This window comes from Phocoena sinus, chromosome 15 (genome assembly GCF_008692025.1).
Source record: "Phocoena sinus isolate mPhoSin1 chromosome 15, mPhoSin1.pri, whole genome shotgun sequence".
NCBI classification, from domain to species: domain Eukaryota; kingdom Metazoa; phylum Chordata; class Mammalia; order Artiodactyla; family Phocoenidae; genus Phocoena; species Phocoena sinus.
Genome location: NC_045777.1, coordinates 30400225 through 30688582, shown reverse-complemented (window position 1 = coordinate 30688582; position 288358 = coordinate 30400225). Strand labels below are relative to the sequence as shown.

At 41.3% G+C, this 288358-nt stretch overlaps 5 protein-coding genes and 1 non-coding gene across 13 annotated transcripts; 1 reads left to right on the top strand and 5 right to left on the bottom strand.

The window, feature by feature from the left end:
• Window positions 1–77804: 77804 nt before the first annotated feature.
• RNF24 (ring finger protein 24) lies at window positions 77805–220282 on the top strand. 2 transcript variants are annotated; one of them, XM_032603804.1, is made up of 6 exons: window positions 77805–77929; window positions 171400–171549; window positions 198169–198211; window positions 200320–200361; window positions 212861–212940; window positions 213921–220282. In XM_032603804.1, exons 2-6 carry the CDS (start codon window positions 171407–171409, stop codon window positions 214057–214059), a joined length of 447 nt encoding a protein of 148 aa, XP_032459695.1. In that variant the 5' UTR covers window positions 77805–77929; window positions 171400–171406; the 3' UTR covers window positions 214060–220282. The 2 variants fall into 2 exon arrangements, with proteins under 2 accessions (XP_032459695.1, XP_032459694.1); XM_032603803.1 differs by lacking the exon at window positions 77805–77929 and adding an exon at window positions 107071–108014 and having other exon boundaries at window positions 213921–215568.
• On the bottom strand, window positions 155067–156605 carry LOC116740433 (histone RNA hairpin-binding protein-like). The gene is given in 2 exon segments (XM_032606084.1): window positions 155067–155919; window positions 156577–156605. Coding segments are annotated over 2 exon segments (882 nt in total).
• On the bottom strand, window positions 206628–207124 carry LOC116739505 (60S ribosomal protein L10-like). The gene has a single exon (XM_032603806.1). It carries the CDS (start codon window positions 206996–206998, stop codon window positions 206759–206761), a length of 240 nt encoding a protein of 79 aa, XP_032459697.1. The 5' UTR covers window positions 206999–207124; the 3' UTR covers window positions 206628–206758.
• LOC116741095 lies at window positions 207118–207252 on the bottom strand. The gene has a single exon (XR_004346063.1). It is a non-coding gene; the product is annotated as a small nucleolar RNA SNORA70 (small nucleolar RNA).
• On the bottom strand, window positions 219596–252435 carry PANK2 (pantothenate kinase 2). The gene is given in 8 exon segments (XM_032603802.1): window positions 219596–223253; window positions 226917–227042; window positions 229607–229730; window positions 232978–233154; window positions 234218–234471; window positions 237617–237969; window positions 250785–251096; window positions 251099–252435. Coding segments are annotated over 8 exon segments (1800 nt in total). The 5' UTR covers window positions 251502–252435; the 3' UTR covers window positions 219596–223202.
• An 8299-nt stretch (window positions 252436–260734) lies between these two features.
• Window positions 260735–274385, bottom strand: MAVS (mitochondrial antiviral signaling protein). 7 transcript variants are annotated; one of them, XM_032605614.1, is made up of 7 exons: window positions 274288–274385; window positions 270473–270643; window positions 269345–269534; window positions 267867–268039; window positions 266986–267142; window positions 264614–265086; window positions 260736–263731 (listed from the first exon to the last, which is right to left on the bottom strand). In XM_032605614.1, exons 2-7 carry the CDS (start codon window positions 270587–270589, stop codon window positions 263282–263284), a joined length of 1560 nt encoding a protein of 519 aa, XP_032461505.1. In that variant the 5' UTR covers window positions 270590–270643; window positions 274288–274385; the 3' UTR covers window positions 260736–263281. The 7 variants fall into 7 exon arrangements, with proteins under 7 accessions (XP_032461509.1, XP_032461508.1, XP_032461505.1 ...); XM_032605615.1 differs by having other exon boundaries at window positions 269345–269519; window positions 274288–274384; XM_032605616.1 differs by lacking the exon at window positions 274288–274385 and adding an exon at window positions 271112–271351.
• Between the last annotated feature and the right edge of the window lie 13973 nt (window positions 274386–288358).

Below are 288358 nucleotides of genomic sequence, written 5' to 3'. Positions count from 1 at the left end.
ACCAGAAAACTACTAGAGCTAATCAATGAATTTGGTAAAGTAGCAGGATACAAAGTTAATGCACAGAAATCTCTGTCATTCCTATATACTAATGATGAAAAATCTGAAAGTGAAATCAAGAAAACACTCCCATTTACCATGGCAACAAAAAGAATAAAATATCTAGGAATACCCTACCTAAGGAGATAAAAGACCTGTATGGAAAAAATTATAAGACCCTGATGAAAGAAATTAAAGATGATACAAATAGACAGAGAGATACACGATGTTCTTGGATTGGAAGAATCAACATTGTGAAAATGACTCTACTACCCAAAGCAATCTACAGATTCAATGCAATTCCTATCAAACTACCACTGGCATTTTTCACAGAACTAGAACAAAAAATTTCACAATTTGTATGGAAACACAAAAGACCCCAAACAGCCAAAGCAATCTTGAGAACAAAAAACGGAGATGGAGGTATCAGGCTCCCTGACTTCAGACTATACTACAAAGCTACAGTAATCAAGACAGTATGGTACTGGCACAAAAACAGAAAGATAGATCAATGGAACAGGATAGAAAGCCCAGAGATAAACCCACGCACATATGGTCACCTTATCTTTGATAAAGGAGGCAGGAATGTACAGTGGAGAAAGGACAGCCTCTTCAATAAGTGGTGCTGGGAAAACTGGACAGGTACATGTACAAGTATGAGATTAGATCACTCCCTAACACCATACACAAAAATAAGCTCAAAATGGATTAAAGACCTAAATGTAAGGCCAGAAACTATCAAACTCTTAGAGGAAAACATAGGCAGAACACTCTGTGACATAAATCACAGCAAGATCCTTTTTGACCCACCACCTAGAGAAATGGAAATAAAAACAAAAATAAACAAATGGGACCTAATGAAACTTCAAAGCTTTTGTACAGCAAAGGAAACCATAAACAAGACCAAAAGACAACCCTCAGAATGGGAGAAAATATTTGCAAATGAAGCAACTGACAAAGGATTAATCTCCAAAATTTATAAGCAGCTCATGCAGCTCAGTAACAAACAACCCAATCCAAAACTGGGCAGAAGACCTAAATAGACATTTCTCCAAAGAAGATATACAGACTGCCAACAAACACATGAAAGAATGCTCAACATTGTTAATCATTAGAGAAATGCAAATCAAAACTACAATGAGATATCATCTCACACCAGTCAGAATGGCCATCATCAAAAAATCTAGAAACAAAAAATGCTGGAGAGGGTGTGGAGAAAAGGGAACACTCTTTCACTGCTGGTGGGAATGTGAATTGGTACAGTCACTATGGAGAACAGTATGGAGGTTCCTTTAAAAACTACAAATAGGGGCTTCCTTGGTGGCGCAGTGGTTGAGAGTCTGCCTGCCGATGCAGGGGACAAGGGTTCGTGCCCCGGCCCGGGAAGATCCCACATGCCGCGGAGCGGCTGGACCCGTGAGCCATGGCTGCTGAGCCTGCATGTCCGGAGCCTGTGCTCCACAACGGGAGAGGCCACAACAGCGAGAGGCCCGCATACCGCAAAAAAAAAAAAAAAAAAAAAAAAACTACAAATAGAACTACCATATGACCCAGCAATCCCACTACTGGAAATATACCCTGAGATAACCATAATTCAAAAAGAGTCATGTACCAAAATGCTCATTGCAGCTCTATTTACAACAGCCAAGAGATGGAAACAACCTAAGTGTCCATCATCAGATGATTGGATAAAGAAGTTGTGGCACATATATACAATGGAATATTACTCAGCCATAAAAAGAAACATAATTGAGCTTGTAATAAGCTGTATCGACCTAGAGTCTGTCATACAGAGTGAAGTAAGTCAGAAAGTGGAAGACAAATACCGTATGCTAACACATATATATATGGAATTTAAGAAAAAGAAATGTCATGAAGAACCTAGTGGTAAGACAGGAATAAAGACACAGACCTACTAGAGAATGGACTTGAGGATATGGGGAGGGGGAAGGGTAAGCTGGGACAAAGTGAGAGAGAGGCATGGACATATATACACTACTAAACGTAAGGTAGATAGCTAGTGGGAAGCAGCCGCATAGCACAGGGAGATCAGCTCGGTGCTTTGTGACCGCCTGGAGAGGTGGGATAGGGAGGGTAGGAGGGAGGGAGGGAGACGCAAGAGGGAGGAGATATGGGAACATATGTATATGTATAACTGATTAACTTTGTTATAAAGCAGAAACTAACATACCATTGTAAAGCAATTATACTCCAATAAAGATGTAAAAAAAAACTCAATGTGATACACCACATTAACAAATTAAGGAATAAAAACCATATGATCATCTCAATAGATGCAGAAAAAAGTTTTGACAAAATTCAAAACCCATTTATGATAAAAAACTCTCCAGAAAATGGGCATAGAGGGACTTACCTCAACATAATAAAGGCCATATATGACAAAACCACAGCAAGGAACATACTCAATGTTGAAAAACTGAAAGAATTTCCACTAAGATGAGGAGCAAGACAAGGATGTCCACCCTTGCCTCTCTTATTCAACATAGTTTTGGAAGTCCTAGCCATAGCAATCAGAGAAGAAAAATAAATAAAATAATACAAATTGGAAAAGAAGAAGTAAAAGTGTCATTGTTTGCTGATGACAAGATACTATACATAGAAAATCCTAGAGATGCCACCAGAAAACTATCAGAACTAATTAATGAATTTGGTAAGGCTGCAGGATACAAAATTAATGCACAGAAATCTCTGGCATTCCTATACATCAACAATGAAAAATCAGAAAGAGAAATTAAGGAAACACTCCCATTTTCCATTGCAACAAAAAGAATAAAATACCTAAGAATAAACCTGACTAAGGAGGTATAAGACTTGTACTCAGAAAACTATAAAACACTGATAAAAGATATCAAAGATGACATAAACAGGTGGAGAAATATACCATGTTCTTGGATTGGAAGAATCAATATTTTGAAAACGACTATATTACCCAAAGCAATCTACAGATTCAATGCAATTCCTTTCAAATTGCCAATCGCAATCTTCACAGAATTAGAACAAAAAATTTTACAGTTTGTATGGAAACACAAAAGACTCCCAATAGCTAAAGCAATTTTGAGAAAGAAAAACGGAGTTGGAGGAATCAGGCTCCCTGACTTCAAACTATACCACAAAGCTCCACTAATCAAGACAGTATGGTACTGGCACAAAAATATAGATCAGTGGTACAGGATAGAATGCCCAGAGATAAACCCACGTACATATGGCCATCTAATTTATGACAAAAGAGGCAAGAACATACAATGGAGAAAAGACAACCTCTTCAATAAGAGATGCTGGGATAATTGGACAGCTACATGTAAAAGAATGAAATTAAAACACTACCTAGCACCATACACAAAAATAAACTCCAAATGGATTAAAGACTTAAATGTAAGGCCAGACACTGTAAATCTCTTAGAGGAAAACATAGGGAAAACACCCTTTGACATAAACCACAGCAAGATCTTTTTTGACCCACCTTCTAGAGTAACGGAAATAAAAACAAAAATAAACAAATGGGACTTAATTAAACTTAAAATCTTTTGTACAGCAAAGGAAACGATAAACAAGATGAAAAGACAACCCTCAGAATGGGTGAAAATATTTGCAAACGAAGCAACTGACAAAGGATTAATCTCCAAAATATACAAGCAGCTCATGCAGCTCAATATCAAGAAAACAAACAATCCAGTTAAAAAATGGGCAGAAGACCTAAATAGACATTTCACCAAAGAGGACATACAGATGGCCAAGAGGCACATGAAGAGATGCTCAACATCAGTAATTATTAGAGAAATGCAAATCAAAACTAAAATGAGGTATCACCTCACACTGGTCAGAATGGCCATCATCAAAATATCTACAAACAATAAATGCTGGAAAGGGTGTGGTGAAAAGAGAACCCTCCTGCACTGTTGGTGGGAATGTAAATTGATACAACCACTATGTAAAACAGTATGGTGGTTCCTTAGAAAACTAAAAATAGAACTACCATATGACCCAGCAATCCCACTACTGGGCATATACCCTGAGAAGACCATAATTTAACAGGAGTCATGTATCATAATGTTCATTGCAGCACTATTTACAATAGCCAGGACATGGTAGCAACCTAAGTGTCCATCGACAGATGAATGGATAAAGAAGATGTGGCACATATATACAATGGAAAATTACTCAGCCATAAAAAGAAATGAAATTGAGTTATTTGTAGTGAGTTGGATGGACCTAGAGACTGTCATACAGAGTGCAGTAAGTCAGAAAGAGAAAAACAAAACAGTATGCTAACTCATATATATGGAATCTAAAAAAAAAAAAAAAAAGTTCTGAAGAACCTAGGGGCAGGACAGGAATAAAGATGCAGATATAGAGAATGGACTTGAGGACAAGGGGAGGGGTAAGGGTAAGCTGGGATGAAGTGAGAGAGTGGCATTTACATATATATACTACCAAATGTAAAATAGCTGGTGGGAAGAAGCCTCATGGCACAGGGAGATCGGCTCAGTGCTTTGCGATGACCTAGACGGATGGGATAGGGAGGATGGGAGGGAGGCTCAAGAGGGAGGGGATATGGGGACATATGTATGCATGTGGCTGATTCACTTTGTTGTGCAACAGAAACTAACACAGTATTGTGAAGCAATTATACCCCAATAAAGTTCTATTAAAAAAAAAAGAAAATAGCAAAAGACATGAAAGGCATTTTACCAAAGAGGATATACATTATGGCAAATAAGCACATGTAAAGATGCTCAACATCATTAGCCTTTAGAGAATTGCAAATTAAGACCATGATGGATATCATTACACACCTATCAGAACAGCTAAAATAAAAAATAGTGACAACACCAAATACTTGGGAGGATGCAGAGAATCTGGATCTCTTGTACATTGCTAGTGGGAATATGAAATGGTAGATCCACTCTAAAAAGCAGTTTGGCAGTTTCATAAAAAATGAAATATACACTTAGCACACAACCAAGCAATTGCATTCCTGGGCATTTATCCCAGAGAAATAGTTATGTCCACCCAAAAATCTCTCAGCAGTCATTCATTGCAGCTTTATTTATAATAGCAAAAACTGGAAACAATCAAAATGCCCTAAAGCAAGTGAATGGTTGAACAGACTGTGGTAATCCAAACATGGATTACTACTCAAAAAATGAAACTATTGATACATGGAACAACCTGGATGGACCTCAAGGGCATGATTCTGTGTGGTAAGAAAAAATGCAAAAGGTGACATACCATATGCTTCCATTTATATAACGTTCTCAAAATGACAAAAATATGGAGGTGAAGCACACATTAGTGGTTGCAAAGGGTTAAGGATGGTGGGGAGAGGAATGAGTGTGATTATAAAGGAGTAGCAGATGGGGGATCTTTGCAGTGATGGAATAGTTCTGTATCTTAACAGTGGTGGTGATTACACAAATCTACACAAGTGATAAGATAACACAGAACTGTACACAGAGTGTATCAATGTCAATTTCCCAGTTTTGATACTGCACTATAGTTAGGTAAGATGTAACCATTGGGGGAAACTGGATAAGGGGTACTATATTTGCAACTCTCTGTTAATCTATAATAATTTCAAAATTAAAAGTTTTTTTTTAAATTAATATATGAAAGTTCACAGTGGCGAGAACCTGGGTTAGACTGGGTTGGGTTTGAATTTCTGGAATGGGAAAGGAGCAAGCACATATTTTTGGTGTGTGAGGAGGGCAATTGGAACAGACATATGAATTTCAGAAGAAGTGGCTTACAATATTTCTTCCCTCTTGGTGGCAGGAAGTGCCTGGGAGGCTGCAAAATCCTGGAAAGCCTTAGGCTCCAAGTATTGCTTACACTGTAATTCCTGGACCCTAGGTTTTCCCCCACCACACCATAGGGTTACTCTCTAACCAGAATGCAGCCAGCCCCTCAGTGCTGTGATACCCTAGAAATTAATCTGTGCTGGTCCTTGGCAAGTCTCTAGACCAACTTCTCCTTTGACAAATGGGGAGCTGAGGCTCAGAGAGGGGCAGCAACTTTCCCAGTGTTACACAGGTAAAGTAGTGCCTCAGGGTAGGGGATGCAAATAACCCTGACATCTGTGTGCAGATTGGTATTGACAATGGAATGGTAGGAGGATAGTAAGACAGGGTGCAGGGAGACCAGTTAAGGGCTATGGAAATAGTCAAGGTGTCGAACAAGAGGACTCAGGATTTAGAGATAGATTGCTTCAGGGGGCATGAGAGTAAGGGAGGTGTCCAGACTGATCTCAGCCTTCTGGCTTATGCACTAGTTGGATGGAGCCACCATTTTACTGTGACATGGGGTGGGGACAGGGACTACTCAAAATAACTGAATTTTGGAAACTATGGATTTCATCTCAGATATGCTCAGTTTGAGGTCGCTGGGAGACATTCAGGGGTTGTCAAGGAGACCCTGGCCTACTTGACTCTGGAGCTCCAAGAAGAGGTTTGTGTTGGTCACTGGAATAACCTTAGAACCAGGCAAATACATGAAAAGATGTCAAATTCCGTAATGCATAATGAGAACAACTAAACCTAGTTGGTAAAGAAACACAAAAGGAGGAATTGTTTACAAAATTCCAAAATAGATGATCAGGTTAGAAAGAGGTAGCCAAAGAATTGGGCAGGGGAGTTATTAAAGTAACATTGATTCCTGCTGACATGTTAATAGAATAGAGGTAGAAAACTGAGAGTCAAAGCCACCCTCTAGTAAACATACAATCAATAAAAATTGTGTAGTTCTCGGGTCAGTTCAGTGACTCTCTACAGTCTCCCATTTTCCCAGCCAGATTGTGCCCTGACCCCAGTGTCTCCTTTATAGAAATTCTGGAGCTGTACCACCTCTTCTCACATCCAGCAGGGAACCAAGATTCAGGGCTGGGCAAACTGGCACAGGAGCCCTTTGGTCCATCCAAGTCCACTGTCCCAGGTCCCAAGTCTGCTTTTATAGATCCATTTGCACGCTAATTTACATTGCTCTGCAAACCCTGGCTTCTCCTTTAAAAGGCTAGTGCCTCTTTTTCTCTACCATTCTCTTCTCTTCACTCATACCCTTAAGCAATGCAGGCTCTAATGATGAAAAAAGGGATCCTCTTGTCTTTGGGGTCCCTAAGCTTTTGTATTTATTCAAAATTTATTTGTTGAGGTCTGAAATTCATTACGGAAGCAAGGCTACCCTTAAGGACTGGAGGTTATATCTTATTTTCCTGCCTCTATCCCCTTACACAGCCCATAAAGATGGGGAGGGGGGCACAAGCCACCTTCACAAGGGTTCCAGGCTAGAAGCTGAGCTGGTGGGGTAGGGGGAGAAAGATTGGGGTCCAAGAACTTATATATTCAGCCTAGGACCCAGCTTCCTAAGGAGGAGCCCAGCAATCAGAACTCTCTGCAACTCTGTTGGAGTTACCTGTTTATTAGAACACACGGCTGGATAATAGAGGTCCTTAACTGGTAGAGAATGTGTCCTTCTCCCCAACCTGGAAGTCAGGAGAGGCCTCATGGAACAACGATTTGGGGACTGACACACCCCTGGCTTTGTGGCACAGATGAGAAACCATTCATACATCTCCTGCCCTGCTGGGGAGACCTCAGGATAAGGAAAAGGCAAGCCCTCAGGTTTGGAGATGCCTCTTCATCAAAGTGCTTCTATATCCACTCTTTGCTTAAACCTGACACACCAGCTGAGAGGCTACCTTGAGAGTCCTGAACCCTTATTTCAATGCATATTTTAAAATGGAGACCAGGTGATCCCTCTGTTCCCTCCCATTAGGTCTAATCAACCTGCACTAAACCACACTGCACACTGGGGCTGCCTCCTGAGACAAGGTCATGTTCACTCAGGGACTCACACATTCCACTCCAGCTCCTCTGCACAGCCTCTTGCTGAGCACTGCTGTCTTTTTCTTCTGCTGCTGCTGCTCTTGTTGCTGATATGGCTCTATTGGAATCGAAGCTCCCATACATACCCACCCCAGGGATACTCAAGACTCATACTAGAATCTCAGGGTGCCAAAGGTGTATGTGTTGTTCTGTACGGAACAGAGGAGGCATGACTGCATTAATACCTGTTGTCACCAGCCTCCAAGATGGCCCCCAGTGATGGTCCCCTCCTGGTATTCAAGACCTTGTGTCATCTCTCCAACATTGGATAGAGCTGGCCAAGTAGTCAGTAGGCTATTTCAGAAGTGTCAGTATGTCTTCCAAGGCTAGGTCATAAAAGACATTGCAGATTCTGCCTTGCTCTTTTGGATCACTTGTTCTCAGGGAAGCTAGCTGCCATGTGATAAGAACACTCAAGCAGCCCTACAGGAGGTCCATGTGGAAAAGAACTGAAGCCTCTCACTGACATTCAGCACTAACTTGTCAAGTGTGTGAGTGAGCCATCTTGGGAACAAATCTTCCAGTTCCATCAAACCTTCCTATTGGCCAGCCACAATATTGACTGCAACTTGCTGAAAGACCTCCATCCAGAGCCAGCCAACAAAGCTGTTCCTGGATTTCTGATCCAAAGAAACTGTGAAGATGATAAATATTTATTGTTCTTTTAAGCTGCTAAGTTTTGGCATAATTTAGTACATAGGAGTAGATAATTAATACAGTATGTTTTCACTTCTCTTTGGTAAATACCTAGCAGTAGAATTGCTAGGTCATATGAAAAGTGTATGTTAACTTCATAACAAGCTACCAAACTGTTTTCCAAAGTGGTTGTCCCATTTTACCTCCTACCTACACAATATGCCAGTTCTAGTTCCTTTTTCCTAAGACCCACCTCACCAAAGATAAATAACCTTGCCTTTGATTATAGGACACAGGAAGGTGTATGACCCCAGTTGCACCAAGCTGTTATACCTTCCTGCCTATCTCCCCTTCTTTATGAACCAACCAGTGGGCCATTGCCAGGGTTGGGGTGAATCTCTGGTCTTTCCACAGGGCAGGGAACTACCTCCCAACTGATCATGTTCATGGCCTTGGGAATCATCCAGTACTTTAGAGTTGACAAAGCTCTTTTCCATACGTGACCAGAGTTCCTCCAGGCCTCACCAGCCCTTGCACACAAATGAGACTGTATTAATAGGAAAAACACACATTTCATGGACTTTAACCCTCACCTGCAGACCACGGGTGCTCCAGGGCCCCTCAACTTGCCCCAGTTACTTCTGAAATTCTGCAGACTATCCCACATGAGCCTAGCACTAAAAAGCCAAGTCCTTAGAAGTCACATGGGGGCAGCACCTGTCCACTGCCCCTGTCATAGTGCCCTAACGATCATAACTTTGGTTTCTCCTAAGTTCCATCTCTTCATCCTCTTCACTCCCCAGGTTGCCAACCCCATACCATGGTAGGTCTGAGTATCCTGCAGAATTTTGGAGAGGACCCTTGAGATAGATTCTATTGGTGCCCTTCCCAGATCCCCTTTCTCAGGCCAGTGTAAGTGTCCAGCAACTGCTGCAAAGGCTGTTCCCTTCTCCTGAGAATTGCCCTTGACTGATGTGTGACCCTGGGGGGTTATACTCCCTACCCTCCTCTCAACAACTGATTGGCACAGGGGGTAAAAGCCTGCCCTTCTTCCCTCAGAGTGGGACAACTCTCTGTCCATTCACACCCCCAGAGTTCCCTGTGGGATCAGGGTGAGGCTAGACTCCAGCTAAGACTCTTTCCTTGTTGAGCATCTTCCCCTGCCCTGTCCTGCTTCCCTCCCTTCCTTTTATTCTTGTCTGAGAGCATGCCCTCAGTAAATCAGCCTCTTACTCTAGGAAAAAACACATGCTTCTCCCAACTTTGGGTTCAGAACCCTGTCCCAACAGTACTTAGGCCCCAGAACCTCACAAAGACCCTCATGAAATCAGCTGCTGCATCTGCCTCTCTGTGCACCTGAGGGGCAGCCCATGGGCCTGGCAAGAGTATAGATACCACACCATCCTTCTCCCTCTACTCTTCCTCATGCTGCTCCATCTCTCCCCCAGAAGCCCACCAACCAGCCACTATGATTCCGCCTTTGAATCATTTCTTGCAACACTGGCTTCCTGCTAGATTCCACCCACTAGGATGCCCACTGTGTATGGTGTACTCATTTGACCTTCAAAACAGTCCTTTTCAATCGCTATTATTAACTTTCCTATTCCACCAGTGAGGAAGCCAGAAGCAATTCACCACAAAGCTAATGAAGCTTAAGCTCACTTGCCAGAGCCCCTTCCAAAGTCCTGCAATTTTGTAATCACAGTTTTATATTCTTCTGCTTAAAGAGGGTTCCCAACTTGTAACTGCTCCAGGATCCACAAAACCTAACTCAGCTCTTGGAGAAACTGAGGCTCTGAATGGTGAGGCACTTGCTCCAGGACACAGACTTGATGAACAACTGAAGCAGAACTTGACCAAAGTTTGCTGCCTCCCAAGTTCTTTTCCTGTGCCCCATCCTACAATGAATCCCTGAAGCTCCCCCAGGTCCACAGAGGTTGTCTCCAGGACCCAACCCTTGGCCTCATCCCTCGACCCTCAGCATCCCCTTCTGCTCTGACACATTATTGTGGGAGCCTGACAGGCTAGAATGTGCTTGGGCAGAGATACATTTAAATATCAGGGTGGAAGAGTATCTACACACATGCCTTCAATGATACAGACACCCACAGGGCCTTACAAAGCCTGAAATAGGCCCTCTGTCTGCCTGTGTCTTCCCCATCAGCCCAGGTGACAGGCTGATAGAATACCTGGGATGGAAGGGTACGGGACCACTGCAGAAGTTGGACTGTGTATCAGTTATATTTTCCTGTGTAGCAAACCACTCCGAAACTTTGTGGCCTAAAACATAACTATTTAGCTCACAGTTCTGTGGGTCAGCACTTTGGGCTGGGCTTTGCTGGGCAATTTGCTCTTGGCTCGGCTCCCACGTACATATGCAGTCAGCTGCTAGGTTGGGTGGGACCTGGCATCAGCTGGCACGAATCATCTCTCTTCTACTTGGTCTCTCTTATCCTCCAGCGGCAAGCCCGAGATTGTTCCCTGGGAGCTGGGCAGAATTCCAAGACAGTGAGTGGAATTGATGAAAACCTCTTGAGGCCTAGGCTCAGGACTTAACACACCATCACTTTTACCACATTCTATGGCCCAAAGCAAGTGAAAGACCAGCTATGATGGTTAATTTTTGTGTCAAATTGGCTGGGTCACTGTGCCCAGATAGTTGGTCAAACATTATTCTGGATGTTTCTGTGAAGGTATTTTTTTGGATGAGATTAACATTTAAGTCGGTGGGCCTTGAGTGAAGCAGATTGCTCTCTACAATGAGGGTGGGCCTTATACAATCAGTTGAAAGCTAACCCCTGCCCTACCCCCCTACTCTCCCTTCCCCATGCCCTACCCCACAAGCAAGAAGGAATTCTGCCAGCAGACTGCTTTGGGCCTCAAATGCAACTCTTCCCTGAGTTTCCAGCTTGCAGCCAACCTGGCAGATTTTTGGACTCACCAAGTCTCCACAAGAGTGTGAGCCAATTACTTTAAATCTCTCCTCAATCTCTTTCTATATAGATGGATAGATAGATGATGATGATAGATAGATAGATAGATAGATAGATAGATAGATAGATAGATAGATAGATAGATAGATAGATGATAGATAATAGATAGATGATTGATAGATAGATAGATAATAGATAGATAGATAGATAGATATGGAGAGAGAGAATGAGAGGGAGAGAGAGAGATCAACCTCCTATTGGTTCTTTTTCTCTAGAGAATTCTGACTAATGCACCAGCCCAGATTCAAGGGATAAGGAATAGATTCCTTATGGGAGAAGCTGCAAAGCCACATTGCAAAGGGAGGGAAATGTTACAGCCATCTGTGCTGATTATCTATCTCAGTCTGGGTTTAGGAATGGGATAGATTGCACAGGGGTTCTGCTGGGCCAGTCAGGTGGAGCTTCCAGTCACCCCCCACCCCTAATTGGGTATCAAAGACTTCAGGAGCAAAACTATTTTCTAAGCCTCCCTGAGCAGGGAGCAACTCCACACTTGGATTTTGGAGTATGTCCCCCTGCTCAGACTAGGGGCTCCCTGAGGGCTGTGCTGTCTTTTACTATTTAACTCAGGACTCAAGGTAGAATGGAGAGTTCAGGTGGAAGAAAACTGTCCTACTCCCCCTGAAGGATGCAACAGGTTCTGAAAGCGGCCAATAGCCTGATTCCTTCAAAAGTCCCCCAAGGTGGTTGGCACCATAGCTAGGATATACAGGGCCCTGTAAGTGATCCTCAAGGGAATGAACAACTGAATGACTGGATTATTCTCTATTCTGAACCATGCAGCCTTCAGTGCTGAAGCCTGAGACATCTGCTCCCAGTTATGCAAAGTGTCCCAGGTCCCAAGTGACCAGGACAAGGAACACAGGGCTCAAACCTGCCCAGCCCACTTTGCAGTCCCTTTGAGTGCCCTCCACATTGACTCTGTCCTGTCTGCCTCTCCTCAGCACACCCTGCCCCCACAGCTTGACCAGTGGACTACCTCCCAACTCCTGACCCCAGTCTGTCTCCTGCTTACCCCTTTCCAGGCTCTGCAAGCCACATATAGGCCCTTGGTAAGGAAGCCAATTACTGCCGTATGTGCATGTCCTGCAGGCTCCCCCTTCCTCCAGACATGGCTCTGGGCTCTAGGTAGACTTGGGAAGTGGGGAGTATTCAGAGGAGTGAATGCAACAGGTGGGCAGGTGGAACAAGTCAACCTATGAGACACCGAGGCAGGGCTTCTCTTGCCCAGAAGTCCCATGACAACAGGGACTGGCTAAAAACTAGTGGAAGACACTGGACCCACAAGCTCTGAGTTTCAGGCTCCCATTTGTCACAAACATGTTGTATGATTTGGGGGTATCACTTTGCTTCTGAGTTTCCCCATGTGTTGAGTGGAGAGGATAGCCATCTATAGCAGGTTTTATAGGTACCCTGCTCACTTCTTTGGGATCTTACCACTTCAAGAAGCTCCAGATGCCTCCCAACTGCAAGTCTGAACTGGAGAGCTTTCATGCCCAAGCTGCAGAAAGCCAGGTAGCAGGCTGCAAGTGCCAGGGAATTAACATCCCTTGGAGAAACCCCCCATCTGTGACTTGCAGGAATTGGTGGATAAATACCCTAGCTCCCTCACCCTTCAGACAGGATAATCTGTGGCATGTGTTCTACCCTGAAAGCCAGAGCTCCCCAGCAGGTTTAAGTTCCAGTTGCCCACAGCTGTAACTGGCTCCATAACACATTCTGTATGGACTGCTTTCCTCCCCTGTCTCACTTCCTTACTCCCTCCCAGTGCAATGAACTGCTTGCACTCAAATTCTTATCTCTTCTTTTGGGGGAGCCCTAACTAAGACAACATCCCAGCCCTGTCGGTGCTACAGTCAGCCTGTGATCAAGATGATGGCAGAGGCTACCAGAATGTGTCTGACCTAGGACTGGGTAAGGGACTTCCCAGCTCTCATCTCTACTCTGGATCCAAATGCCACAGGGAGGTATCACAGAATGTTAGTGGGATGTCATCTGTCATTCAGGAATGGCAACCAAGGCCTGAAACTGAAAACAGGAGATGCTTAGTACCCATATTCTGAAATGAGCCACCAGTGAGTCACCAACAGCTGGGCAGCCAACTTCTGACTTACTAAGAGGCAGCACAACCTGCTCTTCCACTGTTCTACCTAAAGAGAGTGGGTGGGGTGGGGTGGGGTGGGGGTACACAGGGAAGTACACTGCCAGCATGACAGGATTTCTTCTCACTCCCTAAAGCAAGAGAGGGAGGGTTTCCAAGACAATCAGGAGAATAGTCAATGTGTCAGTTTGAAAATTTCTCCAGACCTGGCCCAGCCCCCTCTGTTCAGACCAGCTATTCTACATTCTGTCCATTTTACATCTCTAACTCATTCTTTCTCTCCACCACCATGATCACCATTTGGGCTCCTGCCATCTCCTGCCCAGCATCTTCAGCAGCCTTCTTTCTGGCCTCTCTGTCTCCTCTCTCAGCTTCATGCCCACCCCAATACATCCTTCTAAAGTGGATCTTTCTGAAACAGGCCATCAAACTACTATGGGCCAAAGGCTGCCTGTGGCCTGTTTTTGCACAGCCTGTGAGCTAAAAATGGTTTCTACATTTTTACATGTTTTTTAAACAAAAAGAAAAAAACTATGTGACAAAGATATTTCCAACCTCTGTTCTAAAGCATAAATCTCATCCCACTTAAAGGAGTGGTCTCATTCCACACACTCATCCCTACACGCCTTATGCCTGCTTTCTGTGCCTGAAACATCCACACTTCCTCTCCTGTTTGTCTGAACAACTAGGTAGTTCAAGTCTCATTCTAAGTGCCCCTTTCACTGGACCTTGACCTATTGGCCTCGGACCATGCTTGACTTCTCCTGCTCTATTCCATATGATAGGGGTTGGCTCCTACAGCCTCCTGTATATATTGGATCACAGCTGGGTTTGGCCAATGAAGAGAAGATAGGAAGGCAAGAAGAAGGAAGATTCCAACAGTATTTCTTCCCAGGGTCTCCAACCATGGCTGGGTCTTCTCCACGGCTCCAGCTCCCACTGGCTGACCTGAACCTCAATAATACCATCTCCCACTTTCTCCTCTTCTCCAAGGTGGTAGCAGCTTCTTGCTGTTGCTAATCTCTGAGTTGCCCCTGGTAGACTTCTCAGCTCTTCCATTAACTGTGTAGCCAATTCCTTGCATTTAATTACCTCGGTTTAAAGCCTCATATTAGTTTTCCTGGTAGGACTCTAACCAATACACCATTCCTCCAGGCACCACTGATCCCAGGGGCTCAGGCACCTGATACTACTCAAATAACACCCTTCACTCATTGCTTCAACAAGCAACTATTGGATGCCTGCAGTGTTCTAGAATGGGGGTCAGCAAACCACGGCCTGCTGGCCAAATCCAGCCCACTGCCTATTTTGGAAATAAATTTTTATCAGAACACAGCCATGTCCATTCATTTACATATTGTCTACGGCTGCTTTCAAAGGCAGAGTTGAATAGCTGCAAGACAGACTATGTGTCCCACAAAGCAGAAAATATTTACTGTCTCGTTCTTTCACAGAAAATGCTTTGCAGGTCCTTGCTACTCAAAATATGGTCCTGGGACCAGCAGTCTCAGCTTCACCTGGGAGATGGTTAGAACTGCACCATCTCAGACCCTGCCCCAGACCTGCTGAGTCAGAATCTGTATATCAACAAGATCCTCGGGTTGATGCATGAGCACATTAAAGTTTGAGTAGCATTGTTTTAAGAAGTCACCCCCTTATCATAACACGCCTCATGCTTATCAGGAATTATTGACTAATTAACTGTCTTTCCTACTAGAGGGAAGCATAGGGATTATTCATGCATTGTTTTCCTTTGGATTCCCAGCACCTGATAAGGTACCTGGCCCATAGAAGATGAATGCAATGATTCTATGACAAATATAGTTGAAGAGAACCATGGAAACTAAAGGAGGAGAGAGCTTCAAAAAGAGCAGTTATTGGGACTTCCCTTGTGGTCCAGTGGTTAGAACTCGGTGCTTTCACTGCCGTTAGTTCCTGCAAGCCTCTGGAGCTGCCAAAAACAAACAAACAAACAAACAAAAAGAGCAGTTATTTTTTATACACCAAATTGAAAAATATCAGAAAGTTTGTTAACATGTGGCATTGAGAGAATAAGAGAAATAGGCCCTCTCTCACATTGTTAGCACAGCTCCTCTGGGGAGGTCAGTTTGACAATATTCATCAAAATTACAAATTCATGTATCCTTTGACCCTACATTTCCACTTGCAGACCTTTATCTTCCAGATAGACTCACACCCGGGAGAAGTAATAGGATACTAAGGTATTCATTCCACCACTAGCAGCAAGAGCAAAAGATTGGACATAATTAAGTGTCAGTCAAAAGGGATTTGCCCAGTCAGCTATTGTATATAATGAAATTGTGTGACCTTAATAAAAGAAAGGAGAAACTAGAGTGATGTCCAAGGTATGTTGTTAAGTAAAAAAAGCAAAATGCAAAACAGTATATATCAGACAAGATTGGGCATGTTCAGGGTGCTATGGCCATAGACCAAAACAGTATATATCAGGTAATATCCAAAATAGGGCAAGTAGAGAGAAGAAAATATATATACTTGCTTGAATATTCATAAAATATCTCTGGAAGGACATATGCAGAAACCAACAACACTGGTTGGCCATGGGAAGGGATACAGATGTGACCTCCAGGTGTGGCCTGGAGCAGATCCAGGCAGATCAAGGATGCAGAGGCAGTAGCCAACCTCCTGGCTTTTCTTCCTTCCTCCTTCTCTAATGTAGCCTACCCAGTGTTCTCCATCCCCTGCCTTCCTTCCACCTGGTCAGGGTACCAGGTACCTACAGGCACCAGTGGATGGATAAATAAATACCAGCTATGAATAAACCTGGTTGCTGGGGACAGAAGTAGGAGATTTTTCACTGTCTACTCTTTAGTACTTTGTGAACTAAAAAAAACAAAACCAAAAAAAAAAAAAAGAAAGAAAAATCAGGAAAACCTACAGAAAAAAAGAAGTGTCAAAAAGTTTAGACATGTTTTAGATGTCCAGTCTAGAACCTTGCTACTCAAAATATGGTCTACATGCCAGCAGCTTCAGAATCACCTGAGAGCTAGTCAGAAATGCAGAATCCCAGGTCTCACCCCACATGGACTGAATCAGAATCTGCATTTGAATAAGAGCTTTAGGGAATTCAAGCACATAGTACACTCTGATACCCACTTGTCCAGGCAACCATAGAACTCACTTCTAGCCGCACCACCTGGGTTGGTAGCATGGTCTGCTACTAATGAAAGAGCTGCATTTTCCCCCTAACTGGGGCTCCATCCTGGTGAGACAGCAGGGCCCAGGCTGTCCCCATTAAGAGGGAAGATTTCAGCAGCTCCTTCCAGGCCCTGGCTGGCCCTGAGCCTAGTGCCCTGGCGGCTCCCCAGCCAAGGAAACAACTCACTTCCTCCTCCAAGAGCCACAGGGAGTGCTCAGAAGGGAAACATTTGACAGTTTTCCACTCCCCCAGTTATAAGCTCTTTCCAACACGAATAAAGATGCATCTGTCTGGCTCAGGTTTATTCATAAGTGTTATTTATTTATCCATCCACTGGTGTCTCTAGGTACCTGGTACCCTGACCAGGTGGAAGGAAGGCAGGGGATGGAGAGCACTGTGTAGGCTCCATTAGAGAAGGAGGGAGGAAGAAAAGCCAGGAGGTTGGCTACTGCCTCTGCATCCTTAATCTGCCTGGAACTGCTCCAGGCCACATTTGGAGGTCACATCTGGAAGCAGTGATGCCACTGGACTTTTCAGAGCAGCAGGCATAAGGAGGGAGAGAAGAGGAGGGAGCCGTACTGACCTCAGTCCAGACCACCCAGGAGTTTGCCTTTGGAAGATTAAGCATGGAGACTAACTTCTCCCACCACACTGCCCCCACTCTGACTCCCATCTCTCTGAGCCCAACATCTGAGCAAGCACAGAACAGCCATGAGTGAATGCCCCACAATGTGGCTCTCCTGAAGCTTCCCCAACCCCAAGTTGTAGGGACTCTGGACAGGTCATGCTCTCTCCCTCTGGGTCCTTTTTTTTCTCCCACCCCCTAATAGCAGCTCTTTCCCTCAAACCCTGAGTCTTCCTCTTTGCCCTTCATGCTCCCTCCTAGTGAGACAGGAGGGAAGGGGGCAGGGAATGGCTCTGTCATTCCTTTAAAGGAATGACAGAGCCATTGAGAATATGATAAAAACTTGTTAGAACCAAGTAGGACCAAAATGGTGGAAGATTCCACCTCCAGGAGACCTTGAGGCTCATAATGCGCTCATTGTAATATATTATCATGCTAAATGACACACCTACCAGCACCATGACAGTTCCAAGGCCATAAAAGGGTAAAAAGTGTGCAGTGGCGCAGTTCCTGGAAATTCCTGTCCCTTCCGCAAAGTAGTTGGAATAATCCTCCCACTCTTTGCCTATGATATTACCCAGCCGATAAAAACTATCCATCCTATATTTCCAGGCCACTCTCACCTTCTGAGAGGGCTCATACTCTGTGGAGTGTGTATCTTCCAGGGCCACTCTCACCTTTTCAGACAGACCATGCTCTACCTATGGAATGTGTTTCTTTGCTTTCACTTTACTATGGCTCACTCTTGAATTCTTTCCTGTGAGAAGCCAAGGACCCTCACTTGGCAGCCCATCCCAGGAACTTGCTCAAGATCTGGGATATGACCATCCTCTCACTCTCCATTTTCCTGCAACCTCTTTACAAAGGGTATTAATAAATCTATCTACTTCTTACCTTTGCCTCTCACTGAATTCCTTCTTTGCTGAGACATAAAGAACCTGAGCTTCATTAAGCCCTGAGACAAGTTATGCAGTTTCAGTTGGAAGATTGAGGGTTCGAGTCCCATCTGAGGTGCGACTGGGTTCGAGTGAGTCCCATCTCTGAGGTGCATTTCCACTAGGTCCCTCCTAGCCACCATCCCTAGATGGCTAACATCTCTTAAATTAAAAATAAAACCAAGCCATAAAACCACTAATAAGTGTTCATCCAAAAGAGTTTACAAAATGCTTCCACATACTGTGCCTCTCAATTTATCATCTAACAGCCCTACAAGGTTAGAATTCCTCTTCCTACTCTATAGAGGGGAACATCAAGGCCAGGAAATGTTAAAGGGCTTAACAAGATCTCCCAGCCTATAGACAGCAGGACGCAATGCACACATAAGCTGGCATCACCCCAAACCTTCAAGGCCCTTCCAGAGTAGGGCTCCAAATCAGACAGGTCTTTCACCAGCAGTCACCTGCTGACATCCTAGCTCTGTGAATGGTTTTCTCCCTTGCCTGGCCCAATCAGGCCCCAAATTCAGAGATTTCTTCATTTCCTCTATTGTCCCCCATCCAGGTCTACCCCATCTTAGAGTCTGGGCAAACATCCTATCCTTCTCTTCCCAGTCACTACTGTGATTGCTTTCCAGCCAGCCTCCCTGCCCTTGGGGCTTTTCTCTTACTGTTTCTACCAACCACCCTCAAACTCTCTGTGATAAATTAATTGCAAACATGGCCACAATTATTATCTTCCTGTATCAACACCATTTGCAATGTGACTTTGTACCTCCTCCCATCAAGAGGCAGAATCTATTTCCCCACTCCCTGAATTGAGGCTGGCCTTGTGAATTGCTTTGGTCAATAGAATATGGTAGAAGTGACAAAGTGCCAGTTCTGAGTAGGCTTCAAGAGGCCATGTGCATTTCCACTTCTCCTGGAAATCTGTCCAACCACCACGTGAACAAAGCCAGGCTAGCCTTCTGATGGATGAGAAACCAAGAGGCCCAGGACCCCCATTGGCCCAGCCAATAGCTAGCCAAGTGCCAACCATATGATGAGGCCATCCTGAATCAAGCAGTCCCCAGCCAACTCATTAGGTGACCTAATATGCATGAGGGAACCACCATAATCAGCTAAGCAGCCCAGACCAGAAGAACCATCTAGCTGATGGATAGATTAGTGAGAAATAATCATTGTGGTATTAAGCCACTAAATTCTGGCTTACACAGCAAAAGCAAACTGATATACCATTTGTCACCTGCTCACTGACTCTCAGGAACTTCCCAGACCAAACTCCTCATCCAAGTATTCAAAGCCTTCCTAATGAAGTTGATACCTCAATTTCATTTACGACAATTTCTCCAAAGCCTGGTCTCCACAGTGTCCCCTGATATTTCCTGCTCTTTCCATCCTTGAACCTCTCACCCTTACCCCTCCACATACAACCTGAATACCATTTCGTCATCCTTTCTCCATCTCTCAAAATTATGTCCTTCCTTCAATACCTCACTATGGACTCTTCCATGTTAGTGTTTCTTGTTGTTCTAATGCCTTTTGCACTTTTAGTCTCAAACTTTGCTCTAATTTGCTGTGCTTGCAAAGAAGCACTTAATCATATCCTTATCTTGCCTTGCTTTATTCCTCATTGGCTCATATAGTTCATTACAGACCAGGAAGAACAGATAAACTTGGCCTCATATGTCTGCACGGATCAGTCAGTAGAAGATGACTGCAGAGGCATCTGCTGGAAAGATTGCTGTGATTGATTAGTTATGTCTGCCATTGGTGCAGCCAAGAGGGCTCCCAGCATACAGGTGAATATTGGCCTTTCATGGTCTAGTACAGGGACTCTTGAACTTTTTGTCTGATGAAATGTATAAAATAAAATACATCAGATTACAAAGGAAGCCAAATATATTGAAATACTTTTATCAAAATATTTTAAAATATATAATACGTGCTTCATCTTTGATATACTATACAACAAGATCTAGTGGGGGGGGGACAGTGTCTAATAACTACTGTAATTTTGAAGTATAAATGATCTTTCAAAATATTTATAACTGTACTGTGACGTGAAAATATTTGTAGCTTCTCTTGGGAACAAAGACTCAACTGTGTAATTTGTTGTCTACACCCATAAATAAAGGAAACTTTTGATTTAATTTATAGCAAAATATAGATGTAATTTTTTTCTAGCTATGTTTCATGGATCCCCTAAATTTTATCCAAGGACCCTAAATTAAGAACCCCTGCTCTAGCCTGTAATATACATAAAAGGCAGGGGCTGCTTTCAAATTGACTTATATCCCTGAGAGGGATCAAAGCTAGATATATGGTGGATTATCACCATGTATAATGTTGTAAAAGAAGACAACCCACTGTTATCATGTAGGACATATAGGGGCCTGACACCAGGCTAAGGACTGCGGTCTGGATTTCCAGTGTACCTTTTCTGCTCCATATTGTGGCTTCATCAGTTTCCTTCCCCTCATAGGAGCAAGGCCTCAGGCACCTATTAGGACACACTTCCCTTCACTCCTGGTCCAGGGAATCCCACCAGGGGATTCCTCTTTGTCTCCTAGAACCCACTGCCTTCCCCACTGTCTTGCTTGGGGCTCTCTGCCTAGCCCTGATGAACCAACATGGCAGAGCCCCTCTTTGCTCAGCAACATTTCAGGCTTGCCCTGGGCCTTGGCCCTCCCTTAGTCCCACACTCTGGAGTAAGAGAGAGCAGGTCTGCCATAGCCCTTGCACTTCTCAGGTCCCCAACCCAGGTCATTTATTATCTAGGTGTGGAATTCAACCCAATCCTTGCAGCATTCCCTTATCATTGTAAAGATGAGTGTGTCGAGCACTCTTTGTGTACCACCTCAAAAACCTTTTGGCCAAACCTCTCCCTCCAGTCAGTGCTGAGCTGACCTGTTTCAGGAAGACTTCAACCTAACCTGAGTATTCCCCAGTACAGCCGAATGAGACCTCAAGGGAGCCTGCCTGGTTCTCATGCATGATCAGTAGAGAAATATGGGGAAGTATGAGTCAGTGGGGCTTCCCTTGACCAATGGGAGGTAAGAGCCAATGGATGTATGACTCTCCCTTTTGTTCCTCAGCAGAGAGTTCTGAGACACTTTCAGAAGGCTCCTCGAAATGTCATGGTGGCATCAAGACACTCATAGCATTGACCAACCTGGTGACACATCTTGTATTGGCTCTTCTACCTTCCCTGTTGCACTCCTCCTCTCTCTCCTTCCTGCTACCTAGGATCACATCCCCAAGGAAACTATCTGCTCCCAAGACTTTGTCTCAGGTTCTACTTAGGGGGACCTGGGTTAAGACAACAGAGAACAAAGGGTCAGAGATGTTGTCACTTGTTCAAGATCATACAGCTTTTAAGTGGCCAAACCTGATCTGTCTGATGAAGTAGTAAATACACATTCAATTTGGCTTGATTGATTGATTGATGTCTCTCTTAACACAGCTCTGAAGATCCCAACAGGGAGGGTGTGAGGATGTGTAAAAAAATTGTATTTAATTTTTAATTATCCAGGTTATACTAGAACACATTCTCCATGTGAAGAATTGAAAACGTTACAGATAAGTCCCTTTGGCTGTCTCCTACTCTAATTCCTAATTCCAGTACTGGCTGCTAGTAACATGAGTGGTTTCCATTTGTAAAATTTCAGGAAGCTGCACACTTATGATATGTGCACTTTTTGCATGTATGTTACCCTAGGTAGACAGCCTGTCATCATTGTTTATTCAGTCTCTTCAAGAAGCTCCGAGTCTAGAGGGGAGTTGGGGAGGTAAATAAATTGGATACTAAGTGGTGACAAGACTAAACCAAAAGCCTGAACAACATCAGTAGGAACTAAAAGGAAAGTGGTCTGTCCTCCTTTAGGGGAAAGAAAAGGCTTCCCAGAATGGGTGACTGGTAGATGAGCCCCAAAAGATAGCTGGTGTTCACCGGGTGAACAGGAGGAGAAAAGAGAACAGGGAAGTGGAACAGGCAGTGCAGTCAGAGAAAACTGAGTAAGGCATGGGGTGTAAAACAGTCTGACATATTAGGGGTCTTAACTATCAACATCACTGGAATCCTGGGTGTGAGGTGAGATGGCAGGAAGGAATGATGGTAGGGATAGAATAAGATACGTGAATAGTTAGTTGAGGAATCCAACTAGGGGGAATAAAGACAGAAAGGGAATTTTAAGGGAGTTTGGAAGACTGTTGTAACCTAATGACCACTCAAGAAAAGAATCCAGTAACCTAGCAACAACCTACAGTACCTTGAAGGAAGACCAGGTACATTCAAGCACCAGGCACACTCAAGCCACAAGTCTTGATAGTTAAAACACAAGACAATAAATATGGGGTCTGAATCTTGTTGCATGAAGTCAGGGAGTTAATAGTTCTGAAGAGTAGCATTTCTGCATGCAGCCAAGACAGAAACATAGGAGAAAGAGGAAAGAAACTAGGTGAAAGGGGACATTATATGGAAACTTGAAATGAATTACCATATTTTAGTCTATGTCACCACACTTCTGCTAATATACATATGATTTAAATAGTGCCATGACAGTCCTGGTTAGACCATATAGGGTCAAAGGAGGAACTAATGATGTAAGCTTTGATGTCCACCCAAGAATGAGGAAGAATGTGGTCTCCTCCTCTCCCCACTTTTTCTTTGATTACAAAAATGTAACCCTCTTTGTTCTCAGGGATGCACTCCCCTGCTAGCCCACTTGTATCTCTCACTAGCATCCTAAGCTAATAAATTCACTCTTTGCCTGTCACTTTGCCTCACGTTGAATTCTTTCTGCAGTGAGACAAAAGAACATGAGCTTCAGTAAGTCCTGACACCAGGTGAGTGGTTTCAATTAAAAGATAATGGGTTTAAGTCCTCTCCTAAATCAGGGATGATGGGTTCAAGTCCTAATCTGAACTCTGGCTGGGTTCAAGTCCCAGCCTGTGGGTTCAAGTCCCAATCTGAGTTTTGGCTGGGTTCGACTCCCATCTGAGAAGGAGTGTGGTTTCAACGATGCTGGAGAGGTTGGCATAGCTGGCATGATGAAAGTAGACCAAAACACAGGGCTTAGAGATTATCCTAAGAGTAACGGGAAGCCATTGAAGAGTTAAGTCAGAGGAGGGCATGATTGGATTGGGGATCAAGAAAGATAGTTCTGACTACAGAATAACGTGGGTTATGTTGGAGATAGAATGACCAAGACTAGGGATGGGGAGTAGGAGTGGGAAGCTATTGCATTAATTCAGGCAAGAGCAAGAGATGATGAATATCAGAACAAAGGCAGTGGCAACAAGGTTGGAGGAAAAGAGACAAAGCTAGCAATACTCAGGAGGTAAAATTAACATGGCTTGATGATGGACTGGGTGACTGAAGTGAGGGATAGGGAAGTTAAAGCCTAAGTTCTGGCCTGGGTGCCCCACCCATACCCCAGACATGGGGGGTTAGGGGACTAAATTACATCTATTAAAATTCAAAATGTGCATCCCCTCTGACCCAGCACTTATGCATCTAGCTATGTACTCAGGAATCATAAACAAGGGTATTCACAGCAAGATTGGCTAAAACACTAAAAAATTGAAAAAAAACCCTGAAATCCCATTGAGAGGACAATGACTAAATAAACCAAAACATGAATATGTGTAGTATTAAATACTAAGCATCAGTGAAAAGAATAAGGTGGAGAAAAGAAGACAAGAGAAAAGGGGTGACATGGAAGAACATCCAAAACACATCATTAAGGAGAAAAAATCAAGTTTCAACAGAGTGTGTACAGCATGACCATACTTGCATTTAATAAAGGACAGCACACAAAACTGTTTCCATATGTCCTGTACGTAAAAGCCTTTAAAAATCTGATTTTGGAGGTGGGGACTTCCCTGTCAGTCCAGTGGTTGACTCTGCTCTTCCAATGCAGGGGTTCCGTTGACTCCCGGAACATCCTGGCAGAGGTCAGACCTTGCTTTGCTTAGGCAAGTCAGCTTCACTCTTGTCTCCCCAGAGATTGACTTAGGTAGGGATGCTTCATTCTTGTCTGTCCAGAGATATTGTAGGTTTGCTTTATTGAAGAATAAGTTCCCTTCCACGGATATACTTCAGCGTTAAAGAAAAAACAACCTAAAAATAACCAAAGTCTAGTCTGGGATTGATGATGGATATTGGTATAACAACCATGGGTGGAAAGCGTTCGGACCTCTCCCCCCAAACCCTGCTGGGTCAGCACAAGGAGTGGCGTTGGTGATGGCCTTCCTGGGAGGCAGACTTTCAGAGACTCTGTCCAAGGTGCTAACCCCTCATATCTCACCTAAGCAGCACTACCCCACACCAGCCCATGATGTCTTGCTGTCCTTTGCCTACCCAACTCCACCTACCCTCACAGGCCTGGTTCCATCTCACCATTTCCAAAAGCCTCTTCCAATCTCTGAGCCTGCACTGGACTCATCACATAGGCTGTGAGACTGTGGGGGCTTGGACCACAAAGTGAGCTAAATCTCTGAGTGGGCAGAGAAAGCCCAAAGGATGTTCTTATCACTTTCTTAAAGTATCCAACACCCAAATTGTGAGCTCAAGGTGGAAGACACCTAACTTGATTCTCTCTTTTCATGTGTGCTCTAGGCCACTCTGTGTCTCTTAACTGTTGCCTAGGACATGGCTGATGACGCTTATGCACCAGGGACACAAGTACAAACTGACAAAGTCCCTGCCCTTATGGAACTGACATGCTGATGGGGAAGACAAACAACAAACACGTAAACCAGTAAATAGACTGTAACAGATGTGGTAAGAGCTGTAGAGAAAAATAGAGCTGGTAAAGTTAATAGGTCTGAAGGAAAGTAAAGGAGGGAACCACGTGGAAATCTAGGGGAAGAGCTCTCTGTTCAGGGAGAACAGTCAATGAAAAGTCCACAGGCAGGAACATCCTTGACATATTAAAGGAATAAGCACAGTGTGACTGTAAAGGAGAAAAGGAAGAGGATGATGGGAGAGAAGTAGCATGGGGAGATCATGAGGGCTTTGTTATTGCAATGTCTACATTGTAATAACTGTGGCTTTTGCTTAGAGTTGGGTGAGAGCCATGGGAGGGTTTCGGGTGAAGGCAGAACATGTTCTCACTTAGCCTCTGAAGGCTTGCTCTGGCTTCTGTGGTAAGAATCACCCAGGGGTGGGAGGTGAGGGTGGGAGAGAGAAACTAGAGTGAAGGCAGAGGAGAGGACACTGCAGTGTTCCAGGTAAAAGGTGATGGTGGTCCAGAACAGCTGGTGGCCATGGAGGAAATAAGTGGTCAGGTGTTTTGATGGCACACATGATGGGGTTACTGATGGCTGGGTTGAAAGATGTGAGCAAAGAGAGCAGTCAGGTTTCTGGCTGGAGCAACACAATGAGGTGGCGAAGACTCCAGGAGAAGCAGATTTAGGGGCATAGATGAAAAGTTCTATCTTGGGTATGAATAGTGACTGCATGGGAGAAAAAACTCATCTGTCTTTCTAGCTGAGGGAAACTTCCCCACTAATTTGGTGGGGAAGTTTCTCAGTGAAGCAGGACAGTAAATCAAAACTCTGGGGGGAAATTATGTTTGACCACAGAAAGACTTGTACATGAATGTGCACAGTTTAATTCGTAAGAACCAAAAACTAGAGACAATCCAAATGTCTATCAACAACAGAATGGATAAGCAAATTATGGCCCACTCATACAATGGAATACTACTCAGCAAGAAAAAGGAGCCAACTACTAATACATGCAGCAACCTGGATAGATCTATAGTGTATTATGCTGAGCAAAAGAAACCTTACACAAAAGAGTACAAACTTGGACTTCCCTGGCAGTCCAGTGGTTAAGACTCCACACTCCCAATTCAGGGGGTGCGGGTTTGATCCTTGGTAGGGGAACTAAGCTTACCCCACGTGCCGCAGGGCAAGGCCTAAAACAAAAACAAAACAAAGGGTACAAACTGTACGGTTCTTTTTATATGAAGTTCAAGAATAGGCAAAATAAACTAAAATCAGAATGGTTACTTCCTCTGTAGAGGAAGATAAGATTGACCAGGGAGGCACAAAGGACCCTTCTGGAGTGATGGAAATGTTCTCTGTTTTGATCTGAGTGGTGGTTACACAAGTATATAAACGGGTTTTTTAAATTCATTGAGCTGAATCCTTAAGATATATGCATTTTCCTATGTATAAATTAAACTTCATTTTTTTAATGGCACAATGAAAAGAAAGTGTTGGAGTTGGGCTCTATTTGGAGCACCAAGTTCCTTATAACAGACCCTAAGAGGATGGAGTGGTATGGGTGCTTATCACCCTTCTTTTGGCTGCCCAACATCTGAACCCCCCTTCTTACATTTGGAGAAACTCAATATTGTGGACTTGCCTTTTCTGGTGACAAGGGAGCAGCCCAGATCCAATCCCAGTCTCTCAGTAATATTTCCCAGAACTCTGAGTCTGGGATAAGGCCACAGAAAGCTGAGACAGTTGAGAACACAGCCATGGTCAGAGACAGTGGTGCCAGCAGCAGAAAACGCCCAGCCACATTCCTCCCATGGTCAGTCCTTCTGATCAATCCCATAAGTTACCTGTAATCTTCTAATAAATTCCTCTTCTGCTTAGGCCATTAAAAGCTATATCTGTGGTTTGAGACCAGATGCCCCCTGACAGGTAAATGCTGTGTGGAAAGAGCCCACGACTGGGTGTTAGATCTCGTGGTGTCCTAAGTCACGCTGGTTCATCAGGTCCCACCAGAGGGTGATCAGCTAGCCAGAGGGAGCTTGTTCCAGGACCAGCCCAGTTCACAAGGGAAAGCTGTAGGACAGAGAAAGCCCCTGGAAGGGTAGGGAAAGCTGCTGAGGGCAGCTGCCAAGCAAGCCAGCCCAGCCAGGAATTCTAGTTTTAGCTCTGTAGGTGGGAGGCTGCAGTGCACCAGACTTGCTGGACTTGCTGCCCTGGCGGGTAGGGCAGAGAAGTTTATGAGGTTGACCTGAACCCACAGAGCTGCATCCTCACAACCTAGGCTGAGCATTAAGCAGGAGCAACTTTCCAGGAATGAGGGGCCAGGTCCCTGTCTAAGGAAAGTCTCTTGGGGACAAAGCACAGCCTGGGCCTCAGGGAGTCCTCAGCAAAAGGAGGAGACTGAACCTAAGATGTGAAATGTACCTTAGAGCTCACAGGCGCACACACACACAAACCACACACGTGCGCAAGTGCACACACACAGATTAGCGTCAAAGAAGAATACAGTAAAAAGATGGGAGAGTGCCAAGGCAGTCCCACTGATATGGACGAAGCCAAATCAAGATCTGGCCATAAGGGAACCTCTGTGGAAGACTTGGTGAGGCTAGAGGCTGCTATTCTGTGTTAGGTCAGACTGAGTGTTAATTTGGGGCAAAGGAAGGAGGATTGACCCCTGAGATTTGGGTTTATCAGTTAGCTACTGCAGTGTAACAAATCCCTCCAAAGCTCAGTGGTTTACAATAATAAGTATTTATTATTGTTCATGAGTCCGGGGTCAGCTGGGCAGCTCTTGCATTGTCTGGGATCACTGTTGGGGCTACAGTCAGCTATGGGTTGAATAGGTGCCTTTGCTGATCTTGGCTGGACTCTGAGACATGTTTGGGTGAAGCTAGTGGCTAGTGTAAGATGGCCTCAGCTAGGAAGCTTGTCTCTGCTCCATGTGGTCTCTTGTCCTCCAGTAGACTAGTCTGAGCTTGTTCACATGGTCATCATGGTCATGGTGTATTCAAGACAGCAAACAAAAACAGACAATGCCCTTTCAGGCCTAGGCTCAGAAAGGGCTCAACATCACTTCCACCACCTTTTTCTGGCCAGAGCAAGTCACAAGTCCAGACCAGAATCAAAGGGTGTGGGAACCGACTCCACCTCTCAGTAGGAGGAGGCTCTGAGATCACATCATAAAGTGTGTAGATTTAGGGAGGGGTGGAGAATTGGGGCCATTTTTACAATCACACTGCTACATAGGGCAATGGTGATCCTAGCACAGAATCTGCTAAACCCCAGGTCTTCAAGAAAATCCCTCAAGCATTCACGGGCTCCTTAGCCTCTAGCCCTTTTCTCCATAAAAGCTCCTCCCTCACTTGATCTAGACCAGAAAGAAACATGAAGACAATTTGCTGGGAGCCCTGGAGGTCTGTCCTCACCTCTGATTCTGAGTGGGGACCAGAAGGGAAGGTGGGGCAGGAAGGCCAAATGGGGGAAAAGAGTGCAAGACTAGACATGCCCTTTCTGGTGACAGGGACCCTCCAGCAGAGGATGAGGAACAGGGGACAATTTTAGCACCTCTTACCTCCTTTCCTCCCTTGCCAGATTCTCCTGAGCACAAATCTCCCACCAACCCTCCATAGACAGAATGGCTTAAACAACAATTACTTATTTCTCACAGTTCTGGAGGCTAGGAACTCCAAGATCAAGATGCTGGTAGATTTGATGTCTTATAAGGGCCCACTTGCTGGTATGCAGAAGGCCATCTTCTTTTTGTATTATCACATAATGGAGAACAGACAGAGGAAGAAATTTCTCTTGTATCTCTTCTTATAAGGGAACCAATCATATTCATGTGGGCTTCACCATCATGACCTAATTACCTTCCAAAGACCCTACCTTCTAATACCTTTGCATAGGGGATTAGGATTTCAACGTATAAATTTTGGAGGGACAGAAGCATTCAGTCCATAACACTGTTTGTGTGAATTTGGGCAAGCTACTTAACCTCTCTGAACTTCAGAGATAATAATAGTACTTGTTTCACAGGGTTATTATGACAATTAAATTAGATCATGATTATAAAGCAATTACCAGAACACCTAGTCTATAGTAAGTATGAAATAAATGTTTACTATTTTAATCATCAGGGTTCTGGTCATTCAGTCCAGAACAGGGACTATGTATGCTATGCCCCTAGGGGTGGGGCAGGTTGGGGCAGGGTGAGGCAGCTGGAATTTTCAAGAGAACACCATACTAGGAAAGATTAGGCAGCCCTGATTTTCAATGAATAGACTCACTTGAGCTCCTTGGGATTTTCAGTCCACATGAATAGTAGATACTGCTTTTGGCATTTACCACTTCCAGCTGCCAGTACCTGTAATTTTTTTGCCTGAGAGTTTTCTCTGGCCACTTGATGCCATCTTGTCCACCTGTAAACAGGGAGTTAACATCCTACCCCAGTAGCCCTCAACTAATGACTGATGGCAGTTGGTGTATACATAACCCTGCTCCCTCACTCCTCAGATGCCATAACTCAGATTTGTGCTCTGCACTAACTCCCAGGCTTCCTCAGTAGGATTAAGCTCCAGTCACCCACAGTAATAACCTACTTTAAAATGCACCTTGCATTGGCTTCCTTCTCTTCCCTGTCTCATTTCCTGAATCTCCTACCAGAGGCCTTGGAATCACTTCTCAGTTAAGCTACTTGAACTTGAATCCTTGTTTCAGGGTCTGCTCCTGTGGGGAGGCAGTCTAAGAGTACATCTTTGGTGAGGCCAGCCTTGCCAAGCTAATGGTTATCTGGAAGGTCTACACCAAGCCTGACCTCTGCTCAGTAGCTCAAGCTGCTTGAAAATGGTAGAACCTGTAGGCTGCTCAATTACAAACCAACTCCATCCCCAGGCATTCAAGTTAGAAGAAGGCAATTTTTCTTTCCTTTAAATTCCTCTTCATATATTCAAGGACTCCTCCACGATGGCTGTCAAGGCCATCTTGTCCTGAGACCAGGGATGACACATAGGTTCCATCTCAAGTGCCACCTCCAATCAATTAACAGAAGCTACCTGGAGGCTCTATCGAGGATTAAGGTGTGCAGCTATAATTAATGATGTCTGCCTCGAGCATTTGAATGGGTAAGCAGTGGCCTTATGCCCACTGCCCTGGCTCTAGAAGCAAATTGGTGAAGCTGGCTGAATTTTTCTTTAGCATTCCTAGTCCACCAAGTCTATCTCTGTCTCTTACTGAGCTATTCCCTTCATCTGACTTGCCCCATGTCAGAGAATAACCCTGTGAACTAAGCATGGCCACCCATTTTCTGGATGAGAAAACTGAGGCTCTGAAATATTGAGTGACTTTCCCAGCATCACAAAATCTATAATGATAGAACAGAGGTTCTTAATCAGGTCTACCCGACACCATAGTTTCCACACTATATCCTTTCACATAGAAGGCAGTAGTAAAGGTCTTTAACCAAAGAGAACAGCCTAACACTCCTCTTTTTGTTAAGAGAAGTCTTCTGCCAACAGGTGCCCCATCCTTTCTTGTCTTCTCCAGCCAGATGGAGTAGAAGGCTCTTTGGGGGCCAGCATGGAGCCCATCCTCCACTGCACAGCCATCCCCAGCAATTCCTCTGCCAGGCTTTGGCTCCACCCTCTCAGGTCCAGACTCTTTCATCTCACCTATTTGTTATCCTTAAGCAGCTGTCTCTTGGAGAGTCTGGAGGCCACCTGGTAAAGCCAGAAGCAAACTTCTAACTGGAGCAGTGGTGACTGGAACAGTTCCAAACCTCCAAGTTATGGAAAAACTGATGGCAGAGGCCTTCCCAGGGTGGTGACTCAGCATTCCCACAGGCAGGGGGGCTATAAATGGAGGCCTCAGACCACAGCCTAGGCCTGGAGCCTGCTGACCAGGAGGCCGGCCTGCCTGGGTTGGCTCATACTCTCTCCCAAGGAGCAGCTCAGGATTTTGAGTCCATTGCTTTTGCTGCCTGAAAGCTGAGACTCAGCTCTTAGAAGATTTGAGGATAGGACTCCAGACCCACAGTCTCTGTCAAGTGTAGCCTTCAACTTGCCCCTGTGAAGGTACATAACTGCACAACTTGTTGCTGGTGCTGTGTCTTATGGAAATGAGACACCAGCTAGGGGCGAGCAAGCAAGGGAGGGAGTGACAAAGCCACCAAGACCTTCCTAAAAGCTAGGTCTCTTCTCTTCTCCTCAGCTAATACCCCAGCCCCCCAAGGATGCATACACGCCTGCCAGCTTACCATCCCCAGCTATGGACAATGCAGGGGTTCAGTGGGCCAGTGCTGAAGCTAGCTAGAATTGGCTTTGAATTCCTCACTAACAGGAATTTAAACCCCATTCCCTACAATCAGAGGCTGAGATAGAGATTCCTGAGCACATGTTTTAACTGAGGAAATGATCTCAAGAGAAAGGGAGGAAGGGAAGTAGGACAGGACAGGGGAAAATGCTCAGCAAAGGATGGGGTCTCAGCTGGAGTCTAACCTCAGCCTGATCCCATGTGGAGCTCTGGGGGGCATGGTGAATGGGCCAGAGCTATCCCCCCTTGAGGTAGGTAAGCAGGACCGTCTCTTATACTCCTGTGTCAATCAGTCATTGTCCACCCCTGGAGGATAGCGGGTGCGGATGGGAGAGGGGGACAAAAGTTCTCAGGAGATTCTGGACAAGGACATCAGCCACAGGCAATCACCCAGAGAAGGTCTCAGATGCAAGCTTTTAGCCACTGTACTGGCAACAGGTGGGGGAAGGGTCACTGGATGGCAAAAGAGATCCAACTGGGGTTCCAACATTGGCTATCACACTAAGATTCAGTTGACTCCTCTGTGAAACAAGCATAACACTTACCACATGGGTGAGTAATGAAGTAAGCACAAGGTTGCCAACACAAAGTAAGTCCTCAGTGGCAAGGAGCTACAATTCCTATTGCTTGGTGAAGTCATTTTAGTAAGGAGGTCAATTTTATGTGTCAGTTTGGCTGGCCTGTGGGGTGCCCAGATATTTGGACAAGCATTATTCTGAACATTTCTGTGAGGGTACTTTTGAATGAGATTAACATTCAAATCAGTGAGCTCTGAGTAAAGCAGTGGATTTGAGTAAAGTGGATTGCCTTCCATAATGTGAATGGGCCTCATTCAATTAGTTGAATAGAGAAGAAACCTTACCTTCCCTGAACAAGAGGAAATTATGCCAGCACATGGCCTTTGGACCTGAACTGCAACATCATCTCTTCTTTGGGTCTCCAGCCTGGTGGCCCATTCTGCAGATTTTGGACTTACCAGCCTCCATAACCATGGGAGCCAATATATATAATATACATATATATTTATACTTGTATTTTATATATTAAGATATACACACACACACACACATACACACACGAGAGAGAGAGAGAGAGAGAGAGTGGTCCTTCGGTATCCGCAGGGGATTGGTTCCAGGATCCTCCGTGAATACAAAAACCCATGGATGCTTAAGTCCCTTATATAAAATTGTATGATGCAATGAATACAGTCAGCCCTCCATATCTGTAGGTTGCATATCTGCAGATTCAACCAACCCAGGATCAATTGGTTGAATCCTTGGATTCAAAACCTGTGGATATGGAGGGCTAACTAGATATAGCTATAAATATATAAATATATATGGATATAGATATAGATCATATTGTCTCTATTTCTAGAAACCGGACAAATGCAGATGGAAAGGAGAGCAGGAGATGGGCAGCCCAGAGCTCAATGACATTGTTCCAAGGGCATGGCCCTATGTACCACCCAACCACGCTTGTAGGAAGCTCAGACACTCCAAATTCCCACATATTCTGAGGCTGAATTTTTTGAAGTCAAGACAGAACCCTGCACTCCCAGCCTGCCTGGCATCCACTGAGTCAGCTCCCCAAGCAGCCCCTTCAGGCAGATACCTTGCTCCTCAGGTCTTTCCTACCAGTCCCCACCAGTCCTGCCTCCAGCTTCTCCATACCCCATACCTCTAGCCTAATGTGAGAGGGACATGGGTGGAGGGGTGAGTCCCTGGAACAGGGAGAGGCAGATCAAGAAGAGGCAGCACTTGCCAGAGTTCACTGCTTCCACCCACACCTGGTGATCTCACCAGGAGGCTGAGGCCCCAGGGCCATCTCAAGGGGACAAGAGGAGATGTGAGGATCCCCAAATATCCTCCCCAATTAGCTTAGGCTCCATAATGCTCCCTCCTTTCTTCCTGCAATGAGGGCTCCCAACCCTTCCATATGTTATCAGGACTGACAAATGAATTATTGTGCCCTGCCCTTGGTCTCCACAGAAAAGTTCACAACTTAGGCAAGGGGGCAATGGTGACCCCCACAGGAGGACTCACCCTAGAGCCTTGGAGAGAGTGTGGCCCTGTTGGCACCTTGATTTTGGACTTGTAGCTTCCAGAACTATGAGAGAATAAATTTCTGTTAAAGTCCCCTAATTTGTGGTACTTTGTTATGGCAGTCCTAGGAAACGAATACAGTGAATTTAGTAGATACTGCCCAACAGTTTGCCCAAATGCCAATCTCTAAATTTCTGAGAAAATTTGAAGATTAGAGTCCAGAAACTGGTGGCCACACCCAGGTACTTCCCTCCTCAAGGATCTGTCAGAGCAACCAGCTGCATTTCTCCAGGCCAATCCTCCACCTTGAAACAACCACCATTGCCCTCACCTGGAAACAAAGGCTCAGGGAGGATTACTTACTTGTCTAAGGTTACACAGCTGGCAAGTGTTGGGACCAAGATTTCAACTCAGACTGATTCTAAAGTCCAGGTTTTTGTGACAAGTAGGCTCCAAAGTGCATTCCCACCTGACGTCACATAGGCAGGCCACCAGGCAAGTTCCTCCTCAGAGCTCCACCCTTCTAGCTCACCTCACAGATGTCTCATGTTGTGAGTCAGTGCAGCTGGAGCGTTTATGAGCCCTCTAATGTACTAACTAACTGCTAAGCTGATTTTGCAAAAAAGCCACATGTGAAACACCCACCCTCATAACTACATGATTTATAAGGAAATTAGTCTACCTTTTCCTGGGGCCTTTGCCTGCCAGCCCTTCATGAGGGCTCAAAACTATCAAAAAAGTTTTAAAACACAACAGGATTACAGGTCACTCTGAAAGAATACTTATTCATTTAACAAAAGTCACGAAAAGATTTCAGAAAAACAAATATAGATCACTTAAGGGCAAAGGAACTCACACAATCTGTTATCAAAAAGGAGCACTCCAACAAACATCATTCTCCTAACAGAGAGAGAAATCAAATTCCAGTCTTGTACTAGATTACTTAACAACAAAATCCATTCACTTAATCAACTTCAATCTAAATTTAGTTAATCCTGACCATGCATGAAACTTCTTTTCCTCAGAGTTCCTTTCCACAACTTTTCATCACTTTCTATATCCGTATCAGTTTGTCCCTTATTTTTCCATTGGAAACAACCAGCTCTAAGACATTTTTTCTTTTCCCTCAATAAAATTTAATTCCATTCCCTATACCTTCTTTACTGAAAACACACATTCTAAATTTCCTACTGTATACTGAAATGCTTCATTATTATTTCTATTAGCTTTAATTACTTGTTTAAATTAGAATCCTCAACTCTTAAAAACCTTAATTTCTAATGAAAACTAAGAAATAAGCAATTATGAACTGTCTTTTACATTAGCATTCTGAATATTAGTGAACATAAATTACTAGTGACAATTTCTAAAAACATTTCAGGGTGACACCAAACATTTATTAATAGTCCTAAATACTTTAGTTTCTCTGTTCGGTAATTGCTGTCTCAGTATCTTATTTTATTTGGGAGTGACCGAGATATTCAATAAGTTTCCATCACTTAAATTAGCACAACTCTAGAACTTTGTTACCAAATATCTGGAGAGATCATTTTAAGTAAACATTTCTAAAATATAATTATTCTTAAAGAGTTTACCCAAAAGCTCTTATCTCATTTACATTTACCTTAAAGTTTCAGCATATCAAGTTATTTTCTTTGCAACAGATATAATAAGGTCTTATTTGACTTCTATTAAACCTAGATACAATAAAGTATTATACTTAATGTTGATGACTCTAAAGACATGTATATATTAATTAGATCAACAAAACTTTAATACCAGGTATCAACATAATATTGAATATTTCCTAATTCACATGAACCTGAAAGTCATTTTGGCTGGTTTCTTTTATATTTAATTTGTAACCACTTACTTTCAAATTAAATTGAGCTCTTTATAAATTCAATTTTGGTAATACTTTCCAGAGGTAGAGATATTTCATATGTATAATGTGTACACAGACATATAAACAGGCAAAACTAGAGACCTCATGGTTTCCCTTTAGAAAAAAAACTTAGTTATGAATCAGGTATTACAATATAAACTTACTTTTTTACAAAAATCAGTTGGAATACATTAAAGTTGCTTGCTCTGAAGACTAAGTGTTTACTATTTGTAAAGCTTGGCTGAGGGAGCATTCTCAGCAGTTTGAATTTTAAAACTGCCACTTTGTCATTTTATTTTCCCTTGGTTTCAGGTTCTTCCTGATTAAGCTAATTAGGTTCAGCCTCAGGTCCCTGTGGCCTGTATTTACATTTCTGGTTTGTAGAGATTTGCAAGAGAAAGACAGTTGCTTTAAGTTCCCCAAAGGTCTGTCACCTAGATGATGTTAAAAGATTGATTTGCCCAACTATATATCAGTGAGAAGGTTTCTAACTAAACTGAAATTTACAAGTTCTACGTTCTAGAACTTTAGAGTTTAATTTATCACGCCTTCAAAATCTTGTATAGGACATTCAGCAAAGAACTTCTTTTTGAGTTTACAAGCTGAACCCAGAGCAAAATCACTAATTTTATTTTTATTAACCCCTGAATGTTAGTTCCCAGTTTTTACTTATTTGTGTGGCTCAGATAACCCAACTGGTTTCCTTTAGTATGTTTAGTTAATACTTTCTGAGGGGCAGATCTATGTGCCTTGTCATAATACCATGCAGGGGAAGCATTCCACAGTGAAATGTGTCTATCCCACAACATAATTAAACAAAAGAGAGATAACCATCTTATATATATATATATATATATATATATATATATATATATATATATATATATATATACATCTTTATATACTTTAACCCAATCCTATCAACTTTTATACCTTTAGCTTTCATTAGGATCCAATCAACAAGTTCTGATCTTACAGGAGGAGTTCTAGAAGTTTTTCTTTCTTTTATTCCCTGTCCATTTTATCTATTTTTCTATAAAATGCTCTGGGAGCCCCAGAGGGAGCTTGAGCCAAGGAACTCAGACCCGTGGCCTAACTGTTGCCCCAAGTAATTGCTCGTCAGCTATCTCAGTGTAAAAAATTTTTTTCCAGCCCCTTAAATATATCTTTTTAAAACTGGGGTAAACAGTGGACTTGTTTGGCTTTAATGATGGAGACTAGTAGGGGGTCCTTTTTGGCCCATTTAATCTTAGGTAGTGTAATATCAAAACCTTGTGTTTTAATCACATATGTGTCCATTTTATTTATCCCATTTTAAATATCCATCTGAAGATTTCTTTATTCATTTGAGATAACTCCTTTTTAAAATTTCTACCTTGTTCCAACAAGTATCTAGACATTCCTTACAGGTTTTTTTTCCTGTTAACATTATTCTAATGTTTTTATTAGCATCTGTAAAACCCACTGAGGGGAAGCAAAGACCACAAATAAATCTTCCCAAACCAGTTTTTCTTACTTGTTTTAAAGAAAAGAAGTTCTTAGGTTAACCATTATATATATTTCTTTTTTCTGCCTTTGATTTTTTAATATAGGTACCAATAAAACAGCTGTTTATAATGAGAGCTCTCTAAAAATTTACTATTTAGAAGTTTCTCCAATTTAAAGGAGCCATTATTTGGCTTTTAATGATACATATATATTGGACGCGCAGGCCCAGCGGCCATGGCTCACGGGCCCAGCCGCTCCGCGGCATGTGGGATCTTCCCAGACCGAAGCACGAAGCCGCGTCCCCTGCATCGGCAGGCGGACCCTCAACCACTGCGCCACCAGGGAAGCCCAATGAGATATATATTAAACCATTAAGACACAAGCGGATTTCCCATAAGAGAATAGGGGAGGATGTCACCTAAATAAAAGATCCAGAAGGTTTACTCCCAAAAATAGTATGGCAGAGATCAAGTTTTCAAAACACATACACACACACACACACACACACACACACACACAAAAATGCCCTAAGAAGATCAGGTAGAACATTTACTTCTCAAAGACACAGGAAGAGAAATGCAAGTTCTCCCTAGAAGGCCTTTGTTTAAAGTCAGAATTCTGAAAAGATATTCTTATCAAGCTGGCTTTTTAAACTTAACTGTGTATACAGTAAAAGAGCCCCCTCATTTTTAGGACGAGATTTCCTTTAATTCCAAATTAAGTACTTGTAAATTTTTTACATTCATAAACCTTACTGGGGTATTAGTTGGGGGCTGGCAATATGTCGTTCCTTTTTCTTCTGTTTTGAAAGCTTTTATTCCCCCATTCAAAGGTCAGTTTGTCAAAATAATATCGCTAGTGTAGACAATTCAAGGAAAAACGACAGGCCAGCTTCCCCTTAATTACCCAGTCCAATACTACTCAGTCTTTTAAGTGAGCAAAGTCTTCCCAGTCCTTCAGCTGAAGATAAACAACTCAGTGTCTAAACTGAGCCCCAGTGTTTTTCAACTGGGCTCCCCAAATATCTTTCAATTAGGGGGGATCACTCCCCAATATCTTTCAACTGGGGAGCCAGGTACCTGTTAGACACTGCCATATAAAACTTAGGATCATCAACCAAAACTTGGGAGATCTGAGAACCAGGAGAGACTCACCAATTCATCTGGACTCTCTGAGGAGGCAGGTGGGCATAAGAGACCTCTGCTGGTACCAAGGCTCTGGATCCTCGTTGAGTTCAGGCAAAGAAGAGAAGTCTGCTCTCAGCCCTTCGTGGTCTCCATAACTATCGACTAAAAACAAATGCACAACATAAAAGTTGAGAGTTATGTTTTATTCAGGGTACATTCTTAGGACTTCAAGGCTGGGAGACATCCTCTCAGAAAAGTTCTGAGAAAACTGTTCCAAAGAGGAAGGGCTGGGGCAGTTGGGGGGGTGGGTGGGCGGGAAACCAAGGTATATAGGAGTTTTTGCAACAACACCATGTAGTCAGAACAAAAGGTTACTCTTTCATTTTTGGTTTGTTTGTTTTTTGAGAATAATTTACTTTCTGTAATCAAACCCATGTGGATAAGACCTTACATACTTAATATTGTACGTTACCCTTGTACAAAAGGAAAAAATTATGTTTAACATTTCTAGACCAATATGGCTATTAATTTCTGTACAATGCCAACCCAACATGGTACAACTGGGATATTTTTCCAAAGTTGACAGCACAGCTAAAGTTTCCAAAAATTCAAATTATATCTAGATATATAGATTTATTTATTCACATAAAAAGACCAATAACAGTATGTTACGCAGCAGTAGCAGCAACAGCCTTTCCAGGTTCTGCAGTCATCTAAACAAAATTATAGAGACATCCAGCACACTCCATTAAAAAAAAAAAAAAAAAAGTAAAAAACAGAACTCCAGAAAACAGCAAAGTTCTGTTACTGTTGTGTTCTAAAATAATGTCATTAAAAACAGCTATGGTAAAGCACAGTCAATACTATGTATCATAAAGCAGGTATAAGATATTTTATTAATACGTTCACAGAGGTATAATATAGTACTGTTTTCCATCTATAATACTAGAGGATACAATTTAAAAGGCGTTATTTGAGACTTGATTCCACTTTTCCATCAGAGGGCCCAAAGGATTGTTAATGACCCAGCTCTGGCTACTATTAATAAAAGAAAACTACATATCTCAAGTTAAGGAATTTAGCACTTTTCTATGTGTGGGAAGATGCCAGAGTCTGGGCTCACTGAAGTCATTCCTTTGATATGACTTCAGCTATCTGGGGCCAGTATCCTGTGTTTTCTCATCCTGAGTTTCCTCAGGCTGCACCTTCGGTGGTGGCTACAGTCTGATGGCTGCTAGATGGTTGGCATTCCTTGTTTACATCCTGAACTCCCTCAGGGCTCACCGTTGAGGGTGGCTGCAATCACTGATGACTGCGACATTCTTTGTTTTCTGATATGGTGGTAATATTTTATTTCTCACTGTCCACCCCCCCCCCCTTTAACAATCTCTTCCTCTGGCTTTCAGGGTGACGGCTCCTCATTTTTTTATTCTCTCTGACCTCTGTCTCCTTCACTGCTTCTTCCTTCCCTTCCTGTGCATCCCAGGAGTGTTCCTCATGTTCCAGGCATGTCACTAGGGACATTGCAATGAGCAAGACCACATAGTCCCTGCTTCCTCCAGTCTATAATTGAGTCTTCCATCTTCTTCCTAGTGCCTAAATGCTGGTGCTCCTTGAGGCCCAGTCTGCAGCACTCTACTTTTCCTCTTTCTGCAAGACTCTCCCACATGCAAATGTTTCTCTAGGGTATATGACTGGATGTGGGAGTACTGGGTCATAGGGCACATGTGTCTTCCACTCTGTAAGACATTATCAAATTGCTCTCCAAAGTCTTATACCAATGTGCATTCCCTCAAGCCGAGAGTAAGATTATCTGCTATATTACATCCTTTTTTTGTGGATGCTGTTGGTGCCTCACACAGATCCCCTTTACTGATGGATACACCCTAGCCCAGCTTCTGTGTGTGTTGGCTGCTAATGGATCCCAGATGTCCCTTTGCTGGAGAATTGCCCTTGGCAATGGGAGTCTCACATCTTGTAAGCCCTGCACAATTCCAGGCCCAGTAGGCCTCTATTCATCTTTGTTTTTTGAATTGGGTCAAAGACAGAAAGAAAAGATGGAAGCAAGAGAAGGAAGTCACTGTCACTGTCTCCTCCAGCCTTGGTCCTCTCAAACTCCAGGATAAAGGAAGACATGGGAAGAGGAAAAGGAGGAAGAAAATAGGAAAGGACTCCAAGGGGGAGGAGAGTGAGGAACGTCTGCTTAAAGCTGCTCCCCAGGCCAGATGGGCTGGAGGGTGGAAGCTGGGCAATGCTCCACTTGCAGGTACCAAGGTTACTGAAAACTCCATATCATCTCCTTCCAAGAAAAGCCTTTTCTGCCTCTGTCATCCACTCCTCCACTCCCTCATACATACACTTGTCTTTCTCTTTCTTTTGTAGCTAATTCCCTGAGTCCATTCACTCACAGTTTCACTCACAGTCCATTTGCTCACAGTTTCTGTCTCCAGTGCAGAGAACATTGCTTAGTGCCTAGCAGCCGCTCAATATTTGTTACATGAATTCGTGAATGAATCTCATGTGATATGCACAGAAGATTTTTAATAGGGAACAAATTTTTTATAGCAGTTGCAAATGTATAAGTCTTCCTCAACCTGTTACTAAATCCTACACTTACTCATCACACACAGACACTTCCAAATATGAAACCACAGCCCTATTTCCCATAACAAACCTAGTTTCTCTTTCTTTTTCCCCTCCCTGGTCTCAAAGCCCTGCCTCTTCCTCTCTATCTGCAACTATGGACACATGGGGTAGGCTCCACCCACCATCTGATCTGCCTGGAGCCACAGACCACACGCCCTTCCTCTATTTTTACCTCTTGTGCACCTTCTTGATGGCCTTTAAAACTTCTTTCTGTACAAGGGCTGCTCATGTCCCAGGCCTGAGCCCCGCCTCTGCCAAAACCTCCCCTGGCTATGCAGGTCCTGGTGGACCTAAGCATGCCCCCCACCAAAGCCTCCACAGGCCGCCCCTGACAGGGCCTCCTCTGACTACGTGGGTCCAGGTGGGAGGGGAACCACCCCCCCTCCAATGCCTCCTCCAGCTTCACTAGCCCCTGCGGGGCATACCCATGGAGACCTGTGCTCTGGGCCAGCTTCAGGAGCAGACACTGGTGAAAGTAACACACACAGAGTGGGGGCTGGTGCAGCAGGTCCAGAGACCTACCTAGTGTCCCTAGAGGGGCTCCTGGGGAGGCAGGGATGCATGTAGCTCACCATGGGGGCAAGGACACAGATAGCAGAGGCACCAGGGAATTTTTTTTTTAATATTTAATTTTTATTAAAAACTTTTTTTGTACTGTTGTGTTTTGTTTTGTTGTTTCATTTTTATTTTTCTAATATACTTTTTATTTTTCTAATTTTTATTTTCTATTCTTTGTTATTACTGCTCTTTTTTGTTTGTTGTCTGTTTTTTGGTTTTGTTTTTGTTTTGTTTTCTGTTGGTTCATTCTTTTGCTATTTTCATATTGTTTTGTTTTCTTGTGTTCTTTATTTTGTTTCATTTTGGTTTTATCTTCTTTTTTATTTCTTTTGTATTTGTTTTTGTCATTTTTGTGTGTTTCCCTTTTGTTCTTTTAGTTTTTCTTTTACTTTGTTTTTTGATTTTGTTTTATTTTTGTTTTCTGTTTAGGTTAGTTTTGTTTTTATTTTTGGTTTTGGTTTCTGGGCTATCTTGTTTATTTGGGTGTCTCCTGGTTTTTTTGCTTTCCTTGTGGTTTTTGTTGTTGTCATTGTTGTCATTTGCTTGTTGGTTTGTTTTTTGTTTGCCTGGATTTGTTTTTATTATTTGTCTTGGGCTTTGTCTTTTATTTTTTTGTTTTTGCCATGCTGCACAGCTTGTGGGGCCTTGGTCTCCAGGCCAGGGGTCAGGCCTGAGCCCCTGTGGTTAGAGAGCCGAGTCCAAGCTTCTGGACTAATAGAGAACTTCAGGCCCCAGGGAATAATAATCAGTGTGAACTCTCCTGGAGGTCCTCATCTAGGCACAAAGACCTGGCTCCACCCAACTGCCGGCAAACTCCAGTGCTAGATGCCTCATACCAAACAACCAGCAAGACAGGACCAAAGCCCCACACATTAACAAAAAATGGGAGGACAAAAAATTATGTTACAGAAGAAGGAGCAAGGTAAAAACCTACCAAACCAAATAAATGAAGAGGAAATAGGCAATATATCAGAAAAGAATTCAGAATAATTATAGTAAAGATGATCCAAAATCTCAGAAATAGAATGGAGGCATGGATGGAGAAAATACAAGAAATGGTTAAAAAGGACTCTAGAACTAAAGAATAAACAAACAGTGATGAACAACACAGTAACTGAAAGGAAAAATACACTGGAAGGAATCAATAGTAGAATAACTGAGGCAGAAGAACGAATAAGTGAGCTGGAAGACAGAATTGTGGAAATAACTGTCAAGGAGCAGAATAAAGAAAAAAGAATGAAAAGAAATGAGGACAGTCTCAGAGACGTCTAGGACAATATTAAATACACCAACATTTGAATTATAGGGGTCCCAGAAGAAGAAGAGAAAGAGAAAGGGTCTGAGAAAGTATTTGAAGAGATTTTAGTCAAAAGCTTCCCTAACATGGAAAAGGAAATAACCACCCAAGTCCAGGAAGAACAGAGAGTGCCATACAGGATAAACCCAAGGAGAAACATGACAAGACACATATTAATCAAACTAACAAAACTTAAATTCAAAGAAAAAATATTAAAAGCAACAAGGGAAAAGCAACAAATAACATACAAGGGAATCCCCATAAGGTTATCAGCTGATTTTTCAGCAGAAACTCGGCAGGTCAGAAGGGAGTGGCAGGATATATCTAAAGTGATGAAAGGGGAAAACCTACAACCAAGATTACTCTACCCAGCAAGGATCTCATTCAGATTCAACAAGGTAATAAAAAGCTTTACAGACAAGCAAAAGCTAAGAGAATTCAGCACCACCATTCCAGCTTTACAACAAATGCTAAAGGAACTTCTCTAGGTGGGAAACACAGAAGAAGCAAAAGACCCACAAAAACAATTAAGAAAATGGTAATAGGAACATACATATCGATAATTACCTTAAATGTTGATGGACTGGATGTTCCAACCAAGAGACACAGACTGGCTCAATGGATACAAAAGCAAGACCCATATACATGCTGTCTACAAGAGACCCACTTCAGACCTAGGGACACATACAGTCTGAAAGTGAGGGGATGAAAAAAGTTATTCTATACAAATGGAAATCCAAAGAAAGCTGGGGTAGCAATACTCATATCAGACAAAATAGACTTTAAAATAAAGACTGTTACAAAAGACAAGGAAGGACACTACATAATGATCAAGGGATCAACCCAAGAAGAAGATATAGCAAGAATAAATATTTATACACCCAAAATAGGAGCACCTCAAAACATAAGGCAAATGCTAACAGCCATAAAAGGGGATATCGACAGTAACACAATAATAGTGGGGGCCTTTAACACTCCACTTACACCAATGGACAGATCATCCACACAGAAAATTAATAAGGAAATCACAAGCTTTAAATGATACAATAGACCAGATAATCTTAATAGATACTTATAAGACATTCCATCCGAAAGCAGCAGAATACACTTTCTTCTCAAGTGCACGTGGAACATTCTCCAGGATAGATCAAATTGTGGGTCACAAATAAATCCTTGGTAAATTTAACAAAACTGAAATCGTATCAAGCATCTTTTCTGACCACAATGCTATTATATTAGAAATCAATTACAGGAAAAAACTGTAACCCCCCCCCCCAAAAAAAAATCACACAAACACATGGAGGCTAAACAATATGCTACTAAATAATGAAGAGATCACTGAGGAAATCAAAAAATACATAGAAACAAATGACAACAAAAACACAACAACCTAAAACCTATGGGATGCAGCAAAAGCAGTTCTAAGAGGGAAGTTTACAGTAATATAATCCTACCTCAAGAAACAACAAAAATCACAAATAAACAACCTAACTTTATACCTAAAGTAACTAGAGAAAGAAGAACAAACAAAACCCAAAGTTAGTAGAAGGAAAGAAATTATAAAAATCAGAGCAGAAATAAATGAAATAGAGATGAAGAAAACAATAGCAAAGATCAATGAAACTAGAAGCTGCTTCTTTGAGAAGATAAACAAAATTGATAAACCTTTAACCAGACTCATCAAGAGAAAAAGGGAGAGGACTCAAATCAATAAAATTAGAAATGAAAAAGGAGAAATAACTGACACCACAGAAATACAAAAGATCATAAGAGACTACTGCAAGCAACTATATGCCAATGAAATGGACAAATTCTTAGAAAAGTACAACCTTCCAAGACTGAACTAGGAAGAAATAGAAAATATAAACATACCAATCACAAATAATGAAATTGAAACTGTGATTAAAAATCTTCCAACAAGCAAACGTCCAGGACCAGATGGCTTCACAGGAGAATTCTATCAAACATGTAGAGAAGAGCTAACACCCATCTTTCTCAAACTCTTCCAAAAAATTACAGAGGAAGGAACACTCCCAATCTCATTCTATGAGGCCACCATCACCCTGATACCAAAACCAGACAAAGATATCACACAAAAAAGAAAATTACAGGGCTTCCCTGGTGGCGCAGTGGTTGCGAGTCCGCCTGCCGATGCAGGGGACACGGGTTCGTGCCCCGGTCGGGGAGGATCCCGCATGCCGCGGAGCGGCTGGGCCCGTGAGCCATGGCCGCTGAGCCTGCGCGTCCGGAGCCTGTGCTCCGCAACGGGAGAGGCCGCAACAGTGAGAGGCCCGCGTACAGCATAAAAAAAAAAAAAAAAAAAAAAAAAAAAAAAAAAAAAGAAAATTACAGACCAATATAACTGATGAAAATAGATGCAAAAATTCTCAACAAAATACTAGCAAACAGACCCCAACAACACATTAAAAGGATCATACACCATGATCAAGTGGGATTTATCCCAGGGATGCAAGGATTTTTTAATATATGCAAATCAATCAATGTGATAAACCGTATTAACAAATTGAAGAATAAAAACTATATGGTCATCTCAATAGATGCAGAAAAAGCTTTTAACAAAATTCAGCACCCATTTATAATACAAAATCTCCAGAAAGTGGACATAGAGGGAACCTACCTCAACATAATAAAGGCTATATATGACAAACCCACAGCAAACATCATTCTCAATGGTGAAAAACTGAAAGCATTTTCTCTAAGATCAGGAACAAGATAAGGATGTCCATCCTCACCACTATTATTCAACATAGTTTTGGATGTCCTAGCCACAGCAATAAGAGAAGAAAAATAAATAAAAGGGAATCCAAATTGGAAAAGAAGAAGTAAAACTGTCACTGTTTGCAGATGACATGATACTATACATAGAAAATCCTAAAGATGCCATCAGAAGACTACTCGTGTTAATCAATGAATTTGGTAAATTTGCAGCAAACAAAATTAATGCAAAGAAACAACGAAAGATCAGAAAGAGAAATTAAGGAAACAATCCCATTTACCATTGCAACAAAAGAATAAACTATCTAGGAATAAACCTACCAAAGGAGGCAAAAGACCTGTACTCAGAAAACAATAGTAAACGGATGAAAGAAATTGAAGATGCACAAACAGATAGAAATATATAATGTCTTCTTGGATTGGAAGAATCAGTATTGTTAAAATGACCATACTACCCAAAGCAATCTACAGACTCAATGCAATCCCTATCAAATTACCAGTGGCATTTTTTACAGAACTGGAACAAAAAGTTTGTTTGGAAACACAAAAGACCTCGAATAGCCAAAGCAATCCTGAGGAAGAAAAATGGAGCGTGAGAAATCAGGCTCCCTGACTTCAGACTATAGTACAAAGCTTCAGTAATCAAGACAGTATGGTACTGGCACAAAAACAGAAATATAGATCAATGGAACAGGATAGAAAGCCCAGAGATAGAAAATTCACACGCCTATGGTCTCCTAATCTACAACAAAGGAGGCAAGAATATACAATGAAGAAGAGACAGTCTCTTCAATAAGTGGTGCTGGGAAAACTGGACAGCCACATGTGAAAGAATGAAAATAGAACATTCCCTAACACCATACACAAAAATATACTCAAAATGGATTAAAGACCTAAATGTAAGATGGGACACTATAAAACTCTTAGAGCAAAATATAGGCAGAAGACTCTTTGACATAAATCACAGCAAATCTTTTATTTCTTTTTTTTTTTAATTTAGTTTTGGCTGTGTTGGGTCTTCATTGCTGCGCACAGGCTTTCTCAAGTTGAGGCGAGAAGGGGCTACTCTTCATTGTGGTGCACGGGCTTCTCACTGTGGTGGCTTCTCTTGTTGCGGAGCACAGGTTCTAGGCATGCAGGCTTTAGTAGTTGTGGCATGTGGGCTCAGTAGTCGTGGCTTGGGGGCTCTAGAGTGCAGGCTCAGTAGTTGTGGTGCACAGGCTCAGTAGTAGTGGTGCACGGGCTTAGCTGCTCCACAGCATGTGGGATCTTCCCGGACCAGGGCTTGAATCTGTATCCCCTGCAATGGCAGGCGGATTCTTAACAACTGTGCCACCAGGGAAGCCCAGCAAGTTCTTTTTTTTTTTTAAGATCTTTTTTGGTTCACCTCCTAGAGTAATGAAAATAAAAACAAAAATAAACAAATGGGACCTAATTAAACTTAAAAGCTTTTACACAGCAAAGGAAACCATAACAAGACAAAAAGACAACCCTCAGAATGGGAGAAAATATTTGCAAATGAGCAAGTGACAAGGGATTAATCTCCAAAATATACAAACAGCTCATGCAGCTCAATATGAAAAAAAACAAACAACCCAATTTAAAATGGGCAGAAGACCTAAATAGACATTTCTCCAAAGAAGACATACAGATGGCCAAAAAGCACATGAAAAGATGCTCAACATCATTAGTTATTAGAGAAATGCAAATCAAAACTACAATGAGGTATTACCTCACACTGGTCAGAATGGCCATAATCAAAAACTCTACAAACAATAAATGCTAGAGAGGATGTAGAGAAAAGGGAACCCTCTTACAATGTTGGTGGGAATTTAAATTGATACAGCCACTATGGAGAACAGTATGGAGGTTCCTTTAAAAACTAAAAATAGAACTACCATATGACCCAGCAATCCCATTCCTGGGCATATATCTGGAGAAAATCATAATTCCATAAGATACATGCACCCCATTGTTCATTTCAGCACTATTTACAATAGCCAGGACATGGAAGCAACCCAAATGTCCATCAACAGAGGAATGGATGAAGAAGATGTGGTACATATATACAATGGAATATTACTCAGCCATAAAAGGAAATAAATTGTGCCATTTGCAGAGACGTGGATGGACCTAGAAACTATCTTACAGAGTGAAGTAAGTCAGAAAGAGAAAAACAAATATCATACATTAATGCTTAGATGTGGAATCCAGAAAAATTGTACAGATGAACCTATATGCAAAGCAGAAATAGAGACACAGATGTATGTAGAGAACAAACGTATGGAGACCAAGGCAGGAAAGGTGGGGTGGGATGAATTGGGAGATTGGGATTGACATATATACACTACTATGTATAAAACAGATAGCAAATGAGAATAGACTGTATAGTACAGGGAACACTTCAGTGCTCTTTGGTGAACTAAATGGGAAGGAAATCCGAAAAAGAAGGGATATATGTATAACATATAGCTGATTCACTTCACTGTACAGCAAAAACTAACACAACATAATAAGGCAACTATACCCGAATTAAAAAACAACAACGACAACAAAAAACTTCTCTCTGTAAAATCCACTGATTTCACCTCTCTGCAGCCTTACCTCAGACAGGGCCAGTTCCTCAGAAGTAGACCCACCCTACCTATTTCCTTCTTACAGTTCCTCTTGTTCCTTCCAGACCCTATCACTATTTCACTCGGCTCACTTCCTCCACCTCACTCCCCTAAGGCACACACACACACACACACACACACACACACACACACACACACACACACTCTCTCTCTCTCTCTCTCTCTCTCTCTCCTCTCTCTCTCTGTATATATATAATATATATACATATTATTTATTTATTTATATACTGATAATTTGTTGATAATATACATTACATATAAATTGTATAAATATATATTATATGTTTATACATATAAAACAACAGAAATATGTCTTCCTCTATGTATCTCTCCATTTTATATCATAACCCTTTTTGCCGACTTCCCCTCCCTCACAGTGCTTTCTCTGCACTGTGCTTTCTCTGCACTGTGCATTCTCTCACACACTCTTTATTCTGGACCCTTAACCATATATGCTGTGATAGGCAGAATAATGGCTCCCCAAGAAATCTACGTCCTAATCTGAACCTGGGAATATGTTACCTTATATGGCATAAAGGTCTTTGTGATGTAATTAAATTAAGGAACTTGAGATAAGGAGATTATTCTGGATTATCCAGGTGAATCCAATGTAATCACAAGCGTCCTTACAAAGGAAGAAGGGAGGCAGGAGAGTCAGAGAAGGTGATGTAATGGTGGAAACAGAGGAGAGAAAGAGAAAGAAATATTAAGGTATTACACTGCTAACTTTGAAGATGGAGAAAGGGGCCACAAATCAAGGAATACAGGAAGCCTCAAGAGGTTGAAAAAGGCAAGGAAATAGATCCTCTCCTAGTCAGTGGCTCTGAAATGATCACAGAGCTGCCAATACCTTTCTTTTAGTGCAGTGAAACACATTTTGAACTTCTGACCTCCAGAACTGCAAGATAACAAATTTGTATTGTTTTAAGCTACTTTGTTACAGCAGCAATGTGAAACTAATATAAGCATCAATTTGTACAACTCCAGTAATTGTATAGTACACCACCTGAGTAGCTGTTCCTGGCAGCCCATGCATAATGTCTTTGCTAGTTGCAATCTCTCTGTGACTGAAGGATATTGGTGCCCTTCAGCCATTTGCCTTAGATGAGGTTCTTCCAGAAGCAGACTCTCAAACAAGGAATTAGGTTCAAGTAGTTTAATTGAGAGGTGATGCCAGGAAACATTAACAGGGGAGTGGGAAAATGCGATAGGGTAGGGAAGGCAGCCAATAAAGGTGCATTATCAATAAGCTACCAGTGGGCAATTAGGGCTCAATCCCACAAAGGAACTCTGGGAGCCAATGTAGAACATGCCGCAGTGTTACTCCTCCCCTCCAACCCCTGCCAGATGAGAAAGGGAACTGGGATGTCTATGCACCTACTCCTCTCAGTCATTGATTGAGGGCCACATAGGAATGGTGGGAGGGTGTTCTGGTCTCTGGCCAGCACAAACAGAACTACCTTCATGCTTTGGAGAAAGCCCTCAGGCAAAGAGATGTGGATTCTAGCCACAGAGCAGACTGAAGTAGTGAGTCCCGAGCAGTGAGGTGAGTGTATGTCCAGTCAGCAGTGGAGTGAGTACATGCCACTCAGAAAGGAGACACCCCCATATCCTTGGCTTCCATACCTCTCCTGAACTAGAGTGTAAAGAGCATGGGCTCTGGGTTCTAATCCAGGCATCTCTGTGGGACTCTGTATACTGTCTCTCAAAGTGGGGTTACCTGGTGTTTTATCATAATTAGATTGAGGTGAGAAGCAATAGTGTACCCTTCACGTCAGGGGGTATGTAATGTCAATATTGTTATTACTAGTGACCTTAATAACCTTGATCCCTTGGTTAAAGTGGTGTCAGCCAGAATTCTCCATTTATATATTTTTCCTTTATAATTAATAAATATGCTGAGAAGATACTTTCAGATTTTGTTTCTCATCAAATTTTCTTCCACTAACTTTAGCAACCACCAATGGATCTTGCCTGCAACTGTTATCACTGTAGGGTTGGCCTAGTGGTGATTTTCTATTTCCTTCATTTTTAGACCTAGTTTTAAATTCTTTCACACTTCAGTTTCCTCATCTGTAAATGGGGTTAATAATTTTCCTGCTAGAGACAAAGAGCAACATTACATAAGAATAAAAGGATCAAAAAAAAAAAAGAAAAGAGAAGAAAAAAAGACTCATCCACAAGGAAAGCACAAGGATCCTAAATGTGTACATGCGAAAGAGTCTCAAAACATATGAGGCAAAAGCTGATAGAGTTGAAAGGAGAAAAAGGCAAACCCACAATTATAAGTGGAGACTTCCACCCCATTCTCAGCAGATGATTAAACCATTAGAGAATGAATAAGGATGCAGAAAAACTCAACAACACCATCAACAAAAAGGATATAATTGGCATATAAAAAATACTGCAACCAGTAATAACAGCACATACATTCTTTTCAAGAATTCATAGAATATTCACCAAGATAAACCATATCCTGGGCCATAAAACAAACCTCAACTAATTTAAAATGATTGAAATCATACATACAAAATATGACAATAGGATAGACACATAGATCAATGGAACAGAATAGAAAACCCAGAAATACATCACACACAAATATGCCTAACTGATTTCTTACAAAGGTGCAAAAGCAATTCAACAGAAGGTGGATAGCCTTCTCTACAAATGGTTCTGGAACAATTGGACATCTAAAGGCAAAAAACAAAACAAAACAAAACCTTCAATCTAAATATCACATCTTATACACAAATTAACTCAAAATGAGTCATGAGTCATGGACTTAAATGTAAAATAAAATTTTTAGGAAAAAACTTAGGAGAAAATCTCAGGATCTAAGGCTAGGTAAAGAGTTCTTAAATTTGACATCAAAAGCACAATCCATAAAAGAAAAATTTTGATAAACTGGACTTCATCAAAATTAAAAACATTTTGAAAGACACTTTAAGAGGATGAAAAGAAAAGCCACAGACTGGGAGAAAATACTTTCAAATCACATATCCAATAAAAGACTACTATCTAGAATATATAAAGAACTCTCAAAACTCAACAGTAAAAACAAAACAAAAACAAAGAAAACCCCACAAAATCCAATTAGAAAATGAACAAAAAATCTGACCAAACATTTCACCAAAGAAGATATACAGATGGCAAATAAGTAAATGAAAAAAATATTCAATATCATTAGCCATTAGGAAAATGCAAAGTAAAACTACAATGAGATATCACTACACACCTACCAGAATGGCTAAAATTAAAAGTTGTGACAACACCAAATGCTGACAAGAATACAGAGAATCTGAATCACTCATACATTACTGGTGGGAATGTAAAATGGTACAGCTACTCTGGAAAACAATTTGGCAACTTCCATATGACTCAGCAATTGCACGCTTGGACATTTATCCCAGAGAAATTATATTCACACAAAAAAACCTGTAAACAAATGTTCATCACTATTGTATTGTTTTGACTACTCATAATAGTCAAAACTGGAAACAATTTGAATGTCCTTTAATGAGCAAATGGTTAAATAAACTGTGGAACATCCATGCCATGGAATAGTACTCAGTAATAAAAGGGAACAAATTATTGATACACACAACTTGGATGAATCTCCAGGGAATATGCTGTGTAAATAAACCTCAAAGTTTACATATTGTATGATTTCATTACATAACATACTGGAAATGACAAAAGTACACATATGGAGAATCTGTTAGTAGTTGCTGAGAGTTAGGGATAGCTTGGGGGGAGTGAGGTGGAAGGAATGTAGGTGTGGCTATAAAAGGACAGCATAAGGGAGCTTTGTGATCACATAGTTTTGTAATCTCAAGTATGGCAGTGATTATAAGAATCTACATCTGTGATAAATTGCATAAAACTAAATACATACATACACACAAACGCTTATAAACAGAAAACTGAGTAATATTGGTATATCATATTAATGTCAATAGTTATGCAATATGTAACCATTGGGAGAAAACGGGTGAAGGATACAAGGATTTTTCTGTATTATTACTTACAGATTCATGTGAACCTACAATTATCTCAAAATTAAAAGTCCACTAGAAAGAAACCTAGAGGAATACATGTGTAGACAATATAACATGTTAGAGAGAATGCATTTGACTTGAGAGCAAGCACTCACTCATACATACCTACACCAGAATAAATCCCCAAACTGGTAGTGAGAATTACATGATGGTGAGTGTCTGAAAAAAGGGACTCTATATCTTGTTTTCTTTCCTCAGTGAAACCCAGATCAGTGTGGGAAATCCAAGTGCAGAGAGAACCCTGGGTAGAGCTCAGGGTGGCAGTAAGACCTCCCAATAGAGTTGGCTGTGTGCACATGGCAGGTTGAGCCAGCCCTGTGAGGGCTCCCAAGAGCCATCAAAGTATGGAAGTAATAGAATGAGTTGTGTACATTTTTTAATAGCCCAGAAAGTCTGGAGAACCCACCAAGTCCCCTTGGCCCATCACAGAACATTAGAATATCCCGTGGATCAATAGGGGCACAGGAGTTGGCTGAGAGACACCTAGGCCCCAGGGAACCATTCAGTCAACGATGAGGGTTAGGCCAGCAAGGGCTCGTGTGAACTGACCAGCAAAGACAAGGTTGAAAGAGCATATCTTTTATGATGCTGACGTGCACAGTGATGATACAGACCAAAAGCCACCTGCCAACACTTTGGATTTCTGAAAGCATCCTGGAAACTTGGGCAACAACTGACTGAGATTAAGGTGACACCAACACAAAATGAAGATTGCAGTAGAAATTGAGTTCGATTTAGGTTGTGGAAATTGAAAGATATTCTTGCACATCTGCATTTTTCTGCCGAGATGCATATCCATTACACCAATAATTTGCTAGAAGAAAACAGCTAAGCGTTCTAAGTAAATAATAAAAGCCAATTTTACCAACTGTCCAGAGAAAAGTCCCTAATGTTCACATCAGGGCATTGACTCTAATGGAGGAGAGGGTAGGTGGCTTGGGTGAGATTTAGCAGTGGGAACATAGCCCTATTTTGGGGGGGTGTCCATCAGTATAGTCTTACCTCTCAGAGGCCCTCTTCTACTCTCAAGGCAAAAGGTTCCCATCCTTAGAATTCTTCCAATGGGACCCTAGGTTCATTGTCCTGTCTTCTCAGGTTCCCACTTCAGAATCCCCCAAGGCTCCTTCTCTGAAATTGTTTTGTGGTACGTGAGAGCTTCACTCTTTCATTGGAGGTGGCAGGGTGTAGTTGATGCTGTCGGCACCCCACACATCCCCTTGGCACTCACCTCTACACACCAAATGCTGCTTACTATGAGCACCTATAACTGCCTATATTCTGCCTTAGGGCTTTTTTTTTTTTCTCTCCACAGGAACATGTTTGGTCCATGTACCAGGCAAGCCACAAGTGCTGGAGAATTAAGGCTTCTAGCAACCCTCAATCAATGATGAACAGGGAGTTGGTGGATAAATATCCCAACTTCTTCACCCCTTGGGCCAGACATCTCTGCAGTGTGTGTTCTGCACTGGATTCCAAAGTCCCAAGAGGTTAGAATTTGTTGCCCACAGTGATATCTCACTTGAAAAAACACACCCTGTATTGGCTTCCTCCCCTTCCCTATATCACTTCTTCATTCACCTAACTGGTACTTTCTGGGATCACTTCCCACACTTCTTGCATTTGAATTCTTGTCTCAGAGTCTGCTTTGGGGAAGAACTAAAAACAATATCAGTGGTAAGTGCTGGTCAGTATGTCAAACCAAATGTGTTGTGTTAAATAAAGGAAGCCAGACTCAAAAGGCTTCATACTGTATGATTCCATTTATATGACATTCCAGAAAAGGTAGAACTGTAAGGATAGATAATAGATCCGTGGTTTCAAGGGATTGAAAGGAGGGGGTTGACTACAGAAGGGTAGCATGAGAACATTTTTTAGTGTGATGGAACTATTCTGCAGCATAATTGTGGAGGTGGTTCCATGACTATGCATTTTTCAAAACCCATAGAACTGTATACTATGAAGAATAAATTTCACAGAGGCACAGATAGCCTTAAAGACACATGGAATTCACATAGTCTATCCTTGACGCTTACAGAGGATCCTAAGGTCCAGGGAGGGAAGGAGACCCTCCCACAGTGACTTCAAGACAAAGCCAGGACTGAATGCCAAGCCTCAACAGTATTAGTATAGTTCTCTTTCCAACAATAAGTGGGGTCTCTGTCATTTAGCCAATTTACCTCAAAGGTCTGTGCCTCTAAGGAAAACTCATTATAAAGATTGCACAATGGCAGTGTCATCTTGGTGATGACAGTCCTTAACATATCTGTGTCTTGAGTCTCTCTCCTCCAATCCTCTTCGTTCACCCAATATCAACCTCATGGGGATTCCCAAACCTCCCCACTGTGTTGGATCCCTTGCTTCCTGTATCCTCTTTGGTTCACTACCTTGGTTTGGTAGAACACATCCTTCAGTTATTTACTAGAAAAGGAAGCATGAGACTGAGCATATCTGAAATTGTGTTATTCTACTTGCTTCTTGATTGATATAGTTTGCCTGGGTATAAAATTCTACATTGGAAACCATTTTCTTTTAGAATCTTGAAGCTATTACTCTAGTATTCTACCTTCCAGTGGTGTTGGAACAGTTCCAGTGAAGAGTGGTCTGAAGCCATTCTATTCTTGAGACTTTGTATATGATGCTTTTTTTCTCTATTCAGGATTGTGGAATCTGCTCTTTGTCCCCAGGATTCTGAAATTTCACAAGTATCTGCCTTGGTAGGACTATTTTTTCCTACTGAACTAGGTACATGGTAGGCCCTTTCAAACTGGAAATTTGTGTTCTTTTCAGTTTGAGAAATTTTTCTTGAATTACTTCATTAATAATTTCCTCCCCTCTCCTTCTGGAATGCCTGTTATTCAGATGTTAAACCTTCTAGACTCTTCCTCCTACATTCCTCTTTTCTTTCCTATTTTTCATTGTTTTGCATTTTGGTTTTATTTTTCTGGGAGACAACCCAGACTTTACTTCCCAAACCATCTATTGAGTTTTTCATTTCTGCTATCATTTTTCTGTTTGTTTTAAAAGCATATTTTTGTTTCCTGTCTTTTAAAATATTACCTTATTCTTGTTTCATGGCTGTAATATCCTTTGTTACTCTTGAAAGTAAGTCTTGGTTTCTTCCAAGTTGCTTTTTCCTGTTTATTTTGATAGTTTGTTTGTTTTGATTTGTTTTATTATTTGTTCCCTATTTTCCATGTTAGCTATTTCCTCAGATATATGGTATTCTGCAGTGGATGTTATTAGTGTCCTGCCCATACCTACAGCGGCTGTGAATGTTGGTTGTTAATGGATCAGAGCAGTCCCCTTCTCTAGAGAATTGTCCTCAGCCAGAAGCTGCCTTTCCTGGGAGGTTATGGTCTCTTTTCTGGCAGCCTGCAGCCAGTGACCGATTCATATGTGGGTACGAAACAGCGCTCTTGCTTCAAGGTGAGATCAACTCTGTGGTGCAATTCACATTTCAGGGCTCTCTGTGGGATCTGACTGAGGCTAGACTCCAGCTGAGATCACATCCTTGCTCAGCTCCTTCCCCTGCTGCTTCTGAGGGAGAAGAGGTGGGAAATGAGAGGAGGAGGAGGCTTCTCCAGAGAGCCCATCCTCAATAAATCATGTGCACCTGAATTCTCATCTCAGCCTCTGTTTCTAAGGAACCTAAGATATGAAATTTGGTCATCTGCTCTTAAGAGTAAAGGCCTGAAAAGCTTTTTGGGAGCCCTCAGTGCAGGAGTCAGGCTTGTCAACTCAGAATTCACTGCTGGGAGACATAGGTGGTCATTTATTGGAAACACGAAGGCCAGTATCCTTAGTTCTTTCTTTTTTGACTAGTCAGAGTTCCAAAGAAGAGGGGTGGAGAATAGCTGCTAGCGATTTGGAAGTAAGCAGAAAAGAAAGCTGAGGATCTCAGCCTGCAGTTAGTAAATGTTCACTTTATGCCACTGTCCTACACATGAAACCTTTGTCCTCAGCTGTGCTTGATGCCTCCAGTCCAGAGACCCTCTGTTTTACCCTCTCCAGAGACTAAATCTCCAGCCCTCCTCCTGGTGGGAGAGGAGCCCTGAGCATGGAGGGTGAGAGAAGAACCAGGATTTTAAATGCTTCTTAGTCACCTTTCACCTAGTTCTCCTGATTTTTGGCTTATGCAGTTCCAGAGGTATCTAAAACTGCCAATTCTTTTTTTTTTTTTTTAAGGATTTTACCATGAAAGCAGGGCTGTTCTTAGCTTTCGCTGGGTGTCAGTTTTCTTGGGACTGCTAAGTCAATTAGCACTCATTCATCTGTTGTCCATCTTCCAAAATTCTTTTATGCTCCCGTATCTTCTGTTCTCTCTGTCCTCGTGAGTTTCTGTCTTTTTAAAAAGCAATCCTTTTACATTAGTTGTAGTGGGTTTCAGGAGGGAGCAAAATTAGATGTGTGGGTTCAATTCAGCATCTTAACCTGGAAAAAAGAAAAAACAATCCTGGTGACATTAGGAAGTTATTACCTCCTAACATTCCTCTCCTTGTGAGCTCCTGTGGGTGACAGACAGGTGAGTGAGAGCTCCAGGTAAGGGAGCCAGGGGCCTGCAAAAGAAGCTGTATCTCCGCATGGAGGATACTCCCCTCTACAGAGTTCAAGCTTCTTCTCCCAGTCATAGCCTTAGTCTGCCTCTGAGGGCATGAAGGGCTGAGCCCCAATTATGATCATGTAGGTCGGAAGGGAAGAAAGTCCAGATAAACCAGGGAAGCTTGCCTAGAGGAGGTGTTGCAGTAGTGGGAGAAGCAAAATATACTGTCATCTTTCTAATGCCAGAGCTCATCCCTTCTAGCTCTGCTTCTATGACTCTGTGACGACAGAAGTCATTCTAGAAAGCCTGCTTGCTTTTTTGCCTTCTCCCTCTTTCCAGTCCCTTGCTTTGGGATGATGTGAGGGTGGTTGAGAGTTATTTGGGTGGACTGGATACATTGAAAATGGAGGAAGCACACCACTATAGTTCCTTTTTCCTAGAATGGGCTGTAGGCAGCTATCTTCCCGCTTCACTTCCTCTTTCAAGCTCAGACCTAAGAACACAGCAAAGAGAAAAGGTAGTGACACAGTTGAGTGGGAGAACTCAGGAGGGGCAGAAATTGTGGTGATGGTGCTGTTCTAATGGTGGTGGTCATGATAGAGGCAGGAGATGAGCTAAGCAGCTCACCTTGTTGTGCAGACATAACTTGATTTCCTTATGGTGATCTATAAGCGGGGGCGGGGGGGGAATGAAAGTCAGTGGGTAATTTACTCCAGCTTCCTCATCATTTAGGAGGACAGTGTTGAGGCTGTTCCACAAAGTTTCTCAGTGGGTTCCCAGCAGGATGGAGCCCCAGTTGTTCATGGCAGTAATTGTTATTGACTTCTCCCCCTTCCGTAGCTTGCTTTCCCCATTTCTTCACTTCTATTTCCTAGGATCACCTCCCAAGTTAATTACCTGCATCCCAGCCCTATCGTAGGGTCTGCTCTTGGGAGAATCCATACTGACAGGCATCCTTCAACACAACAGCAAGTCTGAGCAGGGCACATCACCCCGGGGAAATAGTGCCTCCATTTTCTCTGTCTGTGGCTGACCTCAGCTAGGAAGCTCCCAAAGGAGATCCTGAGCACATTTATATTTTTATTTTGTTTCATCGAGATATAATGGACATACCACACTATATAAGTTTAAGGTGTACAGCATGATTGACTTATATACATCATGAAATGATTACCACAGTAAGTTTAGTGAACATCCATCTAATACAGATACAAAATTAAAGAAATTTAAAAATTTTCTTCATTGTGATGTAACTCTTAGGATGTACTTAACAACTTTCACTAATAACACACAACAGAGTTAATTATATTTATCATGTTATACATTACATTCTTAGTACTTCTCTATCTTATAACTGGAAGTTTGTGCTTTTTGGCTCCCTTCATCCAATTCACCCTCCCTCCAACCCCATCTATAGTAACCACAAATCTGATCTCTTTTTCTATAAGTTTGTTTGTTTGCTTGCTTGCTTGTTTTTGAAGTATAATTGATCTATAATGTTAGTTCCTATTATAGAAAATAGTCATTCGATATTTATATACATTTCAAAATGATCACCACAATAAGTCTAGTCACGATAAGTCACTATACAAAAATATTACATAGTTATTGACTATATTCCCCACACTGTACATTTCATACTGTGACTCATTTATTTTGCAACTGGAAGTTTGTACCTCTTAGTCTCCCTTACCTTCTTTCCTTCCCTCACCCACCTCCCCTCTGGAAAACCGCTGCTTGTTCTCTCTATCTATAACTCTGTTTCTGTTGTTTTATGTTTGTTCATTTGTTTTGTTTTTTAACAAATGATACAGTAATTCTTTCTCTGTCTAACTTATTTCACATAGCATAATACTCTCTAGGTCCAACCACATTGTCACAATGGCTAGATTTCATTCTTTTTTATGGCTGAGTAATATTCATATTACATATACAACCACATCTTTTTATATATTCATCTATCTATGGACACTTAGGTTGCTTCCATATCTTGACTATTGTAAATAATGCTTCAATGATCATAGGGGTGCATATATTTTTTCTAATTAGTGTTTTTATTTTCTTCAGATAAATACCCAGGAGTGAAATTGCTAGATCATATGGCAGATCTATTTTTAATATTTTGAGGAAACTCCGTACTGTTTTCCATAGCAGCTACACCAATTTACATTCCTACCAACAGTGTACAAGTGTTCCCTTTTCTCCACGTCCTTGCCAACACTTATTATTTGTTGTCTTTTTGGTAATAGCCATTCTGACAGGTATGAGGTGATATCTCATTGTGGTTTTGATTTGCATTTACCCAGTGGTTACTGATGTTTATCATCTTTTCATGTGCTTGTTGGCTATTTGTATGTATTCTTTGGGAAAATATTTCAGGTCTTCTCCCTATTTTTTAACTGGCTGTTCATTTTTTTGATGGTGAGTTGTATGAGTTCTTCACATATTTTGGACATTAACCCCTTATCAGATATATGATTTGCAAATACCTACTCCAATTCAGTAGGCAGCCTTTTCATTTTGTTGATAGTTTCCTTTGCTGTGCAGTAGCTTTTTAGTTTGATGTACTCTCATTTGCTGATTTTTGCTTTTGTTTCCCTTGCCTGAGGAGACATATCCTTAAAAATATTACTAAACCAATGTCAAATAGCTTACTGCCTATGTTTTCGTCTAGAAGTTTTATGGTTTCAGGTCTGACATTTAACTCTTTAATCAATTTTGAATTTATTCTTGTGCATTGTGTGACAGAGTATTCCAGTTTGATTTTCATGTTGCTGTCCGATTTTCACAATTTTTACATCATTGCTTGAAGAGGCTTTCTTTTCCCCAATGTGTATTCTTGCCTCCTTTGTTGTAGAATAATCGCCCATATAACTGTGGGTTCACTTCTGGGCTCTCTATTCTGTTCCATTGACCTGCATGTCTGTTTTTTGTGCCAAAGTAACCATACTGCTACTTTGTTTTTGTTGAAGTACAGTTGATTTACAATGTTTCAGGTGTATAGCAAAATGATTCAGTTATATTATTTTCAGATTCTTTTCCATAACAGGTTATTACAAGATACTGGATATAGTTATCTGTGCTATACAGTAGGTCCTTGTTGTTTATTTTATATATAGTAATCTGTATCTGTTGATTCCAAATTCCAAATTTATCCCTCCCCAGCCTTTCCCCTTTGGTAACCATAAGTTTGATTTCTATGTCTGAGTCTATTTCTGTTTGTAAAAAAGTTCATTTGTGTCATTTTTTTTAGATTCCATTTCACTTAATATGATAATCTCTGGCTCCATTGATGTTGCTTCAAATGACATTATTTCATTCTTTTTATGGTAATATTCCATTATATATATATATATATATATATATATATACCACATCTTCTTTATCTATTCATTTGTCAATGGACTTTTAGGTTGCTTCCATGTCTTAGAGATTGTAAATAGTGCTGCTATGAACGTTGGTGTGCATGTATCTTTTTTTTTTTTTTTTTTTTGCGGTACGTGGGCCTCTCACTGCTGTGGCCTCTCCCGTTGCAGAGCACAGGCTCTGGACGCGCAGGCTCAGCGGCCATGGCTCACGGGCCCAGCCGCTCCGCGGCATGCAGGATCTTCCCAGACTGGGGCATGATCCCGTGTCCCCTGCATCGGCAGGCAGACTCTCTGCATGTATCTTTTTGAATTAGGTTTTCGTCTTTTCTGGATATATGCCCAGGAGTGGGATTGATGGATCATATGGGTACTACTTTATTTTTCGTTTTTTAAGAAACTTCCATACTGTTCCCCCTAGTGGATGCACCAATGTACATTCCCACCAGCAGTGTAGGAGAGTTCCCTTTTCTCCACACTCTCTCCACCATTTATTATTTGTCGCTTTTAATGATGGCCATTCTGACTGGTGTGAGGTAATACCTCATTGTAGTTTTGATTTGCATTTCTCTAACAATTAGCGATGTTGAGCATCTTTTCATGTGCCTCTTGACCATCTGTATGGTTTCTTTGGAGAAATGTCTATTGGGTTTGCTGCCCATTTTTTGATTGGGTTGTTGTTGTTGTTGTTGTTTTATATTGAGCTGTATGAGCTGTTTGTATATTTTGGAAATTAATCCCTTGTCAGTAACATCATTTGCAAATATTTTCTCCCATTCAGTAGGTTGTCTTTTCATTTTGTTTATGGTTTCCTTTGCCTTGAAAAACCTTTTAAGTTTAATTAGGTCCCATTTGTTTATTTTCATTTTTGTTTCCATTACTCTGGGACAGATCTAAAAAAATATGCTGTGATTTATGTCAAAGAGTGTTCTGCCTATGTTTTTCTCTAGGAGTTTTAGAGTATTTGGTCTTATATTTAGGTCTTTAATCCACTTTAAATTTATTTTTGTATATGATGTTAGAGAATGTTCTAAATTTCATTCTTTTACATATAGCTGTCCAGTTTTCCCAGCACCACTTATTGAAGAGACTGTCTTTTCTCCACTGTATATTCTTGCCTTCTTTGTCATAGCATAATTGACCATAAGGGTGTGGGGTTATTTGTGGGCTTTCTATCCTGTTCCATTGATCTATGTGTCTGTTTTTGTGCCAGTACCATACTGTTTTGATTACTGTAGCTTTATACTACAGTCTGAAGTCAGGGAGCCTGATTCCTCAAGCTGTGTTCCTCTTTCTCAAGATTGCTTTGGCTATTTGGGGTCTTATGTGTTTCCCAACAAATTAAAAAATTTTTTGTTCCAGGTCTGTAAAAAAATGCCACTGGTAATTTGATAGGGATTGCATTGAATCTGTAGATTGCTTTGGGTAGTATGGTCATTTTAACAATATTGATTCTTCCAATCCAAGAAAACATTCTATATTTCCATCTGTTTGTGTCATCTTCAATTTCTTTCATCAATGTCTTATAGTTTTCTGAGTACAAGTCTTTTGCCTCCTTAGGTAGGTTTATTCCTAGATATTTTATTCTTTTTTATGCAGTGGTAAATGGGAGTTTCCTTAATTGCTCTTTCTGATATTTCATTGTTGTGTATAGAAATGCAACAGATTTCTTTATATTAATTTTTTTTCCTGCAAATTTACCAAATTCATTGATGAGCTCTAGTAGTTTTCTGGTGGTGTCCTTAGGATTTTCTATGTATAGTATCATGTCATCTGCAAATAGTGACAGTTTTACTTCTTCTTTTCCAATTTGGATTCCTTTTCTTTCTTTTTCTCTGATCGCTGTCACTAGGACTTCCAAAACAATGCAGAATAAAAGTTGCTACAGTGGGCATCCTTGTCTTGTTCCTGATCTTAGAGGAAATGCTTTCAGCTTTTCACTATGGAGTATAATGTTAGCTGTGAGCTTGTTATATATGGCCTTTATTATGTTGAGGTAAGTTCCCTCTATACCCACTTTGTTGAGAGTTTTTATCATAAATGGATGTTGAATTTTATCGAAAGCTTTTTCTGCATCTACTGAGATGATCATATGATTTTTTTTCTTCAATTTTTAATGTGGTTTATCACACTGATTGATTTGTGGATATTGAAAAATTCTTGCAACACTGGGATAAATCCCACTTGATTATGGTGTGTGATTCTTTTGATACATTGTTGGATTCGGTATGCTAATACTTTGGTGAGGATTTTTGCATCTATGTACAGCGGTGATATTGGCCTGTAATTTTCTTTTTTGTGTGATATCTTTGTCTTATTTTGTTATGAGTGTGATGCTGGCCTCATAGAATGAATTTGGAAGTGTTCCTTCCTCTGCAATTTTTTGGAATAGGTTTCAGAATGATACGTGTTAACTCTAAATTGTTGGTAGAATTCACCTGTGAAGTCATCTGGTCCTGGACTATTGCTTGTTGGGAGTTTTTAAATTACTGATTCAATTTCAGTACTTGCAATTGGTCTGTTCATATTTTCTATTTCTTCCTGGTTCAGTCTTGGGAGATTGTACCTGTCTGAGAATTTGTCCATATCTTAGGATGTTCATTTTATTGGCTCATAGTAATCTCTTATGATCCTTTGTATTTCTGTGGTAAGTACCATACTGTTTTAATTCCTCTAGTTTTTTCATATAGTTTGAAATCATGAGTGTGATACCTCCAGCTTTGTTCTTTCTCCAGATTGTTTTGCTATTTGGGGATCTTTTGTGTTTCCATACAAATTTTAGAATTATTTGTTCTAATTCTGTGAAAAATATCATTGGTATTTTGATTGGGATTGTATTGAATATGTACATTGCCTTGGGTACTATCATCATTTCGACAATATTAATTCTTCAAATCCATGAGCATGGTGTATCTTTCCATTTGTTTGTGCTGTCTTCAATTTCTGTTATCAGTGTCCTATAGTTTCCCAAGTACAGGTCTTTACCTCCTTAGTTGGAGTTATTCCTATGTATTTTATTCTCTTCAATGCAATTGCAGATGGGATTGTTTTCTTAATTTCTCTTTCTGAGAGTTTGCTGTGACTGTATGGAAGTGCAACAGATTTCTATGTATTAATTTTGTATCCTGCAACTTTGCCAAATACACTGATGACTTCAAATAGTCTTTTTGGTGGTGTCTTTAGGATTTTATATGTATACTATCATGTCATCTGTCAACAGTGACAGTTTAACTTCTTCCTTTCCAATTTGAATTACTTTATTTCTTTTTCTTTCTGATTGCTGTGACCATGGCTTCCAATACTATGTTGAACAAAATGGTGAGAGTGGGCATCCATGTCTTGCTTCTGATCTTAGAGGAAATGCTTTCAGATTTTTACCATTGAGTATGATGTTACCTGTGGGCTTGTCATATACAGCTTTTATTATATTAAGGTATGTTCCCTCTATACCCAATTTGTTGAAAATTTTTATCATAAATGCATGTTGAATTTTGTCAAAAGCTTTTTGTGCATTTTTGTGTCTGAGATGATCATATGATTTTTATTCTTCATTTTTTTAATGTGTTGTATTACATTGATTGATTTGCAGATATTGAACCATCCTTGCATCCCTGGGATAAATCCCACTTGTTCATGGTGTATGATCTTTTTCATGTATTGTTGGGTTTGGTTTGCTAATATTTTGTTGAAGATTTTGGCATCTATGTACACCAGTGATGTTGGTCTGTAATTTTCTTTTTGTTTGTGTGATATCTTTGCCTGGTTTTGGTATCAGGGTGATGCTGACTTCATAGAATGAGTTCAAGAGCATTCCTTCTGCAATTTTTTGGAATAGTTTGAATAAGATAGTTGTTGACTCTTCTCTAAATTGATAGAATTCACCTATGAAGCCATCAAGTCCTGAACTATTGTTTTCTGGGAGGTTTTTTTTCTGATTCAATTTCAGTACTAGTAATTGGTCTGTTCATATTTTCTATTTCTTCCTGGTTCAGTCTTTGGAGATTGTACATGTCTGGAAACGTGTCCATTTCTTCTAGATTGTCCATTTTATTGTGGTATAGTTGTTCATGTAATCTCTTATGATCCTTCCTAATTCTGTGGTGTTGGTTGTGACTTTTTTATTTCTGATTTTATTGATTTGGGCTCTCTCTCTTTTTTTCTTAATGAGTCTGGCTAAAGGCTTATCAATTTTATCTTTTGAAAGAACCAGCTCCTATTTTCATTGATCTTCTCTATTGTTTTTTAGTTTCTATATCACTTATTTCTGCTCTGATCTTTATGATTTCTTTCCTTTTACTAACTTTAGGTTATGTTTGTTTTTCTTTTTCTAGTTCCTTTAGATGTATGGTTAGGTTGTTTATTTGAGATTTTTCTTGTTTCCTAAGGTGGAGGTTGTATTGCTGTAAATATCCCTCTTAGAACTGCTTTTGCTGCATCCATAGGTTATGGATCATTGTGTGTTCATTTTTCATTTGTCTCCAGGTATTTTTTTTGTTTCTTCTTTGATTTCCTTAGTGACTCATTTGTTGTTTAGTAGCGTATTGTTTAGCCTCCAAGTGTTTGTGGATTTTGCAGTTTTTTCCTAGTAGTTGATTCCTAGTCTCATAGTACAGTGGTCAGAAAGGATGTTTGATATGATTTCAATGTTCTTAAATTTACTGACTTGTTTTGTGGACTAGCATGTGATCTACCCTGTAGAATGTTCCTTGTGCACTTGAAAAGAATGTGTTTTCTGCTGATTTTTGATGGAATATTCTATAACATCTATTAAGTTGATCAGCTCTAATGTGTCATTTAAGGTCAGTGTTACCTCATTGATTTTCTGTCTCAATGATCTGTCCTTTAACTAGGGGTGTATACGTTCCCTACTATTATTCTTACTGACAGTTTCTCCCTTTATGTCTGTTAATATTTGCTTTACATATTTAAATGGTCACATGGTGGGTGCATATGTCAATATATTTACAGTTGTTATATCTTCTCCTGGGATTGATCCCTTTATCATTATGTAATGCCCTTCTTGGTCTCTTTTTACAGTCTTTGTTTGAATGCCTATTTTGTCTGATATAAGTATTGCTACCCTAACTTTCTTTTTGTTTCTGTTTGCATGGAACACCTTTTTTCATCCCCTGACTTTCAATCTCTATCTTTAGACCTGAAGTGAGTCTCTTGTAGGCAGCATATATATGGGTCTTGTTTTTGTATCCATTCAGCCACTCTATGTCTTTTGATTGGACATTTAGTCCATTTACATTTAAATTAATTATATTTGGTATATACTTACTGCCATTTTGTTAATTATTTTCAGGTTGTTTTTGTAGTTCTTTTTTTGTTCCTTTCTTCTTTTCTTGCTCTCTTCCCTTGTGATTTGATGACTATTTTTAGTATTATGTTTGGATTCCTTTCTCTTTTATGTGTGTGTATCTATTATAGATTTTTGGTTTGTGGTTACCATGAGATTTATATATAGCAATCTATACATATACATGATTATTTTAAGTTTCTGATCACTTAAGTCAAATGCACTTTAACAACCTTGTATTTTTATGCTTCCCCCCCCACCATTTACTGTTTTTGGCATCATATTTTACATCTTTTTGTTCTGTGTGTCCCTTAACTACTTATTGTAGCTATAGATGATTTTACTCTTTTTGTCTTTTAACCTTTCTACTAGCTTTATAAATGGTTGGTCTACCACCTTTACTGTATATTTCCCTTTACCAAATGTTTACCAATTTTTCCCTCATAATTTTTATATTTCTAGTTGTAGCCTTTTCTTGTTCACTTAGAGAAGTCCCTTTAACATTTCTTGTAAAGCCAGTTTAATGATGCTGAACTCTTTTAGATTTTGCTTGCCTGTAAAAATTTTGATCTCTCCATAAAATCTGAATGAAAGCCTTGCCTGGTAGAGTATTCTTAGTTGTAGGTTTTTTCCTTTCATTACTTTAAATATATAGTGCCACTCCCTTCTGGCCTGCAGAGTTTCTGCTGAAAAGTCAGCTTATAGGCTTATGGGGGTTCCCTTATATGTAACTAGTTGCTTTTCCTTTGTTGCTTTTAATATTTTCTTCATCTTTAATTTTTTCCATTTTAATTAAAATATGTCTTAGTATGGTCCTCTTTGGGTTGATCCTGTTTGGGAGTCTCTGTACTTCCTGGTCCTGGATGTTTATTTTCTTTACTGAGTTAGGGAAGTTTACAACTATTATGTCTTCAAATATGTTCTCTGCCCCTTTTTATGTCTCTTCTCCTTCTGGGACCCCTATAATGTGAATATTAGTATGTTTAATGTTGTCCCAGAGGTTTCTTAAACTGTCCTCATTTCTTATTGTTTCTTCTTTTTTCTGCTCAGCTTGAGTGATTTCCACTACTGTGTCTCTCAGTTCACCGATCCATTCCTATGTATCATCTAATTTACTGTTGCTTCCTTCTAGAGTATTTTTAATTTCAGTTATTATATTCTTTAGCTCTATTTGGTTCTTCTTTATATTTTCAAACTATTTGTTTAAAAACTTTATCTCTCAAAGGGAACCCTCCTACACTGTCGGTGGGAATGTAAGTTGGTGCAGCCACTGTTGAAAACAGTATGGAGGTTCCTTAGAAAACTAAAAATAGAATTACCATATGATCCAGCAATTCCACTCCTGGGCATATATCCAGACAAAACTATAACTCAAAAAGATACATGAACCCCTATGTTCACTGCAGCACTATTCACAATAGCCAAGGCATAGAAACAACCTAAATGTCCATCAACAGATGAAGAGATAAAGAAGATGTGGGAGGAGCTTCAAGATGGCAGAAGAGTAAGAAGCGGAGATCAACTTCCTCCCCACAGATACATCAGAAATACATTTACATGTGGAACTGCTCCTATAGAACATCTACTGAACGCTGTCAGAAGACCTCAGACCTCCCAAAAGGAAATAAACTCCCCACGTACCTGGGTAGGGCAAAAGAAAAAACAGAGACAAAACAATAGGGACGGGACCTGCACCAGTGGGAGGGAGCTGTGAAGGAGGAAAGGATTCCACACACTCGGAAGCCCCTTCCTGGGCAGAGACTGCGGGTGGTGGAGGGGGGAAGCTTCGGAGTCGCAGAGGAGAGCACAGCAACAGGGGTGCAGAGGGAAAAGCGGAGAGATTCCTGCACAGAGGAACAGTGCCGACCAGCCCAAGAGGCTTGTCTGCTCACCTGCCGGGGTGGGCGGGGGCTGGGAGCTAAGGCTCGGGCTTCGGTCGGATCGCTGGGAGAGGACTGGCGGCGTGAACACAGCCTGAAGGGGGCTAGTGCGCCACGGCTAGCCGGGAGGGAGTCCGGGGAAAAGTCTGGACTTGCCGAAGAGGCAAGAGACTTTTTCTTCCCTCTTTGTTTCCTGGTGCATGAGGAGAGGGGATTAAAAGCGCTGCTTAAAGGAGCTCCAGAGACGGGCTCGAGCCGTGGCTAACAGCGCGGACCCCAGAGACGGGCATGAGACGCTAAGGCTGCTGCTGCGGCCACCAAGAAGCCTGTGAGCAAGCACAGGTCCCTATCCACACCGCCCCTCCCGGGAGCCTGTGCAGCCCGCCACTGCCAGGGTCCTGGGATCCAGGGACAACTTTCCCGGGAGAACGCACAGCGCGCCTTAGGCTACTGCAACGTCATGCTGGCCTCTGCCGCTGCAGGCTCGCCCTGCATCCGTACACCTCCCTTCCCCCGGCCTGAGTGAGCCAGAGCCCCCGAATCAGCGGCTTCTTTAACCCCATCCTGTCTGAGCGAAGAACAGACGCCCTCAGGCGACCTACACACAGAGGCGGGGCCAAATACAAAGCTGACCCCCGGGAGCTGTGCGAACAAAGAAGAGAAAGGGAAATTTCTCCCAGCAGCCTCAGAAGCAGCGGATTAAAGCTTCACAATCAACTTGAGGTACCCTTCATCTGTGGAATACCTGAATAGACAACGAATCATCCCAAATTGAGGAAGTGGACTTTGGGAGCAAAGATATATTATTTTTTCCACTTTTTCTCTTTTTGTGAGTGTGCATGTGTGTGCTTCTGTGTGAGATTTTGTCTGTATAGTTTTGCTTTCACCATTTGTCCTAGGGTTCTGTCTGTCCGTTTTTCTTTTTCTATTTTTTATTTACTTTTTAATTATTCTTTATTTTATTTTACTTTATTTTATTTAATCTTCTTTCTTTCTTTCTTTCTCTTTTTTCTCTCTTTTATTCTGAGCTGTGTGGATGCAAGGCTCTTGGTGCTCCAGCCAGGAATCAGTGCTGTGCTTCTGAGGTGGGAGAGCCAACTTCAGGACACTGGTCCACAAGAGACCTCCCAGCTCCACGTAATATCAAACAATGGCAAAAATCTCCCAGAGATCTCCATCTCAACACCAAGACCCAGCTTCACTCAATGACCAGCAAGCTACAATGCTGTACACCCTATGCCAAACAACTAGCAAGACAAGAACACAGCCCCATCCATTAGCAGAGAGGCTGCCTAAAATCATAATAAGGCCACAGAAACCCCAAAACACACCACCAGACGTGGACCTGCCCACAAGAAAGACAAGATCCAGCCTCATCCACCAGAACACAGGCACTAGTCCCCTCCAACAGGAAGCCTACACAACCCACTGAACCAAATTTAGCCACTGGGGACAGACACCAAAAACAACGGGAACTACGAACCTGCAGCCTGCAAAAAGGAGACCCCAAATACAGTAAGTTAAGCAAAATGAGAAGACAGAAAAACACACAGCAGATGAAGGAGCAAGGTGAAAACCCAACAGACCTAACAAATGAAGAGGAAATAGGCAGTCTACCTGAAAAAGAATTCAGAATAATGATAGTAAAGATGATCCAAAATCTTGGAAATATAATAGACAAAATGCAACAAACATTTAACAAGGACCTAGAAGAACTAAAGAGCAAACAAACAATGATGAACAACACAATAAATGAAATTAAAAATTCTCTAGAATGGATCAATAGCAGAATAACTGAGGCAGAAGAACAGATAAGTGACCTGGAAGATAAAATAGTGGAAATAACTACTGCATAGCAGAATAAAGAAAAAAGAATGAAAAGAACTGAGGACAGTCTCAGAGACCTCTGGGACAACATTAAACACACCAACATTCAAATTATACGGATCCCAGAAGAAGAAGAGAAAAAGAAAGGGACTGAGAAAATATTTGAAGAGATTATAGTTGAAAACTTCCCTAATATGGGAAAGGAAAGAGTTAATCAAGTCGAGGAAGCACAGAGAGTCCCATACAGGGTAAATCCAAGGAAAAACATGCCAAGACACATATTAATCGAACTATCAAAAATTAAATACAAAGAAAACATATTAAAAGCAGCAAGGGAAAAATAACACACAAGGGAATCCCCATAAGGTTAACAGCTGATCTTTCAGCAGAAATTCTGCAAGCCAGAAGGGAGTGACAGGACATATTTAAAGTGATGAAGGAAAAAACCTACAACCAAGATTACTCTACCCAGCAAGGATCTCATTCAGATTTGATGGAGAAATTAAACCCTTTACAGACAAGCAAAAGCTGAAAGAGTTCAGCACCACCAAACCAGCTTTAAAACAAATGCTAAAGGAACTTCGCTAGGCAGGAAACACAAGAGAAGGAAAATATCTACAATAAAAAACCCAAAACACTTAAGAAAATGGGAATAGGCACATACATATCGATAATTACCTTAAATGTAAATGGATTAAATGATCCCACCAAAAGACACAGACTGGCTGAATGGATACAGAAACAAGACACATATATATGCTGTCTACAAGAGACCCACTTCAGACCTAGGGACACATACACACTGAAAGTGAGGGGATGGTAAAAGATATTCCATGCAAATGGAAATCAAAAGAAAGGTGGAGTAGCAATTCTCATATCAGACAAAATAGACTTTAAAATAAAGACTATTACAAGAGACAATGAAGGACACTACATAATCATCAAGGGATCAATGAAAGAAGAAGATATAATAATTGTAAATATTTATGCACCCAACATAGGAGCACCTCAATACATAAGGCAAATACTAACAGCCATAAAAGGGGAAATCAACAGTAACACAATCATAGTAGGGGAATTTAACACCCCACTTTCACCAATGTACAGATCATCCAAAATGAAAATAAATAAGGAAACACAAGCTTTAAATGATACATTAAACAAGATGGAGTTAATTGATATTTATAGGACATTCCATCCCAAAACAACAGAATACACATTCTTCTCAAGTGCTCATGGAACATTCTCCAGGACAGATCGTATCTTGGGTCACTAATCAATTTAAGAAAACTGAAATCATATCAAGTATCTTTTCCGACCACAATGCTATGAGACTAGATATCAATTACAGGAAAAGATCTGTAAAAAATACAAACACATGGAGGCTAAACAATACACTACTTAATAACGAAGTGATCACTGAAGAAGTCAAAGAGGAAATCAAAAAATACCTAGAAACAAATGACAATGGAAACATGATGACCCAAAACCTATGGGATACAGCAAAAGCAGTTCTAAGAAGGGAATTTTATAGCAATACAATCCTACCTCAAGAAACAGGAAACATCTCAAATAAACAAACTAACCTTGCACCTAAAGCAATTAGAGAAAGAAGAACAAAAAGACCCCAAAGTTAGCAGAAGGAAAGAAATCATAAAGCTCAGATCAGAAATTAATGAAAAAGAAATGAAGGAAATGATAGAAAAGATCAATGAAACTAAAAGCTTGTTCTTTGAGAAGATAAACAAAATTGATAAACCATTAGCCAGACTCATCAAAGAAAAAGGAAGAAGACTCAAATCAATAGAATTAGAAATGGAGAAGTAACAACTGACTGCAGAAATACAAAGGATCATGAAAGATTACTACAAGCAACTCTATGCCAATAAAATGGACAACCTGGAAGAAATGGACAAATTCTTAGAAATGCACAACCTGCCGAGACTGAACCAGGAAGAAATACAAAATATGAACAGACCAATCACAAGCACTGAAATTGAAACTTTGATTAAAAATCTTCCAACAGGGCTTCCCTGGTGGCGCAGTGGTTGAGAGTCCGCATGCCGATTCAGGGGACATGGGTTCGTGCCCCGGTCCGGGAAGATCCCACATGCCGCAGAGCAGCTGGGCCCATGAGCCATGGCCATTGAGCCTGCACGTTCAGAGCCTGTGCTCTGCAACAGGAGAGGCCACAACAGTGAGAGGCCCGGCTACACCCCCTCCCCCAAAAAAGAGTCATGTACCAAAATGTTCACTGCAGCTCTATTTACAATAACCAGGACATGGAAGCAACCTAAGTGTCCATCAACAGATGAATGGATAAAGAAGATGTGGCACATATATACAATGGAATATTACTCAGCCATAAAAAGAAATGAAATTGAGCTATTTGTAGTGAGGCAGATGGACCTAGAGTCTGCCATACAGAGTGAAGTAAGTCAGAAAGAGAAAAACAAATACAATATGTTAACACATATATATGGAACCTAAGGAAAAAAAAAAAGGTCATGAAGAACCTGGGGCAAGACGGGAATAAAGACACAGACCTACTAGAGAATGGACTTGAGGATATGGGGAGGGGGAAGGGTAAGCTATGAAAAAGTGAGAGAGGGCATGCACCTATGTACACTACCAAATGTAAAATAGATAGCTAGTGGGAAGCAGCCACATAGCATAGGGAGATCAGCTCGGTGCTTTGTGACCACCTAGAGGGGTGGGATAGGGAGGGTGGGAGGGAGGGAGACGCAAGAGGGAAGAGATATGGTAACATATGTATATGTATAACTGATTCACTTTGTTATAAAGCAGAAACTAACACACCATTTTAAAGCAATTATACTCCAATAAAGATGTTAAAAAAAAAAGATGTAGTACATATATACAACGGAATACTACTCAGCCATAAAAAAAGAATGAAATAATGCCATTTGCAGCAACACGGATGCAACAAGATATTATCATACAAAGTGAAGGAAGTCAGAAAGACAAAGACAAATACCATATTATATCACTTATATGTGGAATCTGAAATATGACACAGGGACTTCACTGGTGGCACAGTGGTTAAGAAACCACCTGCCAGTGCAGGGATCATGGGTTTGAGCCCTTGTCCAGAAAGATCCCACATGCCATGGAGCAACTAAGCCCGTGGGCCACAACTACTGAGCCTGCGCTCTAGTGCCTGCAAGCCACAACTACTGAAGTCCGCATGCCTAGAGCCCATGCTCCGCAACAAGAGAAGCCACTGCAATGAGAAGCCCGCACACTGCAACAAAGAGTAGCCCTCACTCACTGCAACTGGAGAAAGCCCACACACAACAACAAAGACCCAACGCAGCCAAAAATAAATAAATTTATTTTTTAGATAATAATAATAAAATATGATACAAATGTACCTATCTATGAAACAGAAACAAAATCAGGGACATAGAGAATAGACTGGTGGTTGCCAAGGAGGAGGGGGTTTGGAGAGAGTAGGAGTGGTAGTTTGGTATTAGCAGATGCAAACTGGTATATATAGAATGGATAAAGAACAAGGTCCTACTGTGTAGCACAGGGAACTATATTCAATATCCTGTGATAAACCATCATGGAAAAGAATATGAAAAAGAATATATATATATATATATATATATAAACTGAGTCTCTTTGCTGTACAGCAGTAATTAACACAACACTGTAATTCAAATATACTTCAATAAAAAATAAATTTAAAAAAATTCTCTCACTCTGTTCATCCACTCTTCTCCTGAGTTCTTTGAACATCTTTACAATGATTACCTTGAGCTCTTTATCCAGTAGATTGCTTATCTCCACATCACTTAGTTCTTCTGGCGTTTTATCTTGTTCCTTCATTTGGAATTTATTTCTGTCTCATAATTTTGCCTAATTTGCTATTCTTGTCTCCATGTGTTTGGAAACATTTCCCAACCTTAGAGGAGTGGCCTTTTGCAGGAGACGTCCTATGCATCCCAGCAGCACACTCCTCTAGTCGGCAGCTATATGCTCTAGTGGTGCCTCTTTGTGGGCTGTGTGAGCCCTTCTGTTGTGGTAGGCTAACTACTATGGATAGTCTGGTAGGTGTCGCTGGTGCATGGTCTGGTTGGTTGCCAGGCCCTACTTTGTGCAGAGGCTGCTGTCTGCTGGTGGGTGGGGCTGGGTCACAAGGTGACTGTCTATGCAGCCCCAAGGGTTAACAGGGCTAGTGCTGATCCACCAGTGAATGAAACTGGGTCCCAGGGAGGGCGGCTATGGGCCTGAGGGCCCTGGATCTAATGTTGGCCTGCTGGTCGGCAGTGCCCAATCCTGACACAGCTGGTTGTGGGGTCTGGGGTGTCCTACAGTTGGTGTTGACCCACTGGTCAGTGTGGCTGAGGGTTCCAAGGTGTCTTGGAGCTGGTGTCAGCCTGTTCGTTGGTGTGCCTGGGGCCCTGGGGGGTCCTGGTGGTGATGTCAGCCTGCAGATGGGCAGAGTCAAGTGCCCAGGTCTCTGGCTACAGGGCTGTGGGTGTCCTAGAGTTGACCTACTGGTGGGCAAGGCTGGGTCCCAATGGCGAGCAGTGGAGCCCCAGAAGTCTGTGTCTAGTGCTGGTGAACTGGTGGGCAGGGCCAGATCCTGGGGCCTCTGGGGCAGCTGTGGGCTCAGACAGTCTTGAGGCAGCAGGCCTGCTGGTAGGTGGGGCTGTGACCCTGCCTGACTAGCTGCTTAGCCTGAGGTTTCCCAGTACATGTGCAAACAGGCTGGTGGGTAAGGCTGGGTCCATATGCTAATAAGCTAGACAGAGGACTCCAACATGGCACTTGCCAGCATCCTCATGGTAGAACAACCTCCCCAAAATGGCTGCCTCTAGAGTCTGTGTCCCCAGGGGGAGTTCCAGTTGTCTCCTGCCTCTCCAGGAGGCTCTCCAAGATCAGCAGGTGGGTTGACCTAGTATCCTTGCAAATTACTGCCTCTGCCCTGGGTCCCTGACCATATGAGATTTTGTGTGTGCTCTTTAAGAGTAGATAATCTGTTTCCCAATGCCCTCTGGCCTTCCAAGCCAAACATTCTGGGGCCTAGTCTTCATGGTGCAGGACCCCTGGGCTGGGACTCCTGATGTGGGGCTCAGACCCCTTGCTCCTTGGGGATAACCTCTGCAATCATAATTAATCTCCCATTTGTGGGTCACCCACCCAGGGGTATGGGTCTTGACTATGCCACATCTCCATCCCTCCTACCTGTCTTGTTGTGGTTTCTTCTTCATGACTGTAGTTGTAGAAGATCTTTTCGCTAGCCTTCCAGTTTTTCTCATCAGTGGTTGCTCTGTAAATAGTTGTAATTTTGGTGCACCTGTAGAAGGAGGTAAGCTCAGGGTCTTCTTACTGTGCCACCTTGGCCACTCCCAATTTTTGCACATTTATATTTTTAGAAGCTCTGAGTTCTGTTTGGATATTTGGGCCTGCATGTGCCAGAAAGGTAACACAGATTGTTGGTGGCTGAGGAAATAATCCCTGGCTCCCACCTCCAAGAGTGGACACACAGCCTGACCCAAACTACCATGCACATAGGAACCTACACTTCCTCCCCTATTCACATTGTGTCACAATCATGCACACATATCCTGCACTGACAAGCAATTCCATACCTCTATGGGCAGGATCACACCCCACCTGGAGGTCCACGTCGTCTGTCAGGAGATGCGGATCATTGGGAGGGGCCTAGCAGGAGGAGTCCCAGCAGGAGACTCTTTGAAATTCTTAGACAGAGGGGTTGAGGGAACACAAGAGCACACCTCAGGCTCTCACAGAAATGGTGGGACTACCATTCAGAGCTCTAGATAATTAAGCAGCCAAGTAATTTGTCAATATGAAGGATGTTTTTCTGGGATAATGCCCACCACTCAACAGATGGATAGGCCCCACCAGGTGGGAAGGACAGGCAGAGGGGTCAGGCTGTGGGCAACTTTGGATTTCTAGCTTCTGTGTGAAAGATTGATTTTGCCTTTGTCAGGAAGTCATTCAACAAACTTATATTTAACACCAGATCCAAGATGACTAAAATCAGCCCCTGATTCCACTATAGCTACCATCCATAAAGCTGTTATTCCAAAATTAGGCATAAACATTTAATTTAAAATTAGATGTCATTTCTTTTCCAGAAAGTAGAGGAGTCTTGAAGGACTTCTGACCATGTGGGTAGGGGCAGAGTTTTCTGAGAAATGGACTGGGGACAAGGAAAATGTTTCAAAGGAAATATAATGTAGGAAGAAGACGTGAGAGGACTAGGGAGGGATATCCTCTGAAGCTCCACCCCTATGCCCACTGCCCTCTCATGTGGAACAAGGGAACATGTTAGCTGAGAAAGCCACTACTTCAAGTTTTGGATGCCTGCTGTTTGGGGGTACCCACCTAAAATGCCCAGACCCCGGCTTAGTGCACCCATACCCCACCATATGCATTTTGTCTAGAGAAGTAGGGGGGTGGTTGGGAGGTGTAAGGGGGAAACATCAATAGAAACTTCTGCACCACTAGGCAGATAGGATCGCATATCAGTCAGTGAATCTCCAGCTGAAGACACCAAGAGACCAAAAACTCTGACTTCTTCCCCAAAGGAAACAAGGAACAATTCACTGCTAGAGACAGAAGGGCAGGATTCTGCCTTATGAATTGTGGAAACTGTGAGTCCAGGTTCCACGTGTCTAGTCCCAAGGGGAAACTTTCTCCCTGACCCCAAACGGCAGTTAGGCTAGCTGATGCCTCAACAGAATTTTAATATGATGGGTCTCCCTGAAAATAGCAACTGAACATGGCCCCTACTCTTTACATCCTTAAACTTTCTCTTTCTGTATCTCTCCCTCCTAATTTTCATAAGGACAAAGGACAAGAAGCTGGAGCCATTCCACCCTTTACTCTATAGCCTGTTTGGACTAGCAAATTCCTAGCTAACATGGGCAGGGGAAGGAAGGAGGGAAGGTAGGAGAAATAAAAGGGAGTTCAGCTTTTTTGTCCCATGTAGAGCCTCCCTGATTCACCAGGGAACATCACCACCTCCAATAACCATTGCATACCCACTGTGTGCCAGTCACCTGCTAGGTCTCCAGAAGACACTGTTCCTGTTGTGGAAGGGCTCACATTCTGGTTGGGGAAGAAAATATGCAAATGAGTAGGAACCCTAAGTGTGGCTGGTGCTGAGAGAGAAATAGGTTCAGGGCACAGGTGGGGATTCCAAAAGAAACTCTGTCAACAGGTGGGGGCAGGAAGGAAGACTTCATTAAAAAGTGACTTTTGAGTGTTGGTTGGTAAATGTTGCTTCCCTAATCAAGGCAACAGCAGGAACACAGGCACTGAAGGTGAAACACCCTGGTGCTGCTCTGGAAATGGCTCGAAAATAAGGGCTGAAGAGCCACTAGGGCAGGGAAAGAGAAAAAGACAGTAATGTGGGCACATCTGCATATCACGAGAATTGACTTTCATGAGAATGGATTGAGACTTCAGCAGTAGACCTGGAGAGAGATGAGGAGGCCTGATTTAGACAGAGTGAGAGGTATCAGCAAACAAGTTCAGAAGGCCCTCCTGGTACCTGCTCCAACTGAGCTAGGAAGGAAGGAAGAGAAGGGAAAAGAAACCCAAAGTTCTTGGAGGCAGCAGTGGGGGGACAGATGTTGACAGGCACTCTTTCTTTTGCCACACTCTACCCAGCACATGCCTCCACCCATCTCTTACCTTGGGGGACAGTGACCATTGGGTTACTTCTCCAGGTGTTCTCGGATGTTTGTCTTTACCTCCCCCCTTACCTTGGACATTTATGTTTTGCCAAAGCAGAAGGAACTTGCCTGCAGGCACTTTCCACAATAACCTTTGCTTCCCAAAGTTAAGCACCTGAGCTGTTTATGGTTTATGTTGAGGGGGGGCTGGAGGATAGGAGAAGGAAGGAGAGCCCCCAAAGGGGGACATAGGACTGAGGGAGAGTGGGCAATCGTTTCTGTAATTTCCCTGAGCTGCAGTGCCCACACACTCAGCTGAGGAGCCTCAGAGGAGATGACTGTGAGGTCTGCTACAGACTCCCAGTAGCACCAAGATTTCTATCGCCCAGGAGTGGCAGGGCCAAGGGTTTGGAAACAGGAGGATGTTTCTGCAAAATACACAGCCTGCCAAAGACAAGGGGTCTCCCCTGATCTTGGAGCTGCATTAGCTAGACCCTAGGCCTTGGTATTACAGGAAGGGCTAAGCCTCCCAAAACAAAGGTCGATTTCTTGCCTGCCTGTGGAATGGGAGCTGGGGGCTGAAGAGACTAGGTCAACGCAAATAAACAAAGTAATGCACTCTTTCTTGCACACACTCCTCTCCACTATCTGGGCAGATTCTGGGTCTCAGAGGTCTGAGAGACATGCTGCACATGACACAGATGGAGGAGGGGGGCGGTGTGTATCTTACCCATCAGACTAATGGCCACTCCTCTGTCCCCAGGATGCTGGCGGGCTGGATGCTAGGAAGGAGGTGGCTTTCCAAGCTTTCACTTAAAAAATTGCTTATAGGGATTTCCCTGGTGGTCCAATGGCGAAGACTCCTGTGTTCCCAATGCGGGGCAGGGAATCCTGGTTTCGATCCCTAGTCAGGGAACTAGATTCTACATGCCACGACTGAGTTCGCATGCCCCAGCTAAAGACCCCCACATGCCGCAACTGACCATGCCGCAACTAAGACCCGGTGCAGCCAAATAAATAAATATTTTTTTTAAATGTTTATAGGACATGCAAAAATACTAAACACAAGAGGGAGAAGGCCACCGGTCCGGCCTGGGACAACCGCAACTGGTGAGGCGTTGTCGGACCACGGAGAGCCGCGCCTGCGCACTACAGACTCCGAAGCCAGGGCGACCTCAGGAAGGTGGGCGGGGGCTGCCCGGGCATCCGGGTCCCTCACCCCGCCCCGCTGCATGAATGAGAGGCCTGGCGCCCGCCCCTCCCCCTCCGGGCCCGCCCCTCGCCGGGGCGCCGCGGGCAGTCTGCCGCTGCCACCTCAGCCGCGCTCTGTGCCGACTGACGCCCGCCGCTCACCGCCCGGAGCTGACGGTCCCACCACGCTCGCCGCCGCCACTGCCGGCACGACAGAGTAAGTGAGCAAGCGAGGGCCGTCGCCCCGGGTTTGGGGCTTAACGGACTGGGCAGGTCCGGGTTCGGGGTGCTGAGGACACCGTGGGGCCCGCGCCAGCCTCCCCCACTCACACTCCCGGCGCCTCTGCCGGGAGCTGGGAGGGATGGGACAGCGGCCCCAGGCCGGGAGGGGTGCGCAGGAGGGTCCACCCCAAGCCGGAGGGTGAGTCCCGCACAAAGGGAGGCGCGGGGCTGTCACCGGGAGGTCACAGAGGGAATGTTCGCGGAGCCCAGAGCGCTCCGCCAACCCGTGCCGGGTGTCGGGTCCCCGGGCGTGGGAGGCGGCTGGGATGAGCAGAGAGGCAAGGACGAGGATGGCGAGGACGTCTGCCTCCCTGTTGGCGATGGGAATGCGCCTTGGGGGGCGCGGCGTGGCAGTGTTTTCCTGGTCCCCGTCTGCTCCTCCCCTTTCTTTGTGGCGTCTGTCCTGTGCCCGTTTGTCACTGTGTGTCTGTCCTGTGCCGTTTGTCACTGTGTGTCTGTCCTGTGCCGTTTGTCACTGTGTGTAAGCTATGGTCGGGGGTGAGACCTATCGCCTCGGCTTACTCGTTAATGAAAGTCAGGAGCTGGCCTCATATCTGTGAGTGGGGGGCGTGTGTGCTTCCACAGGCCGTAGAATTAAGGAGCCTCTTTTGTTTCCGGAGACCTAATGGTGTGTGTGTCCCCTCTGAAATGAGAGAATCGGAGGTCATTTAAAGGGGTATGAGGAAAAGAGACATATTACTTCATCAGATCTTCACCCAGTTCTGCCTCTGACATTCTTTCAAACAGCATTTCTTTGTTTCTTTCTGTAAAACCAGTGGGTTTTGTTAATTGAAAATATATGTCTATATCCTCAATATATCTGTCCAGAACACTTGGTTTTTGGGGTTTGGTTAATGGTCATATACTCTTATGTATATACATGAGAATACTCTAGTACATATAGAACACTACTTTTTAGTTAATTGGTAATATGTCTGTATATTGATATACACATATACAGAAATACTCCGGTATCTCTAGGACACTGTTTTCTCAGCTCCTCAGTACAGGCAGATTTTGTTTCCTCCTGCCTCCCTGTGTAATAAGAAGGTGGTCCAGCAGGTTCCCTCCACTTCCTTGCTTTTTTTCCCCTTAATGCTTTGGCAAAGGGCTTTATAGCATATTACCCTGGCATGCGCCCTTGCTTTGATCTGAATTTTCTCTGTGTTCTGTTGTCTGGTTGTGCAGCCCAGCTCAATGGCTCCTCTTACAGGACTGCTGGAAAACAGATCACCTTTTATCGTCGTCATCCCCAGAGAGAGGAGGAAGCTCTGAAGGTTCCCACAGACTTTGGCTCTGTGGGACTGACTGCCTGACTTTGTTGTCTTGGTGAAGTTGTGAGGAGTCACAGTTGATGTGGACCAATTAAAAAGAAGCAACTGTAATAGCACCAGCTATTCCTTGCTGTTTCACTTGGACCTTTTTCTCTTTTAAACCAGATTTTATAAGTTTTAGAAGACAGTTGCATTTTCAGTTTCTTTTTTACACTTATAATTTTGCAGAGTGACAGGAAATTAGCTAAACTCTGTTACTACAAGAAACATACTTCCAGGGCTTGCCTGATGGCACAGTGGTTGAGAGTCCACCTGCCAATGCAGGGGACACGGGTTCATGCCTCGGTCCGGGAAGATCCCACATGCCGTGGAGCGGCTGGGCCCGTGAGCCATGGCCGCTGAGCCTGCTCATCCGGAGCCTGTTCTCCGCAACGGGAGAGGCCACAACAGTGAGAGGCCCGCGTACCGCAAAAAAAAAAAAAAGAAACATACTTCCAAAATATATTTTTCTTATGATCTTTTGATTCAAAATAGCAATGGTAAAAAAAAATTAAGGGGAGCTTATTAGAGAATATGAATAGTTGAATTGACTCAGTTTTAAGATTCTCTTTAAGATTATTTTTTAATCACATATATTTTAATTCCTGGTAGTTTTCAGTGCAAAATGAAAGCTAAACTAAGCAGTCTTCCATAGCATCTGTTTATGTATATTCCATCTGTTAAAAACATTTGCTTTTAATTTGAAGGGGAAATTTTCCATTTGGTTGGAACGGGATCCATTATTCTTGGTAAAAATCTTACCTTATGTTAACATGATCAAATTCTTTTTTTGTAAAAGTAAAAATTAATAAAAGTTGATTTTTCAATTTGGAGAAGTTTTGGTTTTATGATGTAAGATTTAAGTAAAATTTTAATGTAAATGAATTTAACTCAAAATAAGCTAACTTAAAAATGAGGGCTTCATTAACTACATTAAGTAGTGTCACTAATATTGAAGCAACCCCAATAACTTATGAACTGCCTGCATAAGTTTTTGGTTTTCTTTTCTTTTTTTTTTTTAGAAATCCCCTTAAAACAAATCATAAGGGGAAGTCGTAGATAAACAGAGTAGTGTAACCGGAATTATCACTGAAATAGGCTTGCATAGTGCCACAGTATTGTGGAACTTTAATTTTTCAAGAGCGACTTAGCTATTGTTTGTATCAACAAAGGAAACTAAAAACATCCTGGCCTTGTTGTTCAGCATTCTGTTAATCAAAATCTTTACCAACCCATAGTTTAGCATTTTTGTAGTATGATGATTGAAGAAAAATTCCAAAGTAATATCTATATTGTCAAAATAGGTTACATTATTTTAAATGCTGTTTTAGTAATAAATATAATGGTTATATTCATTAGAAATATTAATATTGTTACGTTAGTGATTGTAATAGTATATATGATGACACTTTGTTACTAAACTGGGATACATTATCCTCCCAGCATTTTCTATCAGTAATTGTTTTCCGGGAATTCCCTTGATGGTCCAATGGTTAGGACTCCGCACTTGCACTGCAGGGGGCACAGTTTCAATCCCTGGTTGGAGAACTAAGATCCTGCATGCAGCATAGCCAAAAATAATAATAATAATGTTTTCTGTTTCAAATGGCAGTTTATTCTAAAATCAATAATAAAGTAACGTCATTATAATGTATTAGCAGTTTAAACTATATGAAATTGCCATTTTTTAGATTGGGGAGTAGTCAAAAATCAGTGGTTTCATATGGTTCAATCACTTTGAACTCTTAGCAGTTCTTTCTGGTATTTACCTTTATATTTATTTCATTTTTAATGTTTAAACTGCTATTCCTTGATTTTCCATCTTTGGATATTATCTATGGAGTTTTATTTTGGAAGTTGAGGACTTAGTTGCCCCACACAACCATCCTTCCATCCCCCACTCATATCTATACTTTACAGTTTCCAGTCAAGTCAGTATTCAGTATTTATATGACTGTGACAATGTACCTATTATTCACAGATGAGCCATGTAGGATACGTATTACGTTTTCTTTCTTGTAAAACTTTTTTGTTTTTTTGTGGTAAGCGGGCCTTTCACTGCTGTGGCCTCTCCCGCTGCGGAGCACAGGCTCCGGACGCACAGGCTCAGCGGCCATGGCTCACGGGCCCAGCCACTCTGCGGCACGTGGGATCTTCCCGGACCGGGGCACGAACCCGTGTCCCCTGCATCGGCAGGTGGACTCTCAACCACAGCGCCACCAGGGAAGCCCTCTTGTACAACTTTTGTTTCTGCTGAGTTAAACAACTGCCACTTTTGTTTGTTTTTCATTTGCCTAGTTTTCCTTTTACCAGTCACAAAGTTATCCTCAAATTCTATGACAGAACCTATCATCTTTCAATATTTTCAGGTAATCTGTTTCATTTCTTTTTCCTAGCTGTTATATAGGACTTCCCTTTTTATCATCTTGTGAATTCTCTTTGCTTTCCTCCTATGTTGGATCCTTGATTTCCTGGATCCTGTGTCTTCCTAATTCTTTAGTAGCTTCCTGAGAAAGGGCATCTACAAACTCTGAAATTCATTCCTGAATTCAGAAGTTGCATATGTGAAAATGTCCTCATTTTACCGTCACACTTGAATGGTTGTTTCGCTGGATATTGAATTCTAGATCAAAAATTATTGTCCGTCTTTTGAAGGCTTCTAGTATTACTATTGAGAAGTGCAATGCCATTCTAATCCCCATTTCCCTTTTTCCTCCCACTCTGGAAGACTTTAGGATCTTCTTTTTATCCCTGGTGTTCTGACATTTCATGGTGTTCCTCGAAACATCTTTTTCTTTCCTTTTGCTCGTAAGGGCAGATAATATTTTCTCCAAATACCTATATATATGTACACACAGACATACACACCATCTCACCCAATATGCTATTCTTTATGGTGTTGACATGCCTCCATCAAGAGATGTGGTCTTTGTTTCCTCTCCTTGAACCTGTGCAGGCATAAATGCTCCCCAGGATGTTTTGGGTCTTGAGCCAACATCATGGTTTAGGAGTACAGTTGGATGATCAAAAGCAACCACCTTTAATTTTTGTTTTTTACTTTTAAATGGAATCATCAGTTTACTTTTAACTGGAAATATCAGTTAACACCAGAGAAAGTTTCTTCCAGCACTGAAATATAATTACCTCTGGAATCTACACGGCCATCAGTTACATTTTTTAAAAATCTACTTTAGGAAGTGACAGAACCATTTATGACCAAAAAGAAACAATCTATAAGCTTCATGGTTAAATATGTCATGACTAAAGACAAATACATTATTGGCAAGAATTTCTGTGATAAGAAGATGGAGGCAAATGGAGATACATAGACCATGGCTTGTTTGGACATTGTCAATGACTTAGTGTTTATCTCATGGATACACATTTTTTAATATTTTTTTACCCATGAATTTTTTTCTATTTACAGCTGCTTTATTCCTCATCTAGCTTTCCCATAGGTGCACATAAGTGGTTGAATATTTCTAGAGAACTTCAGATTCATGAGCAAAAATCTGTAGTAGACTCTCATCACTGCCCAAAAAAACTACCAGATTCTTAATAAGATCTTTTTGCCTATAATTATTTAATGTCTCCCCAGTCTTTACACTCATGAGCAGCCGACCCCTCCCCATCCCGGTAAGCAGGCCGCATACTTCACTGAGGGTTTAGAAGTTATCAGACAGATACCCCTCATCCTCCCTTCACCAAATCTATAAATCCACCTTCCTTAGGATCCCTGTTTTCTTGCTGTCAGAAGCCAACTTGCCTCCCCACCATATTCTACCTCATAGCTAGTCAAGAACTTGACTTCTGCATTTGTGCCCTCTATCACATCCTCAACAACTTTCCGGGGCACCACCCATGTCAGTATACATACATGCTCTGATATTTCCCATCTTTAAAAACAGAACAAAAAATTACAACGAAACCACTTTCCCCTGACCTTATATCCATCCCCTTCTGTTTACCTTCATGGTTAAATGTTTCAAGAGAATAGTCTACATTTCCTCCCTATCTCTTCTGTACTATGTATCACTGTCTGAAATTCTGTTATTGACTGAATATTTTTGTCTCTTGCCTACGCCCCGCACTGGAAAGTCGGCTCCAGGAAAGCAGGGAACTCATCTATCCTGTTTACCACTATGTTCCTAGGACAGCAATTGACACAAGTACCTACTCAATATATGGGCAAAAAAGGCATAACTGACATTTTTAACCTGGTAGAATAGCTCTTTTTAAAAATTTCTAACAAGAAAATCAATTTTCATTTATTTTTAAAATTATTCTCTACTTTTTGCTACACTTGAAAACTGAAAAATTATAAAGACTGTATTAATGATTGAATTTTACCTATGTTACATTACATTTCATTCTTTCACAAGTATAATTTAACATTGGCAGTCTTGCACCTGGATTCTGCAGTCAGACTGATTGGAGTTGAATTCTAGCTCTTTCACTTTTTGCCATGTGACCTTGGGCAGGTTTCCTAACCTCTCTGTTTCCTCATCTGCAAGGTAGAAATAAGAATAGCACCCACCTCATATGTTGGTTGTGTGTGTCAAATTAGATAACGTGTAAAATGCTAAACTCAGTACTTGGCATGGTGGTTAATGCAATGAAAAATAATTATAGTTATTGTTTGTATATGCTTCTCTGGTTTCTAATATTTGATCTTACTTGGTCACTGTAATATTTTTGTTTGAAGTACTTATATCTCCTAGAGTATATTGGCTATGAATGCGACTCTCCTGTTTTTAGTTTTGTGGGCTTTTTCTGATTCCTTGCCTCTCTATTCCCCAGATTACCCCACATGATAGATGATCTGCAGTTGACAGATGAGCACCCTATAACACTTCCCAGCAGTTTGGTCATTTGAGAAATCATTTTGGTCACTTGATAAAATATTTTTATTTCAAGCCACGTTCTGTTCTTTGTTTATTTGGCCTGCCCAGAGGTAAGGCTCCTTCCACGTGTTAATTCATGTTATTCCTCATTAAGTTTTCTTATTTCTGGAAATGGAACTTTTAAAACACCCAGGATGTCATCAACAGATTTTTTTAAAGTAGCCATAAGATACTGTTCTTTTCACTTACTAGCTAGCTGGGAAGATAAATATATGTAGCAATACAAAATCCACTCTAAGGGCCACATTGAGGGATAAAGACAGGCTCTATAGAAGTTCAAAGTAGGGAGAGTTATGTCCAGCCAGCCTTAAGGGATTCTTTTTTTTTTTTTTTTTTTTTTTTGCGGTACGCGGGCCTCTCACTGTTGCGGAGCACAAGCTCCGGACGCGCAGGCTCAGCCGCTCCGCGGCATGTGGGATCTTCCCGGACCGGGGCACGAACCCGTGTCCCCTGCATCGGCAGGCAGACTCTCAACCACTGCGCCACCAGGGAAGCCCTTAAGGGATTCTTAAAAGTTTTCTGCGTGTTAAATTATCTATACCCCTTATTATCTGTCTTGATTTTTAATTTTAGAAATTGCTTCTTAAAGTAATTGACTTAGCAGTTACTCTGCCCCTTTCTTTTCTTATCTGGGTAGGCAGTGGACACTCCTCCAATTATCTGAGCATTTCAGACATCAGAGTGTAGTGTTGGGTAAATTTAGGATTCAAAAAGAGTGCCAGATGGTTTGAAAAGAATTGTGAGCACTCCAACTAGTGCAGTCCGTTGAAAGCCAGCTGGCTGAGCCTTGTCTGCTGTGGAGGTGGGAATCAGACACTTTCTTCAACGCCAGCTGGCCTAGGAACAACTGACCAGTGGCCTTACTTTTGGTTGGCCATGCCTGGGAAAGCCAGCCTGGGCCCTGCACCCGACGTAAGGACAGTATGACACCAGACAGTTGCTCTGCACCTCCATGGTGCTTGAGTTGGAACAAGCCTGAATGGCAAGGAAAGGAAGCTACTTTTTAGATAGCATTACAAGTGAACCTCATGTTAAGTTGTGATTTTGCTCTGAAAAAGTGTAGTGCAACTTGAATTTTTATGGATTCAATGCTGTTAGGTGTATTAGTGTTGCTTACTACTATAGTAACTATAGTGAATGTTTTTATATTATAAATAACTTCCAGTTTACCTGCTTTCAGTTGTTCTTGTTTTCATTTATTGACTTTTCTTGAAGTGAGGTTTCCCTCTTCTTTTCATTTTCTTCTTCTTCTAAAGTTTTAGTCATTTGTATTAGTACAAATTTTCATCTTGTCGTAAAGCTTGGTCCTATAAACCATAGGCTTCTGTAGAACATTAATTATGTGTGTTGTCTTAAAATCTGTGTCTCATTTTGTCTGTTATTTATGTTTTCCTAACTAGACGGGTGTTTGTATCAGATACAGTTCTTCTTTAGGAAACTTAATGTCATAATGTTTAACTGAGAACAAAAGAACAAATATGGCACTGCAAGTATAATGAGCATTCAGTTCATTTGATGACAGTGTTAATAACTTCACCAACAGTCTATCAGTATGCTTTATGTTATCTTAAAATATTTTTTTATTTGGAGATGGAATGGTGCTGCAATACTTGTCTGTTAACTTCATCTAGGCAAACCAAAAAATTATAAATTACCTGTGTCTCTTTATTGTTCTCTCCCAATTCTGAGCATGAAAAATTTTGCTCAGTGGTATAAACTTGAAATATCCAAATAGGCTCTTCATCTTGGACTAAAAGAAAGAGTTTGGCAAATAATGAAACACTGAAGTATGAGCTAATATAGTTTATGGAAAATTGGTGGGAAGGTAAATCAAAGGTGTTGGCTTTCATTCTTTTCCTTTAGTGCAAAAGAAATTGCAAAACTTCTTCAGAGATATGTTGGAAATCTCATGCCTTGCTATAATTAAATAAAAATTTTTACTTAAACTTATTGATTGTCCCTGTAAACAGTCCAGAGGAAATTTTGTGGTAGTGAGAAAGATTTTTTTTGTATCATAGAACAGTGTATCAATAGCCAGGGGAAATATTGTACCCAGAAAATCATCTTTCACATTAGCTAACCTATAGTAAAAACCTTTTATGTTAGTATCTTTAAATGCACTGCTTATTTACTCCTTACAGCAACCCTCAAAGGGTTATTTATGGATGATAAAACAAATGGTCAAAGAAGTAACCTGTTCAGGTTCACAAGGTCAGGAGCTAGGTTTAGAACCCAGGCCCTCATTCTCCAACCCACCAAGTGTCTCAGTTGATATTGTCAACTTTCACAAGCTCTTTTTTTTTTTTTTTTTTTTACATCTTTATTGGAGTATAATTGCTTTACAATGGTGTGCTAGTTTCTGCTTTATAACAAAGTGAATCAGTTATACATATACATATGTTCCCATATCTCTTCCCTCTTGTGTCTCCCTCCCTCCCACCTTCCCTATCCCACCCCTCTAGGTGGTCACAAAGCACCGAGCTGATCTCCCCGTGCTATGCGGCTGCTTCCCACTAGCTGTCTATTTTACGTTTGGTAATGTGTATATGTCCATGCCTTACTATTCATATGCTATCCTGCAATGGCACTTTTGGATGACTTTTTTTTTTTAGGCCGCACCAAGCAGCTTATGGGATCTTAGTTCCCCGACCAGGATTGAACCTGGGCCACGGCAGTGAAAGCGCCGAGTCCACTGGACTGCCAGGGAGTTCCCTGGAACACTATTGATAAAGGAAATTGAGACCTTTGCAGAAAATGGCTAGAGAATAAGGAGAGATTTGGGGAGCATATATATTTTTTATTCTGGTATTCTTGAAGTAATTAACCATTGCTGAACTACTGCAGTAAATAAAAGTGAGGTAAATAAAAATGACTTGTTAGAATGGGGCAAAGGGGCTGCGTAGTTTTCTAGCATTGCTGTAACAAATTACCACATAATTGATGGCCTGAAACAGTAGAAATTTATTCTCTCACAGTTCTGGAGGCCAGAAGTCTGAAATCAGAGTGTCAGCAGAGCTGCTGCACTCCCTCCAAAAACTAGGAGACAATCCTTCCTTGCTCCTTCCAGCTTTTGGTGGCTCCACACATTCCTTGGCTTTTGGCTGTATAACTCCAATCTCTGCTTCCATGTTCACATGGTCTTCTCTTCTTTCTCTCTCTTATAAAGACACTGTCATTGGGTTTAGGGTCCATCTGGATAATCCAAAGCTCACAGCACTCAGTTCAAAATGCAGCTGTGAATTCTGTTTTCTGTGTTTTAGTTTTCTCTATTTCAGTTCACTACCACCATCTATTTAGAACTTCAGAATTATATAAAAGCATGACACAGTTCTGAGGAGAGGAAACAGACAGTTGCATTCCTAAAAGTTTTTTTTAATGTATCCTGTAAAACTGCTTGTTCTTTGCCATGGGTTTTCAGTAGTATAAGCTACCTCAGGAATAAAACTTTATATTTCATAGCTGTCTGACTGTCTTAATCTGTTCTGGCTGCTATAACAAAATACCATAGCCTGGGTATCTTACAAACAGAAATTTCTCATAGTTCTGGAGGCTGGGAAATCCAAGATCAGGGTGGCAGCAGGTTCAGTGTCTGGGGAGGGCCGACTTGCTGGTGCATAGCTGGTACTTCTCACTGTCTTTTGCTATGTCCTCCCATGGTGGAAGGGGTGAGGAAGCCATCTGGGGTTCTTTTTTTTTTTTTTTTTTTTTTTTTGCGGTACGCAGGCCTCTCACTGCTGTGGCCTCTCCCGTTGCAGAGCACAGGCTCCGGACGCACAGGCTCAGCGGCCAAGGCCCATGGGCCCAGCCGCTCCGCGGCACGTGGGATCCTTCCGGACCGGGGCACAAACCCGAGTCCCCTGCATCGGCAGGTGGACTGTCAACCACTGCGCCACCAGGGAAGCCCTGGGGTCCTTTTTATTGGGGCCACTTGTATAAGGGTACTAATCCCATTCATGAGGGTGACACCTTCATCACTTAATCACTTCTAGATACCATCACATTGGGGATTTGGTTTCAGTATGTGAATTTGGGGAGGACGTGTCATATAGCACAGTCGATAACACTAACCATATAAAAAGGGGAAATTTATCTTTTCCATATAACTCATTCGATTTCTAAATAAGCAACTGCCACATAAATATTTTTCATTGATCCATTTATTTTCTACCCAAGATTAATACTACTTAATAGATTTACCTGTACTGTTTTTCAGGGTTCTCTGCTAGTGAGATTCTTCTTTTTAATTTTTTTTATTATAAGAAATTGTAAATACACTCAAAAGTAGAAAAATAGTACAACATACGCCCATCACTCAGATTCTACTGTTATCAAGATTTTGCCACATTTGTTTCATTTATCCTTTTTTCTTTTACCTTCTTTGCTGAGGTATTTTAAAACAAATCCGAGACATTTTTGTACGTGTTTCCTGACATACTTCTATATGCATCTTTTAAAAATAAGAATGTTGTCTTACAGAACCAAAATGCTATTCTCATACCTAATAAAATTAACACTTACTCCTTGGTATCATCTAATAACTAGACCCTATTCACCCTATTCACATTTTCCCAGTTGTCTCAAGGATATCTTTTTCAGAGACGGCTTGTTCACACCAGGATTCAAAGTCCACAGATCACATTTGGTCATTTTGTCTCTCATGCCTATTTTGATCTAGAGTAGTGCCTCCTACCTCCCTCTCTCTCCACATTTTTTGTGTGTCGTGGACTAGTTACAGGAACCAGGTCAGTTGTCCTGTGGAACTTCTCGCATTTGGGATTTGTTCACTTAAATCGCAGTGTCAGTTTGTTGCTCTGTTCCCTGTATTTCCTACAAATGGAAGTTAGCTCTAGAGGCTTGATTAAAACAGATTGAAATTTTTTGGCAAGAAATGCTTAGGAGATGCTTAATGTTGCATCACATCCAGAGGCCTGCTGTGTCTGGCTACCCTACTTCTAGTGATGCTAAAAGACCCCATTGATGATCATGTCAGCGTTCTTTGTGGCAAAATGGTGATTTTCTAATCCTGTCCTCTCTTCCACATTTATTAGCAGGAGTTCTGTAAAGAAGACCTTTATCTTATCAACTAAGACTGTTTGGGGTTACTCTGAAATACATTTTGTATGAGAGACTGCCAAGTAATCTTACACTGTTATGCTCTTGATAAAAGATAATGAGTTTGAATCAGAATAAAAGGAATTGTGTTAATCTTTTGTTTTAGTGAGTGTTACAATGAAATTGAGTACTGTAGTAAAATGTGAATGATTGTTTTCCGTTTACAATTGAGAATGTACACTCTGATTGCTCTGAAAGTTAAAGGTAGAGGTAAATGAAAGTCTTTTATAAATTAGAATCAGCAGTGGAGAGGAAAGAGTACTAACTAGAATTTAAAAATTGTAAGGGAATATAGCCAAAATTTTGTAATAACTATAAATGGAATGTAACCTTTAAATATTATCGGGACTTCCCTGGTGGTGCAGTGATTAAGAATCCACCTTCCAATTCAGGAGATGTGAGTTCGATCCCTGGTCAGGGAACTAAGATCCCCCATGCCACGGGGCAACTAAGCCCACACGCCCTGGAGCCCACATGCCACAGCTAGAGAGCCTGTATGCTGCAACTACTGAGCCCACGCACTCTGGAGCCCATTCGCCACAACTAGAGAGCCCACACGCCACAGTTACTGAGCCTGCACGCTCTGGAGCCTATGAGCCAAAACTAGAGAGCCTGCACACCGCAACTACTGAGCCCACGTGCTCTGGAGCCCATGTGCCATAACTAGAGAGAAGCCCACGCACTACAATGAAAGATCCCGCATACTGCAACGAAGATCTCGCATGCTGCAACTAAGACTCAATGCAGCCAAATAAATAAATAAACATTTTTAAAAATTAAAAAATAAAAATTATGAATCACTATATTGTATACCTGTAACTTATACAATATTGTACATCAACTATACTTCAATTTTTTAATTAATTAATTTTTAAAAATTGGGAGATTTCCAGAGTCAGTATGACCCAGCCCCTGAATGTCTAATCCATTCACTCTTCTTAGACTGGGCTTTTCACATATGTATATCCCTAACATATTGTCAGTATTTTTGTGAAATTGTGTGTAGACTAAAGAAATCAAGGTTATGTATTATAGAATTAATTATTAAATATTTTTAAAGGCAGGGAGAATTCTTCACTGAATATCATTCTTTTACTTTAAATTTTACTTTATGGGAAAAAATCCTTTAATCACCATTTCTCATAATACCTCTTGTTTAACCTCATGTCTTCACATTCTTATTCAGTAAAATTACTGAATAAAGTAATGCAAATATAAAGCCCTACTTATTTTTCCTGCTCCATTTTACCTTAAGCCTGTTGTTTTTATTTATCTCCTAAATCTGTGTATTCTGGGGAAAGTAACCTTGATATCAAACGAAAGTTAAACAGGTCAGTGTTCTTAGCTTAGTGACCATCTCTAGAGAGCCTCTAATTGTATTTGAGAAGACCATTAAATGTATGTGCTATTATGGTTTCTCCATAGGCAAAATCTTGCTATGATTATGCTGTTAATTTTAAAATAATAATACTGTGGGTCTTTTCTGAAAGATAAAGAATGCCTTTATAAAGGGATGCCTCAAAAGACCATAGATAAGATCAATATACTTATTTTTAGTCAGTTGAGCTGATTATTCCTTATCAGGACTCTAAAATGGTTTTAGTGCTGAAAACTATGTTTTCCTACCTATTGAATTAAAACAGATGCTTGTGGAACACCTACTCTATGCAAATCATTATGCTAGGTGCTGAGTAGTAGGGTTCATTTCACTATTCAGATAAAGAAGATAGGAAGTACGTACTTCTTCCACACCTATTTACGATAAAAATTCTCCAGAAAGTGGGCATAGAGGGAACCTACCTCAGCATAATAAAGGCCATATATGACAAACCCACGGCTAACATCATTCTCAACAGTGAAAAGCTGAAGACATTCCCTCTAGGATCAGGAACAAGACAAGGATGCCCACTGTCACCGCTTTATTATTTATTTATTTATTTATTTATTTATTTATTTATTTATTTTTGACGGTGTCGGGTCTTAGTTGCTGCACACAGGACCTTTCGTTGCGGCATGCGGGCTTTTCTCTAGTTGTGGTGTGTGGACTCCAGAGTGCACCAGCTCAGTAGTTGTGGCATGCGGGCTTCTCTAATTGTGGTGTATGGGCTCTGTAATTGTGGCACGCAGGCTCTCTAGTTGTGGCACAGGGGCTCAGTTGCAGCACGTGGATTTAGTTGCCCCATGGCATGTGGGCAGGGAGTAGTAGTTCTCTGGCCAGGGATCAAACCCGTGTCCCCTGCATTGGAAGGCAGATTATTAACCACTGGACCACCAGGGAAGTCCCCACTGTCACCACTTTTATTCAACATAGTTTTGGAAGTCCTAGCCACAGTCATCAGAGAATAAAAAGAAATAAAAAGAATCCAAATTGGAAAGGAAGGAGTAAAACTGCCACTGTTTGCAGATGACATGATACTATACATAGAAAATCCTATAAGATGCTACCAGAAAACTACTAGAGCTCATCAATGAATTCGGTGAAGTTGCAGGATACAAAATTAATGCACATAAACCTCTTGTATTCCTATACACTAACAACAAAAGAACAGAAAGAGAAATTAAGGAAACAATCCCACTTCCCATCACGTCAAAAAGGATAAAGCACCTAGGAATAAACCTACCTAAGGAGACAAAAGACCTGTACTCTGAAAACTATAAGACGATGGTGAACAAAGCCAAAGATGACACAAACAGATGGAAAGATATACCATGTTCTTGGATTGGAAGAATCAATATTGTCAAAATGACTGTACTACCCAAGGCAATCTACAGATTCACTGCAATACCTGTCAAATTACCAATGGCATTTTTCACAGAACTAGAACAAAAAATCGTTTAATTTGTATGGAAACACAAAAGACCTTGAACAGCCAAAGCAATCCTGAGAAAGAACAATGTAGCTGGAGGAATCACACTCCCTAACTTCAGACTGTACTACAAAGCTACAGTCATCAAAACACTATGGTACTAAAAAAAAACTATAGTACTGATGCAAGGACAGAAATACAGATCAATGGAACAGGATAGAGAGCCCAGAAATAAACCCATGCACCTATGGTCACTTAATCTACAACAAAGAAGACAAGAATATACAATGGAGAAAAGACAGTTTCTTCAATAAGTGATGCTGGGAAAACTGTACGGCTACATGTAAAAGAATGAAATTAGAACATTCCCTAACACCATACACAAAAATAAACTCAAAATGGATTAAAGACCTATGTGTAAGGCTGGATACTATAAAACTCTTAGAGGAAAACATAGGCAGAACTCTCTTTGACATAAATGGCAGCATTGTCTTCTTTGACCCACCTCCTAGAGTAATGAAAGTAAAAACAAAAATAAACAAATGGGACCTAATTAAACTTAAAAGCTTTTGCACAGCAAAGGAAACCATAAACGAAAAGATCACAGAATGGGAGAATATATTTGCAAAGTGATCAACAAGGGATTAATCTCCAGAATATACAAACAGCTCATGCAGCTCTATGTCAAATAAACAACCCAATCAAATAATGGGCAGAAGCTCTAAACAGACATTTCTCCAAAGAAGACATACAAAAGCCAAAAAGCACATGTAAAGATGCTCAACACCACTAATTATCAGAGAAATGCAAATCAAAACTACAGTGAGGTATCACCTCACACCAGTCAGAATGGCCATCATCAAAAAGTCTACAAACAAATGCTGGAGAGGGTGTGGTGAAACAACAACCCTCCTCCACTGTTGGTAGCGATATAAATTGGTACAACCACTACGGATAACAGTATGGAGGTTCTTTAAAAAGCTAAAAACAGAACTACTGTATGATCCAGCAATCCCATTCCTGGGCATGTATCTGGAGAAAACCATAATTTGAAAAGATACATGCACCCCAGTATTCATTGCAGCACTAAATACAATAGCCAAGACATGGAAGCAACCTAAATGTCCATCGACAGAGGAGTGGATAAAGAAGATGTAGTACATATATACGATGGAATATTACTCAACCATTAAAAAAAGAATGAAATAATGCCATTTGCAGCAATATGGATGGACCTAGAGATTGTCATACTAAGTGGAATAAGTCAAACATAGAAAGATAAATATATTATATCACTTATATGTGGAATCTAATTTTTTTAAATAACACAAATGAACTTATTTACAAAACATAAACAGACTTACCGATATCAAAAACAAATTTATGGTTAGCAAAGAGAAAAAGGTGGGTGGGGGGTAGGAGGGATAAATCAGGAGTTTGGGATTAATATACATGCACTACTATATATGATAGATAACTAACAAGGACCTACTGTATAGCACAGGAAACTACTCAATATTCTGTGATAACCTTTATGAGAAAAAAAAACCTAAAAAAGAATGAATATACGTATAACTGAATCACTTTGCTGTACACCTGAAACTAACACAACATTGTAAATCAACTACACTCCAATAAATTTTTTTTAACTATATAAAAAAAGAAGAACATCTTTTTTTCAAAGAACCCTCTGGGAGTATGTGTTTCAACTGTGTTGACTTCTTGCCGTCATTTAATGCAGCCAGAAGCCCCTGGGCTTGTGCCGTACCATGAAGCCTTTGTCCGGTTCCCCTGTTTTTAAGTGTTGTATGGGCTAGAAAGAGCCCAAGGATTAGTGGGGTTGAAGCTCTGCTCTTTATTTTTTTATTTAATTTTTATTTTATATTGGAGTATAGTTGATTTACAATGTTGTGTTAGTTTCAGGTGTACAGAAAGTGATTCAGTTATGTATATACATATATATATGTATATTATTTTCTATATAGATTATTACAGAATGTTGAGTACAGTTCCCTGTGCTATACAATAGGTCCTTGTTGATTAGAAGCTCTGCTGTTCAGAGGCCACAAAGCTTGTATATTCTCCTTTCTTATCTTATGCCAGAAACAAGGGTGGTTTTTGTCTATTTAGGAATAATGCAGTTATTCCATCCAGTATGCTGCTTGGATTTACCATCTTACCTTTATTCATGTCAATAAATATTTACTGAGTATCTTCTAAGTGCCAGGTATTGATTAATCTGAATTTATAGAAATCACACATCTGGTAGGAAGACACTCTTGTTGAATAACTCCACTACATTTAATGAAGTTAAGGGGTACTTCACATCTGGATTTATTAAATCTGAGTTTATAATTTTAATATTCTTTTTCTGACATTTTGTGTATTATCTGACTTAAAAGTTTCTGTAAAGCTGAAGAAAATTGGCTCGTCCTGAGGAACTTCAGGACTTTCTTCAGGCTAAGGAAACTAACCACAAATGCAGTGAAATCATTGGAGCAGAGGCTGCATTTAGATTTTATTCAGACTAACTTCTAACTCTTGAAAACCTAAGCATATATTTTTGCACAGTAAGTTACAAGTTTATTTTCATACAAGCAAACAAGAAGTAAGGTGATGTAGTGGAAAGCATGTGGGATTTGAGTAAGTTCTGGCCCTACTGTTTGTTAACTGTGTGGCTTTGGTGAACCACTACCTCTCTTAGCCTGAAAAGGGGTAATTATAATGGAATGCTTCAGAGTTATTGAATTTATAATTTAATAACTTCAGAGTTATTGTGAGTGTAGTTTATCTCCTTTAATAAAGTGCTCTCCTAATGATTGTTGTTAGGCAAGGGGTGGGACAATGGAAAGAGTGAACACGAGAACAATCTTTGCTACATCTCAGTTCTCTCCTTTTTATAAATACGAGACCAGTTATGCTGCCATTTTAGCCTGGCTGCTGAGCTGTGGCTGGTTAGAGGTTCCATTCTGGTAGTGGCCAGATGATATAAAAAATTGTTACTACTGAACTGTACTACATACTTTCTTAAATTTTTAGGAGATTCTGGATATGTCGTTTCTGATGGTTATCTTAAGTCAGTTTTCTTCCCCCCCCCTTTTTTTTTCAGGAAGTAACTTTTTTAAAAACATTGAGGTATAGTTGATTTACAGTATTATATTACTTTCAGATGTACAACATAGAGATTCAAAAATTTTATAGATTATATACCATTTTAAGTTATTATAAGGACTTCCCTGGTGGCACAGTGGTTAAGAATCCACCTGCCAATGCAGGGGAAATGGGTTCGATCCCTGGACCAAGAATATCCCACATGCTGCAGAGCAACTAAGCCGGTGCACCACAACTACTGAGCCTGTGCTCTAGAGCCCACGAGCCACAACTACTGAAGCCTGCGTGCCTAGAGCCTGTGCTCTGCAACAAGATAAGCCACCGCAATGAGAAGCCCATGCATCGCAATGAAGAGTAGCCCCTGCTCACCGCAACTAGAGAAAGCCCGCACACAGCAATGAAGACCCAATGCAGCCATAAATAAATAAATAAAATTTTTTTAATGATAAAGTTATTATAAAGTATTGGCTATACTCCCTGTGCTGTACATTATACCCTTGTACCTTATTTATTTTATACATAGTAGTTTGTACTTCTTAATCCCCTGCCTCTATCTTGCTCCTCCCTGCTTCCCTCTCCCCACTGATAACCACTAGTTCTCTGTATCTGTGTGTCTGTTTCTGTTTTGTTTTGTTCACTAGTTGTATTTTTTTAGATTCCACATATAACTGATAACATACAGTATTTGTCTTTGTCTGATATATTTCACTTAGCATAGTGCCCTCAAAGTCCATCCCTGTTGTTAGAAATAGCAAGATTTTATTCTTTTTTATGGCTGAGTAATATTCCATTGCATATATATACCACATCTTCTTTATTCATTCATCTGTTGATGGACACTTTAGGTTGCTTCCATATATTAGCTATTGTAAATAATGCTGCTCTGAATGTTGGAGTGCATGTATCTTTTCGAATTGGTGTTTTGGGGGTTTTTTTGGTAAATACACCGGAGTGGAATTGCTGGATCCTATGGTAGTTCTTTTTTAGTTTTTGGAGAAACCTCCATACTGTTTCGCATAGTGGCTGCACCAATTTGCATTCCCACCATGAGTGTACAGAGGTTCCCTTTTCTCCACATCCTCGCCATTATTGTTATTTGCGATCTTTTCGATGATAGCCATTCTGACAGGTGTGAGGTGACACCTCATTGTGGTTTTGATTTACGTGTCTCTGATGATTAGCAGTGTTGAACATCTCTTCACGTGCCCATTGGCCATCTGTGTGTCTTCTTTGGAAAAATGTCTATTCAGGTCTTTTGCCCACTTTTAATTTTTTTATTTGAATTTTATTTTATTTATTTTTTTATACAGCAGGTTCTTATTAGTTATCTATTTTATACATATTAGTGTATATATGTCAATCCCAATCTCCTGATTCATACCACCACCACCACCACCACCACCACCATCACCCCCACTTTCCCCCCTTGGTATCCATACATTTGTTCTCTACATCTGTGTCTCTATTTCTGCCTTGCAAACCGGTTCATCTGTACCATTTTTCTAGATTCCACATATATACGTTAATATACGATATTTGTTTTTCTCTTTTTGACTTATTTCACTCTGTATGACAGTCTCTAGGTCCATCCACGTCTCTACAAAATGACCCAATTTCATTCCTTTTTGTGGCTGAGTAATACTTCATTGTATATATGTACCACATCTTCTTTATCCATTCGTCTGTTGGTGGGCATTTAGGTTGCTTCCATGACCTGGCTAAATAGTGCTGGTAAATAGTGCTGCAATGAACATTTGGGGTGCATGTGTCTTTTTGAATTATGGTTTTCTCTAGGTATATGCCCAGTAGTGGGATTGCTGGGTCATATGGTAATTCTATTTTTTAGTTTTTTAAGGAAACTCCATACTGTTCTCCATAGTGGCTGTATCATTTTACATTCCTACCAACAGCGCAAGAGGGTTCACTTTTCTTCTGCCCATTTTTTAATCAGATTGCTTTTTTGATGTTGAGTTGCACGAGCTATTTTTATATTTTGGATATTAACCCCTTATTGGTCATATCATTTGCAAATATTTCCCACCATTCAGTAAGTTGTCTTTTTGTTTTGTCATTGGTTTTCTTTGCTGTGCTAAAGTTTTTAAGTTTAATTAGGTCCCACTTGTTTATTTTTGCTTTTGTTTCCTTTGCCTTAGGAGACAGATCCAAAAAAATATTGCTACAATTTATGTCAAAGAGTGTTCTACCTATGTTTTCTTCTAGGATTTTTATGGTTTCCAGTGTTATATTTAGGTCTTTAATTGGTTTTGATTTTATTTTTGTATATGGTGTGAGAAAATGTTCATATTTCATTCTTTTACATGTAGCTGTTCAGTTTTTCCAGCACCACTTTTTGAATAGACTCTATTTTCTCTGTTATATGTTCTTGCCTTCTTTGTCATAGATTAATTGACTGTAAGTGCATGGGTTTATTTTTGAGCTCTCTATTCTGTTCCATTGATCACTGTGTCTGTTTTTGTGCCGATACTATACTGTTTTGATTACTGTAGCTTTGTGCTGTAGTCTGAAGTCAGGGAGCACGATACCTCCAGCTCTGCTCTTCTTTCTCAAGATTGCTTTGGCTATTCGGGGTCTTTCGTGTTTCCACACAAATTTTATAATTATTTGTTCTAATTCTGTGAAAAATGCCATTGATATTTTCATAGGGATTGCATTGAATCTGTAGATTGCCTTTGACAGTATGGTCATTTTAACCATATTAATTCTTTCAATCCATGAACATGGTATATCTTTCCATTTGTGTCATCTTCAATTTCTTTCATCAGTGTCATACAGTTTTTTAACTACAGGTCTTTTACCTCCTTAGTTACATTTATTCCTAGGTATTTTATTCTTTTTGATGCAATGGTATATGGTATCATTTTTAATTTCTGTTTCTGATAGTTCTTTGTTAGTGTATAGAAATGCAATAGATTTCTGTGTACTAATTTTGTATCCTGCAACTACCAAATTCGTTGATGAGCTCTAGTAGTCTTCTGGTGGTGTCTTTAGGGTTTTCTATGAATAGTATCATGTCATCTGCAAACAGGGACAGTTTTACTTCTTCCTTTCCAATTTGGATTCTTTTTCTTTTTCTTCTCTGATTGCTGTGGTTAGGACTGCCTACCCCCTGTTTTAAACAGCTTTATTGAGACATAATTTATATCCTATATAGTTCACTCATTTAAATTTTACAATGCAGTGGCTTTTGGTGTATTCACAAAGTTGTGCATCCATTATCATAATCAATTTTAGACCATTATCATTATCCCCAAAAGAAACCCTGCTCCCATAACCATCATTCCCTAATGCTGCCACCATCCCCTCACATACACCATTCCTACCCTTAAGAAATCACTAACATACTCTTTCTCTTTCTATAGATTTGCCTATTCTGGGCTTTCATATAAATGGAATCATACAATATGTGGTCCTTTTTGACTGGCTTCTTTTACCTAGCATCGTCTTTTCAAGATCTATCCATGTTCCCTTTTTGTTACATTAAGATTCTTAGAAGCACACCAACTTATCCTATAGGAAGAAGAGATAAAGTGACTTTTTTTTTTTTTTTGCGGTACACGGGCCTCTCACTGTTGTGGCCTCTCCTGCTGCAGAGCCCAGGCTCCAGACGTGCAGGCTCAGCAGCCATGGCTCACAGGCCCAGCCACTCTGCGGCATGTGGGATCTTCCCAGAACGGGGCACGAACTCGTGTCCCCTGCATCAGCAGGCAGACTCTCAACCACTGCGCCACCAGGGAAGCCCCGATAAAGTGACTTTTTAAAAATAAAGTTGATTGGTGTCCCGTGACTGGTTGTCAGTTACAAATGATTAGAAAAGCCCTATAAACAGTTACTGTGGCTGCAAACCAAAGAATGGTGTTTCAATATAAAATGTGGAAAAGATTCATGTGCCAGTATTATCTTTTTGCTGCATTTGTGTACGTTAATAATGTCATGATTATTGGTACATCCCTCAGTACAAGTAATAATAATGTGTAACTCTGGGAAACTAGAGTTACACATTACAATGGGACTATTGTAACTAAAACCATTGCACCACTGTTACTTTTAATTGCTGTTTTCCTCTTGTAACTAATTTTTCTGCTGAGAGTTCTGCATAACTCAGTAATTATTCTGTAATGCCTATGGTTACATGTTACATGCAATTGTCTGTTCTTACATGCTACATTTTTAATTTTTATGTGAGCTTGATGAGCTAAGTGCTAGGTGTTTTATTTGGGGATAACCAATAATTATATGTTAGTATAAGTGAGTTGTTAGAAACAAGATACATAGAAGTACAATCCACAGAGCATATTTCCCCCAAGTTTGTGGCTGCAGTTAAAAATGCCAGGCTTGGGCTTCCCTGGTGGCGCAGTGGTTGAGAGTCCGCCTGCCGATGCAGGGGACACGGGTTCATGCCCTGGTCCAGGAAGATCCCACATGCCACGGAGCGGCTGGGCCCGTGAGCCATGGCCGCTGAGCCTGCGCGTCCGGAGCCTGTGCTCCACGACGGGAGAGGCCACAACAGTGAGAGGCCCGCGTACCACAAAAAAAAAAAAAAAAAAATGCAGGCTTTTGACTTTGAAAAACCCATCCTCTTTGTGCCTCAGGTTCTTCCTCTGCAAAGTGAGTCATTTGGACTACAACACTTAATTAAGGATGATGGTCTTTATGGTTCTGTGAAGATGTATATGTAAATGTATTATTGATGGTTCCAGACTACTTCCCATCAAGAAGATTACATTGTACTGTGGAATTTCCTGTGTTCTACTTAGTTATCCAATGTGGTGCCATGACAGAAGGCTAATGACATGTCTTAACAAAAATCATATTTTTCTGAACTGGAATTAAGATCCATGATCTGATATTGCAAATGTCTATTAATACAAAATAATTTAAAATAGTACTCATCCAGAACATTTCTATATTAGACAGATGGGTTCAACTGTGAGTAACAAAAAACACAAAACAACAACTGGTTTAAAACAAGATTAAAATTTATTTCTCACTCCTGTAAGAGTTGGCACTGATCTGATAGGGAACTTCATGGCATCATGAAGGGAACTTCATGACATTTTACCAATTATCCCCTTTCCTTCTTAGTACTCTATTCTCCTCTTGAGTGTAAACCATATTCTTATTGAGCAAGATCATGGCATCCACATTACAGGGTGGAGAAAGGGATGAAGCAGAAGGTGGAAGGCACCTTCAGTGCTCTGTTAATCATGATTCCCAGATCCTTCTTTGTGAATCATCATGTGTGAATCCATGAAACATGTGGCCATGCACAGCTGCAAGGAAAGTTGGAAAGTGGAGCCATGTGCCCAGCTAAAACTCCTGATTAGAGTGGAAGACAGGGAAAAGAGATATTGGGGGGAGGGTGTCTCTGCTATCTGGATAGACAAAAAGGAAAACCAAGGAGTGTTTGTTTGCCATTATATCTCTTCCACTAAAGAAGGAAGCTTCTGTGTTTTTAGATGCCAATACTGGTTCTCCAAATGGAACTGTCCTTTTAGAAGAGAAGAGCTGACAGTGTAATAGAAACATATCAAGAATATGTCATTCTCAGGACTTCCCTGGTGGCTCAGTGGTTAAGAATCTGCCTTCCAGTGCAGGGGAGACGGGTTCAATCCCTGATCTGGGAAGATCCCACATGCCACAGAGCAACTAAGACTGTGTGCCGCAACTACTGAGCCTAGTTCTAGAGCCCACAAGCCACAACTACTGAGCCCATGTGCCACAACTACTGAAGCCTATGCACCAAGAGCCCCTGTTCCACAGGAAGAGAAGCCACCGCAATGAGAAGCCCGCGCACAGCAACGAAGAGTACCCACCGCATGCAGCAACAAAGACCCGCCCGGTGCAGCCAAAAACTAATTACTTAATTAAGTAAATTTAAAAATTTTAAAAGAACATGTCATTCTCTTTTCTGTAATTGGTTTAATGCATAAGATCTTCTAAGAGAGAACTGCTAGACACATTTCCTGGTTTGAATTCATCAGTTGATGTTATGGTTTATGAGCTGGCCTCTTCTAGGTTTAGTTAGTGTAAATTTTTCCCACTGAGCCCAGTAACCCCTGGGGAAATTGATCAGCCAGAGAACAGATGCCACCCTAGATGTACACTGACCTTACTGGGAACATAAACCTTGTAAGGCTTCATCTGACCTGAGCCACCCATCTCATTCCTGATCTTGAAGTGGGAAAATAAAATCACAAACTTGTACTGTCATTCATACATCCATCTATAAAATTAAGATAATAGTGCTTTGCATGATGAAGATTAGTAGTGGTCAGGTAAAATGTTTTTATATAGGAGCTTTCAGGGCTAATGGTATAACAAGTCCTGACATTTAAAAACCTATTTAGAGGAGAATTATTCACTGTTCTGGAATGATTTAGATTTTTTTAGAATTTTGGAAAATACAAAATCAGGAGAACCAGACTCATCTCCTAGAATATTAAAATAACATATTTTGCCTGTGCCATTGTCTCATCTGTTCCATTGTCTGCCTGAAATCATCTTAAGGATGACATCTTCCTATATCTTTCTTAAAAGAACAAAATGGGGCTTCCCTGGTGGCGCAGTTGTTGAGAGTCCGCCTGCCGATGCAGGGGACACGGGTTCGTGCCCTGGTCCGGGTAGATCCCACAGGCCATGGAGTGGCTGGGCCTGTGAGCCCTGGCCACTGAGCCTGTGCTCCTCAATGGGAGAGGTCATGGCAGTGAGAGGCCCACGTACCAAAAAAAAAAAAAAAAGAACAAAATGATCCCAGTAGGCAAAGGGGAGAGACTTTCAGGCCGTGCTTACGACTATAATATTTAGAAACTTAAAGTAATTATCACAAGTGTCCAACTACCTGGCAGCCTGCACACTTTGCTGTATTCATAACTATTTGGAGTTTGCTGAGTTAGTCATAAGCATCTTAGATGCTGTTTTAAGGCTATATATTCCTCCTACAAAATTAAGATCCAAAACTGGATAAGCTTTTGAATTATACAGATTAGCAATCTGGAAATTGTTATTGAAGAAATGTACCTAAACTAACTCTTGTTTCCCCAAATTCTCTGTCTGGGTCACTTCAGAAAGGAGTCCACTTGCAGACAAGCAAAAGCTAAGAGAATTCAGCACCACCAAACCAGCTTTACAACAAATGCTAAAGAAACTTCTCTAAGTGAGAAACACAAGAGAAGAAAAAGACCTACAAAAACAAACCCAAAACAATTAAGAAAATGATAAGAGGAACATACATATAGATAATGACCTTGAATGTAAATGGATTAAACGCCCCAACCAAAAGACACAGACTGGCTGAATGGATACAAAAACAAGACCCATATATTTGCTGTCTACAACAGACCCACTTCAGACCTAGGGACATGTACAGACTGAAAGTGAACGGATGAAAAAGATATTCCATGCAAATGGAAATCAAAAGAAAGCTGGAATAGCAATACTCAATCAGGTAAAATAGACTTTAAAATAAAGACTGTTACAAGCGATAAGGAAGGACACTACATAATGATCAAGGGATCAATCCAAGAAGAAGATATAACAATTGTAAATATTTATGCACCCAACATAGGAGCACCTCAATACATAAGGTAAATGCTAACAACCATGAAAGGAGAAATTGACAGTAACACAATAATAGTAGGGGACTTTAACACCCCACTTACACCAATGGACACATCGTCCAAATAGAAAATAAATAAGGAAACACAAGCTTTAAATGACACAATAGACCAGATCGATTTAATTGGTATTTATAGAACATTCCACCTGAAAGTGGCAGAATACACTTTCTTCTCAAGGGCACAGGGAACATCTCCAGGATAGGTCACATTGTGGGTCACAAATCAAGCCTCGGAAAATTTAAGAATATTGAAATCATATCAAACATCTTTTCTGACCACAGCGCTATGAGATTGGAAATCAATTACAGGAAAAAAACTGTAAAAACCACAAATACATGGAGCCTAAACACTGCACTACTAAATAACCAAGAGATCACTGAAGAAATCAAAGAAGAAATAAAAAAATATGTAGAAAGAAATGACAACGAAAATACAATGACCCAAAACCTATGGGACACAGCAAAAGCAGTTCTTGGCTAGAAGTTTATAGCAATTCAGTCTCTCAAGAAACAAGAAAAATCTCAAATAAACAATCTAACCCTACAACTAAAGCAACTAAAGAAAGAAGAACAAAGAAAACCCAAAGTCAGTAGAAGGAAAGAAATCATAAAGATCAGAGCAGAAATAAATGAAATAGAAACAAAGAAAACAATAGCAAAGGTCAATGAAACTAAAAGCTGGTTCTTTGAGAAGATAAACAAAATTGACAAACCCTTAGCCAGACTTATCAAGAAAAAAAGGGAGAGGATGCAAATCAATAAAATTAGAAATGAAAAAGGAGAAATCGCAACTGACACCGCAGAAATACAAAGAATTATAAGAGACTACCACAAACAACTGTATGCCAATAAAATGGACAAACATAAAGAAATGGATAAATTCTTGGAAAGGTACAGTTTTCCAAGACTGAACCAGGAAGAATTAGAAAATATAAATAGACCTATCACAAGTAATGAAATTGAAACTTTAATTTAAAATCTTCCAACAAACAAAAAACCAGGACCAGATGTCCTCACACCAATCCTTCTCAAACTTGCAAAAACTTGCAGAGGGAGGAACACTCCCAAATTCATTCTACGAAGCCACCCTGATACCAAAACCAGAAAAGGATATCACAAAAAAAGAAAATTATAGACCAATAACACTGATGAGCATAGATGCAAAAATCCTGACAAAATACTTGCAAACAGAATCCAACAACATATTAAAAGGATCATACACCATGATCAAGTGAGATTTATCCCAGGGATGTAAGGATTCTTCAGTAAACCAAATCAATCAATGTGATACACCATATTAACAAATTTAGGAATAAGAACCATATGATCATCTCAGTAGATGCAGAAAAAGCTTTTGACAAAATTCAACACCCATTTATCATAAAAACTCTCCAGAAAATGGACATAGAGGGAACCTACCTCAACATAATGATGGCCATATATGACAAACCCACAACAAGCATCATACTCAATGGTGAAAAACTGAAGGCATTTCCACTAAGATCAGGAACAAGACAAGGATGTCCACTCTCACCACTCTTATTCAACATAGTTTTGGAAGTCCTAGCCATGGCAATTAGAGAAGAAAAGAAATAAAAGTAATACAAATTGGAAAAGAAGTAAAACTGTCACTGTTTGCAGATGACATGATACTATACATAGAAAATCCTAAAGATGCCACCAGAAAACTACTAGAACTAATCAATGAATTTGGTAAGGTTGCAGGATACAAAATTAATGCACAGAAATCTCTGGCATTCCTATACGCTAACAATGAAAAATCTGAAAGAGAAATTAAGGAAACAATCCCATTTACCATCACAACAAAAAGAATAAAATACCTAGGAATAACCCTGCCTAAAGAGGCGAAAGACTTGTACTCAGAAAACTATAAAACACTGATGAGGGCTTCCCTGGTGGCGCAGTGGTTAAGAATCCACCTGCCAATGAAGGAGACACAGGTTCGAGCCCTGGTCCAGGAGGATCCCACATGCCACGGAGCAGCTAAGGCCGTGCGCCGCAACTACTGAGCCTGTGCTCTAGAGCCCATGAGCCACAACTACTGAGCCCATGTGCCACAACTATTGAAGCCTGCATGCCTAGAGCCTGTGCTCCCAACAGGAGAAGCCACCACAATGAGAAGCCTGCACACCACAATGAAGAGTAGCCCCTGCTTGCCGCAATCAGACAAAAGCCCACACACAGCAACGAAGACCCAATGCAGCCAAAAATAAAATAAAATTAATTAATTAAAAAAACAACAACAAACACTGATGAAAGAAATGAAAGATTGATGGATAAAGATACCATGTTCTTGGATTGCAAGAATCAATATTGTGAAAATGACTGTACTTCCCAAAACAATCTACAGATTCAATGCAATCCCTATCAAACTACCAATCACATTCTTCACAGAATTAGAACAAAAAATTTTACAATTTGTATGGAAACACAAAAGACCCTGAAGAGCCAAAGCAATCTTGACAAAGAAAAATGGAGTTGGAGGAATCAGGCTCCTGACTTCAAACTATACTACAAAGCTACAGTAATCAAGACAGTATGGTACTGGCACAAAAACAAATATAGATCAATGGTACAGGATAGAAAGAGAAACCCATGTACATATGGTCACTTAATTAATTTATGACAAAGGAGGCAAGAACATACAATGGAGAAAAGACAGCTTCGTCAATAAGTGGTGCTGGGAAAACTGGACAGCTACATGTAAAAGAATGAAATTAGAACACTACCTAACACCATACACAAAAACTCCAAATGGATTAAAGACCTTTATATAAGACCAAACACTATAAAACTCTTAGAGGAAAAAATAGGCAGAACACTCTCTGACATAAATCACAGCAAGATCTTTTTTGACCCACCTTCTAGAGTAATGTAAATAAAAACAAAAATAAATGGGACCTAATAAAACTTAAAAACTTTTTCACAGCAAAGGAAACCATAAACAAGATGAAAAGATAACCCTCAGAATGGGAGAAAATATTTGAAATGAAACAACAGACAAAGAATTAATCTCCAAAATATACAAACAGCTCATGCAGCTCAATATCAAAAAAACAATTTAATTAAAAAATGGGTGGAAGACTTAAACAGACATTTCACCAAAGAAGACATACAGATGGCCAAGAGGCACATGAAAAGATGCTCAACATCACTAATTATTAGAGAAATTCAAATCAAAACTACAATGAGGTATCACTTCACACCAGTCAGAATGGCCATTATCAAAAAATCTAGAAACGAGCTTCCCTGGTGGCGCAGTGGTTGAGAGTCCGCCTGCTGATGCAGGGGACACGGGTTCATGCCCCAGTCCGGGAAGATCCCACATTCCACGGAGCGGCTGGGCCCGTGAGCCATGGCTGCTGAGCCTGCACGTCCAGAGCCTGTGCTCCGCAATGGGAGAGGCCACAACAGTGAGAGGCCCGCGTACCACAAAAAAAAAAAAAAAAAATCTAGAAACAATAAATGCTGGAAAAGGTGTGTTGAAAAGGGAACCCTCCTGCACTGTTGGTGGTAGTGTAAATTGATACAACCACTATGGAGAGCAGTGTGGAGGTTCCCTAGAAAACTAAAAATAGAACTACCATATGACCCAGCAATCCCACTACTGGGCATTGACCCTGAGGAAACCGTAATTCAGAAAGAGACATGTACCACAGTGTTCATTGAAGCACTATTTACAATAGACAGGACATGGAACCAACCTAAATGTCCAACGACAGATGAATGGATAGAGAAGATATGGCACATATATACAATAGAATATTACTCAGCCATAAAAAGAAATGAAATTGAGTTATTTGTATTGAGGTGGATGGACCTAGAGTCTGTCATACAGAGTGAAGTAAGTCAGAAAAAGAAAAACAAATACTGTATGCTAACACATATATATGGAACCTAAAAAAAACAAAAAATGGTACTGATGAACCTTGTGGCAGTGCAGGAATAAAGACGTAGACGTAGAGAATGGATTTGAGGACATGGGAGGGGAGGCGCAAGTTGGGGCGAAGTGAGAGTGGCGTGGACATATATATACTACCGAATGTAAAATAGTTAGTGGGAAGCAGCACCATAGCACCGGGAGATCAACTCTATGCTTGTGATGACCTAGAAGGGTGGGATAGGGAGGGAGGCTCAAGAGGGAGGGTATATGGGGATATATGTATGCATATGGCTGATTCACTTTGTTGTACAGCAGAAACTAACACAGTATTGGGAAGCAGTTATACTCCAATAAAGATCTACTAAAAAAAAATAGAAAGAAAGAAAGTCCACTTGCTTTGATCCCTATTCGGAGAACTAAGATCCCACATGCCGCAGGACAACTAAACCTATGCACCACAACTAGGGAGAAGCCCACGCGCTGCAACAAAGAGCCCAAAACAGCCAATCAATCAATCAATCAATATACACTTGTGACCAAGTCTCAAAGATTTGGATCTGAACCAGAGTGGCCCAGGGAAATGTGTCCCAGGCCCAAATTATCCCTGACTCAGGAAAATTTAGACACTAACCCCAATGCTACCCTTGCACCAAAGAACCAATAGACCTTAGTGATGATGAGCACTCACTATATGCTACGCACATCCCCCAGAGACAGTTGTTTTAACTATCCTCATTTTACACATGAGGAAATTTAAACTTGCCTACAGTCTTAGTGGTGGGTGTGGCTAAGCTCAAGTCTGCAGTTAATGCCTCTGCTGTGGCATCTTCAGTGGAGCCCACTTACTGCTGTGGAACCCTCTGAATTACCCTTATTTCCTGGCTGATGAATTTTTAAACCACAAAGACATTATATTCTCTTGTTTTTAAGGCTGAACACTAACAGAATCTTCAATTTTTTATTTGTTAGCTTGTTCTTGTTTTACCACTCTAGAAGTGCTTGTGATTTACTAAACTTCCTTGTTTCAGTTTTAGTACATACAGTTTATATCTTCTAATCTTTCCTCTTCAGGGATTCTGAGCTCCTGTAGGAATTCCGAAAAACTATTACCTTTTCTGGTAATTGAGAATTCACCAGTAAAGTCTTGGAATTAATGTGCTCAACCCAGAACCCTCAAGAATAGGAGGTAACCTATCCAGGTTTATAGAGGACCTTCTTGCCACTTCTCCCAGAGTAAGTTTAATAGCATATAGAGACTGTGCATCTTCCAAAGGGTTAAGGGTTTGAATTAGAGTCACCACAACTCAGCAACTTTTATGCTACAGTTTAGAAAAGGGGGTCCATATGTAGGGGAAATTTAGTGCCTTCTAATAACCTTAGTATACTTGAATTTAGTTATTAAGTTACCTTATCTATAGACAGAACAAATTCATGTCCTTTAATTTAAAAACAAATTAATCTTTCATGACTGCTCCATTAAACAGAGTTGTATTGATTTTTATCTGGTAGCCTGTGCTTTTCCAGAGAGTTATAACTGATTGTTGACTTCTTTTCTGTGGACAGGTATGTTAAATATAACTGACCTAGTCAGACTATTACAGCCAACTCTTCCTTTTATTTAAAGAGTGACTCTTTTCTCCGTCTGTAGGGCCACTGTAGCTCTTTATTTCAGGATGTTTTCTTGGTTTTCACATAGACCCAGCAGTTCCCAAGGCAGGTTTTCAATATTCAGTACTGTTTCCAGAAATGCCATGACATTTTCAGAATAAATAAACCTTGATTAATTTTAATTTAAAAGTCATGGTTTTTTGTCACATATTGTAGAAGACTAAAGAGACATAACTAAATGTGATGTGGGATCTTGAATTGGATCCTAGTAAAGAAAGTGTGAAGTTTAGTTAATAGTATTGTACCAGTGTTGATTTCCCGTTATCGTACTATGGTTGTGTAAGATTTTAACACTGGGGGCACTTACCTGGCAGTCCAGTGGTTAAGACTCCCCGCTTCCACTGCAGGGGGCGCAGGTTCTGTCCCTGGTTAGGGAACTAAGATCCTGCATGCTGCAACAACCTTGGGGCTTTCATATTTGAAATTCTCTTCCTAGGTTCAAGGAAAGGAGGGGGGGAGGCCGCTTCCCTGATGGTCCAGTGGGTAAGGCTCTGTGCTCCCAGCAGGGGGCCCAGGGTTCAGTCCCTGGCCAGAGAACTAAAAGATCCAGCATGCATGCTGCAACTAAGGAGTCCGCATGCAGCAACTAAGACCTGGTGCAGCCAAAATAAATAAATAAATTTTTTTTAAAAAAGGATTTTAACGTTAGGGGAAGTTAGGCAAAGTGTATGTGGGAACTTGTGAACTTTTCTGTAAATCTAAAATTATTTCAAAATTAAAAGTTTTTAAAAATGTATATACGTATATTTTTTTCACTGTTCAAAATTCTTTGGGAATTATAGTACAGTATTGGCCTTTCTTGGGCCTCTCTCTCTAAGCAATAAAGATAACGCTAGATGTATCAGCATGCTCATTGCCCATAGGAAGCAGTCACAGAAATTGTTTCACTTGTGCATTCATTCAAACACTGTCCAGTGCAAATTTAGTAAGGTCCATGGAAGGCAGCAGCAGGCTCTCATGGGAAGAGTAAAGGATTTGGATTCAGACATGGGTTTCAGTCCCTCTTCTACCACTCACTAGTAGTTTCAGTTTAGGCAACCAACTTGACCTTTCTGTGTCTCAGTTTCTTCTGAGTATAATACCTACCCCACAGTGATTATAAGGATTAAATGATATTTATGTATGTGAATGCTAGTCATAGACTCTCTAAAACATTATGTAAAATGTTTATTTTGATTAATATCCTAAAAAATTGTTTTTTTTAATTTTTAAAATTTTTGGCCATACCACGCAGCATGAAGGATCTTAGTTCCCCGTCCAGGGGTCAAACCCACGCCTCCCTCATTGGAAGGTGGAGTCTTAACCACTGGACCACTGGGGAAGTCCCTTTAAAGAATTGTTTGAAGGAGAAAAGATTCCCCAGTTTGGGGGATTATATGTTCAACTGGGTCTCCTGAGGTGATTTTTTCCTAGATTAATTGTATTGCTGCACTGAGTGCAATCAAAATCCATAGGTGATATATTTATAATTGTGCTTATGCTATTTTGAATATTTGATTATTAACAATAAGTTTGAACTTGAATCAATATGACTAAGAAACACAAAGTAGTAAGCTGAACATTATAGTCTGTTTAATATAGAGATTTTACATGCACATTTTTTTTTACTTATTTAAGCCAGTGTCTAACCTTTTTGCTTTGGAAGTCATGACCCTAGGAAGAGCATTTCAAATATGAAAGCCCCCAGGTTGTTAGTTTCCTGAAATTTAAAGCGAAAACCATCAATGGAATCTATGGAGTTATTTTCAAGAGAGACCCTAGAAAGATACAATCTCCAATCCATCAACTATATGGGACCTCTAACCTTGTAGTTTGTTTCCAAAAGTAAACTATTGTATAATGAATTGAAAACAAGGAGCTCAGTGAAAGTATTTAAGTAGTGCTGCCAACTGTCTGTGATGAAATTTTGTTTTTTTATTTTACACCTGAGAGATGTAAAGTTGATTCTAAGTACATATTTCAGATGGTTAAATGCTCTGATTCAGTGTTTGCTGAAGAGCTGCTGTGTGGCTTCAACCAGATCCTAAGTATTCTCCCTGCTGTGCCTACTGTCTGTTGATTTACTCGCTTCTATAAAGCAGCCTCACAGAGATCAATGAAGTTCTTTTTCACAAATCCCAATCTAAAGCCAAGACCAAAAGAAGTCAAAGAAATAGAAGATCCTTTTTTAAAATTATTTATTTATTTATTTATTTATTTATTTATTTATTTTTGGCTCCGTTGGGTCCTTGTTGCTGTGCACAGGCTTTCTCTAGTTGCGGCGAGTGGGGACTACTCTTTGATGTGGTGCACAGGCTTCTCATTGCAGTGGCTTGTCTTGTTGCAGAGCATGGGCTCTAGGCACGTGGGCTTCAGTAGTTGTGGCACATGGGCTCAGTAGTTGTGGTGCGCGGGCTCTAGAGCACAGGCTCAGTAGTTGTGGTGCATGGGCTTAGTTGCTCCGCGGCATGTGGAACCTTCCCAGACCAGGGATCGAACCTGTGTCCCCTGCACTGGCAGGCGAATTCTTAACCACTGCGCCACCAGGGAAGTCCCTAGAAGATCTTCTAGTGAAGTCAGAGATGCTCATCAGTAGTCCTCAAGTGCTTTTTTTTTTTTTTTTTAATTTGGTTGCGCTGGGTCTTAGTTGCGGCAGGCGGGCTCCTTAATTGCGTCTTGTGGGCTCCTTAGTTGTGGCTCTCCAGCTCCTTAGTTGCGGCATGTGGGCTCCTTAGTTGTGGCACACGAACTCTTACTTGCAGCATGCATGTGGGATCTAGTTCCCCAACCAGGGATCGAACCCTTGCCCCTTGCATTGGGAGTGCAGAGTCTTATCCACTGCGCCACCAGGGATGTCTCCTCAAGTGCTTTTTTGAGTAGAGAGAAATATTAAAAAGACTAATTGTTACTGAGTCGATAAAATGAATGAGTGAAATCTCTGTTATCCTCAAAGAATGCATTTTCCAATTCAGTAAAACGTAGTTTATTAGAAATAGATGGAAACTTCTTAACATGGTAAGTGTGTTTGTGTATATGTATGTTGTCTCAAGCTATACACATCCTATTTACTGATAAAACAGCAGTCTCATTAGATTACAAATAAGACAGGAATGTCCATTCTTAATGTTATTTTTAACATTGTTCTAGAGACATTAGACAACTCAGAGAAGAAACAATTTATATATACATAATTGTAAAGGAGGAATTTAAATTATCATTCAATAATTACCTTGTCTAAGCAAATGTTGATTTAAGACAGAGAGCTACAGGATATTTATGAAATATCTAATAATCTTTGCAGAAAATTTTCCTCACCAAATCTATCCAGAAAAGGCCAGGGTTTTCAACCAAGTCTTTTGAATAAGAATGAAGTTTGAAAAAGCCTTACAAATCTTCACAAACAACACAGGGAACCTTTTTTCTATTCCCATTTACAGTTAGATTTTTATTTTATTCTCCTTAATAAGTAATATGTAATATGTGTATTGCTATAAAATATAAAAGGTATCATAAACAAATATTCAGTGAAAAGTCAGTCTCCTCCCAGCCCTGTCAGAGACAATCACTGGTACCAGTTTTTTATGTTCCCTTCCAGAGACTTCTTAGGCATATACAAAACTAGCTTCTCTCTTCATTCTTTTTACATTAATAGTAATATGCCACCTATACTGTTCTGTACCTTGTTTTTGTTTTATTTACTTAGCAATATTATAATGGAAACTGTGCCAAATCAGCACATCCAGAGCATTTTTTTTAACAATTGCAAAATTAGATTATGGTTATATACTATAACTTAACCAGTTGCATATTTAGGTTGCTTTCAACCTGTTGCTATTACAAGCAAGGCTGGAAAGAAGACCTTGGTACATGTGTGTCATTTAAGGTAGGCAGTAGATGGGCCCCTGGGCTGAGCAGCTGGAGTTTGTCAAGCAGAGTAAATTGGAACTTTCTTTTCCCTAGACACTCCAAGGACAAAATTAATGGCAGGAGCTAAGGTCTGCTGGAATAAAGAGATAAGAGGACCACATCTATCACTCCTGAGATCAAGGAAACGTCCCCGACTACACACGCACAAGGCGGCTCCTCAGGGGTCAAAAAGGGAGAGGGCATCATCCCATAATATGTGTGGCCATACTCCATTTAGCCTTTGTGCTGGAATTCATCTTGACAAAACGATGCACATGCATATAGGGAAGGGTCCTAGGGCAGTTCAGATGTGGAAAAGAAGTGAGATAATTGGCCAGAGGAAAACTAAGATCCAGAAGAACTGCCCCTACATAAACGATTTAACCACCTCTTTACTGCATTCCTCCTCATTAGGAAGGATGCCCAAACCCTTTCTCTGGGTGTGTATTCCTGTTTTGCTCCTGCCTTAAATAAGTGAACTGCTTCTCTGTGTGCTCTCCCACATGTTGTGCTGTGCTTCTAATAATAAACTTTGTACCTGTTTTTACAGTTTTTGCCTCCTTGAAACATTCTTGCTTCCAAACAAGGCAAGAGCCAGGGTAACTTTGCTTCTAACCTCTAGCGCCTGGTGGACTAGTGGCTAGGATTTCTGGTTTTTCATCCAGGCTACTAAGGTTCAGTTTCTGGGCAGGGTGCTAAGATCCTGCTTCAAGACTGTTCGTTGCTGTTTCTTCAAGAACACTTTGAGTACACATGTAAGCACATTTGAAAGATAAATTCCTAAATGTGGAATTGCTGGGTCAGTGGGTAAGTCCCTGTATAATTTTGCTAAGTTGTTCTCGTGGAGGCTGACAATTTTACTGATTGACAGTTTCACTGATAATGTGAGAGTGCTTACTCTCACTAATGGGTAATATCAACTTTATGACATATTAGATTTCCGCTTGAATGTGGGCTGCTCTTCAACTTTCTTGTATCCGCCAGGATAGGCTAAGTTATGCCTTAGTCACAAACAACTTCAAAATCTTAGTGGCTTGTAACAAGAAATGTCTCTCCTTTTGGTCAGCTAGGGGCTCTACGCCACATCTCCTTACTCAAAAACTTAGGCTAACATTAAGCTGCCACCATCTTGAACATTGCCAGTTGTCATGGCTAAGGAAAAGAGGGCTCTGGAGAGTCTCACACCATCAATAAATATTGTTTAGCCTGAAAGTAACAAATATTGATTCCCTTTACAACTCATTGACGAGTATTCATTACATGGCCTCACCCACTATAAGAGGGCCAGGAAGTGTAGTCATACATGTGCCTAGATGGAAAGCTGAAGATTTTGACAAACAGCAGCTATGACTAACTACTGTATCTGTATTCTGTCCTGTTAACCTGTCAATTCATGTGGTAATAACACAGGTTTTTCTTTTTTGGAATATTTCTGGCTAGTCTCTCTTTTTCATTTTTCCTATTGAACTAGAATTAGCTTCTATAACCACCCTCCTCTCTCTAGAAAGAGCCAAATTGTTGGTATTTTTTTACTGTGTCTGCATTAAATTTATAGATTTAAGGAAAATTGACAGCTTTGTAATATTGCGTTTCTACAACCAAGAAGCAGATATATCTTTTCAGTTATTCACATCTTCTTTTGTATCTTTCATATATTCTTAATATATATTGTGTATATTTATTAGTATTCTTTTTTTGTTCTTTTAATGGTCTTTATTTTACTATCATCTGTAAATAATAATTTTAATTCCTTCTTTACAATCAGGTTGGTTTTCTTGAAGGAACAGCAAGGATATAAACATTTCTCAAATAACATATCAATTACCCAATCAAAAATTTTTTCAAAATATTTCATATTAAGGATTTTTCTTTTCATGATCCATCTTTATATTAATCCCAATAAATAAATAGATTAACATTACATCAACAGTAAATACTGTTTACTCCAGCACCTAGAAGCACTTAATCAAATTTTTAAGAATTATATTTGTTTTGTGCTCTGCAAGTGTCTATTATGCCCACCTGTACAAGAACCAGGAGATGATAAGCCATTAATGGAGAATAAGATCCGATTCTACCCACTGGCCCATTCGTCAAACTTGAGAGATGTTGAAAATTAAACATTCACACGTAATTAGAGTACGGTTTGAGTAATGTAGGCATTGCTTTCCTATTGCTTTTTGTTTTGTTTTGTTTTGTTTTGGCTGCACCGTGTGACATGCGGGATCTTGGTTCCCCGACCAGGGATCAAATCCATGCCCCCTGCAGTGGAAGTACAGAGTCCTAACCACTGGACTGCCAGGGAATTCCCTCCTATTGCATTTTGATTTGTTGTTTTGTTGGGGGGAAGAATCAGCTTTTTACTAAAGTTAAGCAGGTATTACACCTAAGGTGTATTTCATATTGAGGATGAGAACTGCTCATTGCTTCTTATTTCTTTTCACTACCTTGGTGTAATTATGATGTGAAGTTCAACCTAAGAGTATTTTTCTCCCTTACAACTTGTCTTTCATTTCATCCTCCACCTATCTCAGCATTACCCTGTGCTGTTTTTTCCTACAACCCATACTTTTAAGAGTTCAATTCTTAGGGACCTCCCTGGTGGCTAAGGGGTTAAGAATCCGCCTGCCAATTCAGGGAACACAGTTCGATCCCTGGTCCAGGAAGATCCCACATGCCGCAGAGCAACTAAGCCCATGTGCCACAGCTACTGAGCCTGCACTCCAAAGCCCACGATCCAACAACTTCTGAAGCCCACACACCTAAGAGCCTGTGTGCCACAACAAGAGAAGCCACCACAATGAGAAGCTCATGCACCGCAATGAAGAGTAGCCCCCATTCGCTGGAACTTAGAGAAAGCCTGTGCACAGCAATGAAGACCCAACACAGCCAAAAATAAATTTTTAAAAAGAATTCTTAATCACAAGACTGTGAATTAAATAGAAGTCAATAGTTAAAGGCTAATAAACAGATTATTTGTGAGATTACAGTGCATGTATAGTTGTGTCTGGGATAGAAATCCACAGGGAATACAAGACATCAAATCTGAACCCTTTACCCATCATCAAAGTGAAGTCTCATAAAGATCTTATGGAATAATTCAAATTGAAAATAGAAACTTTATAATTACACAGAAATGGAGGGAAAGTCTTTATGGAGCTGACTATGGCAGAGTAAAAATAGACCCACCAAAATAACAGACATCTGAAATTAAAAATGTTTAAGAAGACAAACTTCAGTTATGATAAACAAACATAGCACCTCAGGCTTGATTTTAGAACTTTGGCAATACCAAAAAAAGAGAAAAGCTGTGTATAGACCCAGAGAAAACAATAGTAATAGAAGAAACAGAAGAAAAAAAAATTGCCAAAGGAATGGAATTATCAATAATAAGGCTGAAAAAATAAAAGACACAAAGACTATTAAAAGGAATTGGTTAGAATTTAAAAACAAAACAAAAACCTAAAGCACTGTGATCAAAAGTATAAAGAAATTTACAACATCCTTAAGAAAAAAAAATGGCATCAAAATAATAGAGCAGTCAGTAAAATTGAAGCTAACTGAGATGGAAAGATCCAGATTAAAATACAAATGGAATAGACAAATAGGTTATAACAAATCCTGTAAACTTAGTTTTTTCTCCTGCAAATCTCCTCTAAATAATTGGGAGGATGGGGGTGGATTCCAAATAGGAGGAAGGCTCAGTAAAAGAATAACTGAAGAAGTTATTGAAGAGAAAAATAGACCTTTGCCTACAGATTGAGATTTTATGGCATACTTATTTTCCAGATTTGGCACTTAAAGACAGTATACCCATATACCTACCTACCAGTTTATTTATTTATTTATTAACATCTTTATTGGAGTATAATTGCTTTACAATGGTGTATTCGTTTCTGCTTTATAACAAAGTGAGTCAGCTATACATATACGTATATCCCCATATCTCCTCCCTTTAAACTGGAAAGGAAGAAATATTCTCTGGAGAATAAAAGATAAGAATGACCTCAGACTTTGCAACTCAAATAGTAGAAGATATTTTAGAGAAATATTTACAAAACACCAGGCAATTATCTTGCCTAGCTGTCTGCCTTTTGAAGATAAAGCATTTTTGAACCGTGATACCTGAGAAGAATTTTCAACAGACAAGTACCAGAGAAAGTTATAAAAGACTGGGAATGCAGAGGAAACTTCTGAAATATAAGTGGTAGAGACTGGAGCACTTTAAAGGAAGTGAGGTAGTGATGCAGGAGTGGTAGCTTAGGTATTCAGGAACAAAACATCTCAGTACAGAAACTCCACCTGAGTTGGCGCATTCCAGGATCTGGGCCTCCACACATACAGAAATGCAACCTTACCTTTACTCAGGGATAACCGAGGCCTAGGAAGATCTTGCTAACAAAAGCTCACAAGACTGCCAATTTATAGATTTGCCATGAGAAATAGAATTTTCAGGTAAACTTGAATGTTGACCAGGGGAGTCATGTGAGGAAAACAGAATTTAAAAGTGTATAACTTTGGTGAATTTAGAGTTAGAATAAACATAAGTGGTTTTTAAAAGTGTTTCTCTGCTACACTTGATGTATTCTTCCTAGTGTAGGGGTGCTTTCCAGGGGACCTAAGTGTTTGACGTTAACTGGCACACACTGGAAACAGCAGGAAATGTATGCTTAATTCTATACATATATAATCTATGCTTCTATATAGATGGACTTGTACTAACACTTTCTCTTTTAAATCCTTTACTACCATTGTCTGTTAGCTTTCATATGCAGCTGTAGATAAATATTGGTCAAATATATCACAGATTTTATTTTTACTTTAAGTTTAAAAGGTATAAAAGGATATATATACACATGTGTGTGTGTATGTGTGTATATATATATATATATATATCTCAAAAGACTCTGTCCTCTCTAGGTTCCTTGTCCCTTACACCAAAAACAGCTCATGTTATCAATTTCAATATCCTTCCAGGGAAAATTTATGCATATTCAAGCAAATGCTTATATTCTTTGGCAGTGAAATATACCAAATCCAACTAATAATAGATGTGTTTACAGTTTTAGTGGCCACTGATATGGTGCAGACCAGTCAGCTATAGGCTGAGCTGCAGAGGCTCCATATCAACCCCTGACTGTTAATACAGACATAGAACCTGCCATCTAATTCTCTCAGGCTCAGGTTATTGCAGTAGGGCCAGGTACTGGCCAGTCCAGTGAGGCCACACTGTAACTCATTAACTGAAACTCAGTCATAGGTCTGAGAGAAAGATCTCTTCTGCAATTAGTTTCTATACTCTAACTGAATAAAACAGGGACGTGTCCTGGTTTTCTCAAACTTACAGTTTGTTCACAAGACCACCTTTGGTTATATTAGAAAATAAAACGATTACATCTTCAAAGCACAGTGTTTTGGCACTGTCCTGTTTGGGCAGGGTCTTGACAGACAAATTGCCAGTTTGCTGTTTTGTTGCCAGAAAGATGATCTCTAGATCAGCTAGTTCAAAATACAAGTTATATTTGGTGATATGTATCTTTTATAATTATTTTAGGTGATATAAAAGTAAAAAGTCACTATAGAAAGTCACTGTGTTCAGTTGACTTGGTGTATTTTTTGCAGCTAGTTTTTCATGGAGTACTTACTGCTCAGAGCTGAGTGTTCTGTGGATGCTTTATTAAGATTTATTTTTATGCAGGCAGGTAGTTGCACCTGCCCTAAAATTTTTTCCAGGTTAGGCTCCAAAAAGTAGTAGCTTTTCTCCATGCCAGGAATAACCAGCTCAGAAAATATAATGGAAAAAAAATCCCAATCATAACAGTAACAAAAATATATACAATAAAACTGGGAATAAACTAAAGAAAAGTATAAAACCTTTATGACTAAAGCTATGTGAATCTACTAAGAACCATAAGGTAAGACTAGAATAAATGAAAAACATATCATGTGCCTGTATATAAAGACCCATTCTCCCTAAAGTAAGCTATAAATTTAATATACTTTCAATCAACTTCCTAACAGGATATTTTTTAAATTGTTTATCTGAAAAAGATTGTGTAAGAATAGGCTTGTAAATATTAAAAAGAAAGAGTAATGATGGAAGTAAATTTTCCTATCATGTATGAATTGTTGGTATGCTAAAGTTATATTAAAACAAAACATTGAGTACTGATTCAGGACATTACGGATAGAAAAAAAAGAACAGACTACAAAATCCAGAAACAGACCCAGGCGTGTATAAAAAGTGACTGTGAAAAAAGTATAATTTTAAAACAGTGGAGAAAGAATTTTATAAATGCTATTGGAACAAATGACTAACCATTTGGGAAAACAGTTTTAGATCTTTTTTCCATGCCATAGATTCAAGATGGCTTAAACATTTAAATTTGAGATGCAAAACCATCTACATATTAAAAAGAAATATGAGTATTTCTGCAATCTGATGCAGGGAAATCAAACATTAGAAACCATAAAGCAGGGGCACAAACTCAGTGCCGACAAGTCAACAGCATCAGGCAGGAAATTGAATCATTTGAGTACACTGGGTAGAAAACAAAATTGTGCAGTCCTCGATTTCTTTTATTTTGGTTTTTTGATAGAGGTAGAAATATTTATATTCGCTGAGAAAATAACAGCATAAGCACAATAAGTGACCACCAACATTTGGTTCAGACTTAGGAAGTGATAAGCAATGGTGAACATAGTGACAAATGAAAGCATGCTGACCTAGGCCCAGGGCTGCACTCAACACTAGTCTGTAAGGTCTCCTCCCAATTGTGCAACACCATGGCAGCTTGGAGGCCCCCAAGGCCACTCAGCACTAAGCAATTGTTGCCATGAAAGAATAAAGCCCAGAGTTACCAGATCTTCTGATCTTTTTCCATGTAAAGCTGGAAAATTGCAAATTTTATGCTAAATCTCTTCAGTTTAAACTATCTCAACACTTAGAACTTTGTATAGGCCAAACAAAACATGTTCACAAGTCAGATTCAACCCATAGGCCTCAAGTTTTTGAAATCCACTGTGTAGTTTTGGTTTTGGTTTCAAGATTATGCTTACGTCTTTAAATGGGTTGGAATGCTTTCCATCTTTCTGTTTGTTCTTTTCTATACTCTGGATCAATTTATATAGCAGAGGAATTAATCTGTACAAATTTAGATGGAGTTCCACTTCGATTGCCATCAGGATCTGCGGGCTTTTTGTGAAGATAGCGTTCTATATTTTCCCAATTTCTTCTTGAACCCGTTTTGGTTATTTATATTCCTATAAAATCGTACATTTAATCTAGATTTAAGTGAATTCTCTTATAGATTTTTTTAAATCTCAGCATATCAATAGTTTTTAGCGCTTTCTCATTCTTAGTGTTTGTTTATAAATTTATTTATTTATTTTTGGCTGCAGTGGGTCTTCGTTGCTGTGCACAGGCTTTCTCTAGTTGCGGCGAGTGGAAGCTACTCTTCACTGCGGTGTGCGGGCTTATTGTGGTGGAGCACAGGCTCTAGGCACGCAACCTTCAGTAGTTGTAGCATGTGGGCTCAGTAGTTGTGGCTCACAGGCTCCAGAGCACAGGCTCAGCAGCTGTGGTACACGGGCCCAGGTGCTCCGCAGCATGTGAGATCTTCCTGGACCAGGGCTCGAACCCACGTCCCCTGCATTGGCAGGTGGACTCTCAACCACTATACCACCAGGGAAGCCCCTCATTCTTAATATTTTGTTGGTTTGTTGGTTGATTTCAATTCCCCTCTGGGTTTTTTGGTTTGTTTTCATTCATATATTTTTGTTTGACCTTTATTAATCCCTTCTTCTGGTTTATTTTGTTTGATTTGTCCTTTTCCTGGCTTCTACAGTGAATTCTTTTTTTCATTTATTTTAGTAATCCATTTTAGATAGATAATACATGTATTGAAGATTATGTATTTTTTTCTCAGCACAAGAATTTTTCCCCCAACTTGATCAATTTCTAAATAGTCTATAATTTGTTTTCCCTGCCTCTTGGACCCAAGTCTTTTCAGATTATCTTTTGAATTTCCTAGTAGTTAGTTTTCTTTATCTTTCTTACTGTTGAGTTAATTTTATTGCATCGCAGTCACATAATGTGGCCTATTTCTACTCTTCTGAATGTTCTTTATGACATTATAAAAAATCAGTTTATCTAAATGTAGATGTTCCAGATTCACTTTAAAAGATACAAAGTTCTAAATATATGCTTATTATCTGGTAATGGTATTGTTTGTATCCTGTCTGTCTCTCTCTTTTTTTGTTTCTTTTTGTGACCAGTTAAACTCTAAGAGAGGTATATTAGGCTCCCACAATGATTATGTTTTTACCAAATTCTGTGTTTCTAATAACCTTTGTTTCTGTATTTTGATGCTATATTAAGCTTTGTGTCTGTTACACTTTATTTAGTTTTATATATGTATATAATTTTTTAATCACTATAAAACATCATTGTCGGGACTTCCCTGGTGGTGCAGTGGTTAAGAATCTGCCTGCCAATGCAGGGGACATGGGTTCGAGCCCTGGCCCAGGAAGATCCCACATGTTGTGGAGCAACTAAGGCTGTGCGCCACAACTACTGAGCCTGTGCTCTAGAGCCCACAAGCCACAACTACTGAGCCACGTGCCACAACTACTGAAGGCTGTGTGCCTAGAGCCCGTGCTCCACAACAAGAGAAGCCACTGCAATGAGAAGCCCACCCCAACAAAGAGTAGCCCCCGCTTGCCTCATCTAGAGAAAGCCCATGCGCAGCAATGAAGATCCAACACAACCAAAAATAAATAGATAACATTAAAAAAAAATCATTGTCCCATATAACTTTTTTTGCCTTCATTTCTACTCTTTTTAAAATTGGCATTCCTACTTTTTCTGATAATATTTGCCAGCTATATTTTTCTTCGTTTTTGTGTTGCCACCTTCATTTAAAAATTTCTTAGAATCATTTTACGTGTTTTCTTATAAACAGCTTATAGCTGATAATTGTATTTATGTAATCTTAGAGTCTCTTTTAATAGGGAGACATTTTTTCTGATAATTAACTTTAGATCTTGTTACTGCCATTTTATTTTATATTTCTTTCATTTGCTCTCTTATGACTACTACCCCTTATTTCCTTTATAGATTTTGTTGAAATGATCGAGTTTTTCTTGCTTCATTTTTCTCCTTCATCCCATTTGTGGCTCACTACATTTTTATTTTAATTTTATTTATTTTTGGCTGCATTGGGTCTTAGTTGCTGTGCGTGGGCTTTCTCTAGTTATGGCAAGCAGGGGCTATTCTTCGTTGCAGTGCATGGACTTCTCATTGCAGTGGTTTCTTGTTGCGGAGCACAGGCTCTAGGTGTGCAGGCTTCAATAGTTGTGGCACACGGTCTCAGTAGTTGTGGCTCACGGGCTCTAGAGTGCTGGCTCAGTAGTTGTGTTGCACGGGCTTAGTTGCTCCACAGTATGTGGGATCTTCCCAGACCAGGGATTGAACCCGTATCCCCTGCATTGGCAGGCAGATGCTTAACCACTGCACTACCAGGGAAGTCCGTGTGGCTTGCTACATTTTAGCACATGTATTTGTTGTTGTTGTTTGATTTTTTTGTTTGTTATTTGTAGATGCTTTTTATAAAGTGAGGAAGTTCCCTTCTATTCCTATATTTCTGGGAGTTCTTATAATGAATGAGTATTGAATCTTGTCAGATGCTTGTTTTTTTCATCAGTTGATATGATCGTGTGATTTTTTTTCCCTCTTTAGCCATTTAATATGGTGGATTATATATATATATATATATATATATATATTTAACATTAAACTAGCTTTGCATCCCTAGAATACACCCTACTTGGTCATGGTGTAAAACTTCTTATATATTGCTGAATTCTACTAGTTAATATTTTGTTAAGAATTTTTGTGTCTGTATTCATGAGACACTGACCTTATCTAGTTTGGCTGTCAGGGTTAACACTAGCTTCAAAAAACGAGTTGAGGGCCTCCCTGGTGACACAGTGGTTAAGAATCCACCTGCCAATGCATGGGACACGGGTTTGAGCCCTAGTCTGGGAAGATCCCACATGCTGTGGAGCAACTAAGCCTGTGCTCCACAACTACTGAGCCCTCGTGCTACAACTGCTGAAGCCCACATGCCTAGAGCCTGTGCTCTGCAACAAGAGAAGCCAACGCGATGAGAAGCACACGCACCACAACGAAGAGTAGCCCCAGTCGCTGCAACTAGAGAAAGCCCGTGTGCAGCAACAAAGACCCAACACAGCCAAAAATAAATAATTTTTTTTTTTTTAATGAGTTGAGAAATGTTCCATTCTATTTTCAGGAAGCGATTGTCAAGAATTGGTGTTTATTCTTCTTTAAACATTTGATAGAATTCTCTGGTAAAATTATCTGGGCCTGGAGCTTTCTTTTTGCTGAACTTTTTAATGCCAAATTAAATTTATTTAATAGTTGTAGAACACACAGTGATTGCCCATAGTCATTCTTTCAGAGTAGGTCTGCTGGCAACATATTCTCTTTGTTTTCCTTCATGTAAGCATGTCTTGATTTTTATTCCTGAAGGATATTTTCATCAGATATAGGATTCTGGGTTGACATTTCTTTTCTTTCAGCACTTGAAAAATGTTGTGTCACTTCCTTCTGGCCTCTATCATTTCTAATGAGAAATCTACTCTTTCAAACTGTTTTTCCACTAAAGATAGTACATATTTGTCTCTGGTTGCTTTCAAGGTGTTTCTTTTTTTTCCTTTAGTTTTAGTAAGTTTGACTGGATGTGTCTTGGTGTAGATTTGGCAGGGGGGTTATTCTGTTTGCTCATCTTCTTGAATTTATACATTTATGTCTTTTGCAAAATTCTGGAAGTTTTTAACCATTTCTTTGAGTACTTTTTCAGCCCTGCCCTCTTTCTCCTCTCCTGGGAATTCAGTGACATGAATGTTAAATTTGTATTATCGTCCCACATGTCCCTGAGGCTCTGTTCATTTTTCCTTCAATCTATTTTCTCTCTTTTGTTCAGATTGAGTAGTTTCTATTATTCTTTAAGGTCACTGACACTTCCCTCTTTCTCTTTCATTCTCTTGCTGAGCCCATCCACTGAGTTTTCTATTTCAGTTATGGTATTTTTCAGTTCTAAAATTTTTGTTTTGTTCTTCTCTGGTCTTCTTTGCTGAGACTATTTTTATTTCAGAGTTTTCTTTTCTCGTCATTGAAGTGTAGTTGATTTACAATATTAGTTTCAGGTGTACAACATAGTGATTCAATAACTTTATAGATTATACTCCATTTAAAGATATTACAAAATACTGACTGTATTTCCCAGTGCTGTATGTTGCTTATTTATTTTATACATAGTACTTTGTGTCTCTTAATTCCATACCCCTATCTTGCTCCTCCCTCCTTTCCCCTCCCCACTGGTAACCACTAGTTTGTTCTCTATATCTGTGAGCCTGTTTCTGTTTTGTTTTATACATTCATTTGTTTTATTTTTTAGATTCCACATATAAGTGATAACATACAGTATTTGTCTTTTTCTGACTTATTTCACTAAGCATAATTCCCTCTAGGTCCATCCATGATACTGCAAATGGCAGAATGTCATTCTTCTTTAATGGCTGAGAAATATTCCAGTGTGTGTGTGTGTGTGTGTGTGTGTGTGTGTATGCCACATTTTCTTTATCCATTCGTGTGTTGATGGACACTTAGGTTGCATTCATATCTTGGCTACTGTAAATAATGCTGTGAACATTGGGGTGCATATATCTTTTCAAATTAGTGTTTTCATTTTCTTTGCTGAGATTTTTCCATGTTTTCATTTGTTTCAAACATGTTTGTAATTGCTTGTTGAAATATCTTTATGATAGCTGCCTTAAAATCTTTGTTAGAAATTCTAACATTTCTGTCATCTCAGTTATGGCAGTTGTTGATTGTTTTTTCATTCAGTCTGTGATCTTTTTAGTTCTTGGTATGATGACTGATTTTCAGTTGAAACCTGGACATTTTGTATATTATGTATAAGTTTCTGGATTTTACTTAAACTTTCTGTGTTACCTGGCTTCCTCTGACACTGCTCTGGCAGTGAAAAAGATAGAGGACCACTTCATTACTGCCAGGCGAGGCTAGAAGTCCAGGTTCTCCCTTCAGCCTTTGTTGACACAGGGGAGTGGGGGAGCTCCTTGTTATTGGCGGGCAGGGTTGGGAGTTCCAGCTCTCCACTGGGCTTTCACTGATACCTCCTTGACTGGGAGAGGTAGGAATGCTTATTGCTGCAGGGTAGTGGTAAATTCCTGATTCTGCACTATACCTCCTCTGTCACAACCTCAGAGGGGAAGGGTTCAGTCACCTTTTTACTGCTGGATAGAGGTGGAACTTCCATATGTGGTCTCCACTGATATTGCAGAGGTGGGTCTTCATTACCACCTGGCAGGATAGAATTTCCAGCTTCCTACTTGGCCTTTTCTGACACTACCCCAGGCTTAGGGCAAGGGTGGAGATCTAGGCTGTCCATTTAGCCTTTGCTGGCATGTGTAGGGGTGGGCCATAGTTCTGGGATGTTTGGAGTAGAGCAGTTACTATCTGAAAGTTTTCTGCCTTCCTAGGATACCCTTTTTGTGGTCCAGTGCCCAGATAGAACAGGTTTATTGGGGCTATATTTGTCTTCACCTGTTCTCATTTCTGGTTTGCCAACTTCTAAAGCTCCAAGTCTGGGATATATGAGACAAAAAGAAATCTCAGAACCCACTACCATGTTGTTCCTTAGGTTTTGAGGTTCTGAGCTAGTGTGCCTTTTTCTCAACATCTTTCAGAGTATTCTCATCAACTTCTCATTGTTTTATATATAATGTCCAAAGTTTTTAATTGTATCTAGATGGAGAAATAGGAAATGTATGTCTACTCTATCTTTCTGCAACCAGTGTGTCTTTTGATGGAAGTATAGGCAGTGACCTCTGATGTCTTCTATTTATTTTTATTAGAACTAACTGAGGTAGTTTATTAGCATGTTTAGAGCAATGCAACTCAGTGATAGCTATTATTACATATATGCAAGTGCAAACATACATAAGTGTATAACATTTTTAATATATAACATATCTGGAATTATGTCTTATCTTTTGTTCCTCAGCTTTCTTTTTTTTCACTTAATAGCTCTTGGAGCTCTGTCTATATCAGAATATATAGACCCACTTCTATATCAGAATATATAGACCCACCTCTTTTTAACAGATGCATTTCACAGTTAGGATGTACCATAATTTAATCTCTTGCATATTGAACATTGGTTCATTCTTAATTTCATTGTGTTGCAAATAAATATCTATATCTATACATCTTTGTCCACATTTCTTTAATACAGAGTCATAAATTAAGTTGCTGACTCAACTAAATTCTAAATGGGCATACCCATTTAGCATTTTGATTGCAATCCAAATAGTCTTCCAAATGGATTTCTTCAAATTTAAATCCTACCTACAGTTAGAAGATGTTTAAGATTTTTCATTCTAGATCTCAAAAAAATGCCATTGGTAATTTGATAGGGAATGCATTGGATCTGTAGATTGCCTTGGGTAGTATAGTCATTTTGACAATATTGATTCTTCCCATCCAAGAACATGGTATATCTTTCCATCTGTTTGTGTCATCTTCAGTTTCTTTCATCAGCATCTTACAGTTTTTGGAGTACAAGTCTTTTGCCTCCTTAGATAGGTTTATTCCTAAATATTTTATTCTTTTTGATGCAATGGTAAATGGGATTGTTTCCTTAAATTCTATCTCTGATCTTTCATTGTCAGTGTATAGAAATGCGAGAGATTTCTGTGTATTAATTTTGTATCCTGCAACTTTACCGAATGCATTGATGAGCTTTAGTAGTTTTTTGGCAGCATCTTTAGGATTTTCTATGTATTGAATCATGTCAAATACAAATGGTGACAATTTTACTTCTTCCTTTCCAATTTTGATTCCTTTTATATCTTTTTCTCCTCTGAAGGCTGTGGCTAGGACTTCTAAAACAATCTTTTTTTTTTTTTTATTTTTTTATTTTTTTTTTTTTAAACATCTTTATTGGGGTATAATTGCTTTACAATGGTGTGTTAGTTTCTGCTTTACAACAAAGTGAATCAGCTATACATATACATATGTTCCCATATGTCTTCCCTCTTGCGTCTCCCCTAAAACAATCTTGAACAAAAGTGGTGAGAGTGGACATCTTTGTCTTTTCCTTAGCATAGAGGAAATGCTTTCAGCTTTTCACCATTGAGTATGATGTTAGTTTTGGGTTTGTCATATATAGCCTTTATTATGTTGAGGTAGGTTCCCTCTATGCCCACTTTCTGGAGAGGTTTTATCATAAATCAGTGTTGAATTTTGTCAAAAGCTTTTTCTACATCTATTGAGATGATGATATGGTTTTTATTCTGCAATTTAATGTGGTGTATCACACTGATTGATTTGCAGATATTGAAAAATTCTTGCATCCCTGGGATAAATCCCACTTGATCATGATGTATTATCCTTTTAATGTGTTGTTGGATTTGGTTTGCTAGTATTTTGTTGAGGACTTTTGCATCTATGTTCATCAGTGATATTGGCCTGTAATTTTTTGTGGTGTCTTTGGTTTTGATATCAGGGTGATGGTGACCTCACAGAATGAGTTTGGGAGTGTTCCTTCCGCTGCAATTTTTTGGAGTAGTTTCAGAAGAATAGGTGTTAACTTTTCTCTAAATTTTTTATAGAATTCACGTGTGAAGCCATCTGGTTCTGGACTTTTGTTTGTTGGAACTTTTTAAATCACCGTTTCAATTTCAGTACTTGTGACTGGTCTATTCGTATTTTCTATTTCTTCCAACTTCAGTCTTGGAAGGTTAGGCCTTTCTAAGAATTTGTCCATTTCTTCTAGGTTGCCCCTTTTATTGGCATATAGTTGCTTGTAGTAGTCTCTTAAGATCTTTTGTATTTCTGTGATGTCAGTTGTAAATTCTCCTTTTTCATTTCTAATTTTATTGATTTGAGCCCTGTCCCTTTTTTGCTTGGGGAGTCTGGTTTATCAATTTTGTGTCTCTTTTCAAAGAAACAGCTTTGAGTTTCATTGATCTTTGCTACTGTTTTCTTTGTCTCCCTTTCATTTATTTCTGCTCTGATCTTTATGATTTCTTCCCTCCTACTAACTTTGAGTTTTGTTTGTTCTTCTTTCTCTAGTTGCTTTAGGTGTAAAGTTAGGGTGTTTATTTGAGATTTTTCTTGTTTCCTGAGGTAAGACTGTATTGCTGTAAACTTCCCTCTTAGAACTGTTTTTGCTGTGTCCCATAGGTTTTGGATCATCGTGTTTTCGTTTTCATTTGTCTCTAGGTGTTTTTTGATTTACTCTTTGATTTCTTCAGTGATCCATTGGCTGCTTCGTAGCATATTGTTTAGCCTCCACGTGTTTGTGTCTTTTACAGGTTTTTTCTTGTAGTTGATTTCTAATCTCATAGTGTTGTAGTCGGAAAAGATGCTTGATATTATTTCAGTTTTCTTAAATTTACTGGGGCTTGCTTTGTGGCTCAGCATGTGACCTATCCTGGAGAATGTTCCATGTGCACTTGAGAGGAATGTGTATTCTGCTTCTTTCAGACAGAATGTTCTATAAATGTCAATTAGGTTCATCTGCTATAATATATAATTTAAGGCCTGTGTTTCCATATTGCTTTTCTGTCTGGATGATCTGTCCATTGATGTAAGTGGGGTGTTAAAGTCCTCCACTACTATTGTGTTACTGTTGATTTCTCCTTTTATGGCTGTTAGCATTTGCCTTATATATTGAGGTGATTCTATGTTGGGTGCATATATATTTACAATTGTTATATCTTCTTGGATTGATCCCTTGATCATTATGTAGTGTCCTTCTTTGTCTCTTTTAACAGTCCTTATTTTAAAGTCTATTTTGTCTGATGAGTGTTGTTACATGCACTTTCTTTTAATTTCCATTTGCATGGAATATATTTTTCCATTCCCTTACTTTCAGTCTGTATGTGTCCCTAGATCTGAAGTGGGACCCTTGTAGACAGCATATATATGGGTCTTGTTTTTGTATCCATTCAGCCAGTCTGTGTCTTCTGGTTGGAGCATTTAAGCCATTTACCTTTAAGGTAATTATCAATACTTGTGTACTTATTGCCATTTTGTTGATTGTTTTGGATTTGTTTTTGTAGGTCTTTTTCTTTCCTTCCTCTTTTGTTCTCTTCTCTTGTGATTTGATGAATAGCTTTAGTGTTGTGTTTGGATTGCTTTTTCTTTTTTGTGTGTGTATCTATTGAAGACTTTTGGTTTGTGGTTACCATGAGGTTTTGATATAGCAGTCTGGATATACACAAGATTGTTTTAAGTAGCTGGTCTGTTAATCTAAAATGCATTCCCAGTATCATGCATTTGTACTCTCCTCTTCCCACAGTTGCTGGTTTTGATATTATACTTGTGTGTGGATGATTTCCTACCTTTACTGTATGTTTGCCTTTACCAATGAGCTGTCCCATTCATTGTTTTCTTACTTCTAGTTGTGGCCTTTTCTTTTCCACCTAGAGAAGTTCCTTTAGCATTTGTTGTAAAGCTGGTTTGGTTTTGAGCTTTTGCTTGTCTGTAAAGCTTTTAATTTCTCTGTCGAATCTGAATGAGAGCCTTACTGGGTAGAGTATTCTTGGTTGTAAGTTTTCCCCTTTCATCACTTTAAATATATGGTGCCATTGCCTTCTGGCCTGCAAGAGTTTCTGCTGGAAAATCAGCTGATAACTTTATGGGGATTCCTTTTTATGTTATTTGTTGCTTTTTCCTTGTTGTTTTTAATATTTTTACTTTGTCTTTTATTTTTGTCAGTTGGATTAATATGTGTCTTGGCGTGCTCCTCTTTGGGTTTATTCTGTATGGGACTCTGCACTTCCTGGACTTGAGTGAGCATCTCCTTTCCCATGTTAGCAAAGTTTTCGGCCATTATCTCTTCAAATATTTTCTCAGGCCCTTTCGCTCTCTCTTTTCCTCCTGGGACCCCTATAATGCGAATGTTGGTGTGTTTAATGGTGTCCCAGAGGTCCCTTAGGCTGTCCTCATTTCTTTTCATTCTTTTTTCATTTTACTGTTCTGTGGCAGCGATTTCCAGCAGTCTGTCTTCCAGCTTACTTATTCGTTTTTCTGCCTCATTTATTCTATTGATTCCTTCTAGTGTATTTTTCATTTCAGTTATTGTGTTGTTCCTCACTGTTTGTTTGTTCTTTAGTTCTTATAGGTTCTTGTTAACATTTCTTGTTTTTTCTCCATCCACGCTTCCATTCAATTTCTGAGATTTTGGATCATCTTTACCATCATTACTCTGAATTCTTTTTCAGGTAGATTGCCTATCTCCACTTCACTTAGTCGTTATTCTGGGGTTTTAGTTTGTTCTTTCATCTGGAACGTATTTCTCTGCCATCTCATTTTGTCTAACTTTCTGTGTTTGTGCTCTCCGTTTCTCAGGCTGCAGGTTTGTAGTTCTTCTTGCTTCTGGTGTCTGCCCCCTGGTGGGTGAGGTTTGTCCAGGGGCTTGGGTAGGCTTCCTGGTGGATGGAACTGATGCCTGCCCACTGGTGGGTGAAGCTGGGTCTTGTCCCTCTGGTGGGCAGGGCTGTGGCAAGGGGTGCGTTTAGAGGCAGCCATGGGCTCAAGATGACATTAGGCAGCCTGTTTGTTGCTGGGTGGAACTGTGTTCCCACTCTGTTGGTTGTTTTGCCTGAGGCATCCCAGCCCTAGAGCCTTCAGGCTGTTGGGTGGGGCCAGGTCTCAGTGCCAAAATGGTGACCTCCAGAAGAGCTCACACAGATGAATATTCCCCGGGGCCTCCACCACAAGTATCCTTGTCCCACAGTGAGCCACAGCTAATGCCTGCCTCCCCAGGAGACCCTCCAAGACCTGCAGGTAGGTCAGGCCGAGACTCCTGTGGAGTCACTGCTTTGCCCTGGGTCTCAGTGCACATGAAACCTTGTGTGTGCCCTCCAAGAGTGTAGTCTCTGTTTCCCCGAATCCTGTAGAGTTCCTCCACTCAAGCCTCACTGGCCTTCAAAGCCAAATGCTCTGAGGGTTCCTTCTCCTAATGATAGACCCCCAGGCTGGGGAGCCTGACATGGGGCTCTGAACTCTCATTCTTGTGGGAGAACCTCTATGATATAATTATTTTCCAGTTTGTGGGTCACCCATATGGCAGGTATGAGATTTGATTATATCGTGAAAACTCCCCTCCTACCGTCTTGTTGTGGCTTCTTCTTTGTCTTTGGGTGCAAAATATCTTTTTCGGTAGGTTCCAGTGTTTTTTGTTGATGGCTGTTCAATAGTTGGTTGTGATTTTGGTGTTTTTGTGAGAGGAGGTGAGCTCAAGTCCTTTAACTCCACCATCTTGTCCTCAGTCCTAAACTCAGTGTGGATCCAGGCGACCGCCACCAGCATGAGTGTGAGCCAGTGTGTCCGCATCATGGTCCCATCCCAGTCTCTGGAGGGCGCAGGGCAGGGCAGCTGCAGAGAACTCTAAGGGAAGGTGGGAGCTTCACAGATCGCCAGCCTCAGAGGCGTGTATATACCACAGTTAAATTTAGGTATAGTTGGTGTAAAATATATACATTTCAGGTGTACAACATAATGATTCACAAATTTTAAACATTATATTCCATTTACAGTTATTAACTATATATTCTTGTAGCTTATTTATCTTAATCCCCTACTGCTATCTTACCCCTCCCTCCTTCTCTCTCCCCACTGGTAACCTCTCATTTGTTCTCTGCATCTCAAGTCTGTTTCTGTTTTGTTGTATTCACTAATTTTATTTTTTAGATTCCACATATAAGTGGTATCATACAGTATTTATCTTTTCTGTCTGACTTATTTCACTCAGCATAATAGCCACAAAGTCCATCCGTGTTACTGCAAATGGCATAATTTCCTTCTTTTTTATGGCTGAGTAGTATTCCGTTGTATGTATGTATGTGTGTATACACACACGCACGCACACACACACACACCACACATCTTTATCTATTCATCTGTTGATGGAAACTCGTCTTTATCCATTCATCTGTTGATGGACACTTAGGTTACTTCCATATCTTGGCAATTGTATATAATGCTGATATGAACACTGGGGTGCATGAATCTTTTCAAATTCGTGTTTTTGTTGATAAAGACCCAGGAGTGAAATTTCTGGGTCACATGGTAGTTCTATTTTTAGCTTTTGGAGACACCTCCATACTGTTTTCCATAGTGGCTGCACCAGTTTACATTCCCACCAACAGTGTACAAGGGTTCCCTTTTTTCCACATCCTCGCCAACATTTGTTATTTGTGTTCTTTTTGATGATAGCCATTCTGACAGGTGTGTGATGATACCTCATTGTGGTTTTAAGTTGCATTTTTCTGATGATTAACAGTGTTGAGCATCTTTTCATGTGCCTGTTGGCCATCTATATGTCTTCTTTGAAAAAATGTCTATTCAGATCTTCTGCTTATTTTTTAATTGGATTGTTTGTTTTTTTGATGTTGAGTTGTATGAGCTGTTTATATATTTTGGATATTAATCTTTTATTGGTCATATCATTTGCAAATATTTTTCCCATTCAGTAGGTTGTCTTTTTGTTTTGTTGATGGTTTCCTTTGCTGTGATCTCTCTTTATTTTCCTTGATGTACCACAATTTTTTTAATTGAAGTATAGTTGATTTACAATGTTGTGTTCATTTCTGCTGTACAGTAAAGTGATTCAGTTATACATATATATATTCTTTTTCATAATCTTTTCCATTATGGTTTATCACAGGATATTGAATATAGTTCCCTGTGCTATACAGTAGGACCTTGTTGTTTATCCATTCCATATATACTAGCTTGCATCTGCTAACCCCAAACTCTCACTCCATCCCTCCCCCAACCCCCATCCCCCTTGGCAACCACAAGTCTGTTCTCTATGTCTATGAGTCTGTTTCTGTTTCGTAGATAAGATCATTTGTGCCATATTTTAGATTCCACATATAAGTCATATCATATAGTATTTGTCTTTTTCTGACTTACTTCACTTAGTATGGTAGTCTCTACGTCCATCCATGTTGCTGCAAATGGCATTATTTCATTCTTTTTTATGGCTGAGCAGTATTCTATTGTGTATATATATGTGTGTGTGTATATACATATATATGTGTGTGTGTGTGTGTGTATATATATATACATATACATATACCACATCTTTATCCATTCATCTATCGATGGACATTCAGGTTGTTTCCATGTCCTGGCTCCTGTAAATAGTACTGCTGTAAACATAGAGGTGCATGTGTGTTTTCAAATTAGAGTTTTGTCAGGATATATGCCCAGGAGTGATATTGCTGGATCATATGGCAACTCTATTTTTAGTTTTTTGAGGAATCTCTGTACTGTTTTTCATAGTGGCTGCACCAACTTACATTCCCACCAACAGTGTAGGAGGGTTTCCATTTCTCCACATCCCCTCTAGTATTTGTTATTTGTAGCCTTTTTAATGATGGCCATTCTGACTGGTGTGAGGTGGTATCTCATTGTAGTTTTGATTTTCATTTCTCTAATAATTAGCAGTGATGAACATCTTTTCTTGTGCCTGTTGGCCATCTGTGTGTCTTCTTTGGAGAAATGTCTGTTTAGGCCTTCTGCCCATTTTTCAATTGGGTTGTTTGGATTTTTGTTGTTGTTGAGTTGCATGAGCTCTTTGTATATTTTGGAAATTAAGCCCTTGTCAGTCTCATTATTTGCAAATATTTTCTCCCAGTCCATAGGTTGTCTTTACATTTTGTTCATGGTTTCCTTTGCTGTGCAAAAGCTTGTAAGTTTGATTAGGTCCCGTTTGTTTTTGTTTAATTTTTTTTTTTTTTTTTTTTTTTTTGGTATGCGGGCCTCTCACTGATGTGGCCTCTCCCGTTGCAGAGCACAGGCTCCGGACGCACAGGCCTAGTGGCCATGGCTCACGGGCCTATCCGCTCCACGGCATGTAGGATCTTCCCGGACCGGGGCACGAACCCATGTCCCCGGCATCGGCAGGCAGACTCTCAACCACTGCACCACCAGGGAAGCCCCTAATATTTATTTATTTATTTGGTTGTGCCAGGTCTTAGTTGTGGCAGGTGGGCTCCTTAGTTGCGGCATGCAAACTCTTAGTTGAAGCATGCATGTGGGATCTAGCTCCCTGACCAGGGATCGAACCCAGGCCGCCTGCATTGGGAGCATGGAGTCTTAACCACTGCACCACCAAGGGAAGTCCCCCCATTTGTTTATTTTTGCTTTTATTTCTATTGCCTTGGGAGACTGACCTAAGAAAACATTGATACAGTTTATGTCAGAATGTTTTGCCTATATTCTCTTCTAGGAGTTTTATGGTGTCATGTCTTATATTTAAGTCTTTAGGCCATTTTGAGTTTACTTTTGTGTATGGCATGAGGGTGTGTTGTAACTTCATTGATTTACATGCAGCTGTCCAACTTTCCCAACACCACTTGCTAAAGAGATTGTCTTTTTCCCATTGTATATTCTTGTCTCCTTTGTCAAAGATTAATTGACCATAGGTGTGTGGGTTTATTTCTGGGCTCTCTGTTCTGTTCCTTTGATCCATATGTCTGTCTTTGTGCCAATACCATGCTGTTTTGATTACTGTAGTTTTGTACTGTTGTCTGAAGTCTGGGAGGGTTATGCTTCCTGCTTTATTCTTTTTTCTCAGGCAATTCTGGGTCTTTTATGGTTCCATATAAAGTTTTGGATTATTTATTCTAATTCTGTGAAAACCCTCATGGTGTACCACAATTTCTTTATCCATTCATCCATTGATGGACATTGGGTTCTTTCCATATTTTGGTTATTGTGAATAGTGCCGTTAAGAACATTCATGGGGACTTCCCTGGAGGCACAGTGGTTGAGAAACTGCCTGCCAACGCAGGGGACGCAGGTTCAAGCCCTGGTCCAGGAAGATCCCACATTCCACAGAGCAAGTAAGCCCATGTGCCACAACTACTGAGCCTGCGCTCTAGAGCCCACAAGCCACAACTACCGAAGCCCCCATGCCACAACTACTGAGGCCTGTGCACCTAGGGCCCGTGCTCTGCAACAAGAGTAGCCCCCGCTCTCCGCAACTAGAGAAAGCCCAGGCACAGCAATGAAGACCCAACACAGCCAAAAATAAATTAAAATTTTTTTAAAAAAAGAACATTCATGTACAAAGGTTTGCTTGAGTACCTGTTTTCAGTTCTTTTGTGTATATTCCTAGGAGTGGAACTGCTGGGCCATATGATAATTCTATGTTTAACTTCTTGAGGAACCACCAAAATGTTTTCCACAGTGGCTATACAATTTTACATTCCAGCAATGCACGAGGGTTCAAATTTCTTCATATCTTCACTAATGCTTGTTATTTTCTGTGCTGTTTTCAAAATACCCATCCTTGTGGGTGTGAAGTGGTATTTCATTATGGTTTTGGTTTGCATTTCTCTAATGCAAGGATGTGGAGCATCCTTTTATGTGCTTATTTCATTTGTATATCTTGTTTGGAGACATGGCTATTTAAGACATTTGCCCATTTTTAAACTGGGCTGTCTTCTTGTTGTTAAGTTGCAAAAGTTCTTTATGTAATCTGGATACTAAACGCTTATGAGATATGTGATTTACAAACATTTTCTCCCATTTTGTAGTTTGTATTTTCACTTTCTTGTTAATGTCCTTTCGTGCACAAAAATGTTAAATTCTGATGAAGTCTAATTTATCTTCTTTTGCTTTTTTTCTTTTGTGGCTCATGCTTTTGATGTCAAATCTAAGAATCCATTGCCAAATCCAAGGTCATGGATATTTACCTCTAAGTTTTCTTTTAAGAGTTTTCTAGTTTTAGCTTTTCTGTTTAGGTCATTAGTTGATTTTGAGTTAACTTTTGTACAGGATATGAGGAAGGGGGTCCAACTTTATTCGCTTGTATGTGAATATCCAGTTGTTCCAGTACCATTTGTTAGACTATTTTTTCCCCATTGAATGGTCTTCATGTTCTTGTCAAAAATCAACTGGTCTTAAATGTTTGGAGTTTATTTCTGGATTCTCAAGTCTATTCCATTGGTCTATATGTCTGTCTTTATGCGAATACCACAGAGTTTTAACTACTGTAGCTTTGTAGTAAGTTTTGAAATTGGGAAGAGTATAAGTCTCAAACTTGTTTTGGCTATTCAGGGCTGCTTGCAATTCCCTAAGAATTTGAGGTCTGCTTTTCCATTTCTGCAAAATTATGCTTGGAATTCTGATAGTGATTGCACTGAACCTGCAGATTGCTTTGGGCAGTCAGTCACCCCATTATTTTGGTTTGTTGTATTTTTATTTTCATCCAGCTCAAAACGTTTTCTAGTTTTCCTTTTGTTTTCTCCTTCAACATATAGGCTGCTTACAAATGTAATGTTTACTTTCCAAATATTTGTGGGTATCCCAAATTTCCTCCTTTTGATGACTTCTAATTTAATTCCATCATGATCAGAGGACATACTTTGTTGAGTTTCAATCCTTTTAAATTTATTGAAACTTGTTTTATGACCTAGTGCAGGGGTTGGCAAACTATGCATGGCCTGCTTGTTTTTGTAAATAGAGTTTAGTGGGACACAGTCATACCCATTCATTAAAGTGTTGTCTGTGGCTGCTTTTGAGTTAAAATAGCAGAGTTGAGTAGCTGTGACAGAGACTGTATAGGCAACAAGCCTAAAATATTTACTATGTGGGCCTTTAAGAAACTTTTTTACCAACCTCTGGCCTACCATAAGGTCTATTACTGTTCCAGTTGTGCTTAAGAAGAATGTGTATTCTGCATTAGGTAGAATGTTCTTTAAGTGTCAGGTCACGTTGGTCGTTCGTGTTATTTAACTCTTATGTTATCTTTGGTGATTTTTGGTGTAATTGTTCTACCCATTATTATGAGTGAGATATTGAAGTTTTCAACTATTATTGTTGAATTATCTATTTTCCCCTTTAATTTTGTCAGTTTTGCCTTATGTATTTTGGGTCAGCTGTTAGGTTGACATATCTTCCTGATGAATTGACCATTTTATTGTAAAACATCTTACTTTGTCTCTAGTAAAAATTTTTTTGGCTTAAAGTATATTTTGTCTGATACTGGCATAGCCACTCTAGCTCTCTCTTTTTTTTCTTAATATAAATTTATTTATTTATTTTTGGCTGTGTTGGGTCTTTGTTGCTGAGCATGGGCTTTCTCTAGTTGCAGCGAGCGGGGGCTACTCTTCATTGGGGTGCGCAGACTTCTCACTGCGGTGGCTTCTCTTGTTGCAGAGCACAGGCTCTAGGCATGCAGGCTTCAGTAGTTGTGGCACACGGCCTCAGTAGTTGTGGCTCATGGGCTCTAGAGCGCAGGCTCAGTAGTTGTGGCACATGGGCTTAGTTGCTCCACGGCATGTGTGATCTTCCCAGACCAGGGCCCAAACCTGTGTCCCCTGCATTGGCAGGCGGATTCATAGCCACTGCGCCACCAGGGAAGTCCCACTGTAGGTGTCTTATGCATATTCTTTGCAAGATGTATCTTTTCACATCATCCTATGTCTTTGAATATAGTGTGTTTCTTGATTACAAAAAAACACCACAAAGCTTGTTTTTTGTTTTTTGGGTTTTTTAAATCCATTCAGCCAATGTCTGCCTTTAATTGGAGCAATCTATTCACATTCAATGTTATTATTACTATGCTTGATTTATGTGCTATTGCCATTTGTTTCCTGTGTGTTTCATGTCCTTTTTCTGACTTTTTTATATTAAATGGATTTTTTCCATTTTAATTCCTTTTTTGAATTTTGAAACATTTTTTCTTAACTGATATTTTATTGAGATAATTGTAGATTCATAGGCATTTGTAAGAAATAGTACAGAAATCACTTGTATACTTTGCCAACTTTTCCACGATAGTAACTAACGTTTTACCATATAAAATCAAAACTATATGTTAGCTATATTTATGTTACTATAACATATCACAGACAAGGGGTGGATGTTAATATGACCAATCTTCCTCAGAGTTCCCCAGTTTCACTCATTTGTGTATGTGTGCATGTGTGTTTATCTACCACTGCAGACAAGATACTGAACAGTTCCAACACCATGAGGACCCCTAGTATTACCCTCTTATAGCTGCACATTACCTAACCTTTGGTGATGACCAGTCTGTCCTCCATGTCTAAACTGTTGTCATTTCAAAAATGATATGTAAATGGAATCATGAAGTATATAACTTTTTGGAGTTAGCTTGTTTTACTCAGCATAATTCTCTGGAGATTCATCCAGGATGCTGCATATATCAATAGTTTGTTCCTTTTTATTGCTGAGTAGTATTCCAAGGTTATGTGTGTACCAGTTTATTTATCTGTTCATCTGCTGAAGTACATCTGGGTTGTTTCCAGTTCTGGGCTGTTACCAAAAAAGCTACTATGCATATTTGGGTACAGGTTTTTGTGTGAATGTTAAGTTTTCGTTCCTTGGGATAAATGCCCAGGAGAGCTTTGTTGATTTTTAAACTACATATCTTTTATTTTTTTTCTTGGTGATATTCTAGGGATTACAATATGTATCTTATCACAATACACTTCAGAGTAATATTAATTTAAGTCCAGTAAAATACAGAAAGAGTTTTGCTCCAACATAGTTCCATTCCTTCCCCACTCTTTTGTGATATTATTTTCATATATATTATGTGTTATATATCGTATAAGCCCAATGATAACAGCATCACAATTATTGCTTTATACAATTTTATATCTTTAAAAGATAATTAAGAAAGGAGAAAATGTATTTATAGAATCTTTTATATTCACCCACGTATTTATTGTTACCAGTACTCTATTCTTCCTGTGGATTAAAGTTACCATCTGGTATTTCCTTGATCTGATATAGCTCCATTCTCTCCCCTTATTTTTGTGATGTTATTGTCATTTAGGTTACATCATTATATGCTACAAGCAGAGTGATACGTTTTAATAATTCTTGTTTTATGCAGTTGTCTTCTACTTTTTGAAATAATTAAAAGGAACAGCAACAGGGAATGTTGACTATGGTATGATAGCTCACTTTTCTTGATCACCTCACTTTTCTTTACACCGAAAGCTCTGTTCCAGCAAGTCTTCCAGTGTCATACAAGTCAGAACTAAAAGTCTTAAGGTCCAAGCAGCTCCTCACAGCTTAATCATGTTGCTTATATTTTTTTTTCCTCTAACTTGTTCATTAAAAAAAGAAAGTTTTGGGGCTTCCCTGCTGGCACAGTGGTTGAGAGTCCACCTGCCAATACAGGGGATACGGGTTCGTGCCCCAGTCCAGGAAGATCCCACATGCTGCGGAGTGGCTAGGCCCATGAGCCATGGATGCTGAGCCTGCACGTCTGGAGCCTGTTGCTCCGCAATGGGAGAGGCCACAACAGTGAGAGAGGCCAATGTACCGCAAATAAATAAATAAAGTTTTTGGCAAATTATAAGTAAGTTACTTAGGGACTTCCCTGGTGGCGCAGTGGTTAAGAATCCACCTGCCATTGCAGGGGACATGGGTTTGATCCCTGGTCCGGGAGGATCCCACATGCCACGGGACACCTAAGCCCATGCACCACAACTACTGAGCCTGCACTCTAGAGCCCGCAAGCCACAACTACTAAGCCTGTGTGCCACAACTACTGAAGCCCACATACCTAGAGCCCATGCTCTGCAACAAGAGAAGCCACCGCAATGAGAAGCCTGCATACCGCAATGAAGAGCAGCCCCTGCTTGCCGCACCTACCCACACACAGCAATGAAGACCCACTGCAGCCAAAAATAAATTTTTTTTAAAAAGAAGTAAGTCACTTATTTGTTCCTTATTGAATATCTTTATGGCCTCTTGAAAATACTTTCTTTACCAACAGCATTTTTCACAGAATTAGAACAAAAAATTTTTTAATTTATATGTAAACACAAAAGACCCTGAATAGCCAAAGCAATCCTGAGAAAGAAAAATGGAGCTGGAGTAATCAGGCTCCCTGACTTCAGGCTATACTACAAAGCTACAGTCATCAAAACAGTATGGTACTAGCACAAAATTCAGAAATATAGATCAATGGAACAGGATAAAAGTCCAGAAATAAACCCGCGCATCTATGGTCAATTAATCTACAACAAAGAGGGCAAGAACATACAATGGAGAAAAGACAGTCTCTTCAATAAGTGGTGCTGGGAAAACTGGACAGCTATATGTAAAAGAGTGAAATTAGAACACTCCCTAACACCATGCACAAAAATAAACTCAAACTGGATTAAAGACCTAAATGTAAGGCCAGATACTATAAAACTCTTAGAGGAAAACATAGGCAGAACACTCTTTGACATAAATAGCAGCAATATATTTTTGGATCCACCTCTTAGAGTAATGAAAATAAAAACAAAAATAAACAAGTGGGACCTAATGAAACGTCAAAGCTTTTGCACAGCAAAGGAAACCATAAACAAAACAAAAAGACAACCCACAGAATGGGAGAAAATATTTGCAAAGTGACCAACAAGGGAGTAATCTCCAAAATATACAAACAGCTCATGCAGCTCAATAAAAAAACAACCCAGGGCTTTCCTGGTGGCGCAGTGGTTGAGAGTCCGCCTGCTGATGCAGGGGACATGGGTTCATGCCCTGGTCCAGGAGGATCCCACATGCCACAGAGCGGCTGGGCCCGTGAGCCACGGCCGCTGGGCCTGTGCGTCCGGAGCCTGTGCTCCGCAATGGGGGAGGCCACAACAGTGAGAGGCCTGCGTACCGCAAAAAAAAAAAAAAAACAACCCAATCAGAAAATGGACAGATCTAAATAGACATTTCTCCAAAGAAGACATACAGATAGCCAAAAAGCATATGAAAAAATGCTCAACATCACTAATTATTAGAGAAATGCAAATCAAAACTACAGTGAGGTATCACCTCACACCGGTCAGAATGGCCATCATCAAAAAATCTACAAACAGGGCTTCCCTGGTGGCGCAGTGCTTGAGAATCCGCCTGCCGATGCAGGGGACAGGGGTTCGTGCCCTGGTAAGGGAAGATCCCACATGCCGCGGAGCGGCTAGGCCCGTGAGCCATGGCCGCTGAGCCTGCGCATGTGGAGCCTGTGCTCCGCAACGGGAGAGACCACAACAGTGAGAGGCCCGCATACCGCAAAAAAAAAAAAAAAAATCTACAAACAGTAAATGCTGGAGAGGGTGTGGAGAAAAGAGAACCCTTCTATACTGTTGGTGGCAATGTAAATTGGTACAACCACTATGGAGAACAGTATGGAGTTTCCTTAAAAAACTAAAACTAGAGCTGACATATCATCCAACAATCCCACTCCTGGGCATATTCCTGGAGAAAAACATAATTCAAATAGATACATGCACCCCAATGTTCATTGCAGCACCTTTTACAATAGCCAAGACATGGAAGCAACCTACATGTCCATCAGCAGAGGAATGGATAAAGAAGATGTGGTACATATATACAATGGAATATTACTCAGCCATAAAAAAGAATGAAAATGCCATTTGCAGCAACATGGATGGATTTAGAGATTATCATACTAAGGGAAGTAAGTCAGACAGAGACAGACAAATATCCTATGATATCACTCGTATGTGGAATCTAAAAAAAAAATCATACAAATGAACTCATTTACAAAACAGAAATAGACTCACAGATTTCAAAAACAAACTTATGGTTAGCAAAGGAGAAAAATGAGGGGGAGGGATAAATTAGGAGTTTGGGATTAACATATACACACTACTCTATATAAAATAGATAACAGGATCTACTGTATAGCACAGGGAACTCTACTCAATATTCTATAATAACCTATATAGGAAAAGAATCTGAAAAAGAATAGATATGTGTGTATATATAACTGAATCACTTTGCTGTACACCTGCAGATAACATTGTAAATCAACTATATTCCAATATAAAATAGTAATTAAAATTAATTTTTTAATTGTGATATATACAGATAATGGAATATATTCAGCCATAAAAAAGTACTGATATGCACTACAACATGGATGTGATCCTCAAAAACATTATGCTAAGTGAAAAAAGCCAAATACAAAGTGTCCTATATTGTATGATTCCATATATGAGATATACAGAATAGATAAATCCATAGTAATAGAAAGTAGTTTGGCAGTTACCAGGGCTGTGGAGAGGGAAGATTTAGGGAGTAACTGCTTCATGGGTACAGGATTTTATTGAATTTAAGAGTAATGAAATGTTTTGGACTTAGGTAAAGTTGGTGGTTGCACAGCATTGTGAAGGCAGTAAATGTCACTGAATTTGCTCACTTTAAAATGGTTAATTTTATGTTATGTAAATTTCACCTCAAAGTTTTTAAGCATATGTAGGGTATATGCTCTTGAGAAGTTGTGATAAACCAAAATTTTGAAATTTATAATCAAAGGTATCACTTTTGTAATAATCATTTGCTACTAGAGTTTTTATAAATTTGTTCTTTAATAAATTACTTTCATTAAATCATTGCTCAAAAAATTAGATCATTGATGATTATAAAAAATTAATGGAACATAGTTAAAGCAGAAACTAGAGGGACATTTATAGCTGTAAATACCTATATTAGACAAGAGTAAATAATTCATATCAATAACCTAAGCTTCCACTATAAGAAACTAGAAAAAGAAGAGCAAACTAAACCCAAAGCAAGTAGAGGCTGGATATAATAAAAATTAGAGTAGAAATCAGTGAAATACAAAACAGAAAAACCATAGAGGAAAGAAAATCAAATGAAATCAGAAGGTGGTTCTTTGAAAAGAACAACAAAATTAAGAAGCCTTTAGCTAGACCAGGAGTGGGCAATTTTTTTTCTATAAAGGGCCAGATAGTAAATATTTTAGGCTTTGAGGGCCACATATAGTTTCTGTCATATAGTCTTGTTTGTTTGCTTTTTAACACACCTTTTAAAATTAAAAACCATTCCTAATTTGGGGGCCATGTGAAAATAGGCTATGGGTCATACTTTACTAACCCGTGAGCTATGAACAACTTCATGCCAACAGACCAATATCCCTTATGACTATAGCTTCAAAAATCATCTACAGGGACTATGCTGGTGGTGCAGTGGTTAAGAGTCCGCCTGTCAGTGCAGGGGACACAGGTTTGAGCCCTATTCCAGGAAGATCCTACATGCAATGCAGCAATTAAGCCTGTGCACCACAACTACTGAGCCTATGCTCTAGAGCCCACAAGCCACAACTACTGAGCACAACTACTGAAGAGTGCATGCCTAGAGCCCATGCTCTGCAATCAGAGAAGCCACCACAATGAGAAGCCCATGCACCGCAACAAAGATGCAACGCAGCCAAAAATAAATAAATAAATAGATTTATTTTCTTTAATCATCTACAAAATATTAATAAACTGATCCTAGGAACATATAAAAATGATTCTGGGCTTCCCTGGTGGCGCAGTGGTTGAGCGTCTGCCTGCCAATGCAGGGGACGCAGGTTCGTGCCCCGGTCCGGGAAGATCCCACATGCCGCGTAGCAGCTGGGCCCGTGAGCCATGGCCACTGAGCCTGTGCGTCTGGAGCCTGTGCCCCGCAATGGGAGAGGCCACAACAGTGAGAGGCCCGCGTACCGCAAAAAAAAAAAAAAATGATTCTGACCAAGTGAGGTTTATACCTATACAAGGTTAGTTTAACATGAGAAAACCAATTAACATAATAGACTCACTGTTATGATTAAAAACTCTCAACAAACTAAGAATAGAAGAATCTTCTACATGAAACTACTGTATAAAAACTTGTAGCTGGGCTTCCCTGGTGGCACAGTGGTTCAGAGTCCGCCTGCTGATGCAGGGGACACGGGTTCGTGCCCCAGTCCGGGAAGATCCCACATGCCATGGAGCGGCTAGTCTCGTGAGCCATGCACGTCCGGAGCCTGTGCTCCACAATGGGAGAGGCCACAACAGTGAGAAGCCCGCATACCGCAAAAAAAAAAAAAAAAAAGCAACTTACAGCTAACATCATAATTAACGGTGAAAGCCTAGACACTTTCTCTCTAAGATTGGGAACAAGACAAGGATATCTGCATTCACCACCTCTTTTCAACATTGCACTGGAGGTTCTAACCAATATAGTCAGGAAAGAAAAATAAAACACATTCAGATTAGAAAGGAAGACGTAAAGCTGTCTTTCTTTACAGATGAAATGATTCTGCATGTAGAGAATGCCAAGGAATTCACACACACACATACACACACACAAACTAGAACTAATAAATGAATTCAGTAAGGTCACAGGATACAGGATCATTATACCAAAATATCAATTTTACTTCTATATATTAGGAATGGACAATCCAAAATAATTTCATTCACAATAGCATTGAAGAGAGTAAAAAACTTTGGAATACATTTAACAAAAAAGTTCAAGACTTGTACACTGAAAACTACAAAACATTGCTGTAAACCTTAAAGATTAAATAAATGGAAATTCCATATTCATGGATTTGAAGACAACATTATTAACATGGCAATTCTTCCCAAATTTATCTATAGATTCAAAGCAATTTCCTTCAAAAATCCCAGTTGAATCTTTTGCAGAAATTAGCAAGCTGATCCTAAAATTTATATGAAATGACAAAAGACCCCAAAAAGCCAAAACAATATGAAAAAGAACAAAGTTGGAGGACTTAACAATTCTTGATTTTAAAACTTACTATAAAGTTATCATAATCAAGACAGTGTGATACTGGCATAAAGATAGACATATAACTCAATGAGGGACTTCCCTGGTGGTGCAGTGGTTGGGACTCTGAGCTCCCAATGCAGGGGGCCCAGCTTCGATCCCTGGTCAGGGAACTTCTACCACATGCATGCTGCAGCTAAGAATTTGCATGCCAGAGCTAAGGAGCCCTCCTGCCATAACTAAGGAGCCTGCCTGCCACAACTAAGACCCTGCGCAGCCAAATTTTAAAAAGTTAGACATATAGCTCAGCGAAATAGAATCCAGAGTCCAGAAATAAATTCTTACATTTATGGTCATTTGATTTTCTATTAAGCTATGCAAAATGATGAACTTCTCCCCTTCTCTGAACACATTTTTCTTATTCCTTTCTTTACTACAGACCTGGCACACAGCACCTCCTTGAATTAGTTTTTTGTTTTTTGTTTTTAGAAGTTGTCAACTAAATTCTCATTTATTTTTCATATTTAGAAGCATTTATATTTCTGTTTTTGAATTTATTTATTTTTTATTTTTGGCTGCATTGGGTCTTCATTGCTGCACACGGGCTTTCACTAGTTGCGGTGAGCAGGGACTACTCTTCATTGCGGTCTGCAGGCTTCTCATTGCAGTGGCTTCTCTTGTTGCGGAGCACAGCCTCTAGGTGCACGGGCTTCAGTAGTTGTGGCTCACGGGCTCTAGAGCGCAGGCTCAGTTGTTGTGGCACACGGACTTAGTTGCTCCGCAGCATGTGGGATCTTGCTGGACCAGGGCTTGAACCCGTGTCCTCTGTTCTGGCAGGAGGATTCTTAACCACTGCACCACCAGGGAAATCTTGCCTTGTTGAATTAGACTAAAGTTCACAATGGTGTGCTTAATGTAAAGTGACCGACAACCTCTTCCAGTAGAAAATACTAATCAGGGTGGAGAGATGAACCTTTGTCTTGCTCAATCTACATAAATTAACTCAAAATAGATCATAGAGCTATAGATTACATAGCTAAAACTGTAAAGCTCTTAAAAGAAAACATACAAGTAAATCTTTAAGACCTTGAGTTAGACAAACATTTCTTAGATACAGCACCAAAAGTACAAGCAATAAAGACAAAATTGGGGCTTCCCTGGTGGCGCAGTGGTTGAGAGTCCACCTGCTGATGCAGGGGACACGGGTTCATGCCCTGGTCCGGGAAGATCCCACATGCCGCGGAGCCGCTGGGCCCGTGAGCCATGGCCGCTGAGCCTGCGCATACGGAGCCTGTGCTCCGCAACGAGAGAGGCCACAGCAGTGAGAGGCCCGCGTACTGCAAAAAAATAAAAAATAAGGACAAAATTGATAAGATGAACTTCATCAAAATTTAAAACTTTTATGATTCAAAAGATACCATTAAAGTGAAAAGACAAGCCTAAAACTGGGAGAAGAGATTTGCAAATTATATATCTAATAAAGCACATGTATGCAGAATATATAAAGAACGTTTATTACTTAATAATAAGAAAACAAATAGGGAGGGCTTGCCTGGTGGCACAACAGTTAAGAATCCACCTGCCAATGCAGGGGACACGGGTTTGAGCCCTGGTCCGGGAAGATCCCACATGCCACAGAGCAACTAAGCCCATGCGCCAGAACTACTGAGCCTGCGCTCTAGAACCCTTGAGCCACAACTGCTGAGACCACATGCCACAATTACTGAACCCCGCCTGCCTAGAGCACATGCTCTGCAACAAGAGAAGCCACTGCAATGAGAAAACTGCGCACCGAAACAAAGAGTAGCCCCTGCTCGCCGCAACTAAAGAAAGACTGCACAGCTATGAAGACCCAGCACAGCCAAAAATAAATAATCCTTAAATCCTTAATCCTTAAAAAAAAAGAAAAGAAAACAAATAGGGACTTCCCTGGTGGTGCAGTGGTTAAGAATCCACCTGCCAATGTAAGGGACATGGGTTTAATCCCTGGTCTGGGAAGATCCCACATGCCACGGAGCACCTAAGCCCATGAGCCACAGCTGCTGACCCCACGTGCCACAACCACTGAAGCCCACGTGCCTAGAGCCCATCCTCTGCAACAAGAGAAACCACTGCAATGAGAAGCCCACGCACCACAATGAGAACCCTGTGCACCGCAAACAAGAGTAACCCCTACTCACCACAACTAGAGAAGGCCCGTGCACAGCAACAAAGATTCAACACAGCCAAAAATAAATAAATAAATATTTTTTTTAAAAAAGGAAAAAGAAAACAAAACAAATAACCCAGTTTAAAATTGGGCAGGGAGGGTCAAGATGGCAGAGTAGAAGGACATGTGCTCACTCTTTCAAGAGCACTGGAATCACAACTAACTGCTGAACAATCATTGACAGGAAGACACTGGAACTCACCAAAAAAGATACCCCACATCCAAAGACAAAGGAGAAGCCACAATGAGACAGTAGGGGGGGTACAATCACATAAAATCAAATCCCGTTACTGCTGGGTACGTGACTCACAAACTGGAGAACGCTTATACCACAGAGGTCCACCCACTGGAGTGAAGGTTTTGAGCCCCACGTCAGGCTTCCCAACCTGGGGGTCCAGCAATGGGAGGAGGAATCCCTAGAGAATCAGACTTTGAACGCTAGTGGGATTTGATTGCAGAACTTTGACAGGACTGGAGGAAACAGAGACTCCACTCTTGGAGGGCACACATAAAGTAGTGTGCAAATCAGGACCCAGGGGAAGGAGCAGTGACCACATAGGAGACCAAAGCACACATACCTGCTGGTGTTGGAGGATCTCCTGCAGAGGCGGGGGTGGCTGTGGCTCACTCTGGGGACAAGGACCCTGGCAGCAGAAGTTCTGGGAGGTACTCCTTGGCATGAGCCCTCCCAGAGTCTGCCATTAACCCCACCAAAGACATGGGTAGCCTCCAGTGCTAGGTCGCCTCAGGCCAAACAACCAACAGGGAGGGAACCCAGCCCCATCCATCAGCAAACAAGCGCATTAAAGTTTTACTGAGCTCTGCCCATCAGAGCAACACCCAGCTCTACCCACCACCAGTCCCTCCAACCAGGAAGCTTGCACAAGCCTCTTAGATAGCTTCATCCACCAGAGGGCAGATAGCAGAAGCAAGAACTACAATTCTACAGCCTGGGGAAGGACAACCACATTCACAGAAAAACAGACAAAATGAAAAGGCAGAGGACTTTGTACCAGATGAAGGAACAAGATAAAACCCCAGAAAAATAACTAAATGAAGTGGAGATAGGCAACCTTCCAGAAAAAGAATTCAGAATAATGATAGTGAAGATGATCCAGGACCTCGGAAAAAGAATGGAGGCAAAGATTGAGAAGATGCAAGAAACATTTAACAAAGACCTAGAAGAATTAAAGAACAAACAGAGATGAACAACACAATAACTGCAATGAAAAATACACTAGAAGGAATCAGTAACAGAATAACTGAGGCAGAAGAATGGATAAGTGACCTAGAAGACAGAATGGTAGAATTCACTGCCATGGAACAGAATAAAGAAAAAAGAATGAAAAGAAATGAAGACAGCCTAAGAGAACTCTGGGACAACATTAAACGCAACAACATTCTCATTATAGGGGTCCCAGAAGGAGAAGAGAGAGAGAAAGGACCTAAGAAGATATTTGAATAGATTATAGTCAAAAACTTCCCTAACATGGGGGGGAAATAGCCACCCAAGTCCAGGAAGTGCAGAGAGTACCAGGCAGGAGAAACCCAAGGAGAAACACACCAAGACACATAGTAATCAAATTGACAAAAATTAAAGACACAGAAATTATTGAAAGCAACAAAGGAAAAATGACAAAAACTTCCCTAACATGGGAGAGGAAATAGCCACCCAAGTCCAGGAAGCGTAGAGAGTTCCAGGCAGGATAAACCCAAGGAGAAACATGCCGAGACACATAGTAATCAAATTGACAAAAATTAAAGACAGAGAAATTATTGAAAGCAACAAGGGAAAAACGATAAATAACATACAAGGGAACTCTCACAAGGTTAACAGCTGATTTCTCAGCAGAAACTCTACAAGCCAGAAGGGAGTGGCACAATATATTTAAAGTGATAAAAGGGAAGAACCTACAACCAAGATTACTCTACACAGCAAGGATCTCATTCAGATTCGATGGAGAAATCAAAAGCTTTACAGACAAGCAAAAGCTAAGAGAATTCAGCACCACCAATCCGGCTCTACAACAAATGCTAAAGGAACTTCTCTAAGTGGGAAAAACAAGAGAAGAAAAGGACCTACAAAAACAAACCCCTAAAAATTAAGAAAATGGTAATAGAAACATACACATTGATAGCTACCTTAAATGTAAATGGATTAAATACTCCAACCAAAAGACATAGACTGGCTGAATGGATACAAAAACAAGACCGGTATATATGCTGTCTACAAGAGACCCACTTGAGGACTTCCCTGGTGGCGCAGTGGTTGAGAGTCCGCCTGCCGATGCAGGGGACACAGGTTCGTGTCCCGGTCCAGGAAGATCCCACATGCCACGGAGCAGCTAGGCCCGTGACCCATGGCCGCTGAGCCTGCGCATCTGGAGCCTGTGCTCCGCAACGGGAGAGACCACAACAGTGAGAGGCTCGCGTACTTCAAAAAAAAAAAAAGAAAGAAAGCTGGAGTAGCAATTCTCATATCAGACAAAATAGACTTTAAATAAAGATTATTATAAGAGACAAAGAAGGACACCACATAATCATCAAGGGATCAATCCAAGAAGAAGATATAACAATTGTAATTATTTATGCACCCAACATAGGAACACCTCAATACATAAGGCAAATGCTAACACCTATAAAAGAGGGAGTTGACAGTAACACAATAATAGTGGGGGGCTTTAACACCTCACTTACACCAATGGACAGATCATCCAGACAGAAAATTAATAAGGAAACACAAGCTTTAAATGACATAATACATAATACACCAGATACATTTAATTGACATTTATAGGACATTCCATCCAAAAACAACAGATTACACTTTCTTCTCAAGTGCACATGGAACATTCTCCAGGATTGATCATGTTTTGGGTCACAATTCAAGCCTCGGTAAATTTTAAGAAAATTGAAATCATATCAAGCATCTTTTCCAACCACAATGCTATGAGATTAGAAATCAACAGGGAAAAAATTATAAAAAACACAAACACATGGAGGCTAAACAGTAAGTTACTAAATAACCAAAAGATCACTGAAGAAATCAAAATACCTAGAGACAAAAAATACCTAGAGACAAATGACAACGAAAACATGACTATCCAAAACCTATAGGATGCAGCAAAAGCAGTTCTAAGAGGGAAGTTTACAGCAATACAATCCTACCTCAAGAAACAAGAAAAATCTCAAATAAACGATCTAATCTTACACCCAAAGGAACTAGAAAAAGAACAAACAAAATCCAAAGATTAGTAGAAGGAAAGAAATCATAAAGATCAGAGCAGAAATAAATGAAATAGAAACAAAGAAAACAATAGCAAAGATCAATAAAATTAAAAGCTGGTTCTTTGAGAAGTTAAAATTGATAAACCTTTAGCCAGACTCATCAAGAAAAAGAGAGAACTCATATCAATATAATTAGAAATGAAAAAGGAGAAGTTACAATGGACACCACAGAAATACAAAGCATCCTAAGAGACTACTACAAGCTACAAGCAACTCTATGCCAATAAAATGGACAACCTGGAAGAAATGGACAAATTCTTAGAAAGGTATAACCTTCCAAGACTAAACCAGGAAGAAATAGAAAATATGAACAGACCAATCACAAATAATGAAATTGAAACTGTGATTAAAAATTTCCAATGAACAAAAAGTCCAGGACCAGATGGCTTCACAGGTGAATTCTATCAAACATTTAGAGAAGCGCTAACACCATTCTTCTCAAAGTCTTCCCAAAAATTGCAGAGGAAGGGACACCCAAACTCATTCTATGAGGCCACCATCACCCTGATACCAAAACCAGACAAAGATGCTCCAAAAAAAGAAAATTACAGACCAGTATCACTGATGAATATAGATGCAAAAATCCTCAACAAAATACTAGCAAACAGAATCCAACAACACAGTAAAAGGATCATTCACTATGATCAAGTGGGATTTATCCCAGGAATGCAAGGATTCTTCTATATATGCAAATCAATTGATGTTGTAAACCATATTAACAAATTGAAGGAGAAAAACCATATGATCATCTCAATAGATGCAGAAAAAGCTTTCGACAAAATTCAACACCCATTTATGATAAAAACTCTCCAGAAAGTGGGCATACAGGGAACTTACCTCAACATAATAAAGACCATATATGACAAACCCACAGCAAACATCATTCTCAATGGTGAAAAACTGAAAGCATTTCCTGTAAGATCAGGAACAAGACAAGGCTGTCCACTCTTGCCACTATTATTTAACATAGTTTTGGAAGTCCTAGCCATGGCAATCAGAGAAGAAAAAGAAATGAAAGGAATCCAAATTGGAAAAGAAGAGGTAAAACTGTCACTGTTTGCAGATGCCATGATACTATACATAGAGAATCCTAAAAATGCCACCAGCAAACTACTAGAGCTAATCAATGAAATTGGTAAAGTTGCAGGATACAGAATTAATGCACAGAAATCTCTTGCATTCCTATACACTAACAACGAAAGATCAGAAAGAGAAATTAAGGAAACAATCCCATTCACCATTGCCCCAAAAAGGAATAGAATACCTAGGAGGTAAAAGACCTGTACTCAGAAAACTGTAAGACACTGATGAAAGAGATCAAAGATGAGCCAAACAGATGGAGAGATATACCATGTTCTTGATTGGAAGAATCAATATTGTGAAAATGACTGTACTACCCAAGGCAATCTACAGATCAATGCAATCCCTATCAAATTACCAGTGGCATTTTTTACAGAACTAGAACAAAAAAATCTTAAAATTTGTATGGAGGCACAAAAGACCCCAAATAGGCAATGCAGTCTTGAGGGAAAAAAACAGAGCTGGAGGAATCAGACTCCCTGACTTCAGACTATACTACAAAGCTACAGTAATCAAGACAATATGGTACTGGCACAGAAACAGAAATATAGATCAATGGAACAGAATAGAAAGCACCTACGGTCAACTAATCTATGACAAAGGTGGCAAGGACATAAAATAGAGAAAAAACAGTCTCTTCAATAAGTGGTGCTGGGAAAAGTGGACAGCTACATGTAAAAGAATGAAATTAGAACACTCCCTAACACGATACACAAAAATAAACTCAAAATGGAGTTTATTTTTTACATTTTTTGCATTTAAAGACCTAAATGTAAGGCCAGACACTATAAAACTCTTAGAGGAAAACATAGGCAGAACACTCTTTGACATAAATCACAGCAAGATCTTTTTTGATCCACCTCCTAGAGTAATGGAAATAAAAACAAAAAACAAATGGGACCTAATGAAACTTAAACTTTGCCAAGCAAAGGAAACTACAAACAAGACAAAAAGACAACCCTCAGAATGGGATAAAATATTTGCAAACGAATCAACGGACAAAGGATTAACCTCCAAAATATGTGAACAGCTCATGCAGCTCAATATTAAAAAACAAACAAACAACCCAATCCAAAAATGGGCAGAAGACCTAAATAGACATGTCTCCAAAGAAGACATACAGATGGCCAAGAAGCACCTGAAAAGCTGCTCAACATCACTAATTATTAGAGAAATGCAAATCAAAACTACAATGAGGTATCACCTCACACCAGTTAGAATGGGCATCATCAAAATCTACAAACAACAAATGCTGGAGAGGGTGTGGAGAAAAGGGAACCCTTTTGCACTGTTGGTGGGAATGTAAATTGATACAGCCACTATGGAGAACAGTATGGAGGTTCCTTAAAGAACTAAAAATAGAATTACCATATGATCCAGCAATGCCACTACTGGGCATATACCTGGAGAAAACCGTAATTCAAAAAGACACATGCACCCAATGTTTATTGCAGCACTGTTTACAATAGCCAGGTCATGGAAGCAACCTAAATGCCCATCAACAGACAAATGGATAAAGAAGTTGTGTTACATATATACAATGGAATATTACTCAGCCATAAAAAGGAACGAAATTGGGTCATTTGTAGAGACATGGATGGATCTAAAGACTGTCATACAGAGTGAAGTAAGTCAGAAAGAGAAAAACAAATATCATGTATTAACATGTATATGTGGAACCTAGAAAAATGGTACAGAGGAACCGGTTTGCAGGGCAGAGATAGAGACACAGATGTAGAGAACAAACATAGGGACACTAAGTGGGGAAAGTGGCTGGGGGGGTTGGTGGTGGTGGGATAAATTGGGAGATTGGGATTGACATATATACACTAATATGTATAAAATAGATAACTAATAAGAACCTGCTGTATAAAAATATAAATAAAATAAAATTCAAAAAAAATTTAAAAAATAAAATTGGGCAGGGAGTTCGCTGGTGGTCCAGTGGTAAAGAATCCACCTTCCAATGCAGGGGATACGGGTTCGATTCCCTGGTCGGGGAACTAAGATCCCACATGCCACGGGGCAACTAAGCCTGCGCACTTCAACTAGAAAGCCTGCGGTGCTGCAAACTACAGAGCCCATGCGCTCTTGAGCCTGCACACCACAACGAAGGGCCCGCATGCTGCAATAAAAGATCCTGCATGCCACAACTAAGACTCAACGCAGCCAACAATGACTAAATAAAATATTTTTTAAATGAAATAAAATTGGGCAAAGGATTCGGATATTTCAACAAAGATAATATGCAAATGGCCAGTATGCTCATGAAAAGATGCTCAGTATCACTAATCATTAATGAAATGCAAATTAAAAGCCACAGTGAGGTACCACTTCACATTGACTAGAATGGCTGAAATCAAAAAGATAAGTTTGGAGAGGATGTGGAGAAATTCAAACCCTCATACACTGCCTCTGAGATTGTAAAATTGTGCAGCCACTTTAGAAAACAGTCTGGCAGTTCCTCAAAAGGTTAAACATTAAGTTGCCATATGACCCAGCAACTTCACTCCTAGTTAAATACCCAAGAAAAGTGAAAAAATATATCCACACAAAAAGTTTCACATGAATGTTCATAGCAGCTGAGCATTATTATAACTGTATTATTTATAATAGCCAAAAAATGGAAACAATCCAAGTGTCCAGTCAACTGGTAAGTGAATAAAGAAAATACAGTTTATCCATAAAATGGAATACTATTTGTCAATAAAAGGAAACAAAGTACTAATATAGGCTATAATGTGGATGAACACTGAAGACATTATGCTAAATGAAAGAAGCCAGACACAAAATACCATATATTGTGATTCCACGTGTATAAAATGTCCAGAAAAGGCAAATCTTTAGAGACGAAGTGGATTAGTAGTTGCCTCGGGCTAGGGGTTGGAATAGGGAATGACAGCTAATGAGTACAGTTTCCTTTGGGGGATGATAAAAATGATCTGGAAGTGGATTATGGGGATGATTGCACAACTCAAAATTTACTAAAAATCATTGAATTACACTTAAAATAAGGTACACTGAAAATGAATTTTAGGTACATAAATTATATCTCACAAAAGCTAATAGGAACAAAAAAGGGAATAGGAAGATACCGGAAACTGAAACTTCTAGATTATTGCAAGAAGGCTTCTGCAGAGCCTCAAGAACATGGCATTTGGGACAATATAACGCACCGAAATGTGGTTTTGGGGGGGGTGTTGAATTTTATTTATTTTTTATACAGCAGGTTCTTATTAGTTATCTATTTTATACATATTAGTGTACATATGTCAATCCCAATCTCCCAATTCATCACACCACCACCACCACCCCCGCTGTCCCCCCTTGGTGTCCATATGTTTCTTCTCTACATCTGTGTCTCTATTTCTGCCCTGCAAACCGGTTCATCCGTACCATTTTTCTAGATTCCACATTTATGCGTTAATATATGATATTTGTTTGAAATGTGTTTTTTGAGAGAAGTTTTCATTTGATCGTGTATATACTTGGTAGGTAAGTTTATATTGTTACTTAATCTTTCATTTAGTAAATGTATTCTCAGCACATCCTAGATGCTGGGAATGCCATAATGATCAAAACATCACAGATTCTGTCATCTCGGAGTTTCTGTTATATAGTTGAGATGAAAAACACAATAAAATCGTAATTAAAATTTTAATTACAACCTTTGATAATGAGGGGTGTTTGTTTTTTGGATTGGCTAACCTGCATTAAAGGATTTTTCTTTTTTTTTTCTTTTTTAAAAATTTTTTTGGCAACGTAGTTAAAGAAGGTCCTTTTTATTTTTGCAATGTCATTCCATACAAAAGCAATAGAAACACAACAGTCTTAATAAGAAGTTTACAATTGAATATTTGAACAGAAAATCTGTACACATTATCATGCACAACAATTTTACATGGTAAATTAACTGACTGTAAAAAAAATGTTCTTTCTAAATCTTTCTGCTTTCTAAACTTGGAAACAGTATAGGTAGAAGGCCTACTTAGTGCTATTTACAAATACCAAATTAAGACTGTATAACTTACATAAACCCCATTAATTTACCAGCTCAATTTAATATCTCACTATTCAGTTCTCTGTATGAAGAAAAAAGCCAATCTTGACATATTAACAAACAACCCAAACCCTAACCCTTTCCATAAAGATATTAAAGGTATCTGATTATGAGGACACTGACACACTTGTCAGGTTGACTTCAAGGATGCGGGAGATTAAGCAATTAAGATTGTTGCAAGATTGCTTCGAGTTCAATTTTCCTCGGATTTAGTTCCATTTACAGTTTAAAATATGCAGAATACACTCCCTCTACATAAAATTAACGTTTCTTAAGAAAATAAGGCAAGAACAACAATTCACCATGAGACTGTACACTATTAACAGAAACCTCCAGTTACAAACGCAGGATGCATGCTTGGCGGGCCACTTCCCGCCTGGGGAGGCAGCGCTGCTCCCAGTGGCCTCCAGGTGGCGACAGTTAGCTCATGTCTGAGAAGTCTTTCAAGGGTTCAGTTAAACAGGCTTTAAAGTCAAACTCGTCCTCTGCCTGGCAGTCCACGTTTCTAACTTTCGTGGGTGTGCCACAGTACATGTCGAAGTTATCCTGAGAGCTCGTCTGGGACTCAGAGCTGCTCTCCGCGGATTCCATCTCCATCTCCCCGAGGTCAACAGGACGTATTTCTTGCAAATCACATCCTTCTTCCGCTGGAGGATTCCAAAAATGCAGAGCCACCTTCCAGAGTTTGATCTGCTGGTCCCACGATCCTGGACTATACTTATTGAATTTGTTGGGGGTTTTGGGATGAATGCCAGGCTGTTGAAGGTGCCTTGGGACTTTAATATAGCAATCGTAGGCGATGGTGTTCTTCCCATAGTCGATCTGCTTCTGTCTTCTCATCAGGACACTTTCATCGGTCTCCAAGTCAGCTGGCAATGCTGACATAGATTCCTTTGAATCCGAACTTCCTAATGATGATTTTCTCTCCCTTCCAAAGTCATTTATGAGGAGTTTGCTTTTATATCTTGCAATTTCGTTGTTAACTCTAGTCCTCATTTCATCTTCTTCGACTGCACTTGCCCAGTCTGAACATCTAGAATGGGGCTTAGGGCCTTTGGGAGTGGTAAAGCTATCGGGTCTGCGGTCGCCCGGCGGCCTCGCAGGGCCCTAGGCGTCCTCGGACTTCCAGTGCCTCTCCTTGGTCGTGTGCTTGCGTCCCAGGCTCCATCTCGCGGCGGGCGGCTGGCTGTCGTCGCCGTCGCAGCGGCTTCCGCACCCGGGGGACTTCGCAGCCGTCAGGCCATGGCGACGCGGCGGGCAGGGTCGTGGAGGCCTGGGGTCCGGCCGTGGCGGTGGCAGCAGTGGAGACCTCCTCTCCGCGCGACGCTGATGGACTCTGTTATTTTTTTTTTTTACTGGTTGTTTTCTTTTATCTTTGTTGGAGTATAATTGCTTCACAATGCTGTGTTAGTTTCTGCTTTATAACAAAGTAAATCAGCTATACATATACATACCTGCCCATATCTCCTCCTTCTTGCGTCTCCCTCCCACCCTCCCTATCCCACCCCTCTAGGTGGTCACAAACACCGAGTTGATCTCCCTGTGCTATGCGATTGCTTCCCACTACCTATCTGTTTTACATTTGGTAGTGTATATATGTCCATGCCACTCTCTCACTTCCCCCAGCTTACCCATCCCCCTCCCCGTGTCCTCAAGTCCACTCTCTACATCTGCGTCTTTATTCCTATCGTGCCCCTAGGTTCCTCAGAACCTTTTTTTTTTAGATTGCATATATATTTGTTAGCATACAGTATTTGTTTCTCTCTTTCTGACTTACTTCACTCTGTATGACAGACTCTAGGTCCATCCACTTCACTATAAATAACTCAATTTCGTTTTTTTATGGCTGAGTAATATTCCATTGTATATATGTGCCACATTTTCTTTATCCATTCATCTGTCAGTGGGCACTTAGGTTGCTTCCATGTACTGCCTATTGTAAAGAGTTGCAATGAACATCGTGGTACCTGACTCCTCTTCAATTATGGTTTTCAGGGTATATGCCAGTAGTGGGATTGCGGGTCGTATGGTAGTTCTATTTTTAGTTTTCTAAGGAACCTCCATACTGTTCTCCATAGTGGCTGTATCAATTTACATTCCCACCAACAGTGCAAGAGGGTTCCCTTTTCTCCACACCCTCTCCAGCATTTATTGTTTGTAGATTTTTTGATGATGGCCATTCTCACTGGTGTGCGGTGATACCTCATTGTAGTTTTGATTTGCATTTCTCTAATGATTAGTGATGCTGAGCATCCTTTCATGTATTTGTTGGCAATCTGTATATCTTCTCTGGAGAAATGTCAATGTAGGTCTTCTGCCCATTTTTGGATTGGGTTGTTTGTTTTTTTAATATTGAGCTACATGAGCTGCTTGGAAATTTTGGAGATTAATCCTTTGCTGGTTGCTTCATTTGCAAATATTTTCTCCCATTCTGAGGGTTGTCTTTTCATCTTGTTTACGTTTTCCTTTGCTATGCAAAAGCTTTTAAGTTTAATTAGGTCCCATTTGTTTATTTTTGTTTTTATTTTCATTTCTCTAGGAGGTGGGCCAGAAAGGATCTTGCTGTGATTTATGTCATAGAGTGTTCTGCCTGTGTTCTCCTCGAAGAGTTTGATAGTGTCTGGCCTTACATTTAGGTTTTTAATCCATTTTGAGTTTATTTTTGTGTATGGTGTTAGGGAGTGATCTAATTTCATTCTTTTACATATAGTTGTCCAATTTTCACAGCACCAATTATTGAGGAAGCTGTCTTTTCTCCATTGTATATTCTTGCCTCCTTTATCAAAGATAAGGAGACCATATGTGCATGGGTTTATCTCTGGGCTTTCTATCCTGTTCCATTGATTTATATTTCTGTTTTTGTGCCAGCACCATACTGTCTTGATTACTGTAGCTTTGTAGTACAGTCTGAAGTCTGGGAGCCTTATTCCTCCAGCTCCATTTTTCTTTCTCAAGATTGCTTTGGCTATTCAGGGTCTTTTGTGTTTTCATACAAATTGAAATTTTTTGTTCTAGTTCTGTGAAAAATGCCATTGGTGGTTAGTTGGATAGGGATTGCCTTGAATCTGTAGATTGCTTTGGGTAGTATAGTCATTTTCACAATGTTGATTCTTCCAGTCCAAGAACATGGTATATCTCTCAATCTGTATCATCTTTAATTTCTTTCATCAGTGTCTTATAGTTTTCTGCATACAGGTCTTTTTTCTCCTTAGGTAGGTTTATTCCTAGGTATTTTATTCTTTTTGTTGCGGTGGTAAATGGGATTGTTTCCTTAATTTCTCTTTCAGATTTTTCATCATTAGTGTATAGGAATGCAAGAGATTTCTGTGCATAATTTTGTATCCTGCTACTTTACCATATTCATTGATTAGCTCTTGTAGTTTTCTGGTAGCATCTTTAGTATTCTCTATGTCTACTATCATGTCATCTGCAAACAGTAACAGCTTTACTTCTCTTCCGATTTGTATTCCTTTTATTTCTTTTTCTTCTCTGATTGCCATGGCTAAAACTTCCAAAACTATGTGGAATAATAGTGGTGAGAGTGGACAACCTTGTCTTTTTCCTGATCTTAGAGGAAATGTTTTCCGTTTATCACCATTGAGAATGATGTTGGCTTGTCATATGGCCTTTATTATGTTCAGGTAAGTTCCCTCTATGCCTACTTTCTGGAGGGTTTTTATCACAAATGGGTGTTGAATTTTGTCAAAAGCTTTTTCTGCATCTATTGAGATGATCATATGGTTTTTATTCAATTTGTTAATATGGTTTATCACATTGATTGATTTGCATATATTAAAGAATCCTTGCATCCTGGGGTAAATCCCACTTGATCATGGTGTATGATCCTTTTAATGTGCTGTTGGATTCTGTTTCCTAGTATTTTGTTGAGGATTTTTGCATCTATGTTCATCAGTTATATTGGCCTGTAGTTTTCTTTCTGTGTAACATCTTTGTCTAGTTTTGGTATCTGGGTGATGGTGACCTTGTAGAATGAGTTTGGGAGTGTTCCTCCCTCTGCTATATTTTGGAAGAGTTTGAGAAGGATAGATGTTAGCTCTTTTCTAACTGTTAGTTAGAATTCATCTGTGAAGCCATCTGGTCCTGGGCTTTTGTTTGTTGGAAGATTTTTAATCACAGTCTCAATTTCAGTGCTTGTGATTGGTCTGTTTATATTTTCTATTTCTTCCTGGTTTAGTCTCGGAAGGTTGTGCTTTTCTAAGAATTTGTCCATTTCTTCCAGGTTGTCCATTTTATTGGCATATAGTTGCTTGCAGTAATCTCTCCTTATCATTTGTATTTCTGCAGTGTCAGTTGTTACTTCTCCTTTTTCATTTCTAATTCTATTAGTTTGAGTCTTCTCCTTTTTTTTCTTGGTGAGTGTGGCTAATGGTTTACCAATTTCGTTTATCTTCTCAAAGAACCAGCTTTTACTTTTATTGATCTTTGATGTTGTTTCCTTCATTTCTTTTTCATTTATTTTTGATCTGATCTTTATGATTTATTTCCTTCTGCTAACTTAGGAGTTTTCTTGTTCTTCTTTCTCTAATGGCTTTAAGTGTAAGTTAGGTTGTTTATTTGAGATGTTTCTTGTTTCTTGAGGTAGGATTGTATTGCTATAAACTTCGCTCTTAGAACTGCTTTTGCTGCATCCCATAGGTTTTGAGTCGTCGTATTTTCATTGTCATTTGTTTCTAGGTATTTTTTGATTTCCTCTTTGATTTCTTCAGTGAGCTCTTGGTTATTTAGTAGTGTTGTTTAGCCTCCATGTGTTTGTATTTTTTACGGATTTTTTCCTGTAATTGATATCTAGTCTCATAGCATTGTGGTCAGAAAAGATACTTGATATGATTTCAATTTTCTTAAATTTACCAAGGCTTGATTTGTGACCCAAGATATGATCTATCCTGGAGAATGTTCCATGAGCACTTGAGAAAAATGTGTATTCTGTTGTTTTTGGATGGAATGTCCTATAAATATCAATTTAGTCCATCTTGTTTAATGTATCATTTAAAGCTTGTGTTTCCTTATTTATTTTCATTTTGGATGATCTGCCCATTGGTGAAAGTGGGCTGTTAAAGTCCCCTACTATGATTGTGTTACTGTCGATTTCCCCTTTTATGGCTGTTAGTATTTGCCTTATGTATTGAGGTGCTCCTATGTTGGGTCCATAAATATTTACAATTCTTATATCTTCTTCTTGGACTGATCCCTTGATGATTATGTAGTGTCCTTCTTTGTCTCTTCTAATAGTCTTTATTTTAAAGTCTATTTTGTCTGATATGAGAATTGCTACTCCACCTTTCTTTTGATTTCCATTTGAATGGAATAACTTTTTCCATCCCCTCACTTTCAGTGTGTATGTGTCCCTAGGTCTGAAGTGGGTCTCTTGTAGACAGCATATATATGGGTCTTGTTTTTGTATCCATTCAGCCAGTCTGTGTCTTTTGGTTGGAGCATTTAATCCATTTACATTTAAGGTAGTTATCGATATGTATGTTCCTATTACCATTTTAATTGTTTTGGGTTTGTTATTGTAGGTCTTTTCCTTTTCTTGAGTTTCCTGCCTAAAGAAGTTCCTTTAGCATTTGTTTTAAAGCTGGCTTGGTGATGCTGAATTCTCTTAGCTTTTGCTTGTCTATAGAGGTTTTAATTTCTCTGTCGAATCTGAATGAGATCCTTGCTGGGTAGAGTAATCTTGGTTGTAGGTTTTTCCCTTTCATCACTTTAAATATGTCCTACACTCCCTTCTGGCTTGCAGAGTTTGTGCTGCAAGATCAGCTGTTAACCTTTTGGGGATTCCCTTGTATGTTATTTGTTGCTTTTCTTTTGCTGCTTTTAGTATTTTTTCTTTGTATTTAATTTTTGATAGTTCGATTAATATGTGTCATGGCGTGTTTCTCCTTGGATTTATCCTGTATGGGACTCTCTGCACTTCCTGGACTTGATTGACTATTTCCTTTCCCATTTTAGGCAAGTTTTCAACTATAATCTCTTCAAATATTTTCTCAGTCCCTTTCTTTTTCTCTTCTTCTTCTGGGACCCCTATAATTAGAATGTTGGTGTGTTTAATGTTGTCCCAGAGGTCTCTGAGACTATCCTCAATTCTTTTCATTCTTTTTTCTTTATTCTGCTCTGCAGTAGTTATTTCCACTATTTTATCTTCCAGGTCAGTTATCCGTTCTTCTGCCTCAGGTATTCTGCTATTGATTCCTTCTACAAAATTTTTAATTTCATTTATTAGGTTGTTCATCATTGTTTGTTTGCTCTTTAGTTCCTCTAGGTCCTTATTAATCATTTCTTGTATTTTCTCCATTCTATTTCCAAGATTTTGTATCATCTTTACTATCATTACTCTGAATTTTTTTTCAGGTAGACTGCCTACTTCCTTTTCATTTGTTTGGTCTGGTGGGTTTTTACCTTGCTCCTTCCACTGCTGTGTGTTTCTCTGTCTTCTCATTTTGCTTACCTTACTGTGTTTGGGGTCTCCTTTTTGCAGCATGCATGTTCTTAGTTCCCGTTGTTTTTGGTGTCTGCCCCTAGTGGCTAAGGTTGTTTCAGTGGGTTGTGTAGGCTTTCTAATGGAGGAGACTGGTGCCAGTGTTCTGGTGGATGAGGCTGGATCTTGTCTTTCTGGTGGGCAGGACCACGTCTGGTGGTGTGTTTTGGGGTGTCTGTGACTTTATTATGATTTTAGGCAGCCTCTCTGCTAATAGGTGGGGTTGTGTTCCTGTCTTGCTAGTTGTTTGGCATAGGGTGTCCATCACTGTAGCTTGCTGGTCGTTGAGTGGAGCTGGGTCTTAGCATTGAGATGGAGATCTCTGGGGGAGCTTTTGCCATTTGATATTACATGGAGCTGGGAGGTCTCTGTTAGACCAATGTCCTGAACCTGGTTCTCCCAACTCAGAGTCACAAGCATGACATCTGGCTGGAGCACCAAGATCCTGTCAGCTACACAGCTCAGAAATAATGGAGAAAAGGAAAGAAAGAAAGGGGGGGGAGAGGAAGGAGGGAGGGAGGGAGAGAGAAAATGAAGGAAAGAAAGAAAGAGAAAGAAAGAAAGAAAGAAAGAAAAAAAGAAAGAAAGAAAGAAAGGAAAGGAATAATAAAATAACATTATTAAAATTAAAAATAATTTTAAAAAATTAAAAAGTAATAAAAAAGAAAGAAAAGAGCAACCCAACCAAAAAAACAAATCTACCAATGATAACAAGTGCTAAAAACTCTACAAAAAAAAAACAGACAGACAGAACCCTAGGACAAATGGTAAAAGCAAAGCTATACAGACAGAATCACACAAAGAAGCATACACATACACACTCACAAAAAGAGAAAAAGGAAACATTATATATATATATATATATGTATATATTAAAAAAATGGAAGAGAGCAACCAAATCAATAAACAAATCTACCAGTGATAATAAAGTCTAAATACTAAACTAAGATAAACATAAATCCAGGAACAGATTAGATACAGAAAGCAAACCCCAAGTCTACAATTGCTCCCAAAATCCACTGCCTCAATTTTGGGAAGATTCGTTGTCTATTCAAGTATTCCAGAGATGCAGGGTACATCAAGTTGATTGTGGAGATTTAATCCACTACTCCTGAGGCTGCTGGGAGAGATTTCCCTTTCTCTTCTTTGTTCACACAGCTCCTGGGGTTCAGCTTTGGATCTGGCCCTGCCTCTGCGTGTAGGTCACCTGTTACAGGACGGGGTTAAAGTAGCAGCTGATTAGGGGGCTCTGGCTTACTCAGGCCAGAGGGTGGGAGGGGTATGGAATGTGGGGTGAGCCTGCGGTGGCAGAGCCTGGCATGACGTTGCAACAGCCTGAGGCGCACTGTGTGTTCTCCTGGGGAAGTTGTCCCTGGATCATGGAACCCTGGCAGTGGCGGGCTGCACAGGCTCCCAGGAGGGGAGGTGTGGATAGTGACCTGTGCTTGCACACAGGCTTCTTGGTGGCTGCAGCAGCAGCCTTAGCGTTTCATGCCCGTCTCTGGTGTCCGCTCTGATAGCCGCAGCTTGCACCCGTCTCTGGAGCTCATTTAGGTGGTGCTCTGAATCCCCTCTCCGTCTGCACCCCGAAGGAATGGTCTCTTGCCTCTTAGGCAGTTCCAGACTTTTTCCTGGACTCCCTCCCGGCTAGCTGTGGTGCACTAGCCCCCTTCAGGCTGTGTTCACGCAGCCAACTCCAGTCCTCTCCCTGGGATCCGACCTCTGAAGCCCGAGCCTCAGCTCCCAGCCCCCACCCATCCCGGCAAGTGAGCATACAAGCCTCTCAGGCTGGTGAGTGCTGGTCAGCACCAATCCTGTGTGGAAATCTCTCCACTTTGCCCTCTGCACCGCTATTGCTGTGCTCTCCTCCGTGGCTCTGAAGCCTTCCCCTGCCATCCCCTGTCTCCGCCAGTGAAGGAGCTTCCTAGTGTATGGAAACTTTTCCTCCTTCACAGCTCCCTCCCAGGGGTGCAGGTCCTGTCCCTATTCTTTTCTCTGTTTTTTCTTTTTTCCTTTGCCCTACCCAGGTATGTGGGGAGTTTCTTGCCTTTGGGGAAGTCAGGTCTTCTGCCAGCATTCAGTAGGTGTTCTGTAGGAGTTGTTCCACATGTAGATGTATTTCTGATGTATTTGTGGAAAGGAAGGTGACCTCCACGTCTTACTCCTCCGCCATCTTGAAGGTCTCTCATAAGCAGAGGTTTTGATTTGATAAATCTTTTTTTCTTTTTTAATAGAACTAAGGGTAAAACTTTTTAAAATAAGCTGGACATTAGAAAGTTCCCAAATTTGTTAATGTGCGCAGTTCTTTTTTTTTTGGCCTCACTGTGTGGCTTGTGGGATCTTAGTTCCCCGACTAGGGATTGAACCTGGGCCCATGGCAGTGAAAGAGCTGAGTCCTAACCACTAAACCACCAGGGAATTCCCATTAATGTGCCCAGTTCTAACTGTATGTTTCCCAAGTTTGTTTTTAGAAACCCAGAGTGCATCCCTCTATATACATATAATTTTGAAACGGTTGTTAAGTTCCTGGATCTAACATAGGGCAAGCCACAGCAGCCTATTTTTATTATAGGTGAACCTTGAAGAAAGGCCTTGCATGTTTTCTTAGGTCAGACTCCCAAGGCAATAGAAATAAAAGCAAAAATAAACAAATGGCACCTAATCAAACTTATAAGCTTTTGCACAGCAAAGGAAACCATAAACAAAATGAAAAGACAACCTAACGGTATGGGAGAAAATACTTACAAACTATACACTGACAAGGGCTTAAGTTCCAAAATATACACAGTTCATGCAACTCAATATCAGAAACACAAACAACCCAATCAAAAAATGGGCAGAAGACCTAAACAGACATTTCTCCAAAGAAGACGTACAGATGGCCACAAGTACGTGAAAAGATGTTCAGCATCACTAATTATTAGAGAAATACAAATCAAAAGTACAGTGAGGTATCTCCTCTCAGCGTTCAGAATAGCCATCATTAAAAAGTCTACGGGGACTTCCCTGGTGGTCCAGTGGTTAAGAATCCACCTTCCAATGCAAGGGACTTGGGTTTGATCCCTGGTTGGGGAGCTAAGATCCCACATGCCACAGGGCAACTGAGCCCACATGCCAAAACTACAGAGCCCATGCGCTCTAGAGCCCACGCAGCCCAACTAGAGAGAAGCTTGTGTGCCGCAATGAAGAGCCCACGTGCCACAACAAAAGAGCCCATGTGCTGCAACTAAGACCTGATGCAGCCAAAAATAAATAAATATTTTTTTAAAAAAATCAAAAGTCTACAAATAACAAAAGCTGGAGAGCTTGTGGAGAAAAGAGAACCCTCCTACACTGATTGCCAGAATGTAAATTGGTGCAGGAACTATGAGAGGGTCCTCAAAAAACTAAAAATAGAACTACTGTATGATCCAGCAATCCCACTCCTGAGCATATATCTGTAGAAAACGCTAATTCAAAAAGATACGTGCACCCCAATGTTCATTGCAGCACTATTTACAATAGCCAAGACATGGAACCAACCTAAATGTCCATCAACAGAGGAATGGATAAAGAAGATGTGGTACATATATACAGTGGAATACTACTCAGCCATAAAAAAGGAGTGAAGTAATGCCATTTTCAGCAATGTGCATGGACCTAGAGATTATCATACTAAGTGAAGTAAGCCAGAAAGAGGAAGACAAATACCATATGACGTTACTTATATGTGGAATCTAAAATATGATACAAATGAATTTATTTACAAAACAACAGACTCACAGACGTAGAAAACAAACTTATGGTTACCCAAGGAGAAAGGGGGTGAGGGAGGGATAAATTAGGAGTTTGGAACTAGCAGATAAAAACTACTATATATAAAATAGATAAACAATAAGGTCCTACTGTATAACACAGGGAACTATATTTAATATTCTATAATAAACCATAATGGAAAAGAATATGAAAAAGTATATATGTGTATACATATATATATATATATATGCTTATACAGAAGATAGAAGTGGAAAAGGAAAAAAAAGAATTTTCTCCATTTTTCTGGGAAAATTCCAAACCTAGGCAGAATTCTGAAGTGAGCATGTCACGTGAGACTTCTCCCCTTCTCTGAACACATTTTTCTTGTTTCTTTCTTTACTACAGACCTGGCACCCAGTGCCTTGTTGAATTAGACTGAAGTGCACAGTGGTGTGCTTGATGTAATGTGGCCAACAACCTCTTCCAGTAGATGATGCTAACCAGGAAGGGAGATGAATTTGCCCTGTCAGGCCTCTTCTTGGTGTGTTCTGTATGGACTGCCTCCCTCCTAGAGTAAATACATCAACTTAAAAGAGGAACATAGAAGATTGCAGATGAAAAAACAGACAGTAATATACATGCTGTGAGCATTTGTGGGCAGCATCACATAGATAATGTAAGAGCAGAAGTCATGTTTTAAGAGATCTGAAAAGTATTCCAGAGAAGTTGGATGAAGTAACAAAATAAAGCATAAAGCTCTAAGAAAGAGGGAAATAATGTTAAAGATACAAAAATGGAGGATAAGTTGAGAATTCACAGAATATACTTGAAGAGAAGAAAAAATTTTTAAAAGGGAATGAAATAAAAGAAGCCAGATAAATGAATGAGAATGTTTAAACAGGTTCCAGGTATTGATCATGTTATGTGTATGTTAGTTATACATGTTTCCTATGAACAGATGTATAGGACAATAGACACAGAGGGTTTTTTCCATGATTATATGAAAGTAAAAGGTGAAAATAAAGAAAGAACAATGGTGTGAATGAAAGAGGCTGTGTGTATCCACTTGCTTTATCTTCCCTCCTGGCTTAATGTAGGAACCCACCTGGGCTAAGCTGCGAGCTTGGACTTGTGTTTCCTTGGCCCAAGAGGACTGGCACATATCAGCAGATGCCTCACCATAAAAGGGGCTTCACCACTCCAGTCTATGTTTTTTTTTTTTTTTTTTTTCGATACGCGGGCCTCTCACTGTTGTGGCCTCTTCCGTTGCGGAGCACAGGCTCTGGATGCGCAGGCTCAGCGGCCATAGCTCACTGGCCCAGCCGCTCTGCGGCATGTGGGATCTTCCCGGACCGGGGCACGAACCCGTGTCCCCTGCATCGGCAGGCGGACTCTCAACCACTGCGCTACCTGGGAAACCCCAGTCTGTGTTTTTTTTTTTTTTTTTTTTTTTGTGTTTTATATATATATAAATTTATTTATTTTTGGCTTTGTTGAGTCTTCGTTGCTGCGCCCAGGCTTTCTCTAGTTTTGCGGCAAGGGGGGGCTGCTCTTCATTGCGGTGCACAGGCTTCTCATTGTGGTGGCTTCTCTTGTGGCAGAGCACGGGCTGTAGGTGCACAGGCTTCAGTAGTTGTGGCGCATGGGCTTCAGTAGTTGTGGCTTGCAGACTCTAGAGCATGGGCTCAGTAGTTGTGGTGCATGAGCTTAGTTGCTCTGCGGCATGTGGGATCTTCCTGGACCAGGGCTCGAACCTGTGTGCCCTGCATTGGCAGGCGGATTCTTAACCACTGAGCCACCAGGGAAGTCCCACCACTCCAGTCTTGAGCACCTTGGAGTTCCTGCTTTCCCTTAGATTTTGACTGGGGCAAAATATGGTGAGTGAATCAAGCTACACGTTTCCTCTGCTGAAGGCTTTAAAAAAATAATAGGTAGAAAGTGTTCCACTGAAGAAAGACTTAAAAATGGAAAGGAACACCCAGGACATGGTGAAATGTTCTTCCATGAAAACAATAACAACACCTGAATAGGATAACCAGGAATTTTGTGTAGAAAGAAGTATCCAAAAATTAACCATAAAATTGATATATTCAAAGATGAAGTTAATGATCTTTAGGAGGCACCAGCTGTAGATAATAGAATAACTAGGACAAGCTAGGAATATAATGTGAATTTATATAGCTGTTTAAGAGTCTCTCACCTACTGAGAGACTAAAAGCTAAACACAAAAGAGTACATACTGTGTGATTCCATTTGAATATGAAATTCTAGATTAAGGAAGATTTATCTGTAATGATGGAAATCAGATCAGTGGTTAGGAGTGGTGATTAACTGCAAAGGGGTACAGGGAATTCTCTGGGGATAAAGAAATGTTCTGTATCTTGATTAGGATGGTGGTAACAAGTGTATATTCATTTGTCCAAACTCTTTGACCTATACACATGGGTGCATTTTTAATGTAAATTTATGTCTCCGTTTTTTAAAAAAGATTAACAAAGTCTAAGATAATTTTTTCTTAGAAAGTTTTTCTTGGATGTCTTGTATTAATAAGAAATATATGGTTTTTAATGGTTTGTGAACCACAAATTATAAAACACAGCAGTCTAATTACTGGTGTCTCTTTTTCTGAGCATTTTTGAAGCAAAAGTAGAATACAAACTACTGGGAAGATGCTGATGTATTATCCAGGGAGCAGGAACTGGTCTAAGAAGAATGAGGCCACCAAACACACTTCAAGAAACACTACTGCATGGTTAAGGATCCGCCTGCCAATGCAGGGGACACAGGTTCGATCCCTGGTCCGGGAAGATCCCACATGCCGCAGAGCAACTAAGCCTGTGTGCCACAACTACTGAGCCTGTATTCTAGAGCCTGCGAGCCACAGCTACTGAGCCTGCGTGCCACAACTACTGAAGCCCGCGTGCCTAAAGCCTATGCTCTGCAACAAGAGAAGCCACTGCAAGGAGAAGCCCACACACCACAACAAAGAGCAGCCCTTGCTTGCCAGAACTAGAGAAAGCCTGCACGCAGCAACGAAGACCCAATTCAGCCAAAAAAATGAACAAATAAATTAAAATAAATAAATTTATTTAAAACAAAAAAAAGAAACACTGCTGCAGCCCATCTAACTGTGGTGTACTGTGTGAAGCTCTGGTCCTCTGTGGGGCCAAATCTCTGTCCCTTTTGTATCTTGGTGAAAAATCCCATTGCTGATTTAAAAAAAAAAAAAAAAACTCAGATATTTGTCTATTTCTTTTTTTTTTTTTTTTTCTTTTTGCGGTACGCGGGCCTCTCACTGTTGTGGCCTCTCCCGTTGCGGAGCACAGGCTTCAGACACGCAAGCTCAGCGGCCATGGCTCACGGGCCCAGCCGCTCCGTGACATGTGGGATCTTCCCGGACCGGGGCACGAACCGGCAGGCGGACTCTCAACCACTGCGCCACAAGGGAAGCCCCAACTTTTACATTTGTAATACCTAAATAGCAAAGAATGCTCATTATGATGGTGTTGAATAGTAGCTTTCTTTTTAAAGGTTGTCTTACTTTAAAAGATTATTCATACTCATGCTGAAAAGATATTATAATGAAAATATTATAAAATTAATATATCACTAGACCAGGATTAATATCTTGGAATAATACATCATCTACTTAGACTGTTGGGACAACATATCAGTTGTAGCTAAGCAATTCCATTTACCAAAAGAAAGGGGGGAAATTCCTAAAATGTGTTCTGCATCAGCATATCCCCTGCCAACTCCCATTCTTCTGGTAATGGGTTGTAAGGCCCTAACAAGAAGAGTGGACTCACAGGAAAGTTGTCAGCAGTCAGACCCCAGGAGCACTGAGGCAGATGTCTCTTCCTTCTGATGACAGTACTACCTCTAATACTCCATGTCTGTGTCTCTGTTCAGAATACCCCCAGAGTTTGTTGGTGGTGCCACCCAGTACAAGGACCCCTACAGTGTAGCATTCTCACACCACTGGCTCACTCCCAGCTGGCCTATATTGATAGTTGCCTTTGGCCAGGATAGGTTTCCTGCCTCTGGTGGCCAGGTTGGCAGGTCACTTGACACAAAGCTTAGCAGTGTGTGCAGAGGAGCTCCTGAGGAAGGAGCATTTAGTTTGGTAGAATCCTCTACAGAGACTTGATCTTTGCTAGGGCATCTTTTATGTTATCTACTAATTTTCTTAATGTCATTCCTCTCCCCGACCCCTCGCCAAATACACACACACACACACACACATTATAGCCTTAGTATTTTGCCCTCTTAGAGTTTTCAGACACTTCAGTATCTATCATCTCATTTTATCCTTCCAGGAATCCCTTGAAGATAGGATAAGCATTGTCCCATTGATAATGGGACAGATGGACCAAGTACTGACATCTAGCTAGTGACATCCTGGGAACAACACAGAAAGTTGCCGACTGCAAACCAGTCCCTTTTTCCACCATAAAAGTTTCCATCTGTTTGCCTATTTCTTCTCTATTAGCCCTCCCAGGATGTACATTTAATCTCTTATTTCCTAAGGTGAGAGTTACTTTACCAAGCCAAATTTGTCTGGTGAGGGGTATTTCTAAAGGACTGAAGGATAGTCATCTAAGTCTTGACTGTAGGAAGAGTCATTAAGTGAAGCCCTGTCAGCAGTATGGAAGAATTATGTTTTGGCAGCTGTAATTTTCTTATAGCTGTACAATATATGTGCTAGATATATTTAGTAAAGTACTGCTTAACTCCTTCCTTCTCTTCCAAGAATGTCTGAGTGTAAGAAAAAGGAAATTACATATTTGAATAAAAGCACTTGCAGAAAATGGTTGAATGTTCAAAACTAAATATTATCCATTATTTATGCTTGGAATTCCTTAGGCGTTTCCATGGGATGCAGTAGGTCTTTACAGTTCCTGGTATAAGTTATTAAAAGTTGGAAATTAAAGTAATAATAACACTGAGGCTTCAGATACAACCAGTCAGTATCTCAATGTTGTCTATAATATAAATATACTCTTCCAGGAACCAACAAGGACACGAAAGATCTGCAAACACATTTGTAATGTACCTTGTATAAATAAAAGTAGAAGCATTTTGTTTGGAGGAGTTTAGTTTTGTTTTGATTTTGGCAGTAGTCATAGTTGTAATCCAGTTACCATTATGTGGTCTTGATAATCAAGACTGGTAGTTGCTCTTTATTTTGTAATGAATCAAAATGACAAGGAAAGTTCAAGCATGAAGGTATGATGAGCCACTTTATTACTATAGCTCATCACCTAAAGAACGGGGCAACCTCCATTCATGGAATTTTAACTGTGTAGTGATCAGTAGGTAGTAGCAATCTAATTGACAAAAATAGTCCCCTTTTTAGTGCTTAAACAATATTTGCTGGTTTTTTTATTATAAAGACTAGAGCATATGAGCCAAGGGCACTGGCTTTGGAGTTGGAGAGGCCTTGACTCCCATACATACTTGGTTAGTCATGGCTATGTGACCAAAACTCTAAGTTTTGGTTTCCTTATCTATAAAATGGGGGAGATGTTATGGTACCTATAGAAATTTTATGTAAGAATTAAATAAAATAAAGCCAGTAAAATGCTTAGAACAAGGCCTGATTTTTTTTTTTTTTTTTTTTTTTGGCCGTGCCACGCAGCTTGCAAGATCTCAGTTCCCTGACTAGGTATTGAACCCCTGCCCCCGGCAATGGAAGCACAGAGTATTAACCACTGGACCGCCAGGGAATTCTCCTGAGTCTGATTTAATAAAGTGTTTTTAAAAAAAAAAAAGAAGAAGAAAATCAAAATGGCTAGTAAACCACAAGTCATTATTAACATTTTGATATGTTGGCTTTCAGGCTTTTTTCTGCTACACACACACATACACACAAACACACACACACACACACCTATATGTACACATATATTTCCATATATAATCCACCTTTTTTTTAACCCTTTGCAAAATCGGGATCATATTTTATATACAATTTATATCCTGCTTAATTTTCCCATATATCTTTATTAAAATTTAAAATTTATTGAAAACAGGTTTTCATGACCAAACAATATTGTAACATATGACTCTATATAATTATTTAATCATTATCTCCTTGTGAGATATCTAAGTTATTGCCAATATTTTACCATATTATTACTTTAAAGATTAAAGAGTTTTTAAAATCTTAACCTTTTTTTCCTTTTTACTTCTTTGATGTTGAACATTTTCATTTATTGATGTTTATTGATTATTGGCATTATTTCAGTGAAATAATGCCAGTACCTCTCTGTGAATACCTTTTTGTAAAGCTTTTTAGGTAGGATCTCAAGCTTCTGGAGCAGTGCCAGGTACATAATAAGTACTGAATAAATATTTGTGGCATGATTAATGAATTAATGGCATGGATATTAACCCTGTCTATCATATTTGTTTCAAGCCTTAAGGAAAAATTTGCCTTTGTACATGCACAAAGATAATGCTATCTTGGTTTTTAGTCTTTATAACCTAATTTTTTCCCATTCTTTTCTTTCCCCACAGTTCATCCATGAGCTCGGATTTCCCACATTACAACTTCAGGATGCCTAATATTGGATTCCAGAATCTGCCACTCAACATATATATTGTGGTTTTTGGCACTGCTATATTTGTCTTCATCCTTAGTTTACTCTTCTGTTGCTACTTGATTAGGTAATCAATTTTCATTCTGTGTTGCTTCAATATATGTTAAGCAATCAATAATAAATCAACTTTCTGCCCTCAGGATAAAATGTTTTATACATATGATAATTAGCAAATTTTCTAAAATTAAGGTGGCTTAACATTTTAACCTTCTGTGAGTTACTAATCAGTAAAACACCTTTATTCAGTCTTCAGTTTTATCTGCTGAGGAGATATTTTGCACTAGAGGAGAAAATTGTCCACATTTGTTTTCCTAACGTATTAGAACCTAACCTAATAACACTTACGTTATTGTCCCCAAGATTTAATCTACTTTAACAGAAATTTCAAGATTGCTTTTCAGGAGGGTGTTAGCTACAGTCATTAGGGATCAGAAAACAATGTCCAAACAAGATACAAGACCTTAAACAGATATTTGTGGTTTCTCAAGAATATCTGAAGCTTCCATTTGCTGGTGAATTGGTCAGGTGTACAGGTGATTGATTATCTGCATAAAACACTATTCAACAAGCTCTGTAGCACATGTACAGACAAGTGATAAAGGATGAAATACCCACTAGAACGAGTAATGGATTTGGCCAGTAAACTTTCATGGTTGACTGACTCATAATTGCTTAAGCAAGCATTTTTCTCTTTCTAAGGTTTTTCTTTTCCTTAGTTATATATATACATATATCCCCATATCTCTACCCTCTTGCATCTCCCTCCCTCCCACCCTCCATATCCTACCCCTCCAGGTGGTCACAAAGCACCGAGCTGATCTCCCTGTGCTATGTGGCTGCTTCCCACTAGCTATCTACCTTAGGTTTGGTAGTGTATATATGTCCATGCCTCTCTCTCGCTCTGTCACAGGTTACCCTTCCCCCTCCCCATATCCTCAAGTCCATTCTCTAGTAGGTCTGTGTCTTTATTCCTGTCTTACTCCTAGGTTCTTCATGACATTTTTTTTTCTTAAATTCCATATATATGTGTTAGCATACGGTATTTGTCGTTCTCTTTCTGACTTACTTCACTCTGTACGACAGACTCTGGGTCTATCCACCTCATTACAAATAGCTCAATTTCGTTTCTTTTTATGGCAGAGTAATATTCCATTTTATATATGTGCCACATCTTCTTTATCCATTCTTCTGATGATGGACACTTAGGTTGTTTCCATCTCCAGGCTATTGTAAATAGAGCTGCCTTGAACATTTTGGTACATGACTCTTTTTGAATTATGGTTTTCTGAGGTTATGTGCCCAGTAGTGGGATTGCTGGGTCATATGGTAGTTCTATTTGTAGTTTTTTAAGGAACCTCCATACTGTTCTCCATAGTGGCTGTACCAATTCACATTCCCACCAGCAGTGCAGGAGTGTTCCCTTTTCTCCACACCCTCTCCAGCATTTATTGTTTCTAGATTTTTTGATGATGGCCATTCTGACTGGTGTGAGATGATATCTCATTGTAGTTTTGACTTGCATTTCTCTAATGATTAATGACGTTGAGCATTCTTTCATGTGTTTGTTGGCAGTCTGTATATCTTCTTTGGAGAAATGTCTATTTAGGTCTTCTGCCCATTTTTGGATTGGGTTGTTTGTTTTTTTGTTATTGAGCTGCATGAGCTGCTGGTAAATTTTGGAAATTAATCCTTTGTCAGTTGCTTCATTTGAAAATATTTTCTCCCATTCTGAGGGTTGTCTTTTGGTCTTGTTTATGGTTTCCTTTGCTGTGCAAAAGCTCTGAAGGTTCATTAGGTCCCATTTGTTTATTTTTGTTTTTATTTCCATTTCTCTAGGAGGTGGGTCAAAAAGGATCTTGCTGTGATTTATGTCATAGAGTGTTCTGCCTATGTTTTCCTCTAAGAGTTTGATAGTTTCTAGCCTTACATTTAGTTTTTTAATCCATTTTGAGCTTATTTTTGTGTATGGTTTTAGGGAGTGATCTAATCTCATACTTTTACATGTACCTGTCCAGTTTTCCCAGCACCACTTATTGAAGAGGCTGTCCTTTCTCCACTGTACACTCCTGCCTCCTTTATCAAAGATAAGGTGACCATATATGTGTGGGTTTATCTCTGGGCTTTCTATCCTGTTCCATTGATCTATATTTCTGTTTTTGTGCTAGTACCATACTGTCTTGATTACTGTAGCTTTGTAGTATAGTCTGAAGTCAGGGAGCTTGATTCCTCCAGCTCCGTTTTTCATTCTCAAGATTGCTTTGGCTATTCGGGGTCTTTTGTGTTTCCATACAAATTGTGAAATTTTTTGTTCTAGTTCTGTGAAAAATGCCAGTGGTAGTTTGATATGGATTGCATTGAATCTGTAGATTGCTTTGGGTAGTAGAGTCAGTTTCACAGTGTTAATTCTTCCAATCCAAGAAGATGGTATATCTCTCCATCTATTTGTATCATCTTTAATTTCTTTCATCAGTGTCTTATAATTTTCTGCTTACAGGTCTTTTGTCTCCTTAGGTAGGTTTATTCCTAGATATTTTATTCTTTTGGTTGCAATGGTAAATGGGAGTGTTTTCTTGATTTCACTTTCAGATTTTTCATCATTAGTGTATAGGAATGCCAGAGATTTCTGTGCATTAATTTTGTATCCTGCTACTTTACCAAATTCATTGATTAGCTCTAGTAGTTTTCTGGTGGCATCTTTAGGATTCTCTATGTATAGTATCATGTCATCTGCAAACAGTGACAGCTTTACTTCTTTTCCGATTTGGATTCCTTTTATTTCTTTTTCTTCTCTGATTGCTGTGGCTAAAACTTCCGAAACTATGTGGAATAATAGTGGTGAGAATGGGCAACCTTGTCTTGTTCCTGATCTTAGTGGAAATGCTTTCAGTTTTTCACCATTGAGGACGATGTTGGCTGTGGGTTTGTCATATATGGCCTTTATTATGTTGAGGAAAGTTCCCTCTATGCCTACTTTCTGCAGGGCTTTTATCATGAATGGGTTTGAATTTTGTCAAAAGCTTTTTCTGCGTCTATTGAGATGATCATATGGTTTTACTCCTTCAATTTGTTAATATGGTGTATCACATTGATTGATTTGCATATACTGAAGAATCCTTGCATTCCTGGAATGAACCCCACTTGATCATGGTGTACAATCCTTTTAATGTGCTGTTGGATTCTGTTTGCAAGTATTTTGTTGAGGATTTTTGCATCTATGTTCATCAGTGATATTGGCCTGTAGTTTTCTTTCTTTGTGACATCCTTGTCTGGTTTTGGTATCAGGGTGATGGTGGACTCGTAGAATGAGTTTGGGAATGTTCCTCCCTCTGCTATATTTTGAAAGAGTTTGAGAAGGATAGGTGTTTGCTATTCTCTAAATGTTTGATAGAATTCACCTGTGAAGCCATCTGGCCCTGGGCTTTTGTTTGTTGGAAGATTTTTAATCACAGTTTCAATTTCAGTGCTTGTGATTGGTCTGCTCATATTTTCTATTTCTTCCTGATTCAGTCTTGGCAGGTTGTACATTTCTAAGAATTTGTCCATTTCTTCCATGTTGTCCATTTTATTGGCATAGAGTTGCTTGTAGTAATCTCTCATGATCTTTTGTATTTCTGCAGTGTCAGTTGTTACTTCTCCTTTTTCATTTCTAATTCTATTGATTTGAGTCTTCTACCTTTTTTTCTTTCTGAGTCTGGCTAATGGTTTATCACTTTTGTTTATCTTCTCAAAGAACCAGCTTTTAGTTTTATTGATCTTTGCTATTGTTTCCTTCATTTCTTTTTCATTTATTTCTGATCTGATTTTTATGATTCTTTCCTTCTGCTAACTTTGGGGGGTTTTTGTTCTTCTTTCTCTAATTGATTTAGGTGCAAGGTTAAATTATTTATTCAAGGTGTTTCCTGTTTCTTTAGGTAGGATTGTATTGCTATAAACTTCCCTCTTAGAACTGCTTTTGCTGCATCCCATAGGTTTTGGGTCGTTGTGTCTCCGTTGTCATTTGTTTCTAGGTATTTTTTTATTTCCTCTTTGATTTCTTCAGTGATCACTTCGTTATTAGGTAGTGTATTGTTTAGCCTCCATGTGTTTGTATTTTTTACAGATCTTTTCCTGTAATTGATATCTAGTCTCATAGCATTGTGGTCGGAAAAGATACTTGATACAATTTCAATTTTCTTAAATTTACCAAGGCTTGATTTGTGACCCAAGATATGATCTATCCTGGAGAATGTTCCATGAGCACTTGAGAAAAATGTGTATTCTGTTGTTTTGGGATGGAATGTTCTATAAATATCAATTAAGTGCATCTTCTTTAATGTATCATTTAAAGCTTGTGTTTCCTTATTTATTTTCATTTTGGATGATCTGCCCATTGGTGAAAGTGGGGTGTTAAAGTCCCCTGCTATGAATGTGTTACTGTCGATTTCCCCTTTTATGGCTGTTAGTATTTGCCTTGTGTATTGAGGTGCTCCTATGTTGGGTGCATAAATATTTACAATTGTTATATCTTCTTCTTGGATCGATCCCTCGATCATTATGTAGTGTCCTTCTTTGTCTCTTCTAATAGTCTTTATTTTAAAGTCTATTTTGTCTGATATGAGAATTGCTACTCCAGCTTTCTTTTGGTTTCCATTTGCATGGAATATCTTTTTCCATCCCCTTACTTTCAGTCTGTATGTGTCTCTAGGTCTGAAGTGGGTCTCTTGTAGATAGCATATATATGGGTCTTTTTTTTGTATCCATTCAGCCAATCTGTGTCTTTTGGTGGGAGCATTTAGTCCATTTACATTTAAGGTAATTATCGATATGTATGTTCCTATTCCCATTTTCTTAATTGTTTTGGGTTCATTATTGTAGGTCTTTTCCTTCTCTTGTGTTTCTTGCCTAGAGAAGTTCCTTTAGCATTTGTTGTAAAGCTGGTCTGGTGGTGCTGAACTCTCTCAGCTTTTGCTTGTCTGTAAAGGTTTTAATTTCTCCATCAAATCTGAATGAGATCCTTGCTGGGTAGAGTAATCTTGGGTGCAGCTTTTTCTCCTTCATCACTTTAAATATGTCCTGCCAGTCCCTTCTGGCTTGCAGAGTTTCTGCTAAAAGATCAGCTGTTAACTTTATGGGGATTCCCTTGTGTGTTATTTGTTGTTTTTCCCTTGCTGCTTTTAATATGTTTTCTTTGTATTTAATTTTTGACATTTTGTTTAATATGTGTCTTGGCATATTTCTCCTTGGATTTATCCTGTATGGGACTCTGTGCTTCCTGGACTTGATTAACTGTTTCCTTTCCCATATTAGGGAAGTTTTCAACTATAATCTCTTCAAATATTTTCACAGTCCCTTTCTTTTTCTCTTCTTCTTCTGGAACCCCTATAATTCGAATGTTGGTGCCTTTAATGTTGTCCCAGAGGTCTCTAAGACTGTCCTTAGTTCTTTTCATTCTTTTCTCTTTATTCTGCTCTGCAGTAGTTATTTCCACTATTTTATCTTCCAGGTCACTTATCCGTTCTTCTGCCTCAGTTATTCTGCTATTGATCCCATCTAGAGTATTTTTAATTTCATTTATTGTGTTGTACATCGTTGTTTGTTTCATCTTTAGTTCTTCTAGGTCCTTGTTAAATGTTTGTTGCATTTTGTCTATTATATTTCCAAGATTTTGGATCATCTTTACTATCATTATTCTGAATTCTTTTTCAGGTAGACTGCCTATTTCCTCTTCATTTGTTAGGTCTGATGGGTTTTTATCTTGCTACTTCATCTGCTGTGTTTTTCTGTCTTCTTATTTTGCTTAACTTACTGTGTTTGCGGTTTCCTTTTTGCAGGCTACAGGTTCACAGTTCCCGTTGATTTTGGTGTCTGTCCCCAGTGGCTAAATTTGGTTCAGTGGGTTGTGTAGGCTTCCTGGTGGAGGGGACTAGTGCCTGTGTTCTGGTGGATGAGGCTGGATCTTGTCTTTCTTGTGGGCAGGTCCACGTCTGGTGGTGTGTTTTGGGGTGTCTGTGGACTTATTATGATTTTAGGCAGCCTCTCTGCTAATGGGTTGGGTTGTGTTCCTGTCTTGCTAGTTGTTTGGCATAGGGTGTCCATCACTGTAGCTTGCTGGTCGTTGAGTGAAGCTGGGTGCTGGTGTTGAGATGGAGATCTCTGGGAGATTTTAGCCGTTTGATATTATGTGGAGCTGGGAGGTCTCTTGTGGACCAGTGTCCTGAAGTTGGCTCTCCCACCTCAGAGGCACAGCACTGACTCCTGGCTGCAGCACCAAGAGCCTTTCATCCACATGGCTCAGAATAAAAGGGAGTAAAAATAGAAAGAAAGAATTAGTAGAAGAAAGAAAGGAAGGAAGAAGGGAGGGAGGGAGGGAAGGAGGGAAGAAGGAAGGAAGGAAGGAAGGAGGGAAGGAAGGAAAAAAAGAAAGAAAGAAATAAGATAAGGTAAAATAAAAGATAACATATAATAAAGTTATTAAAATAAAAAATAATTATTAAGAAAAAAAATTTTTTTAAAAACGGACAGATAGAACCCTAGGACAAATGGTGGAAGCAAAGCTATACAGACAAAATCTCACACAGAAGCATACACATACACACTCACAAAAAGAGAAAAAGGGGAAAAAATCTTGCTCTCAAAGTCTACCTCCTCAATTTGGCATGATTTGTCATCTAAAGGAGGGAAGGAAGGAAAGAAAGAAAGAAAGAAAAGGAAGGAAGAAAGGAAGAAAAAAAGATGGCAAAGTAAAATAAAATAAAGTTATTAAAATAAAAAATAATTATTAAGAAAAAAATTTTTTAAAAAAAAGGAAGGATAGAACCCTAGGACAAATGGTGGAAGCAAAGCTATACAGTCAAAATCTCCCACAGAAGCATACACATACACACTCACAAAAAGAGGAAAAGGGGAAAAAATCATAAATCTTGCTCTCAAAGTCCACCTCCTCAATTTGGGATGATTCGTTGTCTATTCATGTATTCCAGAGATGCAGTGTACATCAAGTTGATTGTGGAGCTTTAATCCGCTGCTTCTGAGGCTGCTGGGAGAGATTTCCCTTTCTCTTTGTTCTCACAGCTCCCAGGGGCTCAGCTTTGGATTTGGCCCCGCCTCTGCGTATAGTTCGCAGGAGGGCGTCTGTTCTTTGCTCAGACAGGACGGGGTTAAAGGAGCAGCTGCTTCGGGGACTCTGGCTCACTCAGGCCAGGGGGAGTGAGGGGCACAGAGTGCAGGGCGAGCCTGCGGCGGCAGAGGCCAACATGACGTTGCACCATCCTGAGGTGCACCGTGCGTTCTCCCGGGGAAGTTGTCCCTGGATCCCGGGACCCTGGCATTGGCAGGCTGCACAGGCTCCCCGGAAGCGGGGTGTGGATAGTGACCTGTGCTCACACACAGGCTTCTTGGTGGCAGCAGCAGCAGCCTTAGCGTTTCATACCCGTCTCTGGGGTCCACGCTTTTAGCCGCGGCTCGCGCCCGTCTTTGGAGGCAATTTAAGCAGCACTCTTAATCCCCTCTCCTCGCGCACCAAGAAACAAAGAGGGAAGAAAAAGTCTCTTGCCTCTTCGCTAAGTCCAGACTTTCTCCCGGACTCCCTCCCGGCTAGCCGTGGTGCACTAACCCCCTGCAGGCTGTGTTCACGCCGCCAACCCCAGTGCTCTCCCTGCGCTCCGACCGAAGCCCGAGCCTCGGCTCCCAGCCCCGCCCGCACCGGCGGGGGAGCAGACAAGCCTCTCGGGCTGGTGAGTGCCGGTCAGCACCGATCCTCTGTGCAGGAATCTCTCCGCTTTGCCCTCCGCACCCCTGTTGCTGTGCTCTCCTCCGCGGCTCCGAACCTTTCCCCGTCTGCCACCCACAGTCTCCACCCGCTAATGGTCTTCCTAGTGTGTGGAAACCTTTCCTCCTTCACAGCTCCCTGCCACTGGTGCAGGTCCCGTCCCTATCCTTTTGTCTCTGTTTATTCTTTTTTCTTTTGCCCTACCCTGGTACGTGGGGACTTTCTTGCCTTTTGGGATGTCTGAGGTCTTCTGCCAGCGTTCAGTAGGTGTTCTGTAGGAGTTGTTCCACGTGTAGATGTATTCCTGGTGTATCTGTGGGGAGGAAGGTGATCTCCGCGTCTTACTCTTCCGCCATCTTCCCCTCCACTCTCTAAGTTTTTAAATAGGGCCTAATTTTCGTCTTTTTTTCTTTTTTTTCATTTCAATACTTTAAAATTTTTTTTTATTTTATATTGGAGTAGAGTTGATTAATAATGTTATGTTAGTTTCAGGTGTACGGCAAAGTGATTCAATTATACATATACATGTATCCTTTTTCAAATTATTTTCCCATTTAGGTTTATTGAGCAGAGTTCCCTGTGCTATACAGCAGGGGTCCCCAACCCCCAGTATTGGTCTGTGGCCTGTTAGGAACTGGGCCGCACCGCAGGAGGTGAGCAGCGGGTGAGCCAGTGAAGCTTCATCTGTATTTACAGCCACTCTCCATCACTGGCATTACCGCCTGAGCTCCACCTCCTGTCAGATGAGCAGTTTCTCATAGGAGCACAAACCCTATTGTGAACTGCGCATGCGAGGGATCTAGGTTGTGTGCTCCTTATGAGAATCTAATGCCTGATGATCTGAGGTGGAGCTGAGGCGGTGATGCAAGTGCTGGGGAGCGGCTGCAAGTACAGATTATCATTAGCAGAGAGGTTTGACTGCACAGAAACCACAATAAATCAATGTGCTTGAGTCATCCCAAAACCATCCCCCACCCCAGCCCAGTCCGTGGAAAAACTGTCTTCCACAAAACCAGTCCCTGGTGCCAAATAGGTTGGGGACTGCTGCTATACAGTAGGTCCTTCTTGGTTATCTGTGTTAAATATAGCAGTGTGTACATGTCAATCCCAAACTCCCAGTCTGTCCCTCTCCCCCATCCTTCCCCCCAGTAACCATAAGTTTGTTCTCTAAGTCTGTGAGTCTGTTTCTGTTTTGTAAATAAGTTTGTATCATTTTTTTTTAGATTCTGCATATAAGCGATATCATATTTGTCTTTCTCTGTCTGACTTATTTAGATGATAATCTCCAGGTCCATCCATGTTGCTGCAAATGGCATTATTTTATTCTTTTTAATGGCTGAGTAATATTCCATTGTATATATGTAACACATCTTATTCATTCATCTCTTGATGGACATACCACATCTTATTTACTCATTCATCTGTTGATGGACATTTAGGTTGCTTCCATGTCTTGACTATTGTAAACTGTGCTGCAGTGAACATTGGGGTGCATGCATTCTCTCAAACCATATTTTTCTCTGGATATATGCCCACGAGTGGGATTGCTGGATCATATGGTAGCTCTATTTTTAGTTTCTTAAGGAACCTCCATACTGTTCTCCATAATGGCTGCATCAATTTACATTCCCACCAACAGAGTAGGAGGGTTGCGTTTTCTCTACACCCTCTCCAGCACTTATTGTTTGTAACCTTTTTGATGATGGCCATTCTGACTGGTGTGAGGTGATATCTCATTGTAGTTTTGATTTGAATTTCTCTAATAATTTGCAATGTTGAGCATTTTTTCATGTGCCTCTTGGCCACCTGTATGTCTTCTTTGGAGAAACATCTGTTTAGGTCTTCTGCCCATTTTTTGATTGGGTTGTTTGTTTTTTTGATATTGAGCTGCATAAGCTGTTTGTAAATTTTGGAGATTAATCCTTTGTCAGTTGCATCATTTGCAAATATTTTCTCCCATTCTATGGGTTGTCTTTTCATTTTGTTTATGGCTTCCTTTGGCATGCAAAAGCTTTTGAGTTTGATTAGGTCCCATTTGGGTTTTTTTGTTTTTATTTCCAAATAGGGCCTAATTGTCAAAGCCAAAGCTGAGACTGTAAAAATTTTTACACCGTATTCAAAGAGCTTTATGGAATGAAAGAGAATTGAATTTTATTAAACAGCTATATATCTAACAGTTTTTAGTGTTTGCACAGTATATGATTATGTTAAGATAAATACCATCATCAAATATCTTTCAGCAATAATTTATTGTTGCCACTAGTGTTTTGGGGGTACTCACTGATGGTCAAATTCAAATGAATTTAGTGTGTAATTTCTGATTTTCTGACAAGTTAATTTACATTCTTCATAGAAAGTGATTTTTTTTTATAGATGAATCTTTTCTGAAGTTCTCAAAACTGTAATTGCCTCTTATATGCTGTCTGCTTATGATTTTTAGGTCTTGTTCAGAGAGATAAATACCTAGCAAATATAATTATAGCATTCAGGAAAAACTTTTTAAAAATCTGTTTATTTCCAGAAATTTCCTTTTTCTAACATTTTTTAATAATAGTTTGATTTTAAATAATAATAGTTTGATAAATGTTATGTAAATATTCAGCATTTTTTTTAAATTAGGGAATTGCCATGGTACAAACAGGACCTCAGAGCATTAAAATCTATTTCTTTTTTTCAGACCTACTAAATTTTTTGGTAATTCCTCTCCAAATAGTGGTTTAACTCAGAAATTTGTGAATTTAATATCTGAAACCAAATTATTTTTAAAAAGAAGACAAAAATATAAAAAATATTTTAAAAAAGGAAGGGTTAGCATATAAAATAATCTAAAATGTGTAGCTTATAGTATATTCTTTATTACTTTGTCAAAGAATTAATTAAGCCTTTAACTTTGTTTTAAGAAAAATACTGGTATACCAATTGTGATTCTGGGTAAATTTTTTGAGAAGTGAATTGTGAAACACCATTTTATCTCATTGTTTTCCTTTTAATAATCAAGCAAATAAGAAATAAAGAAAAAAACTATAGCAGTTGTTTTCACGCATTATCATTGTAGTACATTTTATCATTTTTGTATCTTTTTTATTAAGCTAACAAAGCAAATAAGTGGGAATCTTCTATACTAAAATAAAATTACCTTGCTTAATCAGAGAAACGAGTTACATTCAAACATTTCTAAATTTCATTTACAAGTAATTGGTACCATTTTGAAATTTTAATCACAATGTAAGACGTTTTCCCTTTCTGATGATCTCAGTTTGTTGCTTTTAACCCTCAGATGTTAAGTTTGGATTTCACAAGTCATTTACAGTTAATCTGGAGATTCATGGATTCAACTCCTCTAATATTACCCAAGCCCATTTTTAGATATAACTTAAGTTCTCCAACACCTTCCCAGGGAGCTATTATGTCCTCAAGTAGAAAGATCCCTCCAGTCACAACCAAACTCATCAGAACCATAGGAGGAACACAACTTAAGTCTAAATGAGACAACCAGCACCAACCACAATCTTACACAACATTGTAGTATAGAATTTTCTGCCTGATAGGGCTATGGATAGATCACTACTGGAGCACAAAAGAAGGATGTCTTTGCTATTTTATAACGAACCATATAATATTCCAATTTATGTTTGTTATTCATCTCTGTCTCCAGGTATTTGTCTGTTCTGTTTGCTGTATCCCAAACACCCAGAACAGTGCCCGGCACAATACTGGCACTCAATAAATGTGGTTAGGTAAATGAAAGAATGGTGTCCCTAATAGGAAGTTAATAGATATGCATAAAACTGAAAAATCAAGAAGTAGCAACACAAGAAACATATTTAAAAACTTGGAAGTAAATATCAAAATAGTGAACTAAAGGGGAAAAAATGGTTATCTCTGGGGAAGAGAGCAGGATTGCTGATTTTTATTGTTGTTGTTGTTGTTACTAACCTGTAAAACTATATATAACTTTGAAACATATGTAATTAAAAATAGAGGGAAATTTTTGAGTTACCTACTAGAAATTATAAGGTCAAGATAATGACAGAAAAGATAGGGTGCTATGGATGGTTGTGAGAAATATTTGAGAGGTGAAAATGAATAGAATTTGGTGACTGGACATAAAAGACAAGGAAAGGATAAGCTTAGAATCTTACCTGGACTTCTGATTTAGGCAGCTGGGTGGATAGCAATCCCTTAACAGAGAAAGAAAATGGATGGGCAAGTTTGGGGTGGAAAGATGATAGATTCTGTTTCAGACATGGGAGGACTGAGTTCCCTGTGTAACAGTCAAGCTGTTTAGTACACAATTTGATATATAGGTCTAAAGCTTATGAGAAGTCTGGTCTGGAAACAGGAGATGATATAATAATACGTGGAAGTTGAAGCCAGGAGTGTCCCATAAAGATAATGTATATAGTGAAATAAAATGGGTCCAGAACAGAATCCTAGATAAACATTGACATTTAAGAGGAGCCCCTAAGAGAGATTAGAAAGGGATAGCAGGAGACAGGAGGAAAATCATGAGAGAGGTGCCCCACAAGTAGGGCTTCAGTGGATTGAGTCAGTTGTGTCAGCCGTTTTCAGGGAGGTCCCTCCCGTAAGAAGAATTGAAGAGTTCCCATTATACTTGACAATTAGCTTTGCATTCATAATCTTAGTTAGAAAAGGTTCAGTAGAATAGGTGCACAGGTGATGAAAGGTGGGTTATAATGGGACAAAGCCTGAGGAGCAGGTGAAAATGGATACAAGGAATATAACCTCCTCTTTGAAGAATATTGGCTAAGAAAAGATTAGGGGTGGGGAGTGCAGTTTCCTGTAAATTAAAGAAGTTTTGTTTTGTTTTGTTTTTGGCTGCACTGGGTCTTCATTGCTGCGCGTGGGCTTTCTCTAGTTGCAGCAAGTGGGGGCTACTCTTCACTGTGGTGTGCAGGCTGCTCATTGCAGTGGCTTCTCTTGTTGCACAGCATGGCCTCTAGGCACATGGGCTTCAGTAGTTACAGCACACGGGCTCAGTAGTTGTGGCATGCAGGCCCTAGTGCATGCGGGCTTCAGTAGTTGTGGCACATGGGCTCAGTAGTTGTGGCACGCGGGCTCTAGAGCGCAGGCTCAGCAGTTGTGGCACACGGGCTCAGTTGCTCCGTAGGATGTGGGATCTTCCCAGACCAGGGATCGACCCGTGTCCCCCTGCATTGGCAGGCGGATTCTTAACCGCTGCACCACCCAGGAAATCCCTAAGGAAGTATTTTGTTGTTTGGGGTTTTTTTAAGATAGAGATTTAGGGATATTTATAAATATAATATTAAGGAGAATGAGCTAGTTGTAGAGGATTTGTGAGAAAGAATGAATCGTGGAAGTGAGGAGAGACATACCTAAAAGTTACAGCAATATTGGTTTTTTTTTTTTTTTTTTTGTGTTACGCGGGCCTCTCACTGCCGTGGCCTCTCCCGTTGCGGAGCACAGGCTCCCGACGCGCAGGCCCAGCGGCCATGGCTCACGGGCCCAGCCGCTCCGCGGCATGTGGGATCCTCCCAGACCAGGGCACGAACCCACGTCCCCTGCATCGGCAGGCGGACTCCCAACCACCGCGCCACCAGGGAAGCCCCAGCAATATTGGTTTTAAACAGGAGAATACCTTCTTAAGACAGAGATGAAGGTAACTGGGAAGAACAGTACATATGTAGGTATGTGGGACTGGGAGCAAGAGAGCTGCATATCTGAAAACCTCTTTCTCTGAAAAGTAGTTGAAAATGATGGGGAAGGAGGTGGTAGGATAAAGCTTGAAGAGGGTGGCAAGGGTTTGAAATGACTACTGCAATGGAAGCGTGGGATAGTCAGCATGAATAAGTAGAATCAAAGAGCGATGTGGGAGGTCTAACTGAGCATGTTATTAAGTACTTACTATGTGCCAGACCCTGTGCTGTGTACTGCAGTTAAACTAGGTAACTATTATCTTTATTTTACAGAAGTTAAATAATTTTCCTATAGTCACACAGATAAAAGTTGGTTAGAACTGAGACTCAAACCTAGTTGTGTCTGACCCAAGCACTTGCTCTTAACCACTTAAAAAATAATAATAAATTATATTTACAGGCTTCATTTCAAAATAACCATTTCAGAATTTCATAATCACACTCAAAGGACAGATTTGCATATTGAGGATATTCTAAAACTTTTCTATTGAAGTGTAGTTGACTTACAATATTAAAACTTTTTTTGAGCCTGAAAATTTTAAACAAAGACAGTACCTACTTTACTTTTCTTTCAATAATGGATAACAAGCTACTTAAGGAAAAGGAAATATTCCCCATTCTTACCTCCTTTCATCAAATAAGTCACAATCTATATTACTAGTATGTTTCCTGGAAGGAATAGCAAAAAGATATTTCTCTTAAATGCATGGCAAATGCAAAATAAAATAGTGCAATCTAAAATATTAGGTAATTAGTTGAACTTAGAGTAACGGAGTAATCAGAGGGATGAAATTAATTTAAGTAGGACTTTCTAGAAGGGATGAATTTTTGAGCCATGGATTGAAAAAAAGGTAAACACAAATTGACCCCTGCTGTGGCTGGAAGTAATGATGCTTTGGGAAAATATGCAGATCCAAGTAAAAGTCAAATAAGCAAAGTAAATTTACAAATCCAGCCTCATTTTAATGAACTGTAATGGAGTTCATTTTATTCCTTTACATGAAAATGTAGTGTACACTTCTCTCAGCAAAACAGGAAGACCAAAAAAAGAAAAAAAACAGTAAGGATGATTTGAATTACATGTTTAATAAATTTGACCTAATTAAGAGAAATTTATAGTTTTAAAAATCATATATTAGACAAGAAAGACTGAAAACCAGTGATATAAATTTTCCTTTCCAGAGTGAAGTAAGTCAGAAAGAAAAAGACAAATACCGTATGCTAACACATATATATGGAATTTAAGGGAAAAAAATGTCATGAAGAACCTAGGGATAAGACAGGAATAGAGGCGCAGACCTACTGGAGAACGGACTTGAGGATATGGGGAGGGGGAAGGGTGAGTTTTGACAGGGCGAGAGAGAGTCATGGACATATACACACTAACAAACGTAGTAAGGTAGATAGCTAGGGGGAAGCAGCCGCAAGGCACAGGGATTTTAGCTCGGGGCTTTGGGACAGCCTGGAGGCGTGGGATGGGGAGAGTGGGAGGGAGGGAGACGCAAGAGGGAAGACACATGGGAGCATATGTATATGTATAGCTGATTCACTTTGTTATAAAGCAGAAACTAACACACCATTGTAAAGCAATTATACCCCAATAAAGATGTTAAAAAAAAAAAAATTTTCCTTTCATGGAACTTAAAAAAAAAAAAAAAAACAATTAAACCGAAAAGAAAGTAGAAGAAAATCTTCCTAAAAAAACTAAGCACAGAAATCAATGAACTAGAAAACAAATGTGTAATAAAATTATTAAAATCAAAAAAGCTGACTCTTTGAAAAGATTAACAAAATTGATGAATCTCTAGAAAGAGATCCAGAAGAAGAGAAAACATAAATTTACTAATATCAGGAATTAAAAAGGGGACATTACTACAAATCCTAAAAGCATTAAAAAGATAGCAAAGGATATTATAAACAACTTTATGCCAGTAAATTTGAAATTTTAGTCGAATTAGACACTTTCCTGGAAAAAACACAGTGCACTAAAACTGACATAAGGGGACTTCCCTGGTGGCGCAGTAGTTAAGAATCCTCCTGCCAATGCGGGAGACATGGGTTTGAGCCCTGGTCTGGGAAGATCCCACATGCCACGGATCAACTAAGCCCGTGCACCACAACTACTGAGCCTGCGCTGTAGAGCCTGTGAGCCCCAACTACTGATCCTGCGTGCCACAACTACTGAAGCCTGCACACCTAGAGCCCATGCTCCACAACAAGAGAAGCCACCACAATGAGAAGCCCATGCACCACAACGAAGAGTAACCCCTGCTCACAGCAACTAGAGAAAGCCCATGCACAGCAATGAAGACCCAATGCAGCCAAAATATAAATAAATAAAATAATAAAATTTTTAAAAACTGACATAAGAAATAGCATTTATGAATAACCCACAACTAACATCATACTCAATGGTGAAAAACTGAAAGCTTTCCCCCTAAGATCAGGAACAAGACAAAGATGCCCATTTTCTGGGCAGAAGACCTAAATAGACATTTCTCCAAAGAAAACATACAGACGGCCAAGAGGCACATGAAAAGATGCTCAACATCACTAATTATTAGAGAAATGCAAATCAAAGCTACAATGAGATATCACCTCACAGCAGTCAGAATGGCCATCATCAAAAAGTCTATAAACAATAAATGCTGGAGAGGGTGTGGAGAAAAGGCAACCCTCCTATACTGTTGGTGGGAATGTAAATTCGTACGGCCATTGTGCAGAATAGTATGGAGGTTCCTTAAGAAACTAAAAATAGAGCCACCATAATATCCAGCAATCCCACTCCTGGGCATATATCCAAAGAAAAACATGGTTCAAAAGGATATGTGCACCCCAATGTTCATTGCAGCACAGTTTACAATAGTCAAGACATGGAAGCAACCTAAATGTCCATCAAGAAATGAATGAATAAGATGTGGTACCTATATACAATGGAATATTACTCAGCCATTAGAAAGAATAAAATAATGCCATTTGCAGCAACATAGATGAACCTGGAGATTATCATATTAAGTGAAGTAAGTCAGACAGAGAAAGACATCACTTGTATGAAGAATCTAATAAAAAGATGCAAATGAACAAAAGAGAAACATATTCACAGACTTAGCGCAGCAGTCCCCAATCGTTTGGCACCAGGGACCAGTTTTGAGGAAGACAATTTTTCCCCGGGCGAGTAATGGGGGGAGTGGCAGATGAAGCTTTACTCACTCGCCTGCCACTCACCTGCTGTGCAGCCCGGTTCCTAACAGGCCGGGGGGCGTTGGGGACTCCTGACTTAGAGAACAAATTTACAGTTAGCAGGGAGGAAGGATGGCGGGGAGGGATAGAATGGGAGTATGGGATTGACACGTATACACTGGTATGTTTAAAATAGTAGCCAACAAGGACCTACTGTATAGCACAGGGAACTCTGCTCAATACTCTTTAATAACAAAAATGTTAGTAATGTGGCAAATAGTCAGTAGAAAATAAGCAGGGTAACAGTTAGAAAGAGGAAGGGGTAGAAAATGTAACAAAAATTTGGGACATGGTAAAAAGGCCTAAACCACATTTAAATGAGTCCAAAAAAGAAATGTTGAGAGAAAATAGGGAAGAAGCAGTAGATGAAAATTTCCCTCACAAGTTAAGGATTCAAGAAGTACAGCAAATCACAAAAAATGGGGTTTGTTTGGGCGGGGGGGTCGTTTTTTGTAAAATGGCTGACAACCCATGACTAAGATAAAATATTACACACACACACACACACACACACACAAGTGAATTTCTTTAAATATCTAAAGTATTTGAAAACTTATGTCCACACAAAAACCAACACACAGATGTTTTAGAAAGAAGCTTTACTCATAAATGCCAAAACTTGGTATTAACCGAGATATCCTTCAGTGAGTAAATGAATAAATGAATTGTGGTCCATCCAGATAACAGAATATTATTCAGCACTGAAAGTAAATACGCTATCAAGCCATGAAAGGACATGGAGGAATCTTAAATGCATATTTCTAAGTGAAAGAAGCCACTTTGAAAAGGCTACATACTATGTGACTCTCACTATATGACATTCTGGGAAAGGCAAAACTATGGAGAAAGTTAAAAGGTCAGCGGTTGCCAGGATCTACGGGAGAGGGAGGGATGAACAGGTAGAAGACAAAGAATGTGTAGGGCGATGAAACTATTCTGTATGTTACTATAATGGTGGATACACGTCATTGTATACTAAAAAAAAAAAAAATGATTTCTCAACAGAAACGGTGAAAAAAATAAAAGCATTGATATTGATTTTAAAAAGATGCCCACTTTTACCATTACCATGCAACATTGTACTAGAAGTTTTAGCCAGAGCATTTACACAAGAAAAAGAAATAGAGGGCATCCAATTGGAAAGAAAGAAGTAAAACTATCTCTTTTTGAAGATGACATGATTCAATATATAGACAATCCCATAGAATACACACACACAAAAAAATCTAGAACTACTAAACAAGTTAAGCAAACTTTGAGAATACAGAATCAGCACAAAAAAATCAGATGTATTTCTGTACACCAACAAGGAACAATCTGAAAAGGAAATAAATGAAACATTTACAATAGTATCCAAAAGAATGAAATTCCTAGGAGTAAATTTAACCAAGGAGGTGAAAGACTTGTACACTGAAAACTACAAAATATTGCTGAAATAAATTAAAGAAGACCTAAATAAACGGAAAGATTTCATGGATTGGAAACCTTAATATGTTAAGATGGCAGTATTCCTCAAAGCAATCTACAGATTCAATGCAAAGCCTATCAAAATTCTAATAACCTTTGATACAGAAATGGAAAAACTGATCCTCAATTCATTTAGAACTGCAGGGAGCCCCAAATAGCCAAAACAACACTGAAAAAGAAAAAAAGGCAGGAAGACTTGCACTTCCCAATTTCAAAACTTCCTTTAAGCTACAGTTATAAAAATACGTGGTACTGATAAGAATGGACATATAAATCAATAAAATAGAATTGAGAGTCCAGAAATAAACCCAAACATCTATGGTGAATTGATTTTTTTTTGGCTTTTGTGCTCTCCATATAGTTTTTTTTTTAATTTTATTGAAGTATAGTTGATTTACAGTGTTGTGTTAATTTCTGCTGTACAGCAAAGTGACTCGGTTAAACATGTATATATTTTTTTCCATTATGGTTTATCACAGGATATTGAATGTAGTTCCCTGTGCTATACAGTAGGACCTTGTTGTTTATTTATTCCATTGTGTATATATACCACATCTTCTTCATCCATTCATCTTTCGACGGACATTCAGGTTGTTTCCATGTCTTGGCTATTGTAAATAGTTCTGCTATGAACATAGGGATGCATGTATCTTTTCGAATTATCGTTTAGTCTGGGTGTATGCCCAAAAGTAGGATTGCTGGATCATATGGTAGCTCTATTTTTAGTTTTTTGAGGAATCTCCATACTGTTCTCCATAGTGGCTGCACCAATTTACATTGCCACCAACAGTATAGGAGGGTTCCCTTTTCTCCACACCCTCTCCATCATTTATTGTTTGCAGACTTTATGAAGATGGCCATTCTGACCAGTGTAAGGTGGTACCTCATCATAGTTTTGATTTGCATTTCTCTAATAATTAGCGATGATGAGCGTCTTTTCATGTGCCTATTGGCCATCTGTATGTCTTCTTTGGAGAAATGTCTGTTTAGGTCTTCTGCCCATTTTTCAGTTGGGTTGTTTGGTTTTTTGTTATTGAGTTGTATGAGATGTTTGTAAATTTTGGAAATTAAGCCCTTTTCGGTCGCATCATTTGCAAATATTTTCTCCCAGTCCGTAGGTTGTCTTTTCATTTTGTTCATGGTTTCCTTTGCTGTGCAAAAGCTTATAAGCTTGATTAGGTCCCATTTGTTTATTTTTGCTTTTATTTCTATTGCCTTGGGAGACTCACCTAAGAAAACATTGATATGATTTATGTCAGAGTATGTTTTGCCTGTGTCCTCTTCTAGGAGTTTTATGGTATCTTGTCTTATATTTAGTCTTTAAGCCATTTTGAGTTTATTTTTGAGTATGGTGTGAGGGTGTGTTCTAAACCTCATTGATTTACATGCGGCTGTCCAACTTTCCCAACACCACTTGCTGAAGATACTTTTCCCCATTGTATAGTCTTGCCTCCTTTGAGGAACATTAATTGTCTATAGGTGTATGGGTTTATTTCTGGGCTTTCTATTCTGTTCCATTGATTTGTATGTCTGTTGTCATGAGAGTAACAGGCTGTTTTGATCACTGTAGCTTTGTAGTATTATCTGAAGTCTGGGAGGGTTATGCCTCCAGTTTTATTCTTTTTACTCAGGGTTGCTTTGCAATTCTGCTTTTATGGTTCCATATAAATTTTAGGATTATCTGTTCCATTTCTGTAAAAAAAAATGTCATGGGTAATTTGATAGGGATCACATTAAATCTGTAGATTACTTTGGGTAGTATGGTATGGCCAGTTGTTTTTCACAAGGGTGCCAGGCCCATTCAGTGGCAAAAGAATAGTCTCTTCAACAAATGGTGGACCAACTGAATAATACATGTGAAAGAATAAAATTGAACCCCTGCCTCATTTCCTATATAAAAATTAACTCAAAAAATAGATCAGCAGGACTTCCCTGGTGGCACAGTGGTTAAGAATCTGCCTGCCAATGCAGGGGACACAGGTTTGAGCCCTGGTCCAGGAAGACCCCACATGCCGCAGAGCAACTAAGTCCACGTGCCACAACTACTGACCCTGCACTCTAGAGCCCACGCGCCACAACTACTGAGCCTGGGTGCCACAGCTACTGAAGCCCTCATGCCTAGAGTCTGTGCCCCACAACAAGAGAAGCCACCACAATGAGAAACCCGTGCACTGCAATGAAGAGCAGCCCCCACTCGCCACAACTAGAGAAAAGCCCACATACAGCAATGAAGACCCAACGCAGCCAAAAATAAATTTTTTTTAAAATTTTTTAAAAAATAGATCAGCAACCTAAACATGAGCTAAAACTATAAAACTCTTGGGAGAAAACAGGTAAATCTTCATGACCTCAGATTGACAATAGAGTCTTAGATTTGACAGCAAAAGCACAAACAACAAAAGAAAAAATAGATAAATTGGACTTATAAAAATTAATAACATTTGTGCATCAAAGAGCATTATCAAGAAAGTGAAAAAAACAGCCTACAGAATGGGAGAGAAATATTTACAAATCATATATCTGATAAGGGTTTAATATCCAGGATATATATTTTTAAAAACTCTTACAACTCAACAGCAAAAAGACAACTGAATTTGGGACTTCCCTAGTGGTCCAGTGGTTAAGATTCCACCTTCCAATGCAAGGGACGTGGGTTCGATCCCTGGTCAGGGAACTAAGATCCCACATGCCATAGGGCAACTAAGCCCACGCACTGCTACTACTGAGCATGTGGGCTACAACTAGAGAGCCCACGTGCCACAACTACAGAACCCACATGCTCTGGACCCTGCACACCACAACTACAGAGCCCACACACTCTGGAACCCAAGCTCCACAACAGCTGAGCCCACGCACCACAACTAGAGAGAAGCCTGCACGCCGCAGCAGAGGATCCTGCATGCTGCAACTAAGACCCAACGCAGCCAAAAATAAATTAAATAAACAAATATTGGGACTTCCCTGGTGGTGCAGTGGTTAAGAATCTGCCTGCCGATGCAGGGGACACGGGTTTGAGCCCTGGTCCAGGAAGATCCCACATGCTGCGGAGCCACTAAGCCTGTGCACAACAACTACTGAGCCTGCACTGTAGAGCCCGCGAGTCACAACTACTGAGCCCTCATACCACAACTACTGAAGCCCACATGCCTAGAGCCTATGCTTTGCAACAAAAGAAGCCACCGCAATGAGAAGCCCATGCACCACAATGAAGAGTAGCCCCCACTCGCTGCAACTAGAGAAAGCCCACGCACAGCAACGAAGACCCAATGCAGCCATAAATAATTAAATAAATATTAAAATAAAAGAAAATACAACTGAATTTAAAAATAGGTAAAGGGCTTAAGTAGCCATTTCTCCAAGGAAGATATACAGATGGCCAAAAAGCATGTGAAAAGATGTTCAACAGCATTGGTCATTAAGGAAATGCACATTAAAACCACAATAAATGTCACAACTAGTAGGATGCTGTAGTCAAAAATATGGAAAATTATGTGTTGACAAGGATGTGGAGAAATAGAAACCCTCATACATTGCTGGTGGGAATGTAAAATGGTGCAGGAACTGTGGAAAAGAGTTCATCAGTTCCTTGAAAGTTAAACATAGAATTACCATATGACCCAGAAATTTCACTCCTAGGTATATACCCAAGACAAATGAAGAGATACGTCCACAAGGAAATTTGTACAGGATGTTTATATGATTATTCATAATAGCCAGAAGGTATAAACAACCCAAATGCTCATTAATAGACAAATGGATAATCAAATTGTGGCATATACACATAGTGAAATATTATTCAGCCATAAAAAGGAGTGAAGTACTGATACATGCTACAAATAGGCAGGAGCCTCGAAAACATTACGCTAAATGAAAAGCCAGACACAAAATGGTCACATATTGTATGATTTATTTTATGTAATGTATCCATAATAGGCAAATCCATAGAGACAGAAAGCAGATTAGAGATTACCAGGGAACGGGGGAGTGGGGACCAACTACTTAATGAGTACCAGATTTTTTTTGATGAAAAAGTTTTGAAACTAGAGTGAACTAGTGGTTGCACAACATTGTGGCTGCACTAAGTACCACTGAATTATACAGTTTAAGATGGTTAATTGTATGTTATGTGAATACAAGTAAAAGAATAATAACATTTTTAACTGAGTCAAGAAGAAATATAAAATATTAATAATTATATATGTAATAATAAAAGCATTTCCACAAAGAAACTGCAAGTCAGATAACTTCACCAGTGAATTTCTCCAAACATTTAAGGAAAAAATACCACTCTTATATGACTTTTCCAGAGAATAGAAGAGATACTTCGATGAGGCCAGATAATTTTGATTCCAAAGCCTGACAAGGACATTACAAGAATGGAAATTATAGACTAATCTTTCTCATGAACAAAATATTAGTAAATAAAATTCAAGGATGTACAAAAAGGTGGTACACCACAACCAAGTGGAGTTTTGTTCCAGAAATGAAGATTGTTTTAACATTTGAAAATCAATCAATACAGTATACCACATTAACAGTAAAAAGGGAAAAAAAGCACTTGACAAAAATTAATACCTATTCATGATTTTTTTAAGTCTAAAACTAGGATACAAGGGAACTTTATTTGAATCAAGGGTTATGTACAAAAAATCTAGAGAAAACATCGTATTTAGTAGTAACATATTAATAAGGACATTCACTGCCATTAATAAGGACATTCACTGCATTTAATATTGGTACTGGAGGTCCTGGCCAGTGCAGGAAAAAAAAAGAAGTGGAATAAAGAGTGAGGGCTTCCCTGGTGGCGCAGTGGTTGAGAGTCCGCCTGCCGATGCAGGGGACACGGGTTCGTGCCCCGGTTCGGGAAGATCCCACATGCCACAAAGCAGCTGGGCCCGTGAGCCATGGCCGCTGAGCCTGCGCGTCCTGAGCCTGTGCTCCGCAACAGGAGAGGCCACAGCAGTGAGAGGCCCGCGTACCACAAAAAAATTAAAATTAAAAAAAAAAAGAATAAAGAGTGAAATATGTGAAGATTAAATAGGTAGAGTTTAAACTGTTATTATTTGCAGACAAAATAATTGTGTATTTTAAAAATCCAAAAGATTCTGCAGATAAGATGTTTAGAATTAGTAAGTGAACTTAGGAAGTCACTGGATACAGGACCAATATTCAAAAATTGAATTTTTTTCTATGTAGTAGCAACAAAGAATTAGAACATAAAAAAATTTTAAATACCATTTATAGTAGATCAAAAATTACCAAATACCTAGGAATAAATTTAATGAAGGATATATAAGTGTTCTACGTAGAAATGTGTACAGAGAAAGAAGATCTAATAAATAGAGTATGCTATATTCACAGGTTGGAAACTCAATCTTGCAAAGATGTCAGTTCTTCCCCCAACTGATCTATAAATTAAACACAGTGTCAGTCAAAATCCCAACAGATTTTTTTGTGGAAATTGATAAGCTCATGAAATCTATATGGAAATGCAAAGGACCACGAATAGCCAAAGTAGTTAAGAACAAAGCTTGAGGACCCAAGACTTTTTCCAAAACTCCAGTACTTAAAACAGAGTGCTATTCACCTAGCACCCAGATCTTGGTTTCTAAATATTATTCTCCAATAAAAGGAACCGAGGCTCTTTGAAAGAAGTGGTTAATTCCACAACTGGAGCATGGAAAATACAAGATGAGCTTGTAACATCTTTTGGTGCCAGTGAGCTAGGAAATGCATGGGAAAGGATGAGAGCATGTTGAAAGTACATAAGTATCAACCTGAAGGAGGGCCTAAAAGCCTAAATCAATTTGAGCAACAAAATAAACAGTGATCATATTAAATTATAACCCATAGACTAACACAAATGAGTCCATGCTGATATAAATAAATGAAGGAGAAGGGGCATCTCTTCCTTACAGAAGAATCCCAGTTAATGTACAAGGAATTAGGGAACTACAAAACCACCACCAGGCAAACACTGCAGAATTGTTGCAAGCAAGATGGATGCTAAAATCAGTGGGCAAAAGCTTGAGAAAAATATAGGATATTTTCATAGTTTCAATGTGTCTCCCCCAAGATATTGATCAGTTGCAAAGGGGAAAATAGTAACTTTACAGTGGAGAGACCCAGTAGACATTGCCATAACCAAGTGATCATGGTCGATATGTCAAAATCCTGAAAAACAAGGAAAAACTAAGGAACTGTCACAGATTTGAAGAAACTAAGGAGACACAACTAGATGCAGGCTGGGGTCCTGGATTGGATCACAAGATAGGAAAAGAACATTAGTGAAAAAACTGGTGAAATTCAAATAAAGTCTGTTTGGTGAGTACTATACAAGTATTAATATCAAAACATTAGTGTTAATTTCCTGCTTTTGATCATTGTTCTATGGTTATGTAAGATGTGAATGTTGGAAAACTGGGGAGAGAAGTATATATGAACTCTGATATTTTTTGCAACTTTCCTATAAGATCATTTCAAAATAAAAGGTTTTTTTTTTTTTAAACTGGCATGGTATTGACACAAGATGCATTGGTTTCCCAGGGTTGCTGTAACAAAGTACCACAAGCTGGATGGCTTAAAACAACAGAAATTTATCAAACTCTCACAGTTCTGGAAGCTAGAAGTTCGAAATTAAGGTGTTGGCAGGGCCATGCTGCCTCTGAAGGCTATCTAGGGGAGGATCCTTCCTTGCCTCTTCTTAGTTCCTGGTGGTTGTCAGCAATCCTTGATATTTTTTGGCTTGTAGCTGCATCACTTCAGTCTCTGCCTCTGTCTTCACCTGGCCTTCTTCCCTGTGTCTCTGTATATCCTCTCCTCTTCTTCTAAGGACAACAGTCATATTGGATTTATGGTCTACCCTAATCCTAATGTGACCTCATTTTAATTACTAAATAGTCTGCAAAGAGGCTATTTCCAAACAAGGTTACATTCTGAGGTAGCAGTTTGACATTAATTTTGAGGGGACACGATTCAACCCAGTACACAAGGATGGGCAGATAAACCAGTGGGATAAAACAGAAACTCTAGAAACAGAACCACACATTGGTCTCACTTACAGCAGATGTGCCATTGCAACACAGTGGGGAAAGAAGTGTCTCTTCAATAAAGCAGTCAAATGAAAATCTGCATGTGGATAAAAAGAAATTTGACCTCTACCTCACATCATACATAAAGACTAATTTCAGATGGATCATAGACCTCAATGTGATAGGTAAAATAACAAATTATTTTCACGTTACACACAAGAAATTATCTTCATTATCTGGGGGTTGGTAAATATTTCTTTAACTGGACACAAATTAAATTAAAAAGCTTTAAATTAAAAGCTTTTGTTCATCAAAACATAACATTAAGAGAATTAAAAGGCAAGCCATAGAGTATTGCAGTACCCAACAGAGGACTTGCATCTAAAATATTTAAACAGCTCCTACAAATCAATAAGAAAAATATAGTCAACTCATTTTCTTAAATGGACAAAAGACCTGAACAGGCATTTCGTAAAAGAAAATATCCAAACGGGCAATAAGCATATGAAAGGGTCTTAAACATCATTTGGGAAATGCAAAATTAAAACCAAAATGAGATACCACTGAACACCCACCAGACTGGCTAAAAAATTTTAGACTGACCCTACCAAGCTGTGGCAAAGATGTGAACAACTAGAACTTTCATGCACTACCCATAGGAGTAAAACTGGTACAAGCACTTTGGACCAGTAATTCTACTCCTAGATACACACTCAACAGAAATGAGTCTATATGTCCACTAAAAGACATGTAGAAGAATTTGTATAGAGGCTTGATTCATAATTGCCCCAAACTGGAAGTAACCTAAATATTTGTCAACAGTGGAATGGATAGTTTTACATTCATTCGTAAAATGGAACACTATATGTCAGTCAAAAATATAATTACTGCAACAACATGGATGGATTTCACAAGTAATTGTTGACTGAAAGAAGCCAGCACAGGAGAGTATATACCAAATGATCCATTTATGTGAAGTTCAAAAACAAGCATAGTTAATCTACAATGATAAAAATTAGGATAGTGTTAGGGGTGAATATTGATTGGGAAGAGTCATTTCAGGGATGCTGGAAATGTTCTATGTATTGATCTGGGTGATAGTTACAGTGGTGTGTATAATTTTTTTTAATACTTATCTGTATTCTTGAGGCTTTTGCACATTATTAGATGTATATTATATTGATACTTCGATTTTTTAATTAGGAAAAATGTGATATATTAAATATTATTGAAATAAGTGGACTATTGTCAATATAAAAAATTGAGTCTTCTTTAAAATATTTGAGATTTTGTTTTAATGAGATTTCACTTGACCTTATATATTTGGATAACATTCTATGGTTCACTGGTCACTTTCTCATAACATGGTAACAGATATGTCATTTGAGTGTATTCTAGAATAAAGATTCTGGATTTTAAACCATAAATGATATAAATTAATACCAAAAATAAGCAGTTTTTAAATTTTTGTCAAATTCTTATATGGAAATCTCAGTATTGCATTTCTCATTTCTGTCTTTTAGGCTAAGACATCAAGCACACAAAGAATTTTATGCCTACAAACAGGTGAGAGAGATTTACTTAAGATTAGCTTTGATCATGTTCTTCACCAAAAAAAATGAGACTTCAGGTTTCCACTCATATTTTTAAACTGGGACTAGATTTACTTGTGTTCATTTTAGCATTTTGCTTGCCAATTTGCCATACAAAATACTTCAAGTGTTCCTTTTTTTTTTTTTTTGACTGTGTTGAGTCTTCGTTACTGTACACGGGCTTTCTCTAGTTGCAGCAAGTGGGGGCTACTCTTCGTTGCAGTGCCTGGGCTTATTGCAGTGGCTTCTCTTAAGTATTACTTGAAGTTATAGAAAGTTCAGATGATAAAATAATATAACGTAACAGGGAACTTTGGCCAATATTTTGGTAAAGAGAAATGCTATAGCTTAAAATCCTTAAACTTACTATCATCCTAATGGAGTTCAGAGATTCCATTAAATGAAATTTTTACCTTCTTCATTAGAAGACATACTAGCTCCTCAGAGGTAACCAGCTGTATTATACTGATCTCATCTCCTCCCCTTTGTACTTTAAATGTTAGTTCACGTCACACTACTGGAAGTCCAGATACTTCAGTCATTGCTATTAACTCCTAGCCCTTTGTACTATCCCTTTGCTGATATGTTCTTTAAGGTAATAAATTTAGCTTTTCTTGAAGGCCAGTAAAATTTGTTTTTTCTTCCATGTGTCATCCATTAATATTTTACCACTGATACCAAACAGTGGGCCTAGGTGTTCCTTAATTTTCTTTTGACCCTGAGCATGAAATTATTTTGTCGTCCGTAGCAATTTAGGAGCGGGGGAGAGCTGGGGGTGGGGGCCAAGCTTCAGTTTATTTGGGTCTTTAATCTTGCTGACACTGATGTTACAGACCATGTCGTCAATTTAGGATTACATATCTTTTTGTCCATGTCTCTTTGAAATCTGAGCTCATTGGTGAGTTCCTTAGATGTCCACACTGATGTCCACAGGTAACCACACGTGTCTCGTGTGGGATTTAATATACAGAGACGAATGTCTTAGTTTTCTAAAGGAATGAATCTTTTTGTCTCAATTTTTGTCTCAAATGGTTTTTTGAGGAACCTCCACACTGTTTTCCATAGTGGCTGCACCAACTTACATTCCCACCAACAGCGTAGGAGGGTTCCCTTTTCTCCACACCCTCGCCAGCATTTGTTATCTGTAGACTTTTTAATGATGACCATTCTGACTGGTGGGAGGTGATACCTCATTGTAGTTTTGATTTTCATTTCTCTGATAATTAGTGACGTTGAGCATCTTTTCATGTGCCTGTTGTCCATCTATATGTCTTCTTTGGAGAACTGTCTATTTAGGTCTGCTGCCCATTTTTCAATTGGGTTGTTTGTTTTTTGTTAATGAGATGTATGAGCTGTTGGTATATTTTGGAAATTAAGCCCTTGTCAGTGGCATCATTTGCAAATATTTTCTCCCAGTCCTTAAGTTGTCTTTTCATTTTGTTTATGGTTTCCTTTGCTGTGCAGAAGCTTTTAAGCTTGATTAGGTCCTATTTGTTTAGAGATGTTCTTTTTAAATAGTCATCTGCCCTCTTGTCATTTTGCATTATTTTTAACTGATATCCAGTCACCACAAAGTCAGGTTAGGGACAGCACCTGGATGAGTTTTAAACCTATTTACATAATTCTGGATAGAGCTAAAGTTTTCTGAGGATACTGATGTATAATAATAAGCAAAGCTTCCAAAATTAAGACTGACCTTACTTTTCAGTCTTTTATAAATTACCAGTCTGTCCCATGAGTCAATACTGTGTTTTACCAAATCATGAGGCAAGCAATCTCATTTACTTTCCCCCCATATTAGCACATACTCCAGATAGGCATGTGTTAATTTCTTCTCCCAAAATTTAATCTATTCTCAAAGAGATTTTAAAATTGCTTTTCAGGAGAATACTACACCATTGCTCAAGTTAAAAGAATGTTGCTAAAATGTTCTATCTCAAACTGTAAGAGATTCTCTCTAATACTGAATATGAGGTGAAATGAGCTATATACAGAAAAGAAAAATATTTGTAAGAACAATGAGAAATCTTTTAAATTACAGGTTTAAATGGGCATAAAAGCATACTTTTTTTTGTCTTACAGGTTATATTAAAAGAAAAAGTAAAAGAACTGAATTTACATGAGGTAAGTTGCCTATAAGTATTTTAATCTGCTCTTGAGTATATGCTAACAGAAGTGGTATGCTGTGGTATGCTTAAACATCTATATTTTCAGACACTGAAAAAAATTGGGCTTATTTTGATCAGCTTAATAGAATATTTGAGGGTGAGGTCAAATAAAAATCAATTTTGTGAAGACTTATAAGAGTGTAAAATAACTCATTTTTAATAGGAATGGTGCCAGCGTAAGATTTCATAGCAGCAGGGATGCTGCTTGCTGTCCATGCTATACGAGTAGGAGATAGATATAAACAAGTTTTTCTACTCAAGATGAATTTGCACTAATTTCACTCTTGAAAATGTTCCCAGAAGTCCTTTCTTACCAATGGCACAAACAAGGCAGTGATTACTTCATGAAGGTGGGGGCTTGGGGAGGTGAGACAGAGAGATGGGATAGGAAAGAACATATAGGGAGAGATATGAACTCTTGGACTTGTCTAGTAATGAGGTTGCGTGGTTGGGGTGTTCACTGTATTGTTGTGCTTTCTAAGCTATATACAGATGTGTATGTGTATCCTGCTATGCACCTTAAGACACGTAGTCTATAGTAATTCTTGTTTATTTTATTCCTTTTCTTGCCACTGATTTCAAATGCTCAGAGTTTTTATTTTTAATTTTAGGGCCCTTTCTCTTCCACCCTTTCTGAGTTTTTTAATTGGTGTTTAAAGCAAGGACTTGAAAAGCTACACACTGTCATATCTATGTTTTATATAGCATAACTGTGGTGAAGCTACATTACCAGTCTCTTCAAAGAGAGTTAATTTGTGAAATTATTTGAATAATTGTAAAAAAAAATAATGATTTATATTATTGTTGAACACTTTGAAATTATCTACTGCTCTTTTTTTAAAATATTTATTTATTTATTTGGTTGCACTGGGTCTTAGTAGCGGCAGGCGGGCTCCTTAGTTGTGGCATGCATGTGAGATCTAGTTCCCTGACCAGGGATCAAACCCAGGCCCCCTGCATTGGGAGCTCAGAGTCTTAACCACTGTGCCACCAAAGGAAGTCCCTCCTTTGCTCTTTCTGCATATTTTTTATCAAAGAGTTGATATGGTACAGCATTTCAGAACTAACCTTGGATTAAACTCAAGCATCAAATACTGTTTGATTTTTAAATTTTTCCTAAAACAGTAACAGAAAGTGATCCTCTTCTGTTTGGAGTCTTTTTGATGACCATAAATGAAAAGATCTAATTCTGACATACATTAACAATACTGAATAACCATGTTTGTCAGGAATAGAAGTCTTCCTTATTGATTTGACCCATTAGTTTAGAATCTTTATCCTGAATAAGTGAATTGTGTTACATCATTACTTATCAGAGTTAGTATCCCAACCGCACCCACTAATTCCAGTTTCACTGTGCCTAAGAAAACCTAACCTTGCTCTACAACTTGTTTCCAGAGGCCAGTCATGTACTTTTCGCAGTTCGGTCCTTTTTTGATGCACTTCTTTGTGTTGAAACTATTTTGTCAAACTTCTTTGTGTGTGTGCATTCCTGTAGCCTAATTATACAATGATACATAGCTTGTTCCTGTGTAAGCACACGTAATTTCAATATGAATAACGTTATTAGTGAATAATTATAATAGTGGAAAATCAGAGACAAGCTAAATGTCCATCAGTAGTGTAACAAATAAATAAAACATGATACACTGGAAGATTATCCATCAAGAGAGGAAGGGAGGGAGGAAAAGAAGGAAACCTGATACAGTGATTCATACAGTGAGGTACTATACGGCAGGCAAAATTAAGGAACAAGCTCCCTCTATAAACACGTCAACCTAGATAGATCTCTAACGGAATCTTGAAAAAGCAAGTTGCAAAATGATATAAATGTTTATATCATGTATGTAAACTAAGATAAACACATTTTTCATGGATTTATATGCATACTGCATAGTGTTTGAAAAGGATGCATAATGATCACACAGAGGAGGAGAGAAGAGGGAAAAGATTAGGGGAAGTTGGTCAAAAGGGATATTAATTTCATATATAATGTTCTTAATTTTAAAGAAGGAAAGTAAGTTAATATATTATTTTAAAAATACAGTTGAGGAATTCCCTGGAGGTCCAGTGGTTACAACTCCGTGCTGTCACTGCCAAGGGCCCAGGTTCAATCCCTGATCAGGGAACTAAGATCCCACAAGCCACGTCGCAAAAAAAATCTAAAAAGTACAGTTGAGGGCTTCCCTGGTGGCGCAGTGGTTGAGAGTCCGCCTGCCGATGCAGGGGACACGGGTTCGAGCCCCGGTCCGGGAAGATCCCACATGCCACGGAGCGGCTGGGCCCATGAGCCATGGCCGCTGAGCCTGCGCATCCGGAGCCTGTGCTCCGCAACGGGAGAGGCCACAACAGTGAGAGGCCCACGTACAGAAAAACAAAAAAAGTACAGTTGACCCTTGAACAACATGGGTTTGAACTGCACGGGTCCACTTATATGCAGATTTTTTTCAATAGTGAATACTACAGTATTACACGGTCTGTGGTTGTTTGAATCTGTGGATGATCCCACATGCTGTGCGGTGTGGCCAAAAGTTATTAAAAAAACAAAACAAACATAAATAAATAAATTGCATCTAATGGAGTCTTGGTATCAAGAGAAACAGAAAAGTGCCATGGAAGCTGTGACACACTGGGGCATGCAAGGTCCTGTGTTAAAGAAGTTGTCAGCATTCAGCTCTAGCTAATTGTTACCATAGGGGAATATAGGCTATTGCCAACTATTGCCAGATCTGGGTTTTTTTTTAAGAAAAGCCTGAGAGCCTTGACATTAGTCTGTGATCTGCTTGTCATTTGCATTTAGTCTTTGATTTGTTCACCAGTGTCCCCAGCTCTGGTTATGGTGAATGGTTGCTTTCTCCACTTAATTTCTTTTGCACCTTTATCAAAAATCAAATGGCCATATTTTTGTGAGTCTATTTCTGGATTCTCTATTCTGTTCCATTGATTTCTGCGCCTATGTCCCTTCACCAATACCACAGTCTTGATTACTGTATTTTTATACCAAGTCTTAAAATCAGGTAATATGATTCCTCCAACTTTATTCTTCTTTTCCAAAACTGTTTTAGCTAGTCTGGTTCCTTTGCTCTTCCATGTAAATTGTAACAGCAGCTTGTCTATCTGTACACACACAAACAACAACAAAAATCCTGCTGGGATCTTGATTAGTATTGCATTAAATATATAAATCAGGGGGAAATTTGGTATCTTTACCATGTTGAGTTTTCTAATCTGTAAACACATTATGTCTTTATATTTGAAGTGTTTTTATAGACAGCATATAGTTAGGTCATGTTTTTTAATCCACCCTGCCAACCTGTCTTTTAAGTGATGTGTTTAGACCATTTATTTTCAATGCAATTATTGATCTGTTTGAAATTAGGTCTACTCTTCTACTATTTATCTTCCGCTTTTGCCCCTCTTTCTTATTCCTTTGTCTCCTCCTACCTTCTTTTGGGTTATTTGAACATTTTTAGTATTTTATCTATTGTGATTTTGTCTTTTTGTATAATTTTCTAGTGGTTACTTAGGGATTACAAAATAAATACCTAGAATCAATTTTTTAGCACTTCATTTGTAATATAGAAACCTTATCACCATATAGATCCCTTTACTTTTACTCCTTTATACAGTAAGTGTCATATTACACCTATATACATTGAAAATGGCATCAGACAGTGTTACATTTTTTACTTTTAACCATCAGATATATTTTAAACAATTCAGGAGGGGACGAATAGTTTGTTATATTTATCCAAATATTTACCATTTCTGTTGCTCTTAATACCCAAGTTTCCTTCTTATGTCACTTTCCTTCTATGTGATGAACCTCCTTTAGCAATTCTTTGAGAGCAGATCTGCTGGCTATGAATTCTATTAGTTTGCCTTCATCTGAGAATATCTTTATTTCACCTTTTTTTTTTTTTTTTTTTTGCGATACGCGGACCTCTTACTGTCGTGGCCTCTCCCGTTGCGGAGCACAGGCTCCGGACACGCAGGCTCGGCGGCCATGGCTCACTGGCCCAGCCACTCCGCGGCATGTGGGATCCTCCCAGACCGGGGCACGAACCCGTGTCCCCTGCATCGGCAGGCGGACTCTCAACCACTGCACCACCAGGGAAGCACCTATTTCACCTTTATTCCTAGGTTATTTCTTTTCCTTCAGCGTTTTTAAAATGTTGTGCCACTTCCTTCTGACCTCCATGGTTTCTGATGAGAAATTCATAGTCATTCGAATCATCAATCTCCTATCCATAATGTGTCATTTTTCTCTGGCTGCTTTCAAGATTGTTTTCTATGTCTTTAGTTTTCAGCAATTTGATTATGATACGTCTCAGCATGGATTTCTTTGGATTTTTTCCTGTTTGGGGTTTACTCAGCTTCATAAATATGTAGGTTTGTCTTTCACCAAGCTTGGGAAGTTTTCAGCCATTATTTCTTCAAATATTTTTTCTGTACTGTATTCTTTCTATCCTGCCACTCTCCCAGAGAAGGCCTCATCCACCTGCTGTGGCCATGTGAGCCAATCAGAACCCTGAGCCCACATCTACAGTACAGTACAGTGATACAGCCATCCATATAGCTTCTAAATTAGAACATGTTTGGGTCCATCCCCACTTCTGTCAGGGTGATATTGCCTATACATACAGAAAGGGAAGGAGAACCTGCTCCCTCCTGCATCTCAGCAGCAGGTGGGATCCTAGCTGCACAAGGACCAGGAAAAGTCATCTTTAGGTCAGTTTTCCTGGATCAAGCAGAGAGTGGGTGAGGAGTCATGTGGCAGACATGCTACGGCCCTGCTCTACCCTACTTTCCACAAGAAGAGACTGTAGGAAGGTAACCCCATTGGAGTTGCCCCCCTGTGTAAAATGAAGTTAGGAACATCTTTTCCTTCTCCTCACCTCCCCACAAGCTCATTCCCTTCCCTTTGGTCCAGTGAGGAGGGGGTCTGGTGGTACAAGTTTTGCCACATCCCTTTCTTATGTAGGAGGAGATATAAACCCTCTCAGTCTTTTTAGGATTACTGATCTTCTTATAAATCACATTACTCAAATTAATTTTAAAATTATAATATGAATACTTAGAGCCCAACTGAGTTTCGTCCCTCAGTTTAAATTGTAAAAATTGTTTTACAAAAATAGTTTAAAAAAAAACCCAAAGCATGTATAGGGAGCTGACAGTATACAGGACCCTAGAGATTGAGTGGGCAAAGTATAGTCCCTCCCTGCCCTCAAGGAACACTGGTTCCACAAGAAAGAAAGTCATAAGCCAGTGAGGCAAGGACAGTAAAGGGCTGAGCACACTAACACATGAGGGCCATGGAACGGACGTCCCATTGCACTTCAGTTTGGAACAAGAAAGTCAGATCTTTCCTGAGCAGCACAGCCATGTTTAGAGTGCTTTCATAGCTTTTAAAGATTCCAACCTTAAATGACACATCTTAACTGGGAATGCTGCCTTTGCAAAAGATATGATTATCCTCGTAACTATTCAAGGAAAGGTATATTAGTGTTCACTACCACCATCAAAGAATGATTGTATATTTAAAAGAAAATCATTTTGGCTAAATTCCCTGGGCTGTGGGTCATTTTCATTGTGTGACGTTGTCTTCCCCACATGACTCTCCACTCCCTAGCTTGCATTTTGAGGTAAATTTATAGACTGTGTCAACCTCTTGAAAATTGTCAATCCTTCCTTCTTGGTCATTTTAGGGATCATGCACTCTGTGAATACTAGAAAATTAGGCTTCTTTCCAGTATATATGCTGTGGTCACTAAAAGCCATTTTTCCCTTGAAATTTGTTTTATTTATGGGTATAATCTCAGTGTAAAGAAAATGGAATCATGTATACAAGGTGGCAAAATTACCAAGATGTCTGTTTCTTCATATAATTTATCTTAAGAGCAAGGGAACTGACACTTTAAAAAATTTAGGTGACGTAAGTATTATTCCTTATTTTGCTTTTGCAAAAATTGAGGTTTAAGAAAGTTGAGGAAAATGGGCATGTCCTCTAGCTTCTGAGTGTGGAGAAAGAAGGTGACCCTATCTTTCTGAGTCTGGAGCCTTCACATTATGATGCCCCTACTGCACCCACAAACTTGAAGCTTCTGCTGTTCCTCAAGCTGCAAAAAATTACTTTGAAATGCCGTGACCTGGCTTCCTTTTGTTCTCTGCAGATGCCATCAATAGCATGTAAAACAAATAAACTCAAGTATCTATAGACTGACCAATCAGTCAATGTATGTCCTAGCCCTGTTTCTGACAGGGCTGATAGGATCTATTCTTTTTTTTTTTTTTTGACAAGAAAGTAGGGTTTATTGGTGGGCATGGGTAGGGACGGGGCAGCGCCAAGGCTCTTACGAGTGCAGGGCCCACCATTTGTCCAGGGGGCCACGATTAGGGATGTACTTGACCCCACAGCCATCTGGGATGAGCCGCTTTTCTGCCACCATGTTTTCAAATTCATCTGCATTAAACTTAGTAAATCCCCACTTCTTGGAGTTGTGGACCTTCTGGTGGTCAGGGAACTTGAACTTGCCCCTGCGGAGGGCCTCAATCAAATGCTCCTTGTTCTGCAGCTTGGTGCGGATGGACATTATGACCTGGCAATGTGAACCCTGGCCACTGTGCCCTGGGGCTTTCCAAAGGCACCATGCATACCTGTCTGGAGCCTAGATTGGGGACAGCATGCCAGTCATTAATGTCCACTGGAAAGGGCTGTCTCCAAGGTCCCTTAGGGCAACCCATACAGGCAACAGGCTGCATACACTACCGAGGAGGCTGCTGTTTGCAGCCATTGCGCACCAGGCCCCCATGGGGAAAAGAGCACAGTTGGCTTAACTGGCTGCAAAGGATCTATTCTTTGACTTCAAAAAATGAAGAGTGATGGGAGTGTTTCCTATCCTCATTCTGTGAGGCCAGTATTGCCCTAATATCAAGACCAGTCAATGACATCATAAAAAAAGAAAACTCCAAACCAATATTCCTTATGAATATAGTTGTAAAAATCCTCAACAAAATACTAGCAAACCAAATTCAGCAGCATATAAAAAGGATTGTATATCATAACTAAATGGAATTTATCCCAGGAATACAAGGTTGGTTCAACAAAGGAAAATGAGTCAATGTAATACCCCCTATTGACAGAATAAAGGGGTAGGGAGAACACATGACCACCTCAATAGATGCAGAAAAAGCATTTGACAAAATTCAACATTATTTTATGATAATACTCAATAAACTAGAAGTGGAAGGGAACTTCTGCAACTTGATAAAGATTTCTATAAAAAACCCACAACTGGGCTTCCCTGGTGGTGTAGTGGTTAAGAATCCGCCTGCCAATGCAGGGGACACAGGTTCAAGCCCTGGTCCAGGAAGATCCCACATGTCGTGGAGCAACTAAGCCCGTGTGCCACAACTACTGAGCCTGCACTCTAAAGCCCCCAAGCCACGACTACTGAGCCCACATGCCACAACTACTGAGGTCTGCATGTCTAGAGCCTATGCTCCGCAACAAGAAAAGCCACCACAGTGAGAAGCCTGCACACCGCAATGAAGAGTAGCCCCCGCTCACTGCAACTAGAGAAAGCCCACGCGCAGCAACGAAGACCCAAAGCAGCCAATAAATAAATAAATAAAAATTTTAAAAAACAAACAAAAAGACCCCACAACTAACATCATACTTAATGAAAGACTGAAAGCTTTTCCTCTTAAGGGGAAACAAGACAAGGATGCCTACTCTTATCACTTTTATTCAACATTGTACTGGAGGAGTCTAGGCAGAGCAGTTAGGCAAGAGAAAGTAATCAAAGGCATCCAGATTGGAAAGAAAGAAGTAAAGCTATATTTGCAGATATGATTTTGTAAACACAGAAACCCCTAAAGAATCCACCAAAAATCACAAGATAAATGAGTTCAATAAATTTCCAGGATAAAGATCAATATACAAAAATCAGCTGTAGGGACTTCCCTGGTGGTCCAGTGGTAAAGAATCTGCCTTCCAATGCAGGGGACGCGGGTTCAATCCCTGGTCAGGGAACTAAGATCCCACATGCCACGGGGTAACTAAGCCCATGCACCACAACAACTGAGCTCACACGCCTCAACTAGAGAGCCTGCACGCGGCAAACTACAGAGCCCACGAGCCCTGGAGCCTGCATGTCACAACTAGAGAAGAGAAAACCCACAGGCCACAGCTAGAGAGAAGCCTACACGCTGCAAAGAAAGATCCCACATACCTCAACGAACATCCCATGTGCCGCAACTGAGACCCAATGCAGCCAAAAATAAAATAAATTAAATAAATAAAATCAGCTGTATTTCTATGCAGTGGCAATGAACAATCTGAAAATGAAATTAAGAAAGCAATTCCAATTACAATAGCATCAAAAAGAACAATATTCCTAGGCATAAATTTAACAAAAGAAGCTCAGACTTGTACACTGAAAAATTATAAAACATCATTGAAAGATATTATAGAAGACCTAAATGAATGGAAAGACATCCTTTGTTCATGGTTTGGAAGACTTACTATTGTTAATATAGCAGTATTCCCCCCAAATATTTACAAAATCAACACAACTCCTGTCAAAATCACAGCTGCCCTTTCTTTTTTTTGTAGAAATTAACAAGCAGAATTTAAAATTCACATGGAAATGCAGGAGGCCCTGAATGGCCAAACACAGTCTTAAAAAAAGGAGAAGATTGGAGGATTCACACCTCCCAATATCAGAACTTACTGCCAAGCTACAGTATTTAAGACACTGTGATACTGGCAGATGGACAGACATACAGATCAATGGAATAGAAATGAGAGTTCAGAAATAAACCCATACATTTATGGTCAATTGATTTTCAACAAGGGTGCCAAGTCATCCAATAGGAAAAGAGTAGTCTATTCAACAAATGGTTCTGGGATAACTAGATAACCACTTAAAGAATGAAATTGGAGCCCTGCTTCACACCATACACAAAGGAACTCAAAAATGAATCAAAGGGCTTCCCTGGTGGCGCAGTGGTTGAGAGTCCACCTGCCGATGCAGGGGACGCGGGTTCGTGCCCCGGTCCAGGAAGATCCCACATGCCGCGGAGCGGCTGGGCCCATGAGCCATGGCCACTGAGCTTGCGCGTCCGGAGCCTGTGCTCCGCAATGGGAGAGGCCACAACAGTGAGAGGCCCGCATACAGCAAAAAGAAGAAAAAAAAAAAAAGACATTAAAAAAAAGAAGTAAAGAGACAAACCACAGGGAGAAAATATTTGCAAATCTTATATCTGATAAGAGTTTGGTATCCAGAATACATAAAGAACTCTTACAACTCAATAATAAAAAGCCTACAAAATAAAAAGATCTGCAAATACTTTGTCCCAGTCTTTTTATCCTAACAGGATCTTTTGCAGAGCATAAGTTTTTAAATTTGATGAAATCCAGTTTATCAATTTTTTTTGGTTGCTTGGTGCCTATGGATGTCCCATTGCTCCAACACCATTTGTTGCAAAGGCTGTCCTTCTGCCATTGAAATGCTTTTGCACCTTTGTCAAAATCAGTTGGCTATCTGATAAGGGATTTGTGTCTAGTATATATAAAGAAGTCTCACAACTCAATAATAAAAAGAAAAATTACCCAACTAAAAAACGGGCAAAGAATTTGAAAAGACTTTTCTTCAAAGAAGGTATACAAATGGCCAGTAAGCACATTGTTAGTCATTAGGGAAATGCAAATCAAACCCCCAATGAGATGTCACTTCATACCATCTAGGATGGATATAATCAAAGAGACAGACAATAATAATAACCTGAAGATATGGAGAAATTGGAGCCCTCATACACTGCTGGTGAGAATGTGAAATGGTTTGGCCACTTTGGAAAACAGTTTAGTAGTTCCTCAAAAAGTTAAACATAGAGCTATATCATATGACCCAGCAATTCTACTCCTAGATATATACCCAAGAGAAATGAAAACTCTTAACAGATACTTGTGCACCAATGTTTAGAGCAAGATTATTCAGAATAGCCAAAAGGTATAAACAACCCAAGTGGCCATCAACAGATGAATGGATAAATGTGGTATATTCATATAACGGAATACTATTTTGCCACAAAAATGAATGAAGTATTGATTCATGCTACAGCATGAATGAACTTTGAAGGTATCTTTCTAAGTGAAAGGAGACAGGCACAGAAGACCACATGTTGTATGATACCATTACATGATTGCATTCCATTTTGAAATGACCAGAATAAACAAATCCATCAAGAAAGGAAGTTGTTTAGTGGTTGCCAGGGGAGAAGGTGGAATGGGAGGTGACTGCTTATGGACATGGGCTTTTGGAAGCAGATGATAAAAATGTTCTGGAATTAGTACGATGGTTGCACAACTCTGTGAATATATGAAAAACTGCTGAATTGTACACTTTACAGGGGTGAATATTATATATTACAGGGGTGAATTATATATCTCCATTTTTAAAAAGGAATGAGAGAAACAACCTTGTTGAAACACTGGAAAGTAAAGCTTATTTGCAAAATATGATCTGTAAATTTGTAAAATTAGTTTGACCCTTGAGGGAACTTCTAAGAAGTCAGATCTAAGGCTTTTCTCTTCATGATTGACCTTGGCTTTTGGTCAACTTTAGTGCTTAACACATCAGAATTTATTTTGGTTTTTTTTTCAGGTGACTATGGTTTTAGAATTTTTTAAGAAGAACGTAATAGCCATTAATAGTAACTCCATTTGAAAAGGCTACAAATCTAATTTTGGATTCTGGAAAAATAACCAAAGCAACGTCTTGTCCTTTGGTAGGATCAGCACTGAATATCTACAGGGCAGAGCCAGCAGTCCTCACCCTCTTTCAGAAGGCTATGCTGGGAGGGAAGCTGGGTTAAGGCCAGAGGACCTTTTCACACAGTGTTAGGAGGTGGGAACATCATTCCCCCTTTACAGATGGGAAGCAGAAGCCCAAAAAAGATCATCCCAAAGCTGGAACCGCTAGTTTCTCATCTTTACCCACAGCTTGTTCTTAACCTTCCTCCAGAAAACAAAACTGGGCTTGAAAATAGTACTCCCATCACTAAATTTAAACGTGAATAAAAATAACTGGTATTGGTAGACTGCCTTACTGCCTCCTCAGGCCTGCCCCCAACCTGAGCTGATGACAGTCCCAGGCAGGGGGTTGGGGGTATGTAATATCTTCACTCTACAGATGAAGCAACAGAGCTTGAGAGGCATCATGATGGCAGAAGTCACACAGCTTGGGTGTCCGAGCCAAGGCCAGCCATCTGTCCTGCCTTCCTCCCTGCTCTCCTGCTGTCTCAGCAGTAATGCCAAATCTGATAAGACAAGTTATCCATGCTCCTCCTCCTGTGAAGATCTTGTCTGCTATATACACAAGGCCCTGAGAGCTCCCTGGAGAAGGGTGTTGGAAGACCAACAGCCACAGCACTGGCCACAGGACACCAAGAGCCATGTGTCCTGTCACATAACCTAAGAATACTGGGTTACTTGTTATAGGTTAAGAAACAGGTGACAGGGAGGCAGGTCAGCAGTCTGGACAAGAAATGGTGATGGTTGAACCAGGATCCCTGGAGATGAACAGGGAAGCAAGCAGGGAGGAGTTCAAGCTTTGGGCAGACGAAAGTGTAACAGACCTGGGTCCCCAGCCAGACCTGGCTACTCACCTCAGACAACATGGTTACTGCTCTGAGTTTCTGTTTCCCCATTTGTAAAGTGAGTAAATGGGATGATACCTGGTGTCCCTGGGCACTGGTAAGTGCCCAAGAAGTAGTGGCTGGAACCCAGCATCTGGCTTTGAAGAAGGCTTCCTTCCAAGCAGTGGAGCCTAGCCACCTGTCAGAGCAATCCTGCCCCATCTGCACATTTTCATAAGGTTAAATTCAGTGACTCTTGAATAACTTTTTATAAAACAAAGACAGACACTGACAGAAGGACAGTGCCAAAGTAAGGGGCCCCAGGAACTACAAGAAGCATACTGCTGCAGGCTGTGCCATGGTTTATAGTTTCCAAGTTATGAAAACTGGAGAAAGGAGAGCCCCAGGGCCTGCCCCAGGGTGCGAGCAGTCCCTTCAGGGGCCCTGCTGCTGAGCAGGCAGAGCATTCCCTGCAGAAAGTCAGCCTCTTGGCACAGCACAGAAAATTACATTATGCTCAGTCTATCTGGTGAGAATAAACCTAAGTCAGACTCTTCTGATGGACTGAAGTAAAGAAACCTGCCTCTTGCTTTCTGTCTTCTCCCATCTGCCCTCCATCTTGAAGACACGTGACAGGAAGAGCAGGAGATTCTTCTTCAGAAGACCTTGCCGATTCGAGCCTGTTTCTTTCACTTAAAGAGTTGTGGGACATTGGAAGTCCCTTCAAATGGCTGGGCCTTGGGGGCCTGCACTTTACATTGGCCTGGGAGAGTCCTTAGCAGATACTTTGCCTCATCTGTGAATCTGTCTTTCAGCTCTGTGCAGTGTGCCTAGAAGACTTCAGGCCTCGAGATGAGTTGGGGATTTGTCCATGTAAGCATGCCTTCCACAGAAAGTAAGTATTGATGTGGAATTATTTAAGAGGACCTGAGTTTGAGGCACATTGACCAACTCACTTGTAGGCTTGGAGCAGTGCCAGACAAGCTTGATGGCTTCATGACTGGTTTATAATGCAGAAAGCTGAAAGCGCCCTACAGGCTGTTTTGTGTGTGTGTGTGTGTGTGACATTAGGAGGGATCAGGGTGGTGGAACGTGAATACCAAGGCAGGACTTCAGGCACAGCGCCAGACAAGCCCACACCTCCTTGGAGCCCAGGCTATAAAGAGCTGTTTTACTGGAACTTTCCAATGAGAGTTTCCTTTCCTAAAAACTTATTTTAATCAAAACCATAGTTATGGGCTTCCCTGTTGGCGCAGCCGTTGAGAGTCCGCCTGCCGGTGCGGGGGACATGGGTTCGTGCCCCGGTCCGGGAAGATCCCACATGCCGCGGAGCGGCTGGGTCCGTGAGCCATGTCTGCTGAGCCTGCGCGTCCGGAGCCTGTGCTCCGCAACGGGAGAGGCCACAACAGTGAGAGGCCCGCATACTGCAAAAAAAAAAAAAAAAAAACAGTTATTTTTAAATCAAAATAAATAAGTCTGAACGTAAATAGTAGTGTGGGACCATCTCCTCCCCCCTCCTACAGACATATTTAATACTCCCCCTTCTCTTGCAACTTTATGTGTTTTGTATTTCTATTAGAAAACTTCATTTCTCCTCCTTCCCACCACCCTCCTCAATGTACTTCATTCTTTAAGAAGTCATGGATGACTGAGGGTATAGCATACTGACTGTAGCTTCTTGGAAAGCTGGAGTCTCTGGTTCCTCCAGAGGGTGAAATGCATTCTCCACCCAGTGGTAGAACACTTCGGGACCTGGCTGTTCACTCCAGTCCCCACCTCTGAGCAACAGATATGTTCAACATGTGAGGCATGTGGGCAGGGGGTGCCACGAGCATGGGACTGACCTCTTCCTTCTTGTGCTGTCTCGTTCTGCAGGTGCCTTATTAAGTGGCTGGAGGTTCGCAAAGTATGTCCACTGTGCAACATGCCGGTTCTGCAGCTGGCCCAGTTGCATAGTAAGCAGGACCGTGGACCCCCACAGGGGCCCCTCCCTGGGGCAGAGAACATTGTATAGCTCATCACAAGGATCAAACTGTTGCAGAAGCCAATGTCTGCGTGGAGCCAGGAGGAACACAAGCAGTCTCCGTGTTGGCTGCTCTACCTGGGGCACCAGCTGCTGCTTCCTTTGTCTAATGAAGAACTCTTGGGCCAACTAGGCTGGGAACCGAGACTTCTGGGTCTTGTGACAACCAAAGTACTCTGACACCACCCCATGCCAAGAGAAGAGGAGTAGATGAGCCTGCGGGTTTGGTTCAAGAAACCTCATGAGGGTCTCTTGCTAACTCCATTGCACTCTGTCTCCCAGACACTTATCTCCATGTCAAGGTGAATCTTTACCAAGCATAAGGGACGATAAACACAAGTGTTCGAGAAGGGAACTGAGGGCAGGTCTTTAAAGCCACCCCCACCCCGACCCTGTGGACACATGAGCTTCTATGCAGACCGTGCATGCCTTTGCAGCAGCAAACCCTCCTAGCAGCCCCAGCCAAGTAAAAACAGTGGTTACCTCAGCCCAAGCACAACCGGCTGCAGTGCCGGAGGCAGTGCCAACAAGGCTTTTCACGTTATGTCCCTTTGATAAGGCCATCTTAGAACCCAAGGGCTTTGGTTACAAAAAAGCAGCAGTACCCATCACCACAGGTCCTGCCTCAAGTTCACAACACTTGCTTATCAAATCATCTAAGCTAGAAACATTAGATGTGCTTGGAAAGGTCTGGTCAAAAGCCATTTCCTCTTATTTCCCCTCCTACTCACCAGTGAGGCACAGCCAAGCTGCCATCAGGAGCCCCAGCAGGGGTTGGGCCTCTGAGCCCATGCTGTCCCTGTATGACCTGGGGGCCTCAGGGTGCTGCCCACATTCCCACATACGCAGTGTGGTTCCAGCATACCTGCTGGTCTTGGCCCACTGCCTCAGTAGGAAGCTGCTGTAAGCCCCTCACATGGCTCCAAAGAGGAGCATCTTACTGATAACGGCCAGTCCCCTTGGCCCTGCTGAGCTGAGAGGAGGATGCTAACCCCCTTGCTTCTCCCCATCCTTCTTTCTGTTCTCTTCCCTCTCTTGCCCTCTCTTTCTACTCAAAAGAAAATGCTCATCGTTGACTTAACAATTTAAAGTATCCCAAATAAGATCCCTATGTAATTCTGAAGCCAGGGAAATGCTAGAAATTGTGAATAGTTTCAGGAAGCTCCTGCAAGGCTATTCACCATTGGTGTGTGCTTCAGTATTTGGACTTGGATAACTAACTGAAAGTGTCTTTATAGGGGAGAAATGCATGCTGCTCTTTTGCTCTTTCTGTCCAACTTTTCTAGAAATGACTCAGAGTCTAGCAGGATTCATGACTATTTTGTAAGTTAGCTATGTGAAACAGCATTGGGTCAGATAGAAAGCTCTCTTCCACAGCCCTGCTCTCCACCTCCTTCCATCACAGGGGTGGGACTCCTCATCAACAGCTTTGCCTCTCTGCTCCATCCCCCAAGTATGAGTGGGGGCAGTTTCTCATTGGAAATGCAGCCTGCATGATACGGAGAGTGGAGGAAACTTTGCTACTCTGTTCATGGCGTATCTCCAGGAATTTTCTTGGAATCCAGCCTCTACCGTCTTAGAATGGGCGAGGGAACCTGTCCTTGGCTCAGGTGGCTGGGATCAGATGAGGAGGAAAATTCCCATTAGCCTAGAAAAGTGCTGGGCAGAATCCAGTTTGGGAAATTACAAATCCAGTTGGTTGGAATTGGCTGTACCCTATGTGTGACCTATTCATGGTATGCTAACTGGACTGCTTCTTTAAACAGGGCAAGGGAAGTGTGGAATATTTTTATATGAAAGCCTTAGTCTGTCTGGCACCCATGAAAAGAACTATTTGTACACTCCTACTTTCACCCTCTGTTTCTGCATTCTCTATTGTGTAGCACAATAGAGTTGAATGCTGCAAAGCACCCAGTTTATAGTGAAATGTTTTCAGTGACCAATGTCAGAAGTAGGCTTACTTTGGACTAGCCTCATTAATAGCCAACACTCACCATTTTCACATAATGGCTTTGGGACAAATGTCACCTCTTAGTTATGGGGTTCCAATAGGAAACAGAACTTTTCCCTTCAAAGGAGGAATTCTTGTGTTCTATACTGCAAATTATTTCATAGCACAGCTTTTGTAGGATTATAGCCTTTCAGTGCGTCAGTACCAAGGAGACAGCCTCACGAAGTCCCTCTATTTGTAGGGAGGCAAATTAATTCATCTCACCGTGTCACAGCTAAAGGCCAGTTGGACCAGACATTCAAAGCCCATCCGTTAGAGGAAAGCTTGAGAGTGCTGTGCGCTCCCCACTAGGCACCATCATGAGTCTGCTTTACACCATGACCTCAACACTTGTGAATGTGCAGGGCTTTTAAAAACCCAGCTCTTCTAAGGTGGGTCTTGACACTGGAGTGGTTAAGAGTGTTCGCTCTGCTTATAATCATCTTCCCTTTCTTGGCTTGGTGTCCTTCTATTGCAGCATGGCCAGTGTCACCTGCAGTAGTTATTACTCTTAGCAACACAACGTGAATGTGTTTGCTCCCCACATCTGGGTCCTCCTCCAGAACGTCCCAGTGCTGCACTGCTGTAACTGAGAACGGCCAGGGTTTAATTTATGTCTTCCTTTAATTCTAATTAAAATCACAGTTTTATGTGAAGGACAAGGTCAAATCTCCATTCAAAAAAAATTATTTTTAAAGAACAAGGATCCCTTAATACTCTTTGATCAAGCTCACACCTCACAGTGAGGCTGCCCTGTCCAAATCTATCTCCATGAGTTGTTGACCTTTTGTTAATCTGTAGACATGTGAGGACTCTGGTCTGCTTTTGGGTCACTGGCAGGTAACGTGATTTTTTAACTTCATCTTAATGTGTCTTAAGCAACTCAGAGATTGGGTGTTGCGTGCTGTGGGTTAGTGGAGCAAAACTCAGACTCAACTGGACTCCATGGGTGGGTGAATCATTATCTAGTTGTTACTAGGGGTACAGCTGAATTCAGCTGGCTTTAGGAACAGGGAACAAAACCAGCCTGACTTGATTCCTGGTTGAGTAGGCCTAACATGCTAGTTGTCATCTGCTGCTTTTCTTTGCCACAGTGATTTGGTTAGGCCTATTCCTAGTAGTTAAGGCCCTAGCGAAGGAACAGGACAAGACAGTAATGGCCAGATGGGAGCAGGTGGCCCATGGGGAAGTCTGGGCTGAGGGATACAAGGGACCTCACACCATTGCCAAACACACTGTTCTCGACAAGTCTTGACAAAGATCCTTTCCCCAGTGCCTAGCCCCTCAAATCCATCAAACGAATGACCTCACGCCCTGTTCCTTTCCACATTACCCACTCCAAAGCCTATCATCTTCATGGCCTGGTCCCATGCTGCTAAGCTGCCCTGAACGACAACTGTTTTTCTGAGAGGTTTTCTGGGAATTATGAAATGCACACAGGGAGGCATCCCCAGAGCTCTGTAGAGAAAAGGTGCTCAGCTTGATTTGAATCATCCCCTTGCCACTCACTAGCCACATCCCTTCTTGCAAGTTAGCCTCCCAAAACCTGTTCCCTTATCCACCCACCCAGGGATTATAGGAAGGGTGTCCCCACCAGCTCTTGTGGGGAATTGGCCACCATGTCTGGAGCCCAGCAGGCAGGCCTAGAGTCATGGGGGCTGGTGCTACTAGGTGACACCGTCATGCTGGCCACATGGGGCTCCTCTGTTGTCCCGGTAGAAACAACCTCAGCAGAGAGCCTCCTGAGATGTAGGGGCTTTCCCCTGGGTCCCAGTTCACCTGGCTCCCTTCCCTTTCCCCTCTTGATCTTCCTTAGTCACTTCCGTTTACCTTTGCCCACGGTGCTCCCCAACATGGTTGCTCAGTGCTGAATATTCCCTAATTTTTTGAATAGGTAATCCCTTCAAGTGGTTCACAAATCATAAACAGTTAAGTCTTCCTTGCATCCCTGACCTCCAAGCAAGCCAAGTTCCTCACCCCTTGAGCACCCACTATTAGTTCCTTGTGGATTCTTCCAGAGATTATTTATGCATATACAAGTACATACACATGTATGTATATATGCATGGGGCGTGGGTGTGTGTATATATATATACACACAGACACACACACACAGTTGACACTTGAACAACACAGGTTAGGGGCGCTGACCCCCTGTACAGCCTGCGCATCACTTTACAGTCAGCCCTCTATATCCGCGGTTCAGCATCCAAGGATTCAACCAACTTTGGATCATGTAGAATGTATTCATTGAAAAAAATCCACGTGTAAGTAGACCTGCTCAGTTCAAACCTATATTGTTCAAGAATCAACTGTGTGTATGTGTATAAGTTTTTTTCTTTTTTACTTGTGTAATACCAGACAAGTATATTCAAGGAACATTCCTAGTCATGTGGGAAGAACCATCCCAGAAGTCAGAATATCTGTAAAAGGTGAGCCCAGAATTGGGGGATATTTCTATAATCACATTCCTTTTGAAGAAGGCATATTTTCCACTGATTGCAGCATGATGAAATTCTAGTTTGCTATCCCAATCAAACTACAATCCCTCCCTGACCCTAACCACTGATGCCCAAACAAGAAGACAGCACAACCAGTTTCCAGCCTATCTTTCTGAGTCTGTTGCAGGGCACTCAAGAGCAGGCTCCACAGCCAAAAGCAACAGCACAGTCCAGCAGCTTTTGCAGGAGCCTGGACAGGCTGCAGCCGCACCTCAGCCCCCCAATCCAGTTTCAAGTGAGGACCAAGAGCCCAGCAGTGACGTCTGGTTACAACTGTCATGGTTTCTTAGGCAAGCCCATGTTTTTGAGGCAGTAGTTTGAGAAGCAGCAGTAACTGAAGGCTGAGACATACTTCTGTTTTGTGGGGCAGATGTCTCAGATGTTGCTAAGCCAATAGGTGGTCAGCTGCCTCAGCATTAACAGCGATATGGCCGAACGTTCAAGTTCATGAACCTACTCCCTTTCCCTTCCCACTCTTTATGAACACACTAAAAAGAAAATGTTCCCATAGAATTTCTCCTCACCCAACATTTTTTCAACAGCAATTATCCCACCAACATTTTCTTTAAAATTAAGTTCATTCTTGCCCCTGCAGGAGATCCAGGTTAAAGCTGCTTCCTCCAGGCAGCCTTGGGGGGAGGGGCATGGACTTGTGCCTCTCATTCCTCACCCACCTCCTTGGTATCCTGCCACACAGAACAGCAGCCCAGGGATTCCCTAGATTAAAAGTGCAACTTGGGCCCCTGACCTGAAACTTGCAAAGGAATTGTATGTGAAACTCCACTCTTCTGTCATTTGATGAACCTCTTGTCTTTTTCATCGTTAGCATTTAGGAATTTGAGTAAAGGAGATGAAAGTGTCTAAATTCTGGTGAAAGGTGCAGTTGTTAACTGGAAAATGCTGGGTCATGTTCCTTTAGTAGATTAACAAAGGCTTCCACGTGCCATGGAATGTGCTTCCATTTGACTGGGAACATGAGGAAAACAGAGGGGCTTGTTCAGTAAATATTATTCCAGTTCAGCTTCAGAGCCTAAACTGTTGTTGCAAGATGCAGTTTTATTCCACTTTTAGACCAAGCATCAGCACACTTGGCTTACCGACCCAGTGCTCACTTCTGTGGCTGTAGTGTCAGGGCCTCCCTGCTCCAGGGACATGTACCCACATTGTGGGCCCCACCAGTGTCAAAGGACTTGTCTATTCTTCCATGAAGCCCCTCTCAGCTCCCTAGGCCAGTACAAGCCTGGCGGACCTGTGTCTCGGGCCAGGTGCACACCATCCCTCCATCCACCCCTTCCCTCCCAGGCACCCCCGCTAGAGCAGGAGAGGCAGATGGGGCTAGTGTTAGGAAGTCCTTCCTGGTAACAGCTCAGTCTTCCAAGAGAGTGTTCCTGAACTGTCATCTCTGGGTCTCTTGACAGATCTTTGCCAGAAAGAGTGGATATTAGTCCTATAGTTTTAAGCCCATTGGGGTTTATTCGCTAGATATCATATAACTCCCTCAAAAAAAGGTTTATGAAATGCTGAACCTCAGGTTTCATAGACATGTTTGTACACTAAGAATTATGCAGCAGAATATTTTTAAACATTCGCAGTTTTTTGTAAGCTATATATTTTTGTATATTTAATTGCTATTTTAAAATTTTAATGCATTTTGCTAATTACTCTTGTTTAAAAAATAAGACATGCATGTAACTGACTTAAATGTAAATAAAAAGCAGATTTAAAAAATACTTTGTGCTGAGCATGTACACACCCTTGGTCACCCACATCCCACTTAAGCCCATGTAGCAAGAGCTGAAGAGTGGTTCTGAACAAACAGAATTGGTCAACAGCAACAGGTGATTGTGACAGAGGAGCCTGGCTTATCTCTCCCCATGGTGTGGGGTGCCAGTCAGGGGTGATGAGTGGAGCACCAGGCCACAGCAAAGGAGAAGGCAGAGAGGCCAAGGCCCCCCTGCCACCCTGGCCTCAGCACCACAGGTGTGGCTGGACACAGTCAAGCGGTCTCCCAAATGTGGACACCAGTGCTCAGGAGGTTGCAGTGGTGGAACTGGCCCATGGCCTCACCCCTCTAGCTATATCCCAGGTCTGGAAATACCAACTATTCTGTTGGGAGGAGAAAAAAACATCTCCTGGTCCAAAGCCATCCTGTGGCAGCTACTGTTTCTACTCACCAACCCTCACTAGGACTCTGCAGCTCAGCTTTGGCCCCATAGCTTCAGGGAAACTGCTCCCCCTCAAGGCCATCCATGGCCCTGAAACCAAATCTGTGCCACCTCTGAAACCTCCTCTTAATGCAGGTGCCTGGAGAGCTCCTCTCCCCTCAAGTCTCCAGAGCAACAGGCCCCCTGCACTAGTCCCCTCTGACCACTCTTCGGTGTTCTTCGCAGCCTCTTCCTTCTCTGCACATCTCTTATTATTCTCACTCTACCTTGGGATTCACTAAATTCCCACCTACATTTTACCCACCTACATGCACATCATTCTCACGTCTCTGACCTAAATATCCAGATACCTATTTGGCATCAAAAATCAGGCAGCCCAAAACCAAGTCTCCCCAGCAAGCCTAGGTGCCCTCACAGAACCTCCTTCCCCCACTTCCAATCTCCACATCTCTAAACTCAACCCTCTAAAGCATCTCTCTCTACCTGACCATCCACTGCTCCCATCTTGGTTTGGCCACCTTCCTTTCACACCTGGACCATGACCACAGCCACTACCACCCCCACTGCCTCTAATAGGGGAGTGTGGGATGGGACCCTCAGGCTAGTATTTGGAGGGCTGACTGGGAGGGATAACTGCTGAGATGAAACAGGGCAGTGGCTTAGACCAGGGTGGTAGCTGTGGTGACAAGACTGAGTTTGCATGCATCTCACAAACTGGAGGTAGTGAAGTGGCAGGAAACCGGGAGAGGATGCTGGCGGAGCTTCAGGGGAGGATGGAGACATTTCTGTGTAAAGATGGCCTTGGAGATACAGAAGAGAAGGGAAGCGGGAAAGGGGAAGGGGGAAGAGGGAAGAGAAGGCAGTCAATGCCTTGGGACTGGAGCTCAGAGGCAAGGGCTGGGCCAGATATGCTACCTTAGAAATCAGAGTCAAGGTGAGTGCTGATGACTGCTTAAGGAGATCAAGGATTGAGCCTGAGGGCTAGCAATATCTAATTATCTTCAGTGGAGAATAAATTGGCAGAGACAAAGTGGCCTAGGAGATAGAAGGAAAAGCAAGAGGGGTCTGCAGTGTTAAAACTGAGGAAGATGAGAACATGAAATGTCCATTAGATTTAGCAATGAGATTCACTGGAGTAAGAAGGATGGGCTGAGCACAAAGCACAAAAAAGTCACAGAGGCAGTTTCTCAAGAGCAGGAAGTGGTGAATCCATGGAGGTGGAGGGCGACTTCAAGGCACAAGAGGAAAGGGGGCTCTGCCGGATTCTAGCTGTGTGACTTTGGGCAGTTTCCTCCTCTGTTAAGTTATGAAGATGACAAGGGCTGCATGACACGACCCACAAAAAGCAATGGCACAGCCTCGTGAGCACAGTAACCGCGGGGAGAGCAGACGGAACCCCACAAGGCCTCAGAGGTCAACCTGGATCTCCATGGGCAGCGAACAGGTTCACGCTGGCTCCATTCCTCGGTCCAGAGGAAGAAGCCAACCTCTACCAAGACTCCATCTAGAAACCTGTCTCTCCTCAAGCAGCCTTTCGAGCCTCCCACACGCAGCCCCTCCACTAGATCTAACTGAGCCAGCCTCCCAGGCAGTTTCCAGCAAGCACAAGGCAGGGAGCATAAGGCGGGAGAGCCCCGCCCTGCTCTCCATGAGCTAATCAATGGACACCTCAATTCCTCCCTCTCTACCAGCCTGAAATAACCAGATTCCCCCCACTCCTTGAAAAGCTGTCGATACTGGCAGCCCGCTTTGTCTGCTTTTAGTCTTCCAGATGTGCTTTTTCTACTAGCTTACTCACTTCCATCACATCAATTATCCCTCCATTACCCAAGGAAATTCTGCCCAGGGGAGAAGTCCTTTCCCTCCAAACAGACCTTCCCAGGATCTACAGTGTAAACAAGCTGGAACTGCCCTTCCAAAAGTTGCTTAACTGTTAAAGGCACAGACTTAACCTGCCCAATAAGTCTGTAGAACCTTGAAACATGTTTTTCAATACATTCACACAAGCTAAATGCACACCAGAGTTAATGCACATTAAGATGATCTCCAAGGCCACACTGATAAAATTGTGATTAGATTATAATACATAGTATCAATAGCTTGCCTTACATTTAGCTAGTTCGACAGGACACAAAACCACAGCCCGTTGAACACAGAACAGCTCTCCTCCCCTGAAGAGGCTCCACAAAGTGATGCTGAATTTCAAAAATACACAGCAAGTTGAACAAAGCTATACTGAAGAGCAACTTAAATACAGAGAATTCTCACCGACATGGACATGGTCCACTTTTTTTTTTTTTAATATATATCTTTCCTTACTGGTTATTAAGATTTATCTTGATGACTTAGAAAAATACATTTGTCCTTTCTCGCTTTGATTCAGGTAGTATACAATCATAAAACTGAGTAAGTCTCTTAAAAAAACAAGTCCACAAATCCCATTGTGGAATGTTCCAGGAACCCCTCCCCAGGTAACAATCAGGGGATCTTCAATAGCTCAAGGAGTGCTCCAACAGCTCCAAAATAACCCTGAAAAAAAAAAAAGAAAAAGAAAAAAATAAGAGCAATTCTCCTTTGACTTATTTAAATTACCATAAATATGATTACTAGCATTAAAGCCAACACAGCCCTTAATTCCTGACACCTATTTCCTGACTCCCATTTTGCTGAGCCCAAGGCCAGCCTGGGAGCAGAGAAGCTCTGCAGAGCTCCCAGGCAGCGGGGGAAGGACACTCTGGCACATCAGACCAGAGCCCACAATTGGGGCTCCACAAGTTATGAGGCCCAGAGCAGCCCAGTTACCCCTGGTAAAGGACGGTACCTGGGCCATCTCCTGCAGAATGAGGCGGTGAGAAGCAACAGGGGCCTGGAGCATTTCCAGACAACTCTGGAATGAAGGGAAGATGAGACATGAAGTGCAATGAAGGAGAAGCGGGGACAGGTCATAGAGGGCGAGGGCTAGCTGGGCTGAGGGTGGAAAGATGGGGGTGGGATGGGTTCAAGACTCGCCTGAAGAAGTGGATGAGGGTGGCAGACATGTTGATGTCCCTCCCACACATCCGGTCACACCACCCCTGAGAGAACAAGGACACAGGAGCAAGAGATGTGGAGAGCAAGGAAGGGGGTTCCATACAGGATGTGCAAAGCTGAGGTGCCCCAGGCAGCCAAGCAGCCACACCCAGAAAGTCACCGGATGTCTGGATTTGGAGCGGGGCAGCAGTCAGGGCAGTACTGGCAGAGGTGAGCAGCAGAGAAGTGGACAACAGAACCTTCAGGCAACGTGTAGAGAAGGGTGAGGACAGAGGAGCAACATCTGAAGAACAGAAGCAACTGAGGGGAAGGCAGAGGCATGAGACAGAGAAGCAGCAGCTGAAGGAAGACATTACAGGACCATCTCCTGAAGTAAGTATTCAAGGCCAAATACAACCAAGACATGACAACCCAAACAAGAAACCAAAACAAGGATTAAATATAAAAGAAAATGAGGCAAAACCCATACTGGCAGAAATCAGCAGGAATCAGAGAATAATCGTACAATGATACAGAATCCATCAAGGTCTCCAAAGGATGCAATCAGACAGTAAAGTACTGTAAGAAAGAAAGAAGTGACTGAAAAAGGAATATGGGAAGATCCTGGAAGACCTGCTATGGATTAGAAGAACATATGAGGGACTTCCCTGGTGGTACAGTGGTTAAGAATCTGCCTGCCAATGCAGGGGACACGGGTTCGAGCCCTGGTCCGGAAGATCCCATATGCCGCGGAGCAACTAAGCCCGTGCGCCACAACTACTGAGCCTGCACTCTAGAGCCCGTGCTCCTCAACAAGAGAAGCCACCAAAATAAGAAGCCCACGCACTGTAACGAAGACCCAACGCAGCCATAAATAAATAATTTTTTTAAAAAAAAAGAACATATGAGAAGTCTCTGAAATATAAATAACTAAGGTTTAGTCTATTTTCCAAGAAAAGCTTCTCCAGAGAACATGTGGCCCCACAACAGAGAGGCCTGCCCTTTCACTCTTTTTTGGCTTTAAAAATAAGCAGCCACGGGGACTTCCCCAGTGGTCCAGTGGTTAAGCACTTGCCCTCCGATACAGGGAACACAAGTTCAATCCCCGGTCAGGGAACTAAGATCCCACATGCCGCAGGGCAACTAAGCCCGTGCACCACAACTACAGAGCCCATGCACTCGCCCGCACACCTCAACTAGAAAAGCCTGCGCACTGCAACAAACAGCCCGCATGCCAAAAAGAAAGATACCGCATGCCACAACGAAGATCCTGTTTGCCGCAACTAAGACCTGATGCAGCCAAGTAAATAAATAAATATTAAAAATAATAAAAAATAAATAAATAAGCAGCCACATGAATGTATTATGAGAGAAAGTCAGAAACTGTAGAAGGGACACAACTGAGCAAGACTCAGCCACACTCAGAAACCCACAATTACAGCCAGAGGATAGAATTCAAGGGTGTTCACTTTATTTATTTTATTTTATTTTTTTAATTTTTTTGGCCACAGCACGCAGGAACTTAGTTCCCTGACCAGGGATGGAACCTACGCCCCCTGCAGTGGAAGCACAGAGCTTTAACCGCTGGCCCGCCAAGGAAGTCCCAAGGGTGTTCACTTTGTAACAGTTAGCTTTACATATAAAGTGGTTTTCTGTATCTGTGTTTTATTTTACAACAAAAGAAGAAGGGATAAAGTTAACCATTATAGTGAGTTCCACTGAAGACCCAAAACCTACTATCTAGTAAAAGACAGAGGTTGTTACAAGCCAAGAAGTGTAAGATGAGAACAGTAAACAATTAAAGAGAAAGGCTTGAGAAGAATCTATACAAAGGTTTCACAACAGCAGACACACTGACTTCAGTGTGCAGACAGGAGAGTATTTCATGACTCAGAGAACCTAAAATAATCAGAGTTCCAAAAGTACAGAGATCGACATTAGAGCCAGAGGCACCAATGTAAATGGAAAACACAGAGACAGAGCCAACAGGCTAACCAGAGAGGAAGTCAAAATGGGAAAAACAAAACTTCATAAAGGGTTCATGTCGTAATTATTATGATATGAAGACGTAAGTTAAAAAAAAAAAGTTAACCTAAGAAACCTCCACATTCTGCCTTGAAAAAGGTTCAAAAGAGGTAGAAACTCAGCAGGAGGCAAGTTATACTAAGATACAACATTAAACAGGATTTATTTTTATTCTAATATTAAGCAAAATAAAACAGGTCAAAGATCACAAAAAGCAAGATGCATATAAAAGTTATAAGAAACTGATAATTCAGTACTGATTTACTAATATAATAAGATTAGAGGTAAAAAGAAAGTTAGATAACTTAAACGTTAAGCTTTTTGATATGGGGAATTATGCACTTTGGGTTTTAACTATGAACTTAAGCAACTTAAAAGGAAAAACATAAAGCAACCTTTAAAGAAAAAACAGCCTCTTCATATTATTTCAAATCCTACTTTGATTTCTGTCAATTCATAGAAACATTGTTAAATATGCAAATACAATTCTGAAAAATGTTCATAATAACACTATCTACAATCCACTTTAACACTTTAAAGAGTCCAACTGCCCCACAACCAAGGGGAGGAAAGAGAAAGTCCCTTCCATAGCTCTGGTTCTGTTCCTCAAACTGAAAAACAGAAAGGCACTTTCCAAAATAGGATTATCAGGTTGAGCAATTCAGTTATTCTTTTCCACATAGCCTGTCTATGTGTTATGTTCTTATGATAGTGTGGCTCTAATCCTGGAATGCTTTTTACTGATCTAGTTGTTTTTAGAACATACATCTTAAATAACTGGTAAACTGGCACATAAACTACATCAATACATAAATACTGACATCAAAAAATGAAAAAAGAACTCAGAGTAAGTGCATTTACAAAGTAAGTGCAAATTGCAATGGGGAAAATATAAAGGACGGTTCAGAAAAGAATATGGCATCCGTAATATAGCTGGCTGTTTATCAAGACTTTCTTCTTTAAAACTGAAGCTCAAAATTAAATTAACCAAATATCTACCTTACATTAAATCAGGTAAGAAACAGCTTTTGAACATGACCAAAGTTAACCCATATTATACAAGTACAGAAACAAATAAGTACTACTTCAAATTCCAGCGCAGCATGAACTGCATGCCCTTTATGAAGGTAACATGTCACAGGAAGTAAGTCTGCTTACCTCATGTTCCGAAAAAAGTGCTTTCAACTGTCCCTTGGACCAATAATCCAAAGCATATGCCAAAAGCCGCATGGCGATCGTATTAATTCTCAAGAAATTTCCAACAAATACCACCTGGTTAATGTTCTGAGCACATCAAAAAAAAAGGCAATTAGTTTTCATCTTAATTTCTGTTCTCTCATAAAAGCTACCCCAAAGAGAGTACCATGTACATAGTTTTTAGCAGCAAGGTAACTGCTGATCAAAAAAAAGTATTTACATTTAATCCAGTTGATCCAGGGCTACTTAAATTTGATCCCCAGACAACTCTAAACCTACTTCAAAGTATGCCAGAAAATGTCACAGGAGAATACAGATTAGGAAAAGCATTTGAATTAAATATGACAAACAATAACTACAATTAAATAAAAAGTTTTATACAGATAAGTAAAAAATATTAAGACCCAATTCAAAGAAGAAAAGTAACACAAATAGGCAAATTATACAAGAAATATCACAGACAAAAAAATTCAACCTCACTAAGTGAGCAAAAAAAGTAAAATTTTAGATCCATTAAAAGTTAGCAGGGCTTCCCTGGTGGCGCAGTGGTTGAGAGTCCGCCTGCCGATGCAGGGGACGCGGGTTCGTGCCCCAGTCCGGGAAGATCCCACATGCCGCGGAGTGGCTGGCCCGTGACCCATGGCTGCTGAGCCTGCGCGTCCGGAGCCTGTGCTCCGCAACGGGAGAGGCCACAGCAGTGAGAGGCCCGCATAGCGCAAAAAAAAAAAAAAAAAAAAAAAAAAAAAAAGTTAGCAAAGAACTCCACATGTTGGCAGCTTCCTTCCTTGGATGTCTGAGTGACCCAAGATCTTACATCCTGCGGAGAAGGAAGAATTCGAACATCAGCAGAAGGAGCTGGAAAAAAATCTGCAACTCCATCATTACCAAGCTGTACCAGAGAGTGCAGGAGGCACACATACCAGGAGGAATGCCTGGGGGCCGAGCTCCTCCATCTGGTGGTGCCTCCTCTGCACCCACCACTGAAGAGGTTGATTAAGCCAACCCAGTATAGATTTATCATTGTTTCACAAAAAACACTGAAGGACCCAAATGTGTAACAAATTCCAAGGCAGTTTTAAAGCTGAGCTGCTATAGTAAACAACTGGGCATTCTTGATACTTGAGCAGTGAATGTGTACACGGGGAAAGGAAATAACATTGCACTTTATAAGCACTGTATTGTAAGTGGAAAATGCAATGTCTTAAATAAAACTGTATTTTAAATTGGCACCATAAAAAAAATGTTAGCAAAACAAACAACTAACTGAAATTCTACCCCCAATATTAGTCAAGTTGTGGTAAAACCAATCCATTCATTCATTGCTAAAAACGATCTAAATTGGTGCAGCCCTTGTGCAAAGCATCTTGGCAATACCTATCACAATTCATAAGTATGATATTCTTTAGATGAGAAATCTCACTCCTGAATAAGTCTCTTATCAAGAATAAGTCCATCCAAGGAACAGCTTCATGCTTAAAAATGCTTTACTGCGGGCTTCCCTGGTGGCGCAGTGGTTGAGAGTTCGCCGGCCAATGCAGGGGACACGGGTTGGGGACACAGGTTCGTGCCCCGGTGCGGGAAGATCCCACATGCCACGGAGCGGCTGGGCCCGTGAGCCATGGCCGCTGAGCCTAGTGCGTCTGGAGCCTGTGCTCCGCAACGGGAGAGGCCACAACAGTGAGGGGCCCACGTACCGCGCAAAAAAAAAAAAAAAAAGCTTTACTGCAGAACTATCATCGGCAAGCAACCAAATGCCCAGTTCTATGTGAATGACTTATAACATAAAAAGAAATCAAATATACAACCATGCAATTTATAATGTTTAAGTAAAAAACATAGAATGGTATGTACACCAACTAAAATATCTTAAAATACATAAGCACAGGACTTAAAGGAACATGCAACAAAGAAAACAGAAGTGTTAAAATATTCAAATAAAGAATTTTTAATTTCTTCATACTGATACAGTATTTTTAACTAAAAATGAGACAATCGTTTTGTACCTCTTGAGGTTTCCTTTTTAAATCACATGCTTATATTATCTATTTAAAAGAATAATTTTAAACAAAAGTGTATAAATAGGGATAAGTTATAAAGCTGCACCAACTGGATCCCGAAGGGAAGGTCATTCTTAGTTCTTTCATAGCCCTGTACAATGCTGCTTGACCTGAATGCTACAAGGCAGCACTGTAAAGAAGCTGAAAGCACAAAGACAGCTCTGCTGCAGTGGAGGGGGAGCAGGGTGGGCATTCCTCGGCCCACTCAGTCTTCTCCCAGCTTCAGTGCCTTCCTCTGGATTCATTCCCAGGGACTCTAGAGCTCAACAGTGGGCGTGGCGTCTAGATTCAGCATGGCCATCCATCACCACCACCCAACAGTCCCCATCATCTGCGATACTGGCTACCTTCCCTACCTTCCTCTACTTTTCCTCTACTTCTAGATAGTAGCAGTGTTTATCTTGAGTAAGGACAAAAAAATGTATTAAGACTAATCTACAGGTGAAACGTTTTAACTTTGCCAATGAAACAAACTCCACCACTTACGACTACATTTAGGCACTGTTCAGAGAAAACAGACGTATACAAAGCGGGGCCCACATAGTAAGTTCCGTATTTTCCTCAGAGCAACTAAAAAAATCCATGTCCCCTTACTTCATTAAGGGCACACATTCTTGCTATTGAGCCAATGTTGTTGGTGATGGTGATCAAAGTCGCTCTGGCAAGGTCCTCTTTACTCACAGCTTCTCGCTTCTCCTTGCTCATCATGTTTCCAAAGCTATGATGGAAAAAAAATATCTCATTGCTAAACCAAAGGCAACACAGCTCAATAGAACTTAATGTTACTTTACTAAGACAAAAGTAACTTTCAGGGCACGACTGTTCAAATATTCAAACATTTTATTACAAAATAACAGAGCATCTTCTCAAATAGAAATGCAACTTCAAGAACTCAAGCATTCTTTTTTTTAAAATAATAGGACAAAGAATTTTAGTTTGGTTTTGTTTTTAGTTTTTTCCTCAAATATTTTTTTTAATGAACTTTTATTTTTATTTTTTTGAACTTTTATTTTATTTTATTTTTGGTCACGCTGCATGGCTTGTGGGATCTTAGTTCCCTGGCCAAGGATCAAACCCATGGCCCCTGCAGTGGAAGCTCGGACTCCTAACCACTGGACTGCCAGGTAATTCCCACACCCCAAGCATTCTGAATGAGCAAATGGCTTTCCCTGTGGTTTTCACTGAAATCTAGCTTTGACGGCACGTATCTGCATATTCAGATCCACAGAAGGCACCATGCTCCTTCTGCAACCAGGCTAAATTTCAGGAAGATGCCTCAATTAGCAATTCGCCCCCAACTGCACAGCTGTTCCACTCAGCTAAATGGTCACATTAACATCTCGTAAACTGCTTTTATCTGACAGCTGAGTCCTTGAGTAAACTATTTAAGAGTTTCAGATTTCCCTAGAAGATCAGGTATTTCAAAGTACCTGACCAGCAGAATTGATATATAAATAACTATGACCTGATCACAAACCCAACCAATCAGAAAAGGAACTGATCATCATTGAGCAGATGCTACAAACATAGAAAATTAAATCTACAGCATTTACAAAGTACCTAAAATTAGTAAACAAACATGTATATGAGTGCCTTTTCTATTATTAAAAACCATGTGCCCCAATACGCAAAAAAGCAACTGTATTTCTAAACAATCCAAAAATGAAATTAAGAAAACAATTCCATTTATAATAGCATCAAAGAAACTAAAATGCTTAGGAATATATTTAACAAGAGAATAACACTTGTACACTGAAAACTACAAAACATTGGTAAATGACAGCAATGATCTAAATGGAAAGACATTCTATCTTCTTGGGTCAGAAGACCTGATAGTGTTAGGATGGCAATACTTTCCAAAGTGACCTAACAGACTCAACACAATCCCTGTCAAAATCCCAGTTGCCTTTTAGTGCAGATTATCAACAAGCTGATCCTAAAATTCACATGGAATGTCAAGGGACCCAGGTTAGCCAAAATAAATCTTGAAAAAGAAGATTAAGTTGAAGGACTCACTCTTCTCAGTCTCAAAACTTAGTACTACAAAGCTACAGTAATCAAAGCAGTGTGGTACTGGCATAAGGATAGAAATACAGATCAATGCAATAGAAATGAGAGTCCAAAAATAAACCCATACATTTATGGTCAAGTGATTTTCAACAAAGGGGCTGAGAGAATTCAATGGGGAAATAATAGTCTATCCAACAAATGGTGCTGGGACAACTATATAGCCACATGCAGAAGAATGAATCTGAACCTCTACCTCACACCACACACAAAAATGAACTCAAAATGGATCATAGACCTAAATGTAAGAGCTAAAACTATTTAAATGCTTAGAAAAAAATACAGAAGTCAGTCTTCATGATCTTAGGTTAGGCAATGATTTCTCATACATGACATCAAAAGCACAAGTGATGAGAGAGAAGATAGATAAGAATGAGTTCATCAAAATTTAAAACTTCTATGCTGCAAAGGCCACCATCAAGAAGTGAAAAGACAACCAACAGACTAGGAGAAAATATTTGCAAATTATATGCTTGATAAAGGACCTGTATCCAAAATATATAAGAATTCTTACAATTCAATAATAAAAAGACAAAGAATCCAACTAAAAAATGAGCAAAGACTTGAACAGACATTTCTCCAAAGAAAATAAAGAGCCAATAAGTATATTAAAAGATGTTCAACACCATCAGTCATCAGGGAAGTGCAAATCAAAATGAGAGATCCCCTTAATTAAGGCAATTAAAACCCAAAAGACAGACAATAAGTATTGGCAAGGATGTAGAGAAATTTAAACTCTTATATACTGCTGGTGAAACTGTAAAATGGTACAGCCACTTTGGACAACAGTTTGACAGTTCCTCAAAAGATTAAACACTGAGTTACCATATGACCCAGCAATTCCACTCCTAGGTATATACCCAAGAGAATTAAAAACATATGTCCACACAAAGACTTGTACATGAATGTTTATAGCCCCGTTATTCATAATAAACCAAAGAGTTGAAGCAACCCAAAAGATAATCAACTGATAAATGGATAAATACAACATTGTATATCCATACAAAGAATATTATTCTGTAGTAAAAAGGAACAAAGTACTGATTCATGCTACTACATGGATGAACCTTGAAAATACTATGCTGAGTGAAAGAACCCAGTCACAAAAATCACATATTGTATGATGCCACAGAGAGACAGAAAATAGACTAGTGTTTACTAGGGACTGTGGGTGGGGGAATGGAGAGTGACAGCTAACAGATACAAAGTTTCTTTCTGGAATGATTAAAATGTTTCAAAATTGTATTATGAAGATGGCTGCAGAATTCTATAAATATACTAGAAACTACTAAATTGCACACTTTAAACAGGTGACTTCATAGTATGTAAAGCTATTTAAAGGGTAAAAGATATACCCAATACTTTAATTCCTGTATTTTTTTTAATTGGGGTATAAATGATTTTAAATGCTGTGTTAGTTTCAGGTGTACAGCAAAGTGAATCTGTTATACAAATAAGTATGGCCACTCTTTTTTTAGATTCTTTTCCCATATAGGCCATTACAGAGTATTGAATAGAGTTCCCTGTGCTATACAGTAGGTCCTTATTAGTCATCTGTTTTATATATAGTAGTGTGTATGTGTCAATCCCAATCTTCCAATTCTTCCTCCCCCATCCCTTACCCCCCCCCCGTAACCATAAGTTTATTTTCTACATCTGTAACTCTATTTTGGTTTTGTAGATAAGTTCATTTGTAGCCTTTTTTAAGATTCCATATATAAAGTGATATCACATGGTCTTTGTCCTCCTCTGTCTGACTTACTTCACTCAGTATAAGAATCTCTAGGTCCATCCACCCATGTTGCTGCAAATGGCATTATTTTGTTCTTCTTTATGGCTGATAATATTCTACTGTATTACCTTGTATTTCTTAGAGCACACACGTCCCTTTCCCTTACCTTGAAGCCACAGCCCAGCCTGGCAGTCCAAACCTCTCATAGTCCCCTCCATAAATGTCTCGTACTAGTTTATCCACTTTGGTGCTATCTCCACGTGATGCCATTTCAAGAGCTTCTTCAAATGTGGTACAGCCAGTAAGAAGACAGCAAAGACCAAAAAAAGTTCCTCCTCCAAGACTGTGATTAAAAACAAACATAGTATTATAACATTTTTCAAAATAAGAATAGGAAGGTAATATTTATGAATCCAAAACCATATTCATGTATCAACCCACTCTTGCCCCATCCCAATCATACAGATGCCACTAAGTAGGAAACAAGTTTGTGAAAAGATAAAAAAAGTGTCTAATGGACACCTTGAAGATACCATATTCACATAAGCCAAGCAAACAAAGCAGCAAAACACAGGGCCCGCTTCTTTACCCATGTCCCCGATGCAGTCTGGGCACCTGCTGAATACTAGGAGCCTCAGGTGCAGATCAGCCCACCAGGGCCATGGTGGTACCTCTTCCCTTTCTCCAAGTGCAAGCCCCGAGTCATCCTCATCCAAGCATCTTGTCACCCTGGGTCATCAGCCCCCCTTACCCGACTAGAACTCCTCCATGAATGTGTTTTCTCTCCCAAAATTACTCCTCTCATTCTTTAACTGACACCTGTTCAAAAACTTGTTTATCCCAATCCCCAGCTCCTGTTTTTCCTCAAGTGATCGCTGATCCCTAAACCAAAAGGTATTCATTCTCATCTGCCACCTAATCCTCCCTTTTCAGACTACCCTCCCCCAAACATTTTTCTACTGCTCAGTACCTCAACTTATAGATCTCACAACATCCCCTGGCCATGTGTATGTGTGGATACATGTAAAATCTAAACTAGTTCAAAGCTGGGATCTTGCCTTGCCTTCTCCTTATAAATGCTACCTAGTAGCTTTGGTTACTTTATGGTATATGCACATCATAACACTATCTGAGGGCAGGGACCTTGGGCTCAATGAGTCTGCTGATGAGATGTTTTATGAAACGATGGTAGTGAAATCTTCAGCAATAGAGATTAAAGAAAAGTAGATCATGAAATCAGAATTTCCAAAGAGAAACAATATTTGCTTGCACAATCCCAGAGAAACATACCTTTCACATAATTTTAACAGGTTCTTGAAGATGTTCTTACATGCAGTACCTGAAAACTCAGTTTTAACCCATTATGATATCAAGAATAAACAATGACCTTTATATAAAATACATACCTGGTACCTGTGACCCGCTTATAATTATCTTTGGAATATACTGCTAAGATGCTAACCCCAGAGCCAATGTTCACCAGGAGCAGAGGGTATGGATTTCTCAAATCAAATGGTAACTTCTGACATTTTTCGGAATCAGCAGGGTTTTCAAAGTAATAGCACTGTGACCGTCCATTGAATCCAACTGAGTCAATGTATAAAATTCCTTTTATTAAGCAATCTAGTTCATCAAGTTTGCAAAGCTGAAGATCACCTATCTGTAATGAAATAAAAATGTATTCAGATTTTTTTAACAAGCCAAGCAGAAATAAAAACTCTGTTTAATAAGGCATTCCCCTCTACATAAGACAAACCATAAAAGTGCTCATGGATGTGTACTATTTGAGCTTGCTTTACAAAACAGATCTGGAGACAACAAATACAGGGATGGACTGACAAGACAGATTTCTGCTCCCACAGACCCAATACATTCAAACCACCGCAGCAGCTGGAGAAATGTGCCAAAACCCAAGCAGAAAACAAGATGTCTGCTTACGGGGACCATGAGGCAGGAGCACAGCTGAAGGCACAGCCCCATCAGAAAGCAGACTCTAAGAAGTCTAAATGATGCAAGGAGCTGGAAACACACGGCAGGAGCCACAAGAAATCCAACATCTACCTTCCAAAGACCATCTTCAAGGCTATAGAGCAGTATCAAAGTAGGCCACACTTTATTATTAATAATCTGCAGCCAAAGGACTGAAAGTATCCAATTAGAAAGTAAAATACTTCACTATTTAAACTGATTACAGCCTCAAGGGATGGGGGGAGTTTAGCAGAATCAAAATTTAAAACACTGTTATCAACTTAATTTCATTTAAATAATTAATAAAGGGATAATTAAATTATTATTCATATTATGGAACACTGTATAGCAATTAAGAATGAAGAGGATCTTTATACAAACATACATATATATCAATATATATACTTTTTTTTTTTTTTTTGGCTGCGCCGCAAAGCATGCAGGATGTTACTTCCCCGACCAGGGATCGAACCCGTGCCCCCTACAGTGGAAGTGCAGTCTTCACCACTGGACTGCCAGAGAAGTCCCGAGAATGAAGAGGATCTTTATTCAATTAAGAATTGAAGTGGGAAGAACTCCAAGACATGTTTTTAGTCAAAAAAAATACAAAACAAGCTGAGAAATATTTTATACAACATGATCCAATTTGCCTTATTTTAAAACCGTATTTATATGCACGTGTATGTGTCACACACAGTCATGCACAGAAAAACTAAAAAGATACATAAACTTTTAACTGTGGTAACTTTGCAGAGATGATATAAAACAACTTTCACTTTTTACTCTATGAACTTCTAACCCATTTGAATGCTACCAGTATTATCTACCTACTCAATATATGTGACAAATACAAAGATGCCTCAACCCCCTAAAGCACCTATTTCTGTTTAAAACCAAGTTTAGCCCTGCAAGTCCTCCCCCTTTAATTCAACTCTCATTTGATTACATTATACCCAATTTACTTTGATCCAAAGGAGATGGAAGTTAATAGGTAACTTCATCTTAATCCTTAAGTAATCCCTAATTACGAATATTAAATTACTCCTCTGAGGAAACCCAAGCCCTTGAAAACGTTCATCACTGTCCTTATTTTATCTGCCCATGCCCTCCCTGCCACAATGAATTCAATTCTGATTTCCTGACACTTGAATCTCAAGTGCCAGCATCTTCATGTCAAAGCAAAATCATTTTACACTGGTAGCCTACTGGAACAAAAGTAGTCTTCTGCCATTGTATGTCAAACCAATACCTCCTTTTATCTTTCCCATAATTCATGTTACCTGAAGTACCCTGCTGTGCTATTAATCCTAATGAATCCCAGCCTAATTGACAGTCAGATGACCAAATACGTAAGTTATTTCACTAACTCAAGTTACTCATAATGTATGTGTTGCACCCACAAGCAAACTCAATACAATGTGAGGAAATCTGATTCACATTAAAAAAGAAACAGGGTAAACTCCGTATTTTTAAAAATACTTCACTGTGGTTTATTAGATAATAGTTACTCCAGATGCACAAACAGGATTTGTTAGGCATTTCATTTTCCCACAGTTTTCAAGGACAGCGCTGGTGCATACAGATGAGAAATCCCAACAGCCTAAGAGCCAATCCCTAAAGTCTAAAATCTACTCTGCACCTCTCCTTGGATTAGCACACAGCACACAACCTCCGGTAACAGCCCAAATGGTATTCAAACATGTTCCAAAGGCATCTCTACAGGGTCCCAGAAATCGAGAGGTTTTCTCCTCTACCTATCAGTTATAATCCAGAGTCCACTGTGACCGCAAAGGAGGGGGACCTCCTCTCCTCCTACCTTCCCGTTTACTCACAGGTAGAAAAGAAACCACTCAAAACCAACAACCAAGGAAAATTCAAGCAAAGAATGCAAAACCAGTTTTAAAATTCATGTCAATTCTATATTATGGTTATGGTCAGTTATGGGAGAAAGAAGATAGAGGACAAAGAAAGACAAAGTCACAAATCATACAATGACACGCAAGGCTGGGGGCAGGGAGAAAATGAAAAACAACATAGGCAAAGGCAGAATCTCTCTAATAACATTCTCATTGGTGGCATTAAAAACATGGTCACTGAAGATATTTTAAATCTACACTGCACTCTGAAGGTCAGAGCCTTGACCAATTCACCTATCTACCCCCACATCCACCCTCAAATGACCTAGCCTCAAGGCCTTACACACAGTGTTCACTGAATGAAAACATAATCAAGGGCCCACTGGCACTCCGCCTACTATCCAGACTCCTGTTAACAAGTGTGCAGCTCAGGACACATCAAAAGGCATTTGGGGAGAGCAGACTCTGCTGTCAACCATCTCTGACTAACCCTGAGGCCTGAAAAACACTGCTTTGGATCAGAGTTCCTCATATTTCTAAATAGTAAAATTGCCAAGAAACAAATGAGGGGGATAAGAAAAATTATGTGGTAGATAACGTTGGAAACAATTTTATAACATGAAATGACATTAATTTTTTAAATTATTTTTAAATCACATTGTTCAAGACAATGATATTGTTCCTCGCTGGTAGTTCCTTCCTGTGCTTATTACAGCTTTACTATTTTTTCATACTAAAAGAACAACAAAATGCTATGCTGTTAGTGCTTCTGATTCTCATCAACTCATCTGAATTGGGCAAAAAGTAAACTATACAACAATCTCTAGATGGCAACTCCTATCACTAATTGATATTTAATCTTAACTTGACTCAAGAAAATTCAAGTTCCATTAGAGATGGAAATGATTCCACCACTTGCTATTGCTATTATTTTTAACAATCAGATTACCATAAATTGTATATAAGCTAAAAAATGCATACTGTGAGAAAATCCTGCTCAAATTTGTACGCTCCACCTCCAGTGGCACAAAAGACAGTGTGGAGACTTGAGAAGTTTTTATCTCTGCCCATTTGAATAAAAGCAGGCATGTCATGAGTGGGAAAGCGTATAAAGTGCAGATTGCCTTTGCGTCCACACAGAGTCAGATCCTTCAGCTCCAGGTGCACGTCCCGAATACCCGTGGACCCATAAGCCACATTGGAGGTCAGGTACTTTCGAATGCTTTTAAGACTTTCCACTTCTTCCTCTTCTTCTTCAGCAGTGATGTCTTTGGGTTCAAAATAAACCAGCTTGACCAGGGTCCCACCAATATCCAAGCCAAACCAAGGAAAAACTAAATGGGGAAGGAAAAAAAAGTCAGAACAGCTTTTTTTCTGAAAACTAAATTTACACTTATTAGATTAACAATTTATTTCATACCTTGAGGTTTCCAAGAACTATATACACAAAAAGGGTTTTGGGAGAAGAAATATGATTCTGTCTAATCTGGAAACAAATCTTAAAAAAAGAATTACGAAGATCAAGAAGAAAAATATCACAATGTTAAGCCAACACAATCCTCTTAGACAAGCCCAAACTGCACTGAGAAATATTTAAAAACAGCAAAATGACTACCCATTAACCTCAACTCTGAAAAAAAAGATTGAGAATGAAAATCTTCATCCTTGCCCTTGCCTTACAGAAATGTTGAGACTTTTCAGAGCTTTGGTTTAGTACTCAAACTAGGGCTAGAGGAAATTCCCAACCCTATGTAACATATAAGCTCCAGTGGTCAATTTCTCTCAAACCCTGATATCAACCAATCCATCAGGTTTCAATGGCCATCAGTGGAACAGGTGTTTCAAAGTTAATACCCGTTCCCCAAAAATCCATCCCAAAAAATCCATCCCAGGACTTCCCTGGCGGTCCAGTGGTTAAGACTCCTGCGCTTCCAATGCAGGGGATGCAGATTTGATCCCTGGTAGGGGAACTAGGATCCCGCATACTATGCGGAGGAGCTAAAAAAAAAAAAAATCCATCCAAAAAAATAGCTTAAGGAGACTGGATCAAGATAAACTGCATTAGCTATACATGCCTTCTCCTCCCACCTTAAATCCTAGAAATGACTAAAGATATAAACTTACTGATTTTCTAAAATAATTCTGAGAAACAAGAAGTGATACCATCAGCAGAATGAGGTTGATAGAGGCAATAACTGTCCAGAACCCTGAAAAGAGAAATGCTATAAAAATTGGGAGCAGCTATGAAGGTGCGGGGAGCAGATGGGTGCTCCATCCAAGCTGTCGATGGGGTAGCTGCCATGGGGAAACAGAAGCAGGCTCTGGTGCAGTCATAGTGATATGGTGGGGAAATACACTTGGCACAACTGGACAGGCCAGACACTCCCCTCCCCCTCCTCCAAAGAGGCAAAGTCTTCACTGGGCACAGGCACTTGAGCCCAAGCATCAGTACACATCCACGTAGCTGCTGTTACCCAGAAGAAGTGGGGAGCCCCCACATCTGGCCGTATTTCCCATCTCTCCCCTACAATCCATCCTGACAGACTAGTAAACAGACACTGCACCCACTGACAGGAGAATAGCAATCCTTAAACCAGAGATGATCACTTTATAAACCAGAATCACCAAAAGGGAAAAATCAACACCACAAAACCAAGAAGTTAACATCTAAAGAAAGAGTTGCAGGAACAAAGAGGAGGCTTTAAAAGAATCATAAATATCCTCCAAGGTAAAATGAGATTTCATCCATGTAAAATGAATAAGCTATTGTAAATCAACTATACTTCAATAAAAAATTAATTTTAAAAATGAATAAGGTACCATAAAGAAAAATTAGAAATTAAGAAATGATTGCCAGCTATGGTTGTGGCTGTTAAGAATCTACACATGTGACAAAATTATATAGAACTAAATACACACATACAAGAGTTTATATAAAACTGGTTAAATCTAAACAAGGTCTGTGAACTGTATCAATGTTAATTTCCTAGTTCGGGGTTGTGGGACAAGCTTTCAAAACCAAAAAGAGCGGGGCAGGGGGTGGGGCGCAGGGTGGGGGACACCAATATACTTAACATAGGTGACTCTCAAAAACAGGCTGAGTGAAAAAAGCTTGGCACAAAAGGCTACATACTATATGAGTCCATTGTATGAAACTCTAGAAAATGCAAGCTAATCATTTCTGTATCTGATAGCAGATCACTGGCTGGGGGAGTGAGAGAGGGAAGGACCATACAGGGGCAGGAGAAAACTTTCTGTAATAACCCAAATCTTAATTGTTGGGGGCAAGAGGGGAGCTTCATGGGTGTATATATCTGTCAAAATGTATGGAACTATACACTTTAAATGGATATATTTTATTGTATGTAAATTGTATCCAATAAAGACACTTTTATAATAGAAAAAAAGGAGAAATATTTATTTCCAAAATAAAGCTCCACAGATACATTTAATAACAAAATGGGCACAGAAAAAACAAATGGAAAACAAAACTAAGAAACTCTCCCAAAACGCCTCTTGAGTATGAAAGAAAGGTAGATATATAGAACACAGAACCAGAAAGTCCAACATCTGTGTTATATGAGTTCTAGAAATTTTCTGGGGGAGATAGGGGAAGACAGGAATAATTGGCTTGAAATAAAATTAATAAGTGTAGAAAGGGGAGATGTATAGTCACATCCTATTGAAATTTCAGGAAATCCCTAAAAACTCCCAAAGGAAAAAAGTGAATTCCTACAAAGATACATAAATCACATAAAGGTAAAATTAGACTTTTCATCAGTAACACAGATGCTAGAAGACAACAGCGCACTGGCAAAGTTATAAGGAAAACAATTTGAAACTCATATCCAGCCAAATCAGCTTTCAAATGGGAGTGCATGAGAAAGACATTTCTACACATGAAAGAGCTCAACATTTACTATTCAAAGACCTTCTCTGAAATAATTAGTAGATGCACTCCAATATAATTTTTTAAAGCACCCAAGAAGATATGAGCTATATAAACAATGATAAGCACAGGAAGCAATACACGCTGACTTTTAGGAAAATAAGCAATCTGCAACTAAAATACTTACATGATTTCAACATAGGAAGTCGAAGAGGGAAGAGAAAGGAGAGGGAAGTCAAAGCAAGCAGCAGCTCTGTCTTGTTGGGGAACGGAAGATAAAGATTCTGATTATTTCTAAACAAGAATAAAGAAGTGATGGTTTAAATGCGTTAAAAATTTACAGGTTGGGGTTCCCTGGTGGCGCAGTAGTTAAGAATCCACCTGCCAATGCAGGGGACACAGGTTCGAGCCCTGGTCCAGGAAGATCCCACATGCTGTGGAGCAACTAAGCCCGTGCGCCACAACTACTGAGCCTGTGGTCTAGAGCCCGCGAGCCACAACTACTGAAGCCCACGTGCCTAGAGCACATGCTGTGCAACAAAAGAAGTCACCACAATGAGAAGGCCGCACACCACAATGAAGAGTAGCCCCCGCTCGCTGCCACTAGAGAAAGCCCGTGCAGCTACGAAGACTCAGCACAGCCAAAAATAAATTTAAATAAATAAATTTTTAAAAAATTTTACAGGCAACTCCAAAAAAAGAGAAAATGAACATGTGACCTTCAAACAACTAGGGGGAAAAAATCAGTTCAAAAACAAAGAGGAGGGCTTCCCTGGTGGCGCAGTGGTTGAGAGTCCGCCTGCCGATGCAGGGGACACGGGTTCGTGCCCCGGTCTGGGAAGATCCCACATGCCGCGGAGCGGCTGGGCCAGTGAGCCATGGCCGCTGAGCCTGCGCGTCCAGAGCCTGTGCTCCGCAACGGGAGAGGCCACAGGAGTGACAGGCCCGCGTACTGGGGGAAACAAAAAAACAAAAACAAAGAGGAAAAAAAGTATAGTAAATACAAAACAAAAAATGACAGGAATGAATGCAAACATATCAGTAATCACAGACACATCAAATTTCTCTTCCAGACTGAAGGGAAAATTCAGCTATATGCTTATATAAAAAGATACATCTAGGGCTTCCCTGGTGGCACAGTGGTTGAGTGTCCGCCTGCTGACGCAGGGGACACGGGGTCGTGCCCCGGTCCGGGAAGATCCCACATGCCGCAGAGCAGCTAGGCCAGTGAGCCATGGCCACTGAGCCTGCGCATCCAGATCCTGTGCTCTGCAACGGGAGAGGCCACAACAGTGAGAGGCCGGCGTACCACAAAAAAAAAAAAAAAAAAAAAAAAAGATACATCTAAAACAAGATAATACAAGTAGACTGAAGGTAAATAAACGGTAAAACACCCACAATAGAGTCCCATTATAAAGAGGAGTTGGATTCTTTAAGATGAAGACAGCATTCAGTCAAAAATGAATAAATCAAAATCTTAAGCACCTCACTGGAGACTGACAAAACGGTTGACTTACATTTAGGAAACATGATATAGTAAAAGTCAAGCCTTATGTTTCAAGAGCAATACTGCATTTATCAAGGGCTCACATTATAAGAGGTGCCCCTCCAAACAGTGATCTACCATCCTAAAGCTCGCTCACAATTACTGGGTTGGCCAAAAAGTTCGTTCAGGTTTCTGTAACAGCTTACAAAAACCCGAACGAACTTTTTGGCCAACCCAATATATATTCACTGACTAAATCGGTAAGTAGTCACTGTCACCATGCTTTACCACATTTATATAGTTGAATTTGGGTAAGCAAAACAAATGCCTGGACAATGTTACTCCACTTTATTAAGCAAATGTTAACAGAAAGCAAATACAATACTAGCAGACTGAAAAGAATTCAAACAAAAAGCATTATAAGAGGACAAAAAGAAATTATGTCATGTGCATATAAAACTATAATTGATATGATCCTGACATATGCTTCAAAAAATATTAAAAACAAGGAGAAACGGACAAATCTACAAATCAGCAGAACCTCAAATTCCAAAGAACAAAACCAAACCACATTCACTTTCCACAATACCTCAAAATAAGAAATTAATCCAACAGACACAAGGAAATAAGTCTATCCACCTGGAAATCTTCAAACTCATTTCTATTAACTCCGAAACTGAAGATGAGATCAAAACAATTTATTTTTTAATGAATGACAATGAGAACACTATATAGCAAAAGGAATAGGATGTCTATCCAAGGTGGGACTCAAAGGGAAACTTCTAGCCTTCAATGTTTATCAAATGTATTCAAAGAGAAGGAAGCCTGAATAAAAGGGAATGTCACATACAATTTGAAATGCTAGAAAAATAAAGCAGACACAAAATAAGCAGAAGGAAGTTATTAAAGATGAAAGCAAGATGTAAATGAAATTAGAAAAACATCATCATGAACAAAGCCACAAGCTGATCAGTAAAATCAAGCTTTGAAAAAGCCATTAAAACAGACAAATTTCTGGTAAGTGTATCTAAGAAAAAGAAAGATGTAACTTTTCTCAAAAAAAAAAAAAGATCAAAGAAGATGAACGTACACAACCAGAAACTACAAATAAGCCAATTTACAACTTTGTAACAGTGAATTTAAAATGTACACTAAACAGAGGATTAGCTAGAAAATAAAAAAGTGGCTCAAAATGAGGTAAAAAACACAAATCAAAAGCACTGAAAATTTTTAAAAAGAGGTCAAAGACCTACCACCCAAACAACAACAAAAAAGCACCAGGCCCTAATGGTTTCCAGGCAAACCATTAAGAGCTTCTAGGGCACAAAAAAATCTAGAAAGATTCCCAAGTCATTCTAACTTCATATCAAAAGTAGAAAAGAAGTGTCTCACAAAACAAATGCAAAAATATTAAATTATTAAACAACAGAATCCAGTTGTGCAAGAAAAATAATACACCATGGCCAACAGGGATTCTTTGGAACGCAAGGATGGTTTTCACAATTAAAACTCCAATTAAGGAGGTTTGCTTACATTAGTTCACTGAAGGAGAAAAACCATGATTATCTCAATACACTCCAAAAAATAAAAATTAAGAGAATTAAGCCAACAAAATAAAAAAAAAATTTTTAATAACTGGACACACCAAAAAAGAATACAAATACCAATAGCTTTTCCTATGTTACAAGCAAAATCCAGCAAGAAAATGACGTGAAAATATGTCATGCATAACAAAAACCGTAAAATATTTATAAATAAATCTAATACTAAATATCCATGATTGCTATTAAAGTGGTGTACTGAAAGACATAATAGTGGGAAGATATATCATGTTCCAGCAAGGAAAACTAAATACTATTGAAGTGTCAATTCTCCCCCAAATTAATCTAACTAACAATGTCAATGCAATTCTAAAAAGAACACTGTGGCTGACTCCCCAACAGCTATTCCACCTCAGTCAGAAAGAGAGCCCTGATTTTTTTTTTTTTTTTTTTTTTTTTTAAACACCAACAGAAACTCCATTTCCAGTGATGAGGGACTAACTCAACCTGGTGTGAGTCATGAAGTCTGGCCCTGACTGGAAGAATAAAAAGTTTCTTCACTAATGAAATCAACAGTGCTGGATATGACTGAAGTAAGGAGATTCAATTCCTATTTACCTACTAACAGCGCCATTCTTTTAACCATCAACTTTAAGATGATGCCAACCTTGTGGAGAGCAAAGAAGAGACACAGCACTCTACCAACAAATATATCTAATCAACAGGATTGGAATCTGAAGTTTTGGACATATCTAAGACCAATGGAAGACTGTAATGCTTAAAACAAATTAAGCCTTACTCCCCTTTCCATAGATTAAAAAGTTGAAACATTAGTTTATGGCTATTGTGTTTTAAATGTGCATCTATTAACAGCCAAGCACTTTACTGCATGAGTTTATTTAATGTTTACAATAACCATGCATGGTAATCACCCCACTTTACAGATTAAGAAACTTAAGTGCAGGGACTTCCCTGGTGGTCCAGGGACTAAGGCTCCGCATTCCCAATGCCGGGGGGCCCAGGTTCGATCCCTGGTCAGGGAATTAGATCCCACATACCGCAACTAAGAGTTTGCATGCCACAACTAAAGATCCCACAAGCCACAACTAAAAAAAAAAAGATCCCTCATGCTGCAACTAAGACCTGGCACAGCCAAATAAAAAAATAAATTTTTTTAAAAAAAAAAGAATGAAAGAGGGCTTCCCTGGTGGCGCAGTGGTTGAGAGTCCGCCTGCCAACGCAGGGGACACGGGTTCATGCCCTGGTCCGGGAAGATCCCACATGCCGCGGAGCGGCTGGACCCGTGAGCCATGGCCGCTGAGCCTGCACGTCTGGAGCCTGTGCTCCGCAACGGGAGAGGCCACAACAGTGAGAGGCCCGCATACCGCAAAAAGAAAAAAAAAAAGAATTAAAGAAAAAGAAACTTAAGTGCAAAAGAGCCCAAGGTCACAGTCAAGAAAAGGCAGAAGTGGGACTCAAACTCAGATTTCCTAAGTTCTTTTAAAAGTATCTTCTGGGCTTCCCTGGTGGCGCAGTGGTTGAGAGTCCGCCTGCTGATGCAGGGGACACGGGTTCGTGCCCCGGTCCAGGAAGATCCAACATGCCGTGGAGCGGCTGGGCCCGTGAGCCATGGCTGCTGAGCCTGCGCGTCCAGAGCCTGTGCTCTGCAACAGGAGAGGCCACAACAGTGAGAGGCCCGCGTACCGCAAAAAAAATAAAATAAAATAAATAAAAATAAAAGTATCTTTTAACCAGTATCTATACAAACTTAACAGCACAAAACACATATTCTTGGGTTAAATTTTTTTTAAGTAAAAGTAGTTTAATAAAATTTAACCTTAAATAAAGAGGACCAACAATATATAAGGAAAAATAAGGAGCCTAAGGCTGAAAGAGTAAATAAGCCTTATTATATCCTTTAGTAGCTTCTGGATCTTTTCGTTAATCAAACATTTACATATCCAAGATCTGAGAGACAATGAAAGACATGGGCAGTCCATTAGATGCATGCTCTCTGATAATATCTCAGGCCATACAATTCTGTTATTTCTAAACATTCAGCCTATCAAAGGGGGTTTAGATTCCTATCAATAACTGACAGACTGCCCCGTATACTATGACATGATGACTACTAGAATAAGCCTTCCAATTCTTATTCAAAATACTATGTGTGGCACTTCCCTGGTGGCGCAGTGTTAAGAATCCGCCCGCCAATAGAGGGGACACAGGTTCGAACCCTGGTCCGGGAAGATCCCACATGCCGCGGAGCAACTAAGCCTGTGCACCAAAACTACTGAGCCTGCGCTCTTACCCCGCGTGCCACAACTACTGAAGCCTGTGCTTAGCAACAAAAGAAACCACCCAATGAGAAGCCCGTGCACCACAACGAAGAGTAGCCCCCACTCGCCGCAACTAGAGAAAGCCTGCGCACAGCAACAAAGACCCAATGCAGCCAAAAATAAATAAATTAAAAAAAAAAAAAAAAAACCACTATGTGTTTCTGGCAGGAAAAGTCATGGAAAGTCAAGGAACTTTTGCTATGCCCTCACATTCCTATCTCACTAATAGAAGGCCTATTTTATCACTTGTGATTAGTGAGTCTTTCCATTAATTTTCACAGATATTTTAGTCTGTTTTCAGCCTTCAGCATATTTCCTGATATATTTCCTCTAAGGTACTCCGCCTAGACAATGTACACTTGACTTAGGACACATTTCTAGAAAGAATTTAAACTTTCCCTCACAGATTTATGTAAAATCATCAATAGCACACTGTCTCATAATAGGTCTCAACAACTGAAATGCTTTCCAATGAGAAATATATGGTTTATAAAAGTGTACTCAATTTTCCAACATTATGAATTATATCTTTACACCAGACCACATGTGGTTAAAATACTGCAAACTCAAATCCCTAGACTGGTCTAGGCAGCGATCTTTGGCCTCATATTAAAAGACAGACCTCGGGACTTCCCTGGTGGTCCAGTGGTTAAGACTCTGAGCTCCCAGTGCAGAGGGTCCGGGCTCAATCCCTGGTCAGGGAACTAGAACCCATGTGCCACAACTAAAAAGTCCGCATGCCCCAACTAAAAAGATCCTGCTCGCACGTGACACCAAAGATCCCGCGTGCTGCAACTAAGAAAGACCCAGTGCAGCCAAATAAATAAATAAATACTTTTTAAAAGACGGACCTCAATAAATATTCCCAAAATAGTTTAACTCAGGGACCAGATACTTATAAAATACTACCTACTATAAAACCAGCAGACTCAATAATAAATTTTACATCCAAGAAATATAAAGAGGGCTTCCCTGGTGGCGCAGTGGTTAAGGATTCGCCTGTCAATGCAGGGGACACAGGTGTGAGCCCTGGTCCTGGAAGATCCCACATGCCACGGAGCAACTAAGCCCATGTGCTACAGCTACTGAGCCCACGTGCTGCAACTACTGAAGCCTGCACGCCTAATGCCCATGTTCCGCAACAAGAGAAGCCACCACAGTGAGAATCCCACACACCGCAATGAAAGAGTAGCCCCCACTCACCGCAACTAGAGAAAGCCCACGCACAGCAACAAAGACCAAACACAGCCATAAATAAATAAATAAAATTTATTTTTTAAGAAAAGAAATATAAACATACAAAACTTAATATGCTACTAAAAACTGCAAGATAGCTTTCACTTTCAGAAAGCAAACTTTAAGCCATTATAAAGGGTTTTCATATCCTAGTCCACCTTGCTGACAAAAATTGAAAAAGAATATTAACTGAGAAAGAACAGTGCCTGAAGATAAAGATACCACAAATTATGAACCTGAAAAGCGCTCCCAAGGTTATAAATTTAAGCCCAAGGAACCTCACTGCTCTTTTAATTAACCAGACAAAATAGCTATTCTGCTATATGACTGCCTGATAAGGTATTCTCAAACAACCTACAGGCTATTATCTTGGTCCTTATCTCTCTTTTTAACATGTGTTTAAGCAAAATATTTTTAATACCATACATCCCCCTTGCTAATGGTCTCCTCAGATATACAGAAGGCAGTGATGCCAACACTCAACAGTCATACTATCTAAATGCACAATTCATACATGAGCCCCTAAAATAACATACTTAATTTTACAAGCTGCATAATATTATTTTTAGGTTATGCTTAATGCTTTATATTCATTATTCATCAAAGAAGAGGAGCGGTGTTTACTTTTATTTCATTTAGGTTTAAAGTTGATAAAACAATAGGTTAAAAGCACCCTCTCCTATTCTGTCCCTCAAAAATGGGCTACAAAGCAATAGAAATCTAACTTTTTTCTTGAGCTCCCAGTGGGCGGTCCTTCCTAATTCCCTAACTGAAGATGAAACACTGCACCTGATAAAAGGCAACCTCCCAGCACCAGTTCCATTCTGGCAACACTGATGCTGCCCCAAATACCAAGGAAAAGCTAACTATTTTCTAGATTAGTATTATCAAGCTACAAACAAAAGCTTTATTTTCTAGACTAATGGAGGTTAAGGAAATTCCATGATTGGCATGAGTCCAAAATCAGCATGTCCCCAAGCTTTCCCTGGAGCACTAAAATATGCTTGGGAGTCACCTTCAAAGATCCAGCTCATCCCCTGGCACTGCCATGAAGCACTGTGATCCCAGAGTTCCCACACCTCCTGTACATCTGGGGCCCTAGATTAAAATGTATGTTCTCTTGTTACATGTTACATGCATGTAATGTTCTCTTGTTACGTTTGTAAAAACTGTACATTTTACTGTATGTAATAATACCTCAATAAAATTTTAAAAATTAAAACACGTTTTTAGACCCCTCTGCAGATCTGAGGGTTTTTTTTTTTAATCACTCAGAAGAGTGATTCCACGTGAGAACCACTACTCTGAACTACATCACATGTACCTTCCAAGATGTGGAAAGTCAAGAAACACCGGGTCTGAAGTCAGACACCTAGAATCAAAACACAGTTCCATTACTAACTCACTACATGCCCTTGGAGAAAGAGAATATTTCCCTAAGCCTGTTGCCTAATCTGGAAGCTGGGTATAACAAACACCCACCTCAGAGGATAACTGCAAGACTTAAATGTTTATAAAGTATTTGGCACAGTGTCTAACATGAACACGCAAGCATCATCGTTACCATCATTTTAAACCAATCTTTATTTGGTATTTCTCTCAGACCTATGAGACGTACTCCAGCTAATCTAAAACTTTCGAAGAACTTCTTAGACACACATGCCTAGCCTCATCCCTAATGACTATGATGTGTTAAGTCTGAGGTGGGGACAGGTTTGGGAATCACACTGCTCTAGGGAACATGTGTGGCAGAACATGACTATTATCAGGGCCCACAATTCCTAAGATAAACTGAACAGCTCCTTCTAGTTTCCGATGACAACTAGTCTCCTACCTTAAGATAAGTAGTGTAATATCAGAATGAGGTTTTCTAACAAAAGAAAGGTGGCACCAACCCAACTCTCCTAATAAAAAATACAAAGATTAAATCTTTATTGAATTCCCTCAAAGTTAAGACCAAAGTATATTCTTTGGTCAATACACAATCAATACACTGCCTCTCCAACAGGTATACCCCTGGACAGTACAGAAAGAACAAATGGAAAGAAAACAATACCTTATTTATTTCTCTAGTTCTCATTATCTAAGAGATAGCTTTTCATGACTTTTATAAGGACTAATGAGTTTATTAAAGCTCTTAGAAGAGTACATGAAAAAAAATTTTTAAGAGTGCCTGACTGGTGGCAAACACCAAAATTACAATACTTAGAATCTTCATGGCCAGTGGTCACAAAGAGCTGGCTACATGGCTGTGATTCTTTTTGCTGAATCTCTGGAATTTACATCCATCTCTAATGAGGCAGTACAAAACCACGAAGGAACTAATGTTTTGCATTGCTTAAAAATCAGGTGCTTCTCAAAACAGGAACCAGGCTCTAAAAACGGTATAGGTTGAGAGCAGATCATCTCTTTTCCAATTCTCTTTCAAGAACATAGGAAAAGACAAAAGAATTAAAACTCTCAAACTTTTCACAGCAAAATAGGGGTGTATTTAATCATCCAAATCATATAAAAGTAAAGCAACTGGGTTGTTGGGCTGAGGTAGACTATCCAATAAAGACCTCACACCCGGGGGGGTAGGGGTGGGGGTTGTGATGAATTGGGCGATTGGGATTGACATGTATACACTGATGTGTATAAAACTGATGACCAATAAGGACCTGCTGTATAAAAAAATAAAGTAAAAAATAATCATTTTTTAAAAAACGACCTCACACTCATCCTGCCACTTTCTCACTCTCATAATCTACATTTAAAACAAGCTGATTTCCTGAAATAGGAATCTGGCAACGACAAGAAAAAATATATATAGCCACATGTAAAATGTTATTATATCGTAAAACTCATATTAGAGTATCAAGACAGTGGATACTTTCAAGAGTTGCAATGGCTGTTTGAAGGAGGACCCAAACTGAAGACCTGTAAAGAGAAGAAAATATCTGGACTAGATCACAATGCAGAAAATAAAACCTGATAATAAAACCGATTCTCTGGGAAGAGCATGTGCAACCGCCAAGGCGAGAAGTCGTTTTCCCTCAAAAGAGAAAGGCTTAATGCCCAGAGTGCTACAGTACTGAATCGTGAGTATCAGCAAAGAGATGGAAAGAAAATAGAGGCGATAATCTGGGTGAGACTAGACCCCAATTCGCATGGGAAGAAAAGCAGACAAAGCTTAGTATACACAACACGGAATCCAGTTTTAGGCTTGCAGCAACTCAACCATTTTCCTTGAGCCCAAAATCTCCAGGTAAAAAGGATGCAACGTCTTGCTCTCTGGAAATCCACGGAAGACAGACACTGGGGATTCAAACGACTTGAGGGGGGAGGGGAGGTGGTGAAAATGGGTCAAAAGAAGTCTTCCCGAGGAAAAAAATAATGCGATTCTCGGCCGAAGAACGCACAAGGAACTAAGAACCGGGAGGGAGAAAAGGTCCTGGGTACGGACGCTACACTCGGACAACCGAGAAGCAGACGCGCGAGGCCGGACGGGGCCGAACACGCAGCCTCCGGCGTTGGGGGACCCGAGGCCTCCAGCCAGATGTCAGCCCAGCAGCAACCTGGAACCACCGAGCGGGGGCACTGTCTCCGCGCGGGAAAAACGGCGACCGGGCCGGAAGGGGGCAGGGCGAAACGCGAGGGCGCCCCGCCGGGCACTTACGCGGCCGCTTCTTCCTGAGGCTTTCGACGCGCTGACGGGAGGCCGACGTAGCGCCGCTGTAAGAGCCGGGCCGGTCCCGCCTTACGCCCTCCGCCGAAGCCGAGGCCCCGACGGCGGGAACCGACGCGCTGTTCGCCCGGCGCCGCAGTGGCTCCCGCCGCCGCCCATCGGGGCCGCCGGGCGCCGGCTCCCGGACCGACGAGGCGGAGGTGGCGGCGACCCCCCAGTGGCGCTCCATGGGCGCGCCGAGCCGGCCCGCTCCCATCCGCAGGAGGAACAGCTGCCCACCGAGCCAGCCCCCAACGCCAGTACCCTCGTCGCCTCCTCCGCGGCAATCCAGCCAGAGCAGAAGAACACCCTCGGCAGGCCGCCTCTTCCGTTGCGCCAACACGCAGCAAGCCAATCCAAACAAGCTGGGGGCGGCCCGAAGGCCTCTTGTCCAATCGGCTGCCTAATTCGAGGCGGATCGACCGCGCCTCCGCCCAATGAAAGACTCGGGGCGGGGCGGAGGACGGCAAGGGAGGGGATCCGGGCTGGGCAAAGGAGAAGGCGGTGTTGCTGAGCACAGAGTGATGGCGGCGCCGCCCAATAGACGCGTTGGTGGAGGGGTCTGCGCCCCCTTCCACCGGGGTGCACAGGTAGGCGCTCCAGGCCCCAGAACTCTCCCGGGAGCCGCCTCGCGTCCCCGAGCCCCGCCGTGCTGCTGCGTCTCGTCATCTCCCGGCTTGCGCCCTTCTCCAGCCCAGCGGTGTGCCGCAGGGTCTGGTCGCCAGTCGTTGGCAAACAGAAGGGCTTGAACCGCGGCTGAATTTAGCCTTTGTCCCTCGACCTGATTCCACTGCGGCCGTCAAGGCCACCAGTCCTCCGCGCTCTGTTTGACCGCCACCCCCTTCCCCAGCACTGCCGCTGGCGTGTTTAGGCTAAGCCCCCTTCATTCCTCCTGCGTTAGAGAGAGATGTTCCCAGTACGAGAACTAATGAAAGGACTGGGGTTGGTCTCCATGGCAACTGGAAGAAAGAGGTGGGTTATAAATCCTTTGCCACCCTCCTGTAGTGAAGGAGGGGGGTGTGGGAGCCAGGAAGTAGGGTTGGCTCTTGGAAGGAGAGTCTGGATCCTCTTTCTTTGTGGTGCAGTGGAGGACATAGAAGGATTTGGTGGCCGCCTCAGGGCCTGGGTTGTTGGGGATTTGGTCTGATTTGTTTTTTGTTTTTTAAATCATTTTATCACCTTCTTTTTGGGGGTGAGAACATGGTCACCTCCAGCCCTGAGATACTGACCAAAGGTCCATCCAAGCGTCTCTTCTCCCATAGGCTGCCCATGCCTGGAATGACCCATGGCTCTGTACCCGCAAGGCACTCCCTCATTCTATCAAGTTGAACGGGATTGTGGGTTTATCTTGCTAGCAAATTATTTCATAAGTGCCTCCCCTGAGAGACTGTAATGCCCCTATGTTCTTCATCTTTCCTGTAATGACTGCTAGTAGCAGGCTGAACAAGAAATATAAGCTGCTCTCTTGCTTATTGAATAGAATTGCCATGCTCACTCAAGACTAGCTGCCTGGGACTTCCCTGGTGGCACAGTGGTTAGGAATCCACCTGCCAATGCAGGGCACACAGGTTCGATGCCTGGTCCAGGAAGATGCCACATGTCGTGGAGCAACTCAGCCTGTGCGCCACAACTACTGAGCCTGCGCTCTAGAGCCCGCGAGCCACAACTAGTGAAGCCCACACACCTAGAGCCCATGCTCCACAACAAGAGAAGCCACCGCACTGAGAAGCCTGCACACTGCAACGAAGAGTAGCCCCCTCTCAGCGCAACTAGAGAAAGCCCGTGCGCAGGAACCGTAGGATTAACTCTGGAAACCCTATTTCCTAACTCTGGAAATTCCGTCTCCTGCAGGAAGCCACCCCAGAGGGATCCTACAAAAACCAAGAAAACGTATAGCTACTCTTCTAAATCTCAGTGCCCAGCATTGCCTACGTTTCTGCCTCCCCCAGCAACAACAACAAAAAAAAACGGTTCTCCTTGACCTGAGGAAACTTCCATCCAGGTCTGTGAGCTGCAATAGATCATCCTGAAGAATCAAGAATCATCATCACCTGAGACTGCCAAGACGGATCCCAACATCAAGACAACACTTGAGGGCTTCCCTGGTGACGCAGTGGTTGAGAGTCTGCCTGCCTGATGCAGGGGATACAGGTTCGTGCCCCGGTCCGGGAAGATCCCACATGCCGCGGAGCGGCTAGGCCCGTGAGCCATGGCCACTGAGCCTGCGCGTCCGGAGCCTGTGCCCCACAACGGGAGAGGCCACAACAGTGAGAGGCCCGCGTACCGCAAAAAAAAAAAACAAAACACTTGAAGTGTGTGTACCTTTTCTTTCTTTACTGTGTATAGTGTCTTTTATCTTTTTTAAATTTATTTATTTATTTTTGACTCCGTTGGGTCTTCGTTGCTGCACGCAGGCTTTCTCTAGTTGTGGCAAGCGGGGTCTACTCTTCGTCACAGTGCACGGGCTTCTCAGTGCGGTGGCTTCTCTTGTTGCAGAGCACAGGCTCTAGGTGCGCGGGCTTCAGGAGTTGTGGCTCGCGGGCTCTAGAGCGCAGGCTCAGTAGTTGTGGCACACGGGCTTAGTTGCTCCACGGCATATGGGATCTTCCCAGAGCGGGGCTCGAACCCGTGTCCCCTGCATTGGCAGGTGGATTCTTAACAATTGCACCACCAGGGAAGCCCAGAAAATAAAGTTTTTAAGAGAAAAATGTATCATGGATTTACACTAATTTCCATTCATTTTTAAGGTTACAGAGTTTTTACTTAGCTTCTTTTATCTTAACCTGAAAATCTAAGGACTTCACAACATTCACTACTTATTTGCTTTATCGTTAAATATATAGATAATAGTTTCAGAATAAAAATATCAGTATTACCAATGATGTGATTATTAAACACTGTTTAAAATTTTTCTGTGGTTCTTTTTGTCCTTAGGATACATTGCACTAGGGATGAAAAATCAAATTGTGCTTTAAAGTCATTTGAAATAATTTCTTTCTGTGTAGTTCAGCCAACAACTCAATAGAGAATTGAGTCCATTTTTTTCCATTTTGATTCAATTTTTAGAGATTTAAATTTTTTCTTGCTTTTTCTAATGAAAGAAGCTACCATGTTGTGTGCTGCCCTGTGAAGCAACCCATGTGGCAAGGGACTGAAGGCAGCCTCTGGCCAACAGCCAACAAGGAAGTGCAGCCCGCAGAGCAACAATTCAATGAGGAACTGAGACTTCCCTGGTTGTGCAGTGGTTAAGACTCTGCACTCCCAATGCAGGGGGCCCAGGCTCAATCCCTGGTCAGGGAACTAGATCCCACATGCCACAACGAAGAGCCCGCATGCTGCACTAAAGATCCCGCAGGCGGCAATGAAGATCCCACGTGCTGCAACTAAGACCTGGCAAAGCCAAATAAATTAAAAGAAAAAAAAAAGTGAGGAACTAAATCCTGCAAGAACCATGTGAGTGAGCTTGGAAGTGAATCCTCCCCAAACTGCAGCCCTGGCCAACACCTTGATTGCAGCCTTGTGAGAGACCCTGAGCCAGAGGATGCAGCAAACCTGCACCTGAAATCTTAACCCACAGAAACTGAGATAATAAATGTGTTGTTTTAAGCTATTAAGTTTTGGAATAATTTTTCATGCAGCATTAGTTAATGGATCACCTCCATAGGGGCTGTGTTATATATACTCTTAACTGTTGGATGACTGCAGGGAAAGTAGAATGCTGATTAATCAGTTAATGATGAGGTCAACTGATGAGATCAGTTGACCGATGGTCTTGAGTAGAATTGTGTGGGGCTCTGGCTTTGCCCTGTTCTCCATTTCATTAGTGATTGGGTCCTCATCCTGCACATGTTGGGGAAAAATCCAGAGCCAGAGGGTCCTCAACCAACTGAAACAATGACCAAGTTGTTTGGATTGTTGCATGAACTAAATTCAATTCAACAAAGACCCATTAAGCTTGGCAACAATAGTTTGTGGAGCAATACAGGGGGCTGTAGAGAAGGCCCTGCACCCCACTGCTATGAAATGGACCTCAGAGAGCATCCCCAGCCCCAGGCCAAGGATGGGATTAAGTCAGGGCTATCAAATGGCACAAAAGTACATAGAGGCAAGGAATGATGTCTATCAACCCCCCTAAAAAGGAAACAGGATTGCAAGGGATTAAAGGACATTATCAATTGTTGCTCTTTCTCTTTAGTCAAAAAAGTCTCCTTAAAAATGCAGTGACTAGGGCTTCCCTGGTGGCGCCGTGGTTGAGAGTCCGCCTGCCGATGCAGGGGACACGGGTTCATGCCCTGGTCCGGGAAGATCCCACATGCTGCGGAGCGGCTAGGCCCGTGAGCCATGGCCACTGAGCCTGCGCGTCCGGAGCCTGTGCTCCTCAACGGGAGAGGCCACAACAGTGAGAGGCCCGCGTACCGCAAAAAAAAAAAATTTTTAATGCAGTGACTCAATGAGTCAGCACCTGCTTTTAACAAGATCCCCAAGAGGATTTGTATCTCTACTGAAGTTGGAGACACTCTGGACTATATAACTCTGTATAGTTTGAAATTTTTTTTTTAATTTCACTTTTTTATTGAAATATACTTGATTTACAATGTTGTGTTAATTTCTGCTGTACAGCAAAGTGACTCAGTTATACATACATTCTTTTTTATATTCTTTTCCATTATGGTTTATCCCAGGATATTGAATATAGTTCCCTGTGCTATACAGTAGGACGTTGTTGTTTATCCATTCTATATGTAATAGTTTGCATCTACTAACCCCAAACTCGCAGTCCACCCCTCTGCCACCTGCCCTCCCCCTTGGAGGACAAGTCTATTCTCTTGAGTCTGTTTCATATATAGGTTCATTTGTGCCCTATTTTAGATTCAACATATAAGTGATATCATATGGTATTTGTTCTTCTCCTGATTTACTTCACTTAGTATGATAATCTCTAGTTGTGGTATTTTATTTATTCTTTTTTAAAATTTATTTTTTTGGCCTCGCTGTGCAGCTTTTGGGATCTCAGTTCCCTAACCAGGGACTGAATCCAGGCCGTGGCAGTGAAAGCCTGGGATCCTAACCACTTGACCACCAGGGAACTCCTGGTGGAATTTTAACTTTTTACAGCAAGCAGATATTCGTGTATTACCTGTGTAATTAAAAGATGATTTAAAGAGACTAGATTATAAGGAAGGTGAAAATTCTGAAGGGAGACTGACCCCCTGGACTGGGACTCCTGGAAGGAAGGAGTCCACTGAGCCAGGCCAGAAGGTGACAGCCAGCCACATGTGGAGAACTGAGGAGCTTGTCTCTGAGTAGAGACTCCTGAAAGTGAAGGTGGGAGGAAAAGCGGGGAGGGGTCCTGAACTAGCTGCCCAGGATGAAAGTTCTATTTACATTCACTGCAGGAGCCTCACTTCAAGCAGATATCTGGCCAGGGTAGATCCTCAGAACTGTGGGCTGAATAAAAGAAATGTTAAAGGATCTTAAGTTCTAGAAGTAATAATAGCAGAATTACTGGAAACGTGAGTCCATGGGCTCACAATTCTAAGGACATCGTCCTGATAGCAAGTAGTGAAAAAAGCAATTCTTTCAGCAGTTACCACGGTTTCTCTCTTTCCCAATTCCTTTGGACAGACCTCCTGCAAGAAGCTGATTTCCAACTGCATGTGATAATGAAAGGATTTTTCTTTCTTCTTATGTTAAATACAAGCAAACTGATCAAATAGGAGACAGCATCTGACTGCTAGGAAATCAGCGATTCAGACAGTATGGCAGTGGCACTTGGGGATGGGGAAGGACAGAGGAGGGGAGGAAGCTGGTACAGCCAGTCCATGCCAAGAACACTCAAGGGCTGATGGGACTGAGCTCTGGAGGAGGAAGGATTTGACATCACCTGGTCCAGCCTCATGGTTTATGGGTCCAGGAAGGAAAGGGACGCCAGGAGCTGGCTGTGGACCCAGGACTAGAACCCAGGGCTACTTCCCTTCTTCATCTTTCTCACCGTTCCCATTTTTTATCCCCACCTCCACCTTTCTGGCTGCTGCCTACCCCGTCCCCCCAGGTCCCTTCTGTCTTTGAAGTACCCTTTTCAGCATGTATATTTTACTTCAATAAAAAGCGTGGGGTTGAGGGGGTATTTTTCTTTTATTGCTGTTTTTATAGAAACACCATTGAGTAAGTAGAAGGAAGATATTCAGTGTAAGTTGTTTGTGTGGGGTTTTTTAAATTATTTTTGGCTGTGTTGAGTCTTCATTGCTGCACTCAGCCTTTCTCTAGTTGGCGGCGAGTGGGGACTACTCTTTGTTGCAGTGCGTGGGCTTCTCATTGCAGTGGCTTCTCTTATTGCGGAGCACGGGCTCGGCGCACGGGCTTCAGTAGCTGTGGCGTGTGGGCTTCTATAGTTGTGGCTTGTGGGCTCTAGAGCACAGGCTCAGTAGTTGTGGCACATGGGCTTAGTTGCTCCCCAGCATGTGGGATCTTCCCGGACTAGGGCTCGAACCCATGTCCCCTGCATTGGCAGGTGGATTCTTAACCACTGCGCCACCAGGGAAGCCCCCAGTGTAAGTTTTTTAAATGCAGGCAGGAAGGTGAGAATTTACTCTGAAGAATTTGAGGTAAGCCATGAGAATTTAGGAAGGCTAATAAGTGAGAGGGATCTATTCAAAAAAGCTTCCAAAAGGAGCTGGGCTTTAAGCCAGGCCTTAAAAAAACTTTAGTGGGTGCAGTAGCTAAGCCATGACTTGCAGCAGAGCCCTCTAGCTGTTGGCCTTATCCTTACAGGCAGCACCACTGACCCCAGGGAGGGATAGGGAGCTGGATGAAGCATGTATGTGCCCACTCCCATCCCATTCCGGCAGTGGAGACCCCTCGCAGAGCCCATATCCTTCCCTCTGAGAGACTGAATATACAAAAGGACAGTGGCCAGACCATATATGACATAAGGTGCCCCTCTTCTAGCTAGCCAGACTCCAGTGTCCCAGGCAAACAACCTCCAATCACAGCACATGTGAAGCCTTCCCTTTCTTTTATTCACCACAGTGTTTTCCCAGTCCCTGCCTGCCTTTGATATCCTCCTGGCCAAATGCAAGTGACAGTGGCTGCTCTTACAAGCTCAGAATGAACAGCCTATGTTTGTTCTCATTTGGGTGACCTTGGTTTATCTCCATATCTCTAAAGCGATTCTGTACACAAACTGAATGTACTCATGAAACCAACACCCAAATCAAAGGTAACCATGCCGACTTTCAATGCCATAGATCAATTTTGCTTATTTCTGTACTTTTTGTATGAATAGAATCACCCAGTCAACACTTTTGTGTGTGTACTGACTTTTTTTTTTTTTTTTTTTTGCCGTACGCGGGCCTCTCACTGTTGTGGCCTCTCCCGTTGCGGAGCACAGGCTCCGGACGCGCAGGCTCAGCGGCCATGGCTCACGGGCCCAGCCGCTCTGCGGCATGTGGGATCTTCCTGGACCGGGGCACGAACCCATGTCCTCTGCATCAGCAGGCGGACTCTAAACCACTGCGCCACCAGTGAGGCCCTGTACTGACTTCTTTTTCTCAACATCATGTCTGTGCAATATATCCACATTGAGTGTAGCAATATTTTCATTCGTATTCATTGTTGTGCACTAGTATTCTATTGTATGACTTTACCCCAACTTATATTTATATATATATATATCTCCATTCTACTGTGGATAGAATGGAGATATATATATCTTTGGGTTGATTCCAGTTTGGGGCTATTTTGAACAGTGCAGTTAGAAATATTCTTGCACATATCTTGGTAGACATGAGCTCCCAGGAGTGGGATTGCTGGGTCATAGGTTATGCATGTGTTCAGCTTTAGTAGATACTGCCTATTTTCCAACAGGGTTTTACTAACTTACATTACCCCTAAAGTTTGAGAGTTTCAGTTGCTCTATATTTCCATCAACATTTGATCTTGTCAGACACTTTCATTTTAGCCGTTCTGATAGGTGTCTTTGTAAATTTATACTTAATATTTTTCTTGTTCCCTAGAGGTTCTAAGTTTTACTGTTTTCCTGGATTTCGTTGTTATAATTGTTAATAGTACATGACTGATCAAAACAACACTTTTCTCTCCTCCCCCCAACCCCTGCCCTTGCTTTTAGACACTCCTTTAGACCACTCACAATTATATTGAGACAGTGGGTGATAGAAGGGGGCACTTAAGGTGGGCTTTTTGCATTATTATTGTGTCTCTCCAAGGCCTGTCCCCATACTCTGCACTCAGTAGGAGCAAAATAAATATCTGTTGTATAAATACGTGAAATAAATGACATGAAAGCCTATATGTCTCCACCATACTTTGTGAGTCATTCCCGACCACTGGAGTGTATGCAGGTGTCTTACTCATTTTAGGCCTTAGACCTGGCACAGGGGAATCCTTTAACAAACAATATCTGCTAAACCAAACTGACCTCCAGGTGCCTCACCTCATTCAGCCTCAGGCCACTGAGCCTGGGCACATACAAGATGATTATATTCATATTGTCACAGCATCCCTGAGACTATATTAATTATATATTGCACATCATTACACTATTATAGCAGGTGCCAGATCTTGGCACACCGGGCAGAGATGTGATGGTGTGAAATCTCACTTTAAATGGGGTCCCAGGCTCCAGACACCTGATCAGCTGTGGGTCATGGGCATGGAGAACATCCAACTCTGGGGACCACAGGCCAGAGTCTTCCCTTGCATTGTCCCCTCTGGTCCTTCGTCCCTCCCAGTCTTGCAGATCAGCTGTAAATTGGGTCATACTTGTATCCATTTCATAGGGTCATTGTGAGGATTAAACAAGTTAATACATGTAAGGCACCTAGCCTAGCACCTGGTATGCAAAAAAGGTATGGGGTAAGTGGTAGCACTTTTTATTATTGCTGTTATTAACAGCAGCAGCAGCAGGGATGAGGAGTGCTGAGTGACCATGCCCTGCACCAAGTGTGAACTTCATGGCCCTGGGCTACATGGAAAAGAGCAGAAAGGGGAACATGTGATTTTTATCCATAAAGAGTTATCACTTCCAGCACACACTAGCCCAGGGACCCTGAGCACTACTCTCCCTGAAGGTGGGGGTGGAGGTGTTCCTTGGCCATCAGCTTCATGATAGTGCATTGGTAGAAAGCAAGGGACCTCAAGGCTTGAATGACTCCATTTCTAGGAGACTCCTATAAGAGCAGGACACATGCTGTGAAGTTTGAATCTGGCCAAGAATGGGAATTTCTGCCTGCTGGAAGGGCTTTGTCAGAGCCTAAAGGAGACCCCTCGTGCAATGGGGCAAACTGCCACTGGACACACCCGTCAATCATCACCTCTCTGGGACAGAAGCAGTAGCCAGATACTTCCAAGGAGCTTGTCAGTGAAGGAACCTCCTCTGGTTCTCTCCTCCTAAGACAGGGAACCAGTGCTACTCACGCTTTGAACTGGTTCAAGAGGGATGTCACCCACTGAGGCCAAGAAACCAAGAGGGGAATGCCTTGGAAGAAAAAAGAGGTCCTTTGCCACAGAATCCTCCTGTCCCAAGTCTTTCCCTTGACTTTCTGAACTCTTCACTTTCTGACTTACAAAAAGAACCTGTACAGAAAAGGGGGAATCAGGCAGGGATGAACAAGACTATCCATGAGTCCATAATTATTGAAGGTGTGTAATGGGCACGTGGAGGGGAGAGGTAATTATTCTAGTTTCTGTACTTCTGTGTGTGCTTAAAAGCTTTCCATAAAAAAGAAGCTATGAATAATCCATGGCCTGAAAGAGTAAAGGGCATCTTGCTGATCTTTTTTTTTTTTTGCTGTACGCGGGCCTCTCACTGTTGTGGCCTCTCCTGTTGCGGAGCACAGGCTCCAGACGCGCAGGCCCAGTGGCCATGGCTCACGGGCCCAGCCGCTCCACGGCATGTGGGATCTTCCCGGTTCGGGGCACGAACCCGTGTCCCCTGCATCGGCAGGTGGACTCCCAACCACTGCACCACCAGGGAAGCCCTCTGGCTGATCTTTGACTAGAAATTCTCCCAAATCAATTAAATCTGAGCACATCCAACCAGGGAAACAAGGTGAGAGTGTGGTATTAGTCTGGCTTCGGTGGGTCATCAGGCAGAATCGGCAGGTGTTTACCAGGGAAAGAGAAGCAGTGGTAGCTCTTGGGCTTTGAAGGAAATGTTTCAACAGGAGAGAGAGAAAAGATGGAGAGGGATTTATATGTAGGTACCTTGGCTACTGCTGAGTCTGCCCTTAAGCACTTAGGATGGCACTGGGCCCTCTGGCCCCACCCCGGCCTTTACAGCGAGGTGAAGGGTGCTTCCCCATCTCTCTTATCAACTACCCCAAGCCCTCTCCTGGCCACAGGCCAATTCCCAATCCTCCTTGAAGTTGACATTTTATTGACAACAGCCAAAATAGGAATGTGTTCAATGCAGGCCAAGTCAGGGCTTCTGAGCAGCATAATTTGAAAAGTGCCAGGATGGTCCCTAAATGTTTCCTACACACCTTACCCAAAGGTATCTCCCACATGGCTGGTCACTGTGCTTGAAATTCTACCATTTAAGTAGCATATTTTGGGTCTACAAGCTGCTTTCTTGAGATACTTTTTTCCAAAGCTACTTTGGGAGGGTAACACATTAAAACCAGTACCTATTCATGAACTGTTCACTGACCTGGGTACCTGGGAGGGAGGAAGCAGCAGAGGGTTAAGAGCAAGAGTGATGGGGCGTGGTTGCAGACAGCTTGGGTAGGGACCACTCCTGGCTTCAGGGTACAGGTGGTTGCATTTGGAGAGAGGGTTGAAGAGAAGCTCAGAGGTAGAAGTAGAGGTCATTAGGTTGCTGAAGTCCCTGAGGGCAGCGTAAAGAAAGGCTGTAGCAGCCAGAGCAGGGTGCAGTACCCTGCAGACTGACAGTTTGGGGGTGGGCCACAGTGAGCCCTACCCCTTATGTCTCCACAGGGTTCTAGTTCCTATCCCTTGCAGAGCTCAGAAATGAAGGTAGCTCCCGAGGCTCCTGTGCCTGGCCCTTGTCCAGCAATGGCTGCTGGGAAAGAACCCACAAGGATATCCCTCAATCCGTCTGTCTGCTGGGCGGCACCCTAGCCCCCACCCTGCACAGTTGCCCCAGTGGACATGCCTCCCTCCTCACTCCCCAACAATTCCCCAGTGCATGGAATAAAGTAAGGGACAAATATAAAAGGGGCATAGGCAGTAGGGTTTGGGTCTGCTTCTAAAGGCACGGCCAAGTGCTCCAGTCCCTCCACATTTGAATAGAGATAATGTATCCACCCCTAGTAAATGAAATGTCAGGAACCATTCTAAGATTTATATAGATAAACTCATTTAATCCTCACAACACTAGGACATGTATATCTATACATAAAATTTTACTATTCATCCCCATTTTACAGATGAGAAAACAGGCACAGAGAGGTTAACAGCTTGCCCAAGAGCAGAGTTAGTAAGATGGGATGCAGGCTTCAGCCATCCTACACTGCAGCAGTGCACGCTTACCCACTGGGCACTCTGCCTCTCATGCCCTCATCTCTACCAGGCTGGGCAGGGAGAGGTGAGAAAAGCATTTAGTGGCCACCTGCTCTGGACCAGGCACTTGACAAAGACGTGTATGCTTCAGTCTCAGGAGAACCCAGTGAAGGATGAGCCATGATCCTCAGGGTCCACATGAGTAAGCAAGACCAGAGAAGGCTGATTATTTGCCAAGGCCACACAGCCCAAGAAGAGGTGGAGCTGAAATCCAAACCTTGGCCTGAGCTCTGCCCTGCATGTGCTCCCTCTCCAACCCCCATATGGAGCTGAAGAGAACAGAGACAAGGAGGAGAAGGCTGGAGAGGGGCACTTAGGTGGTCCTCAGGCCTAGCACCTGATCAGGCTTCCCAGGGGTCCATGGGAATCTCCAGACCTCCTCCCCAACCTTGTGTGGCAGGGGAGGGGAACTAGAGAGGCAGGGGACTAAGTCCTTGAAGATGGGCCACTCCGCTGCTCCTGGGGCAATAGCCTGAGGCTGGGCCACTGGGGGCTGGAGTGATGTTCTGTGGGGTCTCCTACCCCCCCCATTGGCTGCCAGGGACCAGGGCAGGATGGGGGATGTTTCCGACCCCCTGCGGTCTCCAGTAGCACCTCCTGATCCTTGCACTTGGGTAAAGAGGGATAAGGCCTAGACGGGGGCACCTCCTCCAGAGGATAAGGGCAACAACCAGATGGCCAGGTGGGCGAGGTCTGGAGCACTCAGGGCAGCCCAGGGCCCAGAAAGCCAAGGATGGTGGGGGAACTGCCAAGGGCAGGAGCTGGGATGGAAATGCTGCCTCGCCTCTGACCCAGCCTCTGCCAGCCCAGAGATAGCGTCAAGGATGGTGGGACAGCTCAACTCAGTGGCTCAGGCAGATGTACCATGGGAAAGGGAGCAGATGCGTGATAGGGAGGGCCCAGGAGTTTCACTGTAGTGGGCGCCGCCGGTACAGTGTGGCCAGGAGCGCAGCTAGGAGCACCCCAGCCACGGCCACCCCAAGCCACGGAGCCCAGGGCAAGTTCCTGACCACCAGCAACTCCTCCAACTCTTCCTCCTCCCAGAATTCTGGGGCGGTGTGTGTCCCAGGGCTGTCCCCCAGGACGGGGGTACTGGGGCCCCCGTGGATCCTAATGGTGTCCTCCGACTCGTACTCATTTTCCTCCGGAGCGTTGTCAGGCCCCACGCCCAGGGAGTTACTGTGGCTGATGGCGAGGTCCGCGGAGCAGCCCGAGAACGGTTGGCTGTCCATTCTGGACACCAGCCTGCCAGGCTTGCTCAGCTCCAGCTCTGAGCCCCAGCAGTCAGAGCTGCTATCTGGCCATGGCGAGGTGCCTCCAGTGGCAGTACCTGTGGGTGCTGGAGATGCTGGAGTCTCCTGAGAAAGAAAGGAGGGACTGGAGGGACTGACGGTGGGGGGCAAGCCAGGTTAGGTGGCCCCATTCCCAAAACAGGCCAACCCCTCAGTTCCCAGCCCATAGTGCTGTGAGGCAACCCTCTCTTGGGGACTCAACCCACTGATGGTGCAGGAGGACAGTGGGGGAGGAGGGGACTAAGGCCCTGCAGGAGCATCAGTGGTGAACTCCTCCAGGGCTGAAAGCTCTACTCACTGGCCTGCCTGTGAGCTCACTCCCACCCCAGGGAGCACTTGGTCATGTGTGGCCCCATCTACTTTGACATTATGCCTGGGCTTGATGGCCATGAAGCAGCCACAGGGTCATAGGCTGGGCCATGCACCCAAGGGGCCCCATGGACTTGGTTCTTCCAGACAGACAGCAGTAGTAGGGTTAGACGTGCAGGCTCCGAGCAGGCAACTGTGGAGGCTGCTAGGGTCAGAGATGGATGGGCTGGGACTGCAGTTTGTAAAACCCTGGTCATGGTGGGGCAGGCCATATATCCCAGTGGTGAAGAGCAAGGCATCGAGGCAAACAGGCTACCCTGCTCTACCCCTCAATGTTTCCTCACCTGCAAAATAGTATTGATGAGCTTAAAAGGAAGCTGTGAGCTCTAAATGGGTTAATGCATGTGACCAGTGGAGGTGGCCCAGCAAGCCTGACCCTCCTGAAGCATTCACACTTAAGAGTTCTAATGATTATTATTACTCTAAAGGACATGGTGTTAGGTCTGGATGAGGCTAGGTCTCAGCTGTCCCTATGCCCTCAGAAGAAGCCCTGGACCAGCCTAGGCTGGAGACAGAATGGAGACTGGAAAGGGTACAAGGAAGAGGCCTGGATCACTGCTAGGAGGGGCGAGGACTCACCTCCACAAGTCTGTTGCTGTTCCTGATGGTGGGCCCTGTGTTGGCAGGCAGCTTTCTGGGCACCGTGCACATATGTTTCCTGTGGCCAGGCACCAAGCCAGTAGGCACTTCGGGTGGCACCACGCCAGAATGCACTGAGTTGATGGGCAATTTGGATGGTGCTAGACTGGTGAGCACATTAGTGGGCATTGCACCAGGGGGCTTCAAGCTGGTGGACAACTTGGAAGGCACTGTGCTGCCAAATGCTGAGCTGGTGGGCACCCCTGCCCCGCTGGAGCAGATGGTACCTTCAGCCTGGTCACCAGCACCTCCTGCAGAGGCCAAGCCAGTGGAGGAGGAGGAGGTGCCAATAGATGGAGCTGACACTGGGGGTCCAGGCAAGCGGCTTGCCCTGGTGGTAGAACGGACCAAGGGCTGGAAGGAGACAGTCGGAGACACAGGCCCATAGGATGATGTGAAACTGGAGACCACGCCTGCAGGTGGCAAAACAAAATGAGAAACACAAACCCACAGGAGTGTTATCCTAAAATCACAGTGGCCTTGGGATCAGAGGGCTGGAAAAGGGTCTCTCTGCCCCAGCTCACACCATCCCTATTGCATCCAAGCCTCCCAACCTCCTACCCATGGAGGACTCTCCACAGTCTCTTTGGTTCCCAGGGCTGAAGGCCCAATGGTTGCAGATAAATTCTTGGTCCTGTCCCTCCTCAGTCCTTGATGTGTTCTCTCACAAGAGCAAAATGATCCCTCCCTTTAACAGGGTCTAGGAGCTTGAAAATCATTATTAATTTTCCTCTCTGCTTTTTCTTCTCCTGCCTAGGACACCCCCCTTTCCTCTTGTGTCTGCCTCTTCCATCCTCTCCTTAGACAAGTGGAATCCTGGATGTTTCTCCCACTGCCATCTTTCCTCTCAGCAGGAACAATCCTAGGCCAGGGCAAGAGGAGCAGGATGGCTCTTCTTAGAAGAGCCCACACCAGTCATGTGGCACCAGAGGCCCAGTCAGCCCCCAGTGTGTGCAAATCTTCTAGGAGGCCCAAGGGCTTGGGGGTACAGGGACAAAGCCACCCCTGGGAGGAGAGTCTGAATTGGGGGAATCAGGAGGGAGCAGGTGGTGATGGTCCATAAAGACAGCTACATAAGGATTCACCATGGAACTCTTGAGAACACACATGCCTGGCCCTACAGCTGACAAAGGTCGGGAGTGATTCTGATGTCCACCACCCCCCATCCCAAAGCTAACACCACAGAATCTCATGGGACCTGTGTCCATACTCATACTGAAATCAAAGTGCCCTCTGCCTCCCTGGTCCACAGCAGCATTTCTTGAAAAGATGTTCCACAGCAAGCTGACAATGCAAAGTGCAAAAGGATACTTGGGTTAGAGTTTGGTGTGACAGGAGCATGGGACACTAAGGTGGCTTCTCTGAGCTCCTGTGTCTTGTGGCTGTTCCGGGGGCACTGTGGGCTGGCTGGGCATCACTGTCATGTGGAACACAGTTTGGGAAATAGTGGTGCAGAGATGCCAGCCTGAGACATCAGAGTAGATAGCACTATATTCCTGAGATGTCTGATATGAGGGTCCAGACCCTTGGCTGATGAAGAACATACTTCTCCTGGGGGCTGAAAAGTTTTAGTGATTCACTGGGAGCTAGAGACCCCTTTAGGGTAGGGCAGTGCTCCCTGACAACAGCTGGCCCAGCCCTGTACTCTTCTTGCACTGTCCTCCAGATCCTGGCGGATCCCTACATAGTCCCTTTGGTATAGTGCAGGCATGGCCCTAATTCACTTCTACCTGCATCCACGCGCTCTGCAATGTGACCTTTTCAGTCCTCTCATGTAGGGATGGAGTCTATCTTTCTACTCCTTGATGCTGCGCTGGCCTTGTAACTTGCTTTGTCCCACAGAAAGAGGCAGGAGGAAAACTGTGCCAGTTTTGAGTCTATGCCCCAGAAGCCCACTCTCCCTCTCTCAGAACTCTGCTCAGGTATATGAAATGGGCTTGACTGCTGGAAGGTAAGAGACTCATAGAAGAGAACTGAGGTGTCCCAGCCAACAGCCGTAAACAGCTTATATGTACCCTGATGCGTATATAAGAGGGAATTCAGCCCATCTGAGGCAGCCCAAATTGCTGACCCACACAATCATGAGCTAAGTAAATAGTCGTATTTTAAGCTACTAAATTTTGGGGTTGTATGTTACAAAGCAAATACTAACCAATAAGCCCTCTGAGGAACTGGGTTGTTCCCTGGGGTGAACTCATTTCCCTGGGGAATACCACCTTTGCCTCCTGTCCAAGAAAACAAGAGGGGCAACTCTAACCCTTACCCTCACTGGGAGGTCAGAAAGGCCCTATAACTCCAGGGTCCATGCATACCTGCTGTGTGGGTAGTGCCCAGTTCTGTGTCTTGCTCCTGATGTCCACTGCAGGTCAGAGGGCTGAGGGCCACCATGTCAGATGAGGGCTGCAGGGGGCCACCAAGCCTCTTGAGGACAGCCCCAGAGCTGGGTGGCTGTGGGGCTTTCTTTGAACTCTGCACGAAGGAATATACGAATAAGGCAGTTGCTTCTCCCAGGAGCTGGCAAAGGGCAGCTTATGCTTGGGACGGCTCCTACAGGCCACAGCCCATGCCATGAAGCACAGGACCAAGGAAGCCCTTGCCTCGGCTTTGGTCATTGCCAGGACTTCTATCTGCAGGTGACTTTGAAGCCACCTCATAGAAAATCATCCTATGGGGGGCCCCTATTCATCTGTCTGGCCCTAAAGAAAGGTCCCCATCTTTGGGGCCACTGCACAGACCCCTTTCTTATGCTTCAAGTCCAAGTGGTGTCTCCTGGACACCTCACTGCCCACTCATCCTATCCCAATAGAATCAGTCATCTTAACCCCCAAACTTTACTGGCAATGATTACAGCTCCAAACATCCCCCGCTTCCCCCATCACCTCCTGCTCCCTCACTCTCCCTCATCTGGTCATCCCCTGATCCCTTGACCCAGCTCAACATCTCACATGGACCACTGCAAAGACCTCAGAATTGTGACCTCACTGCTGGCTGATGACAGAGGGGTGGGGGCTGCCACATAGTGAAGACCTGGTTGGCAGTCCGGGAGCTGGGGCAGATCCATATTGGGGGAGCCCTGGGGTTCTGAGCAGAGATTAGGCATGATTTGTGGGGGACTTCCGGAAGGCTGGGTGAGCAGAAGTGGGCAGACGGGAACACAAAAGCAGGAGGTTCAAGGTAGATCGTGAGGACACACCTCTCCCAGGGACTCTGGTGACTGGGTGTCCTGGACAGGCATAGGGTAACTTGGCTCGTCCTCTCTGTAGCCATTGCAGGGGATGCTGGGGGCCACAGCAGGTGTGGATGGCCCTGGAACCCCAGCAGGAACTGATGGCCGCTCCAGTGGGGATGGGGTGTTGTTCGGATTCCCTGAAGGACAAAGATATTGTGATGCCAAGGAGGAATTGGGGTGCTCTCAGTGACAAGAGAGGCCTGGGTGCTCCTAGAACTCCAGGTCCATGGCTATCAGTCCCCCACAGCATCAAACTCTATGCTGACGTGGGCAGTACTCCTCAGAGGAGACCAGCTTCACGAAGCAGGAGGCAGGTATCGGAGGGAGTGGAGGTGGAGAGGACAAGGAGAGGTAGGAGGAGTAGTGGGGGAAGTGAGAGTGTTGGGGGCACCTCGCAGGCCTTTCACCACCCAGACTGTGTCAGCAGTCACCACTTCTCTTTCCCCAGGCATTCTGGGACACAGCGGCTTTCTTCTCCTCCTCGTGGGTGGCTTTCACCACTAACTGACCCCTGACCTAAAGCTTCCTCCTCAGCCCCTCCCCTTTGCCCCCACCATCCACGCCTGGCCCTACCACAGCTGTTTTTATCTGGGGGAATCACTGGTAATCTCCACAAATGAAGAGATGAGTTAGAAAGGAAGGAGGGGAGGGAGGAAGGGAGGGGGAGGAAAAAAAAGAAAGGCAAACATGGGGATATTTTAAGCCTGTAAATCTGAGCAGTGTCTCAGGAATTGTCTCTAGTCTGAAATATATATAGGGCTGGTGTGAATTTTCTTCCTGCCTCAGCCCCTGAGACCCTGGCCTCAGCAGACCCCCTCTGAGTACTTGGCCTGGCAGGGAGCATTGAGAGGGCTTTGAGGGATAACTGGGCAGCTGCGGGGGTGGGAGGCAGCTAAGGAGGCTCTAGGGGAAACCAGTGGGAGGGGAAGAGATGAGGGGAAAGGAAGTAAGGAGCCCATGAGGAAGAAAGAAGAGACAGTGAAGGGAGGGGTAGAGAAGAGATGAGCAGAGAGAGGGAAGGCAAACTGAGGGAGAGTAGACGGGAGGAAATGAGAAAAGCGTGGGAGGCAAACGTCACAGCCACAAAAATTAGAGGAGGCTCCATTTGCTGAGCACATGGAAGGTACCCAGCCCCAGCTAAGCACTCAACATGCCATCATCCCATGGTATCCACTGCAGCCCTACAAGGTAAATGTTGCCATTAGCCCCATTTTACAGAGAAGAAGACTGAGACTTAGGGAATAAAGGGGCTTGGCCAAAGGGTTAATAAAGATTAATAAGTGGCAAAGCATGGATCTACACTCAGGTTTGTCCACTGCCCAGGAGTGATGGGAGGGAGGGTGAGAGATGAAGACAGCAGGTATGGGGTGAGAGGAGAGGGAGAGTGGAGGCCAGGGAATCAGACAGGAGTTCCAGAAGAAGGGCCAAGGTGGGAGGCTCACGTAACAGGTTGCTCTGGTAGACTCGGTCCACTTCATCAGCGAGACTGGACAGTTCACAGGCCCTCAGTGCCCCAATGAAGGAAGGCACCCAGCCATTCCTCCGCCGAAGGCTGTTGAAGAGGTCCCAGAGAGTGCCCTGGTTCCCCCAGCGCTCATAGGAGGCCCGCAGTCGGTCCTGAAAGACATAGCCCTGCCACCAAGCTCAAGCCTGGTAGCCCTAACCCCCTCCCCACTCTGGAGGGGACAGCTGCAGATGGAGGTGCCTAGAAAGCTACAAGATGGAAGCAACCATCTAAAACTGAGTCAGAGCCCAGGACAAGGCCAGAGTTTCAGCCCAAGTTTAAAGGCCCAGGAAATAGGCCTTACTGTGTCCCAGGCTCTCTGCTCAGGGCTTTGCATGAATTATCTTATTTAATGCTATTATTACCCCTACTCTACTGATGAGGAAACTGAGGCTTAGCACATACAAACAAGCAACCAGATAGCAGAAACAAAAACCCACAGGAAAAAAAAAACTCACAGAAAACATTTACTGCAGAACTAAATGGCAAGGTATTCCCACAAACACCAAAATACAAGAGGGAGGAGCCAAACCCTACCAGCCACAAACTCACATACCACCGGTATCTGCATGGAGGAAGCAGAGGGAGGCCTCAGGGTTCAATGTGGGGACAGCTAAAACTGGGAGGGGCCAGGCTCACTTCACTAGGGGCCCACAGCAAGTGCTGAGGGAGCTAGCACAGTCTGGCTCCCAAAGACTCTCAAAGTTGAGCCCCAGGCTCCCTGCCAGGATGGGTCCCATGACTAGGAGAATGCAATTGAAACTAAACAGGAACAAGGACAAAAGAGATAAAGAAAAAGAAGGTTCCGATGAAGGTGGGTGAGTGGTCCCAAGCCCAGAAATCTCAGTGCCATATTTTGGAGCACTATACCAAAATGACACAAGAGGGAGCTCAGTGAGGTTGGAAAGGACACCCTGAGCCACACTTCATTCTGAAAGTTAGAAAACTGTCAAGGATGGGAAGCAAGATACAACAGAGAAGGAAGGAGTTGGTCCTGGCTTGGGAGAAGCTCTGAATTCCACAGCCCTGCCCCCAGTCCACGCCTGGTTGTCACGCCCCGGCTCACCTGGTCACTTATTGTGAGGCAGGATAGGTAAGGCAGAATCTCCAGAACATGAATATTGCAAAAATTGCCATGATGGTTGCGGATATACTGGTAAGTCTTGTCCTCAGCAAACGTCATCGCTGTCTGGGTTCTGAAGTGGCAGAGGGCTCTGGCCCATGAAGGGTGGATGGACTGAGAGAGAGGAAAAAAGACTGGAAGAAAACAGACTACACATGGCAACAGAGTTGGGAGTGGAGTTGGACAAAAGGCAATTCTCTCTTTCTTTTTCAACTCTTTGGAATTTTTGCTCTTTTCTTTAATCATCCTATTTTACTGCCTAAGTCTCAGAGGCCCTCGATGAATTTGCCTAAAAACAAATTGGTGAAAAAAAAAAAAAAAAATCAGATCTAGAAGACCTAAGGGCCCATTTCTGCCCTGCAGGTTGGTCATTGTTGGGGAGAGCTCTGGCTCCTGCCCCATTATCCCCAGGTCTGAATGTGCCCCTAGCTTCTGATAGCAAAAGGGCACCACCTAGAAGTGCTGCTCCTTTGGAGTATACTGAGGGGGAAGGGGAGGAGAGGGAGGAGGAGGGGTAGGAGGGAGAGGATGGGGAAGAGGAGAAGGCACCCAACATAATAATAGGATCTATCCTATTCTTACCTTGAAGAAAATGAAGTACCAAGGAATTAAGGGGACTTGCTAGTGAGTAGAAGAGCAAAGAACTGAGGTCTTCAGGATCTGGGATCAGGTTCTTCCCAGAACATGACTGCAGGCCCACCATTACACTAAAGCTTGCTACACACATTTTTTAAATTAAAAAAAAATTTTTTTTTTTTAATTTTTGGCTGTGTTCGGTCTTCATTGCTGCACACGGGCTCTCTCTAGTTGCAACGAGCGGGGGCTACTCTTCGTTGAGGTGCACAGGCTTCTCATTTTGGTGGCTTCTCTTGTTGCAGAGCACGGGCTCTAGGCGCACGGGCTTCAGTAGTTGTAGCACACGGGTTCAGTAGTTGTGGCTCGCAGGCTCTAGAGCTCAGGCTCAGTAGCTGTGGCGCATGGGCTTAGTTTCTGCGCAGCATGTGGGATCTTTCCGGACTAGGGCTCGAACCTGTGTCCCCTACATTAGCAGGCAGATTCTTAACCACTGCACCACCAGAGAAGCCCTACATACATATTTTTTCGGTAGGAGGCTGAGTTCCACCTCTGGGTGTGACCCCAGGCAAGTTATCAGCCTTTTCCAGGCTTGTCCTCACCCCTAAAATGGCTCAGAGAGGTTGTTTTGACAATACAGTAGTTCAGCCTTATAAACCTGAAATTTAAAAGTACCCCCAATACAATCAATTGCCGCAGGTTGCTTATGTAGCACTTAACACAATTTTCAATTATAGATCTGTTTGTTTGCTTGTTTCTTATTTGCCTTTCTCATGGGAGAGAGCTGCAGGGAATAAGACAGACAAGATCTCTGCCACCATCCAATTTACATTCTACTGGAATGAGACAGATAACAAATCAGAAAACATATACATAAATAAGAATTCCAGACAGTAATAAAGGTTACAGAGAAAATAAAGCAAATGGTGAGACAGAGCCCCTGAAGAAGGGCATGCTGCTTGAACTGGGATGGGGAGGGAAGCTTTTCTGAACTGACATTTGAGCTGAACTCGAATGTAAGAAGATCAGTGTTTTGGGCAGAGGGCACAGCAAGTGAGAAGTCCTAAGGTGAAACAAGCTTGGCATGTTTGAAGAATAGAAAGTAGATTGGAGTTGTCCAGGTTTAGAAAGCTAGGGGGAGGGGCAGAGTTCAAGTCAAGGAGGTTGGGAAGGGCCACTAATGTAGGGCATTATAGGAAGGGACTTTGGGTTTTATTTGGAGTGAAACAAGGAGCTATTGGAGGGCTCTGAGCAGGAAAGGGAGAGGATTTTATTTGATTTGACTTATTTGATTTATGTTAAAGACCTCTGTGGTGGTTGTGAGGATCCTGGACTGGGGAGGAGGCAGGACGGAAGCAGGGAGACAAGTCAGGAGGCCACAGCAGGGAATACATGATGGGTATGGCCAGGATAGTAACCATGAAGGTGGCAAGAGATGGCTGGATTCCTGGTATTTTGTGGATATGGGAGGTGAAGGAGAGAGAAGAATCAAGGCACTAGGTGGATGGAGGGTGCCACTTAGCAAGCCAGAGAGTCTGGGGGAGAAGCAGTGGTGCAGAGAGGACTCCAGAGTTCCATTTTGAACAAGTGAAGCTTGAGATGCTATTGGATGTCCAAAGGGGTTTTCAGGGAGGCAAGTGGGCAGAGGAGAGGGGCAGGCTGGAGTAGAAACTTGGATGTCAAGCTTGGGTGGGACCTCTAAGAGACAGTGCTGCAGAGTAGAGAGTGCCCAGAAGTTGCTGAGGCCACCAGTCCCCTGCCACATGGGAAATGGAGCAGTAGTCCTGCCTACCTGCAGCCCACCAGCCTCATAGCCACATGCTGCATGACCTGCTTTGCCAACCACCAGGTGCTACACTCCTGGTGGGGCGAGTACCAGTGACAGAAATCAAGAGGATCAGAGGGTGGGGTGGGGGAACAACTCTGTGGTGGCGAACAGATCCCTCCTTCCCTCCCATGGGACCCAGAGAAGTACCAGGAGAGAGTCAGGTGATACATTCTTCTGCATCCCAGCCTCAGCCTTTGAGGCAAAGAGTTTGGGGAGTACGGGTGTATGTAATGGTCCAACCAAAAAGAAAGGAAGCCCATATTTGTTCACATTTATTGAGGGTCCACTATAGGCAGGCACATCCTAAGTTTCTTTCATTTAATTCTTGCCACAATCCCAAGAGGACAAGCGATGCCAAGTTGCACAGCTGACCAGTGGCCTAACAGGATTTGAACCCAGGACTTGCTGCCTCATTGCAGCACACCATACACCTTGCAGGGCTTAGAGACCCCTGCGACAAGTGAGACTCACACAGCCCCCTGCCTTCAAGCCCTGGAAGGGGCAAGGCCACTGCCTGGGTGAGGGGGGTCGCTAAGTGACTGTGTGCCTGGGAAGATGCACTATTTAGTTCCTTCTCTTACGAGGTATGGAAATCTTTCGGACACGTCTGAGGACGTTCTAACCCTGCCCTCCACAACAGCCGGGTTCTCAGGTTCTTCCAGATGTCCTTCCAGATGTTTTTGAGCCTCCAAACGAAGAATGTCGGTTTTGTTTTTTCCAGTGTTTTCCAGGCACCTCCTTCCGGTCTCAGATAAGATGTGGAGCGGATAGTTCCTGACCGTCGCGTCTAGGAGAGTTCTGACCCGACTGCACCAGAAGCTGAGTTCAGAGCGCTCCGCCCTCCCGGAAGGGGCGAGGCCTCACAGTCTCGGCTCCTATTCCTGAATTCCCGGGCCAGACCCAGGTCCGCGGAGGACCGGGAGGCTGTTCTGAACCACCGAAAACAGCCAAGACCCAAGGGAGGGCGGCAGTCCGCGACCCCCAAAAGCGCGGCCGCCAGAGACTGGCGCACCCGGGCTAGGCCTCGCCTGGGAGTCACCCTGAGCCTGTGGGCAACTGGAGGAGTTCAGTAGCCAGCGCCCTTCTCCTTCCGGCCCAACCTCCCCTCCAGCCCGAGCAGGCGCCCGCGCCACCCACCTCCCGAGCCCCCGGTGCTGGATGCGGTGCACGGAGCTCTCGCTGCCCCGAACACCCTGTGCGTTAGTACCTGCTCTTCCCAGCTCCCCGCGCGCCCCAAGCCCCGTGCACCCCGGCGGACTCCTAGTCCCACTCGGCTCCTGCGCCGCGTACCACCTCCCCGAAAGGCATCTGTGCGCCCTGAGTCCAGAGGACCGAGCTCCCAAGGTGACGATCTTACCTTGGGTAGCCACGACCCAGCGACCTGCCTCCAGTCGCGGACAGCCGGGAATCCTCCCCTGCAGGGAGGGAAGGGCGGGGGGTAGGGCCGCGCGGCCATTGGGCGGACAGCGGGGGCGGGCACTTGGCCTCGGTTTGCGGGGCCTTGAGGCTCTGGACGCGCGCTCGGGACAGATCTGGGTTCCTACTAAGTCCACGAAAGTGCAGATGATCTTCTTTCCGTCTTCGTCTCGAGCAACTTCCAGGGGAAGCCCAGGGTCTGACTAGAAACCAAGTAGAAACCGTGGTGGGCTCGATCCCGACGCTTCCCACGCGAAGCTACCCCCTCCTTCCGCCGAGTAATTTGAGGGGTGAGGGTCTTTATGTAGTTCGCTCCTGGACGCCCAGGGCCTAAGCACACAGTCAGTGCTCAATAAACGTCCGGTGTCACGCAGAGTTCACAAGGGTATGAGTGCCCAGCCAGGCGACACTCATTCTGGACCTGAGGAGGCAGGATCGGGGCATGTAGCTCTATGCAGGGCAGGGGCGCCAAGGTTGGCTCGCCCGGCTCGCAGGGTGTGGGCCTTGAGTGCTGCGTGGGAAAGGCCTCCTCCGATCGATGATTTAGGGCGGTACCTCACGGCAGTGCTCGCCCTTCCTCTGCTGGGCCAGAGGCCAGCAATTATTGAGTGCCCACTGTGTTCCAGGTATAGACAAAGTCTTATACCTTAGGGCCCATTAAATATCCGCAAAATAACCAGGTAGAGGTTTATTTTTTCCTATTTTAAAGAAAGATTAAAAGATTTGGAAAAAAAAAGATTTGGAAAAACGTTTGGCAGTTCTTAAGTTAAACATATGCCAACCCTATCACCCAGCAATCACTCCTGGTTGACCTACGAGTCCACCTGGAAACATGCACAATAGATAATGTTCATAGTGGCTGTATTGACAATAGGCAAACTCTGGAAACAACCCAAGTGTCCATCAATAGAATGGAGAGACAAACAGTGGTGTACACAGAAGTGAAAAACAACAAAGGCGAAACACTATCGATACAACATGCATGAATCTTACCAGGATGAATGGGCAACATGGCTAAACAAGCCCAGCACAAAAAGTACATGCTGTCTGTTCCCAGCCACAAGGTACGATAAGGTTCAAAAACAGGCAAAACTCGTCTACATAAACAGAAATCATATCACTGGTTACCTCTGGGGAATGTTGAGGAGCGGGTACAAAAGAGCCTTCTGGAGTGATGGAAATGTTCAATATCTTGATGTGAGTGGTGGGTACCTGGGCTTGCACATATGTAAAAATACATCATCTGTACACTTAAGATTGTTACACTTTATAGGACTTCCCTGGCGGTCCAGTGGTGAAGACTTTGCCTTCCAATGCAGGGGGTGCAGGTTCGATCCCTGGTCGGGGAGCTAAGATCCCACATGCCTCGTGACCAAAAAAAGGCCAAAACATAGAACAGAAGCAATGTTGTGACAAGTTCAATAAAGACTTAAAAAAAAAGTCACATCAAAAAAAATTCTTTTAGAAAAAGTGTTGTTACACTTTATACTGCAACTTTGAAAAGAAAGACAGGGCTTCCCTGGTGGTGCAGTGGTTAAGAATCCACCTGCCAATGCAGGGGATGGGTTTGAGCCCTGGTCCTGAAAGATCCCACATGCCACGGAGCAACTAAGCCCCTGTATCACAACTACTGAGCCTGCATTCTAGAACCCACGAGCCACAACTACTGAACCCCTGTACCACAACTATTGAAGCCCACACACCTAGATCCCATGCTCCGGAACAAGAGAAGCCACCGCAATGAGAAACCTGGGCACCTCAACAAAGAGTAGCCCCCGCTCGCCGTAACTAGAGAAAGCCAGTGCGCAGCAACGAAGACCCAACACAGCCAAAAATAAATAAATAAATAATAAAATTTTTCAAAATAATAAAAAAACATTTTTTAACTTAAAAAATAAAGACAGACAACTGAGGGCTAAGAGGTTTGGCTGAGATCACTTGCAAATGCGTGAGCACACACCTGTCTCCAAAATCAGTGGTACCAAACTGAATCGTAGAAAGATGCCTGAACACCATTCAGATGAGATTTTATTACTTTATGTAGTAACCCTGTGGATATTTCACAACATTCAGCATTTACAAAATGTTGTTAACATCACACCTGAACTCAACTGTGATAAAGCCAGCTCAGCCAAGACAGGGTGAATGTTGATTAGTTTGAGAATTTACTCCTGCTTGCTACCCACCCCAAATTCAGTGACCTCATATCTAATTCTTGCAGGAAGACCGTTGGGAGTATGGTGACTGGCTTTCAAATGCAGTTGTCATCCTCTGTCTTTGCTGGACCTTGCAAGGCTTTAAAAAATACAGCTTCCTGAAAAACACAATGAGATACTGACTTACTGCATTTGGGCTGATCTAACAAAAATACCATAGGCTGGGTGGCTTATACAACAAACATTTATTTCTTGGTTCTGGAGGCTGGGAAGTCCAAGATCAAGGTGCCAACAGATTAGGTGTCTGGTAAGGGCTGTCTTCCTTGTTCACAGACTCAGTCTTCTCACTGTGTCCCCAGAAGGCAGAAGGAGCAAGGGAGCTCTCTTAAAAAAGCACTAATTCTACAGACTTCCCTGGTGGTGCAGTCGTTAAGAATCCGCCTGCCAGAGATAAAACCACGCACATATGGTCACCTTATCTTTGATAAAGGAGGCAAGAATATACAATGGAGAAAAGGCAGCCTCTTCAATAAGTGGTGCTGGGAAAACTGGACAGCTACATATAAAAGAATGAAATTAGAACACTCCCTAACACCATACACAAAAATAAACTCAAAATGGATTAAAGACCTAAATGTAAGGCCAGACACTATAAAACTCTTAGAGGAAAACATAGGCAGAACACTCCATGACATAAATCACAGAAAGATCCTTTTAGACCCACCTCCTAGAAAATGGAAATAAAAACAAAAATAAATAAATGAGACCTAATGAAACTTAAAAGCTTTTGCACAGCAAAGGAAACCATAAACAAGATGAAAAGACAACCCTCAGAATGGGAGAAAATATTTGCAAACGAAGCAACTGACAAAGGATTAATCTCCAAAATATACAAGCAGCTCATGCAGCTCAATATCAAAAAAACAAACAGGGCTTCCCTGGTGGCGCAGTGGTTAAGAATCCGCCTGCCAATGTAGGGGACACTGGTTTGAGTCCTGGCCCGGGAAGATCCCACATGCCGCAGACTAAGCCCATGCACCACAACTACTGAGCCTGAGCTCTAGAGCCCGCGAGCCACAACGACTGAGCCCGCGTGCCACAACTACTGAAGCCCGCGCGCCTAGAGCCCGTGCTCCGCAACAAGATAAGCCACGACAATCAGAAGTCCACGCACTGCAAGGAAGAGTAGCCCCCGCTCGCCGCAACTAGAGAAAGCCCATGCACAGAAATGAAGACCCAACGCAGCCAATAAATAAATAAATAAATAAATTTTTTAAAGAACCCAAAGCAAAAATGGGCAGAAGACCTAAATAGACATTTCTCCAAAGAAGGTACACAGATTGACAACAAACACACGAAACGATGCTCAACATCACTAATCGTTAGAGAAATGCAAATCAAAATTACAATGAGGTATCACCTCACACCAATTAGAATGGCCATGATCAAAAAATCTACAAACAGGGCTTCACTGGTGGCGCAGTGGTTGAGAGTCCGCCTGCTGATGCAGGGGACACAGGTTTGTGCCCCGGTCCGGGAAGATCCCACATGCCGTGGAGCGGCTGGGCCCGTGAACCATGGCCGCTGAGCCTGTGCATCCGGAACCTGTACTCCGCAACGGGAGAGGCCACAACAGTGAGAGGCCCGCGTACCGCAAAAAAAAAAAAAAATCTACAAACAATAAATGCTGGAGAGGGTGTGGAGAAAAGGGAACCCTCTTGCACTGTTGGTGGGAATGTAAATTGATACAGCCACTATGGAGAACAGTATGGAGGTTCCTCAAAAAACTAAAAATAGAACTACCATACAACCCAACAATCCCAGTACTGGGCATATACCCTGAGAAAACCATAATTCAAAAAGAGTCATGTACCACAATGTTCATTGCAGCTCTATTTACAATCGCCTGGACATGGAAGCAACCTAAGTGTCCATCAACAGATGAATGGATAAAGAAGACGTGGCACATATATAAAATGGAATATTACTCAGCCATAAAAAGAAACGAATTTGAGTTATTTATAGTGAGGTGGATGGACCTAGAAACTGTCATACAGAGAGCAGTAAGGACACAGGGAGGGGGAAGGGTAAGCTGGGACGAAGTGAGAGAGTGGCATGGACATATATACACTACCAAATGTAAAATAGCTAGTGGGAAGCAGCCGCATAGCACAGGAAGATCAGCTCGGTGCTCTGTGTCCACCTAGAGGGGTGGGACAGAGAGGGTGGGAGGGAGATGCAAGAGGGAGGAGATATGGGGATATATGTATATGTATAGCTGATTCACTTTGTTATACAGCAGAAACTAACACACCATTGTAAAGCAACTACACTCCAATAAAGATGTTTAGAAAAAAAGAATCCACCTGCCAATGCAGGGGACATGGGTTCGAGCCCTGTTCTGGGAAGATCCTACATGCCGTGGAGGAACTAAGCCTGCAAGCCACAACTACTGAGCCCACGTGCCACCACAACTGAAGCCCACGCGCCTAGAGCCCGTGCTCCGCAACAAGAGAAGCCACCACAGTGAGAAGCCCACGCACTGCAAGGAAAAGTAGCCCCCACTCGCCGCAACTAGAGAATGTCCACGCACAGCAATGAAGACCCAGTGCAGTCAAAAATAAGGAGAAAAACCATATGATCATCTCAATAGATGCAGAAAAAACTTTTGACAAAATTCAACACCCATTTATGATAAAAACTCTCCAGAAAGTGGGCATAGAGGGAAACTACCTCAACATAATGAAGGCTGTATATGACAAACCCACAGCAAACATCATTCTCAATGGTGAAAAACTGTAAGCATTTCCTCTAACATCAAGAACAAGGCAAGGATGTCCACTCTCACCACTATTATTCAACATAGTTTTGGAAGTCCTAGCCATGGCAATCAGAGAAGAAAAAGAAATAAAAGGAATACAAATTGGAAAAGAAGAAGTAAAACTGTCACTGTTTGCAGATGACATGATACTATACATAGAGAATCCTAAAGATGCCACCAGAAAACTACTAGAGCTAATCAATGAATTTGGTAAAGTTGCAGGACACAAAATTAATGCACAGAAATCTCTTGCATTCCTATATACTAATGATGAAAATTCTGAAAGAGAAATTAAGGAAACACTCCCATTTACCATTGCAATAAAAAGAATAAAATACCTAGAATAAACCTACCTAGGGAGACAAAAGACCTGTATGCAGAAAACTATAAGACACTGATGAAAGAAATTAAAGATGATACCAACAGATGGAGAGATATACCATGTTCCTGGATTGGAAGAATCAATATTGTGAAAATGACTACATTACCCAAAGCAATCTAAAGATTCAATGCAATCCCTATCAAATTACCAATGGCATTTTTTACAGAACTAGAACAAAAAAATCTTAAACTTTGTATGGAGACACGAAAGACCCCGAATAGCCAAAGCAGCCTTGAGGGAAAAAAGCAGAGCTGGAGGAATCAGACTCCCTGACTTCAGACTATGCTACAAAGCTACAGTAATCAAGACAATATGGTACTGGCACAAAAACAGAAATATAGATCAATGGAACAAGATAGAAAGCCCAGAGATAAAGCCACACACCTATGGTCAACTAATCCATGACAAAGGAGGCAAGGATATACAATGGAGAAAAGACAGTCTCTTCAATAAGTGGTGCTGGGAAAACTGGGCAGCTACATGTAAAAGAATGAAATTAGAACACTCCCAAACACTATACACAAAAATAAAACCAAAATGTATTAGAGACCTAAATGTAAGACCAGACACTATAAAACTCTTAGAGGAAAACATACGCAGAACACTCTTTGACATAAATCACAGCAAGATCTTTATTGATCCACCTCCTAGAGTAATGGAAAGAAATACAAAAATAAACAAATGGGACCTAATGAAACTTAAAAGCTTTTGCACAGCAAAGGAAACCATAAACAAGATGAAAAGACAACCCTCAGAATGCGAGAAAATATTTGCAAACAAATCAACAGACAAAGGATTAACCTCCAAAATATATAAACAGCTCATGCAGCTCAATATTTTAAAAATAAACAACCCAATCCAAAAATGGGCAGAAGATCTAAATAGACATTTCTCCAAAGAAGACATACAGATGGGCAAGAAGCACATGAAAAGCTGATCAACCTCACTAATTATTAGAGAGATGCAAATTAAAACTGCAGTGAGGTATCACCTCACACCGGTTAGAATGGGCATCATCCGAAAATCTACAAACAGCAAATGCTGGAGAGGGTGTGGAGAAAAGGGAACCCTTTTGCACTGTTGGTGGGGATGTAAATTGATACAGCCACTATGGAGAACAGTATGGAGGTTCCTTAAAAAACTAAAAATAGAATTACCATATGACCCAGCAATCCCACTACTGGGCATATACCCATAGAAAACCATAATGCAAAAAGACACATGCACCCCAATGTTCACTGCAGCACTATTTACAATAGCCATGTCATGGAAGCAACCTAAATGCCCATTGACAGATGACTGGATAAAGAAGATGTGGTACATATACACAGTGGAATATTACTCAGCCATAAAAAGGAAGGAAATTGGGTCATTTGTAGAGACGTGGATGGATCTAGAGACTGTCATACAGAGTGAAGTAAGTCAGAAAGAAAAACAAATATCATATATTAACGCATATATGTGGAACCTAGAAAATGGTACAGGTGAACTGGTTTGCAGGGCAGAAATTGAGACACAGATGTAGAGAACAAACGTATGGACACCATGGGGGGAAAGCAGTGTGGGGGTGGGGAAGGGGTGGTGTGATGAACTGGGAGATTGGGATTGACATCTATACACTGATGTGTATAAAATGGATGACTAATAAGAACATGCTGTATAAAAAAATAAATAAAATTCCACAAAAAAAAAGCACTAATTCTATTCATGAGGGCTTCACCCTTATGATCTAATCACCTTCCAAAGACCCCACCTCCAAATACCGTCACATTGGGGATTAGTTTTCAATATATGAAAGGGGGCGTGGAGCAGACAAAAACAGTCAGTCTACAGCAAATATCAACCAGCTATTATAGAAGAAACAAACAAAATGAGGTGTCAGCAAGGATATGGAGAAATTGGAACCTTTATACATTTCGGGTGGGAATGTGAAATGGTGCAGCTGCTATGCAAAACAGTACGGCAGTTCCTCAAAAAAGTAAAAATAGGCGGGGCAGGCCGGAGTGTGTTGGGAGTGGGCCCCGAGGCCCGAGCCGCGGGACCCGAGCAAAGGCCGCGCCGAGGTATCAGGGCCCAGCCCGGCTGCCCTAGCCGCCACCATGGGCATCAAATTTTTAGAAGTTATCAAACCTTTCTGTGCAGTTCTACCAGAAATTCAGAAACATGAAAGGAAAATCAAGTTTGGAGAGAAGGTACTACGGACTGCTATAACTCTCTTCATCTTCTTAGTATGTTGTCAGATACCACTATTTGGAATCATGTCATCAGATTCTGCAGATCCTTTCTACTGGATGAGAGTTATTCTTGCATCCCACAGAGGAATGTTAATGGAATTGGGTATCTCCCCAGTTGTAACATCTGGTTTGATTATGCAGTTGTTAGCTGGAGCCAAAATCATTGAAGTTGAAGATACACCCAAAGATAGAGCCCAGAGTTGGAGATACACCCAAAGATAGAGCCCTATTCAATGGAGCCCAGAAACTATTTGGTATGATCATTACCATTGGGCAAGCCATTGTGTATGTCATGACGGGCATGTACGGGGATTCCGCTGACATGGGTTCTGGAATCTGTCTCCTTATCATCATTCAGTTGTTTGTTGCTGGTTTGACTGTGCTGCTGTAAGATGAGCTGCTACAGAAGGGTTACAGCTTGGGGTCTCGGATTTCCCTCTTTATTGCCACCAACATCTGTGAAACCATTGTCTGGAAGGCCGTTAGTCCTACTACCATTAACACTGGCAGAGGTACCGAGTTTGAGGGTGCAGTCATAGCTCTCTTTCACTTACTGGCCCCCAGGATAGCAGCATTATTCACAATAGCCACAAGGGAGAAGCAACCCAAATGTCTATTGATGGATGAATGGATAGAACAAAATATAGTATATACATACAATGGAATATTATTTAGCCTTAAAAAGGATGAAAATTCTAACATATGCTATAACATGGATGAACTTTGACAGCATTATACTAAGTGAAATAAGCCAGTCACAAAAGGACAACTGTATGACTCCACTTACATAAGGGATCTAGAGTAGTCAAATTCACAGAGTAGAAAGTAGAATGGTGATTGCCAGGGACTTGAGGCAATGGAGAATGGAGAGTTAGGGTCTAATGGGTAGAGAGTTTCAGCTGGGGAAGAGGAAAAAGTTCTGGAATGGATGATGGTGATGAATGCACAATGTAAATGTACTTAATGCCACAGAACTTTACAATTAAAACTGGTTGAAATGGTAAATTTTACATTATGTATATTTTGCCACAATAAAAATCCAGGTCTAGGTAGTTTCCTGCCACCTTTTTCAGGGAACCAAAGGAGGGCACAACATCACATCTATGGTATTCTTGCTAAAACTCATAATCTGAGGAAACCCAAAATAAGGAACATTCAACAGCTGTCCTACACAATACCGTAGCCACTTGCCACATATAGCTATTTTAATTAAAATTAAATAAAATGTAAAATTCATTTGTTATAAAGCAGAAACTAACACACCATTGTAAAGCAATTATACTCCAATAAAGATGTAAAAAAAAAAAAAAGTAAAATTCAGTTCCTCATCCCCACTAGCCACATTTCAAATGCTATTTTCATGTGGCTAATGACTATCATATTGGACAGCATAGATATAGAGTATTTCTATCATCACAGAAAGTTCTATTGGCCAGTTTTTTTAAAGTTGTATTGGACAGCACTGATCTATAGAATAACTCTCCAAAAATGTGAAGGACATGAAAGACAAGGAAAGACTGAGGAACTGCTCCAGATTAAAGGAGAATAAAGAAACATAACAACTAAAAGCAATGTGGGATTCTGGGTTGGATCCTGAAACTGAAAAAGGACATCAGTGGGACAAATGATGAACTCTTACTAAGGCCTTTGGATTAGTTAATATTCTATTACGGTTAATTTTCTGGTTTTGGTCATTGTACTGTGGTTACGTAAGATGTAAACATTTGTATTATTTTTGCAACTGTTTCGTAAGTCTGAAATTATTTGAAAATGAAAATTTTTAAGTGAAATTTAAAAATCATCTTTTGACTCTATCCAGCTATTTATATTATCTTTCACTGTTGACTGCATCCCACCCTATTTCATGAATAAAATTTATTGATCATTGTGCATTTATTAGGGGGAAGGCAAGTCCAGAGAGTGATCTATACCACAGGTCGCCCCCCGCTCCATTGAGGTCCTAGGAGGCCCCCTCACCAGTAAAGTTCATCCCCAGGCAGGTGGCCCATGTCTCCAGACCAGTGCTCCAAGGAAGGCTGTGGCTCACATGCTATGACTCAGCAACCACCAGCTCATGTTTCCCCCCAGAGACCAAAGTCAGGCCCAAAGATAGTGCCAGAGGGCCCCAAAAATGTACATGTTCAAATGTCTAAGTTCCTTCAGGGGACTCTCCAAACTGAAAAACAAAATATAATCCCTGCCTTTACAACCTCATTTCAAGTAATAAGTTTTTAAATTGTTATTCTTTAAACTATTTTATTTTTTCACACTGTCAACTTTATTATGAAAAGTTAATACATGCTTATAAAGTTAGTATGGGGAAAAACAGAAATGTTTGAGAAAGAAAACCAAAATTCATACTTATAATCCACCACCCAGAAAAAACTACTGGTAACACTTTGGTGTCTTTTCTTCTAGTATTTTCTCTTCTACAGTGCCGGATCTCTGAGTCCTCTGGCTTCCTGGAATCACCCTTGCCTCGCCCAGCCACATGGGAAGGACATAAAAGGGTCTGGTCTGGTATGAGTCCACCTTACCTTTCAGGGGTCTCAGGAGGAGGAAGGGACTTGGTCTGTATCAGCTCATGGGTCCGATCCCTGCTGCAGCCAGCGCCTCTGGGGCTATCCAGCCCCCTATGGTCAGTGTGGCCTCACCAACCTCAGGACATTGTGTTACTCAACACCTGCCACTCAGGGGCTGCCATCCTGCCCTTCCTTTCTGAGAACTACTGACATAAGTTGCTTGGCAACAGACATTTACTTGCAGTTTGGGGAAAAACAGGGAAATGAGTGCATGGGTAGGACATGCCTTCAAAGTTAGATATTGGAGTTCCTAAAATTCACACACCTCCCCCAACGCAGAAGGCCATTCCCTGGCCACATCCCTCCAAGACCCCAGCTTCCTGCCACACTTATTGGTGCCTGACTTGCTTTCAGGCCCTCTTGCTGTCTCTTTTCCTAGGGCCCCTCCCCCAGGATCTGGAGCTCAGTGCAGAAAACAGAAATCACTGTAGGTATTATGTGCACAAAACGTTTTTGTTTCTTGAAGCATGATTTACATTTCGTGAAATACATCCATTTTAACTGTGAAAATTGATTACTTTTTATCCAAGTAAATACCTGTGTAACCAGCTCCTAGATCAAGATCTAGGATATTTCCATCTCCCCAGAAAGTTCCCTTGTACTCCTTTTTCAGTCTCCATCCTCACTCACTATTCTGATTCCATCATCATTGTTTAGTTTTGCCTGATCTTGAATTTAATATAAATGGAATCATATAATACATACTGTTTTGTCTCTGGCATCTTTTACACAACATTGTTGACATCCATCTATGTTGTTCCGTGTGTCAGGAATTTCTCTTTCATTGCTGAGCAGTATCCCATTATATGAATATATCACAATTTGTTTATTTATTCTACTTTTAGTGGAATATTCAGCCTTTTCGGGGTTTAGGCTATTAGGAATAAAGCTGCTATGAACATTCACATATAAGTCTTTTTGTGGAGTTATGCACGCATTTAAAAATTGGTGAACAAGAGGGTAGGGTATGTTTAGCTTTATTAGAAGCTTCCAACCAATTCTCCAAAGTGGTTGCACCACTTTATACTACCACCAGCAAGTATATCGATGGATCCAGGTTCTCCAGCACAGTCCTCTTCTTCACCAACACTTGACAGAGTCAGTTTTTTCACAGGAAGGAATTTCATACAGGGAATTAGTTGGTGCAAAATGGTGAGGGGGAATGGAGAAGCAGGAGTCAGAAGGCTGCCACTGGAGTAACTGAGTTCAACAGCACATTACCATAACCGTGGTCAGAACTGAGGAGGCCACTGCTGCCACCCTCAGCTCCACATGGCTCTGTCTCAACATCTGGTTGATGCAGGAATATGCTAAGTCCGGCTGAGACTGGCTCTAGACCTTGCATCTCTGTGTCCTTGCTGTCAGCATAAGTGACAGCAGGAAGATGGCCTCTGCCCCCCACCCCCAATCTCTGGTGGGGCATCTAATTGTCAGACCTTAATACTCATAACTCTAGCTGCAAAAGAATCCAGGAGGGACTTCCCTGGCGATTCAGTGGTTAAGACTCCACACTCCCAATGCAGGGGGCACGAGTTCGATCCCTGGTCGGGGAACTAAGATCCCCCATGCTGCACAGCGTGGCCGAAAAAAAAAAATCTGGGAAATGCAGTTTCTTACTTTCTAGCCTCTGTCCAACATAGGAAAACACTCCAGAAGGAGGCAGAGGGAGCCAGTTGCATCCGTTGGCTTTTGCTGAGTAAAAAAGCTACCCCAGGGACTTCCGTGGTGGCACAGTGGTTAAGAATTCGCCTGCCAATGCAGGGGACACGGGTTCAAGCCCTGGTCCAGGAAGATCCCACATGCCGCGGAGCAGCTGGGCCCGTATGCCACGACTGCTGAGCCTGCGCTCTACAGCCCGTGAGCCACAACTAGAGAAAGCCTGTGCGCAGCAATGAAGACCCAACACAGCCTAAAATAAATTAAAAAAAAAAAAAAAAGCTACCCCAACATGTAACAGACTAAAATAGCAACCACTTATTTAGCTCACAATTCTGTGGGTTGGTGATTTGGGGCTGGGCTTAGCTAGGTAGTTCTCATCTTATCTGAGCTCACTCATGACTTTGAAGTCAGTTGCCAATTCTGTTGGGAACTGACTGGCCTAGGATGGGCTCAGCTGAGATGGATCATCTCTGCCCATGTGGTCTCTCATCCGCCAGCAGGCCAGCCTAGGCTTGTTTTCATGATGGCTGGGCAGGTTTCCATGAGAGAGCAAAATGCTCTTTAGGCCTAGGCTCCAAATGGTACATCATTTCTGCCACATTCTATTGACCAAAGCAAGTCACAAGGCTAGTCCAGATTCAAGGGGAGTGGAAATAGACTCCACCTCATCCAGAAGGTGAGGTAAATTCACACTGCAAGGGTGTGATTAAACAGTGGGTTGAAAAGTCAGGGTAATCTACCACACTAGTCCACAGCCCCCACCATGCCTCCCACTTCTGGAACTAGCTAGCAAATCCCAAGTACTCGGATCCTTTTTTTGGGCAAAGCAACAAGATTCCCTGTACCTTCCCTTTTCTGTCCCTTTATTTTATCCTGTTTCTTAGGTTCCTTAACTTTATTTTCTAAATCTTCTAATTAATTTTTAATGTAAGGAATAACATTGAGAACTCATTCTTGTTATCTGTTCTTCCTGGTTTTGCTTTATGGATGTGATATCTTTCTGAAGCTAATTACTAAAGAGAGCAATTAGAAAGCCTTCTTAAAAAAAAAAAATCTTTTATGTTCCCTGCATGGTTTTCCTCTGAAACCATTTCTTGCTGTTTATTTAGTTTCTCTTTTATGTTGTAGGCTTTCCCCAAATGTCTGGTGAACTTTGTTCACATTAAGAGTGAGGCAATAAAAAGCATGAAGGAAGTTCTGCACACATCCACTGGTTGGCTTGTTTCTGAAAGGGCCATATGGGGACTGGCCTGTGGAAGAGCCCTACAGGCCAGAACATGAAGGTCTCACACATGGGGCTGTTCTGTTTCTTTCGAACATGAGCACTTAACTTGGTTTGGGCCAGTGACTCCTTGGGCTGTCTGGTAAAGTCCGTAGGCCAGAACAATGTTTTTAAAGGCATTTAAAGATACATAGGGTTACAAAGAAACAAAACAAAACAAAACCCAATACTGAAATACATTAAAGTATTAAACAAATGTTTCAGTAAATAAATATGTAAATAGTGTCATGCAAAGATGATAATCTGAGGTATCTGCATCAATTCTATAATGATACTAGAACACCCAAAATTTCTTTTGGTGACCAAGTATCAGATCCTGCTAATAGCATTGTCACTTGTAGCCAACATTTTAAAAGGGAGGAAATTACAAAAGGCACACTTTAGGGGAGAGGTGATAGATGTGTTGATTATCTTGATTGTGGTGACTGTTTCATGAGTATATACATACGTCAAATCTCATCAAATTGTACACTTTAAATATGTGTAATGTTGGGTAAATACGGAATCCTACCAACAGAAAGACCTTTATGCACCAACACAGAGGGGAGAGAAAACACTATTATTGAAAATGCAATCAGTTTAAACCATGCAGGTACTTCACAATACACTACAAAGTCTCAGCAGCATTTCATACATTTTATATAATAAAGTAGAACAAAGAACAATTAAAACTTAATTTCAGATAGTAATTAGTGAAAAAGATGCATTTTTTTCCCCATCTGAATTGCAGAATCCCATGAATTCTATCCATGAATCCCTTGAAAGTCTGTGGCTTCCAAGTCCCATCATTGTCCCAATAATGCCCAGACAATAACAATTTTTTCCTGATTCAGTACCCAACTTTGATCACCCATTGCTTTGAGTTGTCATGTTTTTTGATCTCCTTTAATCTGAAG

Bases quoted from the DNA above. Each gene is read 5' to 3' on its own strand.
- RNF24 (XM_032603804.1), top strand. From the start codon at position 171,407: ATGAGCTCGGATTTCCCACATTACAACTTCAGGATGCCTAATATTGGA. The intron at 171,550-198,168 runs GTAATCAATTTT...TCTGTCTTTTAG, and splicing joins TTCTGTTGCTACTTGATTAG to GCTAAGACATCAAGCACACA. The intron at 212,941-213,920 runs GTAAGTATTGAT...CTCGTTCTGCAG, and splicing joins AAGCATGCCTTCCACAGAAA to GTGCCTTATTAAGTGGCTGG.
- LOC116739505 (XM_032603806.1), bottom strand. From the start codon at position 206,998: ATGTCCATCCGCACCAAGCTGCAGAACAAGGAGCATTTGATTGAGGCC.
- MAVS (XM_032605612.1), bottom strand. From the start codon at position 270,775: ATGATTAAAGAAAAGAGCAAAAATTCCAAAGAGTTGAAAAAGAAAGAG. The intron at 269,535-270,472 runs GTGAGCCGGGGC...GCTTGGTGGCAG, and splicing joins GCCTCACAATAAGTGACCAG to GGCTATGTCTTTCAGGACCG. The intron at 265,087-266,985 runs GTATGCATGGAC...TGCCACCTGCAG, and splicing joins GGGCACTACCCACACAGCAG to GCGTGGTCTCCAGTTTCACA.